The 226,508-nt window shown below is 40.3% G+C and overlaps 14 protein-coding genes across 26 annotated transcripts; 9 read left to right on the forward strand and 5 right to left on the reverse strand.

Moving 5' to 3' along the window:
• Positions 1-2,458: 2,458 nt before the first annotated feature.
• LOC104918436 (galectin-3-binding protein B) lies at positions 2,459-6,205 on the reverse strand. Its single transcript, XM_010730199.3, has 6 exons — positions 6,097-6,205; positions 5,641-5,716; positions 4,929-5,111; positions 4,670-4,801; positions 4,293-4,557; positions 2,459-4,172 (listed from the first exon to the last, which is right to left on the reverse strand). The coding sequence occupies exons 2-6, from the start codon at positions 5,699-5,701 to the stop codon at positions 3,164-3,166; spliced, it is 1,650 nt and encodes a 549-aa protein (XP_010728501.3). The 5' UTR covers positions 5,702-5,716; positions 6,097-6,205; the 3' UTR covers positions 2,459-3,163.
• Positions 6,206-7,330: 1,125 nt separating this feature from the next.
• On the forward strand, positions 7,331-11,288 carry armh1 (armadillo like helical domain containing 1). 2 transcript variants are annotated; one of them, XM_010730200.3, is made up of 11 exons: positions 7,331-7,715; positions 8,384-8,452; positions 8,546-8,712; positions 8,843-9,039; positions 9,220-9,304; positions 9,863-9,979; positions 10,169-10,241; positions 10,350-10,479; positions 10,664-10,741; positions 10,860-10,941; positions 11,027-11,288. In XM_010730200.3, the coding sequence occupies exons 1-11, from the start codon at positions 7,510-7,512 to the stop codon at positions 11,029-11,031; spliced, it is 1,209 nt and encodes a 402-aa protein (XP_010728502.3). In that variant the 5' UTR covers positions 7,331-7,509; the 3' UTR covers positions 11,032-11,288. The 2 variants fall into 2 exon arrangements, with proteins under 2 accessions (XP_010728502.3, XP_027146259.1); XM_027290458.1 differs by having other exon boundaries at positions 11,032-11,288.
• A 479-nt stretch (positions 11,289-11,767) lies between these two features.
• mutyh (mutY DNA glycosylase) lies at positions 11,768-17,883 on the forward strand. 3 transcript variants are annotated; one of them, XM_027290274.1, is made up of 16 exons: positions 11,768-11,883; positions 11,971-12,068; positions 12,919-13,049; positions 13,490-13,529; positions 13,625-13,698; positions 13,793-13,834; positions 13,993-14,064; positions 14,199-14,312; positions 14,434-14,531; positions 15,204-15,348; positions 15,480-15,567; positions 15,646-15,828; positions 15,990-16,135; positions 16,250-16,399; positions 16,658-16,708; positions 16,811-17,883. In XM_027290274.1, the coding sequence occupies exons 2-16, from the start codon at positions 12,014-12,016 to the stop codon at positions 16,946-16,948; spliced, it is 1,527 nt and encodes a 508-aa protein (XP_027146075.1). In that variant the 5' UTR covers positions 11,768-11,883; positions 11,971-12,013; the 3' UTR covers positions 16,949-17,883. The 3 variants fall into 3 exon arrangements, with proteins under 3 accessions (XP_027146075.1, XP_019125815.2, XP_027146073.1); XM_019270270.2 differs by lacking the exon at positions 11,768-11,883 and having other exon boundaries at positions 11,901-12,068; positions 16,811-16,975; positions 17,062-17,883; XM_027290272.1 differs by lacking the exon at positions 11,768-11,883 and having other exon boundaries at positions 11,901-12,068.
• Positions 17,884-18,615: 732 nt separating this feature from the next.
• Positions 18,616-23,475, forward strand: elovl8b (ELOVL fatty acid elongase 8b). Of its 4 annotated transcripts, XM_027290275.1 has the most exons (9): positions 18,726-18,945; positions 19,034-19,091; positions 19,446-19,495; positions 19,584-19,771; positions 19,936-20,016; positions 20,168-20,224; positions 20,305-20,419; positions 22,658-22,785; positions 22,871-23,475. In XM_027290275.1, the coding sequence occupies exons 4-9, from the start codon at positions 19,682-19,684 to the stop codon at positions 23,033-23,035; spliced, it is 636 nt and encodes a 211-aa protein (XP_027146076.1). In that variant the 5' UTR covers positions 18,726-18,945; positions 19,034-19,091; positions 19,446-19,495; positions 19,584-19,681; the 3' UTR covers positions 23,036-23,475. The 4 variants fall into 4 exon arrangements, with proteins under 4 accessions (XP_019125817.1, XP_027146076.1, XP_010728503.1 ...); XM_019270272.2 differs by lacking the exons at positions 18,726-18,945; positions 19,446-19,495 and adding an exon at positions 18,616-18,719; XM_010730201.3 differs by lacking the exon at positions 19,446-19,495.
• Positions 23,476-23,491: 16 nt separating this feature from the next.
• Positions 23,492-93,302, reverse strand: glis1b (GLIS family zinc finger 1b). Of its 3 annotated transcripts, XM_019270269.2 has the most exons (11): positions 92,636-93,302; positions 92,182-92,511; positions 66,086-66,278; positions 63,235-64,768; positions 44,561-44,722; positions 41,556-41,666; positions 38,945-39,086; positions 35,167-35,341; positions 26,638-26,789; positions 25,611-25,766; positions 23,492-25,536 (listed from the first exon to the last, which is right to left on the reverse strand). In XM_019270269.2, exons 2-11 carry the CDS (start codon positions 92,459-92,461, stop codon positions 25,400-25,402), a joined length of 3,042 nt encoding a protein of 1,013 aa, XP_019125814.2. In that variant the 5' UTR covers positions 92,462-92,511; positions 92,636-93,302; the 3' UTR covers positions 23,492-25,399. The 3 variants fall into 3 exon arrangements, with proteins under 3 accessions (XP_019125814.2, XP_019125813.2, XP_019125812.2); XM_019270268.2 differs by having other exon boundaries at positions 41,568-41,666; positions 92,182-93,302; XM_019270267.2 differs by having other exon boundaries at positions 92,182-93,302.
• An 891-nt stretch (positions 93,303-94,193) lies between these two features.
• On the forward strand, positions 94,194-97,596 carry dio1 (iodothyronine deiodinase 1). Its single transcript, XM_010730202.3, has 4 exons — positions 94,194-94,686; positions 94,767-94,910; positions 95,425-95,624; positions 96,679-97,596. Exons 1-4 carry the CDS (start codon positions 94,350-94,352, stop codon positions 96,742-96,744), a joined length of 747 nt encoding a protein of 248 aa, XP_010728504.3. The 5' UTR covers positions 94,194-94,349; the 3' UTR covers positions 96,745-97,596.
• Positions 97,597-100,532: 2,936 nt separating this feature from the next.
• ssbp3b (single stranded DNA binding protein 3b) lies at positions 100,533-114,021 on the reverse strand. Of its 2 annotated transcripts, XM_010730203.3 has the most exons (18): positions 113,789-114,021; positions 112,967-113,039; positions 112,753-112,814; positions 112,565-112,649; positions 106,401-106,490; positions 105,177-105,251; positions 104,873-104,935; positions 104,716-104,779; positions 104,541-104,614; positions 104,305-104,369; positions 104,160-104,208; positions 103,851-103,886; positions 103,678-103,732; positions 103,524-103,588; positions 102,384-102,462; positions 102,197-102,225; positions 102,004-102,105; positions 100,533-101,762 (listed from the first exon to the last, which is right to left on the reverse strand). In XM_010730203.3, the coding sequence occupies exons 1-18, from the start codon at positions 113,842-113,844 to the stop codon at positions 101,733-101,735; spliced, it is 1,152 nt and encodes a 383-aa protein (XP_010728505.1). In that variant the 5' UTR covers positions 113,845-114,021; the 3' UTR covers positions 100,533-101,732. The 2 variants fall into 2 exon arrangements, with proteins under 2 accessions (XP_010728505.1, XP_010728506.1); XM_010730204.3 differs by lacking the exon at positions 105,177-105,251.
• A 1,278-nt stretch (positions 114,022-115,299) lies between these two features.
• On the forward strand, positions 115,300-123,315 carry acot11b (acyl-CoA thioesterase 11b). Of its 2 annotated transcripts, none has more exons than XM_027290621.1 (16): positions 115,300-115,568; positions 116,704-116,902; positions 117,636-117,705; positions 117,956-118,016; positions 118,108-118,209; positions 118,292-118,427; positions 118,537-118,690; positions 119,197-119,316; positions 119,499-119,637; positions 119,798-119,853; positions 120,497-120,563; positions 120,665-120,748; positions 121,102-121,235; positions 121,839-121,970; positions 122,161-122,330; positions 122,435-122,528. In XM_027290621.1, the coding sequence occupies exons 2-15, from the start codon at positions 116,713-116,715 to the stop codon at positions 122,309-122,311; spliced, it is 1,596 nt and encodes a 531-aa protein (XP_027146422.1). In that variant the 5' UTR covers positions 115,300-115,568; positions 116,704-116,712; the 3' UTR covers positions 122,312-122,330; positions 122,435-122,528. The 2 variants fall into 2 exon arrangements, with proteins under 2 accessions (XP_027146422.1, XP_010728508.2); XM_010730206.3 differs by having other exon boundaries at positions 115,313-115,568; positions 122,161-122,287; positions 122,435-123,315.
• A 2,787-nt stretch (positions 123,316-126,102) lies between these two features.
• Positions 126,103-129,944, forward strand: fpgt (fucose-1-phosphate guanylyltransferase). Its single transcript, XM_027290615.1, is given in 6 exon segments — positions 126,103-126,288; positions 126,357-126,438; positions 126,441-126,488; positions 126,491-126,517; positions 126,673-126,765; positions 128,028-129,944. Coding segments are annotated over 6 exon segments (1,734 nt in total). The 5' UTR covers positions 126,103-126,210; the 3' UTR covers positions 129,434-129,944.
• A 155-nt stretch (positions 129,945-130,099) lies between these two features.
• On the forward strand, positions 130,100-142,279 carry tnni3k (TNNI3 interacting kinase). The gene is made up of 25 exons (XM_019270239.2): positions 130,100-130,629; positions 130,895-131,003; positions 131,166-131,251; positions 131,536-131,633; positions 131,934-132,044; positions 132,137-132,235; positions 132,319-132,457; positions 132,679-132,823; positions 132,910-133,014; positions 133,150-133,244; positions 133,848-133,997; positions 134,082-134,165; positions 134,255-134,311; positions 135,016-135,108; positions 135,188-135,245; positions 135,334-135,528; positions 136,027-136,131; positions 136,217-136,269; positions 137,059-137,111; positions 137,617-137,749; positions 138,148-138,257; positions 139,301-139,360; positions 139,447-139,616; positions 141,288-141,367; positions 141,993-142,279. The coding sequence occupies exons 1-25, from the start codon at positions 130,590-130,592 to the stop codon at positions 142,070-142,072; spliced, it is 2,508 nt and encodes an 835-aa protein (XP_019125784.1). The 5' UTR covers positions 130,100-130,589; the 3' UTR covers positions 142,073-142,279.
• A 93-nt stretch (positions 142,280-142,372) lies between these two features.
• Positions 142,373-157,185, reverse strand: erich3 (glutamate-rich 3). Its single transcript, XM_027289831.1, has 14 exons — positions 156,910-157,185; positions 155,154-155,247; positions 154,223-154,348; positions 153,898-153,969; positions 153,577-153,705; positions 151,734-151,892; positions 151,359-151,568; positions 150,954-151,134; positions 150,580-150,766; positions 149,719-149,972; positions 149,479-149,625; positions 148,887-149,255; positions 147,635-147,769; positions 142,373-147,543 (listed from the first exon to the last, which is right to left on the reverse strand). Exons 1-14 carry the CDS (start codon positions 156,927-156,929, stop codon positions 143,378-143,380), a joined length of 6,249 nt encoding a protein of 2,082 aa, XP_027145632.1. The 5' UTR covers positions 156,930-157,185; the 3' UTR covers positions 142,373-143,377.
• Positions 157,186-167,174: 9,989 nt separating this feature from the next.
• LOC113748007 (LIM/homeobox protein Lhx8) lies at positions 167,175-175,115 on the forward strand. Of its 2 annotated transcripts, none has more exons than XM_027290328.1 (8): positions 167,175-167,334; positions 168,500-168,625; positions 168,769-168,890; positions 169,457-169,677; positions 170,124-170,227; positions 170,779-170,874; positions 171,288-171,477; positions 172,521-175,115. In XM_027290328.1, exons 1-8 carry the CDS (start codon positions 167,254-167,256, stop codon positions 172,595-172,597), a joined length of 1,017 nt encoding a protein of 338 aa, XP_027146129.1. In that variant the 5' UTR covers positions 167,175-167,253; the 3' UTR covers positions 172,598-175,115. The 2 variants fall into 2 exon arrangements, with proteins under 2 accessions (XP_027146129.1, XP_027146130.1); XM_027290329.1 differs by having other exon boundaries at positions 167,246-168,089.
• slc44a5b (solute carrier family 44 member 5b) lies at positions 173,342-204,399 on the reverse strand. Of its 2 annotated transcripts, none has more exons than XM_027290325.1 (22): positions 204,151-204,396; positions 191,722-191,770; positions 187,508-187,581; positions 185,640-185,724; positions 185,239-185,323; positions 184,992-185,105; positions 184,165-184,225; positions 183,958-184,081; positions 182,154-182,237; positions 181,719-181,831; positions 181,465-181,596; positions 181,256-181,355; positions 181,055-181,147; positions 180,807-180,894; positions 179,948-180,210; positions 179,721-179,815; positions 179,518-179,621; positions 179,299-179,372; positions 178,860-178,930; positions 178,041-178,129; positions 177,227-177,311; positions 173,342-175,455 (listed from the first exon to the last, which is right to left on the reverse strand). In XM_027290325.1, exons 1-22 carry the CDS (start codon positions 204,185-204,187, stop codon positions 175,274-175,276), a joined length of 2,202 nt encoding a protein of 733 aa, XP_027146126.1. In that variant the 5' UTR covers positions 204,188-204,396; the 3' UTR covers positions 173,342-175,273. The 2 variants fall into 2 exon arrangements, with proteins under 2 accessions (XP_027146126.1, XP_027146127.1); XM_027290326.1 differs by lacking the exon at positions 173,342-175,455 and adding an exon at positions 175,604-176,946 and having other exon boundaries at positions 204,151-204,399.
• Positions 204,400-211,298: 6,899 nt separating this feature from the next.
• Positions 211,299-226,224, forward strand: st6galnac5b (ST6 (alpha-N-acetyl-neuraminyl-2,3-beta-galactosyl-1,3)-N-acetylgalactosaminide alpha-2,6-sialyltransferase 5b). The gene is made up of 5 exons (XM_027289920.1): positions 211,299-211,495; positions 212,094-212,303; positions 221,762-222,171; positions 223,476-223,583; positions 225,716-226,224. Exons 1-5 carry the CDS (start codon positions 211,481-211,483, stop codon positions 225,957-225,959), a joined length of 987 nt encoding a protein of 328 aa, XP_027145721.1. The 5' UTR covers positions 211,299-211,480; the 3' UTR covers positions 225,960-226,224.
• Positions 226,225-226,508: the final 284 nt, after the last annotated feature.

Here is a 226,508-nt window from a genome sequence, read left to right on the forward strand (position 1 = left end):
TAACTTTTAAAGTGATGATATAAATGTTTATACTCCTTAGTAAGCACCAAACCAACGTAGTATTTTTGTAATGCTGAGTGTTTACAGCTACTAATGTGTGTAAACACTGTTACTGTGATGATAAATATTGAAAATTTATATTTAACATTTAATCTGTGCTATAATAACCAGATCCTGAAATGTAGATGTGAGATGAGGGTTTTCTGAATAAGAGGCACTAACGGGTACATACACCACACACACACACACACACACACACACACCACACACACCTATATAATATATATATATCTATAGTGTGTGTGTGTGTGTGTGTATATGTGTATGTGTATATATAATATATATATATATATATCTATATAATTATATATTAATATATAATATATATATATATATCTATCTAGTGTGTGTGTGTGTGTGTGTGTAATGTGTATGTATATATATATATATGTGTGTGGTGTGTGTGTGTGTATGTACACGTTAGTGCTCTTTATTCAGAAAACCCTCATGTCACATCTACATTTCAGGATCTGGTTATTATAGACACAGATTAAATGTTAAATATAAATTTCAATATTTATCATCACAGTAACAGGTTTACACACATAGTAGCTGTAAACACTCAGCATTACAAAAATACATACGTTGGTTTGGTGCTTACATAAGGAGTAAACATTTATAATCATCACTTTAAAAAGTTACATACATTGTTTTTGGTGCCTGTTTGTTTCCCAGATATATTAGTATGTGTGTGAATGGGTGTATAAGAGACATTAACTTAAAGAACTTTGTAGAAAGGCGCTTTATGAAGTTCAGTCCATTTCCTTGTATTAGTTTACGGGCAGATCTGCCCGAACCAATATGGCGGCGCCGTTTACGTACGATTCAGCGCTCAATGCGGCGTCTATGTATATATGTCTATGCCACACACCACACACAACAGGAAACGACCCTGTGCTGTTGAAGCAGTATTTGGGCCCCACAAAAGTTTAAATAAGTCAAGTCAGCAGTACTGGGTGTGTGATAGGTTGCACAATTTTGCTCTATTTCTACTTCCTCTCAGGTCTACAGTTAGCCTACTTGATTGATTTTTTTACATTATAACTTGTACATGCAAAAGGCCTATTAAATATGATCTATATTTAGAGATAACATGGATTAGGGTTAGAGTCACCAATTAAGTTCATGTGAGAGGAAGCTGTCTGGACAGAACCCAGGAAAACATGCAACCTCGATACAGGAAGGCCCCACCCAAGGTTCAAACCAGAAATCCTCTTACTGTGAGGCAACAATGCTCCCATTGCACTGTTTAACAAGTCCTTGATTGATCTTTTACGTTACAAAATGTCAGAAGTTATGTACAGATGTATATAGAATACTTCTACGCTCTGGTTTGCTGTCCACTCTTGACATTATATGTCTTTCCCTCTCACAAAGCCACCCTCCAATTCAGCAGCTATCCCTCTACAGTTCTCAACTCTGCATGTAACACAGCATATAACATTGAAAAGAATGTCATACTGATGACAAATAGGAATATCATGCATAGAAAACACAAACCGTGCAGGGTAAAGTAAGCCAGGTAAGAGTTGAAGATGAATGGGGTTAGGGTTGGACCATCATGAGACCATCATATTCCTTGCAGTCTTCTTCAATAAGAGGTGTGTGTAAACCACAAAGTATGAAAAGGTATAAAAAGTATAAAAAGGGTTCAGGTCTAGGGAATACATAATGTCTCTTATCCATCTTGTGAAGCTATAGGTGGAGCAAACCACAGCAGGATGATCCATGATAATTAAGGATGTGAATGTTTCTTAAGCTTTAATAAGAACATGATTCTGGTATAGGTCCAAAAATGGCATATAGAGACTAGGAGATTTTTTTTTAAAGATCTTTGTGTAAGTGCCAAAAATATTGGAATTTAGAAAGTTTGGGACAAGACCAAATCATGTGGATATGATCTGCCTGTTAGTCTCACATTGGTCAGGTGGGCTCATAAAACAAATTTAAGCTGTATGAGGCCGTGGTGAGCACATGAAGAGGTAAGAGATGCCTCCCAGCTGCACTAGTGTTTCTTACAAGGAGTGCCCCTGAATTTGCACTCTTCTGTTTAAATGTCAAATGAATTTAGTGGCAGTGTGTGACGCAAGTGTGTGGACAAATTCAAATTACAGGAGATTTTGCATATATACAGTATGTGCCCCATGGTGAGTAATACTTTAAACATACTGCTAAGGGATGGAGCTGTTTTCCATTGAATAAATCAGAAATTAGTATGAATGTGAGTGCAAGTTAACACAAGCAGTGTAATTCACGCCTGCTGTATTTGTACTGATACAGTCTTGTTTAAACTTGTTTTAAAACCACAAGTGATTATAGGGTTGCTGAACAAAGATTTTACATTCTTTTGACAGTAGCAATCTGTAAAAGTCATTAGACACAAACTTAAAACACGATGTTGCAGAATGACATTGTTTTTAATCATTTTTAAAAGAAGGAGTTTACAAAATGTCTTAACAATGCCAAAAAATATGATTGTCAACACCACACATTTAAAGAAACCTTAACTTTTGTTAAACTTGTTAAATAAGTTTAACATCATGGATTCAGTGTCATCTTTAGCCCCCTCCACCCAATCTTTATTGACGTCAGTTATTGTAAATTGTACTTGATGACGTAGCTCCAGTTGCTGGACAGACACAGACATGGACAGACTTGTCCTCCTCTGTTATTTGTTAGAACAAATGCTCTATTGAGACTCTAACCATCAAAAACTTGGAAACACGCACCTCCCTTCAGACTACAAGTATTTTACAGTTTGTAACATGTATGAATTCTTTCCTGCCTTTGCTGACTTTTGTCCAACTTGATACATTTAGATATGTTGTTTTTCAGGTATTAAAAATAAAATAAAAAGCATGCACTAATGTTATCTGAGTATGCAGGCATGCAATAAAGGATGATAATACAATATATTTATAAAAGAAATCAAATGATTTTTGTTTACAACAAATTGCTGCTGTCACAGAACAACTGTACTATACTTAAGAACATCAGCAACGTTACACTCGTCGCTCCCATGAAAGATGATATGCTGTTCATAAATCATCCATGTCTGCATCTTCTTTGCTGAAGTACTGTTTCTGTTTTGCAGAAACAGAAACTAATCTGTTGCGTACTCAGGACGTATCACCACTTGGTACGAGAACAGATTTGAGTGGCATGAATAGGCTTGTTGTGTGCTGCTTGGAACAAATACAAGATTCTCACCATTAGTAGAATTAAATTCACCAACATGGACCACATACTTCTCTTGACACTTAACAACAAGCCTATTGCTGTAGCGAATACGTCCCTCAATCTCACTGGGTACATCACTGTTGTTTGCCTCAATCTTCAAACTAACAGCAGGCAAAGAAGGGTTTCCATTTGAGCAGTCACCAATGTGTAACGTTGTTTTCCAGCGCACATTGTGAAAAGTAAAAGCAGCACTGTTGTAAACAGGTGTTTGGAAATCAAATGTCACATTATTACTGTGCTGGTCATCAAAAGTGTACAACGTGCCGCCGTAAGCTTTAACAATGTAGTGGCTAAAGGTGAAGCTCCAAGGCCTGCCAGTGAAAATCCTGGATGTGTAGACATTTTGTCCTTCTGTCAGGTTATTGGTCAATGTCATGAAGGGCAGAGCATTAAATTGAAACCCCTGACACTTGTTGGCATGATACTGTGAGCTATTAAGTGTGTATAAGTCCTTAGCTGGTATCATTGGGAATCGAATGAGCTTCAGTAGGACCTCTGGAATAGTTGTGTTTTCTTGGGCTGCTGCCCATCTCTCCAGTCCATTCAGGATGACCGTTTCATTACTTACCACAAGGTCTGAGCGAGACAGAAGCGCCTTGACCACACCAAATGCAAGATTTGTCCAGGTTGGGGAATGGATCAGCGCCTCACAGTTCCACGCCAGGTACTGAAGATAAACTTCTTGTAGTGCTACATCATTTATCCAGACTGCATACTCATACAATGAATTCTGACTCTGGAAAGTGGGATCTGGAAGAAACTCTCTGAAAATATCTGCAGCCTTATTTTGAAGTTCCTTCAGACCCCAGTTGGATGCCATCTTGAGAAAACAATGGGCAGAGGACGGTGTCATCTTTCTTGTGTAGAAATACCTGAAATGTAAACATTTTCATTAGCAGGGTTCAGCTATTTCTAGCTATGAGTGCTACTGGTTTACATGACAAAGCAGGCGGCAAATAAGAAGCATTTGAAAGTCACAAGGTTGCTTTTACCTGACAAAGTCCTTGGCGTGTTGACTGCAGTCAGAAGTGACATCAATGCTGAGCCTGCTGAAGTCTGGCTGCGAAGTTTTGAGGTTTGGGTTCAGAATAAGGATGACCCTGTGGGCACATATTGTCTCAATGGTGTTTTTGTCCACCACCACTGCAATGTTCAAGTCACAGTCATATCCACTGTCAAACAGTTCTCCCAACTGAAGAGTGAGGCTTGCATTGTGGTCCAGATCATATTTGTGGCTTAGATCCCTGTTGGTAGGCTCTGACAGACATCAACGGTGAGTGATTTTGTAGTGACACAAAATTGCTGTCTTTTTATTCTTTATTTCTGCATGGGAGATGCACAGTTCTTGCCTACACTTTGGTTGCCTTACCTTTTTCACATCTGACACCAGCATCCTCACTGTGACCACAGTTATTGATCCCCCAACCAGGAAATGCACATTGTTGCAAGCTCACCTCTGTCCCAGTACAGCCTACATCATCCATCCAGATGGTACCATACCCTAACACAAAATCACAGAACAAAAACAGTGACAATACAGCCATTTGTTCCAAATATTGTTTAAAATTACAGATTTTTTTCTCATTAGTGTTTAGTGTACTGGCACAGTCAATTTTCAATGTTATTACCATCAGCAATTGTTAGAGCTTCTTTTGCACCAGGGAAACCGAGCTGGAGGCACACTACATGAGCGTCATTTATGTCCCAGTCGTCATCACACACAGTGCCCCAAGCTCCATCATGAAAAATGTCCACACGACCCTCGGAGTGATCTTGACCGCCCATCAGCCTAATAAAACCTTCTTTAAAACCTTCAAATAGAAAAAGATAAAAAAGTCTGTATGCTATAATATCACACTATGAGCTCAGGTTTTGATTTATATTACAGTAAAGTTCTTTAATTTATGTTTTTTCCTTTAAGTAATGTCAGTGTTTAATTAATGTTACAAGTTATGTGACCTATGACTCACATACAGATGGAAGGGAAGTTATCTGGCTTTGTTTTGTAAATGAAAGTGCAACCAATATATGATTCCACTTTCATTTACAAAACAAAGCCAGATAACTTCATACATGTTGACAGTTAATATATCCAGATCTTGGCAGTTAAGAACTGTGAAATTTGAAATTGAGGTGCAAAGCAAAGTATAATATTTTAGTTACAATGTATGTATATCTTTGTTACTTCCACTTATTTGCACTCTGAATATCTTTCATTACCTCAAGAAGATAAGTCAGTAAAGATTTGTCAGTTGCCTTTTATGTCACTGTTTAATTAAGTTGTGTTTAGACATAAAATATCAACTACAGCTAAGATAAGGATAAGAACAGTTTACTCACCAGCAGACAGGCTGATGCTCAGGAAAAGAAAGCAGAATGATATTAAAGTATTTTCTCTCATTTTGATTGTAGTACACTGAAGAAAAAAAGGAAAACAAGGCGTAAGTTTCTGTCTTTTACTCGATGTTCAGGAGTGTTGTTAAACAGTGACTATTCACTTCATATCAGAGACATATAGGGAGCTACTGTCACTTTTAGTTTATAGTTCATTTTAGCATAAAAATAGGTTTCAGGAAGCAGGACCACCACAAGTATAAGTATAAGTACAAAAATATACTGCAGGTCCAATTTCTTATTTCAAGATAAAAAACAACAAAAACAAAAACAAAAAAACAACAACATGCAAATACACTTTTTCTGAGCATTTTTGTTTTCATTCTTTTTCGACAAATATATTATATGCAATGTAATAAATCGCCTATACATTTTTCTGGCTAAAAATAAGAATTAACTTACCAGAGCTCAAAATGAGGTGAAAAGAAGAAACATGAAAGTAATAAGTTTGGGAAGTCTGTTCACAATTATACACACTGTATGCAGTTTTTTTCCAGGAATCACCACACCCACTAAGGCGGTGTTGCCCAAGAAAAATAGTTGAAATCTGACACTACATATTATTTCCACAATGGTCATTTTTAAATTTTAATTTCTTCAATTCAATTTCAGTGATCTCCACCATACATGCAACAACAACTTAGGGTCAAATGTATTTTTTGAAAATATAGAATTTGAACTTTAAAAGTCCCAGAGTAGACTGAATAAAACTGTGCTGGTTATAAACATCTCCCAACCCCCTTAAAGGTCAGGTCAGGTCAATGTCCTTTGGGGCTGAGTCACCAGGCTACAGAAACACAGAACGAAAAGCAGTCCTGCAACAGAACAACAGCTAGAAGTCTAACTAAAAAACAAACGCATTAGACAACACAGCCTCCCTTAATTTCATCTCTGTTTGAGTGACATCCTCAAATTTGGATTCATTCTTTGTGTTTCTTGGCCCAAGCAATTCTCTTCTTTGTATTGTTCTCCCTCTCTCATCACAACAAAATGTGGCTACTCTGAAAAATATAAAATATAAAACATATTCTTACATACATATATACAACATATATACAACATACATATTCTTCTCGTTTTTTAACACTTTGTTTTGTTTACAGTATCATTCTCTATGTGTTATTTAATAGTTTTGATGTCTTCTGTATTATCTACAATGTAAAAAGTAATAAAAAATAAAGAAAACATTGAATGAACCAAACATTCAATGTTTTTCCTGTTAATTATATTTACTGTTTCTATTTCGAGTACATCTATTAGTATTTTGTTATCCACCTCGTGAGCTACTGTAACAAGTGGATTTGCCTTGTGTGGGATCAGTGAAGTGCATCTTATTTTATCATCCTATCTTACTCTATATTATTAAAACTATACTACTAAGAAAAGGGTCGACCAATGTGTTGCCTTTGCTGGTACAATACAGGTACAAATCATAGTTAATACATGTTAGTATGATTGTACCTGTATGATTATATGTGACAAAAGAACTGAATTGAACTGAATGGAGCTGAATTTAATTGAAGTGAAGTGAATTGAATTGAACTGAATTGAATTGAATTGAATTGAATTGAATTGAAGTGAAGTGAAGTGAAGTGAATTGAATTGAATTCACTCTCACACTGTCGAGATTGTGGGTGCGTTGCTAGGCAACCGTTAGCTCGCTGCTACAAGTGGAGAGGAAAGCTAAAGAGCAAATCAGCGTTAAAAGTAGCTTTTTAGGTTAATTTCTTTCTTTTAGCTGTAACCCTGGTTCTGGTTCTGGCTCGGGTTCCTGCAGCTGAAAGGACTTTGTATTTATTTAAGTGTAAAGACACGATGTCAGCACAGGAAGAACCAGCAAACATCGGCAAAGTGCTCAGTTTTCTCCGGGAATGGGACCGTGGTGACAGGACGGTCCGCAGCCGCTTGTTGAACACTTTCCTGGCTCAAAACACAGGGAGGACGTTTTATGAGCTGGAGCTGGAGTTTGCACAGGTTGCCAGCCTCTTTCTGGCTAGACTCACCACCTGGATGAGACTCACGTATCCTTTCTTTATGCGTGTTGACATGTTGCATTGAACACATTTATAACAACAAACAAACACCTGCATACAGTATTCTGTAACAGGCCTACATGCGTGTTGCAATCATGATTTAATTTTCCTGTATGTCAATTTCATACATATATAAAAATCATGTTGATATTATCTAGTTGTGCATTATGATTCACCCACATTAATAACTTTATGAGTAATAAAGCTCATAAATATTAACTTCTATGTGACAATTAGGGATGTGGAGTTTGAGTATTTGGAGTTGAATGCAACCCCAAATATCAATCATTATTTAACTTGTTCTTTACTGCATACTTGCACACATTTAACTATATTAACATATAAAACATATATAACATTAAATCATACATAAAATTAAAGGTTTAAGAGGTTTTAATTGGTGGCTTTAAATTGCCCATAGGTGTGAATGTGAGCATAAATGATTGTCTCTATAAGTCAGCCCTGTGGTGAACTGGTACCTTGTCCAGGGTGTACCTCGTCTAACGCCAGCTGTCTCCGGCCCTCTGCAACCCTGTAAGACGAGGTTATGGAAAATGGATAAATTGAAATCGTAAAGGGAGTAAGTCTCGTCCTGGTTCTTGTTTCTGGGTTTACTCTGTAATTACCTGAGACCCAGTCCTTCACTGAATGTTCAGATACATGTTTGGGACATCTTTAGGACTTCAGCTGAAAGCAATTGGGATTTTCCTTTCTGCGTCAAGCCAGTGAGTGAGATTAAATACTACTGTAAACTTTAATGTCTCTGTGCTTCACTGTACAGTCAGTGATTGAGGAACTGTGTTCTCACATTTCCTCAGTGATCAGTACCTAATGGAGTTTCTGGAAGATGGAGGTGTTCTCACTCTGCTGGAGATTGTGAACCACTCTCAGTGCAAAGAGGAGGAAAAGGCTGAGGCCCTGCGTCTTCTGCTCACTGTCGCAAATGCTGGCCGCAAGTACAAAGAGATTATCTGCGAAAGCCATGGTAAATTTAAAAAAGACATACTGTAGCTGTATCTTTATAACTGTTATTCAGATGAGCAGCTTTTTTTATATGGATCATTTACACTGGACTGGAGGAGCCGTATCAGTTTCCCCTCTCTACATTGTTGCAGGTGTGAAAGTGATAGCAGAGTGTCTGGCTAAGTCAAACACAGATGAAACCCAAGAAACAGCATGGGCTGTCCTGGAGTCCCTGATCCACGGAAACCCCAAATATCAAAACCAAATCTACAAAAGTCTGATTGCTCTCATGATGTGTACCTCGCCTAAGGCCCAGCAGCTTGTCCTGCACACCTTACACACTGTACAGGTAAAGCAAGAAACCTGTATGAACTTGTTATCATTCTGCACCTCATCTTTTTTTAAAAATATTTATATTACTTAACCAGGATACTGAAGAACAGATTTTTTTTCTTTTGAAGGATGGTTTATATATTTAAGATATGAGAAGAAGACTTGCAGTGTTTTTTTTATATCTCCCCTCTCACAGTCCAAAATGAAAACAGCCCATCACAGCATTGTAGAGCCTCTACTGAATATGCTCAGGTCCCTGCACCTGGTGGTTCAGGATGAAGGTAAGCAGAAAACATTAAAAAAAAAAGTTTGCCAACAGTGATAATGTGGTATATTTTCTTACAAGCATTTCAGAGTATTTCATTGATCTCTCCTGATGGCACAGTTGAATGAACTTGCAATAACCTCTCTCTGAGTAAATAATAGGTTCTTGTTGACCTGTTGTCCTCTCTCTAAGTGGAAATGTCCTGTGTCCTTATTTGGTAAAGACAGAGGTGACAACGTTAGTTATGAAAGACAACAACAAGAAGTTGGTTTGCTGAAAAGAGTATTTTCAGAATGTTTGTTTGTTTGTCTGTGGGTATAAAAGCTAGCCCAGGGATCCGATCAGGGGATGTATCCCAAACTCACTTGTTTCCTTGAATATAGTTCTAATTATTCAATGCAAGTTGATTGGCGGTTCTTTTCTTTTCAAGCAAATCCACAAACCGACTTCGGCAGCCACGAAAAGTCACGACAATAAGTTGTTCTTTTTCTGTTTTGTTTGCTAAAACCCCCCAAGCCACTGTGGCTGAAAAATCACATTTTAACATCTTCTCTTTGTGTTTGTTTTTTGGCAGCTATAAATCTGATCTTAGACCTGAAGTGTTACGATGTGAGGCCAATGCTGCTCAAAGGATTGGTGGCTCTGCTGATGCCTGCTAAAGAAGAAGTACAGCAGCATCAAAATATGGAAGGTAACACTTTATTTTAGACAGATCAGTGGCCGGAGGTGAATTGCCTTTAGGACCACCCAGGTTGTGTTAATATGTCTGCAATTTCTGAAACTGATAATTACTTTTCCAACTACCCAAACCCACTCCCTCCCATATGTGCAAGCATTTTGTCTGGTGCATTAACATATTTTGTTGATACAATCCAATCAGAGTCAGAGATAATTGAGACGACTGGATCTCTGCCTGTGTTTGTGCAACAAGCTGCTGCTGCTAAAACTATACGGTATGGACAGAAATATGAGAAATAATGTAATGATGTGTTTAAAATCTGTCATATAAATTGAATACATCCAAGTAATACATTGCTTTGATGATGTTGAATGTGTTGAAGCTTGCTGGCCGAGGACAGCCAAGAGGTTTGTCGTGAACTTGTCTCTCTTGGAGTAATCCAACATCTTCTGCATGCTATGGGCAACAGAGAACACTATGATGCCCAAATACAAGCCAGTCTGGCCTTGGAGGTACATGCATGAATCACACACGTTCGCTCAACAAAGACAGTTTTCTGTGTCATGTGATGACTTATACACAACACGTGTTGTGATTTGTTATAATTAAGAAAGCCACTGAAGGTCTGTGAGTTTGTAGATTATTAAAAGTTGAGATTTGTTTATACAGTGAAATACAACTTTTATCTCTGTCCAGCACTTTGTCCACTCATACCCAGTTATTGAGGAACACGTGCAGAGAGTCATTGGCAGTACACTGTTTGCAGCATTTATGGTAAGTCTAAATATCAGTATAGTATTATATTGTATTAATATGATGGCATTAGTTAAAAGGTCCATGTAAAAGGTGCTAGAAGGCAACACTAATATTCTCTATCATCCTCTTTCTACAGCACAACGCTGACACTTTGTACATACACATTGATGAAACACAAGCAGAAATCCTGCTAACTAACAAGCTGAACATCACTGAAGGTAATGAGTAGCTCATCTTAAGGCTGCTTCGTCATCTCCATCAGTGAGAATAACTTGGTTTTTGTTTCTTGTGTTTTCATTCCAGTTTAGATGGTGATAAACCCTGAAGGCTCAAACAAGGAACAATTCAGCTTAAAGATGCAGATGAAGAGACATTTCTATAATTACTTAATTCTTAATTTGTTGTCGCTCTCAGATGTTTTATTTGAGCATGCTGACGTGCAGTTCATACATATACATGGACACGTGAAGATATACGTGTGCATAGATGGCAATGTGCTCTGTTTATGTAAACATATGCATATAAAATAAAAAACAGTAATGCTAAACAGAGAGCATAACATAGATAAAAGAGAAAAATATTCTTTATTCACTGTGTGTGTGTTTTTTATCTTTTACTTTAAGTGTTCAAATGTATTAATTGAGATTAATCCATAATGAATATAATTAGTTACAGTGGAAATTAGCTCTGTTTCAACCAACTACATTAAAGAGTAACATCCTGATTTTACATTAATATCATAGAAAATAACAGTCACTGGGCCATTTTCCTGTTCAGTACCTTTGCTTTAATACATTTAGGTACATTTTCCTGATTATACTTTCATACTTACAAACTTAAGTAACATTGTCACTGCATTACTTTTACTTGTAACTGAGTATTTTCACAGTGAGGTATTCAACTTTTACTGAAGTAAAGTATATGAATACTTCCACTTGCTCTGATGAAATACAGACCTCCTCTGATATAGAACAATAATCAGTATTAATCAATACCAAATGATGGTTGCACAACCACCAAAGCTGACCTTACGTAATGTTGATTTTGACCCTCCCACCGGACATGACGTTTCACATACGTCCCCTGTTTCCTCGCCGCTGATTGGACGAGCAGCGGCTGGAAGTGCTGAACGTGGCGGGAGCCCAAAATGAATCAGAGACGTAAATAAAACTGTTCGTGTTGTGCACAGAGGAGAGAGAGAGAGAGAGAGAGATAAGTCAGTACATGTGGTGTTTGTTTGTAAGCAGGTTTCGTTCAACGCTGCAGAAAAACAAGAAAACCGGACTGGAGATGGTAGAAACCGCAAAAGCAAAGCGGAAGAGGTCAAAGACAGCTGTGAAAGAAGGTAGATCCCATGTCTGAATGTATCCACATTAATATGTTTGTGTGTCTGCAAACATCCCCGAGCCTACAGGAGAAATAAAATCAATGCAATCAATGCAGCAGCTACTCAATAAGTCTTAACAAAGTCATGTTTATGTTGTTGTTGTCCTCACTAAACTCTTTATAAGGCTTGATTTACATATTGCACAGTTCACTGCTACTTGGTTTTTAATATACTGTCACTGGTTCTATTTAAGTGTTATTTATCTCAAAACTAAATTATTCATATCTCACTGTTAACTCACTGTTACTTGTTTTTTATATTTTTTTTACTGTTACTGGCTCTATTTAACTGTTATTTATACATGTGTGTATATATTGTTTAAAATAGCATATTGTATAGGGTATATTGTTAAAGTTTTGTTTCTTACTATTGTTTTTCTTGCTATCACTTACCGTTTGGGAGCTGCGGTAACAAAAACAATTTCCCTACGGGGATTAATAAAGTGCTTCTGATTCTGATTGAAACTGTCAGAAAAGTTTTCATTCAACTAAAATGTGAATTTTACAGCACAGAAATGATGTAAATCTGCATCTAGAGAGCCTGTGGGCTCATGTGTTTAATTTCACACTTTCACAGAGAATTAACTAATAAAATAAATAAAAACAACTTATTTCAAATGGTGCATCCCCTTAAAATGTAGTTATAAACTAGGAAATGACCTCCTTGTGTCTTGTTACATCACTGATGTTACCTGTCCTGTTCATGTTCTCCCCCTCATGTCTTTGATCCACCCAAGAGTATTTGTCGAACTTCAGTGAATTTCTGTTCAGTTTGGATGTCAATGATGTTTTGTTTTTTGACCTTCCAGAAGAAACCACGAATGCCTCCTCGCCGTCCACATATCACACCTTCCATGACACTGCTGATGTTGCGCTGCTGCGATCTCAGCTCCTCAGCTGGTACGACAAGGAGCAGAGGGAGCTGCCATGGAGGACTCTGGTAAGGAGACACATTTCTTTCATTGGTTTTGACCAGAAAACAAATTTTAATTGCATGCATGAGACCTGTTAAGGATGCTTTTATCACTATGAATTAAACACCTAATGTGGTGTTTTGATTTGCATTTTAATCACTTTATTTGCTGCTGTGTAGGTAGTTGATTATAATACGTCTTTCTTAATGATAATATCTGTAATTACACTCATGTGATGTCTTGTTAAAGCCTTTCCTGTCATGCTGTGTCCTTTTTTAAACAGTATATTCATCTGGTTATCAGCACAAATTACTTGAATGACTTATAAAATTTATCTTGTATCATTCAAATTTTGATTCTTAAATACCCTGATGCTGCTAAATATTGATCAGTATTCGTCATGTCAACTTCTATTGGTCAGTCTTTGATCGCACACATTAAATAACTCCTTGTATTTCTTTCAAAGGCTGTCACAGAATCAGACCTCAACATCAGGACATATGCAGGTAATATATATGCAGGTTCTCTTGTCAAAATGATATACAATAGCTTTAACTCCTGCTGACAGCATTTATAACACAGTTCTTTTTCCTTTTTTCAGTGTGGGTTTCAGAAATCATGCTGCAACAGACCCAGGTTGCCACAGTAATCAGCTACTACAACAAATGGATAAAGGCAGGTGTCCTTTGGTGTTCATTACACATTGTTTGTTGTGATATATATTAAATATATTGCATGTAATATAAACTCTTTTTTTACTGTGTTACAGCGGTGGCCCACAGTGCAGGATCTTGCAGCTGCTACACTCGAGGTGACAACTAAAAAAAAAATAAAAAATAGAAAAAGCAGTCACTAAAGATGATGGTGATTTTTTTTTTTTTAAGGTGGATTTTAAATTAAATGCTTTAATTTTATTGATGTGCAGGAAGTGAACCAGATGTGGGCGGGCCTTGGTTACTATTCTCGCAGGAAGTGAACCAGATGTGGGCGGGCCTTGGTTACTATTCTCGAGGAAAAAGGCTGCATGAAGGAGCTCAGAAGGTCTGCAAATCTGCTCTGACTGTATCAAACATCTCTGTGTGGCATCTAACTTTAGCTTCTTATAATTTTGTGTGGTAATTACTTTATATGGCTTTATGTTGTTATATGAGGAGAGTCCATTGTATCTGCTTTAGGTGGTGTCAGAGCTTAACGGACAGATGCCTCGTACAGTTGACAGCCTGCTGAAACAGCTGCCCGGGGTGGGACGCTACACTGCTGCAGCTATAGGCTCTATTGCACTGGGCCAGGTTGGTCATCACATGCACATCTGCACCACAGCTGTATATGTTTCTGTTAGCCAGGGCAAACTTTAAGGCTGCATTGTATCATAGATGACCGATGATGATGAAGATCATCTCTGTTGCCTAGGTTACTGGAGCCGTGGACGGTAATCTGATTCGTGTGTTGTGTCGCCTGAGAGCCATTGGAGCTGACAGCACAAGTCCTGCAGTAACAGAGGCACTTTGGTGAGATTAAACTTCACACTGATATCCTCAAGGAACCGGATTTCAGCTCCATCTGTAATATGTGAAGTTACTGTAATGTTGTTGTTGTTGTTGTTTTTTTTGCTTTGAGCAGCTTTTGTACAGAGAGTTTGATATATCGGTTGTGTGCTGCCAACATCAGTCTCTGCCTGACCTTCGAACATAATTTGGACTCGCTGCATACAGTTTTCATTGGCTTCCATAAACAAACTGCTGTCTGTCAAATTGTAGAGCAGCTTTGGTTTAGTCCGCACAGAATGATTTGTGTTTTTGTCTGAGATGAGTCCAGACAGAAGTTGTTATTTAATATATTTTGAGGTGAGATTTTATTTGTTTGGAGATATTTAGATCTCAAGGAAACCAGGTTTTAAAAATTGAGGAATTTTCCTTAAAAATATAAAACAGGTTTTAAAAATTGAGGAATTTTCCTTAAAAATATAAAACCGAAAAATGGACTTGAATAAATCATAAAGGCAGTTTAGTCAAAACAGACTCTTGAAAAATTGCTGGGTTTTTTTTTCTCTGAATGCTGCCCACTTTTACTTTTGTTCTTGAGTTTTAAAAAAAAATAGCATTTTACAAAATCAAAGCACAAAATAAAACATTTAAATGATTAAATACATTGTTAAGATCCATTCATTTTCTATGTTTCAGGAGTCTAGCCAATATACTGGTGGACCCTGAGAGACCTGGGGACTTCAACCAAGCCATGATGGAGCTGGGAGCACGAGTCTGCACCCCTAAAGCACCACTGTGCAGCCAATGTCCCGTACAGTCTCACTGCCACTCATACCGCAAGGTAAAAAGCATCCTACATGCTAAACCACAGTAGTAAGTAATGCTGATGGTCTGTTATAAATGCAGATAAAGCCATTATCAATGCCTTGGATCACTGTACATGATGATGACTTATTGTGTGTGGATGTGCAGGTTCATGTCAAACAGGAAAAAAACTCCAGGAAGCTTTTGGGGAAGTTGGACAGGAAGCCATTGAGCCTGCCTGATATAGAAGACTGTAGTAAGTCTCCTAAAGTCCTCCTCTGAAACCTTCATGTAGTCGTGATGTTATATCAAACAACTTTCTCCTCTCCATCAGTGAACAGCGGGACGTGCCCACTGTGTCCGTCGGAGCCTTGGGACGATGAGTTGGGGGTTCAGAACTTCCCCAGAAAGCCCGCGAAGAAGCCTCCTCGAGTGGAGCGAACCCTGACCTGTGTGGTGATCAGACCTGGAGAGGAGGAAGAGGATGAGTACCTGCTCACACAGAGACCAAACAAAGGTCAGTGTCTGCAGCGGATCTTCCTGTATCTGTAAAAAAAATGTAAAAAATGACTTGTCTGTAGCCTGATAATCAGACTGAATAGTGTTTTTTTACATCCGAAAAATGGGTCTATAAGCAGGCTGGTAAACTCTCTTGCCTCTGTGTGTGTGTATTGACAGGTTTGCTGGCAGGCTTGTGGGAGTTTCCGAGTCTCCTGCAGGAGGAGAAGACTTCTGACGTGAAACAGAAGCAGGCGCTGTGTTCTGAGATCAGCAGGATATCAGGAACCCGTCTGACAGACAGCCTCCTTCAGTATGTGGGAGAGGTAAGATTAATGTTTTCTGCCTATCTAACTATCACACACACTTTTACATGCACGTAAACTCTTTCTGTTACCGTGTAACCGCCTTCTGATGCTTCATTGATTGGCTGTTTGCAGGTGGTTCACATCTTCTCCCACATCCACCAGACGTATGTGGTTCACAGTGTGCGGTTGAAGGACAGTGACACACAAACACAGAGTGAAAATGCACAGTGGCTCAACAGATCTGCTCTGCAGGAAGCTGCAGTGTCCACAGGAGTGAAAAAGGTTGTTATAATGTTTACGCTGTGTGTGCGTGAAACCCTGCTTGATTATCGCTCACAGAAAGCATGCTTTTACAACAACACTCTGGTTTATAGAAACAGTTTTCCTGATGCTGCGCTGCTGTTTGGAGCTTCCTTTTTAATGGGATTTATTAAAGTTTCAGAGAACATGAAGGACAGTTGTGGTTGGCCATTGAGTTGTTTCATGTGTAGTCTGTGTAAACAGGCATGAATGGGATCAACATGTTGACTCTCCCTGCAGATTGTGAAGCTGTGTGACTCTGTGGTCAGTCAAAAACAACAAACCTCAAAGGTAAGCTCTTCTGTGTATTTATACAATATTTTATAATCCTGTACCTTTTATTCTATAATCTTGTATCAATAACAGACATTTGTCTCTGCTTGTCTCACTTAGGATGCAAAAAGACAAAAGCACGTCGGCACAAAGACGGGGAAGAAACCACAGAGCTCTAAAAAACCCAGACTGAGTGCAGCTGACAGCAGACAGCTCTCCCTCAGCTCCTTCTTCAAGACGGTTAAACAGGAATCTTGATGGGAGTGTGTGTGAAAGTCCCAAATGGTGTGTTACTCTTATGTCTTCACATTAAGGGGATTAGAAACAATCCATCCACCCATCCGTTATCTGTAACCACTTATCCTCATCAGGATCCCGGTGAAGGCTGCAGCCAATCCCAGCAAACTTCGGGCGAGAGGATTAGGACCAAAATATCATCAAATGATTTTACTGAAGTCAGTTTTTAAAGATGTTTTAAAATTAAAACTGTACATTGTTCCTATGATATTCCTGTAAATAGATCAGCAGTTTAATTAGATTTTTCATGACCTCATTGTAGGTAAAGTTTTTATCATAAATGACTGGGAAGCTGTGAAGTTACATCAAGTCACGTCAAGATCACGTACATGTTTGACATCCTATCTCGCAGAATTAAAAGTAATTTCATGTAAAACATTTTACACGTTTCAGAAGCAATGTATCAAATAATGGTTTAGAATAAAAATGCATTTTTTTGTTGTAGAGAATGTTACTTTGGATAATAACTCCCAAACACAAGACAAACACCAGGTTTAATGCCAACTAATGGCATGTTGTCCATCTTCTAATTAAGATCTTTATTTTTTTATCATGATGAAAGTGGGAAAAAAGTAATTTATTTTATTATTAAAAGAAACTTTAATAGGTTATAACAAGAAAAAGATTAAAGAAACTGAATTTTACACAAGCTTACATTTTATGTAATGTTTAGGATGAGACATGACGGGTGGAAGAAGTGTAAATACTTGTTGTGTTGCTGTAGAAAATAATAATTTTGTCCTCTTGGTGCTGCAGTTTGTCCTAACTGTGGGAACTTGGAGGGCTGCATGATCCCAGCTCTGGATTAAAGTCTACTATCAGTGGTTATTCTACACCGAGAATCATTTTCAGCACAGAACTAAAAATAGGTTTAACAGTGCACAGAAAAAAAAACATAGAAATAACAGTGTGCTGTTATATTTCAAAATGTAAGTGAACTAAGCATGAGATAAATACAATCAAAACAACAAAGAACAAGCAGATTTCAGGTAAACGAAGAAAGAAATATTTAAGACCTGACGGGAAGGGTTAGTGAGTTCAACCCATGAGCATGTCTCCCAAAAGTAAACATAATATTATTGTTACTAAAAGCTGTTTTAAGTAGAAAGGATAATTGAGAGGATCCAGTGAAAATATACAGTTATAACGACATTTATAAGATGAAATTGAATTGCAACACCAGACATCAGACAGGGCAAAGAAAGGCATCAGGATGAAGCGGATGTGAAATTTCTGATCTCTGAGGTTGTAACTGTAAAAAAAAAAAAAGACACTATAAGAGCTGAACTTTTTCTGCAGCAATGAAAGAAACCATTGAATTCTCTGTGAGTTAATCTGCATTGAAGTAGGTAGATACCAACTGTGGACAAATGACTGAAGTGAGGTCAGTGGGCTTGAATTGAATCCACTGTATACAATAATAATTAAATTTTACCATATTGCCTCTTTCTTCTTTTTATTTATTTTTTTTTTACATGAACCTCTTTTGTGATATTATGTTTTGTATGTATGCAGAAATGAATAAAAAATGATAAATAATTCAAATAATAGTCTGTTTAATTAAAAACATGGTCTGTATTGTCAGGAAGCAGCGCCCCCTGCTGTGTTGAACGTGTAAACACAAACATCCCGCCAGAAAGAGGAGAAAAAAAAAAAAAAAAGCTTCTTACTTCAAACCCAAAGCGAAGAAAAGCAGGAAGTGATCTTAATCTCACTATTTTGTGTCAGAGCTGTAAGTCATATCCGCATTGTACATGTGTGTTATTTCGCCTGCAGTCAGGTCTCCTGCAGCGGTGCGGCTGGGCGCTGCTCTGTCTTCATTCATTTAGCTCGACAAGACGGGGACTTGGATTTGGCTTCAGGGCGTGCTCCAAGTTCAACTTAGCTCATAATAATTTACCAGATAGTGTCCAAAGGTTCTTCAAGCGTAAGCGTTACTTGTTGAAACGGTTTGCAATGTGCGCATCAGCAGCGTTTTGTCTTTAAATGCCGAAAGCTGAATGTTTTTCTTCTTTTTAAGTCCTTATCTTTTCTTATTGTTTTCAGATGGCTTCTATGTGGCAAAGTGTCCTTTCTGCGCACCAGAGGATAGTGGAGAATGGAGGTATGATGCAGATTGTTATTTTCCTTTCACATAAAGTTCATTTGGCTTTAGTCATCTTTTCATCTGTTTTTGCACTTGTAAGAGAGATTTCCAGAAAATAAGCCTGTATCTGTGGTCAGCGTGTGGGAGTTGGGAGTTGCAGATGTTCTCCCCGGATTGTTTCACAATGACTGCTTTGTGACTGTCACATGATTTGTCACCATGCTTGATTTTAATGAAATTATCTTGTCACAGTGATGGACGTATAGAAACAGGGTGGAAAACTAAATTCACAAGAATTTAAAAGTGCTTTTTCTGAATGAGCATTTGGTTTATATTTACAAATCTGCACACAAACTGGCTTTTCCTTTGCAGACTACAACAAAAACTGTCTTCATTCAGTGCTGTATTTTGAGGAAATCAAGGTAGAAATCCAGTCAGAGTTGTGTCTTGTAGTATATTTATACATTTGTAAATAATAAGCCCCTGACACAAAGCTCTTTCATGTTCCAGACAAAAGGACAGACCCGTGGCTGCTGGTCTACTCCCCTGTCCCTGTGTCGATCATCTTCCTGGTTTACCTTTGTGTGGTCTGGGCCGGCCCTCGTCTGATGAAAGACAGAAAACCTGTTGACCTCAAAGTTGTTCTGATTGTTTACAATTTTGCCATGGTTGGCCTGTCGGCCTACATGTTTTATGAGGTGTGTCTGAGCTGCTTTTTAACAGAGAAACCAAATAAGTCATGAGCACAACAACTTAATATTCCCAGGTTACGTTGCTGCTGCTTCCTCTTTCTGTGCCATGATTTAAATGGTGATGTTGGGTGACGTATCATTCATCAAGTAATTGTATGAATGTTTCACAGTTCCTGGTCACATCCTGGCTCTCAGACTACAGCTACCGCTGCCAGCCTGTAGATTACAGCACCAGTCCGCTGGCAATGAGGGTACGCAAGTGACTCAATTGATAAATTTAGTCACTTTGATGTGTTTGGTCTGTCATAATTCACAGCAGTATAATCCTGCCGATTTGAAAGATAAAACATGCAGTTATTAAATGAATAATATCAACAACTCTCTGCTGTTTCCTTCCTCCAGATGGCCAAAGTCTGCTGGTGGTTTTTCTTCTCCAAGGTCATAGAGCTCAGTGACACGGTGAGAAGTGTTTGTTTAAACTTATGCACTCAAATTCACTGTAAGAACACGTGATGCTGACTCCTCCTCTTTATGTGCAGTTCTTCTTCATCCTGAGGAAGAAGAACAATCAGTTGACTTTCCTTCATGTGTACCACCACGGCACCATGATCTTCAACTGGTGGGCGGGAGTCAAGTATGTGGCCGGCGGACAGTGTAAGTCAACTATTTCAGTAATTAACTATGAGCGCTCTAATGACACTGATATATAAACCAGATCTTCTGGATGGACGATAAGTCTGGTGATATTCTAGATTTTACCTAGTGTCAACAAATCCCATGAAAAGACCAAAACCAACAATGACAACTAACAAGTATCATCTGCTATATCTTATTATCCAAAAACTATGAATAAATTACATCTCCAGTAGGAATGAATGAACTTTAGATTATGCGCTACAGAAAGTAGAAAATTAAAACAGACAGACTTAGAGGTTGTTGGTTTTGGTCATTTCATAACATAACGCCTTTTATTTTGGATAAATCTCTTTAGAAGCAAAGTACAATAAGAAATATAAATAGAAAACCAGAATATACTTTCCCTATCTCACTCAAACACCCAACCCCAAAGCCCTCCCTCAACCTCTGAAATTTAGTTAACAGTTAAAAGTTAACAGGCAAACAAAATGTGGAGAGAATAAATAAATGAAAAATGAGAGGAAATAGGAAAATGGGCAACCCACAAAGTAAAATTTAAATAGGGAAAAAACTGGTGCAAAAACAAGAGACATCACATTTCAAGCTTATCAAATAAGATCGCAAAGGTATCTAAAGTTTTAACCTCTTTTCACGTCATTCCTACTCGTGTAACTAAATATCTCCTCTAATTATCTCGCGGCTCATCAGGTCCAGTGAATAAAGGTGGTCAATCTATTGAGCAAAAAAAAAGATCTGAATACACCGTCAATATTTTCTATACAAGCCTCTAAACATATCATCCAATAACGAGGGGATATTTTTTTATATACATGAGAGGATTGAGAGGGGTTGTAGACCGAAATGTCTCCAATTTCAGGATTGGTTTTAACCTTGTGTGACCAGTAGCTAGGGGAAGAGACGAGGAGAATACCTGAGAGGCAGGTAGATTTACAAGATGCTTTCTTTATCCTAACCCATGAGGTATCCCAGTCACAAAGCTCTAGGACAAATGAAGAAGAAGAATGTGGCTGACCAGAAATAAATCTGAAAGTTAGGGACCGCTGAGCCACCAGAATAATTGCAAAGATATATGTATGTATGTATGTATGTATGTATGTATGTATGTATGTATGTGTATATGTGTATATGTGTGTGTGTGTGTATATATGTATATATATATAGATATAATATATATATATTATAATATATATTTATATATATATCTAATACTTATATATATATATGAATAAATAAATAAATTGATCAACTAACCTAAAATGATAAAATAATCAAATAAAATTCTGGATACTTTGAAATAGAGAAATAAAGAAAGAGTTGACAGAGAAATGTAGAAATGCACCTGTACGAGAAAGCAGATGGGAACACCTGATACTAGACCATCTGATAAGGTCCTGTTTAGTTTCAGCTGGGAGGGAGGAGGAATTTAGCTTGAACATGTCAAACATTTGCTCAGAGATTTTAACTGAATATTTAAAATGATCAGGGATTACCTTAAAGAAGATTCAGAGTTATCTCTGCATCGATTAATTACCTTTTGAATTGGATTGGAAATAGAGAGAATAACATCATCCACATACGGCTTTATTAGTTTTATTGAGATGTGAGGAACAGGAAATAAAGATACCTCTTGAATTAGATGTTAAACTTCCCCAGTTAAGGGGAGCATCTCTAGAGTTCAAGAGTGCAGGTACCTAACCTTTGTTAAGTAGGCGGGCGTGGGGTGTTTGTAGTAACTACCGGTTTTTCAACAAAAAACATGACGACCGTCATTCCAAAGACATGAGGCGGTCGGGTTGAATAAATGAGGTGAGCTTGTTGTGCAATGGTCAGTTGACATTGAATCCAAAAGCACACGTGCAGATCAAGATATGACAGAGAGACGAACAGCTCCACTGGGAAAAACTGACTGATGTCACTAAAGCCCCGATCAAAAAACATTTCACGTTAAGAGTAAAGTCATTTCTCTGGCATTCCTTAAACTCGATTCTTCAAAATCTTGATTATCTTAGTGGTCAAATGCTGTCGGATCCATTGCATAGATGTTTCTTGAATAACAATGGTACTGTTTAATGTGAATAAAAAAAACTCTGTAATACTAACAAAAAGTACTAAATGTCTTTCTGTAGTGTTTCTGCTGCCTCACACTTTATTTTATTTAAATGTGTACCAGTTCTGATACTTGATTCACTGAATATTAATACTTCAGTTGTCCTTTGTTTGTGCCACATCCTGCAGCCTTCTTCATTGGCCTGCTCAACACCTTCGTTCACGTTGTGATGTATCTATACTACGGCCTGGCTGCCATTGGCCCTCACATGCAGAAGTACCTGTGGTGGAAGAGACACCTTACGTCACTGCAGCTGGTGAGTGCTGCTCTGTGTGAAACAAACTTTGAATGCGTGTCTGTGAAGAACGCTGGTTTGAACTTTTTCCTTCCTGCCTCTCCAGGTGCAGTTTCTGATGTTCCTCGTGTACACGGGCCGCAACCTGCTCACAGAGTGCGACTTCCCCAAATCCATGAACTTGTTAGTGTTTTGTTACTGTATCACCCTCGTCATCCTCTTCGGTAACTTCTATTATCAGAGCTATGTCAACAAGAAGAAGCAGAAGTAAAGATACACAAGGTTCTTGTGCCTGCAGTACTCACCAGCGTCCACTAGAGGGAACAATAAGCTCACAATATGGAAGTTTTTCTCAGCGCTGGTCACGATCTGCCTGAGTCCACAGTCAAACCTGAATATTTTACACATATATACGTACAACTAATGTGAAAAATTTGAGTACTTTCTGCATTTATTTTGTATTTTATATAGAGCAAAAAGAAAAAGCACTGTGTCGTCATTCAGTTATTTATTTCTTAAATTGAGAAATGACAAACATTCAAATGATTGCTGTAAACAAACTGTACATTTTATACATATAATAATAATAATAATTATAAAGTAGGTTGGTTTCTCTGCATTATTGCAGAATTAATGAGTTTAAACCCTCCTCCAGAGATAAATCCAAGAGCAAAAAAAAACAACAAAAACAAAACACTTAACAACAAAATACAGAAATGCAAACACATTTTTTTTTCCACTGTTAAAACAAACACGGCAAAATTATATATTCTTTTCTACATTTCAGTCTAAAATAGATTGAAAGATGTAGATTAAAGAGAAAAAAACATAAAGAGGAGGGAGAGGGCTTTCCATTGAAGGATTTGTACTGTTTGAAGACCAAGCTACAGTTCGAACGACGACACAGCAAGTAATGTAACTAACATTGCCTCTGCTGCGGGTTTGCAAACTGTTGCTACAGTTGGTGCTGCGTGGTTAACATGCATAGAGGATGATCGGTTTTCCAAAGCCAACACACTCCTGCTTTCATATGTAACGTCACAACAGCAGCATATCTGGAAACTAGAAATGTTTGCTGAATGTCTGTGGGAAGGTCATTTAATGTTATCTGACACACAAATCACGACCTGAGCGGCTGGAATAACAAGTTAGTGTTGTGAGGCTCCGTCTGATCCACTTTGTTTGTTTCCCCATTTACAAAGCCACGGCTGTGTACAAACACTAGATGTTTTCTCCGGCGCGCACACGGAGCAAAACGATCGCAGACTTTTAGGAGATATTTGTTCAATCTGAAAAGATTTGATTAGGATCACATTACATTTTGAACCACTCACCCACCTGACTGCAAACCTGCTCCTATAAAGCTTGATCTGATTGGACTGTAAGTGTCATAGCGCCAGTCAGAGTCTTTGTACATGATGAGTTCTTGGCCAATAAATGTCATTCTGAAATAAAGCGTATGGATCTTTTAACGACTGAAGGCCATGTGTTTTAGAAAATGAGTAAAATCTTCAGCTTTCAGCAACTTTAATAATAAGAAAAGGAGACTTCTTTGTATTTTTTTCCTTCATGCAAAATGAGTAAAAAGAGCAACATAAAAAAAGAGCAGAATTTCATAGTGTTGTTTGATCTCTTGAGTATTGAAAGCCCGTCTAACTCAGTGGTTCCCAACTTTGGGTTTGTGACCCCCACACAGAGTTACAAGACAATTAAAGGGGTCTTTCAGGGATACAGCATTGCACTTTCGTCAAGGTGGAGAGATTAAAAACAGAATGGTCACAAAGCCCCAAAAATACTGGCGCCTATAATTCCCACAATGCAACTAATTGGCTATCCTTACACCCTGCATGCACAGATATTTTAAACTCCACTCCAAGTTTGTGTCCCTTTTAAAATATATATAAGAGCTCACCAAACAATGCATGCTGGTTAAATTTGTGTCTGACATGCTCTGATATCCAGCGACTGCAAGACCCAGGGTATGATGGGATAGTTTTGACCAGACCACATTTTAGAGCAAATCCTGATTTTATGTGTAATATCAGTGAAATATTTAACACTGTGAACCTTAAGGTTTAGTCTTTTAAAAAAACATCTTGTGTGGTTGATAAAACTGATAATAATAGTACAATCAAGTTTATTTACATAGCCAAGAGGTCTGCAAACTGCAGGTAGCCCACAGATGGATCTAACAGGATGTGAATAGTTCTGCGACTTCCTGTATGTTCTTTGAAGGCTGCTGGAAACTGTCCGACATGACTACAACTATTCGTCACCTCTTCGTCACCTCTGCTGCTGCTGCTGCTGCTACCACCTCAAAGACCGGTGGTGAGACATCCTCGTTTAAAGGGGGGGGGGGGTCTCAAACCAAAAAGTGTGGGAACCACTGTTCTTGACCATTCAGATAGTGTGTCAGGTAAATAATCTTGCCGGTTTAACATCCATCTGGCAGAAAAGTTGGTCAGAATAAGCTCTTATCATTATTGTGATTTTCTATGTGACCCATATCTTATAAGGGGAAAAAAAGTACAGAAGAAGAAGTAAAGAAGACGTGATCCAAGTGTGATAAGATGGGTGTGGAAAGAGTTGGACTGTAGAGTAAGTGTGGTGAAGCGTGCCATGCTCCAGTGTTGCTCTATGTCTCTGTGTAGACGGAGGGCATGTGGCTCAGGCTGCGGTCGAAACTGCCCACCTGGTAGAAAATGCTCTCCTCTGGGCTGGAAGAGAACTGGCACCCTGTGCCATCTTGCAGCTCCTGGTTCAAGCTGAAGCCTAGAGCAGATGACATAAAGTTCAAGTTTGATGCAATCAATCGTCTATGATTCTTCGAGGTAAACTGTCCTCACCTGCTGTGCCAGTGTTGCTAGTCGACATGTGGAAGCCATTGTGCTGATGGGAAGTGTAGGCGTGAGAATCTCCTGGGACGTGGACGCCACCGACGGTCTGCTCCATCCTGTAGGAGTCTCCGAAATGGAAGCAGCTCTGAAAGCTGCCTTGGTATTCTAGGAAATGAGGGGAGGATGTAGAAGAGTGGGGAGGAGAAAGAGGGGAGAAAAATAGAAGCCAGACTTGATCAACTGCCACCAGTGTCTATGGGTGATTGTTTCCAAGGTCAGTGAGCGTCCGCTCCATCCGGCTGAAACTTGATGTGGATCTCAAATTATGACAATGCTATATTTGTGCTTGTTCTAACTGTGCCAGCCCCCATAGTATGTAACATTTGTCCCCATCGTCTCAGTTTGTACTCAGATTCGACCACAGGAGTCACGATAATGGGAAAGCAGCCTTTCCTGGAGCGCTTTTACGCAACTCCCTGACCACAGCGTGGTTAGAGAGACGTCCATGTGTAGATCTTTACAGGGAAAACAGTGTTTAAGGCATTAGGAAAAAGGCTCTGGAGTGACAGCTGAGCCTGCCATGTCAGGGCACTGAGAGACAGCTGAATACATGAGCCAGCATTTTGTTGGCTAATTCAGTGCAGGGAAAAGGCTTCCGGCATGTGGTTTTCCCCACTCTGTCTCTACGACTCTAATCTCTCTCCGTCCTAAAAATGTTCTGACAAAGCCACAGGGCAGTATCGCTCCTCTAAGAGACAACTTCCTCTCTTTGAGGCCTTTCATGTGGGTCTGCTGCTACAGCAAGCATTTGCAAAAGGACACAAGGGTGTTCTTATGTATGCGTGCTGATGACACTGAATTCCCTCTTAGGAAGTTATATAAAAGCAATACTCAGGCTACATGTCACCGAATCACCTGCAACGGGGAAAAATTTCAGGATATTAAATTGAAACGCCAATTTTCAAATTCAAGTCAAAACAGATTTCCTGAAACAAGTTAAGTTAAATTCAGCCAGATGTCTTTGGTTCAGTCTTACCGTCGTTGGCAGACTGATGGTGGTGATAGTGAGAGTAGGGTTTGTGGTGAGGGTGGACATGCTGTTTCTCCAGAGGAGGAGGAGGCGGAGGAGGAGGAGGAGGAGGCGTCCCCGTTCCCTTCATCCCTGGGGACATCAGGGGACCCGACACCCTGGATGAGACACAGAAATATATATTTAAATCTCTCGATTTAGTTTCTAGACAGTCTCGATAATTTCTCAATAAAATGCTTCATGCATTGTGACATCCCAATCAAAGCCGGAGCTACATGCGGGCCTGCTAACCACATGATCCAACAAACCCAGCGGAGCAGTTAGTGATCCTAAACTCACAGAAGAAGAAACATTCCAGGCGTGTGGAAACTTGGGCTCCCCGCACGTAATCGTCCTCCTACCACATATTATGATCTTAAGTCAACAAACAGCGAGTGTGCATTCAAGTGAAACCAAGCCCCCCCTTCCCCTCCCCTCCACCCACACACACACATTCACAAACACACAAACACACACATTTGCTGCCCACCATTACTGTAACCTCAGGCCTTGTGGCCTAGAGAGAAGAAAGCACAATAGTGTTTACATTCATGACTTTTGAGAAAAAGAAATATTAGGTTGACATGTTTGTGAGTCTGTGGACTCTAGCAGGCTGGAGAACAACTGAGGTTTCCACATGGGCTTATTTTTGTGGATATTGATCATTTAAATAAAAGTCTGATACAACTTAATCTCAAACTAGTTAAATGAAGCGTACTGTTTTCCCTAGTCTCAGCAGCTAAGAGTTCCACTCTGCACTGGGAAAACCACAAACTGGAGAAGAAAAAACATGAAATATTACCACCAGCAATATATATTGTACTAGCGGATGGTAATTCCCCTATTTAGCGTCACAGTGAAACTAATTCATCCTCTTGCAGAATAAAATCAATGCTCTGCAGCTTCAGTGAGTTTGTACAGACGCTGTCAGCAGAATCTGAGACAGTTTACAGAGTTCTGTAAAACGTCATCTCATCGAACATGAAAAGTATGCTGTTGTCAGGGCAATTATTATTACCATTCAATTTTGTCTTTATTGGGAAGGGGAAAGGGTGCACATCGAGGGATTTCAAAATATTTGGAGAATTACATCATGCATTTTACGAGGAATTCCACCTTATAGTCATCAAAGTTGGAGAGACATTAGAAAAAATGTTACAGCCTCATGTTACAGGAATGTGGTGGCATGTTTAAACACTCTAAAAGTCACAACCAAGTAAAGGTCTGAATCACGAGAAAGGAAGAGTTTGTTTTTTTCAGCAGTTTTTAATCTTATTCAATTTATAAGAGAGTTAAAAGTTAAAGTCTGTGCAAAGGCAATTCTGAGATTTCATTCAAAATACATTAAATATGTTGGAAAAAAGTTGCTGAAAACATGTGAAAAGACTTTATATTATTGAAATGTGGAGTTAGGGTAAAACCTAAAACTAGTTTTCAGTCCAGGATTTTGTGGGCGGTCCCTAAAGGGTGGCTCGATGACACACTGAGGCCACCCTGAGCATACCCTGCACCCCTAGCAGAGAGATAGAGATTAATTCAACTTGCTCAGAGTGTTTCAAAGTTAGTCATGTCATTTTCTGAACCCCTCTGACACGTTTCAGTCGCTTGATACATAATTTCATAAACTTGTCATTATTTTTAATCATTCAAATTTGGCTGGGTCGTTACTAACACTTTTTTATTTGTTCTTACAAACTCAGAACACATATTTATTCTTACTCTACACAGATCTTAAATGAGAGAATTGCTCCCATTTTTCATGTCTGTACTATGTTGTGAAGCTAGGGGAGTTTAGCTTAGCTTAGCACAGACTGGAAACAGCTTGTCTCAAGGTTAAAATGGAAACAAACAAACAAACAAACAAAGAGATGGCCTGTAGGTTAAAGGGGAGGGTGATGTGAGTTGGCTGCAATCTGCAACTTCGCTGCTAGATGCCAATCAATCCTACACACCGGTCCTTTAATCTATTTCTGAAAATACAAACTGGTTGCACATATTAATGCAATATAATTAATGTTTTTTTTTGTGAGCTGTACAAATACTGTTTGCTAGATCATGTTAGAGCCAGGCTAGCTGTTTCCAGTCTCTGTGCTTAGTGGGAGATATTTAATGTACTTCTCATTCCACCTTCATAATATCACTTTAATAAATTTACCCAGGAGCAGTAATACGTCTGGTATTTATTGAGATACTTAAATGTTAAAGTTAACAAGAAACTCAAAATCACTACCGATTTTACAACTTAATGTTGTACACTTGACATTAACTTAATGGAACAGGAATCTGGTCCAAATCCAGGCTGATAGTCAACAGACCTGCCTTTAAAACAGATCTGCCCCCTCCCAAATATTCAACAGCTACTTAGTACCCTCTCATGACTGCATATCAGGAATGCCAACACATAAACTGCTGCTGTGTTACTATGTGCCGCTGCACTGTGGAAGCATATGGTTTGCACTAAGCGCTATATGAATGTGATGACAGAGTGTTGCTGGAGGCAGCCGAGCCCTCAGATGACTGCTCACTGCTGGCCTGGATGGAGCCTACTATATGACCCACTGCATGGGGGGACGTCCCACCAGGTTGGTAGCTGGCGGTGGCTTTGTGCCGGGCATTTGACGGTGAGTGGCTGATGAAGGGAGATGGTAAACAATGTCAAATGAAAGTGTAAAAAGTTCCAGCCCATGCTGGATTCACTTAACATTTTACTTAGCTGTAGGACTTAGCTTTAGGATCCCGGAGTTTCTGCCTTTATCAATAAAGATGATCATAAAACTGTATAAAAAACTGAACTTTGGCATACTCTTTTTATTGCCTCTTAAGAGAGGTCATGTTTTTGCTCTTCTTTCTGTCTGCCTGTCTCATAAACGTATGAATGGATCCCATGAAATTTGGTGGAGAGACATAACATGTGATTATATTTCGGTGGTCATCTAAATCTTGGATTTCCATTATACTAACGACCAGTGGTGGAAAGTAACTAAGTGCATGCAACAGTACTCAAGTGCTGTACCATTTCACAGGGAAATACTGCACATTTTACTCCATTAAACTATTAAACAGCTTATAAAACATGATGTATTCTTAAAGATTAAACAACCCAACATTACTGAAGCTGTAAAAATGATATCCACTTCAACCAACTACATTATTAATAGTAGTCCAGTAATGTAATGTAACACAGAGAGGAGCTATTTTGCTGCTAATACTTGAGTTTTCTACTCGAGTTCAAGCATCAGTGCTGGACTTTTACTCGTAATGGGATATTTTTATAGTGTGGTACTGCTGGCATGTCAAAGATCTAAATACCTCCTACACCACTACTAATAACTTGGAAACAAAAGTGGGACTTTCCAAGACTTACATTCTTCGGGATTGGCAAATTTGATACAAATTGAAATTTAGATGATTGGATTGATTCCTTTGGGAGTAACAGCTGGTTTGAGGATTGAAGGTTTTTTTGAGTGCCTTCAACTCATCAACATGTTCATCGGGGTATCAAATGTAAGTGCTTAGCCATATTTGGACTGCACTTGACCTCCATGTCAACCTCTGCAAAATTGAGGAAGCTTGTGTGGCACTTTATGTTACTCCAGCACCGGAGAAACTAGCTGTTTAGCGAGTGTGGCTAATCCATGGGTTGGCACAAGCCCAGTGCATGGCCATGTGTTCCTGCAGAGAGCAGCATTCCCCCAGGAGCTGCTGTCAGCACAAACTCAGGAAACAGTTATACTGTTCATATTTTTACAAGCTGCCTCTATATGCAGCTAAAGTGAATCATAAGCTAATCACTGCCAGCTGCCCCCGGCCCTGCTCTCACTAGTCTTAAGCTTTCTATCTACTCAGGCTTAAGGTATGAGGGGAATCTTTCATATGCTTTATTAATCTCTGCCCCGATATTCATCTTCACTGACCATCCTGCTTTTTTTTTTCCAGCCAGCCCACCCACTCCTGTCCCTCTGCAATGAGAAAGTGATTTGAAAGTTGACCTGTTGATTCCTGAGAGGAGAGTTGGATGGGACTTTAAAGGTGAGGCAGATCAGATTGATGGACGAAATTTAAAGTATTAAGAAGGCTGTGAGGTTAGGGAGAGTGCGGACAGATATGTAAAATACCCTTGTGTCTACTATAACTGAGTGATGCGACCTCTGCTGTGGGAAGATGGTGTTAATAGGAACATTTCTGAAGTGATGAGCTAGAGGTTTTATGAGACCTCGCTCTTTGCTCACTGAGAAAAACAGCCCAGTGACTTCGACTTTAGCGGCTCGGTGAATGTTTCTGTGAGTAATACGAGAAAGCTGATGTCATTGTGGGAATGAGATTTGTGTCAGCACTGACGTTCATGACTAAACTCTGATGAACCAAACGATGAAAACGACTTCCAACCTGGACTGGACGCTGACGCCACATGGAGTCGAGACAAAATGACTCGTGCGCATTACTACAAGTCGATGCACTCTTGTTGTGTTATAGAGGAGCCGTACCCTTGGAGTCTTGGCTCTTTGTACTGAGGTGTGATGGGACGGAAAGAAGATTCATGAGCAGTCCTGATCTGCTCCTCGTTCGTCTTCCTTCACCTGCAGCTAACTGTCCCACTAGGGACCTGGGATCAGAACCTGTCCTCCGCAGACTCTACGTTCTCCACAAACACTCTCTGCCTCCCCTCTCATCTCCCCCCTTTGTAGCTGACCATTAAGCCCCTCTGATGGATGACAGGGGCTTCTTTGGCGTAGAATTGTGGGAACGCTTCTGGTTCTGGTTAGAAAGCTAAAGCTGTGCTTGAGAGACAGACTACAGCATCCTGACTAAAGCTAAGCTAAAGCTAAGCCAGCCCTGCAGGCCTCGGTATTTTGGTATTTTTTGGGGGCCCTGAAAGCTCTTTGTTAGTTTCACAAAGATAACTGCCCTAAACACAACGGATCTGTCCTTAATCACCATCCCTCATGGAGAAATACCGACAATAAATCTGTCTGAATCTGTTCCGTGAGTTAACCGTTTGTGTAGACGGGTTAATTGGAGGCCGCGTGTTTATAAAAGAGCACCACAAAATGAGTGACTGACCGCACGCTGCCATGAGCGACTGCCTCAAAAATGTTTTTGTTTGGGCTGTGAGACTGACACTTATTTTCTGGATCATTGTAGAATGATAATGGATTGGAAGACATACAGTGTAGAGTTACGAGCCGTGAACGTCTCCCTTCAGAGAGAGGGGAACTCTTAATGTAGCTCTGTGCCGTCTCTGCCGCCACTCTAATTCAATTAGCCCGTGTCAATCACTGCTGAGGTATCAAACCACCTCGGACTAATATTTGCAGAGGGGCTCTAATATCAATACGCAGGTAAAGGCAGTAGACTCTCCCCTCTGCAATTATATAACCGCATATGGCTGAAAGCAGTGAATGACAACATTTACCACCCATCTCTCTGTGAGCACAGGCCGCCATGGTGGAACAGCCATCTCTATGAGAGAGGCCCTACACACACACACACACACACACACACACACACACACACACACACACACACACGCGCACTCGTGCCATGCCGATAGCCAAATGTATTTTAACTGGCATATTTTAATATTAGCTTCAGAAAAATGACACTGGTATTTACAAAGTAAAAGGAGTCTAAATGGCCCATTTGAGCCAGAGTAAACACATTTAGCTATGAGGTCAGAGGCTGCCACACTAGAGGCAGGTTAGTTTGATAATTTTGTCAAAATGTTTAATGTCCTGCTAAACCATTTGGGAAAAACAAGTGCGGCGCTGATATTGACTTTGGCAGCAGCCTGTATACTCAAGGCTTTAAACATGTAAATCAAATGCTCCATCTTCAGGCAAATGTGAGTAGACGTTTCATGCCCGGCTTGTTGCACTGTAGGTCCCTGCCACAACTCGCTTTTTGACTCCTCGCCCCACCCACCCTCCATACTGTGTGATGAACAGATAGGGCACTACAGTATGTGTGTGTGTTCAGCCGTGAGTCCTTTTAGGTCAAACATCTTGAGTTGATGAAAAATCTGGAAATTGCTGCAATTTTAATGCAGCATTGTCATCGGGTCACAAGTGTGTTGGGAGTTTAAGGTGGGGAAGATATGCATGAGCACGGGAGATTACTTAAATGTCATGATGGACACTTAAGTTACATATGTAAGCGCTGGTAACCACACACACACACACACACACACACACACACACACACACAATGTTCAGATGTTCCTCATCAAGCACCCAAAGAACAAGCCCACATCTCACATTCAATATGTCACCGTGCCTGTGTAACCGCTGTTACAGCATCCCCTACTCAGGTCCTTTTCACTTTCCATTCCTCTCCTCGTGCTGGTAATTGTGCATGCTGCTGAGAGAGAGGCACTGAAACCGCAAGGTAATTTCAACAGCGTTCTCCTCTCGCTTTCAAGGCTTGAAACAACACATCACCTTCCAGATGCTTCCAGGCCGACCTGACGTCTCTGAATAACGCTTGGACGTTTACATCAAGACGGTTTCTCTCCGCGCACTGTTTGTGCTGGAAGTCTGCTATGCCTCACACCCCAATCACACGCAATCATGTGTGTTTCCTGGATTACTATATGTAAACTCCTCTCACTCACACACACTCCCACACACAGAGACATACATGAGTACAAATGCATGCACGGCCCTCAGAGTAAGAAAGCCATCAAACCTCATTCTGTCATTGGCCTATACTGTGTATACTCCCATAAACGTGTATATACACACACAGACACCCAAAGAGCAGACCACAGAGTTAAAAGAAAGCATGTTTACGTAACACGATCACTTTTGTTACACAGGGTTTATGATGCTTGATTCCATCCACTCTTTCTCAATGTTATTAAACTGTAAAAGACTGTTTTCCTTCTCTACCTCCCTGGTTTTCCGCACATTGTTTAGTACAGTGCACACTGTGCCTCCTGACGACACTCGGCCTCTGCAACTCTGCTCCGCTGGCTCTCAGGGGAAATCATCGGCACTAATAAGAAACATGCTGTGCCTCACGCACGCACACACACACACACGAAGAACAACATAAATACATGAAAAGAGTTCTGCCGAAGTGTCCTTAAGCAAGACAGATGCACGACAACGAGCTGCAGGTTTTACAAGCACTTTTTTTGGTATCTAACATAAGAGGCAGCTTTCTGAAAATGAGTTTGAGAACAGTAATTAACGTATTCTCGTCATAGTCAATTTATTCCCGAAATTTAAAAGAAATTTAAAACATGACTGAACTTAAACCAAGTTTCTTCTTTTCCAAAGATGTAGCAATACTGGCACCCTTACTAAATAAGGCTAAACTGTCTTCAGTTTTATTGCGTTTTCTATAAAAGTATCCCCAGTTGTGCTTATTTTCACAATTATCTGGCAGATGCTTCATCTTATAATATTGTACAATTTTTTTTTTTTTTTTTTTAAATTGGTGCAAGATGGTATAATCTAACGCAGTTCATTGTTTGTATTTGTCGTGTGATCTCTCAACAAAATAAGTGTCACATTCAGTGTTTGATGGTCTGTGAAGCATGAACACCAGTAGATTTGTACAATATGATTTGTTTGCTAATGTTTTCTATTTTCAGAGAGAACTGAGGATAAAACAGCTCACAACCTAAACACAAAACGATGATCTTATCACACTGTTCTGACAGTTTACACTCATTAAAGAGTGAATCATGTCCGGCCAAGCGGTTTGGTCATCGCGCTGACGTTGTCATATCCAATAGAGATGAGGGACCTTATGAACACGGATTGCGGTGCCAGAAATAGAGCTGGTGATGTGTCACGTCGACCCTGTGGTGACCAGCACGGCCCCTCTTCCCATGAGGGACGTTTAGAGGGGTTGAGGAGTTTGAGTTTGTTTCCAGTGAAACAGCTAAATAGGTTTGTCAGCAGGACAGAGAGGCTTAACCTAACATGATCTAAGTGGGTTCGCCGGGCGGTTCAGCCTTGATTCAGGATGATAAATAGGTTAAAAACAATAGAAACACAGTGGGTCAAAAACAGTGTGAGGATCATAATCAGTGTGAAGATTAATAGAGGAAGAAAGTTGAACTGACTTGTGTGTTTGTGTCGTTCTGCTGAAAATGGTTCATGTATTGTCACTTGTAATGATGGAGTAACCCTTTTTCTCAGCGATGTTGCTCTTGTCAAGCTTTATCCAGTGTGTTATTGGCAACCAGCTAGAAAAGTTTGACCTTGCCAGACTGCAATATCACGTGACTAACTTACCTCACATGCTGAAAATGACTGCAGAGGACAGTCAGAAGTTTTGGTAATGTGAATGTGACAAAGCCTTACATGACTGTTCCGCTCATTAATCAAAAAATGTACACTTTTACCAGATTTATTGTTTATATTTCCCACCCTTCTGGCACATTTATGATTTTTCCTCCCTTAACAGTGACCCTGAGTGTTCGAGTAAGTATGACACATCCCCACAGCTGAATACATCCATGTCACACATCCACGGAGGACTCACCCTTCTCTTGTGCCGTCCATAGCAGCCAGCGGGGACAGGTGGTGAGGGCTGCCGAGGTCCCGATCCAGTCGGTGTTGTCGGGAAGGTAGGTCCGTGGTGGAGGTGGGGTTGGGTGTAGGAGAGAGGAGCTCAACTGAGGCGCTGTGATGGGGGGTGCTGGAGCCAGTGTACAGGCCTTAAAGACAAACAAAGTTAATTCAGTAAATGTGCCAAATAAACTCGAGGACCCCGCGCCCCATATTTCCTTTGAGCAAATTAAAAGCCATTTCATGGTAACGGGTTTGTGTTTTGACAACCTTCATCCAATCAGAGAGCTTTATAAAATAAAATGTTCTGTGTTTACACTGTTTGTAATTTAGGGTACATTGTTTGTGCTGCCATGGGGATTGGCCTTGTTTGTCCTTTCGGCCGTTTGTTCTTATTACACAATAATAAACTAAAATGTTACATATGTTTGAACAGTGACTTTAAACAGTAGGACATTTAAGAGGGAGAACGAGGTTACTGGATAGCCTCTGTTTTGGGTGTGTGTGCCTGCTGGTCCTCATGGTTATGTGAGTTCATGCAGACGTATATGTGATGTTTTTGTGCACATGCATGTCTGCACGTATCAGTGTCATGTTGTCATTTTTCCTTAAAACATCTTAAACGCAGCTGGAAATGGGTAAAAACAAAGAGTAGTATCATTTCCTGACTCCATTCCAAAATGTCCAATACGTCTTCCACTATTCAATCATCGAATATTTCTAAATCATATTTGATAAACATTTTGTTGACACAATGGTTTGTGGGAGGGGGTGGTTATTTTATCCTGAAGCCAGCTGCGTGTTGCCAATTGTTTCTACTCTTTCAAGCTGTGGGCTCCAATTAAACACCGATCCATTTTTCCTATTCAGATTGCACTGCACACTAGGGCTGCAAATGTTAATCGATTGTTTTGTTAGTGAAAATACCTTGTTTTGTCCAAGCAATAGCCCGAAACCCAAGGGTATTCATTTTGCAGTCATGTAAAACTGAGAAAAAAGTATTTTTCATTTGAGAAACTGGAATCAGCCAGCGTTCAACTCCATTTACTGGAGTACAGTTTCCTTGAAAATCCCTGTTAATTTGTCACCACGCTGTGCTTATGCCTGCCAATCTTTGGAGCTGCATTTCAAATCAAATCAAACAAATCAGTCCACAAAAATTAGCTGTAATATGTGCTTTTTTTTGCAAAGTTTCCACTGGTTTGAAGTAAAAACACTCCAGAGAGGGATGACAAATGATTAAATCTAAATGTCCACTCAAGAAGTAAGACACCAAGTCCTGATAAGGAAGGTTTCACTCGGATCTCCACTTGTTCTCCCCACACAATAAATCTGTTCTCTCCATCTTCTGCTTCATTTATCGGCTGATTTCTTTCCCAGCATCCACGAGGAGAGCTGTGCGCTGACTGTCTGGGGCAGTTAACCAGTGACGGGAGGAGAAGACAGGAGGAGATGAAAGGAAAGAGAAGAGATCGGTGCTCCTGGTTTTGCCGTTTCCAGGCCCAGCTGTTCTCAAGTGGAAGCATGCCGAGGCCTGATCTGACAGCACTCTGAAATGGTTACAAGCTTGATTCATTATCCCCAAATCATCAATCACAGACCTTAAATGTTTTCCCCTTTAGCCCCAACATCTGCTACCAGACCGGCAAAACAGTCGACAAATAATGGCTGTGATTGCCTCAATTTCATCGCTAGTTCCATGTGAAAGGAGTGAGAGGGGGGATCTGGTGGCACTCTTTAAGGGTTAGTAGAGGATTATGTTCTGAAGATGTTGCGGATTGGCTCTGAAATGCTTCTGGTCAAATTCAGGAAGAAAGCTCTCTGTGAAAGGGAGATGGAGAGGCATATCAGCTATTCGGCATAACAGCAGGAGCATGTAAACCTCGGCACTAAAACGATGATGAGTTCTTCCTCTGGTTAATCAGAGAACACTCTAATTATGCTCTATAAAACAGAGAGGGGCTTCTCGTAAGTCTCGCTGCAGCCATGTGAATAAGAGCAGACTTATAACCGGCGAACAGGAAAACAAGTTTAGCTCTGACTGGAAGCATGACTCATTTTCTGCTCCACAAGTGTTAATGATGGGATGGCTGCCCACTTTGCTCCACCTCTTCCATGCATCCTATTGGGCCTGGAACAAAGTGAAAGTCATGTAAATAAGGATCCTGCATGCCAACCAGCAACATCTTTGCTGGCCTCAAATAACACTGCATCCCTGAATGCTTTGGCATCGGCTCACGAGCGAGCTCCTCCGGGCTTTAAAACATTTAAAACAAGAGAGCAAGCAATGTCCACTCAGAAGCAGAGGGAGGCAAAGGGGGGGAGAAAGCCAAGACTTAGAGGCCTGGTTCGGCATTCAAAGACAAGTTGAGCGTTCACAGTCGTCAACGGTGCGCTGGAGTTCCAGCAACAATAACAGAGAGCAACGGGGAGCCTGGATGGGGTACAGGCAGAAAACAAGGACAGATGTGTCCATAAACTGAGGAAGCTGCGGGGCATCTCCCTTGCATTTAAGATTGTTATAATATTTCATTTATCTCTCTCTTGTTCCTGATCCAAAGTAGTGTTGACATTTGGTGATGGTCAGATTCATCAATTAGAAAAGTGGAAGTTTAAAGGGCCACATGTGATGAATAAAAGTTTCTGTTTGTAGCTGTTAGTAATGTAATGGTTTTTGCAGTCTTTGCATGACAAGATGACAAGTTCATATGATATGGCTATGAATTTTAAACCAAACAAGCAAAAGCACAAGACTGCAAAACTTCCTTCTAAACTTAAATAACCTAGAAGAGTCCAACAGCTAAAATGTTGATATAAAAATGTGTACAAGCAATTAAGATAAATTATAGTGGTGTAATTTGTTTATCTTTGACCAAAGGCCGTAAGTTTGATTTTTACTGCCTGAAAGCACAAAATTACCATAATACATCTGCAGGAATGTCGACATGGCTGTTGATTACCACCAATGACTCGATGATTGCTTTGCCAGGTGTTGAGATTTCTGGCAGTCAGACCTCACTTGCTGGCCTGTTCTTCTGTTTTGGAGCAAATACTCCCTGGCCATTGATATTTTGAGACATGGCCAGTCTCTTGTATTCGCATTGTGAATTGCTCAACCACAGAATATGGTGCTACTGCTGGTGTCATATGACATGTTGTATTGCAGGCATTCTAAAATATTTATTTTAAGAATCTACACCATGATTAACTTTAATTGTAGCATGTTTGGCTAAGATTTAACATATGGGAGGTGTCACGAGGAACTTTAAATCAATATGAAACAGCATATACTTTAGATTGGTGGTTTAAAATATTAAAAGAAAGATTTAAATGTATTAAAATGAGAAGTGTATAATAGCAACGTTAAAGCAGCTTCCAGCAATGATCAGCAACAGGAGTTACAGCTTAGTGTCTCTTTGGAGGAGAGCCGCAGAGTTTTTTTTAGAGACAAAAATATATCTTGGTGATTTGTGAATTCTCCAAGAAAAATCTGTTTCTTCACTACACCCAAGCTTAAAAATAAGTCATCAGATATGTTGCAGAGAGTTTGATGTCGACACTAACATGTCTTTTTTTGGATATGTTAGAAAATAATGTTAGGATAATGTTACGTTAAGTAATGTTAAGTGCTACACAATAGCACTGTGTAGCGTTGTGTGCCAAAAACTACACTAAGAGAGACACCAGAGAGGTCCCCTTCATAAGGGGAAGATGTTACATTATCAGATGACAGAGGAGCATCCCATGTGCACCTGTAAAAATGTCCTGGCCCAGTCCAGGTGAACGTCCATCTTTGCCATTGTAGAGGTGCTGCGAGGAGGTGGAGCTCTGGAGATGCTGCATGGACAGACAGTCACTCAGGATGTCCTGCTCCAGGTGAGGACATGGCCGAAGCTGTCAATCATAAGCACAAGAAGAAACAAAAAATGTTTGCAAGAAATGATGTTGAGTCATTTTCGAGAGAACCCCATCTGGTTTGTAAGATTACACAACGTAGGAACAAAACACAGCCTCGGTTTTGTCTATTTGTAGGTTGGACCCTATGTGGGGTATGTTTTGTTTTCTCTTTTTGCAATAACGTAATTGTAATGTTAATATGAAACAGTAAAACAGCAAATGAGAATACAATCTCAGTCAGGGGGAACCAGAGGAGAGATCATACACTCCTTTTTGAGTCATGCGTTGGCCTTGGACATTGCGGCTAACTGATCACTGTACCAACTCAGAGCCAATGCAAGATTGCTTCTGTTTCTCTCACTGCCAGCAGTAATAGGGGCAACTGAAGACACATTTCATCTGGAGAGTCGATCACACGGCACCAGAAGAAACCTAAACCTGAGGCAACTTGTGTCAGTTGGAGAAATGGGACATCTGTCTTATGGATCAGTGGAACAGCTGACCCCTGTTGTACACATTAGTGGATTTCTCTGTAATAAAACATTACAGTTGCTGAGGTACACACCAGGACTATACTAACAACCACATCTTTTCTTTACCCAGGAGATTCACCTTAAAAAAACAACAACAGTAAATTAAGCACAGGGACTGTGTGACACAAGACTAGAGCTGATTATCAGATGTAGGTAGAAAGAAAGAAATTTTAAACCAGCTGTGAGTAATGCAGCATGGTGTGCCAAGATCAAGACACTAACTGGACAGCGGGGAATCTACCAGAGGACTCAGTGGAATCTGCTTTGGCATCAATATCAGATGACGCTTTCTGGACTAACAATAGCAGTGGATGATCTGCTACAATAGATCTATTATTTTTTCACAAAAGACCTCCACTGCTGTCCACAAACTAATAAAACACATCAGTGAGTCTTGCACTGGGTGACATATTCCTTAATTATCTTGAACAAACTAAAACAACTAACGTAATCTAATACCCACAAATTACATCATTATCAAACATTAAAAAATCAATCAAGTGTCAGACCAGATATAGCTATAATCAAATGACCTCTTTTAAGGGTTAATTACTAAAAGAACTACTGTAATTTGTGAAGTGCAAACACTTGCACATGTATCCTATTTTAATTTGGATACGTTTGAACTTAACAAGCTGGTGCAACTCCTTATGATATGAATCCAATCCAATAATATGTGGGTTCAGTTCATCAGGAAATCAACATTTAACTAACTAACTGTAAATCACGTTTGCGTTTTGGCATCATGCTGCGATATTAACTTTCTTGAATAATAATATATTTTTCAGTGGAGTGTATAATAGTAAGAAGTGATAACTTTATGATGCCAGGAGGCATAAAAAACCAAACCTGGCTGCATTGCTGTGAGTCATACGGACCAGTAGAAGTCAAGTGCATCTTTATAAGAAAGATGTTGTTCACCAACGTTTTTTTTCCCTCCGTCATCATTCCACCCCTATCAATCTGCTCATCTGTCTCCCTGCGTCTGCCCATCCATCCACAAGTCCCCTCTTTGTTATTTCATGAAAATCAATTCCACGTTTTACATTTTGTGGTTGGAAAGATTCTCCAGCAATCCTCTTCTCTACCATCTGATTATTCCCGCAGAGTTCATCGACAGCAATGAGCCAAGTGGAGCGATAACATTAACATTATCTGTGCGTGATTTACATCTTTTAAGACTTCTGGGCAGTGAAATCGAGGATGAATGAACTTTTCAGCGTGGCTTTGTTCAACAGTTTAATGGCTGGCATCATCCATGTTATGATTTCACACTTAGATACTGTATGTCAGTAAATGAGCATGTGCATGTCCTCCCGGGGATCCTTATGAGTGCCTTGCAAAACATTCATCACATGTAATTGGGGCTCTTTTTTTCCCCACAGCGACACTCCTAACAGTTTTTCTCCGGGCTGCTCCAAGAGTGGAGTAAGAGCGTTTGTTTGACATTTGTCCATAACATCTGGCCACTGGGGTATTCTGCAGTACAGCTTATTAACAATGCTACAAGCACACATGTGTTTCCCTTTACGACGCTAAGCAAAGGAACACATCATCCAGCCTGCCACTATCCAGCCCCTTTCACAACAATGAACCCATTCTCTGTTATTTACCCGCTTCCAGTCAGGGGAAGAATGGGCTTTTGACCATGAACACGATGAAATGCGGTCAAACCTGATCTATTGTAGGGGAAACGATTTTCAAAGATGCCCCTGTACCAGCCCAACCCCTCAATTAAACCAACTAGATGGCTCTGTGGATGCACATCAGAACAGGAGATGGTATATAAAGTTGTCTGTTTGTAAAAACCTGTAGCTCTGCCATATTGACCTGAATAAAGTGCAGGCATTCACAGTAGCTCTTGAGCAGGGCATACTTGTATTCTTCATGATATGCATGCATGTTTCTCTCTCTCTTGTAGAAGATGTCTTACCTTTCTACGCACCTGTTGCTCTTTGGCCGAGTGTATCTTGACATGTTTGCGTAGGGAGCTGGGATCTGTGTAGCGCTTGGTACAGCCGGGGATCTGACATGCATATGGTTTCTACAAAGAGAGAGAAGATAGATTCAGGTCAGTCGAAAGTGTCACAAGATACATCTAAATTAATTTTAGTGTGAGGACAGAGGCACAAGAAATAAGCCGTGAGTAAGTTAAATGAATATATGGTGAGTTTGAAATCTGTTGAAGTAAAGGGAAAGTTAAAGTCCTACCTTTCAGCTGAGAATGACAGAATTTGAAGTAAGAAGAGAAGAAAAGGCATGAAAAAGAAAAGAAAAGATTCATTATAAAATATTTGTAATTAAAAAAAAAAAAGTGTTAATTCAGGACTTTAAAGCCGGTCGAAGTTCTGCATGTAGTTTTATCCTCATTTTCTTCTCCCAGTGTTGTCCTGAATTTGTTCTCTTGGTGCTGACAACATCAATACTACATGATTTATACTTGACGATGACTCAACTAATATTAAAGAAATACTTTGGTTTTGCACGATTACTGCACTGGATACACTGGATATTGTGACCCAATAAAGAGTTATATTTAAGTTGTCTGGTGGAACTCTATCAGCACGCTTGCTGACATACAGTCTGGTTGTAAGGAGGCAGATTAGAGTAACAGACATGACATCTGTAAAACGACTGCTCTGTCATGGAGTTTCCTCATAATTTCACATTCTTCTCATTAACAAAGCAAATATAGCATGTAGCGGGCTTAGTGAGGGATTTTCCCCCTTACGGCAATTTTTCTTTCATCCTCTGGAATATAAGTTGACCATTAAAGTGTAAGGGGATACGCGTCTTTATTAGCTCTGCCTCCATACCTCGACCTACTCTGTAAATAAGCCATTGTTATTCCAAGGCACTTACAGTGCCACTCATCTCCGCCATGTTTGTTTTGCTAAAGAACGCACCCAATACGGCGCAGAACCTTGAGTTAAATTTATAAAAAAAAAAAAAAATCAAGCACAACTTCTGTGTAGAATAAATATCATTAAAGCTTGAAAATGATTTTCCCCCAAAGTGTTTTTGGCAGCGCAGGCAGCTGGGCAGGCACAGTGAATGCCTTAGCGGGGTGTTAATGTGAAGCCATAAGCATCGGGGTCCCAGATTAGCTGTATCATTTGTCCTACTGTGGAAAGAGTGGGTGGTGGAAGAAAACCCTTAACTGATAGAATAACACAAGCCTGCATTCAGAAGTCGCCTTAAGTAAAAGATCAGAATGATTTACTATTACGTGTACCAAAAGCATTGGTCGCTAGCCAGTAAGGGAACACAGGGGGAAAATATTCTGGAAATTTAAATTCCAGCCGGTGACCTTTGTTGCATGTCATACCGCTTTATCAGCTCTGTTTACGCTTCACTGTGTCTAACCAATAAATTTTAAAAAGGCACAAAAAAGAATGTTAAAACAATAAATTAAATTTAAAATGAATATCTCTTTCAAATAAAGTTTTGCAGAAAGAATTTGAGAGCTCATCCTGCACCACTGCAGCCAAACTTTCTACCTGCTGAGCATCACCAATGTTTTATTCTTTCTGACACTTTTGGTACTTGCTCATAAATACTGAATTCAACTCTCTGGCCTGAAGTAGACTGAAGAGGGAGAAAAGTGAAGAGTTCTTTCCACCATGCGGAAGAAAAAGAGACACCCTTTGTAACAAATTGACTGCTGCCACACGACCTAAGAGGAAACTGTCAACAAATCGAGGGCTCCTAAAATGATTTCTGAGGAACGACTCTAGTTCAATATTATTAATGACCTTGTGGATGAGTTTAATTGAGTTGAGGAGTTTGTGTTGGAGAGAGTTTGGAGAGTTTTGGAAGTACATATGAGACCTAATATAGAGTTTAAGGACATAGGGTGTCATACGTTCTCCAAACTGTAGAGACCTCTGAGACAAATTTATGATTTTGGGGCACATAAATAAACTTAAATGACTTGACTTAACTGAATATAGCCTTATGAAAGCACAGCATATAATAACAGACTTCACAAACCGATTACATTCAGGTTGGTATAGCATTTATTAAAATGCCTTAAATAATGTCCTTGATTTCTAGAGCTATGTTTGACATCTGGTGCTTTTTGGCTGGATGTTTGAAGCTAATAAATATATATATTTTAGGGATTAATCCCAGACTACCTTACACTATCTACTAATAAACATACTGTATATATATTGACAAGAAGACAAATGGTCCCTTAAGTGTAAGAAAGAACAAATAGCTCAACTGTACTAAGGAAATCATTTGAGCAAAATAGCTTGTTTACTCCCTGTCCGTTTTGGCATGCAGATGGTGATAAAGTGAGGTATTGGTGGCGTTACTGAGACATGACGAGTGGCAGCGATGGCTGACTCAACCTTTCCTTCCCTTTCCACAGGTCAGAGAAACAGGCGAAGCTCTGTCTGAGCTCGCAGCTCCAATCCAAGTCTGTTACGACACAAGCTGTGACTCGGCCTAATGGAACTGATCATTTAATGATCTGTGGCGTGTCGCTGCCAGTGTACAGAGAGTGAGAATGCCACACTGCTCACTGACTGACAGCAAATTAAAGTGTAACACTGTCAAGATGTGGAAATAGGCATTGAGACTTGGACGACAGTGTAGTTTTTAATGGGTGTGTAAAAGTGATGGAGGGATACAGTATGAGCGCACACCAGGCATACATATACACTGACGGGCATTCATTGCTAGTTATTTGACGATTATACTATTTTAATTTTGCATATAATCTAATCCCTGAATGGATTTTGTAGAAAGTAAATGCAGCTTGTATCTAACACATGCAAACATTTACGGTGCATAATTTCATGCAGCCATCCTTTGTTCAACACGGCGACCACCCAGACTACTTAAACTGTTGGCCCGAGACAGGTTAAACATTAATCTGCTCTGGAGAAACATTGGGAGGTGAGACTGAGCAGAGACTTTGTTTCTGACCGTGTCCAGGTGAGTGCGCTGATGCTTGGCGCGGTCACTGGAGTTGCTGAAGGCTTTCTGGCAGCCGGGGTGCTGGCACAGGTATGGCTTCTCTCCTGTGTGGCTCCTCAGGTGGATCTTCAGGTTCTCCAGACGTGAAAAGGCTTTGTTGCAGCCCTCGAACTGTAGAGGAGAAACAACACACACATGACACACACACACACAACAGGAATGCATGCATATACAGACACACGCATAAAGACAACCACACTCAAACAGGTACGCAAAGGACCACACAAGGAAATAAACAAACGCCCACATGCGTATACACACACACACACACATATACATAGAGAAGCACACCCACGTACACGCACACACAGAAAAAAAGCAATCAATCATTGTAAAGCTGGCAAATTCTGGTACAATGTGGGCCCTGTATATGTGTATGTCTGTGACTCAGAAAGAAGCTGTCCCACTCTTTCCCTCAGTCCCTTGATCACTGGCACAGCTGGAGGAGTTCACTCTACACCACATATTCACCAGCTATGGAAAAGTGAGCGACGCTTAAGAACATGGGTGGTATAAACGCACACATTTTTTTTTTTTCCGTGGCTCTTGAATTACGCGGCCAATCCGAGGACCTTTGTTGAAAACCGCATCCACAAGACCGGGGCATGCGTGACAGTACACCTGCCTCAAGGCCGCCGCTCCGTCTAAATTGCAGGGGAAACTGGAGTGTGCCGTACTGCGGCGGTTAATGGGCTGTAATGCATAGCATGAGATAAGTGTTCTGCTGTGTATAGTGCATTAGACTGACAAGTGACAGTGACTGTAAACAAGCTCATATCCGACCCAGCTCGACCCATCTGATCCAAACCACTCAGCCAATGAACACCACAGATTTGTTAACAGGTGAATGATTCATGAGGCTTCTCACATATCCACTCCTGCTCTTACACAGAAAACATGGCTGATTGGTTGATAAGGCGGTCCATGTCAAGACCCCCTACAGGGGCTGCTGTGTAAAGAGTCAAGTATATGGGTGTACAACAGTAGGGGAAGCACAGCTCAATGTTACTCATATCTAAACTCATTTACAGGAGGACTGTAAGATACCTTGACATTAATATACTGAAGTGTCACTGGATACAACAGTGAGGAGCTCATGCTTCTCCTGTACAGCCTCCTGCCTGTCACTCTATAAGGACTTTGGATGCATGGGTTGTATGATTGGTGCACAAAAACAGAGGTGTAAAAGTGAAGATAAGAAGAAGAAAAAAAGTGGTGGAGGTGGAAATAGTAACAGGTTGTATAAACCGGTGAAGTAAATAAAAGAAACCATTAGTCATTTGTGATTAAAAAAAAAAGTTCCAGGAAATATGAAACTAAAACTTCTCACAGTTTGGCTACATCTGAATAACCGTGAAGATTTGATAAATTAGACGACATTATCCTAAACACAATTTTCACACAGTCCTCTTGTAGTTATATGGTTTTATTAATGTTTGAGTTTGATGTAATTTCTGAATAAAAAGGCGACATCCTCGGTAGACGATCTATTGAGAGTTTGATGGTTATTCATTGATCTATGTCAGATGCTGATACAAAGACTAACTTTGTTTTTAATGTTAATAAAAATCAAGAAATGTCCAAATATTTACTTTTTTTTTAACACCTGGAACTGTTGATCAGGAGCTAATTTCAGCAAATTTCATCTGGTCAAACTACAGGTTTAGATCCAGAGTTCTTTAATAGTGGAGGTGGAAACACCACATATCACATTTACAGGTTAAAATATCAAGACAGACACTCCAGCTATCCAGAAATTAAAACTTGTTATGATCGCTTAAAAATTCTAGTTTATTTATTTGTTATGATCAAGAAAGAAAAGGTAACACAAGGTAAGATTCAAGAAATGTTCATCCTGTTGAACAATGGATGGATAGAAATCTGAAACAAAGGAGCCTTTATTCATTCTATGTCAAGAACCTAAATATGAGATTGAAAACACTGGGAAACAGAGAGCCAGGAAGGCATTTGGTCTGATGAAAACATGGTGCAACAAATTCGACTTTAAACTCTGAAGTTTCCACTTAAATGTCAGAGAATGTCTTCCTCAATAACAGCTTCCCAACTCTTAAATGTGACCTTAAACCAATTTCTTTTGCAAAAGGCTAAACTGACCTCAGTGCAAATACAACTTCATGGACAAACTGTTGCGGAGGCGGTGCAGTCTCTACTGTCCATTGTACCCTGACCTTTAGTGAAGCCCGCTGACAGCAGGTCGGGTTACAGCTAAGGAGAGAGTGACACCATTCTTCTAATGGGACTTCAGCTGCATCTAGACTCAATACTCATCCCTGGTCTCCTTCATTCACTCACACAGCACAGGCAGGGCCTTCTATTCACTGAGGCTCCATTTAATATAGGCGAAACCTAAGCCAGTCATGGTAGAGCCGTGTTGGGTGACCGGGCTGATCTGTGGGTGTATGTGCCTGTGTGGCTCAGAGAGAGTCTTAATCTGCCCAATTATGGCTACACAGCGCACACCTCCTCATGAAGTTTGTAAGACCTTTGAGCTGATGAGTTTGGAAACAAAAGTATCCTGTCAACATGGTCAGACAGATGCTTTTTCCCCCCTAACAAACTAACAATTTAAACTAAGCTTGTGAAGTGGATTTTTAACTGCAAACAAAACTGGACAAGCATATGTACAAAGCAAACACACAAGTTATGAAGTCCTCTTTAAAGTATCAGTATCAGCCATGTAAGAACGTCACATAAATTAAATACAGTCTAAAATATTACATGTATGATTTAAATTACGAGATATCTGATCAAAGAATAAGTAAATTAGAATCTGACCAAGCATTTCAAAACCTTTGAAACGTGACAGTTTTAATACTAAGTGGTACAGACTAGGGATGTCAAAATAACTGAAAAATTACGAACTAAAAAAATCAATGGCAGATGAATCACGACCTGTGATTCTCCTTAACCACATATGTCTCTAAAACTACAACCGTACGCAGTAGCTTTGTAGACATGATGGAAGCAGATTATAAAAAGTTGCTTGGCCCAGTAAAAAACACACACATATGGATTGATTCATTGACCAAATGAAACTTGTTTTGTGCCATTTTTTATACCCTTGCAGTATTTCAAGTGACCTCAGCTCAAAGCACTGAGTCACACCTCGCACAGCCTCTGATGCTACCATGAGCAACCAGTCTCCTCAAGCGAACAGGCATTCAGATGCAGTCTACCTGTGATAGATTATTATTAATATTTTTTTAATGTTTCTAACAGAAAATATTGATATATGTGGTTAATTTAGATGAATTAATCACAAAGTATTTAACTAGATTAACTAGATAACTTGATTATATTGTAACTGCTTGACACTCTTAGTACATACATCTGTTATAAAAAGGAGGCTTGATACACAGCCCAATGTACAAGACCGTGGTATAATTACGGCCCTTCTAATCAGCTCTGTTTGGACTTGTGTACTGTGTGGTGCGGCTAAAGATGACATAATCACAAGAAATGCATGACAACATGACTGACTCCTTGACTAAACAGCAGCATAAAAGTCACAATGAGGTAGACGACTGGAATGTAACATGAATAAGAAAACCTGGATTCGTCAACATACACATACACACACACACACACACACACACACATACACACACACACACACACACATTCTGTCCAGGCTTCAGCGTACAACCATGGAAAATGTCTTTAAGAGTTCACTGTACAGCGGAAACATATTATTCTAAAGTCATGCCAATCAAATGTTTCGGATGGAAACGAGAGACGCAGCGAGGGTGGGAAAGTTTAATAAAAATCTGAGTGCGGAGGAACATCCACACTGCCGTAGCAGTCATGACAGACACGGTCCATGCTGACTGCTGAAATACGGCGCCTAGCATTTGAGTTTGGAAAACAAACACGGCTATTATTGACGTGCCAAATGTGTGTATTTATGTATAAGGGAATAATCACTCTTTCATTGCTTTCTTTTCCGCAATACAAATTTGAGGCTAAATTATAGTTACGGGTCCGTGGAGGAAACCGTGTTAATCGTGTAGAGCGTATTATTACTCTGGGAGCTGGACGAGCGAGGGAGAAGGCTGAGTATGAGGTTTTCCTGCCTGCTGGGAAACCAACAGGCACTGCCACCTCTAGGCATGGACATTACCCAGAGCCCTGCGTGAAAGATTTTATGCTACAGTAAGATGTTTTAGCGTGGCCAATCTGCTGGTTGAAATGACTTCTTGTAGTGAGTTCATGGACTGTCAAAAACCGACTTAGGTTTGGATATTTGGGGCATACATCGCTGTGCAGTTAAAATCCAGCATTAATCCTGAAGGATGAAGGATGGGAAAGTGTTTAACAGTTAATGACGGCAGTATGTGGTCATATTTTTGTAGAAAAGCAATTATACATTCAAGCTTGTGGGTTTGATTTCCACTAGATTAACCAAAGTTAAAAATATAATGATGATAAAAGCCTCTAAAATGAATACATACATGTTCAAAAAAACTGTCAGTGGGTTCCCTATATCCTCCATGAGAAGTTGCCTAAAATATAACCGTTTAGAGTAATGAACCCACAGGTTAAAGTGGCATAAACAGAGAGCTGTGGTGACTGAGGCTTTTGACACAGGATTGATTTTACCTTTGATATTATCTATGAAAACAGTTTAGACAGCGCTAATCACATTAATTGCTTTAAACATGTTTAGTTTTCCTCTCTGAAACCAGCGTCTAAGGTAAACCGGCGGATCACCGCACATAGGGGAGCGGCGCTGGCAGCGTGGAGGGATCTGAGCCCCGATTGACACCATCTCACTCTTTAGTGGGGGTTCAGTAGCTCGGTAAACATTCGGGATGACGGTGGGGTCTTGACATGGCTGAAGGGGGCGAGAGTGGGTTGAAAGGGTGTACAGGTAGTTGATCACAACAGACAGATTATGGGCCCAGCGTGTAGGCTAGTGGAGGTGCAGCGTGCCTGAGGCCTTCATGGGAAATGACTCCTGACTGGCAGGGAAAAGGCCAAACAGTGTCGGGGGCTAAAAGGCAGCAGTGTGCGGCCCTTCCTCACATGTGGCGGCTCATTAGCAACCTGCAGGAGCTGTATGTGATGGAAACAAACCAGCCGTTATGGAGGGGTGTTGGGAGGAAATATGGCTGCTGACATGTAGGACCGAAATCTGATTAAAAGCCTTAATGAATGGTGTAAAGAAGAAAAAAAAAGAAAAGAATCAGAGTTAAGGTAGAGGTTTTTCTCTTTGGAAAAACAAATCTGATTGTGGGCCATGCAGCTCAGATCATCACCTACAGGAGTCTTCCCGCCTCCAAGAATAAGCTCCAGGATATTCACTCCTGACAGTTGAGCTTTCCTGTGGTTGTTACAGACACGAGGGAATCTCCTTCAGCACTGATATATCTCTCTGGCCCTGGGCAGTAATTGTAGCTCAGGCCTCTGAGTAATGATGGGGAGATGGGATTCAACTGTTCGGCTGTTTAGTAGCATGAAATTCACTATTACTCATGTTCAGAGGGCCCCCATAAAAGAAAAAAAAAAGGCTCTCTGAGCTTAACAGCCTCCACCGGTTCTCCACTGTGATTAGTTTTACCTAATACGTCCAGGCTCCTTTAAAGCCAAGCCTGACAGACACGATGAAGGGCAACAAGTTTTGGTGGCAAAAGAAAACACTGCCAAATAAAACATGTTTAAAGTACCAATGCTCAAAAGCAGCCTGTATAACTTTATAAGTATGAAAAAAGAGGTTTGGGGGAATGAGTTGGTTTATCACAAGGTGTCTTTCTCTGCCCTGACCAACGAGGAAAACCACCAACACTTCAGGATCTGTTCTGAGGGGAAGGCTGTGGAGCAGAGTGCCCCGGCTGCGGATGGAAGGAACATGTGCATTTAATCTGCCTGCTTCCAAATGCCCTGTGGCAACCACAGCAAAGAGCAGAAAAACGTAAATGGATGAAATTATATCCATATGATTCAACGAGACAGCTAAGGAGAGGCAGGTTTCTCATGCGCTTCGTCAGGATACAAAATTAAACACAGCTTTGCTAAAACATTCGCATTACATAGTTTACATATATCATTTCCACTGCGAAGCGGGACCCTTTTAGCAGCCAGCCTCATCTGTTGCGAGTAGGGCTTTAATTTGAATCAAAGATAGCAGTGGGCTTTTTTTTTTTAGTTTCCTTTTTTTCTCAGAGCAGAAGACAAATGAATTCACACATACTTGCTTTGTTTTTCCATGAAGCATCTTTTCTCCCCCCCCTCCCTCCGTCTCCAGCGCTTAACTCAATTTTTGGGATGCCTTGATTTATGAATGGTGAGATATGAGTACACGCAGCAAACGACTGAAAGCGAGGGAGTGTTGTCCAGATGCGAATGAATAAACGAGTGGAGCAAGAGCTCAGCCGATAAATTGGTGGGAGGAAGTAGTCATGTAAATGACTAAAGAAATTGTTCTTAACAGCCATTTTGCACTCATGCCTGAATAGTTTGGGGGGCAGATTTAAAAACTATGTGGATGGCACAACAGGAAGCATTCCTATGATGACTAAATGAGGCTGCTCACATAATGAGCCTGCCCAGCTGTTTTGTTCCTCTCGCGGACTGTTTGCTGGAGATTGAGGAGGAAGTGTAGTGATGGATATGAACCCCTGTTACTGCGGTGGAGGCCTGGCAGAGTGTGAGCCTGGCTGCACAACAGCATAGTGAGGCTTCATGGAAGCACTTAACCTGCTGTGATTCAGAGGCCTTCATTCAAATGTCTACCAGCTCTGCAGCCCTGCATCAGATTAGAGAGTTAAGATGTGATTTCCTCTTTAACCGGGCAGCCTGGGGTTTACTGGTTCACCGGGTTGAAGGAAAAAGGAAAACAAGGGTCACGTTCTCAAAGAGATGAAGCGGACAGACAGGGAAGAGGATACGTCTTGTGTGTTATCATACAGTGCTAGAGAGAGAACCAAACCGACTTCCAGCTTCATTCCTCTGTTGCCCCAGCATATTACATTTTCCCTTTGGGCAAACACTCAGGGTGTCAAGAAATCATTTGCAAACATAGACATACTTTACACTCAACTGTATGAACACAGGTCAACTGTACAGCTCCCTTTCAAACAGGCTCTACTGCTAACAAACATTGGGTCATGTTTCTGATCACGTCCACTCAATGCTCCTCAGTGAGAGAGGACAGTGTTTGGACACAACAAAACCAAAACTACGACAGAAGGTTGCACAATTGCTGCTCTTAATCTGTTACATTTCTGGCCTCTGTTAAATTTCAACATATTTATTCTATCAATGTTTCATGCTGGTTGTATTCAAACATAACATAGTGTGTTTGCAGGATATTATATCCTCGGTATGTGACAGGAATGTAAAAGCCTCTTTCACTTTATACTAGCGGCCCTGAGAGAAATCCTCCAGATATGTTTGTTTTTTTTGTAGCTTTTAGGTGACATAATTTCATGCTTAATTAAACTGATTTTATTTCCTTGAGCATAGTTATCAAATGACTAATTTACTACAGTTTTATTAAAACAAGACACACTTACTATCTTTCTCTTAATTTAAAAACTAAACTACATCTGACATCTGAAAGTTTTACAGGAAAGTAGTTATTCAAACACAAGACCAAAGTGTAAATTGCCACTATATTTATAGTGTTAAGTGCTGAAATTTCTACTACTACTGTTCTTACAACAGAGAGAAAGATTTATTGTACTGTATTGAATATTGGCTCGATAAGCACAGGATATGAGGGATTCAGAGTGATCATTTTAGTGAGGAGACACATGATCCTGTGACTTCTCATTCAGTGAAAGGCTTCTAGAAGAGCCATCCCCACTTTGTCTCCAGACAGTGTGTTTATTCTCACTACCGACCCTGACCATTTATAATGGCTAATTAGAGTGCAATACAAAGCTTCCAGTGCCACGGCCATTAGTAACCATCAAGGCATTAATTATAAACCCATTCACGAAATCCGAACCCGCCATGAAAAAGACAGACTAGGGGTTACGCAATGAAAATCCTAAACATGATCTGTGTTCCGAGCCGGCGCCTGGACTGATGTTACTGGCAGTCAATGCAGGATCCTGTTTGACGGGCCCATGAGCTACAGCGTCCTCTGACACCGGGCTTCAATCTGTCCAGCACCTTTCACTCACACCTGCCTCTATTCTCACTCTCGCTTTCTCTCTCTGTCGCTCTCTGTCTCTCTTTTACCCCCCTTCTGCCAATAAGCTCCTCTTGCCCCAGCCCTACAATGGGGTGTAATGTGCCTCAATGTCCTTCCATGGCTCCATTTTATAGTGATGCTATTGGCAGATGATAGACATTAATTCACCAACAGCCAGTGATGACAACTGATGAACTTTATTGCGCTACTGATTTGAATATTAGACAAATGCTGTATAATCCAAGGTGATAACTAGCCGGTGCTCTGAAGTGATGTTTTTACTGGATTATCACCATCATACATCATTTCCTCTTTCCTCTGACTTCATTCCTCAGTCTGTCTAGCATTGTAACTTTTGTATTTAGGCATTCACTTAACTCTAAATCACAAGAAAGGAAAGCTCACTGTCGTTTTGCTTGCCTCATGTACTTCTGCTGTTATTTCCTAGAGTGAAAACTGTCCAAACAAAAAAAGTTACTAACACAAAATACAACACATCTTGTGATTTGCATTTCATTTTGGTCTATTGAGGCTGCTGGTAATGGAGAAACTGCCATCTCTCAATATTGCCACAGGTCCAGAAAGATGGCTGAAAACCAGCCCTAAAAATGTGAATGTGTTTTTCTTTGTATGCATTCTTGCTGTAGTCAGAGAATATTTCAAGGTAATGTGCTATTTTTTTCAAAATAAATGCAGGCACACTTCTCTGTTGCACTTCTAGGGTCATGATGATGTCCTGGTGGATGTATTTTTCAATCTTTCCTACTGGGTTTAAATTCTTGTGTGACATCCTGATATAATGAATACCACGGTTGAAGTCACAGTGTATCTTCGAGACGTGTTAAGTAAAGAAATAAAAGCCCTTCTCCCTTTTTGGCAAACCGTTCGTTGTCCACACAAGGCAAGAGTTGACACAGCTGTCTAAAGGCTCACGCCTACTGTAGCATACACTGGGCGACTCTATAACTCTGACGTGACAACAAATAAACACTGCAGAAGTCCAGCGAGTTGCCAAGCCAAATACCTTGATGCCAGAAGCACTATAGTATTCAGACAGAAAACATGCCAGCAAAATTAAACAATAGGTCAACATGGCATCGTGATCAACACCAGCCCAAGGTCTCAAGCAGGGTGCAGGGGGAGAGAGTGCGTTTATGCAACCCTCTGGAGAGGAACCAGACCACAAAGCCTCCTGAGTAAAAAATGTAGCTGCCCAAAAAATGTGGTGCAACTGAGATGCCACGGTGCCCCTAGATTAGTTCACTCTTCAGCATGCCAAGGTTGTGTTCTTTTCTGCTCTCTGTGGGTTTCAGAGTCCAGTTTCCAGTTATGTGGATACGGCTGGTTGCAATATATCAGACGGTGCTAGATATGCAGTGTGTCAAGTCGAATCATGGCTCAGGCGTTCGCAACAGGCAAATCACCATTCATTCACATTTCAATAAATCAATTCACCACATTTTGGTATATAGATCTCTATTCATATTCAATAATTCAGACCACTACTCACACTAAAATGACTGTGCCCAATGTCCTATAGGAAAACACATTTATTTGAGTACAAAACCGCACCTCATTCCTGTGCAATTACAACGGACTCCAGCAACCCGCCATCGGCAAAAATCCTGAGGTTCCACTATTCTTCAGTAAACGTTTTCATATTTATGGAATATTTCCTTCAAATTTCTCATCAGACATATGTTTATCTTAGCTGTAACATGAGTCCAAGCCTTGGTACTCGCTGGCCTCACACAATTTGCCAGTTAGAGTGCTGGCACATTGCAACACACCATTTTCCCCATATACAATATGTATTTCCTGGCTGTATTTTAAATCATGCATGACTTGATCTAAATTTCTTGGCTTTATGCCTTTCAAAATGAAACTGGCATACTGGTGATACTGATGTTTTGTTTGTTTTGCCCCTGACAAGGATGCAGCTCCATTTACGTAAATGACAGCTGCTACGTGACACAGTATGAAAGATCGCTGTTATGAGAAGCTGGAAGAACAGAGGAAAAACAAAAGGATATGCTCTGACTTAAAGGCTTCTTACTTCTACTGTAATTCTGCCCAAATAACTAAACCAATCTGGTTCTAAACCCTGCATAAACCTTTTTACATCGATGTTAAACTAATTCCAAAGCCGAACAGAGTGAATGTGAAACAGATGTTTTTTTAGAAGCGAACAGAAAGCGAGAGGGCTTTTTTCTGGAGACAGTTAGAGATCATTGGGGTGTAAAACTCTATGGGGGAGAGGTAAATCCAAGATTAAATATCAGAGTCTCTGTAGTGCCAGTTCTGCTGGGTCACACAATCATAAAATAGAGTACTAACAAATTGGATCATTCTGTGTATCATGTCCTTATATGTCCCACTGCAAAAGATTTTTGGCCCCGTCTCTCTTTTCGCTCTCTAATTTCCCCCCACTCTCTCATTATCAGTCATTACAGTAGATGTGGTTTTAGTAAAGGCTCACTATTTTAATATATGTGTCATCTGACACCACAGTCCACGCCTCAGTATTCTACTCGGGTCTTTCCATTTGGATCTCTCTCCACCCTCTCACTCTAGTGGGCATTTGAAAACACACTGAAGGTCTTGACAGTGTAAACATACACAAGTCTCAGCTTGGAAAGCTTGGTTGACTTATAACAAACACTTGAGTTGTGCATGTGTGTGTGTGTGTGCGTGTGTGTGCATGCAGCGGCTCCGCTAATGCTTCAAAAATGCTCTCAAGCCTGCATTCAATGCATACCAAATCACTTGTCATGCATAATACCTTGTGATGAATTCTGGGCAAATATGTCGTTCTTTGGGATGACATCAGTGGAGCTGAATTGCCTGTCTGGCTCCGTTTCTTCGAGCCTTCACTTCTTTTCTCAAACTTTCAAATTAAACCAGGCACACTAACCACAGAACACCGCAGTGCATAATTTAAACTTGACACCCTTAACGTAAACACGTCTTTCGCTACATAATTTATCCATACTTCTCTTAGTGTTTATTTTGCACGGTAGCAATTCAGTTTCTCATATATATTAGCTGCAGGTCTAGGCTAGGCTGCTGTGGTGAGGTGTGGGTCTGACTGGGTGGAGGGATACTGTCGTCCCGGAGTTGTGGCATGGCCCTGAGACAGAAGTGGTCCTGGTGTTTATAAATGTCCCTCTTGTTTGCGAATGTGAAGGCAGCCGGGGGCAGACGTTACTCTGGATTCGGTTCTATGTAGTGCCGTCTGCCTACACTGACAAGTCAGCAAAAAAGCAAAACAAACATCTGGATGCTCCAAAAGATTTACCTCTGTTCAACACACACAGCACACACGCACTACCAACTGGCCAGTTTGATGGGTATGTTTGCGGAGTGGCGTCTTTGGCACATATTGTGCCTGGGCACAAAACGAGGCCAGTTTGTGAAGGTGAGGAGTGGGAGAGGATGGTAGTCTCAGAAGAGAAAGGACCCGTTATGTCTTTGCCCCCTCAAATACCACAAACATACTTTGGCTATAATTATCTGTTTGACAGTTAAGTACGCCTCCACAATGCACATGATCCATGATGGTATACAACCAAAAAGTACAACCAGTGAGCACTAACAACCAGGGTAGATTTTAGAAGTCTAGAAGATCTGCATCCGTGCAACAGCCCTGAACATGACGGAAACCCTGAACACACCCAAGCTTCATCCATCTGATGTATTAGTAAACTGATCTGGCTCAGTAGAGAGGTTAAACTGATTAAGGTTTTTGGATGGGACACAATTATGACACAATCTCTGTGCAACGTATAACTAGCCACAGCCCTGGGTCTTCAGGTTTCTGATACCATAGCGTGGTTAAATGTTGAGGAAATGGGGATACTCAAAATACTGCATTCCAGACAAATGCAATTAGAGTGTATCACATGTAGTAAATCCTACAGGCTTTGATACCTGGCGATGAAGTTGAAAGCAAGGTAGCTGTAGCAGTTTGACCTTTTGTAGCTTGAGTTCACTGTGGCAGAGCACACAATATGTTTAAGAACTGCTTCCACTGCTGTGAATGTCGTGACATACCAATATTGATTCTTAGCTACAACATCTACAACAACGATCATCTGAGAAAAAGATGCAGCCATCCAAAATATGCCATGAACATCCCTCTTAGAGACGCTACAAATCAGGGATTAGGAATCCAAACACAACAGTTCACTCACCACATATGCAGAAAAGGTTTCTCCAGCCTCTTTTCATGGGTAATAAAGCATAAAGCATGTGCATAAGCGTCTTCCTTTAGCTCTGCCTTGCACAGTTTACATTGGTGGCTTGATTCCAGCAAAATCTACTTGGCCAAAAGGTCACATGCCAACATTTTTGTTGTAGAAAATTGCACATACTTCAACAGGAAATCCAAGTGCCACAGCTGTTGTAATACTGATCTAGATGATAAAGACTGAGAAATTATATTGGTTAGTCAAACACAAAATAAATTACATTATTTTTTATCTAACCAAAACCCAATGCTTTAATTTCTTTTCTTTTACTTTTGCCTTTCAGACCAATAATTTGATTGAATAAATACTGATTTTCCCAGTTTAACTGTTCATGTTGACAACAGAAATGTTCAGAAATTAAAACAAATATATATATATATATATGTATTGTATAAAATGTCACCATTAACCTAAAAAAGAAAGTTTAATTAATTTCACTTAATTGGATCATCTCATTACGATATTTCTATTGCGTTTTAATTATTTTAACTATATTTATTTGGCCTGGTAACCCAGGGTTAATTAACAGTCAATAAATGGCTAAAATATTAAATATATGTTGCAAAAACATATAGAATAATTCTATATAATGCCAATGATAAAACAAATAGACTGTGACATTAGTTGTTACTTGAGTGTTTCCGTGTATGACTAAACAAAAAGATCCAGGGGGGTACACTGAAGCATATGTTGTGGTTGCGTATGTGCGGTAAGTGTTGAGTGTATCAAAAATAGTGCTAAATTCGGATCTAAATGATAGATAGTGGAAGAGAGAGGCGGGGGGTGGGGTTGGTGCCGGGAGGTGGGAGAGCACTGGACCACATTACTGCAAAAGATTAACTGGAAAACTTTTTTCGGCCTGACATGAAGTTGGCCCGAGCCTACTCAACAAGGAAAACAAGCAAGATCCATCTATCCAGGGCTTTCATTCGCATGCCAAAACATCAGTCCTGGAGCCGCTCTGCCAGCAGTTTCATCATATGAATATCACATGTGGACAGTGTTGTGTTACTATTAGCATGACGATCGAACTGCCAAGCGTCACAGCACTCCGATCGTCATGCAGAAAGACAGGGGATAACCACTGGCTGAGATTATGGGTTTGTAGAAAGAAATTAGACTATCTAGCTACCTGGTGAACTCATTTGCCTGGGGAATGACTGACAAAGTTAATTCTGAAAATTATTTAATGGATAGCAGAGGTACGGGACCGTCAGATAAAGTGCAATAAGTTGATCTCTGCCAGGTCCTTATTTGGGCCTGATTAGTTCTTTGCATTGGTGCCAACTTGACAGACTTGAGGAGCTCTGTTTCCTTCGCATGCAGTTACTCCTGACATGCTGAATCAATGCCCTTTCTCGCCTATTGACCCTGATTACTTTAAATGAGCCATATACGGACCTCTCCTCTCCCACTACACTGGGGTGAATGTGTGTGTGTACAGCCTGAGGAACCAGTTGGCCTTGTTGAGCCACAAAACTTTGTGTTGGTAATTTGGTTTCCACGCATGCCTGAGTTCTTTGGGTCAGTTTGAATGTCTGCATGTTGTTGCTGTTGGGTGCAAGACTCTGTATTTCTGGAGAAAGTTTTTTATCAATTGAAGATGACATGCTGCTTTAAAAAAAAAGAAGTTTAGCTGCTAAAAACATTTTGCAGTTAAATGTGTGTATATCTGAGCCTCTCTAAGTGCTCTTTAGGATTCTTTGAAAGTGAACTAAGCTCCACAAATTTCCAATATAGGTAATTTTGGGGCCCTGTGGTTCAGAAACTGGATTCAGAGATTGTGGCCTTTAAATTGTCCAGACAGGCCAGAGTGTCAGAGGCTCATATGGGTACAAACACATTAATATCAACGTCACTCGCCGCCCGCACCCAGTGCCCAGACAGCTCCAGTTTCAGCCGGCATTCAGAGGAAAAGTCGGGTCATGTGCTGAACCTCAGTTTTAATTAGCTAATGGCACTCCCTGTTTCATCTCCTGCGTCTGAGCTGATTGCTCACAAAAGACTCTATTTACTCCTGAAAACACACGCCATCTTGGCATCGTCCCACGCTCTATGTCTCAACATCTGCTGCCGAGAGATTTTGCCACTCTCCTCCAAAAATCAGTCTAGTAAATCTAAATATATATGTTTGTTGGTTTCACACCAGTGAAAAAGAGGAAATTCCATGATCTACACTTTTTTCCAGTGGGCCTCAACGTCCAACTTTCCTTCAACAAGTGGTTTGACTGAGTGGGTCAGCGAGTGTGTGCATTTTGGTGTTTGTCTGTGTGTTGGACTTCATTAAGCAGCTAATGCTGGCTGTGTTTTATCATTGTGAAAGGGGCGAGTGGCTCTCTGTCTCACCTTTGGCTCTAACATACCAATAACACCAAAGTACATGAATCTACCCTTTAACAGGAGAATTTTTTCTTTTCTTTTTTTTTCTTTTTGATTATTTGTCAATTACATCACCATAATGGTATGAAACCTGGAAGAAGAAATTAGGAGCTTTATTTAAATATTTGAAAAAGTTATATTGGAAATGACATAAGCATGCTGCGTAATGAAAACATCTCCTTATGCATTAGATATAAATCACCATTAGGATCTCCTTACCTTACTTAAACAAAACCTAATAAGCGTGGCCTAATACATTTGTCTTTTCAAATTTAATGAATCTATAATATTATATCCAGGCCAAAACTGTCTTTATAACATTACCTGTTGCTGTGTGTTGCTTTCTAAAATTACTGTATCTTTCCAAAATTCTTCATGTAAAAACAGAAGCGTAACAAACACTGCATCATGTTTCATGCCTTGAACCACTGACTGAATCCTTTATTCCACAGCATATAACCTCTAATAGCATCTAAAGCATACTATTGTCTTGAATGGTACCAAAAAAGCACCCTGTACCCCTGCCTCCAGTCACTCTGTCCTTTCCTCTCAGAGAGCTTCAATGGTTTAGGAGGATATTTTCTGACCTTCATAGCTCACAGTCCGGTCGTCAGACGTTTCAAATCTGCTGGACCAAACTCTGACAAAGCAGAACAATATCAAAGTCTGGGACCATGTCAGGGGCTACTCTTGCTGGATATATTTTTAATATTTATGCAGACGCAAGAAAAAAAAATGTAATAAACTATAACAACAAGTGAATTAGGCATGAAACACAACAGGATATTGCAGAGAGATTATGTTGTTTCCTTTTTCGCCGTGTGTCCTTCAGCGCTCGCCTGCCCTACACAACAGCCCTGGGCTAGCTTTAATTGGCTGGGAGAGGGAACCAAACATATTTTCTAAAAGGTAGCAGAACTCTTAAGGAGCAACAAACGCAACCATCTACACATGGAAGGAACTGAGGTTTTTTTTTTTTCTCTTAAATTTCTTAAAATATTAGCCAGGTACAGACTTTGACATGTGCACGCAGGGGTCGGGGTATGACTTGTGTGTTGTGATAATGACTTCTTCCTGCCAAGACACAGCATGAAGCAAATGCTGTGCAGCTGTATGAAGAAAAAGAGATGCAGTATATGTAAAGAGAGAGAAAGAAGGAGAAGGAGAAAGAGCAGAGAGAGATGTGTTATGTTTGGATGTGAGGAGAGCCCTGTTTCATGAGCGCCTGCTGGAATCTGCCGCTGGAAAGATAATAAAGGCATTAGCTCTGGTTTTTCTAGAGCATTTCGTCCTAAAACAAAATGTCTCATCTGTTTCCTCTGTAAGAATTGCTTGAATTCTTGAATACCTTTGTCTATTGCATGAGCACAACAAACACAAGAGGCATCAGTGCTAGTGGCCAAAAAGCACGTAAGCTCAGACAATAAAAATAAGGATTTGTGATGGACACAATGGAAACACATGAGCATGCACACACAGAGACATTAGGTTTCCTATAAGTACATAGTACTTAAATCCGTATAGACTATATGCAAACACAAACACTGTTACAAATACACACAGAGAGTGTGTTTATTTTCTCTGGCCCTCAAAGTTTATCAGCTGAAGTCCCACATCAACATACACCCAATCCCTGCTGATTAGATAGGTTAATTCAAGCTTGAAAACATTTCCCATTTCTGTTTATGTTCTGTCAGAAAAGCAGGAGTGTTACAACCCAACGCACTGTACACCGAATCAATACTTCCTATTGTGGAAGTCAATGGAAACAATATCACCATTTTCACATTCTGTGAATATGTGTTCATGTTCATGTTCGTGTGTGTGCCTGACATAAGGGTGATCTGGAGGTTAGGGTGTGTGTAGCAGAGTTTCACAGCGCCTCATGTCCGCAGACAGAGTCCAGTGGCTCGTCCACACTGAGCCGGATTGTTCCAGCGCTCACATATGGTAAACATCTTCAAAAACACACATGCATACACACACCTTCACACTGACACGTTCATGTATAGACCTTTACCGTAGGCGCATACATGGGCGGACTGGGACAAAAAATCGGCCCTGGCATTTTGGACCAGAGCAGCCCACAACAACCCGCCCCCTCCCCGAGGCGAACTTTTTTCACCCTAGCCTAACCAGCACCCCCCCCCACTCCTGCGTGGCCCAAGAGTGTGTTTGGGGTGTGTGATCTACTCGTTAAATATATATATATCGGGACTTGTTGGCCCAAATGGCACGTCGGCCCACCGGGCAAATGCACGGTATGCCAGGTTGCCAGTCCGTCCCTGGGCGCATACCAACATTCACTTGCTGTGTGTCACCCGAATGTGACTTCAGTCCTTGTTGCACTAAAGATACAAAGATGCCAAGAAAAAAAAAGACCAGGGAGCACTCCTAACTTCTAACACACTCCTAAAGAATTAACAGTTGGGGAACGTACAAAGCAGCAAATTACTTCCAAATTTTTCGTTCAGGCTGAGCCAAGGAAGCAAAAACACTAAAGAAAAGCAGAGAGAACAGCAGCTACAGTTGAGTTTGTGTCTTTTTGGCTTCAATTAACATCCAGCTCAAATGTGCACTAACAAGTATCAGAATCAGTCAGAATCAACATGAATTTTGTGTCCAACTCTGCCGAAAACTGCCATAAAACACAACTTTCTATTAACAGGCCCTCACCTCAGCTAATTTTACAAGCCACTGTTATTTAGAAAAATAAACAAGATCTGGATTGTTTTTCTTTTAAGAAAAAAAAAAAGGCCTTGAGACAAAACAGGTGCTGTAGCAATATTGCAGACTCAGTTTTTCAATAATTAGGATTTGGATGGGTTCCCGAGCTTGAAGAGGACCACTTCTGACAGGGGCTTTGGGTGAAGCCGTGAATTGAGCAAGACTAGCAAATGTTACCGACTATCCCTCTGTGGCTCCCTTTTCCAGACTACTACATTTCTCTTCATGTTTGGCTTGGATATGAAGCCAATTCACTTAATACTTGTGGGACAGCTAAACATTTAAAGCTCCCATTTAAAAGGATCAAGTGTAGGCATTGTTTGGTTATGTTAACCATATGTGTTGGCTTTTCATGATCTGAATCCCTTCTCAAAAAACAGAGTGCTCGTGAAAATAAACATGGCTTCACCCTACGCAAATTGTGGACTAATTGTGTATTTGGACTAAATCATTCTTAAGGTTGCAGGGCTTTTTCCATTTGCTAAGGGACGCTGGGGAGTGACAGCTTGACATTGATTAGTATGTTGACTTGTGCAATCGGAGCCTTACCTGTAAAGAATACAACCACAAATCTATTTATACTGACAAGGTAGTGCTGCTCTTACATGCAGCTCACATCTTTAGTGGAAAAAAAAAAACGTTTCTTTTTTTTTTTTTTTTTACGTGTTCCACTAAAAATACAGGAATTACAATCATAACTGTTTCTCAACCAAAACGAAATAAAAGTTTATGTTGAAAAGTAATCAGCAGTGAAGCAAGTCCAGTCTTGTTTTTGGACAAAATGGATGTGTATCTTGTTGAGGGAAAAATCATCTTGAGGGACTGTGTTACTGAGAAATATGTGCTTGTATTTAATTTAAACAAAAAAACATTTTCAAACAGATGGTTGCAATTATGGGACAAACTAGACTCATTTTAAATCAATAAATACAACCTAATACTTTCAAAAAAGAAGCAGAACTGTCTAAAAGTAAGACAGCTGACTATGAGGGGATTTTCAACAATATTTGGATATATGTGTGGTGTATATAACCGACCACTGGTGAATGTTTTGTGGGGTCTGGCCGGTGTTTGATGGATAATCATTCAGAATTATGATGACTCACCATACACTTGTTAGGTTTCTCTCCGGAGTGCACTCTCATGTGAATGAGCAGCTTGTAGCGAGCGTTGAAGGGCTTGTAGCGCCGAATGCAGCCAGCCCAGAAACAGGTGAAGTCCTCACCTTTGCGCTGGTCAATGTGGACCTTTTCAATGTGCCTCACAAGCTCCTCCTGTTGCTCGTACGCAGCGCTGCAGTCAATCCAGCGACACACCTGCTTATCGGCCAGCGCTCCTCCTCCGACTTCTTCCCGCTCTGGTGCTGTGTGAGACCCAGGAGGGCCTCCAGAGGTCGGTTTGAGTCCCAGGGAAGAGGTTGGTGCTGTTTGCTGGCTCTGGTGGTGCAGCAGGCCCCCAGGACTGGGACCCACGTATTGGTGCAGGTGGTAGGGCGGAGGCATAGCAGGGCGAGAGGGGTGGTGAGGGTGACGAAGGTGCCCGCTACGGCCACTTAAGTGATGGTGATGATGATAGTGGTGCTGAAAGAGTTCGTCTTCACTGGGAGAAAAATCATCCAGGGGCTCCTGCTTGAGGGTAGCCCCTGATCTTTGGCCCCCGTCCAGGAGAGCCCCAGCTTCAGGCCCCGGATGCAGCATCCCAGACATCATGCCCCCACTCATCAATAACCCCAACCCGTCTGAGCCGCCACCTCCTCCTCCCACACCTCCCCCAGCTGCTCCTCCAGCCCCACGCCCCTGCAGCATGGAGCCCTGCTCCTCACACAGCCCCTGGCTCTGCCCCTGGCCCTGCTCCGGCTCCACTGATGACACTGAAGAGGTGGACGAGGAGGAGGAGGAGGAGGAAAGGGACAGCAGGCAGGTGGCAGGTGAGGATAGCTGACAGCTCTCCTGTAGCGTGGCCTGCTGGGGGCTACCGTGAGGTGGGGGCCTCTGGGTGGCTTCCCGTGAGCAGGAGTTAGAGGGTGGGGAAGTAGAAGAGGAGGAGGAAGAGGAGGAGAAGCCGGCACTGCTGGTGTGGCTGGGCGAAAGGTTAGTGCGGAACCCGTTGACGCAGGCAACCATCGACATCTGGGAGGAAGAGCAGATGATGGCGGTGATATTGATCTCCTCGGAAGCAGCGCCAGTAGCTGATGGGGAACCTGTGGCAGCAACGCTGCCAGCAGCGGCGGTGGACTGTGAGGCCAGGGACAGGCAGCGTCTCTTCAGACTGCTAGCACTGAGCAGCCGCGCTGAATGACGGGAGCTGGTTGGGGACAAAGCCAACGGGGAGGAGCCGTCTTCATTATTAAACGGTTGCACTGCGTCCCCTGACACAGCAGTACCTACACAGCTCACTGTGCATACGCCACTACCGTTGTTGCTAATGTGCGGCGCTCCAACTATCTCGACCCCCAAAACCTGGCCTGCCCTACAGTTCTGAAACGTACTATGGACCTCAGACGCCGTGTTGGAGATCTTGTAACCCATTGAGTTCTCTTGTTTGATTGGGTAAGGGAGAGAGGAGTGAGACCTGTTGGCACTGCCGCAGCCCAGGCCGGGTGAGGCCCCCGGCAGGGTCCTCTGGAAGCCGGAGGAGGATCTGCAAGAAGAAAAAGACACAGAGAGCAATATGAGCACTATTAGCTCACAGGCTGATGACAGATACTGGCTGATTGATCCTTCCCACCAGCAGCACTGTCAGAGTTTAGCCTCCCACTTACCCCTTCCTCCTCCAATCATTCTCTCAGTTTACATAAAAATGTTGAATGAATCCCAATGACCTAAAATATTTCAACAAAGTCTCTCATCCATTGTAATGACCATATCGGACAAACACTAACAATGTAAAGGACATGATGAGCGACATAAGGTGACGTTGGACACCAGGTAGTATCCACTGCTGATGAGCCAAAGATTTTTTTTATGAATAAATGAAACAGGATCTTCTGGTAGAGAGAGGATATGAATGGGCATTTATGACTAAGAATAGAGAGAGGGGGAGGGATGGATGGCTACTGAGACCGAGAGGCCATGGGCTAGTGTGTCCATCTGACAGGCTTTGATGACACAAAGGGGTTAAACCCAACCCAAGATTGGGATAAATAGGGAGTCACCTGTTTTGGTGGCATAATTGCACCCTATGAAGGGTCACCGTTTACAATACTGTGTATTATGGTGGGAATCTTTGCCCTGCTGAATGGGGAACCCAGGTCAGATTTCTCCATGCGTTGCTGTGATCTCCTACATAATCATTCCTGTCAGTTGGCTCATTATGGATTTTGTCCAAAGCCCCTGAGTGATGTGAGAAGAGCTCTCTTTTCTCCGGGGCTGTCTCATGAAGGAATCGTCTTTGTCCCTTCCCTTGAGCCCATTGGGGGAAAAAACAGAGCTAACGCTACCTAGGATTGGAGAGTGCCACTGGCAGGCTTTGTCATCGTTGTTGTTAATAAAGACTTGAACCCCCCTCTCTCATCCTATTCAGGAGTGCCATTTCCTGTTTGGCTGTAGTGGAAATATTGAGAGACAATATGAGAGGAGCGAATGTCTGTCCAGAAGCACTTTTTCGTCAGATGACTGAGAACAGAGGAAAAGAACAGAGGGGGGTCAAGAAGGAGGACAAAAACTACAACAGAGAACTTCACTGGGAATTCTGTCTGACTTGACCAACAGTAGTCAAAGGTTACACAACAGAAGAATCACATTAGTGTAACATAAATGTTGTACTTTGGACCCCTCCAGTGTGTTTTATGAGCCTGGGTAAAGCTTTCCAGCTACATATGTGTGCATCTGATACACAATAGCAAAGATAATGAAAAACAGATTGTACCTGTAAATTGTTAGTAATACTATACCCAACAGGAAACATTCAGTACTGGAACAAAACCATTTTAAAACAGCAACGATAGAGACAGTTTACCTTGAATCTTGGTGAGGGTTGTCCTGCAGAAGGAGGTCAGCTGTAGGTCTGTCACAATGGAGGCTCTGGGTATAAAGCCCCCCTAAATGACCCTCTACCAGCAGCGGCAAGCTCTGCCCACATCGCATCAGGGCACCCTCAGCGTCACCCAGCTCAGCTTCTACATCCTTCTCTGAGCAGTAGGCACCATTCACTGAAAGAAGAGCAGGAGAACTGGCTAAATCATTGATGCGTGAAAGATTTGTGTTGTTTTTAAAGCAGTGACCCAACGTCACTCTTGAATTAAAACCTAGATAAGCAGATTGGAAGTGATCTGCTGACTGCCCTGGAAGAACAACCAGTTTATACTGGGATCCATGCCGTTACTGACATGTTGAAATCCTATTAGATTATGAATATTCTCTTGAGGAATAACTGCTGGCTGCCACAACTGTAGTATGCACTGATATATGGAGTGCTCTTGGAAAAGTCCAACTGGTGACAGTGAGAATAATGCTGGAGAGATTTATTGCCAAATATTATTGCTGGAGTAATTGAGGAATGTATTCCGAATGGCGATGCGTCCATATTGGAAAAATAAACTAACTCAAATTAATGTGTCTGGAGGATCGAGCCAGTAAAACTGCAACCGTAAATTACATACTGTCCCTTTAAGTTTACAATCAGTTGTTATAAAGTTACACAATCAACCCATTTGTGGAAATGGTGACCTCATTAATTAATTAAAGTCTCTGTCATTTTATTTTTAATTAGAAGATTAGGTTATTAATTTTAGAAAATAAAAAATAAAAACATATTAAAGTGTGGTGTCAGTTATTTAATCTAGAAGTGTTAACAGCTGGACTTGCATTAGATATTTAAAGATGACTCTTCAGTGATTTATGGTTTTATGTCTATCCATGCACTCAAATGCAGAAAACAAAAGAAACTGTGGTGGAGGAATAATTTATAAGAAATAAATTCACGGGAAAAAAAAGGTTTTACTCAATTAAAATATACTATTTAATCATTTAGTGTGTTTTATTCCTCAAGCCCTATAAAACTAAGCATATTTTAACATCATTTTTAGCATTCCAGCATGACTATCTGATAAGAAAGAAATGTTTTATGAATATGACTGAAAAGATAATAAAAATAGGAAGGAGACAGATGAAAGGGAGGGCCTCGGTGTATGAGGAAATATTTGTGAAGGGTAAGCCGATATCCCCACACACTCATGTGTAGGCGGCCACGTGTCCCCTGTTCCAACTTTCCTAACTCAATTTCTCAAATTCAATTTTCTCCTAACGATGTTATTGACAGTGTTATCACACACCATGAGCTATTATTAATAAAGTCACCCAAACACATTTGAGAAAACATTAAAAGTTACTGGAAACTAATGAAAAAGATATAACGCAAAAATGAACTAAATGTCCAAATAGTGAGGGAAATATTGAGCAAAACTAAGGATTTGGGCTACAGCTGAAAAATGAAAAAAGACTAACAAAGGAGAAAGATATTACAACATGAGTAACAGATGGAGAGGGAGAGTAAACAGTAGAAGAAAGAAAGGAAGTGTTTTGGAATATGGGAAAAAGGTTACAAGGACGAACAAAAGACAAGAGAAAACAAGGGAACTTTGTGAGCCATGTTATCCTCAGTTTAAGGCACATCTTTTCACATATCCCTCCTACAGTTGATGTATCATTAGTCTCCTCTGCATTTGTCTTGTCACGGGTCACAGCGAAAACACAAAGAAGTGGAGAAAAGGCCAAGCGAGCAATGCAAACGGCCCAGTATCACCAGGGGACCGTAGGAACAACGCTGGTTTCACTCAAAGCCGTTAACAGAAGGCAAGATGTCTTTCAGCTCTGGTCTGTTTTCAGGCAATACAAATCGTTCTGTTTACCAAATCCTGGATTGTTCTGTTTTTTTGTTTTTTTTTGTTTTCACTTCTCCTTTTTTTTTAGTGCTCATTGGCTGAGCATATACAACTGTGTTTCTGTATGAAAGTTTCAAGGCCCACTGACGTGACGCCAAGTGTTTCCCTGCCTCAAGTCAGTAGTAATTTAATCAGGATGGCCAGAAGTGACATGAGTCAGTATAGAGATGACTAACATCATCAGAGATCTTTTAATAAGGTCTTGATTGTCTGTATGCATGCACAGAAAAAGACAAAACAACCAAATAAAAACACTGTCATCATAAAGCACTCGATGGACTGGCACTCGGTCAATGAGGCCTTGACTGAATGCACATGCTCTCTCCCACATATCATAGTCACCACCATATAAAACACAGATCCACATCAGGCAGCCGGGTAACACAACTTATGAGATAATGCTCTTTTAAAGCGTACTGCTCTGTTCCACAATACAGTGTGAATGTTTGCCAAGAAAAGTCCACCATGTGAATGAGTTAGACACAGAGAAAAGACAGAGAAGATCCCAGAATACTGATTACCTGTCTGCAAAATATTTTACTAAAATAGACTGATAATACAACAAATGATTTTCTTGGAAATGTTATTTCAAGGAGTCCTCACTGCCAGAAATCACTGAATGGAAGTTACACGAGCTTGGTTTTGTATGTCTTTTTCAAAACATTAAACTTATAATAAATGTTGGCTATTGAACCTGAACACTTTTTTGGCACCGACACCTGAAATGTGTCCATAAAACCAACTGCAAAAACAAAATCTGTCAGATTCATAATCTTGTTTACTTATTCTATGATCAGATAGTTCCAGATTAAAATGAAAATGTTTCCAGTTTTAGACAATTTTATTATATATCCATCTATCTTGTGTAGCTGCTTGTGTTCAGACAGCATACAATGCAGGAACTATTTCTTTTTGTTCCATTTTGAAAAAAGGCTATGTAGAAAAATACTTCACAAACATTGTACTGATAAAAGTCGGGTATCGTATCGGCACTACTTTTGAAAATTTTCAAATAATGCTCATCAGTCATATCTGGTCTCCTCATTAATACTATGGTATACATGCTCTTAGTGAACATGTACAAAGTTCTAGTTAGGGTGGTGGATCAATAGACCACCACGTTGTTCAGGCAAACTACATCGACTTCAGGTGGCAAGAACGAGGCAAAGCGAAGAGGTAACATTATTCATTTCTGGATTTTCAAAGTATCTCTACCTGCCATTTGGAGCCACCATGTGGAACAAACTACAGCATCTTTAAAATCCCATTTGTTTGTAAGATGTTTTTGTCTTGTTTTGTTCTCTCCTAGGAAGTTGCAAACACATCTGGATGTTTTACCTCCTGTGAACATCTGACTTTCACATGGGTTTTAATTACATCTTGCGTGACAATTTGTAGCAAAATCATCAACTGAACTGGTCTGGACAAAGACAGTGATTGTCACAAGCCTTTGTTGTATGGCTTTAATTTACTTGTTCAAACACAAACAGGTAGTAGTACTTCCAAAAAGATCTAAAAAAAAAAGACATGCGTGTCTAACATTCGGGAAGAGAGTTACATCATGCTCAAGTGGACTAAAGTGTCTCCATCTTAGAGACACTTTCTGAGTGTCTCCAGGACATTAAAGTCAGAGTGTTAAATGAGTGTTAACGGTCTCGATCCCCCTGCTGCAGAAAGTTAGCGCACCACTGATTTAGAGCTTTGCTACATTAACAGAATCAGTCATGCTCAGGTTGGGGAAACTAGGCTACTCAACATATGGTGGATTGGATGAGACCCAACAGTAAATTCAGTTTATATTGAATGTGCCATGGTAGTTCAACGCTGAACATTTCATTGTGTGTTAGAGCCTAGTTTGATCAGGAGATGGAAGCCAGAGAGAGCATCAGGGACTGAGGTGAAATGTAAGACCATCCAGCAACAGTAACAGAAAAGGAAAGAGTCAGAGAGAGAGAGAGTGTGAGTGTGTGTGTTTGTGTGAATGAATGAGCAAGTGACTGTGTGAGAGAGATGACCATTATTCTTTTAAATGTGTTCATGGGTGGTCTGTTGAGCAAAACAGCTGTGTGTTCATCATACTTTAAATTCCTTTGGCTCTGGTTTTGAATTTTTCCATGTTATGGTCTGTGGAAAAACTGTTAAAAAATATCCCTGTGTAATTCACTGTTATAATCAACAAACAAAAATGCTAAAGTACTTTGTGGTTTTAGACCGTTAGTAACGCCATGGAGTAATGTTTTCACAAGTGGGTCCCTGTTTTGTTACTATCATTCACGTGCACAAGCTCATGGCGACACGGTACTCGTTCCTACCGTCGGTTTCATGCTATTTCACTTGTCAGCAGTTGGTGGCAGTAACGTGCAAAGCAATATGCCCAGAAATTAGAAGAAGAAGAAGAGCGCTCTCATACAAATATAGATGTAAAAGATACAGATTTTTTAAAATCTCCATTACATAGATGATAAGAAAGATACATGGGAAAGAAACAATGAATTATATAACTTTGGTTTGTGGACACGAAAACTCCACAGGGCACAAGTTGATCTCAATCTGTGGGCACAGTAATTTAAAAAAAAAATCCTTGCATTTACAGTTAATCGCAGCAGATTATCTATGGAGATTTAGTTCAGTATCGTGTCCAAGTTCTAGTGAACACCTTGGAACAAGCAGGGTGGGATGCTCTTCTGATATACACAGTTGTAAGCATTCAGGCCCAATTAGGAATGACGCTGTAAGGGCGTGAGATCAGGGACGCAGGGGCAGAAAGAAAGACAGAGAAAGAAAGAGGTACGACAGTGCCAAAAGCACCAGGGGCAAATGTTGTGTTCAGTACAGAGACCATGTACAGATGTGCTGGCTCATCCTCACAAAGAGCCACTGATGTCAGCATTGCCAACTAAAGACGCAGGCACAAATAAGGACTCTATTGTTATCCGGCCTAAAAAAAATTCACTTTGGAACGAAGACTGTGAACAAGAAACAATTCATGCTGATAACACGGTGTCTAATAATACTCTGTTACATCTAAAGTGGTATGTTCCGTTCCATAAATGTCATCACATGGTATCTATTCACTCACTCTGCCTCCTCTCCTGTATAATTTAAGTAGCACGTTCCTTTCAGTGAGCATCACTGCAGGATGACGGTAAACTGAGGAGCTCACTGAGACGTATAAGCGGAGAAGTTAAATTAAAGGACCAGTATGCCAGTTTGTATGCTCCATTGCACATGAATACAAAAATTAATGCTTCCTACAAGAGTGTAATTATAAAGGGATAAACATGGTTATTCAAGAACTTGTTTTGGGACATGTATGATTATTTTTTGGCTGAGTTTGTGGAGAAAAATGAGGTTCCAATCACCCAGCAACACGCCTCCCCTGATGTCATCCATTTGTCATGCTTCCTTCTTGTCAAAATCCCTTGGGAACATGGCGCACAAAACCGTAAAAACTCAGATGCATCATGAACGTGAGTGGAAAGTGCTTTCTAATCCGTCTCCTGCTGATTAATGCAGCCACTGTGGCCATGGAGGCTGAAAAATAAGACAATAGACAGGAACAATGAATGAATGCAGACTCGATAATTCTGATAATTAGAGCACGACTCACTCTTTAGTGGAAGGTTGCGGTCACTGTGACGGTGATTACATTGATTGTTGAACACGCTTCACATACTGGATGAATTTCACATTGGGGATCATGGCCAGTTAGGGTTCGCTGTAATTGTACACCTCTTCAGGCTGCCTCAGGGGCTGATGATCAGAGTCATGTTCAAGTTCAGCAGTGTTGTGCCTTGGCTAAAAAACTCTCCCCTGACCTCAGTGACTAATAAATGACTAATAAAGCAAAGCAGACACATGTCTCCAATCTAGCAGAACTTAATTCCTCTGAAACAACATAGCTATTATCCCAAGATACGCAGTTATGACTGCATTACCATACAAAGCATTCCACTCTATACAGTACTGAAAAGATCAAACCACATCATCACATAGTTGAAAGTCTATGTTGCTGTCTCTCTCAATGAATCTCTCTGGTTCTCGCATTCTCTGGTATCATTATTTCTCCACAGACAATACCAGTCCTCCATCTGATCAGCAGATGGTCTGGACAGCATTATTAAGTGTAATTGGTGGTAATCTGGGGCGATTTTTTATTTCGGTGACACTTCATTTTCTATAATTCTCGCCTCTCCCTTTTAAGTCACCTAAGCGTTGTGTTAAGTGCCAGAGTGAGACTGTGCTTGTGCCAGCGTTTAATGCGTTCAAGTCTTCAGAGACATGCAGGCCTCAATGAAAAGCAGATGTGCAGATGGATAGATGGTTTAAGGAGAGGAAAGGGGAGCGATCAGAGGTGTACTGTACTTAAAGCAGGAGGAGGCTGTTGGGGAGTGGGAGTGGGGGTGTGTTGGAGAGAGAAACTGGATGTCAGGAGTGTGATGCAAACATCTGAACCCAAGGTACAACAAGCTGCCAAAACCGCAAGACAGATGCCTCTGGAAATCCAATGTGACACCTCAACTGGCCCCACTTTGGTTCCATAAATCATAACATTCAGCACTTAAACAGTTAATAATGATCATTTTATTCCTGTCTGCCCCAACACCCCCACCTGCCATCGTTCTCCCCCCTCCCCTTACACTCTTTCAACATGAGACAAGTCAACAGATGCAAGTGTGCAACAGCAGGTAGCGGGACTTTGTAGAGGGACGCTCTGGTTGTGCGTCTTGTCCGGTGCAGATGTTGTGTATTAGAGTCCAAAGCCTTTTCCCGGCTTCTCTGAATCTCATAACTCATGTCTATATTTGTGTCTGCGGCATAGGCCCGGAACTTATTTGTTTGTTTAGTAATAGATGTATGATTGAAAAACCTGGGGGCACAAGTAAATGAAAAATAACAATGTCTATGGAGAAAGCTCCTCTTAAAGCAGGTGCAGAGCGAGGGAAGAAAAACTCTATTAAATTACTGCTGGAGCACAGAAATGTCAGTGTTTTTGTTGCAGGATTACAAGTACCAGCAGACATGAGAACTTTCATGAGGATAAAATCAATTTGTTCTAGCTCATTTTAGATGCTCTCAACCAGGTATCTTCATAGTTAACTTGGTCACACAAAAAACCTCAGATTAGCTAGAAAGTAAAATACAAAAGTGGCTGCAGAAGCATCCAGCTGGAAGCCTGTGTACAAAAGAAAAAAATCATAATAGCATATATAACAACTGAGAAACAGCAATGGACCCAACCATCCAAGCAGACCTGTTTGTGGATACATCTGGTTGTTCATAAGTGGCTACAAAGATTTAAGTCACCCTGATGAATTCAGTGGTCGGTAAATGATTAGCTCTCCTGCCTTTTAGAGAAGAGGGCACATGTTGTGGGAAGCAGGCGTCCTCATAATACCAGGCTCTTCAAATGGTGTAGTGCAAACCGCAGTCATGAACACAAACAAATAGTTGGCAGCCAACAACCCTCCCATCCCCAACCCCATCAATTTACTCCACCCACCCTATCCCAGTGCCAGGCTTGGTGCCCGCCGAGTCCCAAAGACCAACCACTTTACCACATGGCTTAAAGCGAGGCCGCTGTAAGTCAATACCCAAACACAGGAGAAAATGTTGTGGGATTATATGACACACACACACACACACACACACACACACACACACACACCTCTCTCTCTCTTTTTTTTCTCTCTCTCACACATACACACATAACACACTCACACTGAACTCCGACAGAGAAAGATGCACTGAATGGCTGAGCTCATTCCTGATCACTTCCCACAACCTCCTACAAACCCGTCACAGCCAATCATTCTCTCTGCTGTCCTCCCTGATTAACATAATTAAAACCTTAAACTTGTACATGTCACCACCTGGTGGTAGCACCTTGTCACTGGTCGTGCCCTCCGGGCCATCCCTCATGAGAACTAATTTATCAGCACAGGTGATTCACATTAATGGGAGAAAGTGTGACCTCAGAGAAAACTTAATGTGATTTAACATCAAATCTGTTAATCAGAAGTTACATAATATTTGGTTTGGATGTAAAAGTCATAATTTCAGACTGGTCTCTAACGCATTATCAGCTTTGTTTCCTTGGACTGCAAACATTTTCCCACTCAAATTTAATGAGAGAGCTTTTGATGCAATAACTGATAGTGTGTTTTAACAGAACATCTGCTGATATCGGAGGCTGCAGTTTGTGGTGCTGTTTAAATTACATTACATTGTACTAAGAGGTTTCTAATATTTACACTTACCATTCTTTGTTGGGTGAACCTAATAAACTAGCTACTGGGTGCGTACCCTAAGGGACTGGTGTATAATTTTGCTTCTCTATGCTACAAACGTAATATAAAGATTTCCATTCTAAACTCGCAGCATAAAAAGTGATGTAACATTTCAACAGCTATAACAGTGAGATGATCAGAATCAACAGCACAGACTGAATTAGCATAAGAAACAATATCCATATGACGATATCTGGACAGAAAAATAACAGAGCTCAGCATAAAGAACCCCAGACATAATCACCAGGAAACCCAGGGAAAATGCCTCATAATACTCAGTCATTGTTTGCACATTGACCTCTGGGAAGAACCATAAAAAAAAAAAAACACACAGCAATGATTGATTATCACAAAAATAAGCATATCCTCTATCTTTAAGTCAAACTCTTTTAGAACATTTGTTAATATAGCAAAAATGTGCATAGTCAACAAACCACTTTAAAGCCACTAGTAGCCACAATTCTATCCTGACAATCACTATCATAACAAGATTTGCCCACAAAATCTGCACACTGCCAGGATTAATCACAGACAATCACAAGTTTTACAAGGAGTGCTCAGCCAAACCCCATCGTATAATTTGACTGAAAAGCCACATAATTGTGAAGGCGAAACAGTGCACAAAGCATCAGCCAGGTCCATGGACTGACTTGATAGAGCCGCAAACTGACAAGACGTGATGCACTTGGCCAGCAGACGTGACAGGGACATCTGGCCTAGTGACAGACACCTTTATGAGGCTGGTGAACAACACGGCTTCGGAGCCCTGCCAACAGTGCTGAAACCTCGGCATGGGATCAGGAGGCGCTTCAAAGCCAGACAAGAGGCTGCTCTGTGTTGGGTGGCGGCAGTAAATACTGGCAAAGTAAAGCAGCCGGACTGACGAGCACTGGACGCACCACACCCTTAAAGAAAGTGTCGAAGGTGAGACTGGTACACACTCAACAGAATAAAGTTATTTCCTGCAACAACTAAACATAAATAGTACTTTAAAACATTTTTAATCACTGTTTATTTTGAAATGTTTTAAATACGTTAGAGTGTCTGTGTTTTTGTCTGTGTGTGTGTTCACTCATGAGAATAACCAGTGTGTATAAATCTGCTGTAAAAAAAAATAAACACAGCGACTTAGTGCAGAAACTGCGTTTTCCCCCCTCTGAACAATAAGCCTCAGTTTGTCCGTGTGCCCACTAAATTCATATCAAAACACAGCAGACGTCCCTCTGAAACTGTAGTGAAATCAGATCCATTTGTCAAATATCAGCGTGGCCTTCTATTTGTCAAAATTGCTATAATAGCACAATAAATCTGTACTGCTGAGAACAGCTGGGTTAGGAAAATAACTTTTGTCGGTTGTAATGAGGGCTTGATTCTTGTGTTGAATTATATTCTATGTGACACAGAAACAAAAGTGACCCATGACAGCATATTTTTTTAATTTCTTAAAAAAAGCAAATGGAATAACGAAATGTAAAATCCAACCAGTAGATGTTGATATATCTTAGTAAAAAGTCAGGGGATCTCTCATAATTTAATGGTGACCAATGCTTGTTGAGATCCTGCAATTTGAACCAAAATGATGGACCGACCAACCATCATTGCCATCCTGCAATCAGGCAAATAGCTTTACGAAAAATCGGGCAAAAAACAACACAGCGTTGGTAGACACGTCTTCCCAGAGCAGCCAGATATTACGTTGCCTTGCTATAGCCCCCATTAATAAGGCTTTGTTAGTGCATCCTTCCACCAACGTCCTGTTCCTTTTTGGTTCGAGATCCTGTTGGTACAAAACTCACAGTACTCCTTTAGTTCTCTTCAGTCAGCACCCAATATTTACAAGCAATCCCAAATCTGTGAGAGAATTCGATTGAACACAGATGGCAGGAAATTCCTCGGAAATGACAGTGGCCAAGCTCAACCACAGAACATGAGAGTATCTCCTTGTAGCAGACGCATCAAGGCCCGGTGTGACAGATATTCTCTCTTCTTCTTCTTGCCCAGCACCACCTCCTGCCATCGATTACAGTTTGACAAGACTGGAGATTTATGTGACTTCTGTAAAACAAGTGATCAATTTGCAGCAATTACTGTATATTTTTAATGGTTTAGAGGCAGCAGTGGGGGAGAAATAAATGAATAGTTAGGGAAACGACTGTAGGAAAATTCCCTTGATGGTCGGTGGTCTAACTGAGAGGTTGAATTTAAGTTGGTAATTAGATCACATTTGAATGGAGAAACATTTGAAAATGATTATTTTGTTACCTACACACAGTGCACATAACCTTCTGTTATTCTCAGAGGGGATGCTAGTTGTTTAAAACAAGGGCCAAACCAGATGTTTTGGGAACCAAAAGAGGAATCCAATTTCACTTCCTACTTCTTTGTTACTTTTTGTTGTTTTAGTGCAGGAAGAATAATGGAATGTTACTTTGTGAAAAGGATATGTTCAAAGCATGCATAGTAATTGCTTTGGCTTTTGAAGTTTCCGGTTAAAAGTTGAGGCCAATGCGTCTCCGCAGTGTCCACAATGAATATTAGCTAGTCAGGATGATTAGGGGTTAACTCACCCCCAAAATGGAGCTCTTTGAGGAAAATGAGTTTTTCAAAAGCCCACAATTTGCTTTGACAGCGGAGGCACAGAGGGGAAGCTTTTATTTTGATTTGATTATTGATGTTGTTTCATGTCACTGGTTTCTAAACCCTTACATTTCAGCACACAAAGTAAGCTGATCTGCTCAAACATAAGGGACTAAATCCTTCTGCGTATCTTTAAAACAAATGTTATCTTACAGAGAGGGGCATCACACGAGAGAAAGTACTTTATAACAATGCCCGACTACATGAAGAGATTTAACTGTGGTGATCATTTTCTGATGATGCACTGCGGTTTGGTCATGACAGGTTTTCAAAAAAGTGATCTTCCTCTTGAAATAAGGAAGATCCCTAAAGTAAAAAAAAATTGACACTGTATTTAATTGCAAGTTCACAAATAAAAAAGTAAAAAAAAACCTTTTTGTATGACTTTTAAAACCAAGGTTTTGTTGTTGCTGACACTTTTGACAATCCTAGAAAAATGGTTTAATCTTCTGTAACTAATTCAAACCAACAGTGAAAAACTGGGCAAAACATATTCTATTACTCAGCAGTCAACATTTGCCACCGAGGGGCATTAACTTGGCTGGAAAATGACCATAACCCAGACTGGAGAGGGACCTCCTCCTTGACTCAGAGGGCACCACAGTACTGGGGTTTTCATAGATATACAGAATAAATACGAGAGGGCCCCACTGAGCAAACCTGTGTTGAGTTTCAAACCACACATACCTAAGGAAGTCAGCAATACCATTCTTTTATTGTGTGGGGAGTCCTCATTCACCACCCCCCCCTCACAACCACACACACACTCACACACACTCACATGCAAACACAGATCACACAGAGACAGGGACATGCACTCTAGGTAACTTGAGATGGACAGTCCACTAGACATTATATATCACTCCACATCAAACAGAGCTCCATAATGCTGCTGTGAGGAGGATGAGGAGGAGGGGGCTTCAGTTCATAGTCAACCTCTCATCTCTCTACAACCTCAGGAAGAGCCCACCGTTAGAGCAGTGATGGCATGACTCCTGCGCCCCCACAGTTACTGGGACTCAAGGCACAGTGGGGCCTATAAAAAGCCAAAGTGGTACCAAATGACACCTATGGAAACACATTCAATCTTGTGCGGTGGGAGGTCAATACACAGTTATTTACACAGACAGCAGTGCTATGTGTTGGAACGGACAGGGCCACCATCAAAGGGCTTTATGAGCAAATATATTCTCACTGCGTAGGCATTTTAGATGTCCAGGCATTAAAGCTCTCCTGTGTTTTCCCTTCTCTTGTTTAATGACTGTAATAAGATTCCTTTTATTATGATTTCTGCTCTCGCTGCGTCCCTTCGCCACGTGAGTCAGCCGATGGTTAACGGCCAAAGCGAGACGTGAGTTTTGTCTCAGTGTCGAAACGATCTCGGAGTGTGAATCTGTCGCTGTTCGACTGTGGGTCAACCCCAACATTTACAATGCAATTACATTAAAAACAGTACATAAACAGGTTTTTAGTAGGTTAGTGGGACTAAATTTGGTGCTTTAACAAGAATTTATAGTTTTACAGTGTATCCTGACACGTGTAGGACAAAGACTATGACGTGAAAGGACAACAAAGTCATGTATCACTTGTAGACCAAGAATGGATTTTAAATGATCACACAGAGTGGCAGCAAAACCATTGTTTTCATATGATGCATCTGATGTGGATTCCTGGAGATCCTACTTACAAATTTAGGTCCCAAAATATCTTTTGAATATGGCATGTTGATGTATATCATGTGCACATACAAAGTTTCTATTAAAGCTGGAGAACGCTGGAGTTTTTCTGTTGTCATAGGGTAAAAATTCTATAATAACCTTTCAGAATATTGTAATTTAAGTGGTCAGAGGGAAAAAAAAAAGACTTCTGCGCCTGATCTTGGCTCTGTTCGCAGGCTTTAGAAAATCTAGCATGTATCAGGAGAGCCAATCAAAGGTCACAGGGCTCATGCTGTTGCCTCGTAGGGCCTGAGGTTTTGCAGGGCAACCGGTTCCTTCTGCTGCCATTAGAGAAGTCACACGAGGCAGAATGTTTTGCATTGTGTATGCTCAAATTACGTACTGCCACTTTAAAGTGACCATAATAATGCAGAAAATGTAGATACGTATCACATGGCATATTTTAAGTTCATGTTTATTTACAGTGTGTGTGCATATACAGTGTCACATAGTTGAAGTTAGTCCACTTCCCAGTTCTGAGTTGATTATACATCAACCCGAGTGTGATAAACCCAAACGGAAAAAGTGAAGGTTATTACTTGATAGATTTTTGGATGAGTCCGTGGTGAAAAGGAGCCTAATCAGACGATAACGAGCAGAAATAAAGAAATCATTCTTCATCATCATTTTGGCTTCTGCCATGTGTGTTGTTTGGCTGCTCTTGGCCCGAGAGTGTAAGGGCTGAATAAAGGGGGAACCTCGAAGGGCTCTGGCCTGTACCATGTGTCAAGTCTTTCACATAACCTGGCATTCATTGTGAAGCTCTTTTACGAACCATAAAAAATATTCATTTCGCCCCTGACCTATTTTCCAATATAGTCTCCAAACCCATAAAAGGGTTTGCTTTTCATTTATTTTTATTTGAAGAACTTTGAAATGCAAATGTTTGTTTCCTTGCACCTAAAAATTGAGAGAAGCCATCTTAAAAGAGAAATGTGATGTGAAATATGAATTCTGGCCATTTTACATCATCCCTAACATAAACATGCGGGTTCTCACTGCAAGTCTTTTTGTGTTGTTAAATGAGTGTACTTTGGCAGGCTGCAGTGTACATATACTGATGCTTTGCCTCTCTCGCTGGACTCCTTCATGGCTCAGAGCTCTTGAGGCTTGTAGAAGACTGGCATCTTTACAGTGGCCTCGATTGGCCATATTTTCGTGTCAAATGACAGGCCTGGCCCTATAAAAGTGAGCGCTGTGGTAAACTGTGCATTTACATTTACAGCTGAAGCTATCAAGGACATGGCTAACAAGTCCCGTTGACTTTAGTTGAATTGCGGTTTCAGGGGTTATACATTAAATATTCCTTTAACTGCAGCCTTTTTTATCCCTCAAATTAAAGTACATCCTCGCTAAGCTTCATTTTGTGAAATGCATTGTATTCAGTTTATAGTTTCTGTTGAACATCCAGTTTTTTTCTGGTTGGAATAAAAAGCAGCATTCTTTAGAATAATGACTGTGTTATTGTAAAAATTGTTAGAGGATTTATTGTTCCCAGTGTATCAAATCGTTCTCAAAAAAATATATAATATAATAATAATAAAATAAAAAAAACATGCATACTTGCAGTTTATGCTGGACGCCAGTACTCCACTGCCATTTATGTCCAATCAGATATGGATGCCGAGACAATCAAAGCACCAAATGATTCAAAACTAAGCTTGAATTATTCATTTACAGTATCTGCAGAAACTATACATACTTTAGCAGAATTTTAGAATATATTCTGCATCAACGTCTGGTTTAATACTGAAAACATACCTACCTAACATTCCAATATTTCTCAACTACGAGTTACAGCACAAGTGGTGATGCTTAATTCAACATGTCAGACGTGCAAACTGTTCCATGTACAAAGTGAGACTCTGTGCCTGAGCCTGGCACGAGGCCTGAACTGCATGGTGTTTGTCAGAAGCCCAAAAAAAAGGTCAGAAAATATAGCCAGTCTCACATTAACAGTGACGGCGTATGAGAAGACAGGGGCAGAGTCGTGCCCGCCAAGTGTTGGCGGTGCTGCTGTGATCAGGTCGAGCAGGAAATGTGCTCAGAAGTTCAAATCAAAGAGCTTTCTTGGAAACATGTTAAGTGTGAACGGTTGGGGGGTTATTAAGAACAGGACACTATAGTGACATTGGAAAAGCTGTCATCACTTCTATCGGCATCATCTGCTACAAATATTTGTGTTGCTTTTCACCCATCAGCTCAGTTGGCGGGGGACGCCGTGATGACGCAACGCAAACAAGCTATCGTCTTAATCGTAAACTTCAGTTCAAGTCAGACAGTCAAAGATCTTGGCTGTTTGGTTTATGGTTGTCAGTGTGAATTGATACTTGCTGATTTTGGTGATTTACTTTCACATTAAATGTATGACAGTTTGAGTGTAACAAACGCTTAAAGGGAGAAAAGAAAACAATGTCAATTTGTTATACAATATGTTTTTGGTTTTTTTTTTTTTCTTTGTTTGTATCCCATTACGTAAAATCCCACAGGTTTTCACAATGCAACACAGTAACAATGCTAAACCTTTATTTATATAGTTCTTTTCCAACTCAGACAGCAAATCACTGTGCCTGAAAGATATAATGACAGATTAAACAATAAAACCCTCTTCATTCAATGCAGTGTTGCTATGCTTTTGCTCACTTTGCACGTCTTGCATCATTATACCAACAAATCCCAAAAACACAGAAGGCCTGTGTGATTCTCTGCAGAACAGCAAACACACTGTCAAACTCCATGGAGCGCTGCAGAACGCACCGGGCTGTGTAATGCTGTGGAACAAGCAGCAGGTATTTGTTAGTTAATCAGTGTTTGAATTAAGCTAGAGGCTGAGGTTGTGTTCAGGAGCAGCGGGGCTGTTTTGACTAAGCCATCTCAGCGAGGGCCCGGTCATGGAGACTCCCAGCATTTGTTAAAGATTAGCGGCCTAGTCCTGCTGTACTGAGCTCAGGTCAGGCAGAGTGCAGGGCTCGGACGTGAGGCGAGTTTCACCCTCTCCCCATCTCTCCGATCTGTAGCTCTCACACAGCATATATACTAGTCCGGGTACATGACACACTGAATAATGTGATTAAAGGTTTTGGTGGGGGGGAGTTTGGAATTCGCTGAGGAGAGATTGTACAGAAGTTGTCCCTTCAGGAAAACGTTACCCAGTTTGACAGACAGTCAATAAGGTCATGCCACAGAGGCACTTAAAGCATTTACAAAGCAATAAGCATTATCAAGATTGTCCTTCTTACGCTACATACTAAAGTTTCCTAATCTGCAAACCATCTGTGTACATATGTATACCTTTTGTCTGTCATGTTTTGGTTGGTTTCTATTTGCATGGGAATGTACTATCAGATGTGAACACTTCCAGTCAGAGTATCTATGCTGAATAAAGGAATAACAATAGACCACATGCTCCCAGCCTATCATTAGCCAAAAGACTAAATGAAAACCAACTGTGTGGGAACAATAAAATAATTTGTCAAGGGAGAAGGGTGCAGATAAATTCTGTAAAGCATTTTCCAATTGGCGGAGGCTCGGATATACTGGGCCAAGTGCTCAGCACCTGGCTGTCACGGCTCTGACGCTGCCTAATTCATTTCAACTTTCAAACACATGCCTATTAGATCACTTACGATATGAGCTGAAAGTGCCTGATTAGGCTTTTTATCGGTATTAGTCAACATGTGCTGTGAGCTTACTTTTTAGGGGCAAAAGTAAGATAAACAGAAATGAGAGAAGAGGGAAATCGTACACTCTTTTCTTCACTCCCTCTATCGGTCTACTAAATCTGTGACTCAGCTTCAGTGAGGACATACTGGGGAAAAAGCCAGGCACTCATCTTAAATATTTTTCTCAAAATGTCCTGCATAACTCCTGATATATAAGACACATTTCCTGCTACGGGAAGGTTTATTGGTTACTGAAACCGTGTGAACCCATGTGTCTTGTCAGTGCGGATCCAAGAATCTCAGCATATCAGTTTTAAGATGAGTGAAGCTCCTCTTGATGGGTTTTGGCTTTGTCGTAAAGGCTGAATGCTGAGCTGGGGGAAATGGTTGTAAATGTCAAGCCAGCTTGGACAGCTATGCACTGTTTCCCATTAGGCTAAAATCTTTCAACTTCCATTTTTAACATCACCTGCCCACCGTCATCTTTATTAAATATGAAAGAAATCAAAGTCTGGAAGGTCTGACAAGTGGGGATGCAAAGCAAATATTTAGAAAAAAATGAATGCACAATATCTCTTTGGGGATCAAGTCAGTCATCAACAAATATAAGTGGCTCAGCATTCACTTCTTTACATAGAGATTTCTTACTTTCAAAAACAAAGTTGCGTGTCCCATTTGGGAAACATGCAACAAGTGGCTGACCAGTGTTGCAACAGAGTTCATTCTTCAGCCAAAAAAGCTAAAAACAATAACATTTTATTAACCTCTTCACTAGACTTCTCTGTTGGACGTCTGCTCTAACTAGCTGGCAAATTGCGTGTACATCTTTTATTAACTTTTTAAGGTTTTCGTGTTCAGAGTTCATGACCGTGTCCATTTTGTCCTCCACTTTGACCCAAACATTAGCACACACGCACACAGTCCAAATCTGCTCACTACTAAAACTGCCAACAACGAGCCCCATAAGAGATCTTAAGTGTCCAACATAATGTTTGTGTTAAGCAGTGTATTATAGAAGCCGACTTCTGGGTCTTGGGGGGAATGTTAAGCATGTTAATGAAGAGTGCATACTGAGGCTATTACTCAGTGTTATATGGATCCATTTAACACACTTATTGCACAGCACATAGAAGTTCAAATGGAGAAAAAAGGGTCCTACGTTTAATCCTTGCAACAGTAAACCAAAGAAGAAGAACAGAACGGATTGTCTGCAAAAGAACTGCTGACAGCAGAATTGTTTCCTCATTTGGGATTGCAGGAAAACACCAAAATGAAAACTGCGCCGCTTTCTTAAAGCACAATTTGATGGAGAGAATATAAAGCAGACGTACTACGGGGGCCAGAAGATAACTGATGTCTCTACTGTTTCCAGCGGAAATTTCTGGACAGAACAATCAGTTCGTCTGTGAGATGTGGTTTTCAGTTCCAGAGGATGAAATCAAGCTGACATATCTGGTAGGCAGCAACATCAGTAGAGCAACTACAAGCCAATGTCATCTTGGATTGTTTCAAGTTACTGTTCGGCAACTGGTCTGTCAAAGATGATTAAACGAAGACACTGATGTGTGACAGATAGAATAAATAGACAATCCTTAGATAAGCTGAGAAAATGGATGGGAAATATGGACCAACAAAGCTCACGCTTCCTTTTAAAAAAATCTTGTCAAAGCGCCCTTTAGCCACTCAACCATCTGTCGGTGATTGTAGTTGGACAACTACCAGGTGTTAGGGTGTGTGGTTGCAAAGAAGCAGAGCGTTCTCTGAAAAACACCAACACACTTTTTAAGTTTAGCCTTTAAGTATTATTGTCTTGTTTGTTGTTTCAGTCATACATGAGTTCTCATACAAGAAAAAATATTCCCACACAATGAAAAAAAAAAAAAAATCCAGCATCACATCATGGGAAATTGCATCTTCTTATCACATAGTTTATCTCCTTTCTCTGATATTAGTCCACAGAAAAACAGCCTACCCTTTCAAATATAATTGTCTGTAAAAAGTCTGTAAAAATAACCCTAAGCATTACAGATCACAGTGCTGGCATCGAGCCTCTAAACTTTATTAACATCCAGAGTCAGCCTGGCGAGTCTCCCAGCTCCCGGCAACTTGGACTTAAAAGCATTAACCTGAACAGGGGTCCAGCCTCACTTTCCCAAAATCCTCCACTTCCTCTCATCATGTAGCACTGTGCTGTCCAGATTTGCTACTAAAAAAGAAACGTTTTGTCAAAACATCAGTTCACCTGTGCTACAATGCTGCCTGTGTGCTGACATTGGACGAACAGGATGATATCACTCCCTGCGCCCGATGGAACCTTGGAGGATCTGACATAAGCTATAATAAATTTTGAGTCAAAGATTTGCTTGCCAGCGCTTTATAATATATCACTGAAAGAATAATTCAATATATATTGACTCGGTGTGATGAAACTTGGCTCTCTATCTGGGACAATAATACATACAGATCTAGAGATCTGCCAAGACATAATGCACATATGAATATCTTGAGTCCAAATCAGCAGAGTAGCAGAAGTGAAAGTTGTCACGCTCAGGGTTTGTGATTGATGTCGACTGACATCATTCACAACACGAGCAAGAGTACTTTTGCTCTAAGTAACCTTTATGCCGTCGTTCCTTTGTGCGCTTATTAGTCGTGGTGAGCGAGTTAATACAGCGCAGGGGCTGGATTGCGTTGCACATGACTAGAGAATAAGTAATTCTTCCAGAATGCTGGGCTTCTATTAACAAGCACTAATAAAGTATATAAACTGCACTATTAGACTTTATAATGTCTTTCATAGTCCTCTGGGGCAACGCCAGCCAATGGTGCAGTGAGCTGACTGGGCACTGCCCCATGGCAGCTTCCTGGCAGAGACGGATAGAGAACAAGAGAGAGGATAAAACTCAAGCTTTTTGGCTGCTTTCTCCTCCACTCTAATGAAGGCATTAAAACAACCTCAGTTCGCATCATGTTTGCCCATTTGTTTTTGACCACTCAGTTGAAGCCAATGTTTGATTGGCTGGCTGATTAATCTCCAACATGCCCAGTCTTGTAAAAAAAAAAAAAAAAAAAAAAAAAAAAACACCACTTAAACAAGCTGAGCCAGTCAGAGCATTTGGACGTGTTGCTGTAGCAGTTTTAAAGCTCTGATGCACACAACTATTCGGCGTTGGGGATGTTACTCACATCTTGATCACAGTCGAAATGAGATAAACTGCTGATACAGTAGTAACATAGTCTCTGGTGGAAAAGATGAAATGTGAGCCTCCTCAGGATTGACTCAAAACTGCCCTTTCACACTCAAACAAACTTGCAGCTTGTTTAGGTGAAGCCCTGATCCTAATGGCCACATCTCTCTCTTCCTCTCTTTCTCACTGTCTCTCTCTTTCTCTCTCTCTCCAGCTGACAGCTGCGAGGGCCCAGTCAGCTCTCTCGGCCCCGCTCTGGCAGAGGCAGCGCAGCGGCGGACGGCCCGTCTTAACTGCCACAGTCAGAGTGGAGCGGATTTTTCTTTGATGAAACACAGCAGCGTCGAGCCAAGAACAGCAAGTGGCACAGCCGAGATGTAAATCAAAAACCCACCCGTGTGCTAAGTCATACACAGAGAGGTCTGCGAGAGGAGTCGCTGCTGTCTGAAAATGTATGAGTAATACAGACTCTATAGACGTGTGGTCAGCTGTGGCATGTCTGCCCAGACGAAAAGAATCAGGGGAGAAGTAGAGACATATCTTTATCTTTGCTACAAATAGTTAAAAAAGGTAAAAAAGAAATCTGGTCTAATTCACAAAACACTTGGCAGCTTATTCCCCTCAGTGAAAGTGGATGCATGAAAGCTTTAGGCTAAAAATACATTTTTATGATGACACATCTGAGCCAACTCTGCAGCTTTTTCTTGATTAAACCGAAGCCCAGAGCACATTTCTTCTGGTATTCCAGTGATATTTCGACACTTACTCAAACCAGATCATATTTTTGCTATGTGACTTGACTTGGATTCATTGGCAGCAAGAAAGTCAGAATGCCTTTGGTTAAAGTGAGATGCCATAGTCATACCACACTGGTCACATAAGAATGAGAGCATCTGACCTGACTGACACTGAATACGGAGAAGGAAAAGCGCAGAGACAGCAGTGCCTAAAATTCAGTTTTCTGTCTGTTTGTAGGGGCACATTTTAATTTTTGCAACTTCAGCGTACCAATCAGATGATAGTCATACCAGAAAAAAAAAGTCACAACCTCCCATAAATCCTCTCCTTTTTCTTTGAATCCAACCTCAGTGAGGCTGATGCAACACTCATCTCTTCCTCTGCCACTTATCTCTTGTTTCCACACACGTCATGTATATTCCTAGCCAAGTTTGATTGAGGTGATTCAGCCAAGCAGATGCCAGACCAGGGGTGTTCTCTCGCTCTCTCTCTCTAGTGGCTGTGACTCAGGAAGCACTCTGATTCCATTACCCAGCATTCCCTCGTCAGCTTCTCGACCAGACTGAGGTTTTACGGGAATACCGCTGCAGAATCATCGCCGGGCCCGAGCTTTATGAATCAATGGAACATGCTGCAAACATTACACCCTGCAACACCCTTCCCAGGCAGCACCCTCACATTTGCCCATAACTCACTGCTGAGCTCATACAAGACGTAGAGACGTGGGCTGAGGCGCACACTTTAGCTCATGGGAATGTACTGACTGCTGAGAAAACTTGCGAAAGGAATGTTACTATCAATGTAACGCGACTTTGATACACACATGGTTCCACATAATTTAGAGGCACAAAGGCGGAAGGAGTGGATGTCTGGTCGTTTGTTAGTCAGTTCCTGTTGACAAATTTTATGTTAAATATCACTGAGCGAAAACTGACAAGTATTGCCAGAAAATGTACCGTATAACCTCTTCACAAACTGATACAAAAATGTTCTCGGTTAACCTCGGGCCATGAAATTAACTGAACCACAGGTTCAATAAAAGGTCAGATCTCTTTTAGCGGCAGTGACAGCAAAATGTTTCCTCTGAGAGATGATCAGTCTTTCACAACATCTGGGAGGAATAGCTGCTATAAACTTGCCTCGCTGCTACAACCTTTTGGCATATTGACCGACTGTGATGTCGAGATCCTCAGTAACTCTGTCAAACCTCTTTGTATTGTACTTAGCAAATAGATATTTTGGTGCTCATGTTGATTTTCTTTTCCACAGAGGAGAGATCAGTAGAGCTGGCGCGTATGCAGTGTCTTTCTTACAAATATTTTATTTGGGATTACGGATGATTTTATTGTTATAATCCAATTTTTTAGGAACAAATGTTAATATTTAAGTGTCAAAACACCAATATTTTTAGATGCCTCTCTCTCAGAGAATTTGGACGCTAACCAGAATTGATTTTCAGCTTTGCTGGAATGTAACGGCTGTAATGATTCAAATATTTAAGAAAGAAAATATTTTATTTGGTTTGGGCATAAGGGTTAATGTTCCACTCACAGCCTAGTGCATGTTAATAATCTATACCTCTATGCAGTATGCACACAAGAAGTATTTCTTTTTTAAAATGCAGTATGCAACATTGCAACAGATACAAATTTAAGCCAATTTATCAACAGGATATAATATTATAATATATAATAGAATATACTTTTTAAAGATCAGCAGGAACCATGATCTTCTACTGAATGGCAAAAGCTCATATTCTTTGGAAGGACATGATTAGGGTCAGCCCAATTGGCTTGCTTAACAGTTTCTTCTTCAAATATCTCCTGTAATGATATTGCAGGCAAAAGTAATTTGATTTCCCCTGGACTTATCAAATTACGGACTTGTAATTTTAATTTCACAGTTAGATTGCCAAACAAGACTATAAAAGCATTGTGAATTACTAATTCAATTGCTGCCACGTGGGAAAACATCATTACAATGCCCCTATTTATTCCACAGAGCTATAGTCTATGCAGGAAAAGTCAATGATTGATTCAAGATCATAAAAACTTATATTGATGACCTAATAAACTGTGGTCACAGTTCACGCCGTAATATTGGCACTGCGTCACCTGCTCGATTATTTCCCTATGTTCCATTCATTAGGGATACGTTTTCCAAAGTTTTGGAATCTAGTACCATCTCTTTGGCCATCTTTTCAACATTAAGCAACAAATTCAGTGTGACAACAACTTCTGTCACACCGAAAAATGGGTATAACAGCATGATAAATGCTAACTGGCTCACAAGTCAAAACCAAAAAAAAAAAAAAAAACTGAGATCCAAGATGAATAAATAATATGATCTATGCATAAATCAAAACCAAACTTGATTGCAATTATAAGCATGAAGTCCAAGGTAATTTAAGTAATTCAAAACCCCCTGAAACAGCTGAAGCAAACATTTTCCCAGAATTAGAGCTGTATAAACATTTTATGTGACACAAATTTGAAGATTTACTGAGATGAAGGTCTCCAGACAACTACCCAAAGTAGGCATTGGAACACACAGATATTTTAAATGAGAACACCAGTTCCCTTGTAGGTTAGGCAGAGTACCATATTTTTTATTACTCTGATGATGAATTGTATGTATATTTTTGGACAATTTGCATTATCAATTACTCTTTGATGGAAAAATTACTCTTTTTAGATAAAATAAAGGATAAAATTCTAACTACCCACTCGTCTTTCTATAAAGAATAATAACAAATAAACCACTTAGTTTTGATTAGAATAAATGACGTTTTTCTGTGCACAACAAAAACTATTCACTATTCACGAGCTACTGGGAAGCTGTCATTAAACGTTTGACACAGCAAAGGCTCAAAGTGGGGCTGTAATTGTCGGTTGTTTCTCATAACAGTCAGATTATCGCCCCGCAGTATGACGTCTACAAATGCTGCTGGGGAAAACACAGGAAACTAAGTCACTTGGAGGAAATTTAACATTGGTGCCAATGCCACTTCACCGCAAAAAAGTATGTTTATATGTGTGTGTAGTGTGTGTTTGGCATATGCTGGCACTGTGTTTGTGTGTATTAGCATGGATGCTGGTGGATTTGCGTGCTTGCATATAGGTGTGCATACCATATGTATGAATACTGCATGTAAAGGTCTATAGAAAACATGTCAAGATGACATGTGTTGGCAAAAGCAACAATAAATAGCCACAGATACATAGAAATTCCTGACAATTATTAAATCCAAAAGTCCATTATTCATCTCTTTACAGGCTGAATCAACAGATAGGCCCTTTACATTTATCTCAAAAGGGAGTGTGGGACTGCAGCACACTCCTCTAACTCAAACATTTTCCTTAAGCTCACAGACTCAGCAGCTTCGTCCCAGCCAGGAGAAACTTTAGTAAGGTATCAAATGATGCTAGAGTACACACTTCATTCAAACCTGATATTCTTTTTAAAGGAGGGCTCAAGTTTTTTTCTTTGCAAGCAAAATATTTTCTTTACTGGTGGGCACCAATATTTACAACATAGTGGATGATCAGCCACTGTTCCACTCACGAAGAGCAGCACACATGCTTTCCAAACCGACGTGCCAGGTGTGACATAAGTCAGTGTGATTTGTGCTTCATTCAGCTTTATGTAAAATAAACGTGGAATAATTTAACTTGGATTTATGCTGGGAACATTCCTTAAAATACAACTGCTCAGCAACAGTGAGGATGCACAGAAACGGCTCAGGCAGTAAGTGCTTAATTTTTCATTCAGGATACCTGGCCAGTAAAAATCAAATCCAAATCTCTATTCACTGACACAGCGGCACCTCAGCTCCATAACTCACTCGTTCTCTAAGATAAAAACTCTCTCATTCATTGTCTCTCTCACTTTTTTATACTTTGCAAACAAGTTAATATTAAATATAGATTTTTGGGAATAATTAGGAAATCAGCAAAAATAGCACTGAGTACAAATGACTCAGGGTACATCATTGTACAAACAGCTTTCCTCCCAACATTGACATGATCAGTGAACAACATTTAATCATATTTATCAGTGAGTAATTGTTCATATTTTGCAATCACGGGGTACAAGCAAAAGGTCAGAAATCTCCCATCTTAGGTAAGTTCTTCCTTCACTGTCTCACTTCCATCAGAATAAATATTACAGTCTGTGTTTGTTCAGAGATTCCTTTCAGTATAAATCTAAAGTAATGGTTGAGAATGCAGTTTAAACTCCAGCTCCGTCCCCAAATGGGAGTATGTAATATGATCAAGCTGAAATGAGGCATGATACAAAAGACTGATGAGTACTGAGATCACTTCATATTCCAGTGCTCACCATAAGAGACTATAAAACAACAAAATGCCTGGAACACAGCGTATATTCATATAGGACAGAGATAGCAACATGAGGAGTGAAACTGGATAAAAATATTCATTAGTAAAATACTGCAGTGAAATATAATGTGAAAATGAATTATTAATCAAGAAAGTGTAATATGTTTTGTGGTGTAGTTGAATCTGTATGTGCTTAAGTAAGTAAATGTTTGGTTATTTTTTTTTTTTGCACTCCAGGCTGAAAACTATTTTAATTTATAAACCCACAAAGTATTGAAATTATTAAAATATCACTCAATTGCCTCGCCGAGTCAGAACCAAACAAACAGATATGTGTCTGCTTCAATGTTAATCTCCACAAACATAATCCGCAAACACATAACACATCTTGCATTCCCACAATTTACGGGAAGCGAGTTCAAAAGCGTTGCAAAGACAATGAGACGATTCATTCTGGTCGGGATGCTGGGGATGGAGGGCTGAGGGCACAACTGTGCTCCAAGAGAACTCATAAATGCTGAGACACATTCTGTGGACATATGGTTTGTGTTTAGCAAGAAGAAACAATAATCAAATCCGTTGATCCTCTTCTTGCTGCAAGGATGATTGCTAATATAAAAGTCTGTTCCGTCTAATCATAATTTAGGATGGGGCTGTAATTACCTCCGCCCTCTCACAACAACACTCTGTCTAAACAGGATGGAGCAGGCTTCCACAGAAAGTCAAAGCCCAGTTTCCACTCTGGATGCTATCTGTATGAGAGTGTTCATTTCATCTATGAAATTGTTTTTTAAAGATTTTGCTTTTACTGATGAGTCCCTGTCAAAAGGAGTATTTTTTGTTTGTTTGTTTTTTGGAAGACAGCAAAGGAAATTCAAATATAAATTTTGAACAATTTAAGCATACAGACTTAATTATTTTTTACATTTGTTATTGTCCTAAAATGAAAAGAGAGAAAAAAAACCCATAATAAATATTTCTAAATTAATAGTTATTAAAACTATTGTTCTAAACTGTCAAAACCTCAAGTTGCCAAGTTTTTTCTGTATTTAACTAAATGAGCCAGCATCACACACTAATCCTCCCGTGAACTAAACGCTGCCATGCCTTGTTAACATCCATAGGAAATGCGGCGCACTTGCTTGGAAGTTATTCCACATACTATTAGGCTACATCGCTTCACATGGTCTTCGTGTGCAAGGGAGACTTTGATTCTGGTGTTATTTATGAATTGGCCATGGATCCAAGAGAGCTCTGGTTTTAATTAACAGACCTAATCCACAACTGCAAACAGAGCTCTCGACACAAATACACAACGCAGCTGCATCAAAGGATGCTCTTGAGGAGCACATATGGAAGCAGCATTATTTTAGATGATGGCTTTTATCAATCTCAAGTAACCCTGAACTCCTAATTTGGTCAAATTGGCCAAACTGACACAGCTGCTGTTTGCTCTAATTTGTTATTGTTATCCTCCGAGTTTGTTTTAATGAGAGCTATCATCATTACTACATTAAATATTTTTTTGCAATCTATTCATATCTGTCACTTCAACAGCCTTGGAGGCTCTTGCCACATATTTGGACCTACGGGACCTACCTTGCACGGGTGGGAGAGGGAGGCAGGAGCGCGGAGCTTTGGCTGACAGATGCGCCTTTTCCTCGGACGCGCACAGTCTCTTCGGGCTGGCGCAGTTCATGTGAGTCGGGGTGTCGTGGGAGCTCCGGCAAATCTGAGATCCATAACCACCGATCCCGGCTCGCCGCGTACAGATGTCCGCTTTGCTGCCGTACGCGGCGAGCGACAAGCCGGTGAAGTCTGTGAAAGTCGAGGTCTGACAGTGACTGACCATCCCGAACAGCGCTGAGGGGTTCTGCATTGATGTCTCGGCTTTCCCGTGCAGTGTGCATCCGCTGCTGCTCACATTACCTGCACACATGGAAGGAGAATAAGTCACTGCATCAACAGAAAGGCTGTGGCAACTCATGCATTCATCTGCAGAGGAAGAGTCAACACACTGGACACTAAACTTCAAGGATTTGGTAACACCCACCTTCTCCAATTAGCCAACGAGGAGCAGGAAAGGTCTAATTGCGCACATCAGCATGTTGATCAAACTGGATGGGGAAGCATCTGCAAGCCTGATCGATAGCATCCTCTCAGTGAGGATCAGACATCAGCATCCCATGCATCTCTCTCTCTCTCTCTCTCTCTCTCTCTCTCTCTCTCTCTCTGCCTGATTGACACCCGATAGCTCCACCGCTCCGCAGGATTCAGGAGCACCAATGAAGACCGTGTCCGTGTTTCTTGTGGGAGGATAAAGATCCGGATCGACACGGCTGTGCTTGTACTACTTCGGAGCTTGGATGTGAAGTCTGCGAGCTCATACGTGCGTGGCATGTACCCAGAACTTCAAATAAAAAAAAAATAATAAAAAAAAAAGCAAAACAGATGCTTATCACATTATCAAACACTGATCAAATCTACCAGCCACCAAACATCTGTAAGATCGGGAGACGAGATATCGCTTTAAGATTTAAGTGCTTTATGTTTCTTTTAATAAGACATATAAAGATTGATGAGGGACTGGCACGCACAAGTACTTCAGAAAATGTGATGTGAATTATCATGCAGCAGAGCAGCTTTACATAATTTGGGTTACTGACTGACTTTTTCCGCACATTAAAAAGTGAATAAAAATATGAAACCAACACACTAGATTTCACACACTGAGGGGCACTGAGGGTACAGCAAGTTTTGCTTTGTGTTTGATGATTCCTTAATTTATTTCTGAATTATTCTTTGGATCATGGTTCATTACTTCTGATTGACAGAAACTATGTAAAATTAAAAAAAATAAAAATAAAAACATACTCAAAATGATCACCTGGATGTCTTGATGACATTTTAAATTGGACTTATTGGGTATAAACAGGCTGAATCAAAAATTAAAGAATAATCTCCCTTTTTTTTTTTTTTTACCAATGTCCATAATCACGCGTTAACTTGTTCTTTCCTATGATAAACTCGGTATTAGGAGCTGGAGTTCGTCTAAAACAGTATGTGAGAAATGCTGTTGTGTAGCGCCATCTCGTGGCCTGGACAGAGTTTACATCAATTCAGGGATCACGTTTGAGCGCCTTGCCTTAAAAGTGCTTGAATTCAGGGATCACGTTTGAGCGCCTTGCCTTAAAAGTGCTTGATTTTGTTTTTTTTTCCATGTAAAGTATAATCTATATTTTTCAGTGACCTTCAGCATTTTACATACTGAAGAAAGAATGAAGAATCCCTGCAGTTAATTAGCATTTTTTTGCATGCTCATTATGATGAATGTAAACTATTAAAGTCTTATTTTTGACTTGTGTTGTCATATTTTTTTTTACCAAAACAGTCCAGCAAAAAATAAATAAATAAATAAATATTGAAAATCACAATGACATGTATCTTTGTGCTTCCAAACCAAATACAACTACCTTGACCCTTGGTGCTATAATCCACTTACGCAACAACTAAAACTCCTTAAATTTGATGTGTCATCCCACCTAAGTCATTCTTTATCTCTTCCTTACCTTTGCCTCAGGCGGTTGGGCCTTTATCAACAACATTTGAGGGGGGAAAGAAAGAGATCAGCCCTACAAGTGTTTGTTTACTGGCGAGCTAGAAAGTACGAGCTCACAGAGAGGACCGTGAAGGCAGCTGTTATGGGTGTTATGTAAGTTTTGCAGCGGAGGCTGTGACAACGGGACTTCGCCTCCAAGGAGCAAAGCATGTTTTTGCAAAGGCTGCTTTTGTACACGTCGACAGCATGGAATATTTGTTTTATGTTATCGCTGCATTTCATATGCAGGATCTTGCATTTTATTTCACCAAGTCTTGCCAAGAAGTTAATCCTCAAAATTGGTGAAAGGACCACCATGACCCAGAACCCCAAATTTAAATATGAAGATTGGGGTCTGACATTTAAGTCTACAACGTCCATCAAAACCTCGTTGAAGCACATGTGGTTGTCTCTTGGACAAGAGGCTTTTGTGGGAAGCGACGCTCCGGACTCACCTGTGGTCAGCATGGAGGGAGAGAGATCAAGTATCTGCAAGTACCTGAAAGGTGCGAGACTGAGAGTTGTGCAGTTGCATCTCTCTCTGCTCCTAAACACTGAGTATGTATTGCTTTTTTTTTCTCTTCAGGCAACAGACCGCTGGTGTTGAGTTTTGGGAGTTGCACCTGACCCCCGTTTATGTTCAAACTTGAGGAGTTCAAGCAACTCGTCAAGGACTTCCGTGATGTAGCTGACTTTCTTGTGATCTACATCTCTGAGGCACACTCAACAGGTGAGTGGAAGTTGCCAGGTAGAAGTATTAACCATCATGGCATTTATTGGTGGATGAGAAACAATGCATCCAGAATTTATAAGGGGAAGTCCACTTTTCTGAAATATTTAATAATTCAATGCTGGATAAACATTTTTAAACATGCATATGTGCCTTGAAGGTGCTTGATTTTTACAGGTGTAATCTATATTTTTCAGTGACCTTCAGCATTTTACATACTGATGAAAGAATGAAGAATCCAGTTTCCATTCAGCCCTTGTAAACTGTATTTTTGCATGCTCATTATGATGAGTGAAAACTATTAAAGTGTTTCTGAAGTCTTCTTTTTGACTTGTGTTGTCTTAACAAAACAGTCTGAATATTGAAAGTCACAATGACCTGTTGCTTTGTGCCTACAAACCAAATACAACTACCTTGACCCTTGGTTCTATAATGCACTTACTAACTAACTCCTTAAATTTGATGTGTCATTCCACCTAAGTCATTCTTTATCTCTTCCCTATCTTTGCCTCAGACGGTTGGGCCTTTATCAACAACTTTGACATCAATGAGCACCAGAACCTGGAGGAAAGGTTGTCCGCTGCACAGATCCTGGTACAGAAAGAGCCTCTGTGTCCAGTGGTTGTGGATGAAATGAAAAATGCCGCTGCCATAAAGTATGGTGCTATGCCAGAGAGGCTTTATGTGCTGCAGGCTGGGAAAATTGTGTTCAAGGTGAGATCTCATTGTATTTTCTTAGCATTTATATGATCCTGCTTGCTCCTTGCAGTCCATTGGTCTATGCAATCGTGTGATTGTGTAATCGTTACACTGCCTCTTCTTTTGGTATAGCGTGAAAAGGAGCAGTGAGAGAAACATATACCACTCCAATTCTTGGCGAGAAGCCAGGCTCTTTAGCTGTGTCAGAGAGGGAGGGACTATGGCTGATTTATAGCTATAGCCTACACAAGTGACCTACACTTGTGTGCTTGTGTGTCTCCATAAACAAGAGCTACTCTATGCCACCGTGCTGAGTTTCTTTGTGTACTTCAGACAACAGCGGATGAAACGGAAACTCTCCTGCATCTCTTTCCTTCAATCTGTCTTTTCTTCTGCATTGTTTACGTCATTTCCCTATTATTCCCTGTCCGCGAAACAAAAGGCAGAGAGGACATGCGGGGGCAGACAAGAACATGTCATGCAGCGAGTCAGTGTCCCACGTGTGCCTGTGGTCTCCCTTTAATGCCATTCTCAGGCGATGCACACAAACACACCAAGCGGACCAATGTCAGTTGTTGCAGTCAGCATCACTGTGACATGTAGTTGCATGTTGGGAGAGCCTTTGTATAGGATACAAGACTACGCCATACCCACTTTAAAAAAATCACATTTTACTTGGTATTCAAATGTTTTGTATTTATTAGAGGGGACCAATCATCTTGGCAAGAGACTCATCAATCAGATACCGATTTAATATTGTTACTAGTAATAATAATCCAACAGAAGTCAGGTCTCTTGAGAGAGCTCCAGCCAGCTTGACTGCCTACCTGGCTAAAAGAAGCAACCCTCATAGGTGACGGCTTGCCGTACTATTTTGCACCCAGTGAAACAGTTTAGTCTCTCCTATGCCGAAAATTTTAGAATTAAACATCATTAGATGGCAAAGACATGTCTCTGTTTTATGTCTTATCCTGACATGTTGTTTCTGATTCTGCTGAAAGCCCATTCGTGTTAAATGACAATGTCATTCATTATGTGTCATTGACATTCTTCACTCTGTGTTCTCTAGGGTCAGCTTGGGCCTTGGGGCTACAATCCAGAAGAGGTGCGTTCATTGCTGGAGAAGATGAAATAAGAATAAGAAGGGGACACAGATGTCAACATTGTAACCAGCATATATTACTCCTATAACACTACATATATGTATATATAGACTGAATGTAGTCCTATAGTTTGTTTCTGCTATCTCTTACGCAATCCATTGCACAAGTAGAAAACATGTTGCCTTCAGGATCTCCTGCATTCCAAAAACACATCTCACAGCTGTCAATCTCTGAGCTTGAACTCACCTCTCGGCGTTTCTTAGTGACGGCTACAGATTAAACCGTTGGCCTCTGTAACCAGATGATGTGAAACATGCTGAGAGACGGTCAAGTGTTTGTGTTTGACGGGATCAACGGGAGAAAAGTCAACGAAAGCGTTTGTTTTCTGCTTCTCTTGCAGGTTAAGTATATCATCAGAAGTGCAATCTGCGTAAATCACTAATGGTTTCTATTGTGGCTGAATGCTTCAGTGTAATTTCACAGGAGGCTGCTTTTTATATGATGATTACAGTGCAAACCTCTGGTAGCTGTAATCTGAAGACTTAAAAGTAGGCATTCTTTGAATTATGTGGGACACATTTAGAAGTCACTTAAATGAATGAATTGATTGTTTCTAATATCATGAATGATTGCATTATAGGATAACAATGAATAATCTGTGATGAATCCTGCATCAAGTTCTTAAGTGTGTTGCAGTTCATCTATTCATTTTGTTTTGTTTTTTTCTTTAAGACACTTGTCATCAACTGATCAAATGTCTGTCAGTTTCCATATTGTAAATCTGAAAAAAGTGAGAGTTAAATCAACATTTTGATTTGAAATAAAACATGTGTGATCCAAGTTATTGCTCTCACAGTAAATCATTAAAATGAGAAGCAGAAAAACTGTGTCAGTTAGTTATTGTTTGCCACATATCTGCACTTGTATTAAAGCCTCAGAGGTTTTTCATTTTTTACATCATGTTTTTTTCAGAGAAAATGGCCGGGGGGGCTTTAACGTTGACGCAAACTGAAGCACACAGCAGTCTTCCACCACATGACAATGTGGCTGTTGTTTGCTGTCTTGTCTGGAAGTGATAATGGTAAACGTACTGTACTGTACTATATGCAGGTCGCGCAAGTTCAGTGCGCTCGCCAGTTGTGGAGTGTGGCATTCAGTCACTGATGTGAGTTAATATCTAACTTCTAATCTTTGCACATCTATTGATTTTGGCTTCCAATGTCTCGAAAATGATCTAAAACATCTACTATAGTGTTACATAAGACTGTAATCAAATGTGAGTTTTGTGGCTTTTCGTACTCTGTTTTATTGATGAAGGTCTGTGTGAGTAGTGAATGAGCAGAAAGTGGCTTATTACTATTTTGACAATGGAAAATACTGCAACGGATAATTTAATTTCCCTTAAGATAGGTATAATTAGACTCCCTACAGTATTTTTGTAATTAGTTTAATCAGCTTTCCTCTTGTCTTTGTTATAGTCTTTGCCTCTTATTCTCCACACTGAGACTAAATTAATAAGCTCAAATGTATATTTTATACATTTGAACATGTATTACTTTCACAATCAATGGAATAAACAGCATCAGTGGTAATGTGAGCCTTGACTTATATCTTAATATATAAGCATAATAAAAACTAAAACGACAGGATCATAACTCATTATTACAAGTTCACTACTAGGATATAGTAGTGAACAAAGCAGTTTTGTGTGGCTACAGCTTTCATAACATTAACTGTGTGGCTCTGAAGTTGGAGAGGAGGTTTGGCTGTTGCCCAGGCAGGCCACATCCTGTGGAAGGCATCCAGCAGCAGCTCAGCCTCATTTCCTATTGTTAGACAGGAACCAGAACACTGTCAGATCCTCCCCAACTATGGACTTTTTGTTAAGATTCACATCTGAATCTTATGGTAAAACCAAAGCCACCGTGTATAGTATGTTCATTTGGTTTTTGAGAGGGTAAATATTGTGTCTAGGTCAGAGGTCTCCTCAAAGCCGGTGAGTCCACTGAAGCCCACCAGAGGGCAATGTGAAGCCATTTTCTATTCCAACAGCAGAGCAACAAATATGAAAAACATGAGGCTGTTTTCCTTTTTGGCTCTCAGACTTTGGTTCAGTCACCATCTGGCCGAGTTTGTACTATCTTCAAGATCAAGTGACCCACAAAAAACCCCCCACTAACTTTACTATAATGACCTGAGTTGCTTTAAGCTGCCTTAATCGTGGATAAATCCAAAGAGAAAACCCCCTTTCCTCAGAGAAACAGCCATAGGGCAAAGAAGCAGGTGAGTGAGGTTGTTTGCATTTAACATGCAGGTCAGATTCTGAAAATTTAAAATCTTTTACCTAGAATGTATATGACATAAGGTCACTTTACCAATCCTAGTCTCACCCTTCAGATGTCATGTCATGCATCCAAACACCATCCTGTTTACACTGTGAAAAACTGCAGTCTAGTGCGATATTCCACATGCTGCTTATGTAGAAATAAAGGCCTGAGGACTTGCAGAGATGTTTTGAGGTGACAGTTTGGGGAACTGCCAAATGTCTACACGTTATTACATTAGGTATTAGATATGTATGGGTTGTAAAACGTTCCATCAAATAGTAAATTTCCTCTACGAGAAACATTTCAGATTGTGTTATTCAAACAATTTAGTGGCCAATTAATCAATATTTCATTTTGTGATCAAGTGGAGTGGTTGACAGGTTGAGAACCACTGTTGTACACAACTGAAACATATGTCCCTCGTCCTTTCACGTCACAACACGCAGAGTGTTTCACCGCCACAAAGTCTCCCTCGTGCTCGAGGATTTCCTTGTTAGCCTGGTAGTTATGGATTACAACAACTCCAGTGGCTTCACTGCACAAATAAGTGGATGTCAGTGATATGGTGATGCCGGTGCATCCTGTCTGCTACAGACTGCTGTGTGTAGCGTTGGTGGTCAAAGCAGAGGAGATGTGGTATGTAATGTTAGCTGCTGCCTCATAAACAACTATACTTAAACTTGTTTTGTCCCCACACCTGCTACAACAAGCTACACTGTGATTGTAGTGCGTTTACTGTGGACTAGGAGTTCAAGCTGAACTCTTTTTACATTACAAACATCATTCTATGTATCAATTGACTACTTTTTAAAATGCACATCTTTAGAAAGGTTGTGTGTAATATTTAAAGGATATTTATTGGCAGAAATTGAATATAATATTTATATGCATGTTTTCATCACTTGAAAATAATAATTGTGATTTCATTACCTAAGAATAGGCCTATTTATCTACAGAGAGCAGGTCCTCTTACACAGAGTCCGCCATGTTGCTACAGTAGCCCAAAATGGACAAATCAAACACTGGCTCTAGTGTTTTTCGCAAACACCGGTTCTCCCACAAGCTTGGAAGAGGAGGGTTATAAGCGATGGGTTTTCAGTTGGTTGTTATTTACAACTTCAGCAGTAGATGCCACTAAATCCATCCTACACACTGGACTTTTAAGCGTAGATTTACCATTACTCGTCATGTCCACAGCTTCAGTAGAATATTCTAAACTTCATTTAGTTTTACATCTAATGTGATGTGAATCTAGTTTCAGGCAAAATAAAAACAAACCACACAGGTTTTTAAGTTATTGTAAAATTATATTAACAAGCAATCTTTCCTCAATTTGAAATAAAAAAATATCAGCAAATAAAGGCAACATAGGACAGATGTGTATAATGCGTAATGTTCACAGGAAAAAAAAAAAAGAAAAAAGAAAGAAAGCAAAAATTTTCATCACATTTACAAGACTGCCGCTAAGTTTATAATGATGCCTACTAGAATCGGTTTAGAAAGCTTTGACTAACTCTGAATAACTGGGGCAATATATGTAGTCAAAGATTGTATCAAAATATAAAAAAATGTGTGGGTGGGCAAGAGGGGGCAGGGCCAAGAGGGGAGGGGGCAATGATACAGGAGGGAAGTATGAACAACCAATATGTACGAGAGATTAAAATGGGCAGCTCATTCATAGCCATTTCATTATAATCAACCAAACCGGAAAGAACACAGAAGGCTACGACGATGAAGAGCACAGAGTGTTAAGCACAGACAGGTAAAGAGATATACACCACATTTTAAAGCAGGTGTCCACATAAAGAGCAGCACTAGGTAGTATGTTGTACACAGATTCTCAGCATTCATGCACTCACTTCTTATGCCGAAGTCTGGTTTCCCCTTGACAGAACGCAACAGCAGTCTAGCTGTTTGAACGGCAAAGACTGCAGAGTTGCATCGCTGTCAACAATAAGAGACTGAAATTGATCAAACGGGAACAAATTGACAATGTAAGAACCGACTGAGCACTTACATACTGCGAAAGGTCGTCAGAATAAAAGCTGTTCTTTCAAGTCTTTCCCCCTTACAAACCTCTTTAAATAGAAGGGTGGGCATTTGGGAAGAATAGTACGTTATTCATAAAGGTGGCCACAGAGTAAAAGGCAAAATCTGAGTCCTGTGTCAACTGACTTTTTGTGACACAGTATGCATGGCGATAAGTAAAATGACAAGACAAAGACTTTCCAAGCTCACAATGCATATACACACTCTCCAGTGTTTTAAGTGACAAAAGCGGAGACATTTCCTGCACATCTTGCACCACAAAGCAATAATTAAAAAGTACAAGAGGTAAACTTCAACCATTTTTTTCCCCTCTTCGCTCTAGGGTCGAGGGGACTGAGAGGGGTTTTTTACGGGGGGGGCTCTGCAAAGAACATAAAACGTGTCATGTATGCATTTTCAGTAGCTGGTTTTGTCACAATTGGGGTTGTGATAAATGGAGAAATTGTCCTTCATTTTTGAGCAAGGAGCAGTAGTCGCCAGCCATTTCGATTTTTTCCCCGATCAGCATTCTGGCGTTGGTGTGGAACCAAAATGGCGCCTGTCCCTGATTCGGTGCTGATGTGTTTGGCCGTGTCCTATAGTGAGTTCAGATCCTCGGAATGATGGCAAATAATGTCGGGTAGGGTGGAGTTAGGAGGGGGGTGTCACACGCTCATCGTCATGGTTGGAGAGTACTACGGGGGAGCACAGAGAAGAGAGGATTAAAACACACCTTTTCCCTACAGAGTTGGTCAAACGCCCAGTTAGCTCTCCGCACCGCTACTACTGTAGTCATTGATGTTAATATGCTGCGACTGTGGCTTTACCGTGTGGTCAACGGCGCTCTACCTCTGACTTCATCAAAGTACTATTACAGTCAACAGCAGCCCAGTGATGTTAGCCGAGTAAGGGGAACTGGCAAGAAGAGAGACTTACGTTCTCGCTCTGAAAGGAGTGGAGGAAGTTTCCACTCAGCTCCCCGTCATCCCTCGGGGTCCCAGGAGGATTGCTAATGCCACTTAAATTGTTTGGGGAATTCTGGAAACAGAGAGTGCACAATGTATAAGATTTCACAAGTGAAGATTTGGCTCTAAATGCAAACATTATCTGCATGGTTAACACTGTTTACCTTGTTCATTCCATCCATATCACCAGAGCCTAAAAATGAAAGAATATGAAACAACATTTAGTCTATGATCCTAAGAAAGCCGTTCTTTTATGCACTGACTCTACCTGAAGTACAATTTATTGTCATCTACTTAGTTTGAAAAAACATTTCTGTGTTGTTTTGGTAAGTGTGTAGTGGGTAGTGTTACCTAGTGACCCGTTCATGTGGTGTGGTTCCATCCCAGCCATGGCTCCCAGGGGTCCGTCAGATCCGGGGCCCATAGGGAACTGAAGGGGAAAAAAAGGCAGCATGGACTCACTAACCACATCTCCACAGCACAGTCCTCAGTAAACCAACCAGCTTCAAATTTAAATGACTAAAAATAACCAGGAACTCAGCTAACTACGTGGTACATTTACTTATTTCTGCTACGGTGGACATTCGTCCTTCCTTTAACTGAAAAAAAAAAACCTCGTTCTGTCCATCAGAGCGGCTGAAACAGTAGCTTACAATATCAAATAACACACAAACGGAATCAGTATAACAAGTGCATTTGTTTTGTTTCTATAAAAATCTCGTCTGTACATTCTTGAGTGCCAGTCAGGACGTGTGAATGTACCTTAGTAAGGCCAGCGTACTGGTAAAATACTTTTTTATGCTGGCTAGTTCCATTTATGCACAAGTAAGAGAAATTAGCTAAATAACCCATTTAATAAATCATAAAAACACTTCAGGTTTTAATTAAGATATCAAGTACATCGGTTTCTTTCCCCCTCGACATGGGCTCGGCTTGATCTGTCTGAAAGCTACTAAATCTTACATCTCCATATGTAATTGTGAGCATGACACAACAGCATGACATAAATTGAAGAGTGGAATCATTTCTAACTCCAGCAAAGATTAAAAAAAAAAAACTGCCCAGCAACATGGACGTATAGATTAAGAAGATGGAAATCCTCACTATCCCACCAGCTGTCTGGAGACAAAGATGGATACTGGATGTTAAGGTGGTAGAGAGGTCAGGTGTTTAGTCAATGGTAAGAGCTTCTCACAACGACCAGTGGAGCTCACAACACACCAAATACCTCAGCCACTTAATTGTTGTCCTCAGACATCTGCTTTATCACTAAGTGAGCCCCATTACATTCAGACTCTGATGTTTAGGTGGTTCTAAAAACAGACAGCTCGACACAGGATAACACTGAGATGGGCTGTGCTCTTGGTAGAAAATGGTTTGTTAGTGAGATCCAAACATTATTTGTGCTCTGTGCTCAGATTTATGCCAACTACACCAATAGTACTCAATAATCACAATATTCAAACTTAGAATGGCGAAAAAGAAACTCACGTTATTTCGGTTGCCGGGTCCAGTGTTGATCATGGTGTACAAATTGTCACCAGAGTTGTTTGAGTCTGGAAAAGGTGCAGTCATACGTGTAATTGGTACTAGATGGTGCATGAAAAGGGTAAAGATTAACAGCTTAAGCCAGGGAAACACTAACCTGCAGGGCTGGGCATGATGGGAGTTCCTGGGGGTCCCCCACCTCCAGAAGCACCCTGCGAAGAAAAAGCAAAAAACAAAAACAAATTTAGATGTAAAAACTTTAAAAAGCTACTTTCCTATGCTGAAATTCATACAGTATGTGTAAGTTAAGATTCTAGGATGTGTTCTTACCCCGTATGCACCAGGAGAGGGTGATGAGTAAGGCATCTGAAACCAAAAACACAAACATTACAGACCAGAAATGGGTGAGTGCAAACCCTTTCTATAACTCAAAATGCCAACATTCATCATTTGATCATCCTAATAACATTATGGCCGTCTGTCCAACTGTCGGTGGAAACCATGACACATAATACTACAATTACATTCCAGACTAGAACCTTGGAGCACATTAGACCTCCTCAGCTCTAAGAGGAGATCTGACTGCAATCTGAACCAGAGTTTTTCTGTGTGTCCGTGTGTGTGTGCATTAGTACTCACAGAGTTGGCATTGTTCGGATTGGACCATGGCCGGCCAGTCCCTGGGCCCCTGGATAGTAGAAATGTTAGGTTTTTATAACACATTAAGGTTAAAAGACTTGTCAGAGATATTTATAAATAAATAAAAAATAAAAAATAGGCTCACATGTTCACTCCTGGCATACTGGGACCCATGGTGTTGTGTGGAGGCCTCATCCCACCACCGAAGTTCTAAGAAGAGAACAAAAAAAATCATTAAACTGGCTGTCAAAAGCAAGTTTAAGGATTTAAACTACAGAGTATGGTAATAACAAAGAAATCTGGCTAGCACACAATTTACTGTTATCAGCACTAGTCTAGTAAAAACCCACCACTAATGGGTCATCAAGGAGAATAGCTTACCTGAGGGCCAGGCCCCATGGGTCCCATGCCTCGAGGGCCGCTCATTCTCTGCATTGGCCCCAGGTTAGGATGTCCTGGAGGGAAAAGGGAAATTCTTGTGAAGAGAGAAGCCAGAAAATGATTCTCTACTGCAGGTGTCATATGTAGTTTAAGTAAATTCAGTACTGAGTCACACCTTGTGGTCGTGTAGGGTCCATGTTAGGCAGCATGGGATGAGGACCTGGTCCTCCGCCTGGTGGCTACAGGGGATAAACAAAGACTCAATGAAGCTGCGTTTTTTAAAATGTATTCTGCATCCATAATGCATGTTTGTGTGTGTGTGAGAGGTCTACCTGGTTGGCCATCCTGATGGGGGGACCCCTTGGGCCTCCGGCAAAGCGAGGCGACATGAAGGACTACGACAAAAAAAAACAAAACAATGTTGTTCTGTGAGATTTCAACAAGAAAGTGACATAAATCTCTCAAAATGTTCTAATTTCTCAACAGCATGTTGGTGCGAATACTGAAAGCAGCATAAAGCGCCGAGCTGAGACGAATGCCAAAGCATGAAGCATCAGCACGGAGAACCAGCGTTCCCAAATGACCACAGATAGCAAAAAACAGAGAAAAGAGAGACAGAGGGAGAGGGAGTGTTACCTGACTGTGAGGTCCCATCATACTGTTAGGGGGAGGAGGCTGAGGGTGAGGAGAGCCCTGGGGACCCGGAGGACCCTGTGGCATCGTACAAAATAAAATAAAATAAAAAGAGGCAAAGGAGGAAGTAAAGAGGAGGGAGAGAAGGGGGCGGGGGGGAGAGAGGATGAGACGAAGAGAGAAAAGAGGGAGCGAGAAACAGAAGCGACAAAAGAGGGGCAGAGAGAGAAGCAGGGTTACTGCAGGGCAGAGGACAGTCGGAGTGCAAGAACCAAAAGTGTGGCGCAAAATAAATGTACAAAAATAAGATGTTTACATGTACCGAACACAGTAAAAGAGAGAGACTGAGCAGAGGAGAGCAAGCAAATGGCTTAGCCTTGAATGAGAGAAAAGGGAGAGAGAGAGAGAAAGATGGAGAGGATGTATGCTCTTTTGCCTGTCAGTCAAGACATTAAGAAGCCTGCTGCATGCAGCATGTTATCAGTGCTAATTTCCCTGAATTAACAGCGTCAATTAAGCTCTATGCAATTAGCTGTATAACAACACTAAACACCGGCACTGTGTCGCTAATGTTGCTGATCTGACAGAGAGCGAGGGGTCTAATTGAGCCTCCTCCAATGGATCCTGGTATGGAAAGTATGAGTGAGTGTGTGTGTGTGTGTGTGTGTGCGTTCATATCATCATATCAATGTCAAAAATGTCTTTCCTGATATTAACATGATCGCATAACAAGTCACGCCTTTGCAGCTTCTAGTGCATAATAAGACGGTGGATTTTAAGCGAATAGTTTAGTCTAATGGAGGCAGAGCAACATCGCAAATGTATGTCACATCTTAGAGCCACAGTTCCACACAGTTTCCTGCCAAGAGTTTATCCTCATGAGATATTGATTTACAGTAGGTGCTGCACCTTTCGATTTCTCCATTAGGGAAAATGGCCAGGCCACGCCTGCCTGTTTACAGCACTGGAGGGGGCTCGGGCAGACAGAACGTCTATGACGTTTACTACAAGTTCACTGAGCAGACTGGAGCAAAACAAAAAGACAGAAGCGGTATAGACACCAGTGTGGAGAAAAATCAACGAAACCCCTGACAGCTTTTTAAAAAGCTGGAGCCAGCTGGGACAATCCTGATAACTGATTATGAAGTGATTTAATAGTGAATGTAGGGGATGAAGATTTAAGAGCACTCCTAGTAACACACAGCATCAGTGAGGCGATTGGCTGACCTGGAAAAAGCCAGGTGGCATGGGTCCTCCTGGCATGCCCTCACCAGGGGGCATCCCTCCCATCACAGGACTGGGGGCTGCTGCGGCACTCTAAAGAAAAAGAGACAAAAGAGCAACATTTAAAAACCTCTGAAATGTGCTGCACATGATGAGACAAACGGTACACGTATAGGACTTGACATGCAGATGTAACATAACTGTATTGAAATCTATTTTTAGCATTTTGTGAATGAGGTTCTGGGCACAGCTGGCCCACAGGAGGAGCACATGTGAGGAATCAAATATTCTGTTGACGTAGGCTCTGAATGGGTTAATGTGCCTCATCTTATCGGGCTTTGTGACTTTTATCCAGATTTAATTCATTTAATTGCCGTTTAAACATCCTTTAACCTATCCGCGACTCATCTTAAGAGAAAGAAAGAGAAATGCATTTGGTAGACCCCGCGTTATTTGTGGGTCTCCCGTATGTAACGGATGTTTACCGGGGTCCTTACTGAGGCTTCTAAACCCTGCTGATCCAGGATCCAGTGGATCAGATAAGTATCAGGGAGATTCTATTGAGTCAGTGGCTCCAAAGTGCTGCTACACAGCAGGGGCTTGCTGGGCCGATTTCCTGCTCAAACCGCAGCCCTAATTCACTAATGTGCCATTTGCTTCGGTCACACGCTCCTAATTGACTGAGTTTTTCTTCCCTGTAGCTGAAGCGATCCGAGATGGGCTAATGTCCTCGGAGCTGTGGGGTTTAGCTTCCAAAGAACAGCTACAGAACGAGAGCAGCGCCTTCAATCCCGTTTGTTAATGCACAGCTCACTCATGTTATAGTGTAGACGTACACAAACAAGCAATGATTACCACAGGGATGGATGAACCAGAACCCCACACACACACACAAACACACAGACCTTGTCTTTGTCCAAAGCTCTACAGACATCACTGGTCAATAGCCAACACACTCCCTAGTATCGACTGCACCTCCCCTAATTATATCTGCTCAGGCTGCCACTGCAGGGCCACTGTGAAATACCTCAGCAGGGAGAGAAGTGAGGCCACAGGGAAAAGTCACGTCTCATCAGGCCCCACCACCACCAACACCACCACCACCGGGACACAGACACAGAGACACAGGCAGCCTGTAAATCCTGTTTCAGCAAGATAGCAGAGGTGAGAAATCCTCGAACACGGCTAACATAAACATACGCCTATAAATGTGTAAGATGAGACATTTTCTGGAGATCTCAGACGCTCCGCAGACAAACTTCGTGTTCTTCCTCACCCAACAGTTACTCTCAACTACCCAGACCATTCGTGTAGAACAATGACTCACTCAAATTCACAGCCTGTTGAGCATCTACTTGGAAAAAATAATAATTGCACACACATGGTCACGATAAAAGTGTCATGATGACACCAAGATGCAACTCTTGATTAAGGCCAAATGAAACAATAAAAGTGAATCTTTTCCACGTCATTTGCAGACTGCAGGAGTCCTTCAGTAAGTTTAGTGCTGGTCTGGATTCAGCAATGAATCACTGATGTTGTTTTCTACCTTATGCAATCTGTAAATACATTTATTCACCAGGTTTCTTACCTCTGCCCGAAACGAAGGAACACGTGTGCTGGCGATCACATGACTAGCAACCGAAAACTTGGTGCACGCAACAGTGACTGTCTCGGAGTACTGAATACTGCTGGGGTTTTCTTTCTTCCAACGAACACTGACATGACTCCTATACATTTACACTGCAGGTTATGAAAACATTGATGTTTCTTACATTGACAGAAGCCTGTATAATATCGTTATCATCCACTAAATCATTTAACCAAGATATTTAAAGTATTTCAACTGAATTAGAAAAAAAAAAAAATCTAAATTCGATTTAACTTCAAAATCATTATTAAATACATATCTTTTTGGCTCTTCATCTAATGCACCATATTGGGATATATATATATATTAAAACAACTGTTGAAGACCAACACTGCATGGAGAAAACATAATGCAATCATCTGCATATATAAAACACAACCTGTTTTGCAGTAATTGAACTGGCCAGACAAGTCATTCAAGTTAAACAAGGATGAAGCGAGGTTTCCATCCTGTCTGACACAGTGACCGACTTGGAACGAACTCACCCAGCAATTACGAAAATCTAACCTGCATGGCCTGACCGGTATACAAACACACAAGGATTCTGGGTAAGTATTTAGATAGTTCCTCAAACGTTGATTTTTTTTTTAAAATGTGACACGCATGTTACTATTGTGGAAAAAGACCACAATAGTTGTGTGAAGTGAATAATAAGACATATCGGTGCAGCGTTTGAATGCTTTAAAAGACAAAATAACCATTTGTTAACCAATTCTAAACTGCTCAGAGATTTATAAAGACACTTTGTGGGGAATGCAAGCTAGAGGTTCATTGTTGTCGCTCCTACTTTACTGTTCTAGACAATTATATACCGCTTTGTGGTTTATGACAGGAACTAAACGCAGTGAGATCATAGATTTATGGTATTGTTGCAAGAAGAGGAACATGTTTCTGGTGAGCATATTTAGATGCAAGTATTGTGGTCAGCACCCTTAGCCTTATTAATGTCTAGCTTTCTTAAGAGTTCTGCGTCACCAGGCCGCCCCTTATTGCTTTGCACCCTAATGAACAGACTATAAATCTTCCACCATAGCCAGAGAATCTCATGCATCATTTGGACCGTTTGCATTAGAAGGTAAAACCGGTTAATCATAGATCTGACATTTTCAGAATTCATGGTAACTAGTACTTTGCAACTTCCTGCAACCCGCCCTCGTAGTGATCTCGTTTCTTTTAATGAAGAGGGAAATTTACTTGCGTTTTAAAAGCTCGAACGGCCTAACTTCACCAGCTCTGAGCAGCAGAAAGGGGCCTCTCACAAAACCACTATATTGCAGCCAGGTTATGATACAACTGGAGGAAGAACTCACTCTGTTTATTATAGATAAAGACTGATCTACAGTTTACGGCCGGTTTAACAGTAGAGTAGTACACGCTCATACAACCACATTGTCTGGCTCCTTCAAAGTGAAACGGTTTGTTTTGTTCCTCTATATTCATGTAGCTGATTCCTAGAATGAGGCCTGCACAGAAATAATGAAGTAAAACAAAGGAGTATTTAAAAAAAAAAAGGTATTTACCACAGCCATAAACAATGTCAACAGTCTAAACAGCTCTATATAGAAGTCAGAAACTACCAGACCGAAAAAGCAACGTGCATGGCGGGTTCCCAGGCATGTAGTGTTAGATCTTTATCATGTCCCACTACAGCCCACAGCTGTGCTTGCTGGACTGTCCCAAACTGGCTTGATGCTGCTTTCGGTCTAAATGAACCACCTCTCACTGCAGACTCTCTGGTACAGGAAAGGGGGGCAGATGTCTCAGCCCTGCCCCGGGCTATAAGGCTCTTGTCTGGGGCCTTCCTTACAACTCCCCAGGGGACCTCCTTTAAGACAGACTAACCCACCCAATCACCCCTCACCCACCGTGATTCAGCGTGTGTATGTATGTGTGTACTGTACGAGAAATCCCAGCCAAACAAATTTTCCCTGAATCCTTGAATCACTGAAGGAGGTTATAAAAGGCCAGAGTGGCGGCGGATGTGCTTGTGCTCTCTTTACAAAAACAAAGACAGAGAGAGAGAGAGAAGGGAACACATGGGGGGGGTGGGGTTAGAAAAAGTAGGAATGAGAGAGGATGACCAAGAGGTTGACTGGGGTAACTGTGAAAACACAAGGGTATACACCGACATAGACACAAACAGACAGAAGAAAAAATGTAACATTTAAAAAGGGGATGAAGGAGAAGTGATGTGAGGTGGGAGGTGGACCACCCAACTGCCGGCTCCTGACCTAGCGTGCTCTTAACAGCCTCACTTCTTCCACTGAAACTGACGCTCAAAAGAAACCAGCCCCTATGTTTAGCTTGTAAATGTTTAACCATCAATCAACATCATAAAACCCACTCTGGATCCTGACTGGATGCTCGCTCCCATCCTCTCTAGTTACTTTTCTAGATCCCTTCCACTTCTCGTCTCGCTCCTCTCCTCTTTTCCCTTCTCTTCCCCAGCCCCCTGCCTCTTTTTATTCCCTCAGCTCCCTCCACGGTGGTGGATGCTGGGCATATGCCACAGTGCCACTCCCCTTTCCTTTTTTTTTCCCCCTTCCCAATCTGCCCCTCAGCTCCGTGACAGCCATCAATCAGATGCTTGACGCCATGGCGACGGGGCCCCTCAGGGAGCGTTCATCAGGCCCGCCGGGGGTTTACGAGCGCTGCCGGCTGACAGAGCAGCACTCACCTCCCCCACACCTAGACAAAGGCGAGGGTCCAAGGACTAGTACTGTCCACACACACGCCTGACCCCCAACATCCACAAGTGAACACAAGGAGAACCAACATCAGAGCGAAGGGCAACCACAAGATGTCGGGGAGAGTCAGCCACACAGGAACTCTCAAAGCTCCTCACCACAGCAGCACACAGCCCAGACTGACGTTACACTGTTCCCTCATTTGCTTAATGTTTTCCATGTTATGAAAATGGCCTCAGTCAAACCACGAGCTGCGATCTAACAGCTTATTTTATGTTGTTTAATCTCCCAAAACTGGTCTGAGGTGGTTTTCTCATTATGATACAGAAAAATAGAGTTCGATCTTCGCTTACAGTAGAGAAAATTTAAAGAATACAATATGTAATAAATGTTTGGAAACGCGATTTCTCCAAGCAGATGAAGTGTGTCTGAAATATGCGACGCTTTCTTGTACTCTGCGACTAAAAGACACAACCACACAACGCAAAAACATGTCCCACCTACCTAAACAATCGAAGATATTGCAATCAATCACTGTAAAGTAAGCTCGGCGAATAAAGGCTGATTTCAAAACTCTTTTTGTTTGCATGAGTTGGAATAATAACAAACCAGGTTATTGAAAGGGCAGAGCCACGTTGTAGCCTCTCTCCGGGCTCCCAGGTCACCTGCCAGATCAGGCCTGTTACCCTGACAACCTTATCTGCCAAGAGCGAGACCAACGTCTCCGTTTTAACCCCTTCCTGTCTTGATACATCTATGGGACCTACCTACACGAACCAGGCTTGTCTATCATAACCCTGAGAGGACTCCTTAACCTCCAGTGTCTTTTCTTGGCTGTGAATACGTATCTTTATTTTATTTACATCCGCCGCACAATGCTCGCGTCCTCTTCTTCGGGTAAGGTCGAAGAATCGCGAGGATGGGAAAGGTTAAAAGCCAAGCTGACAAGCAATTCACACTTTCTTTGATCTTCACAAGGCCGTTTTTGGTGCTCCTTTTTGAATGGTGGCTCAAAGCAGGAGACAACGTAACATACGGGGAAGAAAACTGTGGCAGCATGAGAGGGTGAATTTTGGATCGGAGACGGAGCCTTTAAAGTTCTCAACTGTCAAATCTATCAGGATTATGTCATTGCAGGTAATATGTTTCAGCATGTACTCGAGCTACCACACACACACACACACACATCTGTGCATAAATTAGTTGTGCAGAACACACGGCAGGTTTTCTTTTTCTGTCTTCACGACTGAGGCAGGGAGCTCGAGCGCGGCGTGGATAAAGGGGAGAGCACTCGACAGGTCTGACTCAGGACATGCTGACATCAGCATCATTTTCCCAGAAGCCTATAAAGCTCATTGTTGGGCGCATCAGTCGACCCACCGACAGGGGGGCAAGATGACCGATCGTAAATTCAGGAGGAGAGAGAAAGAAGAAAAAAAAAAAATACAGTCCCAATTTACATTAGGTAGTTAAACACAGCCACAAAAGATGCAGTGGGGAATAGAAAATGACGTACATCTCTGGAAGAGCGTGTTCAAGATGCATTAAAAGGCAGCTTTTTCCTTTTACACTGTGAATTCTTTAAGCTAAAAGGGAATTTGGTATGGCGGCTGTATCACTCTTGAAGGGGAATGTGGGAGATTTTGTCAGGACTTGAGTGTTGACAAACAGAGAGGACTTTGCTCTGATAGCGCCAATGAAAAAAGGGAAAAAAAAAAAAATTCTGACTCATTGCACAACCGGAGCCCTGACAGGCAAACTTGTTGTCTTCTTCAGGAGAAGACAGAGCAATCTGTGCAGCAGTTTTTCCAAGTGTAAGCGCTACTCACGTAATCATGGAAGGCTTTTGCTTCGCTGGAGTGGTCACATGTCTCTCTCCTCTCCGGCGCAGCGCAATACAAGTCCCAGAAAACACTGTGGACAAGACAAGTCATGAAGTAAACAAAAAACACACACACACACACACACAAAACCGCTGGACATGTTTACAGGGAGACAAGGAGACATTATCTCTTACCACCACCAAGAGTGTAGGAATCCAGGGGGTTCTCCGAGTGTTATGTTTTTCTCCCATCGGATCTAGGAAATGGGGATTTTCAAAAAAAGGGTGTAGATTAAATACATTTGAATGTAGCTGCATGCAATGCATGCACATGCAAATCAAGTGTTTAATTTGATTATAAAAAAAGGAAAGGGTTGAACTTTTTTCCCCCCCTTCAAATCTCACATACCTCTGATAAAAAGGTCTGTGCAGACTTCTGTGCTCCAATGTGCAACAAATACTCGTAGACGTACAGAGCCAACCTGTGTGGAGGAGGAGGAGGAAGAGGAGGAGAAACATTTTAGATTTAATTTACTAAAAACAATAAACGGCAGGTTAGATCTTCTTCATCGGGCACACTGAGTGACTAGAGTCGGGCACAGGCCCTCTGAACAATGGCTGCCAAATAGCCTATGCCAAAAAAAATTAAATGTGTGTGTGTGTGTGGGGGGGGGACTGTGTAACCAAACCAAAAAAACAAAAAAAACTGGTTAAGATTCACAACAATGCAGAGAGAGAGAAAGCAACAGTGTAATTTTAAGAGTGGTGATGTTTAAATTTAAAAAGCATAATGTTGCTTGTGTATTAGCTGGATACAGTATCCTGGTGGCACTGATGGGGGCTGAGGGAAATAAAAAAACGGAGCCTATCCAGAGCGCAACAGAGAAAACAATGTACTGTGTGGCAAAAAGGCGATGTTATTGTTTTCTCCCTCTCCGTGTTTTTCTTCGACTGGAATATATCCCGAGAGAAAAACAACAAAAACATGCGAGCAAAAAAACGCCACAAAACTGCTCGACAGGAGTGTGAAGAGACAGCAGCGAGGTAAAGGTAGCAGAAAACACAGCGCAGGGAAGGAATGGCGAGCAGACAAGGCGGTTCATTCAATTGCTTTCTCGGTAGGAGGAAATCGCCTCTCTCGCCTAGCCTGTCCAGCGAACAACAGAGAGAGAGAGAGAGAGGAAAACTTACGAGGCGAAAAACACACAATAATCACCGTCTCTGCGCTTACTTTTCTCGTGCTTGGCCGTCCGACGGCACCGGGGTGCCTTTGCCTTTGGGGAACATTGTTTTGTGTCGCAGGTCGCCTCCTTCTCTTTCTTTTTTTTATTTCATCTGTCAGATCATCGCGGCCGCGACCCTCTCCGCGCACTCCAACCGCACTGCTTTTGCTCAAACCCGACGACTCAACCGAGCCTGGTCCGCGGAGGGGAAGAGGCGGGGCCAAGGCCGTGACTGATGCAGCCGGCAGCCAATGAGAGGCCGCCGCTCGCCTTAAGGTATGCCTTTTATTTATTTACTTGTTTATTTATCTAGGTGCTTTTAGTTTTGCTGTTTTTGATAGCTGTTATATATCAAGTGAGCGTAATTTAATGAAGAAATTAATAGTTTCTCTGCAAATGATTCGGACATATACATATATACATACATATACTGTATTTATCTGCATATGTGTGTGTGTCCGGGTTAAAATGCATGTAAATAAAAAATAGAGTGAAAAAAGAATTTCCCCATTGAGGGATTAATAAAGTATATCTTCTTCTTCTTCTTCTTCTTCTTCTTCTTCTTCTTCTTCTCATCTTTGTACCTGTTATGTTTTTGTTTCTATGGCTTTGTTGTAAAGCACTTTGGGTACCATCTGGCTATTGTAAAGGGCTAGACAAATAAACTTGATTTGATTTAATTTGATATGACAGTGTAGATTAACAACTGCCTTTTAAAAAATATATATATTTTAAAATAAAACAAATTGATTCATGGCAAATTATTTTTAATAATCTAAGTAATATATCTAATATAAGACAAAATTTGGTGCTTTGAGAAGCTTTTCCGGTTTTTAAACAGCCAATTAAACCAATTATTTATTTAAAGCCACTTTCTAAATACAAAACAACTCGAAATGTTTATCTTATTGGATATTTTTCTGATAACCTACAAACAGGGAGCTATATTTCCATATTTTATTGGCTTTTAAGTGCATTAACTAATTAATGTGAGCTAAAAAAAACCTTGTTTTACCTTATTAGTAAGTCAACATGCCTTCAAATACATAGCAAATAAAAAAATGTTATAAATATAATGTGAAAGAGTAGATAAGTGTGTTCCTAAGCTGTGTCAATTTACATTTTAAAGGTTGTTTGAGTATGCAAGATATTGTTTTCTAATCTGGAACACTGTGGGCCGTAGCCAAAACAATAAAACAAGCAAGTAAAACAGGCACAACGTTAACACACATTAGCCCCCCCACCGGCTCTCCGCCAATCACAGGTGGCTCCTCTGCGCCCCTCAGTGCCATGGCAACTACGATGATTGACAGGCTTCACAGCCTCTAACAACGCCACCACCCCACCTTAATTGAACACAACTCAACAGCCACAGTCTGTCACAATATTAAATATATATACTGTATATAATTTTTATCTTTTCTATCACATTATCAAGTTTGTTTTAGTTGAACAAGTGTACGGACCTGTCGCCTTTAAGCAGCCTCCTCAATATGAGGTCAAGCTGTTCCACCTTAAAAATGTGGACGTAACTGTAACCACGACAGGAGATAGTCTCTCTCTCTCCCCCCTTCTCTCTCTCTCTCTCTCTCTCCCTCCAGTGGCGAAACTATTTAGTAAATCCATGGCGTGTGTGTGCATGCATGTGTTTGATAAGTTGTTGTGTTGTGTGTAGAGAAATGGGTGAAGCCCCGGTCCCGGTTACAGGCTGCAGTCTCTCAGCCGGTGTTCACGGTTTGTAGCAGACGCTCACTGGACTTCACCATCAGCTGTAACTTTTTAAATTAGGTAAGCCATTTTATTTTTGTTTGCTTACAGTGTGACTTGTTTACTGGTGACGACTTGTTTTTTGTTTTTTAAAATTGCAGAATTAATGTCAGGCTTCACTTCCTCATATGTTCTTATTCCTTTGCAGCAGAAGTTCATGTTGAATGTCTCATTTCTCTTGAAGTCATATGTAAAGGTCACTGCAGCTGCCTGTCATTGATAACAGGAAAGACAGGTGACCACTGAGCCCCAGTGGAGCAGAAGTTATGAGCAAACACTTGTATCCCAAAACAAATAGTTTCCATGCCTTTAAATAGTTTGTGTGTGCCTTGATTTTTTTTATTTTTTTTATTCCAGCTTGATTAAAAACATGTCTCAGCCTGCAATAATAATAATAAAAAAAAAGATGGTGTGTAAAATTGCATTCATTGATAGTCGAGAATGCATATTTACAAAAAATAGGCCCGTCAGGTTTTTCCTGATCCTTCACTGAGGCAAGAAATGTTGAGCAACTCCTCAAACAGATTATTTAAAGCGTCTTAGGTTGCAGCACACTCCACGCATTCACATTTAGAAGTGAACAACATCTAGGTATGTTAACATTACAACTGTCTGTGTTTTGATAGTGGTGCTTCTGACTCAACACTTAAGTTACTGTTGAGATGTGGGTGTAAACAGCTGCACTGCAGACCACTTAACCCCCCAAAACGGATGTGTCAGATGAAAGTGGGCCTGAATGAATCCCAAACAATATTTTATCAACTATATATCGTTGCGGCTCATGGAGAAATAGTAGTTTTGGAAAGTTCATATTATGTTTTAGGGAACCAAAGTTTAAAAATGACATGAATGGTTCTAAATGGCTGAATGTTTCTACATCAGGTCATGTCCCAGCTTGATCCCTGTTTTACTCCCTTCACAACTCACCTTACTACATATTTGACTGCACACAAATGATAATGTAGCTTTAGATGTATAAAGTGGCAGGTTCCAGTCATATGTTTTACATTTTGATGATGTTAACCATATTATTTAGACGTGGATCAGAGGTTGTAGTGGTTATAATAATGTTTTTCTGTCACCACGTGAGTCCAAATTAGTGCAGAGTGTCTTATCTCTGCTGTAACACATTTTTCTATGTTTCTTGTCTGTGTAGTTTTGAGTTATGACGTCAGAGGGGAATCATGGAGATACCGTGCAGGACCCTCTGTTCACTGAGGAGAGTGAGGAAGGGTACAGAAACCCTACTGAGGTCAAGATGAGTCAGATCGTGCTGCCATGCCATGCCAACCACTGTGGAGAGCTGAGCGTCGGACAGCTGCTGAAGTGGATGGACTCCACGGCCTGCTTGTCTGGTAGGAAAACATTCAAGACCTCTCAATTCATACAATATATGCACATTTAATAAAAAGTGAAATGGTTACTTTTAAACTCTTTTCTTACATCACAGCATGTAACTCGTGATATAATTATATAAGAGACCATAAAGCCCTGAACATGCTTATCTGCAACTCTTATCGGAGTGTTCGAGTAGGAAGCAGGATAATGGATAAAATCTTCAAACGCATTACGTGAAATGTTATATTTTCTTCACATATATCAAATTATAGTCGGATTTTCTGAGACGCTGTTCAAGGAATAAATAATCAACCTTCACAAGGATGGCAGTTTTTGGTTACTCTAGCATAAAAAAATACCTTAAAATTCAAGGCACTTATCTAAAAGTCCATTACTGCAGTAGAACATTACAGCCTGCCCATTTATTTGCAACGTTTCTTAATTAATCAAAAAATAAATAAATATATAAATAAAAGAGATAGCTACCGCAGCACAAATGGAAAAATCTGTGATATTTGACAAATGTATATTGTCTCCTGGAAGCACTACCCTTATACGTTTAATATATTCTGGTGCTGTGTAAACCAATTAAATGAGGGTCTGAAGTCTGTCTGTGTGATAGATTATTTCTGTATGCCTTTATAGATGCATATATTTACAACTCATAAGCTTTCACGCTCCCTTATTTGCATATGCTTTGTGACATTGTGCCGCACTAGTTAAATATTTGTGTACTCTCTCCTCTCTCAGCTGAGAGACATGCAGGTTGTTCCTGTATCACTGCATCTGTGGATGACATCCATTTTGAACACACCATAGGGTAAGTTAAGTTTATTGCTGCTCTACCACAGTGTATCTCAAACAGAGCAGTAGAGACTATAATAAAATAACACATTCACATAATACTAGATGCTAAATTATGTCGGTTACCATTACTTTCCAGTTACAAGCAGAGGAAGGTGGACATTGATGATAAAATTATGAAAGTAGACATTCAGGTTGTGTTGAAACTATCATCACTGCTCCATGTTGATAGTAAAGAGAAGCATCTGTGTGTCTGTTTACTCCAGGGTGGGAAAGGTAGTCAACATCATAGCAAAGGTCAACAGAGCCTTCACGTCCAGTATGGAGGTTGGTGGACATTGTTTTTTATTTCAGCATCACAAACATTGATTTAATTTCATAATTAATGAAATAAATGTGGTGATTTTGTTCCTTTCAGGTGGGTATATTGGTGACTTGTGAGGACCTTTACACTGCTAAGCAGTGGAAGGTTTGCCATGCCTTTGCTACCTTTGTGGCCAGACGAACTGAAGCTGGAAAGGTAAGGGACAATAACCAAATTATGTAAACAAAACCATTTTTACGAGAGCTGGTTCAACAACGTTTGGTGTGTGTGTGCACAGGTACAACTCAAGCAGGTGATTCCTCACACACAAATGGAGCAGATGGAGTATAGCCTGGCAGCAGAGCGAAGGAGGATGAGGCTCATCCATGCTGAGATCATTACGGACCTACTGAGCAGCAGCACAGCTCAGCTGGGTACAGGCAGTAGACTAAGGGCTTTATAACACAGCATTTGGCCTGGTGGCAGTACCATTTGAAATCTGATTGATTCAAGCTCCTTGTTTTTTTTTTGCACTCTCCCCAGGTGAATGCCGGGAGTATCAGGACGCTGTGCCAGCCGAGCGGACACGAGTGGAGAGTGTAGAGCTGGTGCTACCACCACATGCCAACCACCAAGTCAGCACCTTTGGGGGTCAAATCATGGCCTGGATGGAAAATGTGGCCACAATTGCAGCAAGGTATGCATCATATGATGTTACAGCCAGCAGTTGGTTAGCTTAGCTTTGCATAAATACTGGAAACAGGAAAAGAGTTCTACTATCACTTCCAAAACTCACAAACCCTTAATATCAACAAGTTATATGTGCTGGACTACTATATATGCAGTAACTTTGTGGAGTCTTGTCTTCTCTGTGAGGTTGCCAGTAAACCATTAAACATTGTCTGAAGTCACTGCACCCTGCCAAGAAATAGTCCCACATGAAACCCTCCATAAAACCTCTGTCTTTATGCCACTTCAGTATTTGTATGGATTAAACAAAGGACATGAAACATGATGATTGCTGGTGGGCTTTGTTACCTGTGGCATCAATCTTCTTATAACTCTTGGAAAGAAAATGAGTGAATTTCTACTAATTCCTAACAAATTCTACTTTGTTAACGAGCTACCTGTAATGACAAAACACCAGAAAACAAGACAATCTACAAACACCTTGTTCTTTTTTTCTCTTTGTCTCGGATTTAGTCGCTTGTGTAACGCTCACCCAACCTTGAGGAGCATAGACATGTTCCATTTCCGCGGCCCGTCTCACATTGGTGACCGACTGGTGTTGAAGGCCATTGTTAACAATGCCTTCAAGCACAGGTGAGACTGCATACAATTACCAATTCTTACCACACAAACAACAAATAACTCTCAGCTCATCTAATAAATGTTTGAAATGTATCTCTGTAACATTGACAGTCTTAAGTGTGTTTATATTATTCCTCTGTGTGAATGCATATCTTCTGTAAACCTTGTGTGCCTGCATACATGGTGTGCTCTAGCATGGAGGTGGGCGTGTGTGCTGAGGCCTACCAGGGTGGAGAACCTCTGCGCCATATAAATAGTGCTTTTATGACCTTTGAGGTGCTGGACAGTGACAGGAAACCAAGTACGCTGCCACGGATACGACCTGAGCCTGTGGTGAGTTTTCAAAGTGTGCTGTAATTGCCTTGAGAGCTCATAATGTACAGTAAAGTATACCGTAGAGCCAAAGGGACAAAGGACATTTCCATTTACCAAGTTCACAAAAAGAGAATCCTTTTGTGAGGATTTCAGCTTTAGGTTTTCTCATGTTTTACAGGATGGAAAAAGACGTTATCAAGAAGCTGTTGCCAGAAAGAAGATTCGCCTTGACAGGTTAGTATCTCCTCTTAAATCATCAGGTACAGCCTACAGATATGTCCAAGGACTGATGTGATTTATTGCAGATCAGTGCAAAGTCCATATGGTAAACATATAATTTCTATCTCCTAAAGATTTTACCACATAGTTCTCTGCTCCCTTTAAAAAATGATTATTTATGACATTAGGAAAAGTATGTTTTGAGCCTAAAGTGGTTTTTGCCAGATACAGAGGAATCTAGTACACCATTTGATGCAACATGAGTCATCACAAACCATTACAAAACCAACAGATGCGTTGGAAAAAAAACAAAAAACATCCACAATTGTGAATGACGCAGTATAAAACACTGGAAGTCATCATTGCTTGGTTTGTCCAGTGTTGTTCTAGAGGATCCATTGTTTACAATATTCTGTGGCATCACATGACTTGGCAGAGCAGCATATCACAGCTGAGCAGACTTTGGTGCAGAGTCTGTCAAGCATAATCGCTTCATTGTTCACTTGTAAAATACCCGGCCTCCAGTATAATCTTCATGCCACTGTTTGATAACCAAATGAGTTGGATCATTGCTAGAATAAAAAGGTTCACACCGGTCTGGTTCTCAGATCTCTCTTTTGTCCCTGAATGTAAATCACTGTGCCCTACGTGTTTACAGGAAATACATTATCTCCTGCAAGCAAACTGAAGTGCCTCTGTCTGTACCCTGGGATCCAAGTAACCAGGTATCGCAATATATGGCAAAATAAGAGGCATGCATGCTTAGCAAGGCTTATTAGATATAGCCACCACATTCAAGAGTTCAGACAGGCCTTTTGTTTTTCAGATGTACCTGAGCTACAATAATGTATCAGCACTGAAACTAATGGATACCAGAAACAACTGGGTATTAACTTCTGAGAAAAACAAGGTCAGTACTGTTTATATTATCATTCAGGATATAGCTTGTTAAATGGTTGCAGCTGTTGAGAATCCACCATGCATTCATACCTGTATTATTTTGGACATAGTGGCTGTCCTAAAGTAGGCCCACATTGCTTTCATTAAATCAAGAATCTTCTGCTCCAGCATCCCCCCAAAAGTCAGCTTTGAGCTTTAGAGAACATGACCTGACTGATAGTCATCCTCAAAATATGTATAATTACCGTATTTATAATCTCTCATGCACCCACCAATTAACATGACAGTTTTGACAGGGCTTTAAAATAACTGGAATGAATCATGTTCATACACCTCCTCTCCGTGGATGTGCTCCATTCTTAGGTTAGGCTGTACACGCTGGAGGAAAACCACATGCTGTGCTTCAAGGTGGAGATGCACGTCAGTGTACCAGCAGAACAGACGTTCCACCTACTGTCAGACCTGAGGAGGAGAAAGGAGTGGGACCAGCACTATGAGTCAGTAATATATATATACATATATTTATTTATTTTTTGCTTCAAGCATCATCTGGAGCTCAGCAATTTAGACTGCAGAATAATCTTCAAGGATAACAGAGGTTATTCTATATATTTATTATTGTCAGCAAACAACATATTGGCATCGTCTGTCTTTCAATATTTGACCATCTGTGGCCACTAGACCCTGTTGTTGTGTGTGTAAAAATGGGTCCTAAACATACAATTTTAATTTTAGCAAATGGGGTAAAAAGCATGTTTTTAGAGGACTATTTACAGCTCTGGATTTATTTACAGCAGCAGGAAGGCGTGTGTGGGATGGACTCAAAATAAACGACAGTTCCCTCATTCATGGGAATGAAGCAACATGTCGTGTCAGCTGTGTGGCGCGTTGCTCACCTATAATGGAGGTCTATGGCACAGAAAAACAAGATGAATGAATTGTCTGGTCCTTTCATTTGATTTGTGGACAACAGGATAAATCCCTGGAATTAGTTATTTGTCTTAATTGATAGTGACAACAGTGCGAAACGTAAAGCTGATTTTAATTCTTCTTTAAGATCTGTATGTTATCACATGCTCATTGCTCTGTGACCACTGCAGGGAGTGTGAGATGATCAACCAAGCGGATGAGGAAGACACCCTTTATCGCGTAGCTACCCCGTCTGTCAGTAAAGGGGGCAAAGGCAAGGACTTTATCTTGCTGGCATCTCGGAGGAAGCCATGTGACTCCAGGTGTTGTGACATATTACATAATAAACACTTCGCTCATGTCATTTCACATCTTTTTTCTTGATTTCCTATCCCATCTCATATTATATTTATATATATATATTTTATGCAAGCAGTTAGGTTATTGCATTACTGCCTGCCGCTTGCTCTTTCATAAAGTCTCATGATGCTTATCCTCTTTTGTCCCTCTCAGGGACCCATATCTGATCGCTCTGCGCTCTGTCACTTTACCCACTCACCCTCCCACTGAGGACTACACCAGGGGAGAGGTGCTCTGTGCTGGCTTTACAATCTGGGAAGAGTCCAGTACTGTCACCAAGGTTGGCCAAATGAGAAGGGCATGAAGTTCAGCAGGCACTCTAGGCACTTTAGCACAATATAACACTTCCCCCTTGCAAAACTACTGTTTAATTCAAAGATACAGTAGTTTAATGCATCACATCTGACCTGATGTGTTTTGTTTTCAGATCACCTACTACAACCAGGCTACACCGGGTGTCCTCCCCTACATCTCCACAGATATCGCTGGCCTATCCTCCAGCTTTTACAGTGCCTTTTCTGCCTGTAGCCACTTCCTGGAGACCAACAAAGACAGCCTGGCTGCTCTGCCACCTTCTGCACTGTGACACAACACTGCCGCCATGGTCTCCCTACAGAAGGAGGAAGGAGGGATGACGATAACCTCTGTGACTTCATCTCATTTCACCTCTGTTGTGGAGGTGCTGTGCTGTTGAAGAAGCCATAGTTGGATGCAAGTGTCCGATTATGAGATTACTGACGTCTGTGCAATGGTTTTATAGTTGGTTTTTTTTCAAAGTCTGAGTTCTTACTGTGTGACTTTGTCCCATTTGAAAATGAGAGAAATCCTCTTTAAATAAATAGACTGTATAGTTTACTGAACTCGTTTTCAGCAGTATTATAGGTATGAAGCAAGACTGCACAATGTCTCCGAGTCTCTTGTATTTTAAGCCCCTTAAGCTGTATTATAGAAAACTTTCTGTGCTATACTAATTTATAGGTCGATGAATTTTGGTACTTAAGTTTAAGTATTTAACACAATCTTTAGACAGCCATCTCTTTAATGCCAGTCTGTACAGAAACTAAGATGAGGATAGAAAAAGTCTAAGCTGAGATGTTTGAATCAGCCTCTTTTGATATTTTTTACCTCCTAAATGAAGTTTTTATTTGATTAAGACCTAAAATGTAAGTAAGCCAATATGTATATATTTTAGAGGACAACTTTTGCACTGATTGTATAACATGTTGACATTCAATGCCGAGTTTCTTACATGACAAGCTGCTTTCTCGATTGAAACAATAAACACAACAGACCAGTGGATTATGCTCATTTTAGCTGTAGTGTTGGTGTTCACCTCCCTCACCCAGCATTCCTGAGATTCCTTAACTGTTTCTTATGAGGAAACAACAAAGAAAAACACAGCTTGCAATTGTACCCCACAGTAACTTGTGACTTTAGTGTTGTGATAGGTGCACTGCAGAGAAGTACGTTGGAAGTGAATCAAGCCTCTGCTTGCCGGCTGCCTCAGACTGGAGGTTAAAAGGAGTTGTTAGCTCTGCTTGCTTTCCAGGTATTGTTTGCTCCATGATCATCCTGTTTTGCTAACACTGCTTAATGCATTATGAATCTTGCCCTGCAGCTTGATGCTCGCAGCCATGCTCTTGCTATCCCTAAAACCCAAGGCTGATTACAATGAAAAATCATGTTCATGTCCAGTTAATATGGAAGAAACAGGCTCTTAAAAGTTTAATATATCCTCAATTATTAACATTATCTGACTTGCTTTTTTGACCCAGCTTGCTCCTCAACTGTCTGTAATTTTGCCTAAAAGTGTTTTTAACTTTCCTTATTAGCGCCACTGAGATGTCAGAGGGTTTTTTTTTTGGCAGCCAAGCAATCCCTAGACATTTCTACATATTGTCATATAATTTTTAAATTTAATTGTTTTTTTCAGCACCAGTTTTAAGGTTTGTGTGGGGAAAAAAAATACTTTTTGTAACAACATGCAGTTTAATGTCATGGAAAAAAAATACTTTTTGTAACAACATGCAGTTTAATGTCATGCAAATGAACATGCATGTAGTTGAGCATCTGTTGCTATGGTGACGTGAACGATGGCAGTTTGCTCCTTTAAAAAAAAAAAAAAAAAAGATGCTCAGTTATTTCTGTTCAATAAATCTTTCATCATTGATTTTTACATTGTAAATTCAGGGCTTAAAGTGCTCCTTCATCAGTGGATAAGCTGATGTATACAGCAGACGATTAGTCACAGTCAGAAATATAAATTATTTATTTGACTTTCTTGCTGACCTGACAAGATTTTTTTTTTTTTATGTCAGGATGTTTGTGAGGTAAGATCAGGTATCTTCAAACTCAGAGGTAAACCACAAAAAACAACATTAATATTCGTGAAGTTCACATAGCCATAGCTTGGGAATTAAGCCTGGGAATCTGTGGGGTTTTATGACCTGAGGTGGAGTTTTAGCTCAATATATCTGAATTACACAAGAACAAAAAGCTAAATTAGATTTAAAAAATAAATAGATTACATCAAGAAAAAGAAAAAAAATCTTAAAACAAACTCAAAGCTCAAGAATGAATATCCATGCTCTCCATTAAAATCCCTATAACCACTGTAAACCCACACAGGTGTTTTCACTTATTGTGCCTGCTATTCTTCCTGATATATGTAGTGTGGTGACCTCACATGACTCCCAGCATAGCTCTGCACATTTTCAACCTCTAATCATTCAGTAAAGTGAAAACACTGGTGCAGCAGTGCAGAGCATTTTAATCACATTAAACAGGATGTGGTATTTGCCCTGAATATTTATATATCCTGACAGTGTGGAGAGGGCTCTTTAGATCATAATGTGGGGAGATTAAATTGACAGAAAATATCATTACACCATAAATCAGATAAAATAAAAAAATATATAAATACAGCACGGTACAACTTGGACAAGTTGCCAGTTCATCACATCATCGCATAGAGACAAACAAGCATTCACTGTCACATTTGCACCAATATTAGAGTGATCAGTTCAATTAACCTATTAACCTGCATGTCACTGGACTGTAGGAGGAAGCCAGTGTGTCTGAAAAGAGCTCATACAGACACATGAGAACATGGAAACTCCACACGGAAAGGCTCCGGATGGAGAGAGAGTGCTAACTACTGCACCACCCCAATGCCACACACAAAAATTAAAATAACAGAAACCTAAATCAATAAGTAACAGACAAAGCATAAATTGCAATAAACAAAAAGAAGGAACAACATATCCACCCCTCAAAATGGACTTCATCCTGAATCACTATTATACGGTTTAAAAGTAGCTGAAGCCAACAGGATTAACAGACTCCCACCCACTCCATGAAGTGCTGGACAGACTCAGGAGCACCTTCAGTCAGAGACTGCTGGTATCAAGATGCTCCACAGAGAGACACAAGAAGAGCATCAGTCTCTACAACTCCTCCCTCAAAATATTATAATATAAGTCAAGTCCAGTAGCTATTGAACTGGCTTGTGCAATACATAAGTGCAATTTTCTCATGCATGCATACGGCACAATCAGTGTATTCTCTGTATTCTCAGTGTCTCAAAGACTAAGTTCTTTATAAGGTTTTAGATTTACATATTGCATAGTCCACTGTTACTTAGTTTTTATTTTACTGTTACTGGTTTTATTTAACTGTTATTTATACATGTGTATATAGTGTTAAAATAGGATATCGGATAGGTGTATACTGTTAAAGTTTTGTTTTCTTGCTATCACTTACTATCTCACTTATCGTTTGGGAGCTGCTGTAACAAAAACAATTAATTAAAGTATTTCTGATTCTGATTCTGATATGATATGGTCAAAGGCGTCCACTTTAACATCCATAATTACATATATATATATATATTCCTACAGCTCTCATAAGCAAAATGTCTGTTTAAGTCTGTTTAGTCTACTTTATATCTGATAAAATTATTAGAAATATTACTGTATAGGAATAATAATTATTAAAAAAACAAACTAGTTGAATTATTGTTAATTTCTTTTTACTTTTTTCTATTACTTTATTTAGTGTGGATCCACCCACAGGACTTTGTCTCTGCAGGTCGGTCAGCACGTGCTGGTCTACGCACACTCCTCCACCGTGCGTAACCACGTGACGGCACGCGGAAGTAAAGAGGTCTGCATAAAAACTACAGACGGTGTCAGAAGCGACAGCATGAGTCAGGAATATAACACAAAGTTACAAACTGCGACCAGAGAGAAGCTGAGGAGATTTAACAGCCTGAGAGGTGAGGTTTATATCTGATCCAGTGAGTGACTGTCCATGGAGGTGTTACAGGCTGCTTTGCTTCCTGCAGACAGAGAGCGGCAGCCGCGGAGTTCTGGGACGTGGTGGCTGTGACCGCTGTGGATGAGAGCCAGAGGGAAGCGTATGAGCTGCAGATCAGGAGAAAGTTGACAGGAAGGAGCTTCCCCTCGGAATACACTACAAGGTCTCTCAGATCCGCCTGGATCTAAAATAGGTGAGTGAGTCACTGTCCCCTGTTTGATGCTGAGAGGGGGATCATCATCATCATCATCATCATCATCATCATCATCATCATCATCATCATCATCATTATTATTATTATTATTATTATTATTATTATTATTACTAATATGAGCTTGTGTTTTCAAGGGAATGGAGGCTCCACTCTGTACGCGCTGCAGCAGCTGGATGACATCTATGGGAAGGCTCTGGGCAGTCTGAGAGTCATCCTTATCCATGCAGGTTGTTTTTTTTGTTGCTTTCAGACATTTAATTGCAAATTTCTTTTAAATGCGTTTCTTCTAGTGCATGCTGGTAGGGCTGCAACTCTTTAGTTTCATATTGACTGAATACTTTGATGATTAATCGGTTGATAAAATGGCAACAATGTTATGAAGCTCAATGCATCAGTGTTTCTCAATCCTGGTCCTCGGGGACCACTGCCCTGCATGTTTTAGATGATTCCTGCTCCAACACACCTCTAGGTGGCTCAGTCTTTAGGGACTTGGCTCGGGAACTCGGAGGATGGTCCAGTTCAAGTCCAGCACGGACCACAGTATGGAGCATGGAGTGGTAGCTGGATATCAGCCAGTTCACCTCCTGAGCTCTGCCCATCACTCCACCATCTCCCCACATTTCCATGTCTATGAGCACTTTGTGTGTGTGGTTGTATTTCCGGTAAAATCCGTGAAAAAGCCTGAGTGAAAAAAGAAAAAAGAATTTCCTCTCTTGGGATTAGTGAAGTATCTATTCTGTCTTTAAATAACTTTTTCTGTCCACAGTTCAAAGCTGATTAAATTTAATATCATGCTGCATACAAATAAGGGACTGCAGAAAGAGAGAAGATGGATGGGTTACATGCTTATGTACTGTAAAAAGTAATTGAAAATCCATTAACAGCCATGAATTGTTAAAGCTACTGGACAGTATTACTGCCCTAGTACACTAAGCAACTATACTCAAACATGATGTTATGGACTGCCTTTTAAACTTTATCTCTGCAACGGGGCTCCACTTCTTGACTCACACGTGAAATCACAACATTAATGTTGCATCCATGTCCGCTAATTTAGTTTCACAAAAAAAAAATATGGCAACACTATGGAGTCTTAAGATAAGGTCAAAAACTGCACACACACTCAAGTAAACCTACCTTCCACCTCCAGCAGGCGATCATCATCATCTAATTATCCCTAACAGATTAAAAAATCACATTTATTTTTTTAATCTCATGCATCAAAAGGCAAATTTACATTCTTTCATTTATGTGACATGTTGTGAAGATGAATGCTTTGCAGTCGGTCTGCTCTGTGATGAGATCAAAACATGTGAGAAGTTAAAATGAGCTTAATTCTTATGTGATTATAGCATCCTCCAGGTTATTCTGATGACGTACATTTAGGACTTCAAAAGAAATCTGATTTTCATTTTGGTCTTTAAAGGAGGTGAGGGGGTAAAATGTGTGATGTTTCCCACATTAACATTTCTTATACTTATACTTCTAGGTGGATTCAGTCAGCGTTTGCCCAATGCCAGCGCCTTGGGGAAGATCTTCACTGCCATGCCGCTGGGTGACCCCCTCTACCAGATGCTGGAGCTCAAGCTGGCCATGTACGTGGATTTCCCATTGCAGATGAAGCCCGGTGTACTAGTAACCTGTGCAGATGACATAGAGCTCTACAGTATTGCAGAGGATGAAAGCATCAGGTTCGACAAACCTGGTTTCACAGCTTTAGCACACCCCTCCACCCTGTCCATCGGGACTACCCACGGGGTGTTTGTATTGGATTCATCTGAAAAGTCCACTTACTCGGAAATGGAGAACATTTCCTGCCTGCGCTTTCTGCACAAGCCGAGCATCGATAAGATGCGAGATAGCGGAGCTGTCTGTAAAAGACAGAGCGGTTGTTTTTCTCTCACTGATGCTGAGTTTGTCTACACAGACAGCACCTATTATGTCGACTTTGATACTGCAAAGTCTCTTCTGAATCTCCTGAAAGAGTTGGGGCCACTGGACTGTGAGATAGACGCATACGGAGACTTTCTCCAAGCGTTGGGCCCTAGAGCTACGATAGATTACACCAGCAACACCGCAAATGTCACCAAAGAGGAAAGCAGCCTGGTGGGAATCCGGCAAAAGATCTTCCGTCTTTTAAAAGGGACTCCTCTAAATGTCATTCTCCTGAACAACTCTAAGTTTTATCACATCGGAACCACGTCAGAGTACCTCTTTCACCTCACCGAGGATGTGGCGCTAAGGGGCGAGCTGGGTCTCCTGTCATCTGCCTTCAGCGTACATATGATTGAAAACTCCTCAGGATGCTGCATTATGTACAGCGTCCTGGATCCCATTTGCTCTGTTGGTGCTGGATCAGTGGTGGAGTACTCCAGATTGGGCGCAGGAGTTTGCATAGGTAGGGGCTCCATCGTGAGCAGCTGCCGGGTCAGTGCAGGTCTCTCAGTGCCTGATGGAGTCTTCATGCATACACTGTGTGTGAATCACAAGCACCAAAGCAGGTTTGTAACTGTCGTGTTTGGGATTAATGACGACCTGAAGCACACCGTGGAAGCCCCTGCGTATATGGAAGAGCTGAGGTTGTTTGGTTTTAGCCTGGCTGAGTGTTTATCCCACTGGGGGATAAAAAATGAAGTCCTGAGGTTCTCTGGCGATGCGTCCAGCTGTAGTTTGTGGAAGGCTTGTTTGTTTCCAGTTTGCCCTGATCCGCAAAGCTCGTTCTCAATGTCTCTGGAGATGCTGCAGGCGGTCCTGAGTGGCTCTGCATTTACATTCCCCGAAGACACAAATCTGATGTCCATGCAAGAGTCCTTACAGTGTAAGAACCTGGAAGAGATGATGAAGTACAGGAAGGGACTTTATGAAGACATCACACAGAGGAAATCGAAGAATTGAAGTTACTGTTCGTATCTGAGATCAGTGGCGGTTGTTTGAGGGGCAGGGCTGAAAAAAATAAACAGCTGTATGTGGTGCAGCAGACATGATGAAACGGTTCCAGTCCCTGGTCATATTATATTTAACTATTTAATCTATTTAACTATCAGAGGCCAACTAATTTTCTAGCATGTAGGGCAGTCTACATGCCGCTGCATTGCGTTTTCTCCACTAAAATGGCAAAGCTGGCACTTATATCTACCAAAGAGGGCATTTTGTGGGGTTTCTTTTGAAAACCAGTGATTGAGATTATGTGAAAAGATTTATCTTGTCAATTTAAGTGTGATCTGTAAATCATTAACCTGTTCTATGCTCATTCGATAAGTAAATGATTTCTCAGGACTGTGAGCGTTTGTCAGCAGATCTGATATGGATTTTGTCATCTGATTTCTGTGTGGTATCACCTTTCATGACATTCATCCTCACCTTACATGATTCTTTTTTTTATTATTCATTAAAGTTTTTATGAAAATATAACTTCCTGGTGTCTTTTTAGAATAATTTTTACTTATTACCTCATCCACATCACACTGTGTTGGCATTTAAGTAGTGCTCTGCTTTCGGTAATTTCTTGGCTCATGACGATAAGTGATTAATATGGCAGCATCTAATAGAGGTATCACAGTTTGGGTCATGGTGCGTATTTGGAGCATCTGGCACACTGCTCATAGACATGTCCGTTGTCTTATAACGGTGTGAGACAAAAGGGCAACAGCGGACATTTATTAATAACATTAATTAATGCATCGCAGTAAATACTGCAGTCATTAATAATGATATTAGTCATCATGTCTGCTGTGAAAAATGCGTGACAGAAAGTTTTGGAACCACTGAACTAGCACTGAATGATGCATGTAAAGTACAGACTATCTGGCACAGTGCAGGGCACCGATGAACTGCTTTGTTTTTATGCTGTACACACACTCGGAGGGAGATCAGTTGTCGTAGTTGTTCGGCATTCCACTCAAAGGTGTTTATTTTTAGCCCACAGCCATGATCAACCCCACACCCCCTTTATCTGGACCTGTGCAATTGTGTCAGAGTGAGAGATTGTATTACTGCTTTACTCTAGAGAACCAAACTACACAGCACATATTACAAGAGAAGGATCATATCAATGGGAAATTACAAATCAAGACCCTCGCAGACGTGTACAGGTAATGGCTTGGTGTGATTGTGTTGGGAATATGTTAATGTCAGACGGATCCACAGCACTGAGAAATTAAGTCTGAATTGAGTCAAAGGCCTGGAGGGGTGGGATTTACCGTTAGCAGTCATCACTCTCTATCACAAACACTGATAAGTTGTACAAACCTCTTGTAAACTGTTGGTCACTAACAGTATACACCATGTGCAACAATAAGTGATGGAAATTATATGATTCAATTGTTTATATTAAACCCTGATGATGTCGCTGTGAAGATGAGTGGAAGAAGAAGGTGGGCGAATCATACTCGGTGATCATTGAGAAGCTGGAAGATGACCTCCAGCTCAAAGACAGTGAGCTCGCAGACCTCAAACTGGCTTTCAGGTGATTTTTCAAACTGGAATTCAATGTTGTGTGAGTCACAGTACAACCCACACGTTATTCATCAAGTAGTGCTTTTCATGCCTGTATTCTCCTCAGACCTGCTTTACTTGTCATGTTTCGTTTGTCACAATGAGGTGATGATGTTGATTTTCTGTGGCTCAGCTCTGATGAGGCTTTTCAGAAGGTGAACGTGAGCTACCGAACAGAGAAGGGGCTGTCGCTGCTGCATCTCTGCTGTGTATGCGGAGGTATGCATGACTACTAGGGTCTATTAATAACTCCTCAACAAAATGTGACAGTGGCAGGAAGGATTACTAAGGACTGACTGACTTTACTGTCTGAAGACGACCTTAAACATGAAAGTTAGACATAAAAGTAATCAGTGGATTTAAAATAAATTGTACACAAAGAATATAATACACAAATGATTAGTTTGACTGCCTCTTTTTGTAGATTTGTATATCATTACCTTGTTCTCTCAAGGTAAACATGATGTTTTCATCAGCACATAATATTACATATTTGTGACCAGGTAACAAGGCCCATATCCGTGCCCTGATGCTCAAAGGCTTGCGTCCTTCCAGACTGTCCAGGAATGGATTTACTGCGCTCCACCTGGCTGCTTACAAGGTTAAGAGAATGAAAGAGCAATAATTACAGATTTCAAATATTTTCAGTGTCTGTCCTTTGTCTTTGTCTTGCTTGTGTTGTTATGTTGTGAACAGCTGTCTAAGTTTTACCACATGGTGGAGTGCAAGTTCACACAAAGCCAGCACGATTAGCTGCATCTCTGAAGTGCTTTATTGTGATGTTAATGTGCTACAGACAGAGCAATCATAGCTATATAAAGTTAAAGTGGGTGTATGATAGTAATACAGCAGTTATGGTTTCACCTCAGGGTCTTTGGATGTTTGTGTTTCTGTACCACAGGATAATGCTGAGCACTTGACTGCACTTCTCCATGGAGGGTCAGATGTGCAGCAAGTGGGCTACGGTGCCCTCACTGCCCTTCACATAGCCACATTGGCTGGGCACCATGAGGTGAGGGCTGATCTGTTGTTGAAATGATGTCAGATATGGACTTTTCATTGCTTTTGCACATTTATAACATGACATTTTTTCCCCCCCACCAGGCAGCAGATATTCTCCTGCAGCATGGAGCTTATGTGAATGTTCAGGATGCTGTGTTTTTCACCCCACTGCATATTGCTTCTTATAACGGAAATGAGCAGGTAAGTTAACCAACCCCTGCACTATCTTTACACTTTGCTCGTCTGAATTTAAATTTATTTTCTTCTTCTCTTTGCCTTTTCAGGTGGCAAAGCTGCTGCTGAAGTTTGGGGCAGATGTGAATGCGAGTGGTGAGGTTGGTGACCGGCCGCTGCACCTGGCTGCAGCCAAAGGTTTACTCGGCATCGTCAAACTGCTGATGGGGGAAGGAAGCAAAGCTAACGGTGAGACCTGAGACTCCTGAGTGCTTCCCTACATTTAGCATGGATTCACTTGAGTCAATGAGCTGAGAATTCAAAGAAATAGCATAGGTTTATACATACTTTACTTACCTATGGTTGTAAAACAGCCTTTAAACTACTTCAATACTGCCAAACCTACTGATTTACTGAAAGATAGTTCAGTTATTACATTGGAAATGAACCCTTCTACTCTTCTCTCTCAGTAAATGCCCAGGACAATGAAGATCATGTTCCTCTCCACTTCTGTGCCCGCTTTGGTCACCATGAGATTGTTCGCTTCCTCCTGCAGGGCAACTTTGAACTACAGCCTCACTCTGTCAACATCTACGGGGACACACCATTGCACTTGTAAATACAGTGTCAGTGGTTTTCTTTAGGTTTTTTGGTAGATGACATGAAGCCAACCTGAAGTACTGTATTGAATGTTTCATCAGGGCCTGCTATAATGGGAAATTTGAGGCAGGGAAGGAGATTATACAACTTTCTGGCACAGAAAGTCTGTCAAAGGAGAACATATTCAGTGAGACAGCACTTCACAGGTATTGTCTCACACTTCGTCAACAGAGATACCCAAATACATACACGTACTATATGTCATGGTGTTTAATTTATGGGCATCACCTTTAACCTGTGATTCATGTTGCTCTGAGGTGATAATGACTCTTATGTTACAGTGCATGCACCTATGGTAAAGACCTGGAGATGGTGAAGTTCTTGTTGAGCCAGAATGCGATGAACATCAACCATCAGGGCAGAGACGGACACACAGGTTACTGTCAACATTTAAGATCTGAGCTTAAATGATTATTCATTTATCAAAAAAAAAAAAAATCCTAACTCATTTTTCATGCAAAAATACCAAAGATTTCATAGTTTTAGCCTCTCAGACATTTGTTTGTGGCTGTTTCGTGTCTTAAACATCGAGTAAACTGAATAATTCTGCAAACAAACAAGACATTTGAAGGTGTCACTTTGCGCTCTGGATAATTGTGAGGGCATTTCTCACTGTTTTCTTATAGTCTCTTTCTTACTAAATCAAACAGTAAATAGATTTATTAAGAAAATAACCAATAAAATGAATCCATAATGAAAATAATCATTACTTGCTGCATTATATAGTACAATCAGAAGTTAGCTCCTGCATAAACATTAATACATGAGTGCATATGTATAAGTATATATAAGTATTTACTGTATCACAGCGAGTGTTTTTACTTTTGATGATGTTTCCACAGTAGCCCAGAAAGGACAATCAGCACTTAACATTTAATACTTTCTCCACTAATGTTTAAAAGACACGTTGCCTCACATGCAATTAAATTAGCAGTTGTGTTCCTAATTGTAACTGTATGTACCTGACGACTCTGTTTAGCTCTGCACAGTGCCTGTTTTCACGGCCACATCCGCCTGGTGCAGTTCTTGCTAGACAGCGGGGCGGACATGAACCTGGTTGCCTGCGATCCCAGCAGGTCCAGCGGGGAGAAGGATGAGCAAACCTGCCTGATGTGGGCTTATGAAAAAGGTCTGTTAGTGTGACGATGAGCTTAGCTGTCAGGAAAGATCTGATGAAGACTAATATAACAACTCTGGTGTTTTTCTACCTTAGGTCATGATGCCATTGTCACCTTATTGAAACACTACAAACGTCCAGATGAGTCCCCTTGCAATGAGTACTCCCAGCCAGGAGGGGGTGAGTCACCCCTTTAGAAAATATTACCTAAGCCAAAAATCACACAAGTCCTCCCATTAATATGTCTGAACATGTCTGCTCTCTTCCAGATGGGTCCTACGTTTCTGTCCCGTCTCCTCTGGGAAAGATCAAAAGCATGACTAAAGGTAGTGAGGTGGAGTGAAGCACAGCAGATTTTTTCCACACTTCACATCGCTGTCAGCCAACATGACAGCACACACTGTCAGTGACATTGTGGGGCGGTGTGAACAACAGCTCTGCCTCTGGCTGTTTGATATCCGTACTTATCTGAGAAACCATTGATCTGAATAGGATGAAACTCATGTTTGAAGCCTGCAAGACAAGGAATCATCTGTGGAGCCATTTGCTAAAAAGGGGGTCTATAACCAGTCTAAAGGAAATTACAGTTTTCACTATAAGCTGTAGTTATTCAAGCGTGGTGCACATGGTTTACTTCTGTTTAAGTACGTCAACTGAAAGCCCTGACAGCTCCATGCCAACACTCCTTTTATCCTTCAGTTAGCCAAGATTTGGACAAATAAACCGCATTATGAGGCAACTACGAAGTGATCTAAACAAATTTTGGCATGCATATAGTTCATCATCCATATTTCATTATACACTTTACTCTCACAATTATCTACATATTATTTGATTTTAGAATAATACACCAATTTGAACATAAAGTGAGTTTCAAATATGTCTCATGCTGGTTAACCAGGGAAGTTTAGTGTTGCTGTCTTTGCAGCACTAAATTAAAAAGGGGTGACTTTCTTTATGGGGTAATGATGCTTTAAACTTCCACGAAGCTGTTTATTGATGGGATAAAAATGTTGCTCTCTATTTACAGAGAAAGCAGAAGTTCTCCTGCTCAGGGCCAGCCTCCCATCTCATTTCCATCTTCAGCTATCTGAGCTGGAGTTCAATGAGATTATTGGATCAGGTAACCGTGTTCATATGCAATGAATGCGCTTCATATAATTAGATAATCTTACTTAGTACTGAATCTGTTTCACACTCAGGCTCCTTTGGAAGAGTCTACAAAGGCAAATGCCGAAACAGAATCGTTGCCATAAAACGGTACTCCTCCTCTGAATTTGACATTTTGCATCCCATTTTAAGCAAGAGGAAAACTGATGAGTTTTTCCATGCCTCATGTTGTTTGTAGCTACCGAGCCAACACGTACTGCTCCAAGTCAGACGTGGATATGTTCTGCAGGGAGGTCTCCATCCTTTGCCGCCTCAATCACCCCTGTATCATCCAGTTTGTGGGAGCATGTTTGAATGACCCCAGCCAGTTTGCCATCGTAACCCAGTATATCTCTGGAGGCTCTCTGTTCTCTCTGCTGCACGAGCAGAAGAGGTGAGGATATGTGCACTACACACTGGAGCTTATAGTTTATTTTTAAAAAAAGGACATCTCCTTTGGCTATGGAAAACAATACTAGTATGAATTAAATGAAGCAAAGGAAGTTTAAAAACCCACAAAGAAGTTCTGGTATGTCCTGTATGGTGACGTATATTATTTCCAGCTCATTGTGTTTGATTGCTAACACACTAAACTCTGATGTTGAGATCTAAAAACAGCTCAAACTACCTTAAGGAGTTACTCGGTGTCTGACAAAGACATGTTTGCACAGCACAGCCGACTGTTTCAGGCCTCATTATCCTCCTTAGAAGTGTCCCCTCACCCATCTCTCACCCTCATCATTGATCCAGATGAAGTGTTCAGCTAACTGGGTGGCCAGGTGTTGTCTTTATAGACTGTCCTATTGATCTGTGTAAAGTGCTGTGTGTGATTGGCAGGGATCATTGATCTGGCGCTAAGTGGCTGCTGCTTTAATGATGTGTCAATGGACAGGCTTATCGACCTGCAGTCCAAGCTCATCATTGCCATTGACGTGGCCAAGGGCATGGAGTACCTGCACAATCTCACCCAGCCTATCATCCACAGGGACCTCAACAGGTGGGTGCCACAGTATTGTGATGGGATGGTAGTGGTAGGCTGCAATAACTGTTGTCTTTAGTAATAATACATGTGTTTCCTCTAGCCACAATATTCTGCTGTATGAGGATGGTCATGCAGTGGTGGCTGATTTTGGAGGTAAGAGACATTTCATTATCATCATTATTCATTGTAGCACCTTTTAAAAGCAGCATTTACAAAGTGCTTTAACAGACAGGCACAAACAAGATACTCAACAAAGCAAAGAAGAAGGACTTTTATATCGGGAACTGGTCCTCATGTTTCTATGGTAACCCAGAACAACACTGGCTCTCTAGACTGGGCCTTCTGCATTTTTTTTGTGAGTTTTGTGGCCACCATAGTTTCTCCTTACATGCTTGGAAGGGGAGAGAGAGGTGAGGGGGTGAATCAGTTGGTTGCAATCTGCAATCTTACCACTAGGTGTCACTAAATCAAAAACACTGGACCTTTAACTCACTACTTCACTGCTACAGCCTCAGTTGATCTGGCATGAGCAGTAGCTTGTGGAGCATTTTTCTGCAAGTATTAGTGCACAACTCATTGAGTCAGTCAACTTATTTTATGACCCAGCTCATATTTACTTGTTTCACCTGTGACCACAGTAGCTGCTGCTCAGAAAAGGTTTATATATCCTATCCTATCCTAGCTTTAGTGCAACTTTATATGCCAATATTGTTTTAAAAAACAACACAAACTTAGAATAAAGAAGAAAATAGGAAAAACTTTTTTTTGCCCAGGTATTTATTTATTTATTTATTTGTGCACTTCAATGTAAGCAGCATCAACTTCACTGTTTTTTAGCCAGTCTTGTAATACTGCCAATCAAAGTGGCTGAGTTTGGCTGAGTCTAGATGAAAGTAGAGCTAAATGACTTAACTGCCTGCATGTTGTTCCCTTCCTCTGCAGAGTCTAGATTTCTACAATCCGTGGATGAGGATAACATGACCAAGCAGCCAGGGGTCAGTGCCATTTCCTCCTTTTGATTTATTTGATGACGCACACAAAACCTTTTGGAACAAGTTTTTTCCTCCTTCTTTGGCCAAAAACTCTCACACCATCTGCAGGAAAGCATGGAAGAATATAGCACTTTATATTAAAAGTGTGTGCTGTTATTTTGTGGGAATTCAAGCCAGAGCTTCTGCTGGCTTCTGCCGTCAATTACCCACCACCAGCTAAAAAAAACTGCCTTCATGCAGATTTTGTCTCAATGTGCTGACTCATCACTACCCAAAGTGCTTGGCCTGCAGTTTGGTGTTAAGTGTGTTATATCTCTTGGGAACTGCCTGTTGTGAGGAACTACTTGCCCTTGCACACAATGTTTATGTCAGTAATTGGGCTTCGTTTGTGTCTGTGTGTGTGCACTTGTATGATTGCCTGATGCCTTGAAATACCATGATGTTATGATGTTCTCTATGTTCGTATGTATGCATATTTTTGTGCATGCATATATGTGTCTCTGTGCAGAACTTGCGTTGGATGGCGCCTGAGGTGTTCACCCAGTGTACTCGCTATTCAGTGAAGGCAGACATGTTCAGCTACGCACTTTGTCTCTGGGAGCTGCTTACTGGAGAAATCCCCTTCGCTCACTTGAAACCTGGTAATATTAAGTATGCATACTGGAGTTCACACATAGTACACCTGAGGCTGATGGGTCATTAGTAATGGGAAAAAACTGAGCTGAGGATGGAGCTAGAGGAGAATTTAAAGCATCACTAAAATTACTCTTTAAAAAAATTCAAGGTCAGGGAGTTTGTCATTAGGTTACATTGTGTGTCGACCCTGAATGTCTGCACAAAATCTGATGGCAGCGTATTGTCGTTGTTGAAATATTTCAGCCTGGACCAAAGTGCTGGACCAACAAAAGACACATACAAATATTTTGCTTTTTTTACAAAATGTACTGAAAAGTAATAATAATACAAGACAAATACAACACAGGAAGGCCACATTACATCATTATTTAACCTAAGTTTAAGATGTTCCTTCTGTCCTTAGCTGCTGCTGCAGCAGACATGGCCTACCATCACATCCGGCCTCCTATTGGCTACTCCATCCCAAAACCCATCTCTGCACTTCTGATGAGAGGCTGGTACGCCTGCCCAGAGGTAAATGTCCTGATTTCATCCAAGTTTTGATTAACAAAAATAATAACAACTAGTTCTTAGTACATTTTATACAATGCTACATGATGAAGTTCATATGATGTACTGTCCAGCATATATACTGTTATTATCCTTCTATGTCATTAGCTATTGAGACATACTTAAGCTCAGAGAAGCAATTGATGCTGAGTCAGCTGCTTACAAACACATGCAGCAGTAATAATTGGCACAGGCATAGTCCCCAGATGATACATTATTGCACGGCTGTTCACATTTAGGAGCAAAACATGACCTGGATGATCCTCCCTCTGTGCTGTTATATTCATAATTAGCCAGGCGGCCTCATTAAGACACATTATAACACAGCCCGAGCATGTTGGCACATTTTCTGCATCTCCTTCCTGTTTGCCAACCAGTTGCTCCCACAGTGATCAACTCGTCCCTCTACATGTGCATGGTGCCTCAGCTGTACAGCTCACCAGCCCCCGTGGGGTTTAAAAGAAGGACATGCTGCACTGTGTTTACAGAGACTGCATTGTGAAATGTATTTGTCAAAGCCTCAGAGAATTAAAGCTGCAGGTTAGCAGATTTTACATCGTTTGAAACCACAAAATGTTCTTGATCATATTCAAGACCAAAACAACTACACAATATTTATTTAAAGCATTTGTTGAAATCAAAATGAGATGGTTGTAAAGGTTTGTCATGTCATTCTGTTCTTAACTTTACCGTACTGTTTTAATGTTCTTGTGTTTGTGTTTTGTCTTGGTCTCATTGCACTGAAGCATTACACAGACAGACCTTGGCCTCTATTTGAGGAAGTGATGTATAATTGAACAGCTCTGGGTGGCAGTGTTTGTTCTTTTACAGTGAGGCAAGAGATCTGAGGACTGCTTTTGAAGCAGAGTTCACCTTTGCTTCATGTGTGGGTGGACTAAAATGAGCACAACATACAAGACAATGTTGGGGAAAATACATGTGCGTCTGTACCTGATGTATTTAATTGTTCAGTACTGAACAGAATAATAATAATTTTTCAATTTCAGGACAGGCCTGAGTTCTCTGAAGTGGTTTCCAACCTGGAGGAATGCTTGTGCAATGTTGAGGTATATCCCACGTTTACTTATACACGTCGTGATAATTAATAATTTCTCAGTTGCGACTATATTTCTGTTGGTTTGTGTTGTGGTAGCTGATGTCTCCAGCCTCCAGTAACAGCAGTGGATCCCTGTCACCCTCCTCTTCCTCTGACTGTCTGCTTGGCCGAGGAGGACCCGGTCGGAGCCACGTGGCTGCCCTGCGCTCCCGTTTTGAACTTGAGTATGCTCTCAATACTCGGGCTTACGCCTTCTGGACTCAGAGGTAAGAGAGCTCAAGCACAGACAGGTGGACATTAAGAAGCTAAAATCTTGCCACTAGAAACTTAATTACTTATCTATTTAAATTCATTAAAAATATTACAACTTGATGGTGTAGACTGTGTTTTATTTTCTTACCTTAAATTTACTTTCTACTAATTTTGGTGTAAACTTTGGGGAAAATTTCACAGTGTTCCCAGAGCAGATGTCATTTTGTTGCCCTGATTCACATCTTTTTCTAAAATTCCCACATCCAAACAAACAGCAATCATCAATGTTATATGACAGATGGCCTGAAGGCTAAATAGACTGATCTGTAGTTGTTCCCTTTAAGTCACTAATGTGCTACTAAGGAACATTTTGCTGGACAAAATAAAAAGTAATGAGAAGTTTGCCATTACATTTGATAGTTCATGGTTTGATGTTCATATAACACAGTGAGATGACTAAAGATGACTAAAGTGAAAATGTATCAAACAGACAATGTAGTGAGTGAAAAAAATCGAAACAATTATATCTGACAACTTCCCCGGTCAACACCACGGTTGACGTTTAGCTATATTGAGTAATTGCTGCCCAAGGATACAGTCAAACAATCTCTGTGACTATATCTGGTTTCCTTCAGCATATACAATGTCACTTGTAGTCGACTAGTGAATTCTGCCTCCATGATCTTTTCCCAGAGCTTTGATTGGCTGAAATAGTTTCTATGTTTTTTTACAGTAATCATTGTAGAGGGAACACAGATTTATTTAAACTTCTTCTTAAAATGATTTATGTGGTTAATCACATAATCGCCTTAAGATGGCCTCGAAAAGTAATTAAAAAGGCCGCAATTAAGAAATCAGAAGTTTAATTAAATGTTTTCGAGTCTGCTAACAGGAATGCCACAAACATCACATCTGGGTTTGCTTTAATTTGTATTTTAGATGTATTTTGCTCTGAACAATTGTCAGTACCATGTGTACAAGTTAAGATACTTACCGCAACAGTGACGAATGGAGTTGCCCGGATACCGAACAGGAAACAAAGGAAAGCAAATGCAATAAAACATGCATGGCATTCTGACCCCGGAGGAAGGCCTCTATTAGACGCCTGGCTTTGAGCCTCTCTACCCTGTGTGTTTCAGTGTTTGTGTGTGTGTGTCAGAGGAGTCGCAGCTTGGTAACAGTCGCTATGAACCCAGAAACAGGAGGTGGGGTTATTGTGGCATGACAATGGCTTGTCAGTTATCCCCTGGCTCTCCATCAGAAGTTAGGCACGACATTCCTGGATGTTTATATCCCCAAAAATTGTGTTTAACTCTCACAAATCATAAATGTATTGTTCAAAATGTTCAAATATCAAATACTGAGCAACACAGCCATTATTCAGTCATTATTCCCTATAAATAAATATCATTAATCATTACTAAAACTTTTATTTTTTAAGAGGTGTTCAGATTGTGTCTGCTGTCATCCCATCAAACTTGCCATACATTTTTTATAAGGTACTCATGCAGAGAAAGTGGGAGCAGCCTGATATAGGTTGAACGTTACATATTAAATTTCTTGCTTCTATCTGGATCCATCTCATCTGTCTTTCCCCATGTAAACGAAGCAGTGTATATTTCTAGACTAGTGTTGTTTAGCAGGGAATTAGAGTAAGGGCTGATTTTATTTATTTTATTTTTCAGTGAGCGGCGTCGTGCATCTGGAGGCCTTTCACTGGAGGAACTCAGAAGGAACATGCAGTTTTCTCCTATTGATCGAAACGGTTTGTTTGCAAAATGTTTGTGAACTGATGCTGTAAAGTACAGTCATTTCCTTTGAAAGTAAAGCTGGTGTAGGTTAACACTTCAGTATTGGTGTTGGGATTAATTCAGATTAAAGTTCAGGTTGTTGCTTTTGACTTTTTCTGAAGCAATGCTGACTTTTTATGTTGTTGTGTTGTATGTTTTGTGTTTTTTATCCTTTATTGAATTTTTATTTAGTTGTTTTAAACATTTTTGGAGAAGTTCTGCTCATAATTCATGATCATAATTTAAAACACAAGGCTGCTACTTTTTCTTTTATTGTCAACAAATCCCATGAAAAGACCAAACCAACACATTTCTCAACTTCCCTACCCTGTCTGTGGCACTCATACCATCACAAATATACAGATTCATTTGTAAAAAAAAAAAAAAAAAAAGACATATGTGGGACTCTCTCAGTCATTTTTAGTTTGGGTATTTTAATGAAATTTATTTACTTTAATTTAATAACATAATAATATTTAATAGCATTCAAATCAAATCAAATTTTATTTGTAGACCAAAGTCACAAAATACATTTGCCTTGTGTCAACAGCGATAATAGTGTCACAGTTTGTCATTGATTCGTCTTTTTTTTTTTTTCAGGATACGTGTCTGATCCCATGAGCACCATGAGATTGTGCTCATCTTTAAGCAGCAGCGGCAGCTTTGAGGACAGTAACTGAACATGCTTTGAGCACTTATCTCTTTTTATTATCATCATATGAATTCGTGCCTGTTTTTGACTTTTAAGCAAAACTGTATAAATAGACGATAGAAGCACTAGATACTGCTGACTAAGCATTTACAGTATATATCTTTCAGTTGTTTACACTCTAGTGTTGTGTCATATTTGGTTTATTTGTTATTATGTAACAATATAATGTAATTAATATAACATTCTTTAAATATTTTGTTGACACTTTTAGGTCTTGTAAATACTGTATGTGTTACAAGCGAATTTTGTTTTTGTGTACATGGTTTGCATAAATCTGAAATAAAAGCTTTGAGAATCCCAGCCAATGTGCGCGTCAATGTTCATTGGAAACAAAACAAAACAAACAGGAAGTCACTATCCACCTCACTGCTTTTATTGTTTGAGTGGCCAAATCACACCAGGGTTTAGTCATTGACAGATATCAAATTAATAGATAAAGCCTTACAAACCCACACTAGCCATAAAAATCAGATGTAAAGCCAGTACAAATGAATATTAAGTGTGTTTTTTTAAGAGGTAGTGTTAGTAGCAATAATGACACAAATCAGTGCTTACATTTGAGATTTCACAATGTTACCACTGTTTATTTCAACTAATTAGCAGCCTAATAATGAATTAATCATCCTTGTTAGCTTATGATACTATTCCTGGTGTATTTTTGTCTTGAAGTCTTCTTAACAAATGAATCATGTTCAAGCACTAAAAGACTAAAAGTGTCATCAACACAGATGTGCTCACAGCTGAAGTAAACTTCGGTCAGTGGAAATGTAAAGTGTGCTAAGCTGTGGGAGACCAACAACTATGAATTATTCACTCACTTGTGAGCATGAGTGGAATAGTATCTGTTTACAGGTAATAGGTGATAGCTGCTGTACTTGATACCTCACACAAACTATGCCTCTTTGTTACCAACAATAGGAAGAGATGGTCTATTGTAAACATTGTATACAGCAGTCAAAACTCATTATGTAGCTTCTTCTTTTTGGTGACTGAAGTATGAACACTATCTAAGAAGTCATTGTAATGTAAACATAGAAACCACAGGACACTTGAGGGCCTCTGTCAAAACTAAAATAGCATTACAGTTCCTGATCACTACAAATATTGTAGCCATCTGATTGTCTAATCGCAGCGCTGAAGCATTTTCTCTTGAATGTCTGCAAGCTTGTATTTTTTCCATATATTCACCTTTACATTTATTTTCTGCTTCTTTTCTTGGAAAAATTAAAAAATAGCATTGTCGTACCTTGGTGTCTTTCTGAAATATGTAGCTCTAATGTCCACTCTCTGTCCTCGCAGCAGTCAGCAAAGGATGTGAACTTTGACCAAACAATGTTTCATCCACTGAGAAAGTACTCAGGCGCTCTTTACTAGGTGTGTGCTGGATGTCTTGGATCAGCCGTACGTCTCTACTGTCTCCGCCAATGCTCTCGTCTGATGGTTTGGGCTGAGTCTCTTTATGTTGGGACTCTTCCTGGCTTCCATCATCTGACCTGGATGCTGTGAAATCAGTTATTTCTGTAACTTCTCGACTTTTCTCCCATGTTTCATCTGTATCTTTCGCTTCTTTGGCCTTCACTTCAGAGAGCCCTTCTTGATTCGTTGATTGCTCACCGTGCTCTTCTGTTTCAGATAAAGGGAGAACATCTTTTATCTCTTCAACCGCTTGTTTTCCACTCAAGTCTTGACCAATAGTTTTCTCTTTCGTTTGGTTCTCAGAGATGCTCTCAGGTCTGCCACTAGTTACCGAGTGATGAGTACCTGCAATGCTTTCCACCTCTGTTTTCGAAACATCAATTTGCTCAGTGTTATCCTTAACTTTGTCTTCTTCCAGAGATCCTCTTCTTTCTTTGTGCTCTTCTAAACTTGCATCTTGTCCTTTCACAGATGCTTGTTCATTCTCAGCTTCTGGCATGAAGTCTTTCACCTCAGTCTCCTGCAGTGTTTCTCTGACTTCCTCACCAACTCCCGAGTGATTGCTCTCAAGCTCCGACTTCACAAGTTCCTCTTTGGTTCTGTTACTCGACTCATTTACATCTTTTGGTGTTTGCTCTTGTTCTGTATTTTCAGACACCTTCACCACTTTCAGTGGACTCCCTGATCTTGGCAGCTCTGATGACTGTGTCGCTTCTTTATTGGAGTCACACACTGGAGTGTCTGATTCCTTTAAGTCCTCTAAAGGTTCGGCAAACGTCTCAAAAAACCTGGATGTTTGATGCAGGGTCACCCAGTTTGTGACCAGATCTTCGCTGTTTTCTCTCGCTAAGGCGTCTGGGGTTTCTTCACTAACTACAATGCTCTCCTCTGTGTATTCCTTCTCGATGTTTTGGGTAAGCGGTGTTGACTGTGCCTGAGGTTTGAGCAACACACTTGCTCCTTCTTCTGAGGCCTTGCTGGCCTCCTCTGTGTCTCCATTTTCTCCGTCGGCAGCAGAGAAGTCGACTGCGGTAGCTTTTATATCAGCATGTCGTTGTTTGTCAGGGTCCGAGTCAGAGGGTTTGTTGGACTCATCTAACTCATGAGCCGTATCATCTAAATCCAGAGCTCTGGGTATTGATGATTGTGCTTGCTCACCTGAAGAAGCAACTATGATCTCAGTGACATTACTCTGGACTATATTGTTCTTGCTGGTCAAATCTGTATCTCTGTTTTCATGATCAGGTTCAGATATGTTGCCATTTACATCTTGTTTTGTTTCCTCACCGTCCTTTCTGTCATCTGATTTTGATTCTTCTTTTATTTCTACACCGGATGTCTCTGGCTCAGAGTTGTTTTTAATAGATTCATCTTTCTTTTCTACAATATCATCTCCTTCTTTAGACTCACTTTCTACCACACTGTCATCAGGAGCCTGATCAACCTTCGCCTGATTAACCTTGTCCTGATCAGCTGTGTCCTGATCAGCCTTGTCCTGATCAGCATTGTCCTGATCAGCCTTGTCCTGATCAGCCGTGTCCTCATCAGCCTTGTCCTGACCAGCCGTGTCCTGATCAGCTGTGTCCTCCTGATCAGCTTTGTCCTGATCAGCCGTGTCCTGATCAGCCTTGTCCTGATCAGCCTTGTCCTGATTGACTTTGTCCTGATCAGCATTGTCCTGATCCGCCTTGTCCTGATCGACTTTGTCCTGATCAGCCTTGTCCTGATCAGTTTTGTCCTGATCAGCCTTGTCCTGATCAGCTTTGTCCTGATCAGCCTTGTCCTGATCAGCTGTCTCCTGATCAGCCTTGTCCTGATCAGCTTTGTCCTGATCAGCCTTGTCCTGATCAGCCGTGTCCTCATCAGCCTCGTCCTGATTGACTTTGTCCTGATCAGCCTTGTCCTGATCGACTTTGTCCTGATCAGCCTTGTCCTGATCAGCATTGTCCTGATCCGCCTTGTCCTGATCAGCCATGTCCTGATCAGCTTTGTCCTGATCAGCCTTGTCCTGATCAACCTTGTCCTGATCAGCATTGTCCTGATCCGCCTTGTCCTGATCAGCCGTGTCCTCATCAGCTTTGTCCTGATCGACTTTGTCCTGATCCGCCTTGTCCTGATCGACTTTGTCCTGATCAGCCTGGTCCTGATCAGCCTGGTCCTGATCAGCCTGGTCCTCTTCATGTTTTTCAGTGCCATCTTTAGACTCCACAGTTACTTCTTCTCCCTCTTTGTTCTCATCTCTTGTAAGTTCTTCAGTTTTCATCTCATCTTCTGTATGTTCTGCTGTTTTCACGTCTTCTTTGCCTTCAGTTTGAGCCTCTTCCTCATCCGTGTGAGTTTTATTCTCTGCTCCTGTAATAATCTCTCCATTTTCAGCATTAATTTCTCCACTTTGACTGTTGTTGCTTCCTCTTTCGGTTCCGTTCTTTACATCTTCAGCCTCTGTTGCATTGTTTGGCATCTCCTCAGCTGTTATAGTCTCATGTGCTACATTTGCATCTTCAGTATTGTTTAGCGTCTCCTCCTCCTCATGTGCTACATTTTCTGCTTTACTGTCATTGACACCCTCTGACTCAACAATATTTTCATCAGATATTTTCACGTCATCTTTACCTAAGTCTGAATCTGCACTTTTCTCAGGTTCTTCTGCAATCTCAGGTATTTCTTCTTCCTCTACCGTCTCATCAACTTTTTTCTCTTCTGATTCTTCATCATCTTTATTCATCGCAGCTTCACTTTGCTCCGCTTTGTTCTCATCCTGATCTTTCTCCTCTTTTTCTGCCTCATCATCTTTTTCCTCATCAGCAGCTGTGTTTGTCTCGCTCATCATTTCACCCTCATTAGTTTTATCAGTTGCAGCTCCCTTTTCTTCAGATTCTCTCTCGTCATTATTATCCTTGACACATTCACTGTCTTCATTTTTCTCTGTTTTATCTGATTCGCCTGCCTTCTCTGCAGCTTTATCTTCTTCACTGTGGGCTTCCACAGCTTGTTCATTTGCCTTTTCTTCAGTGTTTGTGTCGCTTTTAGCCAACTCTGAAATGTTTTCCTCGTTTTCGACCCTTTCCTCTGTCTTACTCTCATCTTTCTCATCTCCTTCTGTCTTATCTTGATCATCCACTTGGCTTTCCTCACTATTGTCACCTTCTGTTTTCTCATCTGGATCTATTTGCTTTTCTTCCTCTTCCGATTTCTCCTCTACCTTATCATCTACTTCTACAGACTTTTCTGTCTGCTCCTCTTCCAGATCAGACCTTTCTTGTTGACTGTCATCCTCCCTAGCCTCTACCTCTGACACCTCCTCTGCTCCCTCTACTTTAATCTCATCTTTACTGCTCTCGTCTTTTGCTATGTCCTCACTTGTTTCTGCTGTTTTTTCAACCGTGGTGTCTCCGCTCTCCCTTTCTGATTCTGCAGCTCTGTCTTCGCTGTCTCCCTCCTGCCTCTCCTCTGTGTCGGCTACAGGTGCCTCTTCACAGTTGAGGGCCTCTCGCTCCTCTGAGGGCTCTGCTTTCATCTCCATTGTCTCGCTTGCTGTCATCGCCTCCGCCTCTGCATTATCAGGCACTGCTGTCTCATCAGTCTTTTTATTCGGCTCTGACACCGATGACTCATCCTCCTCGCTGCTTTTTGCCCCTTGCCCCGTCTCGTCGGGCTGTGTGTCAGCCTCCTCTGCAGTTTTCTCCTTGTTTTCCTCGTCTTTCTCTGCAGCGTCATTAGATTTAGCTGCTGCATCTTCTTGAGGTTCTGAAGTCTTGTCATCCTCAGCGATTTCCTCTTCGGATACAGGATGCTTACCTGTATCTTCCGATTTATCATTCACTGCTGTGTTTTCTTCTGACGCAACATTTTCACCTTCCTCATCTATTTTGACCTTTTCATCTTCGGTACCATCAGTTTCGCCCTCTTGTTCTTTTGGATCAGACGTCTCTTCCTGATGTACCACCCCTTCAGCTTCACCAGACCTTTCTACGAGGGTCTGTTGCTGTTCTGTAAATGGCACAGATCTCTCCAGAACTGCATCTGCATATACAATAGAGAGATTGTTAGTTTTTTAGTTAAAGAGCTGTCCTGTGTGAAGCTTGCTGATTAATTTTAAAATGAAATTTGGTACCCTTGTTCTCTTGTTCACTGCCTCTTTCTGTGGACTCCTCCTCTTCTTCGGTGCTGGTGTCGCTCAATTCGGGCTCAGAGCTGCACTGGGGCTCGTTCAGTATGGCCTCTGCCAGCTTCTCCTGCACAGATTTGGCTTGGGAAACAAAAAGGAACATTCAGCAAACACTAAAACAAGTACAGCATGAACTGAGCGTGGAAACGCACGATGCTCGGATGTTAAAATGAATGAGGCAGAATTTGAACAACGCAAATGCAATGAGAGAACTGAGCCATTGAAGAAACATTCAGCCATGAACGATCTTTAATTTTTTTCAGGTGCAAACATGAGGAAGCAACACAACATGCAAAATGATAATTAACATGCACAGAAACAAACGAAAAACAAAAAGACACATAAACAAGCATCATTCAGTACACAACCAAAATGAAAAACAACAATACAAACTTATAAGACCGCCTATTTTAAACCTACTTCATGTAGTGTTAGGATGTGAATTTGAAACTCTAGATGTTGAAAAATTTAAGTGTTTTGTACAAACAAATTTCAGGATCCCAGGCGCACAGTTTGAATGTGGTGCCTACAATTATGGTTATCATTAATAATACATTTTCTAAACCTGTGTGAGTTTTACATTTAAATATGCAGCAGCTCCTCACAGCTGCATACTTGTCATTAAAAATACTGGGACAATTTTTACATCAGTGGCAGCATCCTCCTCCTCTTCTGATTGCATTTTCACCTCCTTCAGGCTTCTCCCTTTGTTTTCAGCACTATATTTTGAAATGTTTACATATTTTACATACTTTCTCCCACTACACAGTGCAAAAAAACAAAAACATAAGTTAGAAATCGCTTTCTTTAAGCCTTAAAAACTTTGTCAGGAGTGCTAAAAATACAATCGAAATATTGTTATAGGTGGTTTAATATTATTCATTTCCAAACATTTTGAAACTCATTTTTAATAAAACTAAACTTTGACATTAAAAAGCAGATCAGACAGAAAATCATCACACACAAACAAAAGAAAAGAAAAAAAAAGATAAAAACACACAAGTCATTTTTCCACTATTAGTACTGTGATTTATTGTGTGAATTATTTTGTTGTTTTGGGCTGTACACATCGGCTCCCGGCCCTGACTGAGACTCACATAAAGCCCTTGTTGTTATAATAGTGGAAAAACCTCCATTCAAGATGGACCCATCACTCAGGTAAAAAACTCCAGACCTCGACTTGTTGGTTCATACTCACCCCTCTCCTGTTCCTCCTCCTGTTTGCTTTCATCTACAGTTTTCTCAACCTCTTTGTCTCCTGAGGTGTCATCACTCTGTCTATTCTCAGTCCCCGAGGGGACGCTGGTGTCAGAGATGTCTATCTCTGTGCTGTCTTCCGCACTGTTCTGTACGTCTGAGTCTTTAGGCAGCGCAGACTCGTCCTCAGTGGCTGCAGATTCTTCTGGATTTGGTTCGTCTTTCTCGTCTGGTGGAACAGCGGTTTTCTCTTGACCATTCTCTTTAGGTTGCTCTGCTATCTTTTCCTCTTTGGAGTCTTCAGGGGCTTCGCCATCACTCTCCTCTCGGTCGCTGCCTGTGAAGCTGGAGCCTGAACGAGACTTTATGTCTGTGCAAGGATGATAAAGTATTTTAAATTCTTTAACAGAAAAGTCTCCTCTTGAAGTAGGGAAATACATCATTAAACATTTAAAAAGATGGTTTGCTGGTTGTAGAGTGATTTTGTCTTGAAATATTAAAAGCAATTATTAAAAAAAATAAAATAAAACATCTATTTTACTCTCAGTTGTTTTGTACCTGAGAGATGTGCTCAAACAACAGATTTCACCCACCGTCCTTCTCGTCGTCCTCAGACTCGGAGGCGTCTCTCTCTTTAACCTTCCTTTGATTTTCACCAGATGGCGACGGGGATTGTTTTTCTTTTGTCTCGACATCTTCTGCAGGGCCCTCATCGTCTGCTTCAAAGTCTTCCTCATAATCTGAAGAGGAAGGTGCAGGAAATTCATAAATTCACTGAGACACAACGCATGGAAAACATCTGTGACGTCTTCTTATTGACGCAGTCATTATACCGTCTCTGACTTCCTCCTTCCTGATGTCCTCCTCGGCTGCTGTTTCTTCTTTGACTTCAGTATCCATGGCCTGTGGTTGGCTGGTTTCACGCTCTGAATGGTTTGCAGCATCTGCTGCGGTCCTCTCTGTTTTATCTAATCTAATCTCAGGAGCATCCTTTGGGCTGATAAGTGATTCCTCTCTTCCTCCATCCTCTTTGACCCTTTTTGGTGGAGGAGTGGGTTTTTTGTCCAGTCCCATTGCTATGATGCATCTGATAAAAATACCATAACGCTCTGTTAGAACTCACTTTAGAAGGATATTTCGAAAATGCTTATTAACTTTCTTGCTGAGAGTCTGATAAGAATGATGCCACTGTAAAAACTTTTTTTCAGAAACAGAAACAAAGCTGAAAAAAAGCCACTGGCTTATTTTTATAAGTTAATATGGTGAGGTTGACAAGGAGCAACACTGGTAATGATTTGGAGTGATGTTTCTAGACACCTAATGAATGGAAGTCCGATATTTGAAAGTATTATCTGGCTGTTAAGCTGCTAAATGCTCCACTATTTTCACCAGGTAGTCCCTAACTGTGCATTTCTGGTGTTTATTGCTGGGTAGAGAATGTACAGTTGGTTTTGAATTAATGAATGAGTTTGTTTTTTAACCAAAAGCTGCTGAATATAACACTATGAGTGAACCACAACAGTAAAGTAGCTGAAAGTTGAGAGAAAGTACAAGGATGGGTGATAATTCTTTATGGGTTGATCACAGTCGCAGTTGTAGTAGTCATCAGATAAGTTGTTAATATAGGCTTCAACAGGAGGAAACAGAAAGTAAGAGCTAACCTGACACACTGTGTGTTTTAAAGTAGGCCTTACTTGTAGCAGGGAGAAGCCGCCTCTACGCCGGAGAAGCCAAAGTGTCCGTGCCTGCCGCCGAGTCTTGAGCCCTTCCTGTGTTTAAACTCACAGCAGGAGCTCAGCCGCTCCACCTGCAGCCCGTTCAGGAAGAAGGTCAAGCTGAAGGGGAAACCTCTGTGTCGCCTTGAAATGAACTGGAAGGTCTCTGAGGGAAAGATTCAAATCACACACAATGAAACATACAGAAATAACTCCATGTAGAGTTCCCTATAGATTGTTTGCTCAAAGGCTCTTGTACACAGTTCTGTTATCTAAATGACCGCCCTCCCTGTGTTTGCTCTGTCAACAGTCACAGACATCTAACAAACACAACCACCCATCCTCACACTGACCTCCCTCGCGGAGCAAGCCCTTGTAGACACACAGGTTCTCTCCTCCACAGTGTTGCTGAAACACTTTGACCTCATCTCTCATGTCGCTCAGGTCGTGGGAGAGATGCACCGATTTACCAAAGTACATCATGTTCACAGACACTCTGCTCTGGTGCACAGAGCTCCTCAGCATTGGGGTGTCCTGTATGGGGGGAAAAAAAAGTCAAGTCGTGGTCAGTTTGATATCAATTTAATCCAGTTTAGGAAATGATTTTAACCCCTTAATCTTAAATTTGACTTCTGCTGGGTCAATGCATCTCTTGGAAATCTTAATTGTTGTTCCTAATTAACCCAACGGGGCGACAGCTTTGTTGCTTTGTTGTGGAAAGTTTTGTTGCCAGGGAAAACAAAAAGAGAGATAAAGACCTCATTGACGTCAGCACCACTGGAGGCAGTGGTAGGACGTAGTCTGCGGCCTCTGAGCGTGCCGCTGGGAGTGACCTTCACGCCCCTCTCTTTCCTCTTCGTGGCTGGAGGCACAGGTGTGACAAAGTTGTTGATGACTGGGAGGCAGTAGGGTGAGATGCCATGGCAGGCCTCCATTGTGGTCAAACGTCTGCGGGACTCCTTGTCCATCTGGGAGAGTTAAGTTAACAAAGTCATAATGTGAAATGAGTCAGTGTATAAGGTAATGACGATGTGTGCACAAAAAAAGTAAAGCCAGTCCTGAACACCCTCTGTACGAGCAGGCACATGAATGGGTGAATGAATGAGAGCGAGTCTCATGTGTCACAGCCTCACAGTGCAGTTAAATGGTTGGTCGTTTCCATTGGAGGAATCGAGGAGTCTGTAAGGGGAGCTGCGTCTTAGTGAAGCCGTCGTGCTGTTACTGTGGATCGGCTTCAGGCGCACCGGCCTCTGCATCTTTCCTGGAGCTGTGTTGGGTCGAGACGACCCCGGCTGCAGCACAGATAATAAGCAAAGAGTCAGTCATTGTATATGTATCACTATGGAAACCAATAAAATATGGTGTATAAACTATTTTAATGCAATTAATACAGGCTGTGAATTGCGAGTGTTTACTGGCTTAAAATATAAAGTATATTTATGCATAATTCAGCATCATTTAGTGTGTCACCACCTATGCACGCTACAATGTGATGTTCTACTCAATATGTTTTGTTATTTTAATTCAGTGTAGTTTCCCATGTTGCCTGTTTCTATCATTCTACTGACTTTTCTTTCTCCTTTTTTGCTGAAATTCATAATAAATGACACGACTGATATTTGCAAATGCACATTAGTAATCTCCTTTATCTGCCTTGATATTTTATCCAACACTGATATACTTGATATATTTCAAACAAGCCTCCGCCTGCTTAAGTGTGAGATGTTTGCAGACTTAAGAAGAGAGAGATTTCATGCAGGGTAAAGAGAGATCAAGACCAGGATTACCAGTTATATTTATTTTGGCATCAAGGTCTGTGGCTTTTTATATTTCAAGGATAACACATGTCTAATCCCGTCACTCCACTTGAAACACAGAGCAAACAGCAGCCGAGGCAGCTCTTCAAACTTAAGTGTCAGCGTAAACATGCATAATCATTTTCCCTACAAAGAGACGCTCATTGCCTGAAATAATACTTTGGAGTGAGTTTGAGTGATTCAAGCTGATCTTAATTTTTATTTTTTTTGCATCGAAGGGAAGTTCAGCTGTCTTGTCTATTAAACATGACACCTCAGCTGCAAAGGGAAAAACTAAACTGACAACCATAGGTTCTGCAAATTAAAGGAATAGTTCAACATCATGTGAAATGTTGCTTAGATACGAAGATGGACATATGTCTGATTGGTAGATAAATCTGACCTGGAGTCAGCACACGTTAAGCTTAGGTTAGGATAGCTAGACTGGAACTGGAAGACATCAGACAGACTGAAAGCCACAACCTATACTTCCTTTAATTGTTTTAACATTTAACATTTTATTTAGAGGTTTTGGAAGGCTGATTGTGTTACCTGTGGATAGAGTCTTTATGCTAACTGGCTGTGACTAAGTCTTAATTCCTAAAATGTTAAATTATGAAACATTAAATGTTAAAATTCTAAATACAAACCCAATATCTCACACATCCGCTGTCTGACTTTAACCAAAGTCAGTTTTGAGGGATGATGCGTTGCAACACTGTGTTTTTCAGCCAATAGAGAATCTAAATTATACCTCATATTTTTATCTTGTATAACACAGGTCTGATTGACCGTGTCATCTTAAACTGATTGGCCTAATGAAGGTTGTTTAACGAAAAAGGTCGAAGCATTTAAAAAACGTTCTTTGCATGAAGGAGATGCAATAATTAAAGGTCAAATTTCACTTGATTAAGAGCTTGGATCAGTGTTGTTCTTATACAACTGCGTTTATAATATTTCTTCATATGTTATCATCAATCAGTGCTTCTTGACTGCAGTACTTTGCTTTTTAATTATACATTTTTTTTGTACGGTGTTTATTGTTATGCACCGATACACCGAGGCAAATTCCTAAGCAATAAACCTGATTCTGATTCCTGATTGGCTAAATCATTGTGATCATTCACAGCAAACTAAGAGTGATATTACAGATATTATATTCTCAGATGTTTTGACTCACAGACTCGGAGGATTCAGAGTGCTCCCCCTCTGGCCCCGAGTGCTGTTTTCGGAGACCCCTGGCACCCGTTGGTGGGCGTGGAGACAGGATACGGATGATGTCTTCTTCATACCTTTTAGAGCGCTCCACCTTCCAAACAAGACCGTTCATTAATATTATTACCATTTATTTGTGTAGCTACTGTATATATATATATATGAGGAGTTTTGTTCCAAACTGAGATACTTATTAATAATGGCACTGTAAATAATATTAAATGCTAATGAGTCATTTGTTTACAAAACAGGCCAGCAAAGCAGTGTTTAAATGCAAATGATGTACCTTGATCTTATGCACTCTTTCCCTCCTTGCAAACTCCTCCAGTCTCCTTTTGATCTCTATTTGATGGACTCGCTTTATGGGAGGGGCACAGAACAAATTGCTGTCATTTATTATGCAAGGAGAGGCTCAGATTAGCTGACAAAGTGAGTTTTTTTTTCTTTCTTTCTCTGGTTCATTTTAATTCAGTCAATTTTGTTTATTTAGCGCCATATCATAACAAAAAAGTTATCTCATGACACTTTCCATACATTGAAAGACCATACTCTTTATAGTATTATTTACAGAGACCCAACGATTCCACCCTGAGCAAGCACTTGGCTCCCACCTCCATCTCCAGCACCTTGTGGAAAATGGCCTGGGCCAGGCATTCTCGAACGTGTCTCTGGTGGGCTCTCTGGATCAGCTTGTGTCTGTACTCTTTGTCTGGAACAATACGCCCACTCCTGGTGATCTGATAACGACAATATGTGTCAGCAAGGTTCAGTCTATGATGGGTTTGGTTTTTTTTGAAGGTGGTTAACAGTGTTTTCAACAACAGCTGATGAAATGTGCAGAAATACAAAATCATTAAAGGCTGTAAAAACACATTTTTCAATCAACAAAGTCCCACGGGGAACACACTTTTATGTCAAAAAACAGTTTGCATGAGAGATTTTTATATTTGTGCAGCCACTGCTGATCAAATCTGATCAAATCACATTAACATAGACGAAGATGAAGCACAGTTTTTGGAGTTAATTGGTCTTAATTACTTTCAATCTTTGTTTTATTTGCTTTAAATCTGCCAGATAAAACACATTTCCTACATTTCCTTGGACTTGGAGGAGCTTCCATGTTACTGGAAATTGATGGAAACTAACTAATAACCAACATTTAATAAAATATGATTACTCAATAGCAATGCCAGCAATTGACTGACCTCACTGTGAGTGATTACAGGCTGTCAAATGAGTGATACTGTATTTTTTAAATACTAAATGAGATCATACCAAGCACAAACTCAACCTCCTGATAACACTTTTGACTTTTGTACAATTCAATCATTTTGTCTGTAAATTTTATCTCCCTAAATGCTGTTTCAAATCCTCCACACTTCCAGGATATAACCCCCTTTAATATATCTTTATTATACTCAATATTCTACTGAGTTTAACAGCAATAGCTCCCACCGCAATAATGAGGACGTGACCTTGGTGTAATCAGTAGTAGCTATGGCCCTGATCATCATCATCACCATCATCACTCTGTAGACGTACCAGTCCTGCTCTCTGCAGGTGTCTCCTGATCCGGGTGTTGCTGAAGTATCCAGCGAGGTGTTTGTCTGTGAGACTGTTGTAGGCTGAAATGAGTCTAGGGACACAATAAAAAACACAAAAGAGACACTGACATAATCCCAGCTAAGAAAAGAGGACTCGCTTTATGAAAGACATCTGGACTTTCACCAAATTTGTCCTCTACTGGAGTAACTCGAGACTTCTTGATTACAGTTAACAAAAAAAACAGAATCTTGATCAAATGGTTTAGTTTGACACAACACACCATGTTTGTTGTCCTCATTAACGAGACATCAGCTCGACCACAGCCGGGCTCGTCTGAAAGTGTTTTTCCAACACAGATTTGATTTCCTCCTGCATTTGTGTACGGGACGAAAGGATCTTACAACTATAGGTTCTATTACCGGTGTCTGATTACGCACAGGAATTACACTTAACCCTGTCTGCCTCCTCTTTGTGCAACTGGCTCATTTGTCTCATGTGCTCCTCAGCTTTGGCTGCAGATTTCTCTTTGAACCACAACATGGTGGTTTAACTACCTCTTGTCATTTTATACATGCCTTTCTCTAAAACAGTGATGCCCTCGGGTGTAGCATGGCACCGAAATATATACTGTGTTAGTGTGCGCCAGACAAAAAGTGTTGAGGATACGAACTACGCTTCTGTTTCACCTTCTTTTCTTCTGTTTTATCTTAGTTTTAGTCACATGTAATCATGCAGGTACAATCATAATGATTAGTAACCTAACAGTAGTATTGACGTATTGCTTAAAGTCACTTAAAAATAGTTCATTGTGTGTCTGTGGGTGACCATATTGCTGCTACTCGACTACTACTAAGTTAAGTCCAGTACTATGCAAGAAAACTTCTGACAACCTTTACAAGTGCTTTGAAATGTGCTTAAGTACAAGTATAATATAAGAAACAACATCTACAACATGTACTACTATTATATTACAGGATCATTATTACTGATGCATTAATATGTAAGCAGTATTTTAATACTACAGTCTGAGATGGAGCAAATTACTTCATACACTGTTTAATTCATGAGAATGCACTTTATTTTTTTTTTATTATGAACTGTTTTGACTGTAAAATCTTAATCTGAAAAGTAACTGACGCTGTCAGATAAATGTGGCAGAGTATTTTTAATATTATTACTTGATAAAATATACTTACCTCCAATGCAGCATTGGTAACAGTAGATTTGAGTTATTGGTATAGATATTTTACAACCTCTTTGACAAACAAGTGCTTATATTATTCTCCATCTTTGTTTCTGCTCTTTATCTTTTGTATATTTTATTTTTGTATACTGTTTTACAGTACAGACATACATATCCCATATCTTTTTACAATAGCAGTGTTTTTTTTTTGTTGTTTTTAAAGTAAAGTTTATTTTATTAGTCATAGGGGCCTATTGGTAGCACAACAGTAACATTAGCATAACTCTAAAGTTAATTAAAAGTAGTCAACTGTGTCCCTGTGTTTATTTTAATTGCTAGACAATTAACTCCCATACTTTATCTGGATTCATAGGTTCATTTAATAATTTGCAGGTAATTAGAAAAATAGGAGAGCAGGACTGAGTGAAACAAATAAGAGCATTACTCACTGTAGGTCTACACACTGACAAAAACAAGTCTGGACACAGACGATCTCACAGCCACAGTTTAATTGAGACCTTGATATCAGCTCCCTCCACTCCACAATATAAAAAATTAAATTGCACCTACCCTGGGCTGAGGTGACTCATGGTTTTACAGCTCGGACTCTCTTTAAAATAAAAAATAAAAAAATCCCTTCACAGTGTTAAGAAGGGTAAGAAGAAGTGTCGTGGACTCGGTCTTCTCTGAAGAAAGTCAATGTAAGGTTGAAACATAAGCGGCAGAGTTGTTTTAAAGTGCGGCAGATATTCAGCCGGACGGAGGCTGCGCTGCTCCCAGAGCGGAACTGATGACACTCTCTGGTTGCCATGGGAGACCACGTGACCATGCTGCCAGTGCAGGCTGGTTTCCACTTACAGAGAGAAGAAGTGTTCAGATCCTGGACTTAAGTAAAGACAGTGATACCACACCGAGAAAATACTTTATTACAAGTGACAGTCCTGCATGCAGAGCTCTATACTCAAGTACTCATGATCCCTGTCAGTGTTTGACTGTTATTTATATAGTATAATATATATAATATAAATATTTTTTGTTGTTGTTGTTTTGTTTTTTTTTACCAGTATTGGTGCCTCAGTTTGTAATTACTTTATTTACTTTATGTACTGGTCTATAACAGAGAAACAGCCTGTCCTGTTCTCATCTTTGTGACGATGCTAGTCCAAGAGGCTTTTAAAGAGTTTGTTTACTTTAACATTTCATCCTTCAGTTTATCAAAAACACTCAAATGCAAAATCACTAAATTCAGAGATACATGGGGGGGTAATCTGAAAAGTAACTAGTAACTAAAGCTGTCGGACAAATGTTTGCCTCTGAGAAGTAGTGGAGTAGAAAAGGTTGTTTTTTTTGTAAAAAAACAACAACAACAAAAAAACAAAACTTGCAACTGTGGTTGTCAGAATTTTACCATAACACATGTGGTATAATCTTTTTGAACATTACAGTAAAAGGATATTAGCACTCTTTGAGATAAGGTCGATATTTTAGTCCATGTTTTAAAATGTAGATTTTCACTAGAAAAAACTGCCACACTATGCCATTAAAATGTTACGATGTTTTACTGTAGAATTAAAAGTCTCTGCTTGTCTCTTAAAACACTGTTTTATTCTGTATAAATTCCAATAAAATGCTGTATAAATAAAGGTTTTCAAATAGGACTGTGTTTTACTGTATACAGGAACGCACAATCATACCTCATGGCATGTTTTACTGTTATAGTGTGCATGAGAATACTCTTATACTTTATACTTAATACCTGAGTAAATGCACTGGGTTAGATGTTAAATGTGGCTACATTTAAACCAGTATAACACACTCACACACACCCTTACAAATCAAACGAGGATTTGTGTAGGATTTAGTGGCATCTAGCAGTGTAGTTACTGATTTCCACCCCCTCGCCCCACCCTCTCCTTTCCAGCATGAAGGACAAACTAAAGTGGCCGCAAAACTTGCAAAAGAGGAGGACCTACAGTGTCTGTAGATATAAAAGGCTCATTCTAAGGTAATAAAAACATAATGATTCTTATTTTCAGGTGATTATACACTAATTATTAATATATAATATAAGTATATTCCATTTCTGCCCCCTAAATCATATACACTTACTAATTAATGAATCTATAAAGTAGCTTGTAACTACAGCTATCAGATAAATGTAGTAGAGTAAGGAGTATAAAGTAGCAGAAACAAATACTCAAATTATCTCAGAGCCTTAATTTGATCCAGTGGTGCTCCAAATATCCACTTATCATCATAACAGGCTTTAATAACATTTTACTTTTCACAGTCAAAAAAGAAACAAACTTTATCCTCATAGATATAAAATAAATATTATAACATGAAACATTATAATTATTAGTCTGTGTATTTGATATTGTAAGCAACAAGCAGGCAGAGGAGTGACGATAATATCCCTGGAGATCTGTAATGTGAAGTGACTCCCACAGAAGTGCTGATTGATGCAGTCGTGTGTGTGTGTGTGTTTTGTTAACTCCTTTAGACAGTGTGGGAGTACTCATAGAGATGTTGGTGTTGTTATATTGTCACTACATGTTCTCCATCAAATTAAATATTAAACCACAGGAAAACAATTAATCTGCTAACAAAATTATGCATAAAAAACAACACATTTGTTTGCTTTGACTGATGGTCAGGCTAAAATCACATCAGATCACAGCTCCAGCCTCTGATTTCAAAGGTTACCACACGAGCCATGGACCACACAATGAGAAAATCACTGATTCAGTGTCATCACACATAGTTTTCTCCTCAGAAAATATATTCACACTTTACCAGGATGAGCTTCAGCTGCAGGTCCTCTGTGGCCCTCTTGTGGAAAAGTTGAAAATAGTTTTTGCTTGGATCATTTTCAGATGTTCTATTAAACACCGATCATCTCTTGTGTGATTAGAGCTATGTTAACTATATACAGCAAATAATCAGGATGGAATATTTAATCAAATCTTATATAATTGTGATCCATATACATGTGATGGCTGTGTGTCATCCAGTGTCTCATTGCTTTGCCTCATTGCGTGTGTCAAACATGATATGTCAGACAAAGGCTTTTTCTTTCTTTTTTTTTTTTAGCATAAACTCGTTTCATTTTAATAATCGGTTGAAGTGTTTTGTCAGTTCCTGAGTTGACCAGTAAGAGGAGCCATGTTTCTGCCTCAAGATGCAACAAAGCCTGGGAGTCTCACTCTTTCAGGATCACTGATAAATACACTGGGAAGGAGAAGATTGTGCTGGGATTGTGTCTTTTAGTTGATCATATTCAAATACGACACACACAGATACACAGCTGTGATATTTCTGTTTTGAAATGAGCGTGTGACATCATGTACAGTACATCTAACATTAACCTACAGGGGTTGAAGGTGTTTCTCATGAACGCTTGATGCTGCACATAGTTGAAGGGTCTAAACCAGTTGTTCTGCCACTAAAGGTGTCTCAGGCAAATGTGTCAGTATGCAAACAAACATTCATTATTTTGACATTTTAAAGGCATTTCATTTTAAATCATGCAAAAGTTGGACCAGCACTTCCTCTCTCTTACAAATCTAAAGATACACTTATTATAAAAACAAGTAACACTGGAGGCTGCAAAGTAGAGAAGAATAGATGTAGTCTATGTGCATACAAATTAGACAGTGAATCACATTTATCAATTTTTATGCATTTATTTATCCACAATGCTTACGTGGTGCTCAGTGGCTGTGTGCAGCATATGAGAAGTCTTACTTGTGTGCAGACATGTATGACGGTCGATCTCGCTGCTGAATTGAGGAGGTTTGACAGGAATGCATCCTTCATCGAGTCATGACCGCTTACATGTACCAATATTCTCTGATATAGTGCTGTAAAACACACGGTTGAGGTGTCTCTTACAGGAAAGCTAGAAGAAAGTCAGAATCAGGTTTATTGCCGAGCAGTTTTTCACATAAAAGGAAAAAGCAGAATTAGATACAATGAACTATTTGTGTCGACATGAAGGAATATACAGAGTTCATGAATCGTTGAGAACTGCCAACACTTACTGAGATTCCTCAAACCATGTGGTTCATGTAAGCAGCAATGCAGCTGACTGTTGTGCCAATAATAATAATAATAAGTATAATAAGAAGAAGACTATGAAAAGAAGAAGAAAAATAAGAAGAAGAAGACGAAAAAGAAGAAAGAAGCACATTTGTTACCCAGCTTCATCTGCTGTCCATCTCTTGAAATGTATGTTAGGATAATACAAACAAATACAAACATACAAGCAAACAGATACAGTGAGAGAACTTCATGTAATTTATCAGAATATTATCAGTATTTTATAATTATTTCTTTGTTTCTTTGACTGGCTGAGTTGTGAGATGTCCAGAATTCGTCTGTGTTTGTCGATTATTCAAACTCACCAGCATCTCTGCGTTACTCTCTTATTCTCTTGTTTCACACCAGGACCCCAAGACACACCTGTAGATGTTTGAGGCAACAACCCAAAGACTGCACAACCCAAAAGGTAAAAAAAAGAGTAGAGTGATACTCACACATATAACATCTGTGCTTGCAACAAAAAGTGAATCAATGTACATGTGCTTAATTGTTTGCATAGTCACAAAAGTTTCAGTTATAAGACACAGAAGACAATTATTTATATGTGCTAAATAGCTGCCAGAGTATTATGTATGTATACATATAAAATAATACAGTTAATACACTCGTCTTATACATGAAATTAACTAAATATATATGCAAAATGGAGAAATATACCCCTTTCTACTATAGTTGCTACAGCTACTACAGCTGCTACTGTTAATAGTGGTAAACAAGAGTAAGGTGACAGCAGGTTGATGTAGCGATACACATGTGATAAGACTGTATAATGTACTGAAATCCTAAAACATGTTTCATGTCAGACCGTCTCATTAAAGGCTGAAACTAAACTAGCAATTGATTGAGAACACGCTTTGCAGATCTCTTAATCACTTCACATGTACAGATGTGTGCTGCAGCAGCTGTCTCTCTCTCTCTCACACACACACACATTAAGCCATGGACATGAACTGAAGGTAAGCATCCAGGTAGATGATACCTGTTTAAGCATTCACTACCTGTCAAGCTGGTGGAATTGAGATGGATATGCCTTCAATGTTCGCAATAAACAGTAATCAAGGCAGTCATTTAACCAGCACTAAATGCCTAATACACAACGCAAGTCTTAAAATAACAATAGAGGAGGGGTGATTATAAATTCCATTCAGGAAAAGGTCTTGGCTGTAAGCTGGGAGGTGGCAGGGAGATGTCGGGGAGTCATGCGGCTCTGAGATGGGGGGGCAGCAGTTTTTGCAATCAGCGTTAAATAGAGCAGTTTTGTGCCTGTGTGATTGTCAAGTGGGCCATTACTCGTTGATAAGAGCACTTTTTCCTTATGTCGCTCTGATTGGGCTGAGCATGCTGCTCCCTCTCGCATGCTGTCCCAATGCAATCAGGCCCCTCTTTCACTGCACTGCCATTTTCACTGCTGTGATTTCCACCCAATCCCCCCATTGGCCCCCAGCCAACGCAACTCCCCCCTCCACCTCCCCCATCTCCTCCTCCCGCACCCCGACCTACCCCTTCAGATTCGATGAGTACCCATTTACAGCAAGGAGAAAAGGTCATGCCAAACTCGTTGTGTCAATTGTAAACCACCCCAATTCACACTGATTTCAATGAAATAAATGAGTAGGTGCAGCCCCAAAGAAAGCAAAGGTCCATGTGGAAGTAGCAAATTAGGAGATTTTCTCAGAGGCTCGCCGGGGCCAAACGCCCATCGCTTCTCTTGGACCTGCATTCCTTGTTTTCACTGTATTTGACTATCTTGGTTTTTTTTTTTGATGAAACTTTTCTAAGTACATAAAATGTTCCCTTTGGATGTAGAAACATGCTAAAATAGTGCCATGCATCATGTAAAGATGATGAAATTTGAAAATGTTTCACTGTTTTCAGTAGTCATCCTTCTGCATTTCTTGTTTGGAAATATATCATTATATCTTTTAGAGACTTTGCTAGTGTGAGTGATTCTGGACTCTACTTAATTTTATTAGTCTGTCATGTTCTTTACTCTCTCCCCCTTCTCTATTGTTTTAAATCTTTCCTTGTCTTTTAAATATATGATTTCTTTTCTTTCTTTTCTTTCTTTCTGACCTGAAAACTATTGAACTGATGATTCCTTTGCAACTTGCACATTTAAGAAGGAATCCCCAACACCGCTCTCATATTAAACTCTAACCCCACCCATCAACTTAGCATGTGCACAAAGGCTTTTTTGTTAAATTTGGCAGCACACTTAATTTTTTCCACTTTAATAAAAAAGACAAACATTTTCTTGATCCATGAGGAATGAAAGGGAGGTGCAGGTGAGGTGAGGTAGCAAACACCACAAACTCTGTCTTATACTGTACAGTATATAAGCAGCAGGAGGTGGAAACCCAAACAATGCAGTGATTGCTGCTGGTTCAAACTGAGTCCTTAAAAAATCTGAAATTGAATTAACCAGTAGGTGTGTAAAAATGTGGGTAGTGGGAGCTTAGTGACATCTATCACACGTAGGGTAAACATCATTGTAAAGAAAGCTTGACTTTAGTGAGGTATGTACAGTGAAGGATGCTTCCCACAAGTCCTCTACAATCTCCTCCTCCGCATTCTCCTCCACTGAGTTTTTATGTTATGTAAAGTGGCTGGACACGATGAGTGGATAAGATCATATAGACTCAAGATCATATCCTTTGTGATAGAGAACGGGGTTAAGTATGAGTCAACAGGAGAGGCCTCCAGGAGATTGAGTACAGTGAAGCTAAGATGCACAAACTGTGGCTCTGTATAAGTACCAAAGAAAATGATGTGTACGGTAGGTAAAGGAGAGAGCTGCTGTTGTTGTCAAAACATGTCAAACACCTCAAAAGTCTCAGTGGCAGAGTTGGACTGTAAGGAGAAAAAGGTGGAAAACAGGAATTCACATTTACATGACGTTTTTGTCCAAAGCAAATTACAAACAAGGGAAACAATCAAAGTACAGAGTGACAAGGACGTGTTAGTGCAGCAACAAATACTAGTCACAAAGAATCAAGTGGCAGTTTGAGAAAGGTGATATAATAATAACCCTAATAAAGAAAAGATATGCAGACCAAAATATTGTTGGAATTCAGATCCAGATCCAAAAGAACTTAAAACTTAACTGAGGGAATATGACACATTTTATATATTTTATAGGTGATAAATACCAAATATATACTGTATATGCCATTTATTTTGCCAAAAGGTCCTTCACACATAAATAAGGTCTAACTCCTTGTGCAACCTTTTATGAACAAACAAAATTCTACAGAAGTCCAAACAGACTTTTTTGGGGGTTTTGCGGAGGGGGGCTGTCAGAACTAATCTCAGTTATAGAAATCTATTTCTATTTAATTCCCTTTTAAACCAAATAGAAGAAATTGGTCATTTTCTGCAACAGACTTATGAAACATGTCAACACAAAATCATATTTATTAGCCACTTATATAATTAACTAACTCGTGATGTATTAATCTAATATAACAATGTTAAGTGTGTTTCCTGAGCGGTTACAAGCAGTGCCTAAAAGTTGAATGTATATACGAACAACGGAAAATAAAAATCACTGCTAAATCTATTATTAAGTCTGTTGCTATAACACTATAAGACGCTGCATAATTCCCATCGTGATCACTGACCTACTTTCTCCTTCCCATACCTAATGATGGAGTATTTATAGATCATACCATATACACTGCAGCAACCTCACACGTCGGCAGATGTAAAGCAGCTGAGCGGCAGAACAAGTTTGCAAGCATGTTGACAGATGAGACGTTTGTTTTTGTCTGGTCCACATCACGCAAAAAACATTTACGAAGTCAGCCATGCAATGTGGAAAATGAAAACAAGCAACTGTTGCACACTCAGATTTGCATCTTTCTCAGTGTCTGTGGTCATATCAGGTCTTCTACAGATGGTGCGTTGGAGTGATAAAGACTTTAATGTCTGAGAAAGGATTTGTCTTTTCATGATAAAAGGCTCTGTATTATTCGTTTCAGTGTTTTACTTCACAGCAACACCGTCTTGCTGGCATTACATTTCTCCTCTCACCTTTGACCTCTGCCTGTGAACTCACCACAGAGGCCATAATAAAGCAGCTTCTCTTTTGTACCCTCAAATGTTACGGTGCTTAAAAGAGTTCTGCAGTAATACAGATCCAGGGAAGGAGGAGTGGTTGTTTCTCATGCTGTTCAAGTGAACTCTCTGCTCTGCAGCTTGCAACGCTTGAGATGTGTTATCTGATAAATAAAAAAAAAAAAAGCATTCATCTCCACCAGGTGGAACAGGACACATCTCGATGGAGGCACGCTAACTCCTTTATCCCTCTGCGATGGTGCGATACGGATGCAGACTCATGCCGGTACAGGTCGGACTGTTATCCCGTCAGAACAGAAAGTAGCCTTTTGCTCTGTGTGTGTGTGTGTGGTGGCTGGGATGAAAGTGTGTGTGTGTGTGGTTGGGTGTGTGTGTGGTGGCTGGGATGGGTGGGATTGCATGAGCGTCTGGGTTGAATGAGTGAGTAAAAAAATAAATAAAAAAAGAAACAAGAAAGCATCTGTGTGTTTTCTGTCACTCCTGTCGCTCTAACCCTTGTAAAGAAAGTTGACATGATTTGCATACAGATTTAAAGCAGGTGGGCTGCCTGATTTTCTTCCACGAAGCAGTGTTATTACACCAAATATGGAAATATTGACTCTTTTATGTGTTATCTCGGCTATGTAGTAACAATTATGAAGTCATTTTTGCGAAAAAGGCATTCAGAGACAAATAAATATCACATTTATGAACACTTTTTAATGTTAAACACGGCCTACAGTGGGAAATCCAGGCTTTTTAAGTCAAGCTTTGAGGTTGTTCTGTAGTTAAATGTTTCTATTTATATCAAAGATTACTTGATTCAATTAGATTTCAGAGGGAAACGTTGTATTAAACATTTAATTGCGATGCAGTAACACTCTGTGGGTCATTCTGTATAAGTAGTACTCTGTATTTAAAGACTTCTGACGTACTTTTTGCTGACAATACCTCTGAAACTTAAAGTATTTGTACATTGTAAGTAAAACATCTCAATTCTTCTTCCACTGATGCTGAAGAACGTGAAAGCATCCCGTGAATGCAAGCTGTATTGATACATGCAACGAACATCTGGTGAGAGGACACAGCTCGGATCAATCAGCCTCTAACTGTGCGTGCAGCTTTGTTTTCTTTCTCAGAATAGGAGAAATAATGTGCATTTCAGGCTACAGTCACATTCTTCTGTTTTGACAGGGGAGCAGTTCCAGACAATACATAAGCTTGCTAATACAACAAAAATCTTGTCTGAGGTTGGATTTATTGCAGATCTGTTGAATTAGACTGCACTGGTGCATATGCTATATACTACTCAACCAACAGTGAATGTGAGTATTGCCTATATTAGGATTTATAGTATTAAAAAACGACCCTGAGGGGCATTTCAGCTGGATTAGTAATATGATTCAGTGTAAATGTTTTAGGGAACAAGAGCTTTATCATTCACTTAGTTAGTATTTATTCCAGCACATGCATACTGATCACACTGAATTTGATTGAAAGTTGAAGGTGACATCCATATAGCACATAACACAGTGGGTGATGTGTCAGTAGGGGCACAACATTTATGTCTCATCCCTAGGAACCTGGTTCCCAACCAGGCAGACTCATACACTCCTAACCCCACAAAGAGTCTCAGTATCATCTTTGTTTTCTGTCAAAAAAATCTAATAAAACCTGAATGATAAAAAAAACAAAAAAGTCACAAAATAAATCTTTAGGGGTTGCCAAATGATTGACACTGGAAATCAGAAATAAAAAATATTTATGAAACATAATATTCTGTCCATTTTTTTCAGATTTTACAATAATGTTTGTTTTTTTTCCTGAATAACAAAATAAATTTCTCTTAATTTTCCAAATTGTATCTCTTCAGGCGTCTCAAAACTATTCATATAAAACAAGAAGTCACAATCAGTAGGTATTTGTAAGGGCCTCATTTTAATCCACAAGCCAGTTACACTGAGAACACCTGCCCTGACAGATTAATCTGGCCAAACTCTAAACTGTAAATTAAATACATAAAATACAGACACTTTATGTTCAGTGGAAGCAAACCATTAGATCTAAATGCTGAAATGTTGAATAAACAGATCACATGTTGCTCAGATGTTTGTGTGTTTTAAATCTTTCTGCATTCAAAATTTCACATAATACAGTAAAGTAAGTAAACTTGTCATGCAAGCTGTCCACTTTCACATTATTATTATTATTATTATTATTATTATTATTTGATATTACAGGATAATTACTGGTGTATTGATGTGCATTGAGCATGTTGTATTTGGTTTAATCTATAAAAATAGATAATATATTATGAGATAATCACAGTGTAAGATCTTAACATGAAATGCAACCAGTGACTAGAGCTATGAAATCAGAAATGCAGCATGTAGCAGATCATTAGAATACTCAAGTAAAGTACCTCAAAGAGTATATTTGAGTAAATCTGAAGATTATCAACTATGAAATGCATCATCTCAGGTGAAAACTCATAAAAAGTATAGATTTTGGATTATTTTTTCCCAACCCTCAGAGCTGGAATAAAAAACCACACAACAAGCTTATTCCCAAAGAGGCGCGGCCAAAGAGGACAGGGAAATATGAATTATGATCCTCCCTCTAGACACAGCTCAGGGCACACTGACACAGGAGTCCCGGAGGAGAAATAAAGAAAGAGCAACAGCACTTTTTTTTATTAAAAAAAAAAACAAAAAAAAAACTTTGAAACTTCCCAGTCGGTGGACGGACACAGACATGCGCTGGAAAAGTGAAGTAAAAGTCGAGTGTTGCATAGTTAGCGAGGACGAGAACGGATCCCTGTTGTCCAACGATGAGGTGAGTAACGACAATTAAAGACGGAGCAGCAGGCTGAGGTCAGAGTCAGTGTACAGACCGTACGGGAGATTAAATATTAGTCGAGAATTGCTTTGCCAATTAAATCAAAGTGGGCTTCAGTCTGTTATTAAAGCCGGCCGTCCACACGCTGACAGCTCAGTATTTTCACAATTTGAAGAAATGTCGAAGAAAATTACCCCTCCCTGAATTCTGCAATTAAAACTCAAGTAGTTAATGAGACCTCTTCACCTTTCGGTTGCCCCGGTTAGACGTTTGTGGCGAACTTAGCCTTTTAATTGCTGTTATTAAAAAAATCAATCCCGTTTTCCCCTCAGAGACCACGCGCTGTTTTTTTTTTTTTTTTTTTTTTTTTGATTGACACGTGAGATTGGAGTGTTGTGGGGTTTTTTAAACCACAGCACCGCGCGCAGTTGTCGCGAGCAGTTGCTGAATCCCAAATGCAGATCTCAAGAACATAATGCACATAGGATAAGTATTAGTTCAAGTGTTGTCTGTTTTTGTAAGTAATGACTATCCTTCTCTTTTAAATGTCATTTTGGTAATCGCCGGGCGTTGTCATGGTGAAAAGTGAAAGGCATGATATTTATGGGATGGAGCAGGGGGCATTTAAGGCAGCTGCTACAGTCTGACAGACCAGCATCCTCTACCCGCCGTAGCTTCTCGTCATGTGTGAAGATTGCAAAGGAGACGAAGAGCTGCTAGGCAAATGCACTGAGGACAGGAGAGACATAATGGTAGGAATGAAAATGCTGGAGCTAAAAACTTTGATTTATTCTCCAAGGACAGGTTGAGAATTAACCAAAGGCCTTTTTTTATCTTCTTTTGGACGGATAGTTTTAAATATTTGTGACTGTGGACAACAAAATTAGAAAGATTTGCTTCAACTTAGAATCTAAAAAGGGCAACGAGGATTAAAATCAAACTAACTTTTCACTTATTATGGCCTAAAGAGAAAAAAAGATTTAATAACATAATCTGTAAACTTATTTTTGTTTTTAAGATGATTAAGAAAAATCTGATTTATTTTTTCCTGCAGTTTATAATTAAGTTGCTGACAGTAAACAGGTGGGCTTTAAAATATGTATCCACGGTTGTGGATGCGGTCCTGTGCGTAATGTTCTAACCGCAGGTTTGATCCCCTCAGGGCGCGCCGGTGGAAGTTTTGGACGAAGACGCGTCGTCACTTCAGGCGATGGCATCCGCGCCTCTGCTCGGCAGGGTTGTGTGCGCGAACTGCAACGAGGAAATCGTGGATAAATATTTATTAAAGGTAAACACACTGCCAGATTGTTTTGTGCGCAATTATGATTTTGATTTTGTTTTTTTTTGTTGTTGTTGTGATTTGGAGGCTCTTGTCTTGCGTGCGTATACAACAAGATTGACTTGTACTAATTTCTCCTGCCTCTGCTTCAGGTGAACGACTTGTGCTGGCATGTGCGCTGCCTCTCCTGCAGCGTGTGCCAGACTTCGCTTGGCAGCCACACGAGCTGCTACATCAAAGAAAAAGAAGTTTTCTGTAAACTGGATTACTTTCGGTAAGAGCATCCATCTTTATTTGTCCTGGTTTAACGACAGTCAAAGCTGATGGAACGAAATTATTGAAGGGGAGATTCAACTATCAAGATACGAATTTATTTATTAATCAGGCCACAGATTCTAATGCAAATTTGAGGATGATCTAATATTGTTTAATATATAGTTGCTGGATTTGATGCTTCTCTCTGCTTTAAAGTTAATTCATGTTTAACGACCAGTGAAGGCATCATTAATCAATCTCTTTAACAAAAAGAGCTCTTCATGGTCACATATAAATGATAGATATTAAAGTTGGGAGTCACTTTATCACATATAAATGATAGATATTAAAGTTGGGAGTCACTTTAATTATAACTTAATTTAATTTAGGGCCTTAGTAGCTGTATGTCAGTTTCCCTGCAGTCATCCAGGATAATTCTGAATTCATTCATTTCTGTCCTAAACAAATAGCCAAACTTCAAAGTTAAAATTTGCATCAGCTTTTAAAAGACACAGCTGCTCGGTGTTGAAGCCTGTGTCCGTTGTGTGTGGGTGATTTGCTCACCTTGACCTTCACCTTCTGCAGAAGATACGGCACCTGGTGTGCGTGCTGCGGCCGGAACATCCACTCCACAGACTGGGTCCGCCGGGCGAAGGGCAACGTTTACCACCTGGCCTGCTTCGCCTGCTTCTCCTGCAAGAGGCAGCTGTCCACCGGGGAGGAGTTCGCTCTGGTGGAGGAGAAGGTGCTCTGCAGGGTTCACTACGACTGCATGCTGGACAACCTCAAGCGGGCCGTGGAGAAAGGTGAGATCTTACTCCCCAAAAAACCCGGGAAAATTGTTTTTTTTTTTTTTAGGTTAAGCTTGAAAAAGGCTGGATGATAAATTTAAATTTAAAGAGTTTTCCTCCAGAACTGTTAGATTTTGTCACAATATTTCGGTTATTGTCTTAAAAAAAGAAAAAGAAAACACAAACAGTTATCACATCAGTATTTTATTTCACTTCAAGCTACTGAAAGAGAAGTTTAATATGCTGTTTGTCCATGATTTTTTATTATTATTGATATTATATCTTAGTCTATATGGGTCTGAATGTGCAGAGGTTAAAGCAAAATTGTCCTAGTTTTTTAATGCCTTGGATTAAATATGGTTATTGCATGCTGCTCTATTTGTCCAATAGGTTTAAAATTCTGAATTTAAAATGGATATATTTCAAACACATTTTAATATGACAATGTGCTCCTGCTGCAGGGAACAGTGTTAACATGGAGGGGGCTGTGCCCACTGAGCAGGAGATTAACCAGCCAAAACCCTCCAAGAGAGCTCGGACCAGCTTCACTGCCGACCAGCTGCAGGTTAACCTCCATCCAACACACACACACAGATATAACAATAATATATGAGATAAGATTCTACTGGGGAAATATATATATAGTTAAAAAGTTGTGGAATAAAGATTTGTCATAAGTTCAGTTCAGTAAATTGTTCAGGCAGAAAGGAAGTGTAATATCTAATAATGTGTTTACAGGCCAAAGGCACCAAACACCAACATTCGGTGTTAATTTTAATAAATTAGATTAATGTAGTATAGCATTTATTGATTTAATGAAATAGATGTGATGCAGGTAGAATGCCACAAAACAAAATCTGTTTTTCTTCTCTTAATAATGCAAATAATAATCATAATATGATTATTATGTAGATTTTTCAGGGTAGTATAAATTTAATTTTGAGCTACTATGTTAAAGCAATAATATATGAAGAGCATTAAGTGCCATGCAGAATGAGATAGATGTATAAAATCATCCAAATTGTTTATATTTTCTGTTAGTTCAAAGTAATTTTCATATCACGGAAACAAAGTAAATCTATCTGCTATTTAACTGATTTTCTTCTGAACACGCAGGTGATGCAGGCCCAGTTTGCTCAGGATAACAACCCAGATGCTCAAACTCTGCAGAAACTGGCGGAGCAGACGGGCCTCAGTCGAAGAGTCATACAGGTCAGTGAAGGACGTTGAATAAAGGGAAGGTGGATGATGATATCTGACTATTTTAGGAAGATGCAAGAGTTTAAACTCAAACAATGGTGAGGTATATTCGTATAGTGCTTGTTAGCTGGTAATACATGTACCAAACCAAAAAAAGGAACATAAAAAAAGAACAATACCATTTAATGCTGTTTATAGGATTCATCTAACTTTGAGCATCATCCATACTATATATTGTATTATTGGTTTATTGTGACTTAATGAATTATTGTGCATTTTAATTGTGTAGCAAAATAAAGCTAAAATACTTCTGCTACATGGTTTAACCTTCAACAATGCATTATAATTTACAAGCTGCAAAATATTAATTTGCAAAGTAACCGTAGGTTACAGTAAAGTACAACATGTTTGTGCTGTTAACTCAGGTCTGGTTCCAGAACTGCCGAGCACGCCACAAGAAGCATGTGAGCCCCAACCACACCTCCAGCACCCCAATGACCTCACTGCAGCCCAGCCGGCTGTCCCAGCCCACCCCGACCCCCGAGGAGCTACAATACACGACTTACGGTGGCCTGGAGGGATCAATGCTCTCTGCACTACACTCCTTCATAGACAGTGAGCACCGGTCGTTTCATTATGTTTTCTGTTAGCATTTGTTTAGAAAGTTTTTTTTTCTATTTTAAAAAAAGACCCTCCAAAAAGCCAAATTCCTCTTTTAACAATTGAAATATTAGAGCATATCTTATTTTTCACTGTAGATAAAGGGGCCTAAACACACATATACGTACTTGTAAGTTTATCACAAGGGAAATGTTGCTTCAGATGTGATATATCATAACAAATTACCAGAGGTTCATATTTTATTATCCCTTGTGATATCTTACATTTCACGTGTGAATTATCTGAAAACCAAATTGGTATGTGAAATGTGTGTTATGCAAACTGCCACAAAAAAAACTATTTGATTTATTTTTATTCATATCTAAAATAAATGAATGAATTATTATTGTATTTGCCATTACCATTAAGTTATTTACCGGCTCTAGTTTATTTAAACAGAACATCACAGGAAGAAGTACGTGGCATAAATGTGGCAAAAGAAAATGATAAGCTTAGTTTATTTGCTGACGATCTGATGTTATACTTGAGTAATATTATTGAGTAATTCACATTCTCCAAACACAAAAATAGTTTAAAAAAAGAGTAGCTATACAAATTCTTAAAAACTAATTATATGAAAAAGAGCTAATAGAATAAAATAGTCAAACTTTGTTCTGTAGCTCCTTCCGTAGTCCATTAGGTCATTGTGACTGTCACTGCTCATTAAATATAAACAGTTCTGCTTCTATCTATCAACAAACAAACAAACCAGTGTTATTTCTTCTAGAAATATATTTATACCAGTCACAAGGAGTGTTCATAATTACTGCTGTTTGTTAGAACAATGGACATTTTTTTAATGAAAACATTGATAAATTTAATAAAGACAACATTCAATCAGGATTTGTATACTGCTGTGAACAATCTTTGTCAAACCTTGACAAAATATAAACATACTAAAGCTTTTACCAATGCCTTATTTAAAAAAATAATCCATTCATATATTTTAATATCTTCATTATGGAAAATATAATCAAATGCTCTATGTGTGTCCACAGTACACTCCCCTCCATCCATGTTTCAACCGCTGCTGCCCGCACACGCCATGGCCTCCCTGCCTGTGTCTCACGCCTGAGCTACACACACACACACACACACACGCACACGCACACACACAGAAGACCTCCCTTCCGATGGTCCGACTCATTAGCAGCTGCAGTATTCACATCTCCATGGTAAATATAATTTCATTTTAAGCGAACCACCACAAAGGCTTTCCTTTCACATGTCGACATTCTTTGAAAACACTTGATTCACTGTTGAGCATATTATGGATGAATATCATTTACAGTCCTAAATGTATTGTGGAAATGGAAAGGTTTCAGTGTACCTAATAGGATTGTGACATATGACATTATAGATTTATATTTGTTTGTGTAGTTGGTGACACAGTTTGACCGTCCTACCTTAAGTGAAAGACACGAGACCCAAAATGTCAACTCATTATGAAGGTGAACTTGAAATTGTTTGTGTGTTTGAATATTGCAATTTAATTTATTTATTGTATTTGAAGTCTGTTTTGAAAATAAATGTCTACTTTCACAAATCGGGGGAGATGAATGAATGAAAAGATATTTTACACAACAGTTTAGACCTCAGGAAGTGGAAAGTATACAAACAATTTATTGATAAAAATAGAAGTAATAAAACATTAACATCTATATTTGAATAAACAGATACACAAGCAACATATCCTGTTAAAAAAAAACATGCAACTTTATCCGTATAAATAAATACATGACAGAGGCATTTATAATGTCATGCTTTCTGCACATGAGCAACAATAAATAACGTTTAAAGTATCGACAGGTTAGAGCAAGGAATCTTCAGAATTTGACGTTTAAGAGTTTGTGGTAAGAAAACTGCCGCACAGGTTTTACTTGTGTCTACTTGTTGACTGTGGTTGACCAAAAGAATCTAATTTCCAGACATGGGAGGGTGGGGGAGGCACATAAAAACACAATTTTTACTTCACTTATCAGATCTCAGGTATTCACCCTCATGGGAATGAACCTGAGCTGCATGCACATAAAGATACAAAATACATCTGGCAGTATAATAGTTACTCAGTGTGAAAAAACAACAACAACAACAACACGCTATGTGCATAATACGCCACATTTAGTGGCACATGCATCGTTCTGAAGAGGTTCGGATACACAAGCTGAGTTGTTTTTGCTCTTATTTAATGCTAACGTTGTACGTGTCCCAGCGTGTTCAGTTCAAACGGGAGCAGAAGGTGTGTGAGTCTCGCAGTGCTGTCACTCTGAGGCACCATAAGGGCTGCTTCTTGAGTTTGACAAACACAAAGACTTACAGGCATGAGTCACATCTCAAAGATCTGAAGGTGAGCATCATTCAAAGCAATGAATGGAAACATTTAGGAAAAGAAGACCTCACCAGAAGTTTGAAGTCTGTGAAATACAAGGACACAGTGGGTGAAACTGCTAACAGCTGCGTCACTTATTTATTTATCAGTCACCCGACCAACAACCAGGTGACACCCTTACTTGGCTCACTGGTAATCAGACAAACTGACGTTGACTGTCTGGTATTTGACAGAGCATATATATAGAGGCGTTTATACTCCAGGAAGAAACCAATGCAAAAATATTTGTAAAGTTCAAAAACTATAAACATATAATCAATCTGATTAATAAACATTGTTCTATTTGACTAATAACTCAGTAATATTATGTGGGACCAGCACCACTTTGGATCAACAAGAGGACCCATAGTTACAAAAACGCTGGTTCAAATGAGGTTCATAACTCAAAAGAGAAATTTTGAGCTTAAGTTTTGCTCCATGAGCTGGAAAGACTTAATACACCACCTCTGTTTCTAAACTTATAATATGCAGAGAAGTGGTAATAGCTGGAAAGTCACCTTAAAAACCAATAGGAAGTGACTCTCAGGTACTAATAAAATGCATTTTGGGAGGCGTATCACTTTAAGAACAGCTATGAGTGTTATGTATCCATGTTAAACAGCACATGTTACAGGCAGAAGCATTTTTTTTGGTGGACAGACACACAGGTTGCTTCCTATCCAACATTTGGAAAAGACAAAACCTCATCAGTGGCTGCCGACTATCCCTTTAACAAGTTCTTTTTAAAAATATTCATGCAAGCATCGTCAATTATAAACTATGTAGCTATAAGATGCAATTAGACACTGAATGTGGCAATTCTAAGAAAAAAAGGCACTTCAAAACCGAAGCACTTTGAACTGCTATGCCATTATGTCCTTCACAGTCAAATATGAAAACAGCGGACACTTACAGTGGCGAATATGTTTCTCAATGTGAGACAATTTGAGGATAAATACTGTGGTAACACAATACACAGATGAGCAAACGTTTGACCATTTCATGGAAAAACTGGTGCAATCAGCAGTGCATTCACTCCTCAAGAACAGTACAACAGGGTGTCTGGTGATGACTGGCACCACCAAGTGGTGAAAACTGGTAACTACAAGAGGTTACGAGCTAAAACATCTTACCACAAGCCCAATCAAGAAAGAAATCACCTGTTTCTATAGAAACTTACTGTGTAGTGTGACTGTGGCTGTAGAAAATACAACAAAGCATATTTTAAAAAATATTTACAAGAATCTGGTGTGACTTTGTACACCATCAAACATCTTTTTTTTTGACAAACTGAACTCTGCGTTCAGCTACAAATACCAAAGAACTACAAATAATCTAATAATTAGAGGTGCTTACTTACAGTTTGTCCATTATAGTGTACAGTTACACTTCTATTCTTGTACCAAGCTTTGGTAAATGATCTTCTCTCTGTCTCCTCCCACCTTTTGTCTTTTCTCTATTTCTTGTTCGCTGGTGGTGGTTCTCCTTGTACAAGATGCACCGCAACCTTCGGTTCATGCGGTAGGGCCGCTCAGGAGAGCCATCGTTCATCTCCAGATCCCACACTAGGAGGCAGCAGTAGCGACATGTTACAAACCGAGATCACAGCTGAGAGAATCAGCTCAAAGTTTAAACACTGACATTTACGGTCATCTTTGAATATTCTATTTAAAAAGCACAAGCAAGGTACTTTGAAAATGCACTGGACAATACTTAAACCATTTATGTTTATTCAAAAAATGATTCACATTTTCATTGGATTTCATTGATAAAAAAAATTCTCCTATACAAAAAGAACACTGAATAACCTCCAGACAGATGCGTGTATTATACTTAGTATTAAAACAGCACTACATCTGAAACCATCCAATAAAAAATTTTACCAAAAATGGCTTTGACATCCTTTTATAAACTGTATCGCAAAAGGTTCCTGGTGTTAGGTCTAAAACCACAGAATAAGAGGAACATTTTTTTTTGTTTTTTTCCCACAACTAGGCACATAAACTAGTGGCTGCATTCAGAAGTTTCCTGAAAACTGTCAGGCTCTTTTCAAATTTTAAGCAAAAAAAAAACCCCAACATAAAATGTCTTTTGAAGTCTTGACCTCCCACAACATTTCTGTCTGGTTTACAGTACATCTATGACCATAATGGAAACTTTAAAATGATTGTGACCTTTTTTTTTTCCTTTTAAATGATGTAAAATAAGAGAAACAATTTTTTTTCTAAGTGCAGACTTACACCATACCATTTTTGGATCTGTGTGTTTGTGTTAGTATAAATATGGTGGATTCAAAGCAACCTATAAAACCAATGGTAAACATCAACAGCCAGCAAAATAATCATGCTAGACAGAAGAAATAAATCACATGGTTCATTTGCCATATGTGGAAAGTGCATACACTTTTACACTAGAAGACCAAAGTGTGACAAGAGGGTGCCCCGTTAATAAGTCCACCACTTCTTCATGGTGGTGCCTTATGCCATAGTCCATCAGTGGCAACTGTACATGTTTAAGGTCCTCATGTCTGTTTGGGTAAAAATGCTCGGATCATATTCATCTCAGCTTGTGCGTACTTCCTGCGAGTTGACACGTACCCTCTCAGTAAGGCAGAGGTCAGCAGAGAATACAGAGAAGAAAAAAAGAAAGAAGAACAGAAGCGTGGCAGAAAAAAAAGGCAAGTATCTGAGTTGGCTCAAGAGAGGAAGTAAACAGAGTTCTTTTTCTTGTCCCCCCCATGCCTTTTCTGTGAGGAACTGAAGTAAAAGCATGTCTTTTCATGTCCAGGCCATCCCTGACCAGGCTGGGATGCATCCAGTTTTGATATTTAGCCCTACAGTACTCGCTCTCAAACGTCCAGAACCCCCCCACACACACATACAGCAGATATGGAGAAGTGAGTGAGAGAGTCAACAGTTCAGTAAAATGGCCGCACATCGCTCAGGATGCAGCGCATAGTTTGGCACCCTCCTCTCCTTTGCGCAGGATCTTGTGCAGGCCAGGAGACATGTAATAGGGCCTGGAGGAAGAACCATCATTCCTCTCCAGGTCTTCACCTGACACCAGGTCGCAGCGAGGGAGAGGAGGAGCAGGAAGAGCAGACAGCACGCAGAGTGACAGCCAGGAAGAGAGAGGAAAGCAAAGACTTAGTAAGAAGTAAGTTAGCAAAAGAAGTCACGCAAGAATTAAAGAGCAAGAATCAGTTTATCATTTAGAGGCAGTTGTAAAGAGAGAAAGAGTTAGATTCAACCGCTGACAGGCTACATGACATTTAATCTTTTACTCTGCATGTAGTCATATTCTCACACTGTTTCAGCAAAACGGCAGAATACTTACAAAAGCACATGAACAACGTGTCCACACATATGGCATAGACGTTAAAGAAGCCATGTGCAATCATGTAGGATCCAAATATCACCGTCTGAAAGAATCAAAGGGTGTCAGTCAGTAAGCTCTATTATCAACAATGTGTCTTCCATGTCCGTTTTATTATACAACAAGTAGCCTAACCGCAGAGTCGTCAATCCTTCAACAAAACTAATTAGCTTGGGCAAAACTGTAATCTGATCTGAATAATTGGAATCTAGAATAACTGAAATTAAATGCAGTTATAACAATTTAAGGAACACAATTACACTAGGAAGTGTGTGTTCTCTTTGCTCTGAAGACAGGTGAGGTGTTAGATAGGATGTTATGGAGTAGGAGAAAATAAATCAGATCACACTGCCTGGGCCTGCCTCGAGGTTATCATGGAAATTAGCACAGGCTTCATTCTAAATCAGTTTAGGACCATCTTATATGTGACACATGTAAAAGGCGTAAAATGAGCAATATAAAATGTGACAAAGAAAAGTAGTAAGGTGAATTTGCCAAGCTAATGCTCCAGCTGAATTTTTATTACTTTAACAAAGCACAATTACAGGAGCAGTCGATATAAAGGCACGGACTGAGCCAAAGACACAAAATGGAATCCACTGAATGATTCTCCACTGTACCAATACGAAAGTTTTTGAATAAAACTAACCTTTTGTGTGCACAATGAATAGTCTAAGTCAGAATACAAACATATCTCAACCTCCCCAAGAAACTTGGCTCAGTTGTTATTGTTGGTATAATTACTCATTCAATATCCTACATTATAATTCCTTACCAGAAGGGGGACCCAGTAGTAATTTAGGGACGGCACCCTCTCTTGAATGACCGGTATGTTACGTGTGAAGACGAAAAATGCAAGAACACCTGGAACACAACATAGAAAAAAGAAAAGCAGAGATAAGAGAACACATGGAATAGATCGCTGGAGACAAATCAAGCAGCAGAAGTACAACACCATTTACCCCTCACGTCATCAGAAACATTGAAATGCCACACATGTATTAACATGTTTAAAATACTGTCCACAGGATAAAAAGAAAGAACATCTCACTTCATACAAGTTCCTTCAGAAACCTTTTTAATACAAAACATAAATAAATGTAAATGATTTGAAGAAAAAAAAGAAAAAAAAAACTCAACTCGGACAGTTTTAGTTAACAGACAACACAAAGAATTTAACAGATTTATTTTGAGGAAGGGGGCTCCATGACTACAGCTGGTTGAAGTGGGAAACTTGTTAAGACCAATAAATCCTACATTCGTGAAACTTAAGGTCAAATAGCACAATATTTCTTAGACAGATCTTGTACAGAGATTGCTCGGATCAGCTCAACTGAATTTAAGGCCAACTAAAATGTAATGTAAGAGATTTAGTTCTTTTCAAAAGACCGACTGAAACCCATGCACGAGTAAATTTCAACTTATAATGATGCAAACTGAGTGGAAATAAAGTGTGCTTGGCAAAAATAATTGGGTGTGAGACGATTTATCATCCTCTTAATATTCTGAAGGATGTCTCATCCTGTCTCTTCTGCGATTTTTCATCTACGTCACTATTTGTCACTTCAGAGGCTGCAGGTGACATGAAACTCACCGACACTTCCTGAAATAAGAAGTTTTCCCAAGAAAAGCAGAAAGTCTGTCACCTTGTCCAGGACAGTCACTCTAAAGAGAAAGGAAGCAGAGAAAAGCCAGAGTGGAAGAGAAACAGAGACACCAGAGAGTGGAGAAGGCATTGTCACACACTGTAACATTCAGACTCAGAAGAGATCTATAAAAGTACACGCGCCATTAAATATGTAATAGTGAAGAGGCTAATGAGGACAAATGTGCAACTGCTTAAAAGACTGACTTGCATATAGTGAAGTGTTGAAATTGGTTTTGAGCCAAAATCTAAACAGCTTTTATTTAGTCAGCCTGGCATGTTAACTGAGTGGAAAAACACATTTTATCCATTTAAATGGAAAAATGAACCATATGGTATGCTAAACAATGTGTCTGACATAGATTTACAGATTTTAGACCGATCTTACCGAATAACATTCCTCATCAAGAGGAAGAAAGCATCCTTGGAAGAGGTGCAGAAGTTCTTCCCATATATTGCTATCTGTAGGTGAGAAGAAAAAAAACCACGCTGCTTAGTAGAGTAATTAAGCACTGAGGTACAAACCAAGCCAACTAACAGCTGAACTGCTAACAGACTGCAATAAATTACTTCAAACAATTGGCAAAGCAGATGTTTCTTAACTCACCATAATGTATGCGTTTCTATTTATAAACTTGATGACATGTTCCAGGCACCAGAAGCAGCATTTGAGGCAACAAAGCAGGTATCGAGCGCATGCATTCTGAGAACCTAAAAAAAACCCATTATAAATCATCAACATACCATTTGAAGCCATATTTCAATTGTGCAGGAGTGGGAAGATTAGTGTTTTTAAGTGTCGCAGCTTACCTTTCAGTTTGTCATCCAGGTACTCAAGAACAATTCTGACCATCTGCACCACAGCGATAATCAGAGAACCAAAGGCAAGGGAACCTGTGTGGTAGCTGTTACACACAAAAAACAAATATTTGAACCAATTGAATAATAGACCTTTTAACCTTCATACCTTAATCTTATGGGTTGTGCAGCAACAGTATTTGTGGGATGTATAACAGTGACCTGTTAGAGCTTCCTACCATATGGCTCTGCTAAAAGAAGAATAGAGCGGGCAGGCAGGGATGTCGTTTGGCTTCTTCGGGGCCCAGTAGTAGGAGGCAAAAGCCCCGGCCAGGGTGCACTGGCCCAGCGCGATGATGAAGTTGACCAGCCAGAGGAACACGAACAGGTTATACAGGTGGAGGACCAAGATATAGCGGTGGTACACACTCTCCCCACCATAGAAGGCAAACATGCATTGTGACCCGGGACACACTTTGGTAATATTGGTCTTATTGAAGGTCTGAAAGAAAGCAATAGATTTGAACTTGATGTGACATCGGACAAGAACGTTGTGACTTAATATCTGCATTAATATTTCTGTTACGCTTAAATGACAACAAGCCAAACTTCTCAATCACAGGAAACCACCAGTGTCACTCCTCTTGGCTTCTTCTCTACCTTTGTTTTACATGTTGATGAATCTTTTCCCAAAGTATGACTTTTAAGTAACTGTGCATTTAATAAAGCTGTGTGACAACATTGCATATAAATCCTTGTAGACGCTCACATTAACTTACACAAACCAGGGAGGGCGGGCAGACTGATAAATAACATCTGTCAAAAAAGCGTTCTGCTGTCAGCTGTTATTGTGAATTCTATTTACAAAAGAGTATTAGAGATTGAACGGTTCTCACACATAACTCACTGCCAGCTGACAGATTTCACTTGTGGAGATAAGAAGCCATTACATTCAAATTCTGATGAAAGTCTGACAAGAGAAATATTTCATAGAACAAGAATTAGCAAAAAATACAGTTTTGCAGATAATCAGTGCCACTAATTGTTTCTGAAAACAAAACAAACACACTTCATTGTGTAAGAGAGTGGGGGACTGACCTTTGGATTGCATGTGATGTTGGCATACATGCATTTATCATCAGCCGGTGCAACCTTGTAAACTGAATTACCAGATGACGCTAAGAGACTGAGGGGAAACTGGTTAAGATCAACACAAAGGGGAAGTTATTCCACACATCAGTCACTGACTACTGATAAAATATAGTCAGTTTTGTTCTATTACGAATACAACCTTAAAAGACTTAATGTAAAGTAAATAAATCAGTGGAATACAGTTGAAAGGATACACTGCTGTGACCGCCCAGTAAGCAATGCAGATGGCCAGAAGGAAAAAGGTGATGATAGGGTAGAAGAGAGTGGACATGATGTAACTGATGGCCCTAGAACCAAAAGAAAAAATGTGTGTCACATGTATGAAAAAAACAAACAGACCATTTATTTTTTTAGGAAGTCAACAGAGCTTTTATCCATCCTTATCTTATCCTTACTTGCTTCCCTCCTTCAGTAATGCAATAGCAATGCGCAGCCTTGTCCTCAGAAAGATCAGCATAATCACAATGATGGCCTCAATCACAGAAAGTGAGATCACTGCAAAACAAGTAGGTTTAATTATTTGTCAATGCGCATACAACAAATATGTGTCACTTTAACATCTTAAATGTAAAGTGAAGGTATCGTATAGTGGATGACAACGTACTGAAGATGAGCCATGTTTGGCTGAGCTTAAAGTAAATGCTGAAGTCTGTGTGAAAGCCAATATCAGAGATGGTGACATTAGCGCCTGGTTTCCCACTCAGAATACTGAACTCCCAGTAGCAGTGCCAGATACCTAAGTGAAGGAATGATTGACAAAGATGAATCCAAACCTGCTTCAGTTTGTCATGACAACAGAACTATATAGTATACATTAACCACTGGCAACATGGGTAACTGTCTTTGGTGCATGCTTACCGTAACCGACCACAGCGATGACGCAAAAGACAATGAGCCAGAGGAATATATCAGCAGTGTAGCGCAGCAGCAGGATGAAGACCAGACTGACCCCCATAGTTATCACCAGACCACTGCAACAACACAAACACATACATACGGGAAACTGACTTGTAGTTGACCAGTAACAGTTTAACGGTTTATTTAGACTTTAACAATTGAAACTTTAATAAATTTAGTAAGCTGTTCTGTAAATAGGAACATATCAGGTGCTATTTCAATGTAGATTTCACCAAGTCAGGGCTTAAAGCAGGTAAGATAATACATGTAAAACAGGGTTTTCCATTATTAATTTCTACCGGTGGGTAGGAGAACTTCTCTCCCCACAGACGAGCACCATAATCCACTAAGAGAAGTGAAAACATGAAAATCACTTAAAGCCACAGCTATTCTTACAAGAGGATCCAGTCCCAGGAATTTGCATAATCCTCAAAGATCTTCATGCCAACTTCTTTGCCATTCAGCAGACTGGTGATACCTCTGTGATGAAGTAACAAGGTGAGATGGGGAAAAGGCGAGAAAGAGAGGAGGTAACAAAAGAAAAGGGATTAAAATAAGGACAAAGAGAGGAGCTGTGGTATGTTTATGTTAGTATTTCTAACAGTTTAAGCGCTACAGTTTCTCAAAAACATTTTGACACGTTATTTATCTTAAATGTTGTCGCTGTGAAACAAAGATGAATATAGTTTCAAAATGCTTTTGAGGTTTTCTGCTTTAGAAACTAATTATCAGGTTAATTGTCAGGCGGTCTGGAAGAAAATATTTCAGTTTCATATCAAAGAGCCACAAAACAGCATTAGTGTTACTGAAGCACTATTGAGCAATAGTTCCTTCAGTATAGCAGTAAATGATATAGCAGCATGTTACTGAATGTGATACAGAGAATCTAGTGGAACAACGCATATTAATGGATGTGTCAGGTCAAGAACCCATTTATATCTAATCACAGTAGATGAAACCAATGAAAACCAAATAAGTTCTTCAAATACTCAACATAACAGACTCAACATAAATTGATTTTTTAATGGTTTTACTTGTCACTTGAAATCATCTTTATTTAAAAACTGAGTTTTAAGCCTCTAAACGACTATCTAAAAATCTTAACTTAAGCTTGGCCTGGTACCTTTCCAGACACACTGCTCTATGACTCAGATAAATCTCTAAAGTACAGACAGGAGGGAAAGAGGACAAGCTAACATTGCTATGGGACAAACAGAACAACCTTATGATGACAGGCGCTAATTCTCCTCCCTAAAAGTCACTGAAACCTTGTCCATGGACTACAATTTGGATCATATCCAGCACCATTACGCAAACTTGCATTCATATCTATCTCTACACAACATCTATATCAAGGAAGCAAACCTACTGACCACCAGGGTGCACTACATCACCCTCTATTTTTCTTTAGACACACACTATAACATAGCCACTCACATTGAAGATGACTTGATGTTCTGAGGTTGGAAAAAAAAGCCACAAACAATTGTATTAATCTGTCCTGATTCCTGTCCACTGTTGCAGGTGGAGGGACGCAGGAGCAGATTCTTTATGATGAAGAGCACGAGCGGGAGGGTTAGTCTACACGAGGCTACTGGCTATGGCAGAGGCAAAGTTAAAAAGCTGAAACAAATCATTTTTGAGACCTTTCCTCTCCTTGCTGCATGGCGGTTACTTGGCTACGAAGAGAAAAGCATTAAAGCACATTATATTTTCCAGGTAATTCAGGGCAAACAAAAGTAGATCACAGCAAACATAGAATCATGTTCGTTTATAATGTCAGCTCACTGGTTTTAAATACACGATTTCTCTGCTTATCTAAAGGTTGCTATCTGAGCGCATTAACATGTTGACAGCGTAGATTTACAAAGCAGCTGTTGTAAGCTTGTAGGTACCCCTTAAGTTCTACTCATGAACTTTCGGGTAAGCTGCATTTTCATGCAATAAACATGCAAATGACTGAATGTGCTTGAACACATTCGTGGGCATCAGTGACATCAGCAACATGCCCACTTTTCCTACCCTGTAATATCTGTCCACAACTCTCTGGGTGCAGAGTTGGCAGCCCTATTGACAGCATAACAGTTTTTAAACACTTTATTTTACAGGCTGGATTATTTATGCATCAATCGAATGTATCTGACGTGTCTTCTAACATAAACAACAAGGACAAGACATTCACATTGGAGGCAGATCTTACTTGGCAGCCTCTTTGAGGTCGCTGACACTCCTCTCGTTATTTTGTCCGTCCTTGAAGATGGTCTGATTGGCTACAGTTAAAATTCCATTTCTTGTAATGAAATCAGGGAAGCACCGCTGAAGGACTGAGAGACATTTTTTTGTCTTTAGTGGCTTTGCAAACAAATAATGAGGGTTACTGTGTTTACGCTTATTTAGATTCACTTACAAGGTCTGCTTGGCACGATCATAGATGGACAGTCTTCATCTCTTATGACTTCTGCAATTGTCTGAAAGGAAAGATGATGATTTAAATAACAAGAACACGAGATTCATCACTAACCATTCATTCAACACAGTAATCATCATATCATAGCTAGAGATGACGCTGAGGGCCTCTTCTGTATTATCCAAGTGATCTTTCCTGTCATGTTGACTTATGTGAAACATTACATTTCATTTTAGATTTCTGATTCAGATTTAGATTTTCTGACATAGAAATATCATCAGTCACATGTATGACATCAGAATCTTTTAGAAAACAGTTCTTATTTTCAGAATAATATTCTTACAGACAGATCTTACTTCAGCAGTGTGGTGATGTTATTAATATCATTTTTTCAGAACAGCATCAACACTGTTATGTGGGAAGTGAAATCAACAATTTAGTTCAAACAGTTATGACCGAGTTGTTAGGTGCTCCCACACACCACCTCACTCTCTGCTTCTTACACACCATCATGCTAACGTCACTGTCACTGAACTGCTGCCAGCAGACAGAACGGAGCTGTGATCTGCATCAGTGAGCTGATAGCTCACTTCCGCCTGTCTCTCAAAGCACATTCAAATGAGCTCTTCGGTTTATTGAATGGTGAAATCTGAGGATGGATTTTTGAATGCTATACTAGGCATGGTTTTGTTGTTTCTTGGTCAAAAGGTGTGCCTCCAACCAAGGCAGAAGGTCTAAACTTTTGTAATTAAGACATGGGGTTTGATACAAATATTTTCATCTAGTCTGCAAAAAGGTGAAATGGACCACTAACCGCAGTCTCTCACCTTGCTGCCAATCTCAAAACCCGGCTTGCAGAATTGCTTGTAATATTCCCAGTTTTTGGCATTCCATGCATCCAGGAGAGTTGCAAATTTATCAGGGCACTTGGAGACACAGAGCTGCAGGAGACAACACATCCTCTTAATGAGAAAGCCCATCAATCTTGCATAATCAAGCGTGGAGGAAAAGTTGCAGGGGAACATAGTGGAGTGTAAAAATGTGCTGCTGGAGGGGGCATCACTCTTCTCTTACCTGGGTTGTAGGGCACTGGAGGTTAATTAAAACTGCAGGATTGGCACATTTCAACATGTTGAAGTAGAATAATATGGCTTTCTTTCTGTAGAGGCAAACAATAAAGATAACGATAAAGGACTGATTAAAAGGATTCAAAAGATTGAGAAATCAGCGCATTACCATGCAATGTTTTATCAGCACGCACACGCACACACACGCATACACACACACACACTTAGAGAGAGCGGGTGGGGGCGGAGGGGTATGGTGCCTGCCATAATTAATCACAAACCATCTCCCTGTATTGTGGTCAAAGCCTTTTGTAAATCTAAAGATAACAATGGAAAGCTGACAGACAAACTGGGGAACATAATTATTCCAGTGTGCAACAATCTGAGAACAGATATTTTTATACTCACGCATTGGGGGTGTTCTGCTGTCCACAGAACTGCCCGTGACTGTCAGTTGGATAGACAACTTTCCTGGGGTCGCCATGGATCCAGGCTGAAAACAGTTTTTCATTTGAAATGGATGAACTTGACATGTGTAACCACAACGCACAAATATACTCCTGACGTAAAAGTCCATTGTTGTCTTGTTATTTGTGTCTTGAGGTCCACAAGGCCACTGGTCAACACGTTACCCTTTTCAGACTCTCTGTAGATCTTAAAATAACATGTGCAGAGAGTTTGTCTAGTTTTTTATGTACTGTAACACAAACAATGGCCAGTGATCTACATGTACTGCATTATTATTCCTTTCTACAAATCAATAAATCTTAACCAATAGGACTCCTCAGTGGTATGAGTGCATCAGGCCATGGCCATTTGTGCTTCTTTATGTACTAACCAAGGATAAAACAAAACAAAAACACAATTAACAGGACAACATTGGACATTTACTTGGAGGATTGCATGTATGCATATCAATTAAGAAGAAACATCTACACACATAAAAAAAACAAACGGCAAAATCAATCTAGTTTAATTTGTTTTGTTCTGTTCTGTTTCACGAGATAGGAGTGGCACTAACTCTGAAATCCAATTTACGAAGCAATTCTTGTGTTTCATTTATTTGCCCAACCTGAACAACAAAGTGTTAAGGCCTTTCACCTAGCTAGTCAATGAAGGATTGCACTGAACGTGAGACAGCGCAACAAAGGCAGCCTACAAGTCTTTGACACAACAAGGATGATGAAACTGAAAACAATATGCAGAAAGAATACCAATATCTTTAGCTGATTGCAGACTTGTCAGTGTCTATTCCAAGTCCCATCCATTGTCATGACTCCTGCTCTTTTTAAATTATTGGGAAGCAGTAAATCCTTCCCATGTCCCATGCCCAGATTAAGACGTGACTCCACTGACAACGAGCTGGCAAGGGATGGCAGTTTGGTGACAGCATTGGGACTTCATTTCCCCCCTAATTTGTGATGTATATCACACGTGTGTGTGAAAGAGGGAAAAAAAAGAAAAGTGCTGTGAGGTGTACTGGGTAAAAAAGGATATGTGTTTTGTATGGGAAAGGATTAAAGAAAAATGGTAGAGAGGAAACAAATGAAAGAGATGATAAGGGCAGACAGAGAGGAAGGAAGATGAATTAAAAAGAGAGAGAACTCGAAGGAAGAGTCGAGAAAGAGAAAGGCAGAAAAAAAAAAGGAGAGCTGATGGGGAGATTCACAAGACTGCATGGCCTCAGTCATGCAGACAAAGTGGACTCTCTGTCACACTCCAGTGAACTTGATGGCTTCAAGAAAATTTGAATAAAATGAGAGCCACAGGGAATCACTGGTTGTCTGGTGAAAAACTTGACAGGGACATCAAAACAGCTTCACTAAACATGATCATCTCAGCCTGCGTAAGCCATACAAGCTGCGTGTTGTGGGAAAACTTCCACTTACTAAAAGAATAGCTTATTTCTGTTGGGGGAGCTGCATTTCACAAAATTATGAAAAAGTCAAACAATAAAAACAAAAACAAAAAACAGATGGTTTTCTCCCTAAGTGTCGGAGCATCCTGTGGAGAGGAGTGGGTCTGTTTTGCTTGTGTCACATTTATTGCCACTTTTCATCTTTCCATTTGTTCCACCAGCTCGAGATTTTGCTTTGTACAACCTGGCAGAGCAGGCGGAGCGTGGAATTCACACTTCCAGACCACGAGCGGACCAGACTGTATCACCGCTCTTTTGCATGTGCGGAAGGAAACCGCGTGTGCGGTTGGTGTGTCATGAATCTTTGTGTGTCATGAATATTTGTGTGATGTTATCGGCGGCGATGTGTCAAACTCACCAATGGTACCCAGAGCGATGTAGCCAAGGATGACGATGATGAAAATAAGACAGCAAACCACATCAGTGCAGCTCCTGGGGAAAAAAAAAGTGTGAGAACAAATGAGATGTGTGGGAAAACCAAGAGGAAATTAAAGTTATTTATGATTGTTGGGAGAATACATAATGTGTCACCCATGGGAGTTGGGAATTTGTCCAGTCTGTATCGTTTGTTTAACCATTTCATTGTTGGTCAACACAGCTGCTGTATGGCAAAAGAGCTCTACATCTGTGTGCAGTCCTTGCTACCAGGCATGACAAGGTGTCATCTGTACAGTATACAGTGTTTTCAGAGAAACTGTAGTGGAGTTATACTGACTTTCTAATGAGACCCTGAATCCCCCCACCCCAGAGTTAACTGTCCCACAGGCACAGAGGCAGCTATTTGAAGATTGCCTCTCTCTCTCTGCCGTAGCCTCAGTCTGCTTGTTTAAAGCAGTCTCTCTCCCTGAGTCTTTCTTCGCTGTCTCACTGTCTGTCTCCCATAACAAGCCTTCTTTCCCTCCTTTCCAGAACTGTCAGTTCGGCCCCTTCTTAGCCCTCTTTTAAAAACTATTCAGACTATGAGCACTGAGCCCAGCCTCAAATAAAGCCAAGTTCAATCCACTGTGCCTAGTAGCACCATACAAGGGACACAGGTAGCCTCCCCCTAACACCGAATGCTACACAAATTGACTCGAGAACCTCATGTCCTCCAGCTTTCAACCCTTCTCCTCTTTCATCCAGAGGAGCAAAGCCAATGTCAAAGGGAGGCCTGAGCTCAAAGATGCGACAGTGATTCCTCTGTGTAGTTCTTTGAAGAGCAGATTGTCCTTGTTTTGTATGCAGGATGGTTACATGGTTCGATACAGGCGCCACATATGGGCACTGCTCGCACAGAGGATATCAGCTGAGGAGCAACCCATACAAAGAGGGACACATTAGCTTAAACAGGCACTAATGAACAAGACAGAAACAAACAGAACTATTTAAATTGCACGCTTAGTGTAACATCTTAGATTTAGGGTCAGCTGTGTAATTTAAGCCTACACTGCAAATAATCTTGGACTTGTTTGAAAGTGCAGCTGCAATTACAAGCTATTTTTTATGCTCCTGCATTAATAACTGCAGTAAAGCCTGCAATCTATGTTAACAGGCTGCTCTGTTAAATTGGTTTGCCAAACTTAGCAATATAGAGGACTGGCAATCTTTTGTGTCCCAGCAGGGCCGCTAATACTACTTGTTCCTTATTTCAGAATAAGAGACATCCATTACTGACACCTTTATCTGAACATTAAGACTGTAGATACCTACAAATGTGATATCTCCACTCATAACCTAGGCAACACATTTGGAGCTGAAAATAATTGACCCACAGATCTGTTATGTATTGTACCTTCAGGCAAATATACTAACATCAGCAGAAACCTCCAATAGACGACACCGGATTACAAAAGACTAAAAGAAGCAGGTGGTTGCCATAAGAAATAAGACTTCAGAGCTATTTTTCTAAAAGCACAGCAGTTATTGTTTTGGAGATAATCGAGAAACAAAAGGCAGCTAAAATGGGCGCTAGTGATGACAGTCGCAATATTACACTGATGGTAAATATGAGGAGCATGAAGACAACCTGCTACACTACCTACAAAGCTGTTGCTGATACTGTGCATATTATTGACAAAGGGAGACAAGGGAGTACTATTTCATTTCATTTCATTTCATTCAAAAAGGAACAAAGGGAAGAGAGGTGTCGGGGTTGCCATGGTGATGGTTGCATTTCTTGTCTTTAAATCCCTCCCCATCGTTTAGCTGGTTGATAAGTTAGCTATCAGTCAGCAACATATCATAGGTGATTTAAGGTGGATTGGTGCGAGGGGTGGGCGTCTTAAGCCGACCTTGCCTCACCTCCATCCTGATGTGACCGTTACTGTAGATCTGTCTTGTTTCTCCCTCCCTCACGTAGACGCGTAGAGTGCGGTATTAAGACAAAGTGCAAACACAGCACCACAGTTCTAACACAGTACAAAGTCACCTTTGAAGCATGGGTGAGTGTTGAAGGGAAGCTGACAAAGAGAGGAGAGCGAAAAACAAAGCTTTGTTGTCTTATCTCAGGAAAGCAGGCCACATGCGCTGCGAGTGAGATCCAAAATATAGTGAAGCGGCAAATCTATTCGGACCCCAAACTGGCCTCACTCCCAAACTTCAGATCTCCTCAGATGTTACTTACACATACTTTCACAGGGACAGAGGCATCGCCCTTCTTGTTTACTGTACTTGCATGCTGTGCTGCTTTGAAAAAGAAGAAAAAAAAAGAAGAGCACTGGAAGCTCTGTCGATGCAGTAAGAAACTTTTGTGTCAGTGTTATCTTTGTGGGGCTGATATTCAGCAGCAGCCAAGGTGACACAGATGGCAGCAGTGCCACAGAATAGCATGGGTGCCATTGTGGTGTGAATCTGCCAGCTTGTCCCTGCTTTGTAACAGACATTTAAAAGGAAGGTATATTTGGAGGGTCAGATTTGCATACAAAAGGGATATTTCTCATGGTCAAGAGACCAAAGACAAAACACAAAGCATCTTTAGGTGTGTTGTCACAGGCGCTGTGAAGGGCAGGGGCCATCTGATTTGTAGTTATATGTGTCTGTGAGGACAGACTTATAATGAACCACACTCTGACAGGACGATAACAAAGGCAGTATTACTTTACAAAATGGTTGTGGAGTTGTGGGTCATCTGTGGATATTTTTTTTTTGAGCGATTAGACCCATGTTTACAACTGGAGCCAGTTTGAATTAACGCTACGCCGTGTCCACTTCTGTCTGGCCTTTAGAGGACTACTCAATAACCACAGATACGGTTACTTCATTTAGGCATTGAGCTTGCATGAAAACAAGACGACCACAGAGTCAGTTCTCTCCCAGTTCTCATTAAGAAAAGCCTCTGAGCCACAGAAACATCAAAGTATCCTCGGTGCTTTCACCCAGCTGTAGCAGTGAAATGGGTTGGAGAGGGTGGGATAAAGAGACACGGGAGGACTGAAACATGCTTTCGCAGCAGCCTGCCAAACCGACATTGAACATAAAAGAGATAAGAGCCGACATTATCTCAGAAAATGACTATATCGTCAGGAAAAGCCTGTGGTGACACCCTCGAGGGGTTTTGCTTTATTGCAAAATTCTGCTCTTCATTTTGCTCAAGAAATCAGGTAGTCTTAAAATGTAGACTTCGTTTTTTTCTGATACGCCATACATTCATTTTTGGAGGGAGAATCTTCGACCTAAGGTTTACATCTGTGTTTCTAAATGTAGAGCATCATACCTGTTAAGCACCATTGTGTTTTAATTAATTATTTTTATTTTCTTTTTTTTTTTTGGGGGGGGGGGGGCTTATCTGTAAGTGATGGGATGGCTTATCTGTAAGTGATGGGATGGTCTAAATTATTATATAAAACAAATATCAATGTTTCTATATTTGAAGCTCTTTTACACCTTTTATTTTTTCCACATTATAGACATGCTGCTTTTCTAAACACTGTTTTGAAACACACACTTCAAATCAAACCAATGCACAGTGCAGCTACCTGTGACGTGTATAGAATTGCAGCCCTCATGGGGCCAAATGCAGTTCATCAGGGGAAATGCTGTGCTGCCGGCTGACAAACAGGAAACATTTCACTATCTCCCTGCGATAAGCCCAGGTGATGTGAGGACTACATCAGTTTTGGGTGTATCTGTCTGGTTAATAGTGTGTGTCATTGGGCTAACTCCAGCCACCAGCTTGACTTATGGCCATTGATCTGTGCGGTGGAGAGGAGAGAGCTGCCAGGGCTCGGCCTTGATCTTTATTAACGCTGCATGACAAATAATCGATCCATAAGCGACTGAAGAGGCGTGTGTGCCAAAAAGATTACACAATGGGCAAAAATCAATGCACATGCAATAATCAGATGTTGTTCTAGTGGTATTTACAAATAGGTGCACATACTTATGAATTTAGTAAGTTCTGCCTCCATTCTAATATCTTCAGCCATGACAGAATGTCTCCAGAATGTGTGTAAACACATTTGTAATTCAGTGACTCCACTGTGCATTGCAGGTAAGTACAATTTTTGTTTATCTTAGCTTTTCTACACAGTGTTACATTATTAGACGCAGCGACTATAAAGCAAAAGGTTGTGGTGTTGAGTGTGTATGCAGTACCTGTTATGAACAGGCCCTCTGAAGTTTGGGTCAAACTTGCGCGGCTCACCTAGAAGACAAGCAGAGTATGGTGAGATTAGTTGAAAAGACAGTGAAATAGAACAAGAATAAGACTGACAGAGTCCATAAACAGACGAAAAGTGACATAACAGCAAATCTATAGTGACTATTACCATCAACAAAATAAGCTTTCTATATGACATAGAGCAAAAAAAAAAAAGACAGAAACGAGACACAGGATAACATGTTTAAATTTCATTTTCACACTAACATCATACACTAGTGTCACAAGTTAACCTGCTGTGTTGTTCAAATGGCCAGGATGAACTAACTGGGCCATTTCACAGTGCAGGTCTCCAACAGTAGCAGTACTGGGGTGGAGAGGGAGGCTCATATTAGGCTAAAGCCAAAACAATGTAGCTAACACATAAATATAATAAATCATTTTAACAACTCTTAAACAAACAGCTTATCTGGGTCACAGTGAGGATTCCCCATTTGACCCAGCAGAGAACATACTGAACCACAGTTGGAGGCATCATCAGTCATTTGAGGGGCTAAACTGACTGCGTGTGCTTGTAGGTGTGAGGAGCACATGCATTTGCATTCATCACTGGCTGCTTCTTTGGTTCCCAACTAGTCTCTACCCCAGTTGAAACAAAGTATGACGTGTTCCTGAGGACCTATTAATCATCGCGCATGGAACGCAATATCTCCAAGCAGCTGGGGCAGACTTAGCGGCAGCATGAGTGAGCCTATCTCCCATCTGCCCATTCCCCAAACGGACCCTGTCAAAAAGACGTACACGCCAGCCTTGCTTCTAAAAGTGTCAGGAATTAGTACACTGTACTACGTACATGCAAATCTGGTGGAGCTGTTCTGAATGTACTATGAAATTAAAAATAAAAGTCCTGAATTTCACAAGCAGCTTTTTTTTTCCAGTAAATCCAGTGATAATGCCAAAGTTAACAGCTAATTCATCCTAATAACAAGTATTGTCTGTACCTCATTTAGCGTATGCCTTCATCCCATGGAGCTCCAAAATCCAAAAACTATATTAAAAACACATTAAAAAGCCATACTGTTGCAAGGAGTGATATAATCTTTCATTACAATGGCCAGTGTAGTTTACTCTGGAAAAAATCTACAACTGTATTCTTGATCTACAGAGAGTAGCTCTCTGTGCCACATAGACATCAGTGAACATGCTCACTAATGCTGTTCTGTGTTTAGCAGATCTAAAACAGTGAATATGTGTTTTTGAGCATCAGATACCACAAGAAATGATTAAGCCTGATAAAATTTTGAAAATCTAGAAGAGGGGGAGCAAACAGCAAATCGGGAGAAGTCTCAGGTGGGCATGAGCTCAACTGGCTAGGATAGAGAATGACTCTGATGCTCATGTTCTATTGGCCCAAAAAACATGGAACCATGAGTAAGTTTTTTTTCATTTGCAATGTCTTAACCAACTGTGCAACTTTCACTGGAAGTAATGGGATAGTGTCTCTGAATGAAGTATCTAGTAACAGATCTACAATCCGAACAAAGCCATCTGTGAATGAATAACTAGTGGACAATATTTACCGTGACTACTTCTGTACCAGCCTTGTGTGCTGGTTGTTTATTCAAAGAAAAAAAAGTAAAAAATATATCAAATTTTGTGTGCCTATGACTTTTTGTTTTTACTGTGGTACTGAATGAAGTATTAAGTATTGACTAGTATTGTACTCAAGTTTAAACTCTAGCCTCGTGACAAACTTAGTATCCAGTTGTCTTCAATACATCTATGATATACACTGAGTAATAAATTAGTCAGACATGTTCATGTTCATGGATTATCAATACTGACACTAAACATCTTAGACAAAAAAAAAAAAAATCAAGGGATTACATTAAATGCACCTCATTGTCACAAACACAAAATCAGCAGTGACATGTCACATCATAGTCGGCGTTCTGTTTTATTGGATAAAGTGAAAATGATGGTTTGCTAGACATGTTTTTTACTAGAGAAAATGAGAAATGCATGTTTTATAAATGCATCATGCTCTCATCTCTGCTGAAACTCAATCAATAAACTCCAGAGTTACAGTTCAGTAAATCACCAGTTAATTGTAATGCCTGTGCTGTTCATGTTCAACCATGTGTGTTAAATACTTTTCCCCTATGTCACTTTTTTTCTTTTGTTTGTTTTGTTTCTAATTAATTAAAGCATATTTGACCTGAAGAAATAAACCAGAGGACGCCTGTCTAATGCCAAATAATGAACTGTTGTCAATATCAATCACCACTAAATGTCTTGGTGGTCTGTAGGGCTGCAACCAATGATTACTTTCTTTACTGATTAACCCGTTAATGTTTTCTCTCAATTAATAAATTAGTTGTTTGTTCTATAAAATGGTGCCCAAGCCCAAAGTGGTGTCCTCAAATGTCTTATTTTTTGTCCACAGCCTAAAGATAGAAACTAAGCTAGAAAATATTCACACTTGGGAAACCGAAATCAGAGAATTTAGACATTTCTCACCAAATTTATCACATATTGTACACATTCACACTATCACCCAGCCCACCAGGGTATTACATACATAATGTGAACATTGTGAACAGCAGGTGATAACCATCTGTGTAGAAACAGCCGCTGAGCACTGCATTTAAAATAGTCAATATTATCATCAACAGAATAAAATCTGAACCTTAACAAAAAGTATGCTTTGATCAGAAAAATGCATCTAGAAACATAATTCTATAGTGCTTGGATGAGGCACAATTGCAATTCGATAAAGCCTGTAGTACAACACATACATTCAAAAAACAAAACAAAAATCTCTCCTCTCTGGCTAGAAACACAAATGATTCAGCACAGTAAACCCTGGCAGCTGTTTCTCACAAACTGCCAGCTAGCGAGTGAGTTACCATAATTGACAATTGTCTGGTCATAGTGGAAATCCGTCCTGCGGTTAAAAAAAAAAAGTTTCTAAAGCCAATATTTCTGTATGATCATAAGGAAATAAAAACCCAGGACCTTGCACATAATATTCATGCCTGGCTTTACCCACTGGGATTCCTCTACCACTGCAATAGTAGAAGGATAGAGATGCCAAATCTCTGGGTCAACAGCAAAACGATGTTAGGAAAAAATGATGGAGCGACAGTTTTTTGCTCACCAGCGACCCAGGGGTCCCCAAGCGGCACAGTCAGGACCAAAAAATTCACTGGACCAGAAACGTACTTGAATCTGAGTGAGATGGCGTTGTCACATTTTTGTCTTTGTTCATTCTTACAGTATTGGAGAGTGGCAGACAGTGAGCTGCAAGGTTATAGTAGTGTAGTTTCAAAGTTCATGACTACACAGGGCTATGTGAAGCTACTGAAGGTGTGATCTGACCATTTCAGCTCTTTGTCTCTGAAGTAGTTTGAACTGCTAACCTTTCTTTTTAGATATTTGATATGAGAGGTTCCACGCTATTTTTCTTTTGTCCTTGCTGTAAAAAAAAAAAAAAAACTATTTTACTGCCACCTGTTTGGCTGTCACTGAAAGTCCCTCACTTGAGTTGTGTTTCAGGCCTAAAAATGGGAGATGTTCTGGGTTAAGTGTGTGAATTCCTCTGCCAAGGACACAATGTCATCAGACCAGGTGCTCACTGCAGCATTTGGAGAGCCCTGGCATTGAATATGAGAGGATGCTACTTTCTATTTTAGTGGTCTACAATGACGATAACAGAGCTGAAACATTCAGAACTATTAGGGTGTTCTCTTCAATAGTTTCATCCAATATGTATGAGTAGGAGTACAAACCATGCTGTTAACTGACCAACTACTGCAGGATTCCCGAAGTGAGTCAAATTCCATGAACCAGGGTCGAGCATCCCACTGATAATCAGTTTAAACATGCAAATGGATCAAAGCTCCATCCCGCTTAGATTTTAATATGTGCTTTTAAAGTAACAACTGTGCTTAATGTACTGACAGAGTGAACTATTCCTCTGTTCTGCCTTAAGTTATCTCCAATTGCTTTTATATCTCAGTGGTTGTTGCTACACCCACATGACCAGGAGGCTGAATCGCATTACCTCACATCAGAGCAAATTAGAAGTATAGCTGCTGGGGGTGAATAAGATGCGTAGCTAGCTACACGACTGGGTCCAATGCAAGCTTAATTTATATGGATTTAAAACATCCTTTCATTGATCTTCCTAGCTTGTGTGAATATTCAAAACATGCGCAGGTCTTAATCGTGTGGGAGCAATTGTGATAAAAACAGGTTAGTCCATATGGTGAGAGCAAGCTGAATCCCACTGAGATCAAGGAGAGCCAGTGGTGAGAGGACAGATTGCGGTGCAGTGAGTGTCAGGGAGGAGAGGTTTTTTTTCCAGAGTCATGTCAGTGGTTTCTTGATCAGCTTCTGTTTGGAGTTGCAGAGCCTGCCAGTAAAGCCAGGAAGAGGACCAGCAGGCAGCAAGGTCCCCCGGCAGCTGACAAAAAATGAGGTCAGTCGTTATGTTGATCAAAACCCAGGATACAAAATGTCAATACAGTATGACAGTTCCCTCTGTCCCACTGTGATGTGATGCAAGAGTATGCACAAATAGCACATTTTAGCACATTCAGTGTGTAATATATTCATAATACAGAGCAAAGTAAAACATTTTGGAAGATTACCAACCTCATTCTAAGACAAAAACATCCAGGTGACGGAGCATGTGCTTATTCAGCCAAGCTAAATTTAGATTTAGCTGCTGTTCCTACTCTACACCGGCTTGACTACTTCCACCGGGACTGTTGTACTTTCCTCTGTCCCACAAAACAGATTTCAATGAAGGGGTTAAAAGAGAGTGGTGGAAAATCATCAGTGATGCCTGGACACCAGCAGACTCTGCATTAGATGACGGCTGTTTAGACTGCACTGCAGTCTGCCAGTGCAGGAGATGAGGCTGTTGGACTGGATGTGTGCTGCTGCTGTAGTCAGGCTGAATGAGGGTCTGTAGTCAACAACATTTGGAAAAAGCCTGGCAGGCATGCTACACTGGGACAGCTAGAGTCATTGTTAACTTCACTAACTGCTAGTCTCCTCTATTGACATAGTGTCGGACAATGCCACCGTGTCCTGCTGTGACTGAAAGATTTACGCACAACAATCGCGGTGGTAATCAAAGGCTATGAGGCAATGAGGCTGGACGAGGTGAGGAATTACACATCGGGATCAGACAAAAGCTTTGGCCGTAATCTTTGCTCCCACATCCCATTTGCATTTGCAGATAGTCTGCCATAGCAACAAGATCTATGGATCAGTTTACAGTGGTGAGGACCTAACATCGCATTATGTCTGCGACACACACACAGAAAGATATGTGTTAAAATTCCTTCCACAGAGGGTTTAATAAAAGCTCTAAAAAGACTGAAAGACACTGTGACAACGGCTCAATTTGAAGTCCGTACCTTCTGTGAGACAGATTCTGAAGTATCTGCTGAGATTGACTGCTGAGAATCAGCTTCATAGCGCCTGTGCTGGAAGAGTGCCAGATGTAACAACCCGGCCTGGAGTGATAAAGCTTCAGGGGAAAGTCACAGAAGCAGTTCAACGCCTTATATTTCACAATTTGGGAGGAGAGTAAATTGCACACTTCTCTGGCTCACTTTATCAGAAGGTTAGACTGATCAGGGATTATGTGCACATTTACTGAGTCACTCATATATTTAATACTTTTTGTGGCAAATATCACTGCAGATACTGTGAGATACGATACTGTGAGAGCAAAGATAATTCCGGTGAATGAAATGGCATCAGCTTATAGCACTTATGGAAAATCCAAGTCAAGAAATGTAAGTAGATAGAGCACATAACTGTGGAATATAAAATGGGTGGGAATATTAATCATACAGTATAGTGGTGTCAACACACCCTCCCAAGTAAAACTTTCTCCTATCCCATATCCATAGCACCCCTTCCCCCGCATTTCTCAGCTTGTCTCCGTAAACACATCCAGTACACAGACACATCAACAAGGGCAGACACAGGGACCAGTGTCACCAGGCTCCACTGTCCAACACAGGCCTCTTTCATACCGTGGTCAGGCAAACAGCTCGAACACCGCAGGTGCTCTACATGGGTTGGGTCAGAGGGGCCATTTGGAAAGGACTTTTTTTATTATTATTATTATTTGTTGTTTTCATTCTGCTGATTCATAAACATTTCCAAGACCTGGAGAGAAAGAAGTGCTGCGAGATTGCAATTCTGTCAAAGCTACGTTGGGCTTAGATCCAGCTACAAATAAACAAAAAAAAAAAGAGGAAATAGAAATGTAAAAAATTCAGCATAATGATGCTGCTCAGCAGAGTAGGCACAGTAGGCTGTGCTTATGTTCATCCATATTTGATGAAAGCACTGGGTTCTGCCAATCCATAGAGGAAAGCAACATCAGTAACATGGCTTTGGTGCTTTGTGTTTTCCTCTAGTCTGTATTTAAAAACGAGTAGTGCTCAAAGTTTAGTTTCTTTTCCTGCAACATTGGCATTGGGTGCAACAATCACTGCCATAAAGATAAAGGGTCCAATGAAGCTGCAATAGGATAAGAGACTGGGAGGAGGTTATGATAGTCTGTAGGGCAGAGATTCACTGTCAAAGTTTCACAGTTGAATGAAAAACACACACACACACACACACACACACACACAGTTGAATGAAAAACACACACACACACACACACACACACACACACACACTCGTTGAGAAGAATTGAGAGGGACATGGGGGGGCAGAAATTTACTGGCAAGGTTTCGCTTGAGTCAGGCGACACTCTCACATCCCACAAACCCACACACACACACAAACACACACATACACAAAATTGGGAACAGCATCATGATCACACAAGTCTCCCACACTCCCCAGAAAAGAGGAGTCCATCTCTGAAAGAATCAAAGCAGTTAAAACACTCCAGATGGCTTCATAATATTAAAATGTGGAGAAATAATACACACAAACACAGCGTGGAACCACAGCTCTCTATTCTCTGCCCATCTTTTATCGGCCTTCGCCATCGAAAAAACATCTTTCCTGCCTTGCTTCTATTTTTCCTCTCTGGAGAACAGTACAACCTTTAAAGTGCTTGTTTTCGTATTGAGACAAGACAACAACATCCAGATCTCTGGTTTAGGTTTACTTAGCGGAGTCCCTTAGGACCTTCTCAACTATTAGCAGATGGCCGAGGACTGAGCACTTGGCATCGCTTGGCATATCTGGTCTGATAGTGCACTGGGTTAATTCCTATCAGTGCATGAACAGTGTTTACTGTGCATACTTTCGGAGGGAAGCAAAGACGGTGCTTGCTGACATCCCCCCAGATTCCGAGAATAGTGGTATCCGGGATGGGATTCGACCCCCAGGAGGGGTGTTAGCATCTGAGAGTGTCAGCTCTGACAGCTAGCCTGCTGCTCCGAGGGGAGAAGTAGCAGTATTGTGGCTGGGGCTTTGTGACCTTGGTTACTTCTGTGGGAGCCTCCAGGCATGTCAGTGGCAGCCCTGTGTTCCTGTGGAATGAGACTCACTACTCGCTACTGTAGATCAGTGACAGGCTCAACCGGCTTTGGCCTGGATTTCTAAAGAATTAAACATAAGAGGATAGGCCACATCTTAATATCCAAATGATGCAATATTCACAGCAAGGTGAAGAAACACACACACTTAAATATCATAATATGATTGAATCATATTCAAGATTAACTAATTCTACAATATTCCTGTCCAGCTTCCTTTTAAGCCTGGCTCAGACGACAGAGTTTTCAAATCATAAGAGGGAACATTTTTTCTTCTCTCTAATCTCAAACTTGTACATACTACAAATGTGGAAAAATAATGGCCCATCACACACTACAGGACATGAAGATTATTAGATTATCCTGCCAGAGGGAGCAATGCATTGCCTGACGTGATCTCGCGGGGAAGCAGACGTACACAAAATGGATACTGACGGGGTGCAGCAAAAGCAGAAGGCAACATGTTTGAGAGAAGAAGAAGAAGGATGAAATTGTGGCTTACATATTTCATTGTAGGTGTGTTCAAGACCACAACCTGTCTTAATAAACTGTATATTTTGAAACTGAGCACTGACCAAAAGCTAGGGAAGAGTTGAAGGTCACAAAGTCAGGTCCTCTTTTTTTGTCAATAATACAGCCTTATATTACTGAAAATGTGTGTCAAGAGTACAACAGATATTTTGAATCTTGATACCTTGGTTACGAGAGAAATGTTAGCATGATTTATTGACTTTATGCACCTAGTTATCTCCTCTTCACCTCTGCCTTTCAGTAGTCTGCACACATCAAACTTAGTGTCACTAGAACCCTGATATATCTAAGCAAACCTGCAAGGTTCTCCAAAAAAAAGAGCATGTTTACAACATCACAACACCATGTTTCTTTTGTTCTTATGATAATAATTATTTATTTTTTTTTCAACAGAGCTCGCTGCATCATTTAGCACATTAGACCTATCAAAAGTAATTTAAAGTCTCGCTGTGTACCCGAGACGTAAAACCTACGTGTCCAGCATGAATGTAGCTGTAAATCGGACTCATTTTCCAGCGCATCTTTGGGTTGTGTTTCATGAATCACTGTCAATGTCACTTAGCTCGCTAGTCACAAACAAACACTGACTATATTTGTACTGCAAATTGGAAACTGGAAGTATCCTTGCTGTCGCCTAGACAGAATCTTCACAGCTAAATGTTCCAACTCGAACAAATAACCATCCAGCACTTGCCATTGTGCAGACGTGAATCTCTGAAATGATTTACTGACTCACCCTATCATTAGTGTGAATAATATACTTCAAACTTCCAGGCACTGACACAGCTATCTCTTGAGGAAAGACACGTGAAATTAGTAGCTGAAGAACATAACCTTGTTAAAAATAATGAGCAGAAATGCCATAAAAACTAATAAAATGTGTAGCAGCACTACGGAGTGAGCATCGCTCTTCATTTGAGATGAGTATTTGCAGAGGACAGTGATGCTTAAAAAGCCCATAATAGCACTTAGTCTTGGGTGCAAAATGGGCCATTTGAGCCACAACCTTCTCTGACTGCAATTTCACAGGATGGGGCTGTGAATGTTTGATTCTAAACCGAGGTTCTCAGCTTTCTGGCAAGACTCTGCATTGACTCAGTACAAAGATGCAGCGTTTAGGGAAGCTGCCCATGCGAGAAATTTGTTAATTAACAGTGTGCCCGACTCAACACTTTCTGTGGTGAATGGAAGTCATATCTAAATTGTTACTTACAAACCTGCCACAGAATGATTATGAGCTGTTTTTTTTCTACTTTTCTGACTGACTGAACATTTCAGCAGTACAGTATAAGAACTCGGAACACTTGCTACATAGTTAGACACGTTATATAATATACTAGCCACAAGAGTACACTTGAATCTGGGATGTAGAGCAAGTGGAGAACTGCTGAACATGAATGATGGGATGCCAGGGAGTTCAACAAGCTGCCAAAACATGGCTCAATTTATATGTTCATTAAAAATAAAATCCAACTTTATTATATCAGGGCTAGGTGGTAATGTTATCTTGCGATAGCATCACTGCAGTTCAATCCTGCTTTATCTACCCATGCTTCAGTTAATGATCTCCTAAATTTCCAAGAAATGTATACTAACAACTCTGAAGAGAGTAGGAGGGATTCCTGTGAAAAGTGAGAACACTAGCACTTCTTCCACAAAACATGCCTTGTGGCTACTGTTCATAAAGAAACTGGTGTGTCTGTCGTTTCTATTTCTTCCTGTGTGACAACTGAGTGTCAGTGCAATGTGGCAAGTCTAGAAAGAAACACCCCATTTTCTTTTGGGACTTCGACATTAGAATCAACAGTTCAGCCAGATGGACAAGATCTATCCAACTCGATGTACTGAAAAATAATATACTGGACAGTATTTTCCATGCTGTAGCTTGGGATAAGAGAATAAAGACAGAAGGAAATGCATTACCAGCAACAGAAAATGTGATTTTCTTCACTGTGCATTCACCCTACATTTAAACAGATACAGACCACAGAAGAGTATGCGTATGTTTGTTCTGTCGTTCCCTGCTCTGTTGTGAGCACAAAATACTCTGAATTGCTCTTTTGCCAAACTAGCTGATGGAACAAAAGCACCAGAGAGCCAATAATATAAAGCAGCTGACCTAAACAGTGAGAGGCACCATAACTCCATCCCATGCCCCACTAGCCAGGTTGTTGGTCGCTGTTAGGGCAAAATTATGTTCCTTAATTAAACTCTCCCACTATATTCTATGTAATTCTCTGGAGAGAAGCACTTGAGTTTAAGCAACAGTAAACAGCCTATTAGCTTCTGTAATGATGCACGTTCACTGTATCTAAATAATGCATCTAACAATCATGATACACCTGCACTACTTGTTGTTTTACTCCAAACCTGCACTGAGCCGTTCACTTACAACACATACTAATGTCAGGTTTATGGTACGCTGTAAATTACCAGCTTGAACTTTTGAACAGGCAGCGATAGGATTTGTAGGCCCCCGATGGTGTGCTTGTATGTCTGCAGAGAGCTGTGAGAATCGGCTACAGCTGACAGGTTTGCAGCCGTGATTGGCAGAGTGCTGTGGTCATGAGGTCTGTGGGACACACGGGGTCAGCATGTGGGGAAATAACATGAAGACACACTAGCTTTTGCTCGTCGAGAGCCGTCAGGAGAAGACGTGAAAACGCCTGTGTCACTCTACAACTTTAAAGTTACTGCATCTAAGTCTCTCCGACAGTCATCCTGGGTGTAATTATTATTTACGACTTGGACAAAGATAGATGATATGACGCATAATGCAACTTATATCGATGTGGAACTTCCTGCTGATACTGATATTGGATCATATGATTGAGGTCACTGCTTGACAGCAGCCATATAAAAACAACTGATAGTGTTTTTGTTCAGGGCATTTTTTTCTCTTCAGTGTAGTGGATCATTTGGTCTGGGCTTCAGTGGCAAATTAGTTTCTCATGATATGAGACTGTACATGTACTGGCAAGAAGAACAGAAAGAAGCCCTAACAGGCTTATTTTTCAATGATTAAATGGGAGGTTACTAAATATAGAAACAGAATATTTTTAGCTGTGGCAACAAACCTGAAAAAGCCACCAGTGTGTGTTAAATGCGTCTTTGTTTCAGAGGCAGCTGGTGATGATAAATGATTATACCGCTGTGATAAACATGATTACTAAGGCTGGCTAATGGACAGAAAATCTGCCCACGGATTAAATATATCCATAACCTGACGGCAGAGAAAATGCCACTTGGAAACAATAAATCCTTTGTTATCAAGAGGACATTGCTTTAAAGCTCTCACTCTACCTGGACTGCAGTTGTTACAGTGTTTGTAATTATCCTCGATGTGGGCGAGAAGAGAAGGAGGAAAGTCAAGACTTAACTTGTTTTTTTCCCACTTTAACATACAAGGAAAAAAAGGAGTTGTGAAAAATTTTTTGTTGGGCTAGTGTAGTGAAGAAATATGAAAAGGAAAGGGTGCTTTACTCACGTAAACAACCGTTTAAAATATATAAATAAAAAAATCAGCTGCAGCTGCAGAGAAGTATTAGATGTTAACCTTTAAATAGCCAGCTGACTGTTACTACATTAAGCTGGCAATAATCCAAAATATTGTCTTGTTAATAAATCTATCAGCGTTGATGATTGTGGTCAGCTTTCTGCTTTTTCTTTGTCTTGTGCTGAATATTTTTTTGGAGGGGGGGGGGGGACTGGTGTTGGAACAAAACAAAAACCATCTGATGGCATCTTTCTTGAGCTTGGACATTTCTCCACCCCACAAAAGGCTGATTTGACCCAAACGATTTATCTACTAGTTTAGGATTACATGGATCGACAATGGTCGTCATTTGCAGCTCTAACGATGGTGGCTTAATGTCATATTCTGTTGTCATACCGTTACACAGTAGTTTACCCGCTAGCTGGCCAACTCGACGTTTTAACGTTACGACAAAAGACGAGGTGACGCCAAGTGTTATTGTTCAACACAGCCTCCCATTGTGATGACTTTTACACCAGGTTGCACAATGAAATATTATGATAAATCACTGCTGACAACGCCGAGGATGTGCAATAACGGTGATTGAAAAGACGTGCGCGGATAAAGACGTTAGGCTAACGTTTGTTATTCGAACGTTCGAAACATTAAAAAAACGTTTATCAACCGTTAAAGAGCCTTTAAATTAGTTCGCGCAAACTGACAATGATAGCTAGCTACCGTTGCTGTAAATCACAGCAAAGATAGGTCAAACATCATCCAGGCTTAGGGACATATCGTGATATCCAGTTGTCATAACGTTACAGTTACAATAGAGGGGAGGAAAAATATATATATCTTGGCGTTTTTACAACAAAGACGAACCGACTCACCATAGTACGAGGAGGGGATGTCCGTCTTTCTAGCCATGGCACTTGGTAGGACAGATGCAGCACCGTCGTCTTGACCGCATATGAGAGTCGAGGTGTACCGCAGTTTTTTATTTTAGTACATTTCAAGCGGACCCGTCGAGAAACAAACACGGGAACCTGGAGAGGTCTTGGGGCTCTTTGGAGGATGCTCCGGCCACGCAGCTGAGCGTCAGTCGTGTTTACAGCGCGACGTCATTAATTATTCCAAACCGTTCTTAAAGGGGCCGCTGTGCAGCACGGAGCTGCTGCTGCTGCTGCTGCTGCTGAGTGTCCTGTTTCCCTTTGTTAGGACGGGATTTAAACAACAAAACCACATCGTTTCTGTGCAGTCTGTCACCTGACACAAGCATATTTAGGATTTATATCAACGATTATAGAGAACAGAGGTGATCGGGTGCATCGCCTGTGTCTGCAACACGAGTGGTGATTTTAGGATCTTTTCTTGGATTTAAATAATACAGGCAATGTTGCAGGTAGTGTTTTTTTTTAGGTGGCATCTCTGTCCACGCTGAGGCGTTTGGTGGAGAAATACTGACCTCACCCGGGTTTTCCGTGACATTGCAAATTTCACCCTCTGCCTCCATCTGAGTCTTTTATGTCTGTTTAATGTCTTTATGTGCTGGTCAGGAGGGTCCATATATGTAGCCTTCATTATAAAAAAGAGGACATCATCATGTGTCATTAAATGTTAAAGTGATCCCATTTGTTACATCTCTGACTCTTTGTGAAGTCTGACTCAAATCCAAATCATATGACTCGAGTTCACACCTTCCATTAGAAGTTCACATAAAGATCCTACACACCCACACAGATTTTTCTACTTTTCATCTATTTATGTATTTAAGGGGATTTCACTGACAGCAATGCTCCCCCTTTTAGAGATGCCCATATCACACAGTTACACATAGGATGCTGCCTGCACACCCACAGTGTGATCTGTTGGCCACTGAGCACCTCCACTGGAGTAATTTAGGTCAAGTGTCTTGTTCGAGGGCACCTCACTTATAGAGCTATGTTGGAATCACCACATTTCAAGAACTCATAATAATGATAAAGGTGTAACTTCTTCCACCCAAACAGGTGCAGTGAAATGAAGTGGAGGGTTAAAGAGACGTGTGATCACACTCACACAGTCCTGAGAACAGTTGAATAAGGCAAAAATAAGAGAAAATACAGTTGTCTGTTGTGGGGTAATTTAAACAGTACATACATTTTCTGAGCTATATGTTTCACAGGCAAAATAATGTTCTGCAATGTAAGTATACAAGGAAAAAGTAAAACATTTCCCATTTGAAATGGAGTAAAATAATCCAAGAGAACAAAAATACTCAAGGAGCTTTACATAATTACACTCACATAGATACAGAGCTTGCTTTGAGAGTTCATGACTATGACCAGCAAGTGGCAGCAGAGAGGATCCAGGAGCTGCAGGGTGAGATTTTCATAAAATTTTAACAAAGTAAGATCAAGACAAAAGCATGTGTTTTTTTTTTTCTGTGACAGCAGCAGCCGAAGGGATTCAACCTGGATGTCACCTGAACAATAATTGCACATCGCCAAAACACGATCCCTTTTTAATGAAAGAATACCTAAAAGATGAATATTTCATGCATTTAATATTAGACTGGATTAGAAATGGGACAGGTAATTTGTATAACACACTGACATCTAAAAAGTGATGTCTCTGTTAGTGCTCTGCAGATAGAAGTAATGAGAGCTCAAGTTGCCAAAAGCCAGTCATTAAGGAGGGATTGACTTCCCTCAGGACAGATCATAGTTGATGTGGCAGAATCACTGCCAGTAGCACACGGAGAGAACCGGGATCACATTATTGTTATTATTATGTAGTGCAATCCGGTAACACTGTATTAGTATGGTCAGCAAAAAATTTAAAGGATGGCTTGTCAGTCCTATGTCCTCTGTGAATTTGGGGAAGTAATGTATCTTTTACAGTTGCGTTTATTGATGTCTGATGTAGTTGGGTTTTGATGCTATTAATGGATACTAATGATTGATACAACAGCCAGAGGTACCTTGGAATTTTATAGCTCAGTTGGAAACATACTGTGTGCATTGCTGCATTATTAGAAATAACATGAATTAGTACATTTAAGAGCTCGATAGTGTTCCAGAAATTGTTGTCCATCTACCTTTCCTTTTCAACTAACTTCCATTATTTGTCCACAAGGCTGAATACAGCATTATGTTATCACATGTTACAAGGTCAAGCAACATACCATATTTGTCTTGTATTTGTAAGGTTCACTAATCCTGCAACGATTGAACAAGGACAATGACATTTAATACTGTTCTCCCCTCTAAGAATAACTGTAATTCCAGAGTTGCCAGTCCATCTGCTTGTCATTCAGTGAGAATGATGGATACCAACAGCTTTCTAATTACATAATCGAGAGGGTGCACAACAGGCAGGCACATTTTGTGCTAGTTTGGTTTGCAGCCTTTTTTTCCCCCACTTTCAGAGACAAAAGATAATTTATTCCTCTGGGGATGTTGTCCATTTTCAGTTTGGATAGCAAGTTTTATATATAATCTGAGGCTGAAAGTGTTGCTCTCAACACAATCACCCTTTTTTTGTTCATCCTGTTGTTACAATCGCTGCAGCTGCAATCAACCCTGCTGACTGCAAAAAATTGAAATCCCTCAAGTCCCACCATAAAGGAAGTAATTCAGTAAAGTTGTACAGCAGAAAAATGAGCAACAGAGATACAGAGTGCACTGGGTGATTAGAAGTGTTTTTTTCTTTTTCAGTTACTATGATAAACCCAAGAATTGGGAGAAACATATTGTACTTTGGGTAAGAGGAAATTGCATTCATGATTGATAGGGCTGCCAGCTGATGGTCAATGATCTGTCTGTAAGACAATTTGCAAAGAGAATGAAGATGTTTTAGCTCTTGGGCCTGAAAATGCGGGACATAAAACTTGAATCTATCTCCCAAATGTTCTCTTTTTAAACTGCAGCAGCTTAAATGTCTTTGTCTGGACTGGAGAATATAATAACATTACTTTGTTTTCTGCAGGTGCATTGGAGATTTATATTGGTATGGTAATGTTGAGACATACTGTTTATTATGCTAATAATGCCCTTTAAATAGGTCCAGTTACAGCTCTCTTGCTTGTAACAGTCTGTTAAAATACATATATATATATATATAGAGAGAGAGAGAGAGAATCATACAATGGTCAAAATATACTTTCTGTCCTACCAGCAAGAAAGTCTGGTGTATCTTTTGGGCATAAAAAAATCACGTAAATATTCAGAGCATCTACTGACTATAGGCTGCTTCACTTCTGAGATCGTTATTGTTATAAACCTTTATTTTGTATGCCAATACAAATTGAACCAAACCTCATTTATCACAGAGCATCTGATAGTAAGGTACAACATATAACATAAACAGCTTTGAGAATGTACTCACAGTCCCTTGACTTTTAATCTTAGTTTAATTTAGTTTAACACACAGAGGCATCTACTCTTCAAGTTGGGGACATTATAATGAATAAAACAAACCGCTTTTGGCACAGCAAACAGGTGCAAACAGAGCAGATTATTTCACACTTGCATTGTATTTGGCTCAGTAAAGGCAGACAGCTGTCTGGCGCCTCACTGCATAGAAGGATCGAGTTAATTAAAAAAAGGTTGTGTTCCACAGATACTTGCCTCACCCTTGTGTGTGTGTGCTCCCCAGAGTTGTGTTTTGAGATTCATTTAAGACCTCAGGGACACCTCTAATCAAAACACACAGACTGCCAGCCACCTAATCCTCTGAATTCACAATGACGAGGTGCATTATGAGGTACTGCTCCTTAGTGATACAGATAATTTGGTGATTAAAATTACTCTACCACTGACAGCCATATGGTGTCTAAGAAAACAGCGAAGAGGCAGAATGTTACATGCTGCATATATTTTGGAGAAAATCAATATACCTACAATGTTTTCAACATCACGGTGCAGTGAAGCATAAGATATTAGACTATTTCTATCAATTTCTCACCTATTATACAATAATAGAACTCTTCGGGCTAGATGTTACTGTAACAAGAGCTCAAAGAAATGTTATCAGCATTTTAGCAACCTCACACCAGTATCCATTTATATGTACGCTGAGTTTAAAACTGTATTGATTACTGTCAAGCCAACAAATGACCTGACTCTATAATGGGTTATATTTCAGAGCTGTTGTCCTCAGAAGCTCAGTATTAGTATATAATGGGTATGAAGGGTGTTCAAAACAGTCATAGGACTCCTAAATTTTGGAGCTGTAGGTCTGTTTTTAAAACATGAAAATTCATTCACATAAATTCAATGGACTGTTGCACAGCTGACATTTTCATGTCTTATAGCAGGAAACTCACAGCTGCATTCCACTAAGAGGAAGTCCTGCTATTGTGCATGCTGGTTAACTGTCACTGTTACTGGGACACTAAATGCAACTGAGCTGTTGTTACTGGCTTTGACGAGTCAAAATGTCTGCTGTGCAACCAGTCTATTTTTGTCAGACAAGTGAGCGTGAGGCAGCAGGAGAAGGACACAAATTAAGATAGTCGAGGCAGAAAGTCAGTTCAAGCAGGCAGGTGCAGGTAGACACCGTGCTGTAGTCAAGTCCACCTTTGTTATGTCCAAGACCAGGAATAGTCGAGTCCAAAGAGGTTTAAGACCAAGCCCAAATGAGAGTGAGAGACTCAAGACAGAAGAAAAAATAATCTTCAAGACTGCTTACATATTTATAAAGTCATTCTGTTTAATCAAAAAATAACATTATCATTCATAATAGATTGTTTTACCAGCTAACTAACTATATTAAACTCACAGACATCCCCAAGTCTTCTTTGTCTACTGTTCTGAATTAAAAATTAAATAAATATAAATTATGAAAATAAATTATGGTTCCTAGCTTCTCCTAGACTGCCAATGGGAAATGTAACAAATAAGAGGCATCCTTTTACAACACAGGTGTCACTTTATATCTATATCTATCACTGTATCATATCATGTTGCATTATATCTATATTGCACTGCATTATTATTCTATATGAGGCTTTCAGATAGAAAGTTAATTAGTCCGAAAAGGCAGTTGTTTAAAGTTGTATAGTATAAATCTGGGACAAAAACACAAAAGGGAAGGCAAGCTGTTCCCAGTGTAGTTTTTAAGTAGGCTACCCTGATTTTTCTTACAGCATCTGGTCTGGACCGTATTATTCTGTGTTGTTTCTGAGAGAAATGACTCATCAATTCCCACAAAGCCAACAGATAATTTTTTCAGTTTGTGAAGTGAGACTTTCTGAAAAATGACTAGAACAACACATTAGTGAGAGAAGACAAAGATGCCAGCTCACAGGATGCCTATAAAAAGACTCATTCCCCACTTCCCAGCTCCTTCTGACAAGATTAAAGCCTCCAGCAAATCTGTCTCCCATGAGGTGCTTTAGTTGCTCAGGTTGCCATGACAAATGAGAAAAGTACTTTGCTTTCCTTAAATGGGATGTCCCAAAATCTACTTGGATGACAAAAAATGGTCTCCGTCAAGAATAGATGTCAGTATATTCTGTATTATCTCCCTTAACACCTTTTGAAGAATAGTCAGGCGGATGCAGGAAATAAAGATCAGTTCAGGCCACTAAATGAAATGTTTTCTTAATACCCTAAGCATATTTTTCTGACACCCTTCGACTATTAAAAAATTGTGCTATTGTATAGTTATATAATATGCAGCACAATACTTAATCTGACCCACCAAAGTTAACATTTAAGAACAAATATCAGAGAGTGACTCCTTTCTTCCAAAAAGAAAATTCCTCTCATCTCTGCATAACTCAAGGGATCTGAGAAATTGTGCCAGGATGAGAGAGTCCATTGAAACGTGTTTCTGTATTTAATTTCTTTTTATCTTATAGACCAGTTTCAACAAAGTCCATTTACTGAATTCTTTGTCAGTGAGCCTGGTTGTAATTACAATACAGCAGAGGTTTTCAAAGTCCAAGACTGCCCTACCCTCAGGCAAAGCTTGAAAATGGGATGCCAATGGAATCATGGTGTTATTTAATCCCATAGACACTCAACAATTGAGCCAAGACAGCCTAATATTGCTGTTTGATATAACTTCAGACTACCCTGAATACATCACATGGTTTACCCTGAGGCATTTATTAGTTTATGACTCTTGGAAAATGGGAAACTGTGACTCTGAACTATCTCTGTAATCAGATCAAACATGTTTAGGCTATAATATGTGATCTCCTTTTGGTAGCTAATGTTTTAATATTTTTTCACCTCTTCTGAAACTGTTTGGAGCAATGCCTTGGGATACCCGCTTCCGACAGTCAGTAACATCCTAATAACAAATAAATAGAACTAAATACACAATAAAAGCTGTGGTAGCTTTGTACAGTAGAGAAAAATGTCATTGCAAATTCACTTCTTGCATCTCTGATAGCTGTGGTGAGCCGTAGGCAGCATTCATTACTCCCAGAAGACCAGACATATGGTCATCATGAGGATGATAATTATACACCTGCTGTCTTCATGAAAGGTATACACAGTGAAGAATAGAAATCCTCAGCTGGGTTAGAAGATAAAGAAGCAGAGCGGGAGTTGTGAACAGCAAAACATTCCCAAACAACAACATGTGCTAGACTGCATTTAAATGCGAGGATGAAACTTAAATGTGTGACAGCCAATGAAGATTTTGGATTTACACAATGAGCAGATTTATTAACACATCTGGAAATGATTAGAAAAAACACTCTTGCCCATTTTGAATATCTAGATTTAATGCATCACTGGACTGTTTGAAAACAATTGTGATTCTCTGTGAAAGCTATGAAAAATGCATATACAGAAATCCTGTGTGTCCAGAATAATGATTCACATTTGATAATCGTGCCAAGACAAAAAGTAAAGTAGCCTTATGGTGAGCTGATATGGTTACAAATGTGTCACTGTAAACACCATAATGTTCAATAAGCTTCCTAATCATTATCATAATGTTATGTTTGTAATCACCTCATGAACCTCCAGTGAACCCTGAAACTGTAGGTTAAATCGAGTTGTTTAGGACCATGAGGAGCGCGGTGTTGAGTGAGGGCGTCCCTGTAGAGGAGAGCATGGGAACAGAGTAGTGTGTGGAGCGTCGTTTTCTCTCCTCGCTGATCCCAATGATGCTGCCGCTCAAGTGTTGCATGCTGAAGAGTCCAGACGCTCTGTGAGAGAGCTTTGGCCCCGATAGGATGAAGGCTCGATCTGCATTTGGAAACGAGGGGAACTGAAGATGAAGATAAGAGTGGTAATTATGAATTAGACCTGCAGGAAACATCACTGTAATGTTCATTTGTAATGTTGTACTGTTCTGCTGCTGCTGCTGCTGCTGCTCAGAAGTGGGTAACAGACTGAGCTGTGTCATTAGTCTACTCTGACCTAATTGCACTTTTTGGTATTTTATTTTACAGCAGCTCAAATATTTAATATTAATATTATTATTATATTATTATAATATTCCTAGACCAATAAGCATTCAGGGTTACATCCGTAGATTGTTGCTTTTTTTCTTCCTGCAAGGCAGGGAAGTAATTTTGAAACATGTTTGAATTCACCACCCTATTGCTATTTTTGCACCACTCTTTAAAACATGTTGACAGAGCATGTTTGAGTGGCACAGCTGACATTTCATTTGCAAAAAAAAGTGCAGCTGTTATTATTGTGTTGCCTCTGCTTTAATCACCAACATTTAATTAGCAGAGAATTCTTCCAGTTCCACCAAAACAGAAAAAAAAAACAAAAAATGTAGCTCCTGTCCTTAAGCTCTTTTTCTAAAGTAGGAGCCCTGCCTCCACCTTGCTTTTATGTTCTTTTTGAACTTCTCTCTCTTTTATGTGTCTCTGCAGTACCAAGGGGTTAGTGGCATCATCATCGTCACCATGGTTACCAGTTTTATGTTGGTGTACAACAACAGCTCTGGTGGCAGTTCATCTCCTTCAGCGGCGTCATTATTATCGTCCCACCGCTCAGATGGACCATCTACGAAAAAGCCAGAGAGACCACAGAGAGTCCCAGCGTCAACACTCGAAGGGTACACAGGTGTCATGGATCATAAGGTAAATATGCACCATCTGTACACTGGGATATGATGTCAAGAAATAAAAAAACAAAAAAACCTCTTCACCTTCCAAATAAATAAAAGATACAGGTTGCTGCAAGGCTCAAACATTCATCCGCCGCCACAGAGAGGCAGGTTAAACCTCAGCTCGGTTGTGTGTTCCAACAAAAACAATAGCAGTGTTTGGGGTGAGGGAGCAGGTTTTTGTCAGTGCATTAGGTGCCAGTGTGGAGAGGTGGGTGAGAGGGATTTGGAGGAATAGTATTGCTGGCAAGTTTTGGAAGAAGCATGTGGAGGCCAACAGTGGAGACATATGTGACAGCAGCACATAGAGACTTGGGGGGGCTTACATCAAACTGAGGATAAAAACTGCAGAAAATAAAGCAGTTGAGGTCGCTTGGTTGTGTGACATATATATTTGGGACATATGTGTGGAGCACCTAGCCCTCACAAAGGACATTGACAGTTGTGGCAGTGTTGTACAAGTTTAATACGAGCTGGACCTAATCTGTATTCTGCTGTCATCCAGGTAAAGCAGAGAGACTAGCATGTAAATGTAGAGTTCAGGTATGCACTGAAAAGGGTTTTTGATGCTTTGGGTATTGGCCTGAAAAATCCTCTCCTGTGTTGCATTGGATTATGTCCTCACAGCTGAATCTCATGTCCAGCTTTTTCAGTTCGGGTAATACTGATTCATTGATTTTTATTATATTTTTTATATTTCATTTTTATGTTTATGAAATAGTGTGCTTTTTTTGTAGCAATAACACTTAAAAAGTTTAAATTGTGTAGCAATTTATGATAATTTCAGAATCAAAACATGTTTAATTTTATTGCTCCCTGTGAGGATATAATAATATATATATCAGTTAAACACTGAACACAGAATCGGAATCTTCTGTGGTAGTACCATCTCTAAATTCTCTATATAGTTTATTCTTGATTCATAATTAATGTGTCCACCATGAAATATTTAGCACCAAAAGCACTTAAAAGAGGATAGATTTCTTCTAGAACGGCTCCTGAAGAAATCGTCGCTGTAATCTTTTGGTCGTATAAGCGCCTCAGTCGGTGTTATTGCAAAGCAGAGGCCTATCATTTAGACTCAGCGCAGTATTACAGACAGCTCATTCAGATAGATAGATGATTCAGACAGTGTCGTGTCTCTCTTTCTCACTGTCTCAGTGAGAAAGATACGCGGCGAAGCACAGCACAGTGGAAAGGACATTGCGTTGCCCAGGCAGCACTGGGCAAGAGAGGATTTAGAGGGGGGAAAAAGTGTTGGTTACAGCCAGTTCACCTTTCAGTGATTAATGATTAGTGACATGAGAGTTTGAGAATGGTGTTGGTTTGGAGAGAGGTTTGATCTGGGTGAGGCTCCTGAACTCTTACTTCTTGACTTCCATCTTGAATTCTAAGTTCAGGGCCCCTATGAAATGTTGTAACCCATCGTCAGATCCCTTGAAAGTCAATGAAAAAGAAACATTCATCTAGAGATTATTTAGAGGAATGAGAGACAGCTTCTTTTTAATCAGTCTTTCCTGGCCGTCCACCTCCTCCTTGCTGACGGCTGATTCATGAAGGATCAACACTGCGACATTTTCATGCTGCTTAGTGTCACTCTACTCCCCTCTCCCATGGGGGTTTCCAGCTCTGCTACTTCTGCTGCGGCTGCACCCTCAGACAGAGCTGGGGTAATGACTAACCAGAGCAGACCTGCCGTAGGATTGGTGGAGTGGGTGGATCAGTCTTTACTGCTCCCTTCAGGGCCATCTGAGGTCTGCTGCTGCTGTTGCTACTGGATAAAATCTTGGCTTTGACACAAGCACACACACATTCATACAGCACTGGTGCATGCATGCAGAAAACCCCATGCAAATTCCCAGACATGTTGTCAAAATTTTATGCCCCCATCAGAGCCAGAGATGCTTGAAAAAGTGAGGAGAGCTCTATCTAATGTGGCTTTTTATGGCCTGTATTAACTTATGTGCATATCTTGTCTGCATGGGCTGTGATTTCACTAAGGTGGGTGGTGGACTGTGGCTGCTTTGCTCATTTATGTCTCAGCTAAGAGGGCACGAAAGATCCAGCACACATTACTCACTGCTGCTGCTTCATGTGGCTGAGGGTTAAAGGCTAGACATTTGTGCTTTTCTTCAGCCTTCTCAGTGCTTAATGGTGATATGAAAACAGCAAAAAGCTGTGTTGAACCCCACAAATCTATACACTGCGAGATCAGATTTCAAAGATATAGTGCACTGCATTTATGTGGGATATCTTGAGAAACTGGGTAGGAGTCTCGGTGTTCATTATGTCTCTCTCCCTCTGTCTGCCTTCTGCAAAGTCTGCAGGTTTTTGTGAGATGGCCTCCTCTAGTATGTGTTTCTTTTCCTTGACGAGCTACAGTAATTAGAGCTACAGAGTTGAATAGACTCTTTCAAATACACACATACGCACACATCATTTGAGTTCGAAGGCCTAAGAAGGCAGCCGCTCCATTCTTCTGCTTCACTCCTCATTCTCTCTCCCTCTCTGATGTTTTGCCGATTCCAGTTAAAGAGATGTTGACCTTTGAAGAACTGTCAGCAGAATCAATCTACATTGGCCTTTCGACGCTCTAATCACAAAGCCTGTGTGCGAGCATGAATGTAGATTGTGTGCCTGTGCCAGTTTATGATGTACCTACTTATTATGGGCAAAACCTTTCTGTGCTCTGACAGACTTTAATGCACTCAGCCTTGGAGAAATAGGTGTCATTAGAAAGTCAGTTATGCATCCTATCCAGGCTGACACCTTTTTCTAATGTACAATTTAAGCTGTCTTATAAATTATGCATGTTAACATACACCTCACGTAATGGATGAATTTCCAGGATATGCAAATTTTAATTCTGCTCAAAGAAAGGCAGCACCTCTGTAAAAACTGTTTATATTATCCTAAAGGTGTCATTACACACCCCGAATTTTAGTCATGCTCATATACTTAAATGCCCCATTTATACCTGGTATTAAGATAAGATGTGATCGGGATCTGGATGCGTGTGCTGCTAACAAGAATACATCGTCGGAGTTGCAGCCATCAATTTCTTTCTGTCTGAGGTTGTCTGGATAAAGAAGAAGAAAACAAGCGCTTTGATTAGCTCGCCTTCATTCCCTCAAAACGAGAACAGAGGAAGTTTAGCATTGCGACTTGAATGTGTGCCACCAGGACGAGCTTAATGAGATGTCAACTGTCAGGAGGATTTCACTGCAATTAATTGGTCTCTGAGAAAAGAAAGCAGCACTGATCATTAAATCCTCAAGCCACACAACAGGTGCCACTTAATCCACCCCTGCTCTCAGTTGAGCCATTAGCCTAATTCTGTACACTTTTGGAAGTGTACAGTTACTGTTATGATAATGATCAACATCTAAATAATTTGTGTCACTGCAAGCAAATGCGGTCCTCATGTTACTCCCAACAACTGTTATATTTGACAGAATAAGGCTGGAGATATTCAACGTTTTTTCTTATTGTCAACAAATCGCATGACTCCAAAAGACCAAAGCCAACATAAATGAATCCTCCTAAAAACTGCTCCCTGTGTAGCCAAAGCCGAATATAACTTTTTCCTCTGTGACATAGCTATCCACTGATGCACTGAGTGACATGCTTCTTCTTGTAGTTTATTTGGAGTCAGTCCCACATACATCAGCCTTTCAGAGATAAATCCTCGCACTCTGCGGCTTAAAATAGTCCTTGGAGTGAACTCTTATTTTTGTTTTGTTCTTTCTTCCTCTTCTTTTCGTTTTGTTTGTGAATATATGGAAAAGTGTGTTATGTGTGGGTTGTTATATGACATAATAAAACCGAACCAAACCAGTCATCATTTTGTACAGTCACTGCAGCATTAGGTTTGCACCATGGTCATTTTTGCATCTATAAAACTATAAGCAATACATTGTGGGATTGTTGTGACTGCAGATAGTGGTGTGCATGTCTTGAACACTAGTTTATAACATTTTAATTCTAACACTCAATAAATATAGTGTATTGAAAATAGGGATTTTGGACAATGTTTTGGACAATAATACCAGGCTTATCTTTTGAATCCATGATTAACAATGACAATATCTCTGACTTATAAAGCCTTGCCAAATATTTTTTCCTGTACTCTCCACCCTTCTTAAACTCAAAGGGGTGCGGGCAGAAGCTGGTGGATTGGGGGTACAGTGGAGGTGCTGGTGCAATATTGGAGTCTGACTGATGGGGTTTGTTCTGAAAGCAATTATGATTCTGGGACCCCCTGGGAAGTATATGAACAGGATCATACTGATGAGACTGGAGTTAGTGTATGAGCGCTAATTCTTCTGCTGCATTGAATGCCAGAGCTTTCTTTTTTCTTTTTGTCTGCCTTCTGGAACACAACTCATCTCTCCAGCAATACATTTAACATGTAAAATGATGAACCACAGGAAATGCAATTAATATAGATGAAAAAATATTACAGAAGAAATTACATAGACATTAAAACTAATGGTGTTGAACTGTAGAACCCCAAACATAAGTGGTCACTCCAATTTGTCATCTCAATGACCATAGAAAAATAGTTCAGTGTTTATATTTTTCTGAAATCATTACATTTCCTGAGATTGAAATCAGATTCAGATTCAAATAAATGAATTGAATTAAATAGAAATTTAAATATCAATATTAATACATGGTATGTAAAATATTGTAACTCCATATTTAATTAAAAATAGCACAATTGATCAAATCTTTAAAATTAGACATTGTATGACATATGACATTATGGCATTATGACATTGTTTTTATAGTTTTTAGTTTTATGCCCATTTTGAATCTGACAGCAGCAACGTGTTTCAAAGAAGGTGGACTGGGTCATGTTTTCCATTCTGTTGCATCACCTCTTCCTTTAACATCCCTCTGTATGTGTCTGGGATTTGGGGAGACCGATTGCTATAATCTTGAAAGTGGAATGTTTTTTACATTCTTGCTTGATGTAGGATTTCAGCTGTACAGTCTTTCACAGGGTCATGAATCCCTCCCCATCTTAACTTCAGAAACACTCTGGGAGGCTATGTTTATACCAAGTTATGTCATTAACCTTTTGCCAGTTATCCTCATTGATTGTGAAATGTTCTCACAGGTGTTTTCTTTTAGTATTTCAAACATGTTGCTGGTATTAGATTTATGGGAGTATAATTTTAAATTAGATGTACAGAGTAGTATATGTTTCGATAGAATATAATTCATTTTTCACCAAATTTATTTCACAATTTCACAAACTGAGTTTATTCAGAATGAAAGGAATTAAAGCTACTGGGTTACTGACAAACAAGAGAATGTCATCTGTATAAAATGCAATCTCATATGAATTTCCTCTTCAGATACATGGCTCTGTTACAAGCTCAATTTCTGGAACAGAAACAGGCTCAATTATTAACATTATTTGTGTGAAAACATGCCACAAGACCTGTGTAGTTTTAATAAAGTAATCCCTGCTTTTGAGGCATCGTGAAACTCTTCCAGATAAAGATCAGAAGTCAGATGCATACTAGTCAATTACAGACGTGTTGCAGTGGCTTCTGAATTATCAAGTTTTGTATAATAATTCATAAAATGTGTCGTTAATCTGTGCGTGACCAGAGACTAAAGAGCTAGTACAGTTCTTAATCTGAGTGATACAACCCCTGATGGTCCTGAAGAATCAAGAGTTCTGCCTTGGCTGTGGAGGCCAAATCTAACACCAGAAAATCCTTCAGTTTAACAATGTTTTCTATTTTTCTGTTTGCTAATAAATTAATCTGGAGAGACATTGATCAACATGAATTGACTACTTTTTCTACTGGTTGTCGTGGAGAAATTGCTGAAAGTCAATGGCACCAGGTCAGGAGGGAAGAAAGCGTTCAGGAGCCTCTGATGTCTTATGCTGTAATACTCTTTGAAGCTTGATCAAGTAGAATCAGAGACATTCACACATACAACCAGGTATGCATATGAGTCAACTCAGGCTGGTGGTCAGATGACCACAGGAACAGGTGACGCAACCTGTATGCCACATACTGTACGCCCAAAATAGTCAAAGGGAATGCATTTACTCATGTTAGTGTTCACCTTTAACACATTCTAGTCTGGAGACACTGTTGTCTGTTCATACTAATGGAACGTCAACACTTAGTTATCTATTATGTCTGGGAGGCCAACATTGAGTTTCTTTGACCCTGGTCACCAGGCAACTGAGATGGCACCTGCACTCCTCCCGCACTCCAAACAAAGAGAGAGCGTCTTCTCCGATCTGGCTTAGTGCCGTCACCGCCTGTGATCCTGTGTACCCAAAGGATAGCAAATTCTATAACTTTGAAAAATACAAGATGGTTCATTTTTAAAAACACAGTTTGCAAAAATGATATTAAAGTCTCACACAAGCCTAACTGTGCCGTAAAACTCTTCAGGGCAGAGGCCATTCTGGATATATGAGCAGATCAAGTTGATGATGATGATGATGATCCAGTTCAGGATTTGAAAGAGAGTTAGTATCCAAATTGGCTAAAAGGAAAAGTGATGAATAATAATACTAGTAATAATCCTCATCATCCCAGTTGGGACCATAAATACCTGTTAATGTCACCAGTTTGTTGAAGAGTCTTCCAGAGGCAATGACACTTCTCGAATTTGAACAATTTGGTTTGGCTTTACAGATGATGTCTTCATGAATAAGTATGACTGTGCCTTTGGCCTTAGATTCAAATCTATTTTTATGTATCTTTTATGCATCTATCTCTATTATGAAGAGCTATTAAACAGCTAAATTACAGACATAGGTTAGACATTTATTAATCAGAAAAAAGAAAAAAGCTTTCAGCACCACTAATAATACCAAGACAACTCCTGCAGAATAAGTAAAGCTGTAATGGAGGACAGAGTGTCATACTGTAGTGTCCCTAATATTCCAAGAGATGGCAAAAGAAGTTATATTAAACCACTACATGGTTGCTCATCGATCATCCAAAATCAGTCCAAACAAGGTCTAATTTAAATGTCAATTCAAAGTGAAACAAATATCAAATAAACTGTTCATTATTAGTGTTATATACAAATACCATGAAGGTGTTAAGGCAAATGCTTAAATAATAAAAAGGAGTTAAAGGAAAATATTATTCACCAGTATTGGTTGGTTGGTGGGGCTGCACATCTTCAAATTACCATTGACACTCTCCACAGCTCTCTTTAATCCAGCCGACATCACTGCAAGGTTGAACTTTATTGCATTTTTTTGGATCATGTTTATCCAGAAAAAAGTATTGCTTACAAGGTCATGCATTATTGATCAAAGTAGACAGCCTTCTGTCCTCATGATAACGTGCAGACTGTGAGTGAGTGTGTGTGTATGGGAGTCAGCAAGTGTTCAGGCACTAATTGGCTCACAAATTAACGGACCACTGTGTTCATTCAAGGTTGATTACGGATAGAAATCTACCTGTAATATGCAACACATTACATTCCATTAATTTATTTATTTATTCATTCGGTACACCGTGGGTTGCCTCTTCAGCTGCCAGACAGCTGAAATATTCTCTATCTGATTCTGAAAGCCCCTCTCAATGTGATACATGGTCTGTAAGTGGCTATTTCCAAGCATCATCAAGCTGTCAGAAGCTCGGGGAGCTGGGACTGGAGCTTCAACATCACTGTCAAGGACACTTTTATTATTTCACAAGCACTTTAAACTCCACTGGCCATGCAACCTTCAATTGCCTTTTACTATTTTAACACATTCCCTGATTTTCAAAATAATTAAAAGTTGATTGGGAGTAATTGCATGGACAACCTGTTGTATGTAGAAGAAGAGGAAACAGCTAAAATGACTGATTTTTCCCAGCGAAGGCGGCGATGAGGTGGATGTGCAGTGAAATGTGTAATTCGCTCTAGCCTACCTGTTATTGACGAAGGGGGTCTGCGTACAGAGAGTGCAAACACACTCCAACGGGATATGGTTTGTTTTAGGGAATGAAAATACCTATTCCTCAATGCATAGAGACTGTGTGCGTGTGTGTGTGTGTGTGTGTGTGTGTGTGTGTGTGTGTGTGTGTGTGTGTGTGCGTGTGTGAGAGAGGATTACAACTGGATTTAGACAGTTTCCAGACAGTTGCAGACTGGCCAGAGAAACGTGATTGTATTACATATCTACCGCTACATCGAGCACTGCAAAAAAGATTTAAGGACATCCACGGACACCACGCACACACCCCTACCTATACACCCACATACAGATGCAGAACCACACAGACACACACACACATAGACGAGACAATCATTCAGTGTGGGGTCACAGAGATAGTGGAAGAGTATTATAAATATAGCAGCACAGCCTGTGGTGCTGGTAATATCACCTGTATGCACACACACACACACACACACACACAGATGAGCACACACATTTCCACCTCAGAACCTGATGGAGTGTGAAGCTCAGAGCACAGTTCAGAATGCCAATGTAGCTCCCTATTAAGGTTGGGAATAATTCATGTGAAGTGTCTCTGGGTTTTTGCTATTGGATCATTCAATCCAAGCTTGCCTTTTCCTACTTTGAAAACCAGGTTGGACACAACAACATGAATCACAGGTCAATATAATGCGAAAAAGTACAACAGCCCTGCAATACATGCTACCTATTCAAAGTTGACACGAATGATCTTCTGAGTGAACTTGATTTTACATAAGGGAACATGTTTTGACCACTACTGTACGTGCATTTCTTGTTTTATACAGGAGAATGTTGCTCATGATTTTGCTACAGAATCGAAACACTCCACAGTTCTGCTCTGTTGTCATCCATAATAATCTGCAGTATATTTGAATAATGAGCTACCTGACAGAACAGCCCATCTCCAGTCTGTTCGATTCAGTGCCGGTTACACTTTATTCTAATCCTATTTCGGTTATTGTGTTTGTGCTTGATGAACAAATACATAAACCTGAGAATATAAATCTAAAAATCCAAAGTTTTGGCTTCTTTATCAGAGATGCTTTATATCAAGCTTGAGGAACGTGTCCTTGTCATCTCATTGTGCAGACTGTGCTAAACACTTTCATGCCCATTGCTTTTTTCCTCTTGGCAGCCAGATTTTAAGGTCAAACCAAAGATCCCTGCAAAGAACACTTGACCTTGACGGCTACAGTTTGCAGATTCATCCCTTTTTGCCTGTTGCTACTTTGTCTTTCATGGGTGGACTTCTAGCTATTGTCAGTCTTTGTGATTTTTCCTTGACCACCACCATGAGGTCGACATAAGTGAAATATGTCAACAACTATTAGATGGACTTCCAAGTGTTGCATACGTATAGCTTTAGTAACCCCTTAACATTTCCTTTAGTAATAAGACTAGACTCTTGATTAAAATGAATTTTTCTGAAACTACAATTATCTCTGACCTTTAACCTTTCACCTCTGCAGCCCCTGAAGATGCACTGTAGGACTTGTGCCCTGGTGACGAGCTCCGGTCAGCTAACTGGAAGCAAGAGAGGTGGAGAAATCGACCGCTCTGAATGTGTAATCCGTATGAATGATGCTCCCAGCATAGGCTATCAGCAGGATGTTGGCCAGCGCACAAGCCTACGTGTTGTAGCTCACTCCAGCCTGCAGAGGGTGCTGCGGAGCCGACAGGAGCTGTTTAATGCAAGCCAGGACACAGTGTTCATCTTCTGGGGACCCAGCAGCTGCATGAGACGGGATGGAAAAGGCAACGTTTACAACAACCTCAGGCTGTTAAACCAGCTTCTGCCCAAACTTAAAGTCTACATCATTTCCCGGATCAAAATGCTGAAGTTTGATGAACTATTTAAAAAAGAAACAGGGATTGATAGGTAAATGTTCACAGAATCACTGTTTTGTTTTGGTGTGACCTGAAAAAATGTCTTTAGCTTATGATTTGCCCATAAGAGCTCTAAACACTCATTATTAATAGGATTTAGATTACAACTTGTCTGTTATGTCTGGAAGCATATTTAGGGATTGCAAAGTAATTTCTTATGTAGTGCTACTGTAAGACATTTACAGAAGTGGCTCAACATCAGAAAGAAACACAATTCTGTGTCATTTGGATTCTACCAGAAGTGTTAGGTTTACCCACTCATTACAAGCAGAAAACAATATGGTGAGTAAGCACAAATCAGTATCTTGGAGTGGGAACCTACAAATTATTTATTCAAAGTGACAAATTAAAAACTAAGGCCTCAAATGAGACAGACAGAACACAGATAAATAACACTCTCACGACAGATAAAAATGCTGTGTAGTATCTGAACCTCTATTATGAAGAAGTGATGATGGGAAGTGGCTGGATGCTGCTGCTGCTCTGTTTGGCAGCTTTAGGATGTTTATGCAACTAAGTACTACAGCTGCCAAGCTATTCTCACTTTAACGGGAAATTTGCTTTGGTACACAGCCTTTCATAAATATGTTTTTTTGTTTTTTTATCAGAGTAAGCAGCCAATATTATTTTCCCAAATATTATAATTGTATCAGGTTTTTGTGGCACAGGCACAACCTACACAAAGACCACAGCACATCTCATACATTAATAGTACATTATAAATGTATAATAGCACACTGCAGAAACTGTTCTCCTATTTAGAGAGGTACTGTGGCTTTTGCGTTTTACATTTTCAGAGGAAATTTCAGTCATTAGTGTGGAAAAAAACGGAACGAATCTCATCAACATAAATATAAAGGGAACTGGCTTACAATAACACTTTCATATGAGGTACCTGCAGAAAAAAGGCTGACTGAATACGAGCTTACAAAATAAGAGGCAAAAAGATAAAGACACACGTCAATCCAGCCATTCATAAACTCATTTGCATGTGAACAGTAAACCAACGGGAAGATAAGAGGATGTTTCTTTTGAATGTAGAATCACTTCAGCCTTCAGCCTCAGAATAATTGTATTTCTCATGGATATTTCCTTTAATGTCGTGTACAAGGCATAAAAAGAGGCTCTCTTCAGTCTGTCTTCATCTGTATCTCTGAAAAGATGATTGATCAGATCAAATCTAGAATTACATTTCATGACAATAATCTCTCTAAAAGTCACATCTGGGCTAGTACTCTTAATAACACTGCATGAGTATGGATTCACTAAAAATGATGACCTTGTTGTGTCTTTCAGGAAGAGTTCCAACTCCTGGCTGAGTACCGGCTGGTTCACCATGGCCATAGCCCTGGAGCTGTGTGAAAGGACCAACGTGTTTGGCATGGTGCCACCTGATTTCTGCAGGTAGAATCAAATCAGTTTAATCCAACAATAGGTGCTTAGAGCAATTTTATGCAACTTTACACAAGTGGGAAGCTGGAGATAACACAATACCATGACTGTGTGCTATTAGTAAACCACACACGTTATTTATGTGCTTACCAGGCCAGTCTGTTGTTTAGAACTAAGGGATGTGATCAAATTTTGTTAATTTATTTAAGTTTATAAAGTAAGCTTTCTGCTTATATTATACTATATTGTGTGTACAATTTAATGCTATCTAGCAGTGTAGTTGCTGATTGCAACTCCATCGCCTCACCCTCTCCCTCCTAGCAATAAGGACAACGATGACCATGAAAGTTATTTGTTTATTACCATCTCCAGTAGATGTCTTTAGTTTCCTTTTAGGCCTGTGTTTACCTCCAACAGGCAAATATCTGGAACTTTAACTGCTAAATTTAACTCCTTTGTTCATCAGGTAGTCGATAATTAAATTAATATCATTCAATCATTAAAAGAATCTGTGTAGCAGAGTTAAGGCAGGGTGTAGTCTGGAGATGTTTCGCAGATAGAAAAAGGCAGTGTTTCACTATTGCTGAATTTGAAGTAGTTCTTTGTCACCCATATCTGTAGATCATGGATAAAAGAGGGTACAGGAGGGGATAGTGGAAGTGGGGTTAATGGACACGAAGAGCTGTGTAAATACTATAGATGTTGCCAAGAAGAGAGGAGGTAGATAATGAGCAATAGGGGCACCACCACTGAACTCTGTGGAACTCCATGAAGCTTTCTAACCAGTAATTATGTATCCATTTACATTGTAGGAGGCAAAACTCCAGTGTTAATGGGATATAATATAATAAGTCTATAAAGACTGTGGTGAGGCCAAGATAAGTAGAGAGAGAGAGTTGACCAGAATCAGCTGCAAGGCCATTAATGATCTTAACTGGGGCTGTTTCCATGCTACGTTTGAGGTGGAAACCTGATTGTAAAACATAAATCCAAATTATTTTGCTGTTTTGTATGTTCTTAAGAAGTATGGCAAATAGATTTTATAAGTGAAAGCTCAGACTTCATAAGTTGCAATATATGGTAATCTTTTTTAAAGTGTTTACATGATTTAAACCACATCAAAGGCATATCATGTCCTTGACTTTTCAGGTCAAAAATATTTTATGATTTCCAACTAAAAGCATTAGAAGTTTTAATGAAATGAAAAAAGAAGATTTCACCTTGTTAATTATTATTTCAGCCTTCAGTGTGACTCACAACTTCCATCCAAAAGCCTTTAACTCTTAAATTTCACATACACCTTTGAGCAGACACTCTCTGTAACATCGTGTTTCACCTGTTAAATTATACATCCAAGACACCATCGACATTATCCCCAGGCCTTAAATTTAAATGTCACTTTCTGTTTGTCACTTCTGGGACAAACAGTGCATGAAGTGCATGGGTCGCTCTCTTCTGTTGCAGCTCCACTCCATGTTTTACTGTGTGCTGACAAAATGGGTGTACTTCTACATAAAAATCTTGTTGAGTACATCTTTAATGGTGTCTTCAGCTTGTAATGATAATATAACATTTACACCCTGCAGTGACAATTTCAAGTGTCTTTCACTGCTATGCAGTAAGGCTGGTGAATGACTGTGATTTCAGCACCGGTGGAAACGTTCATGTTGACATTTTACAATAAAAATGACATCTTTCACTGAATAGGTACAAAGCACAGCTATTTAATGTACCTACTTAACAATCAGGTTAACTGGAAATAGAGGAATCACTTAGCGAATGTTCTCAATTGAATCGACAAGGACACAAAGGACGGTTTGACACATTTGGATATTCATAGAGAAATTCGGTCCAGATTGAAGTGACACTCATGTGGCTGAATCTTCCACTAGAGCTATGTGTGACTGCAAGTATCAGAGGAATAAGGTTGTTGATGATGAACACAACTTTGAGCTCAGATTCTTCTCATCTTTCAGTTTGTCTTTGTTGCTGTCCCCTTTTTTTACCCCCTGTGACTTACTTCCTCTCCCCCAACTCTCATCTCTTAATTATCACTGTTTCCACATCACTCCCTCATAGCTTGACTTTCATACCTTTTTCATGTTTTACTCCTCTCTCTTCTCCTCTCCTTGGCTCCCGTGTAGATCCTCCTCCCATCCCTCTGTGCCGTATCATTACTATGAACCCTCTGGGCCCAGTGAGTGCTCCATGTATCTCTCCCACGAGAGGAGTCGACGAGGAAGCCATCATCGCTTCATCACAGAGAAGATGGTGTTTGCAAACTGGGCTCGAACTCTCAATATCCACTTTTACCGGCCAGACTGGAAACCCGGTGCAGCCATCACCATCATGAACAGCTCATACACTTCAGTTCCAGCTGGATCCTGAGAAATCCCTCCAGAGACGATCTCCAGAAGTGTACAATATGTGTGTGGACAGTTTCCAGTGTGTAGCTTCTCTCTGCGGCTAAAATGAATGCATAGGACAGAACAAGCAACTGCTGTGGCTGTTAGCCTACTGCCTAAGCTGCTTGGCAAAAGCGGAATCATTGCATAATAGCAGTACAAAGCCTCAACAATGTTTTGGAAGTGTAACTAATAATAGGATGAATTTCATACTGGAATCAAAGCCATGGAGCTTGGCTCAAATCTGTTTTTTTACAGAGCCACTTTAATAACACTTGAGTTGGAGACAGGCAATGAGACAGTACAACACTGCAGTAACAGCAGTATGATTGGTTCATTTTCATAAAACTAAATACAGATTCATTGAGGACACACATTAAGGTCATGGTCCTCATTATTTCTGAGAATGTGACACTTTCATTGACCTGAGTAGGAGTGTGTACTTGACACAACAATTAAACATAGTGTGCTGATTGTGATACTTTTAGAGTCACTGTCTTTCCTTTTTTTAACACTTTATTTATACCTTTAA

The sequence above is a fragment of the Larimichthys crocea genome, chromosome XVII, assembly GCF_000972845.2.
Source record: "Larimichthys crocea isolate SSNF chromosome XVII, L_crocea_2.0, whole genome shotgun sequence".
NCBI lineage: Eukaryota > Metazoa > Chordata > Actinopteri > Sciaenidae > Larimichthys > Larimichthys crocea.

Excerpts from the sequence above, each read along its gene's own strand:
- LOC104918436 (XM_010730199.3), bottom strand. The coding sequence starts at position 5,701 with ATGAGAGAAAATACTTTAATATCATTCTGCTTTCTTTTCCTGAGCATC. Across the intron at positions 4,802-4,928 it reads AGCTCTAACAATTGCTGATG|GGTATGGTACCATCTGGATG; the intron begins GTAATAACATTG and ends ATTTTGTGTTAG. Across the intron at positions 4,173-4,292 it reads CACGCCAAGGACTTTGTCAG|GTATTTCTACACAAGAAAGA; the intron begins GTAAAAGCAACC and ends TTTACATTTCAG.
- armh1 (XM_027290458.1), top strand. The coding sequence starts at position 7,510 with ATGTCAGCACAGGAAGAACCAGCAAACATCGGCAAAGTGCTCAGTTTT. Across the intron at positions 9,040-9,219 it reads ACACCTTACACACTGTACAG|TCCAAAATGAAAACAGCCCA; the intron begins GTAAAGCAAGAA and ends CCCCTCTCACAG. Across the intron at positions 10,242-10,349 it reads GCTGCTGCTAAAACTATACG|CTTGCTGGCCGAGGACAGCC; the intron begins GTATGGACAGAA and ends AATGTGTTGAAG.
- mutyh (XM_027290272.1), top strand. The coding sequence starts at position 11,948 with ATGTGGTGTTTGTTTGTAAGCAGGTTTCGTTCAACGCTGCAGAAAAAC. Across the intron at positions 12,069-12,918 it reads AAAGACAGCTGTGAAAGAAG|AAGAAACCACGAATGCCTCC; the intron begins GTAGATCCCATG and ends TTGACCTTCCAG. Across the intron at positions 13,530-13,624 it reads CAACATCAGGACATATGCAG|TGTGGGTTTCAGAAATCATG; the intron begins GTAATATATATG and ends TCCTTTTTTCAG.
- elovl8b (XM_019270272.2), top strand. The coding sequence starts at position 19,034 with ATGGCTTCTATGTGGCAAAGTGTCCTTTCTGCGCACCAGAGGATAGTG. Across the intron at positions 19,772-19,935 it reads CGGCCTACATGTTTTATGAG|TTCCTGGTCACATCCTGGCT; the intron begins GTGTGTCTGAGC and ends AATGTTTCACAG. Across the intron at positions 20,017-20,167 it reads CCAGTCCGCTGGCAATGAGG|ATGGCCAAAGTCTGCTGGTG; the intron begins GTACGCAAGTGA and ends TCCTTCCTCCAG.
- glis1b (XM_019270267.2), bottom strand. The coding sequence starts at position 92,569 with ATGAGTTGCCACAGCCTTTCTGTTGATGCAGTGACTTATTCTCCTTCC. Across the intron at positions 41,667-44,560 it reads AGCGCACTCACCTGGACACG|AAACCATATGCATGTCAGAT; the intron begins GTCAGAAACAAA and ends CTCTCTTTGTAG. Across the intron at positions 26,790-35,166 it reads ATGGACGGCACAAGAGAAGG|GGTGTCGGGTCCCCTGATGT; the intron begins GTGAGTCCTCCG and ends TGTCTCATCCAG.
- ssbp3b (XM_010730203.3), bottom strand. The coding sequence starts at position 113,844 with ATGTTCCCCAAAGGCAAAGGCACCCCGGTGCCGTCGGACGGCCAAGCA. Across the intron at positions 113,040-113,788 it reads GACGGCCAAGCACGAGAAAA|GTTGGCTCTGTACGTCTACG; the intron begins GTAAGCGCAGAG and ends TCCTCCACACAG. Across the intron at positions 101,763-102,003 it reads ACTCCTTTCAGAGCGAGAAC|TACTCTCCAACCATGACGAT; the intron begins GTAAGTCTCTCT and ends GCTCCCCCGTAG.
- acot11b (XM_010730206.3), top strand. The coding sequence starts at position 116,713 with ATGACGTCAGAGGGGAATCATGGAGATACCGTGCAGGACCCTCTGTTC. Across the intron at positions 120,564-120,664 it reads CCTGGGATCCAAGTAACCAG|ATGTACCTGAGCTACAATAA; the intron begins GTATCGCAATAT and ends TTTGTTTTTCAG. Across the intron at positions 121,971-122,160 it reads AGGAAGCCATGTGACTCCAG|GGACCCATATCTGATCGCTC; the intron begins GTGTTGTGACAT and ends TGTCCCTCTCAG.
- tnni3k (XM_019270239.2), top strand. The coding sequence starts at position 130,590 with ATGGGAAATTACAAATCAAGACCCTCGCAGACGTGTACAG. Across the intron at positions 136,132-136,216 it reads ATCCACAGGGACCTCAACAG|CCACAATATTCTGCTGTATG; the intron begins GTGGGTGCCACA and ends TGTTTCCTCTAG. Across the intron at positions 139,361-139,446 it reads AATGCTTGTGCAATGTTGAG|CTGATGTCTCCAGCCTCCAG; the intron begins GTATATCCCACG and ends GTGTTGTGGTAG.
- erich3 (XM_027289831.1), bottom strand. The coding sequence starts at position 156,929 with ATGAGTCACCTCAGCCCAGG. Across the intron at positions 153,970-154,222 it reads ACAAGGTGCTGGAGATGGAG|CGAGTCCATCAAATAGAGAT; the intron begins GTGGGAGCCAAG and ends CCTCCCATAAAG. Across the intron at positions 151,135-151,358 it reads GTGGTGCTGACGTCAATGAG|GACACCCCAATGCTGAGGAG; the intron begins GTCTTTATCTCT and ends CCCCCCATACAG.
- LOC113748007 (XM_027290328.1), top strand. The coding sequence starts at position 167,254 with ATGCGCTGGAAAAGTGAAGTAAAAGTCGAGTGTTGCATAGTTAGCGAG. Across the intron at positions 168,891-169,456 it reads TGTAAACTGGATTACTTTCG|AAGATACGGCACCTGGTGTG; the intron begins GTAAGAGCATCC and ends CACCTTCTGCAG. Across the intron at positions 171,478-172,520 it reads ACTACACTCCTTCATAGACA|TACACTCCCCTCCATCCATG; the intron begins GTGAGCACCGGT and ends GTGTGTCCACAG.
- slc44a5b (XM_027290325.1), bottom strand. The coding sequence starts at position 204,187 with ATGGCTAGAAAGACGGACATCCCCTCCTCGTACTATG. Across the intron at positions 185,725-187,507 it reads CATCGCTCTGGGTACCATTG|CCTGGATCCATGGCGACCCC; the intron begins GTGAGTTTGACA and ends AACTGTTTTCAG. Across the intron at positions 182,238-183,957 it reads GACCTCAAAGAGGCTGCCAA|AGGTATCACCAGTCTGCTGA; the intron begins GTAAGATCTGCC and ends ACTTCATCACAG.
- st6galnac5b (XM_027289920.1), top strand. Across the intron at positions 212,304-221,761 it reads CAGGTGTCATGGATCATAAG|CCCCTGAAGATGCACTGTAG; the intron begins GTAAATATGCAC and ends TCACCTCTGCAG. Across the intron at positions 223,584-225,715 it reads GTGCCACCTGATTTCTGCAG|ATCCTCCTCCCATCCCTCTG; the intron begins GTAGAATCAAAT and ends GCTCCCGTGTAG.